Source organism: Tursiops truncatus, chromosome 18 (genome assembly GCF_011762595.2).
Source record: "Tursiops truncatus isolate mTurTru1 chromosome 18, mTurTru1.mat.Y, whole genome shotgun sequence".
In the NCBI taxonomy this organism is placed as follows: Eukaryota; Metazoa; Chordata; class Mammalia; order Artiodactyla; family Delphinidae; genus Tursiops; species Tursiops truncatus.
The window spans coordinates 70,035,829-70,324,186 of NC_047051.1; positions in this window are offsets into that span (position 1 = coordinate 70,035,829).

A 288,358-nucleotide genomic window follows, 5' to 3' on the forward strand; every position below is an offset into this window, starting at 1 on the left:
GGGAAACATCATAGAATCTCACTACACTGAGATGCTGCAAATATTTTTTGTATGTTTCTTTCCTCTTTCTCTCCCTTCCTTCCCCCCCATTTGCAGCCACATTTCCAAATCACTATCCAGAAAGTTATCACACCTCCACTGGTAATAACTGTGAGATGTTGTACCACATCTCTCCTGACAGTATTGGTATTATATTTGCAAATTTAATAGGTCTGAGTAGTATTTCACAGTTGGACAAATTCTTTAACTACTGGTCATGACACATTTTTTTTTTCAAGTATTTAGCCATCGGGATCACCTCTTTCATGGCTTTCTGGTTATGTTTGTTCTCCAGTCGCCTATTGGAACCTTAGTATTTTTGTAATTAAATTTGTAACTTGTTGTATGCATTGCATGCATTTTGCTAAAATTGCAAACATCTCAGCTGAGAGTGTATTTTATTGTCTAAGCAATCATGTCCTCTTTCACTGTTCTTTATAAAATACTTGTTAGCAACCATCACTTTGTAGTCTTTCAAAATTTTGTATTCTTAAAAATAATTTTATGTTCCAAACTTGAGATTTTAGTATGTTTAAGGTATACATTGAGTTGTGAGGAATCAACATCTTCTCTCTACATACCCAGGAACATGGGTACTTCTGATGATTTATTCAGATTTTCTTTTACAATGTTTAGACATACGGTAGAAAAAAAAAAAGACATCTTCTCAATAAAGTACCTAGGAAAAAGGTCAATAGTTTTCAAGCTTTTGTAAAAACTACAAATTTTATTGAAAAATTATTATTGGTATATTGAAAGAACTATTGATTTTTGTGTGTCTGGTGTATATCCACTTTCATATGAATTAGAAGAGGTTTTTCGGCTTATTTATGTAGATTCTCTAGATATACAGCCACATCAGTCATTAATAATGATACTATTGTCTCTTCCTAATTATTGTCATCTGTTTTGAGTTTCATTGTAGCATCCAGAACAATGCTAAGACAGAATGATGATTATAACCTTGCTTTAACGAAGGTGCGTCTCATTGACTTAATAACGGCAATGACTTTTGGTGTGAGATTGTTACTCTGTCTCATGTTTTTACTCTTAGCTTTTTTAAAGCTTATAAAATCATAAGAATCATAAAAGAATAATGATTGGACTTTATTAAATATCTTTTTCAACCAAAAATTGAGGGGACTACAAGGTTTTTCTTGTTTGAGTTAATAATATATTTCAATGCTAAAATTCTTAATATTAAAACATCCAAGCATTTGTTCTTGATTTTAGTGGACTACAAATTTGTTAGTATTTCAGTTAGGATTTTTTTTTTATATACGTATGGAAATAGATGAGACTTATCTCAACAGCCAGACCACACAGAAAAGAGTTTTGCATCAACCAGCCTGGGGAAACCACCCTATGATCCACAGTCACCAGCCCAGGGAGGCAGCCTGCTATCTATGAGTCAGACCTAACACAAGTCCCACCACAGTCTCCAGCAACCAGTGTAGGAAGCCAGGCAATAGGCCCTGCAACAATCGGCCCCAAATGGCCAGGACTTAATATCTGACAGCTTCCCTAATATTCACCCCTGCTTCCACCTTCCCACCAATCAGAGAAAGCCAAATAGACACCCTAACCAATCACATAGGAGCCCTGCTCTTAGTTGGCCCACCTCCAGCTTCCAGGCCAACAACCTCCAATCAGGGCGCACGTGGAGGCTTCCCTTTCTCCTCGCTCTTCCTCCTCTGCCTGCCCTTGAGTTTCTGCCAAACACAAGTGATGGTGGCTGACTCTCTTGTTATAACAAGCTGTGAATAAACAGCCTTTGTTCTCATTTGGGTGGTCTTCTTGCATTTCCAAAAATGATACTGCCTACTTGCCATTAAGTTGTTTGAAGTTCTAGTTCTTTTAGAAAGCCTGTTAAGGGACCATGCTAATTTGTGTAGGGGGGATATAGCGGTGTAGTGGTGGCCACATCAGGAACGTAACTTTTACGACCTATGAAATAGTACCTGCACGGTAGGGTGAGGCAAGGTGGATGGGGATGGATACAATTTTTTATTATTTATTCTTTTTTAGGAAGGAATGTTTTGTTTTTTATTTATTTTTTATTTTTGGCCTTGCTGCATGTGGCATATGGGATCTTAATTCCCAGACCAGGGATCGAACCCACACCCACTGCATTGCAAGTGCAGAGTCTGAACCACCAGACCTCCGGGGAAGTCCCTATTTATTAATTTTTTTTATTTTGAAGATCCTCTAACTCCAAGCTGGTAACAGGCAGCGGGACAGTGGGTAAAGGATTTGGCTTCTTCCTACTATCATCTCAGCATGACATACCGTTCTATTTTAGAGAACAACACATATCTATACCAGCAGTTTTATTGATTAGTCTATCTCCATCCTATTACCCCTAATTTCCTAGAGAATGACATATTAAAAAATTTTCCATATTTTTATAACTATTTCAATAGCAGAAATTTAGAGATTACCAGGAATTACAAACAAATGCCATCTTTTTTTTTTACATCTTTATTGGAGTATAATTGCTTTACAATGGTGTGTTAGTTTCTGCTTTATAACAAAGTGAATCAGTTATACATCAGTTATACATATGTTCCCATATCTCTGCCTTCTTGCGTCTCCCTCCCTTCCACCCTCCCTATCCCACCACTCCAGGTGGTCACACATAGCTCCCTGTGCTATGTGGCTGCTTCCCACTAGCTATCTACCTTACGTTTGGTAGTGTATATATGTCCATGCCCCTCTCTCGCTTTGTCACAGCTTACCCATCCCCCTCCCCATATCCTCAGGTCCATTCTCTAGTAGGTCTGTGTCTTTATTCCTGTCTTATCCCTAGGTTCTTCATGACATTTTTTTTTCTTAAATTCCATATATATGTGTTAGCATACGGTATTTGTCTTTCTCTTTCTGACTTACTTCACTCTGTAGGACAGACTCTAGGTCTATCCACCTCATTACAAATAGCTCAATTTCATTTCTTTTTATGCCTGAGTAATATTCCATTGTATATATGTGCCACATCATCTTTATCCATTCATCCGATGATGGACACTTAGGTTGTTTCCATCTCTGGGCTATTGTAAATAGAGCTGCAATGAACATTTTGGTACATGACTCTTTTTGAATTATGTTTTTCTCAGGGTATATGCCCAGTAGTGGGATTGCTGGGTCATATGGTAATTCTATTTGTAATATTTTAAGGAACCTCCATACTGTTCTCCACAGTGGCTGTATCAATTTACATTGCCACCAGCAGTGCAAGAGGGTTCCCTTTTCTCCACACCCTCTCCAGCATTTATTGTTTGTAGATTTTTTGATGATGGCCATTCTGACTGGTGTGAGATATCTCGTAGTTTTGATTTGCATTTCTCTAATGATTAATGATGTTGAGCATTCTTTCATGTGTTTGTTGGCAGTCTGTATATCTTCTTTGGAGAAATGTCTATTTAGGTCTTCTGCCCATTTTTGGATTGGGTTGTTTGGTTTTTTGTTATTGAGCTGCATGAGCTGCTTATAAATTTTGGAGACTAATCCTTTGTCAGTTGCTTCATTTGCAAATATTTTCTCCCATTCTGAGGGTTGTCTTTTGGTCTTTTTTATGGTTTCCTTTGCTGTGTAAAAGCTTTTAAGTTTCATTAGATCCTATTAGTTTATTTTTGTTTTTATTTCCATTTCTCTAGGAGGTGGGTCAAAAAGGATCTTGCTGTGATTTATGTCACAGAGTGTTCTGCCTATGTTTTCCACTACGAGTTTGATAGTTTCTGGCCTTAGGTCTTTAATCCACTTTGAGCTTATTTTTGTGTATGGTGTTAGGGAGTGATCTAATCTCATACTTTTACATGTACCTGTCCAGTTTTCCCGGAACCACTTACTGAAGAGGCTGTCCTTTCTCCATTGTATGTTCTTGCCTCCCTTGTCATAAATTAGGTGAACATAGGTGCATGGGTTTACCTCTGGGCTTTCTATCCTGTTCCATCGATCTATATTTCTGTTTTTGTGCCAGTACCATACTGTCTTGATTACTGTAGCTTTGTAGTATAGTGTGAAGTCAGGGAGCCTGATTCCTCCAGCTCCGTTTTTCGTTCTCAAGATTGCTTTGGCTCTTCAGGGTCTTTTGTGTTTCCATACAAATTGTGAAAGTTTTTGTTCTAGTTCTGTGAAAATGCCAGTGGTAGTTTGATAGTGATTGCATTGAATCTGTAGATTGCTTTGGGTAGTAGAGTCATTTTCACAATGTTGATTCTTCCAATCCAAGAACATGGTATATCTCTCCATCTATTTGTATCATCTTTAATTTCTTTCATCAGTGTCCTATAACTTTCTGCATACAAGTCTTTTGTCTCCTTAGGTAGGTTTATTCCTAGATATTTTATTCTTTTTGTTGCAGTGGTAAATGGGAGTGTTTTCTTGATTTCACTTTCAGATTTTTCATCATTAGTGTATAGGAATGCCAGAGATTTCTGTGCATTAATTTTGTATCCTGCTACTTTACCAAATTCATTGATTAGCTCTAGTAGTTTTCTGGTAGCATCTTTAGGACTCTCTATGCATAGTATCATGTCATCTGCAAACAGTGACAGCTTTACTTCTTCTTTTCCGGTTTGGATTCCTTTTGTTTCCTTTTCTTCTCTGATTGCTGTGGCTAAAACTTCCAAAACTATGCTGAATAAGAGTGGTGAGAGTGGGCAACCTTGTCTTGTTCCTGATCTTAGTGGAAATGCTTTCAGTTTTTCACCATTGAGGACGATGTTGGCTGTGGGTTTGTCATATATGGCCTTTATTATGTTTAGGAAAGTTCCCTCTATGCCTACTTTCTGCAGGGTTTTTATCATAAATGGGTGTTGAATTTTGTTGAAAGCTTTCTCTGCATCTATTGAGATGATCATATGGTTTTTCTCCTTCAATTTGTTAATATGGTGTATCACGTTGATTGATTTGCGTATATTGAAGAATCCTTGCATTCCTGGAATAAACCCCACTTGATCATGGTGTATGATCCGTTTAATGTGCTGTTGGATTCTTTTTGCTAGTATTTTGTTGAGGATTTTTACATCTATGTTCATCAGGGATATTGGCCTGTAGTGTTCTTCTTTTGTGACATGTTTTTCTGGTTTTGCTATCGGGGTGATGGTGGCCTCATAGAATGAGTTTAGGAGTGTTCCTCCCTCTGCTATATTTTGGAAGAGTTTGAGAAGGATATGTGTTAGCTCTTCTCTAAATGTTTCATAGTATTCGCTTATGAAGCCATCTGGTCCTGGGCTTTTGTTGGTTGGAAAATTTTTAATCACAGTTTCAATTTCAGTGCTTGTGATTGGTCTGTTCATATTTTCTATTTCTTCCTGACTCAGTCTTGGCAGGTTGTGCATTTCTAAGAATTTGTCCATTTCTTCCAGTTTGTCCATTTTATCGGCATAGAGTTTCTTGTAGTAATCTCTCATGATCTTTTGTATTTCTGCAGTGTCAGTTGCTACTTCTCCTTTTTCATTTCTAATTCTATTGATTGGAGTCTTCTCCCTTTCTTTCTTGATGAGTTTGGTTAATGGTTTATCAATTTTGTTTATCTTCTCAAAGAACCAACTTTTAGTTTTATTGATCTTTGCTATCCTTTCTTTCATTTCTTTTTCATTTGTTTCTGATCTGATTTTTATGATTTCTTTCCCTCTGCTAACTTTGGGGTTTTTTTTGTTCTTCTTTCTCTAATTGCTTGAGGTGCAAGGTTAGGTTGTTTATTCGAGATGTTTTCTGTTTCGTAAGGTAGGATTGTATTGCTATAAACTTCCCTCTTAGAACTGCTTTTGCTGCATCCCATAGATTTTGGGTTGTCGTGTCTCCATTGTCGTTTGTTTCTAGGTATTTTTTGATTTCCTCTTTGATTTCTTCAGTGATCACTTCGTTATTAAGTAGTGTATTGTTTAGCCTCCATGTGTTTGTATTTTTTACAGATCTTTTCCTGTAATTGGTATCTAGTCTCATAGTGTTGTGGTCGGAAAAGATACTTGATACAGTTTCAGTTTTCTTAAATTTACCAAGGCTTGATTTGTGACCCAAGATATGATCTATCCTGGAGAATGTTCCATGAGCACTTGAGAAAAATATGTATTCTGTTGTTTTTGAATGGAATGTCCTATAAATATCAATTAAGTCCATTTTGTTTAATGTATCATTTAAAGCTTGTGTCTCCTTATTTATTTTCCTTTTGGATGATCTGTCCATTGGTGAAAGTGGGGTGTTAAAGTCCCCTACTATGAATGTGTTACTGTCGATTTCCCCTTATATGGCTGTTAGTATTTGCCTTATGTATTGAGGTGCTCCTATGTTGGATGCATAAATATTTACAATTGTTATATCTTCTTCTTGGATTGATCCCTTGATCATTATGTAGTGTCCTTCTTTGTCTCTTCTTTATTTTAAAGTCTATTTTGTCTGATACGAAAATTGCTACTCCAGCTTTCTTTTGGTTTCCATTTGCATGAAATATCTTTTTCCACCCCCTCACTTTCAGTCTGTATGTGTCTCTAGGTCTGAAGTGGGTCTCTTGTAGACAGCAAATATATGGGTGTTGTTTTTGTATCCATTCAGCCAATCTGTGTCTTTTGGAGGGAGCATTTAATCCATTTACATTTAAGGTAATTATCGATATGTTTGTTCCTATTCCCATTTTCTTAATTGTTTTGGGTTCGTTATTGTAGGTCTTTTTCTTCTCTTGTGTTTCTTGCCTAGAGAAGTTCCTTTAGCAGTTGTTGTAAAGCTGGTTTGGTGGTGCTGAACTCTCTCAGCTTTTGCTTGTCTGTAAAGGTTTTAATTTCTCCAACAAATCTGAATGAGATCCTTGCTGGGTAGAGTAATCTTGGTTGCAGGTTCTTCTCCTTCATCACTTTAAATATGTCCTGCCACTCCCTTCTGGCTTGCAGAGTTTCTGCTGAAAGATCAGCTGTTAACCTTACGGGGATTCCCTTGTGTGTTATTTGTTGTTTTTCCCTTGCTGCTTTTAATATGTTTTCTTTGTGTTTAATTTTTGACAGTTTGATTAATATGTGTCTTGGCATATTTCTCCTTGGATTTATCCTGTATGGGACTCTCTGTGCTTCCTGGACTTGATTAACTATTTCCTTTCCCATATTAGGGAAGTTTTCAACTATAATCACTTCAAATATTTTCTCAGTCCCTTTCTTTTTCTCTTCTTCTTCTGGAACCCCTATGATTCGAATGTTGGTGCGTTGATGTTGTCCCAGAGGTCTCTGAGACTGTCCTCAGTTCTTTTCATTCTTTTTTCTTTATTCTGCTCTGCAGTAGTTATTTCCACTATTTTACCTTCCAGGTCACTTATCTGTTCTTCTGCCTCAGTTATTCTGCTATTGATCCCTTCTAGAGAATTCTTAATTTCATTTATTGTGTTGTTCATCATTGTTTGTTTGCTCTTTAGTTCTTCTAGGTCCTTGTTAAATGTTTCTTGCATTTTGTCTATTCTGTTTCCAAGATTTTGGATCATCTTTACTATCATTATTCTGAATTCTTTTTCATGTAGACTGCCTATTTCCTCTTCATTTGTTAGGTCTGGTGGGTTTTCATCTTGCTCCTTCATCTGCTGTGTGTTTTTCTGTCTTCTCATTTTGCTTATCTTACTGTGTTTGGGTTCTCCTTTTTGCAGGCTGCAGGTTCGTAGTTCCCATTGTTTTTGGTGTCTGTCCCCAGTGGCTAAGGTTGGTTCAGTGGGTTGTGTAGACTTCCTGGTGGAGGGGACTAGTGCCTATGTTCTGGTGGATGAGGCTGGATCTTGTCTTTCTGGTGGGCAGGTCCATGTCTGGTGGTGTGTTTTGGGGTGTCTGTGTACTTATTATGATTTTAGGCAGCCTCTCTGCTAATGGGTGGGGTTGTGTTCCTGTCTTGCTAGTTGTTTGGCATAGGATATCCAGCACTGTAGCTTGCTGGTCGTTGAGTGAAGCTGGATGCTGGTGTTGAGATGGAGATCTCTGGGAGATTTTTGCCATTTGATATTATGTAGAGCTGGGAGGTCTCTTGTGGACCAGTGTCCTGAAGTTGGCTCTCCCACATCAGAGGCACAGCACTGACTCCTGGCTGCAGCACCAAGAGCCTTTCATCCACATGGCTCAGAATAAAAGGGAGAAAAATTAGAAAGAAAGAATTAGTAGAAGTAGAAAGAGAGAAAGAAAGAAGGAAAGAAAGGAAGGAGGGAGGGAGGAAGGAAGGAAGGAGGGAAGGAAGGAAGAAAAGAAAGGAGATAAAGTAAAATATAATAAAGTAAGATAAAATATAATAAAGTTGTTAAAATAAAAAAAATTATTAAGAGAAAAAAAAGAAAAAAATTAAAAAAACAACCAAAAAAAAAAAAAAAAAACCGGACGGATAGAACCGTAGGACAAATGGTGGAAGCAAAGCTATACAGACAAAATCTCACAGGGAAGCATACACATACACACTCACAAAAAGAGGAAAAGGGGAAAAAATCATAAATCTTGCTCTCAAAGGCCACCTCTTTAATTTGGGATGATTCGTTGTTTATTCTTGTATTCCACAGATGCAGGTACATCAAGTTGATTGTGGAGCTTTATAATCCGCTGCTTCTGAGGCTGCTGGGAGAGATTTCCCTTTCTCTTCTTTGTTCTCACAGCTCCCGGGGCTCAGCTTTGTATTTGGCCCCACCTGTGCGTGTAGGTCGCCTGAGGGCGTCTGTTTTTTGCTCAGACAGGACGGGGTTAAAGGAGCCGCTGATTCGCGGAGGGAGGGGCACGGAGTGCGGGGCGGGCCTGCGGCGGCAGAGGCCGGCGTGACGTTGCGGCGTGACGTTGCACCAGCCTGAGGCGCGCCGTGCGTTCTCCCGGGGAAGTTGTCCCTGGATCCCGGGACCCTGGCAGTAGCGGGCTGCACAGGCTCCCCGGAAGGGGGGTGTGGAGAGTGATCTGTGCTCGCACACAGGCTGCTTGGTGGCGGCAGCAGCAGCCTTAGCGTCTCATCCCCGTCTCTGGGGTCCGCGCTTTTAGCCGCGGCTCGCGCCCGTCTCTGGAGCTCCTTTAAGCAGCGCTCTCAATCCCCTCCTCGTGCACAAGGAAACAAAGAGGTAAGAAAAAGTCTCTTGCCTCTTCGGCAGGTCCAGACTTTTCCCCGGACTCCGTCCCCGCTAGCCGTGGTGCACTAACCCCCTGTAGGCTGTGTTCACGCCGCCAACCCTGGCCCTCTCCCTGCGCTCCGACCGAAGCCCGAGCCTCAGCTCCCAGCCCCGCCCGCCCCGGCGGGTGAGCAGACAAGCCTCGGGCTGGTGAGTGCTGGTCGGCCCTGATCCTTTGTGCGGAATCTCTCCGCTTTGCCCTCCGCACCCCTGTTGCTGTGCTCTCCTCTGCGGCTCCGAAGCTTACCCCCTCCGCCACCCGCAGTCTCCGCCCGCGAAGGGGCTTCTAGTGTGTGGAAAACTTTTCTCCTTCACGGCCGCCTCCCACTGATGCAGGTCCCGTCCCTATTGTTTTGTCTCTGTTTATTTTTTCTTTTGCCGTACCCAGGTATGTGGGGGGGTTTCTTGCCTTTTGGGAGGTCTGAGGTCGTCTGCCAGTGTTCAGTAGGTGTTCTGTAGGAGTTGTTCCACGTGTAGATGTATTTCTGGTGTATTTGTGGGGAGGAATTTGATCTTCGCGTCTTACTGTTCCGCCATCTTCCCGCAACAAATGCCATCTTAACCAGGAAATCAAGCCCAATCCACCCATTTTAGAGATGTAGAAACTGGGGCTTACCTCTCTGGATTCCTTATGTATTATATCCTCTGCTCTTTGTTTTCATTTATTTTTCCATAGCCCATCAGAGCCCTTAGCCAACCCTTTGGAATAAATTTAGAAAAATCACATCTGCACATAACATAGCTGTATCATCTTGGACAAGTTACTTAATCTTCTTAGGCCTCAATTTTGTAGTAAAAAAAAAGTTGATAATAGGATTGTCAGGGCATGAATATGTCAGAAACCGCTTTAGGTATTTTTATATGCATAATTATATATCTTCTCAGAAACCTTATGAGGTAGAAACTATTGGCATCCCTAATTTACAGATGAGAAAACTAAGGTTTAGAGAAGTTTGTCGAAGCTCATAAAATCTAGTGAGCGGTAGAGCTAGGATTTGAAACCTGGTAGATGCAGTCTTAAATCTGGACTCACTTTTTAAACCACAGCCCAGGTTTTTAATCCACAGATTCTTCTGGTGCTAAATTTAGCTACACCTAAATTTTAAAGATGCTGTGGAATGAGGCCAGGTTGGTGCAAATGACATAGGACCCTGGGGTCCCCAGGACTGAGAGTGACTGAGATTTCAGTAGTCCTGTAGGGCCAAGTGTCCACGATGGGTGACATGGATCAGCAACGCGGCCCAATGGGATAGTACCGGGGCGCAGATTTAAATGGTGGCATGACCTTGGGATATCTTTAGTTCTGTAATTTCCTTGGGAATGTTTCATTCCAAAACAACTCTTTGGTTTAAGACCTTTCCAATCACTTTCGGGAGGAATCTGGTAGGTCAGGGAATTTGAGATTTCATCAGATCCAACACAGACAATCTTAGGGCACGATAGGCTTATGAAGCAATTTATGCTTTCCACGGAAAGCCCGGGAATCCTGCAACTTTTTGGAGGTTGATGATGTAGTGAGGTCAGCTTTATGGGACTGTCTGTGTAGTATTTGGAGGCCATAGTAAGTGACATAAATTGAAACAAGTCAGTAATGGACATTTACTATTCCTTCATCGGTCCAGTATTTGATTTCCCTGCCTGTGTTCAGGAATCCCCCATCTTATGGCCATTTGTAGGAGAGTCAGCCTCCCACTGCAGAAGGAAAAATGTCAAACACACACTTCGCCGACCTCTTTTGCTGTTAGGAGCATTGAATCAAGACTTCATTGTACATAGTCAGGACCATGGAGGGTCCTTTTTGGTGTGTGGCGTTTCGAACAAGATCAGGTCTCCTGGGCAGAAGTGGCAGCAGGGTGCACAGTTGTCTCCACCGACAGTATCCACTTCTAGCTATGGAGTTATGTGCTCTGTGGGAAGCAGAGGATGCAAGTGATCATTCAGTTCAACCACCCAGCATCTCATGCTGTGCTTCAGACAGAGCCTGTACTGCAGACCTGGTCGATCAGAATCATAGAAAAGCGGTTGTCTTCTGCCTTTCTCTCCTAATGCCTGGTTCAGTCTTTTGAGGAGCCTTCTTTTAGTTCATGACTGTAATCCTTTGTCTGAAACTTTTTATTGTCCCATATTTTACAGCTGCCTCTCAGATTTCTTTTCAGCTGTGTATTCAGGCAACTAGGTGTATAGAAATTGTTTGGCCCATAACTTTCCTTAGAATTCTTTCAGGTACTTATCATTTCAGAACTTTTACCCACCACTTATTTTCCAAGCCCAAATCTTCCAAGCATGGGTCTTCTGTGGGAACAGGGGAGACCCAACCTTTGTCCATCCTGCAGGATATAGTTTGAGGTGCAGGGAGTTTACGTAAAATTAAGAGTGTAGATTTTAGAACTAGAAAAGACTTGGCGTCCAGGCTCACAGTATTAGTGACAGTGTGGACCAATGACATCTGAGTTTTGGTTTCCCGATCTTAGCAAGACATCAGAGTGCTGCTGGGAAGACTGAACATGGTCTACATGGGAGACACTCAGCCCAGTGTTGAGCACACAGGCCCTCCTATGACCCTTGTGCTCAGAACTCAGAGTTGGTGAAGGCAAGACACTGCTCTGGATATGGGAGAGTCCTAGGTTATACTTCTTTCTGTGGTTACCAAGCAGAGATCAGCTTCTACAAGGGTGTGTATTTAATTCACTTCACTTACTTTTCTGAACCTGGAAACACAGATTTTTGAACCTGTTCCCTTCCTCCATCACCATTTCCCCCCCCCTCTTCATTTTTAAGGCAGATGCTCTCTAGCTGGGTATTTTAGTCCTTTCTCATTATCAGACTATACATTATCAAACTATAAATAGCAATTCTAATGTGCACTTAAGCCAATACACTCAAGAAATAATGGACATGTAATGTTAAAAAAATATAAATACCCAAGTGACAATGGCAACACCTGTGTAAGCCAACCCTCATGGCAAGAGGTACCAGGGATTCAGATGCTGGTAATGTCCCTTCTCTAATAACCATCCTAGCTGTCCAGTTAAGAGACGGATTATCACCATGTCAAGGTAAAATCCCTACGCTGATAGGGTCGTCTTGCACTGATGCTGCCCTCTTCTCTTTCTCATCTTATTTGATGTATTAAAGATTTCTCCAAGCTTCCCTAAAACGGATTGAAGAGGGCATTTTGGGGGATGGAGCCTCTGAGAATCACATTAAGCAATATATATCTGCGCCACATTGGAAAGATGTCCATTCCTTTCTCTTTGGCTCTACCCTCCCTCTCCCCTGCCCCCACCCACCCTGTAAAACTCACAAAGTGAGAGACCAGGGGAATTGGGGAGCGCCGGGAGGGGAAGGACAAACATTTATTGAGGTTCTGTGGGCCGAGCACTGTACTAGTTAATGTACTTATAGTATCTGAGTTAAAGTTCACTGTAATCCAATGAGGAAAGGATTATATCATTGGATGAGGAAACTGAAGGTCAGAAAGGTTATGTAATTTGCTTCCTGTCAAATAGCTAATAGACGAAATACCGGCATGATTGACACTCAAATTGGCCTGACACCAAGAGGGATCGTGTCATTATACCATCCTGAGTCTTGCAGTTTAGTTTCTATTCAGGAGTCACTATTGAGTCTCTAAGTCTCTACTTGTTCCCAGTTCAAAAGTAAGACAAATGGGAAGGGATAGTATATGGGGCTAGGAAGGTCTAGAATACAAATTACTCTCCATCACTTTCTATCAGGGGTGGAATTCGAGACTACCCTGGGGTAGTTGTGTTTGCTACATAAACCGGGAAGGTCTTTCCGACCTTGTCTGAGGTGGTAGAGCACGGTTTTCCACTGAAGGATTGAAATGATGAGGTTAAGCTATTATCAGGTGAAACCACCTGCAGTCCTGATTTCAAAATATTTCTGCTTTCAAATGACTTCTCTGGAGGCAGAGGGGCTCTAAATCCCCTAAATAAATAATAATAAATGTTCTGGTCTGTGTATGTATCCCAGGAAGATTACTTTGGCATGCTGGCACTTAGCAAATGAGAAATGTCAAAACAAACTGCTTAATCCATATTGGATCATGACGAATTGATTTGGAAATCCTGTTCTCCCCTATCAGGTGCTGCTTCTGAGATGGATTGTTTCACATTTTTTATACCGGCTTTAAGGCCTTTGACTTGTGTTATTGAGACTAGAAAGGCAATTTAGCAGTTCTGGGAGGTATATGACAAAATGTTTTCAAAAAAGGTTTTATCATCCTTTTCCTGAATTGATATTTTACATCACCCCTGTACAGAGTCATGGTTACATCCACTTTTTGTTCAGGGGAAAATACTCTCTTAAGTATCTATAACCATTTCCATCATCTCCCATTTACTTTTATTTCATTTAAGATTATGCAGAATCCTAATGACTTTGCTGGTTATCATCATTCAATTACTGGTGAAGAGATTCCTAACAGATTATTGTATTGGAAACAAACTTGTGAGAAACTATTTCCAGCTCTATCAAATTAAGACTTTTAAGTTAATATTTATGGCCATACTTTTAGTTATTTTCTTATATTATTCTTAATCAGTCACTGTCTCATAAAGTTAATATATAAAACATATAAACATATAAAACATACTCTTTTTGTGTCATCAGATCCCCACCAGAAACTCACAACAACACACTAAGGTAGATGCTATTATTATCTGCATATTAGAAATGAGGAAAAATATACAGCTCCAATAACTTGCCCCAGAGTCATAGGTGATGCGTGATACACCTAGACTTGAACCTAGGCCATCTGATCAAGGACTTCGTGTCGTATTTCCTTAATACATGAAGGAAGGAAGCTCTAAATTCTGTTTTCCGAGTGAAGATTTTAGACAACTGTATTTCTTTTTCCTTTTCTTTTTGGGGGGGTCAATTTAATATAAACTCAGAGCATTATAAATACTTGGCATGTATTGTTATTTCTTGGTGATGTTGTCACTTCAAGGGTGCACAAGGGGAGTTACTAAATCAAAGCCCCATGACCAGTGGCAGGCAGTGTCAATCAGTGGGCCTGGATGCTACTGACTAAGGTGTCTGGGATCTCCTCCAGTCCTTCTGATGCCCAGAAAATTGGTTATGAAGCACCAACCAGCATGTCAGCTACTATACTTTCACTCCGACTTCAGCAAAGGCTCAGCTCTCTCTGCTGTGTCCCTAACTGTGGGAGGAGTCCCGGGATGGGTACACGCGGTGAAGCCCTCACACCAGCATCCCCTGGGAAGTCAGGGCCACCACCGACCACATGAGGAATCATAAGAATGATGCTGTCCGCCGGAGGTTGTAAACTGCTGACCACAGGCCAGATAGGGCACACAAATGGAGCAGATCCACCCCTGGAGTTTCCAGGTTTTTGAGAAAAGAAATCCTGTATTTTCTCATGCTAATTTGATTTGAGTCGTTAGACATTGTAATCCCCAGCGTCCTGACTACTCCTGGGTGAGAGATTAATGACACGGTTTATAGAGGTTTTGCTCTGTTCCTATAGTGTCACCTTACCTTGCTTGGTATCCTCAAGACAACTTCAGTAAAAATCTACGTTACTGTCCAAGGCTTGGAGCTAGATTTGCATCTCTTCTGAACAATCTATAAGGATGAAGCAAAAAGCATATTCAGGCTGCAGAGGTTAAGGAGTGTTTTCTGTATTAGTGGTCTCTGGGCCCTAGTTCAGCCAGCTGGAAATACCTAACAAATTATTAACCCTGGCAGCAAATATCCTTTCCGAGACTATTTGCCAATTTTCTTCCTAAGGGATTTGAGGGGCTTATAAGATTGAACATCATGGAAAGAAGGACAGTTGGGTTGAAAAGATCAGAGGGAGTAGATGTTTCCAGATGGTAGAAATGTGTTCTTATTTATAACTAATTGTTGAATTTAGCTTTATGTTTCCTGGCAGCTGTAGACAAAAAGGATAGATTTGGGGTTTTAAAGTTATTTTTTCCTGACAAAATAAGTCCTAGAAGTTCATTCAAAGACAAAATTTAATCTGGAACTAGAGCTGATAGGAATATAATACAGAACTCCCTCTGCCGAGCTCACTGGGTTGTGCTCTGTACAGGTGTTGTGTGCTGCGTTCATCAAGAATTTATAACTATGTTCACACACGAACGACACACTGAGGTACACAGCAGCTTTATTCATAGTTGCCAAAACTTGGAAGCAATCAAGATGACCTCCAGTAGGTGAGTGGATAAATAAACTGGAAAAGAAGAGATTAAATGGAAGGCTCCGACAGGGTCTTTCAATTCAAAGGGTGTGGGAAACGTTTCTTACCTGTTTTGAGGTAAAAACAAAAAGATGTGTACTTGCTTTGCTACTGGGAGATCTGGGTCACTCATAGGAAGAGCTTAGATGCAAGGAAGAGGCAGCTCTATGGGGAGCTCTGAGGCTGAGATGACCCTTCAGAGCTGTCCTGAGTTGGAAGAAGGGGCCTGGGTTCCTTCTTCAATCAAAGCAATTCCCGAAGAGGGCTGACACCTGAGGTTCCGTCTGCCTGCAACACCCCAGCACCTGTAGGCAAAGTCCTACATTCCTGAAGGGAGTGCTGGGCTTCCTATCTTAGCCTCTATGACAAAAAGGATAATCTCCTCAAATACAGTTTTGCAAAACAAAACAAATCTAAAAACTTCTTTACTTTTTTTAAACTTTATATTTTATATTGGAGTATAGCTAACAACTTCTCTAAATGAGCCACTGTTATATCTAACGTGTTATAAATGCTGGTGTCACCGAGTCCAAGCTTGTACTGCTTGCTGCACGACAGGACAATGAATTGAGAGACCAGTTGTTGGGGCAAGGAATACTGACTTTATTCGGAAATCCAGCAGACAGAGAAGATGGTGGACTAGTGTCCCAAAGAACTGTCTTCCCTGAGTTAGAATTCAGATTTCTTTTATACTAAAAGGGGTTGGGGTGTGGTTCGTTGTTGCAGAGTTCTTGGTGTCAGAATCCTTTGTTCTTGCATCTGCCCATGTAGGTCAGGTCAAGATGTTCCTGCAAACCCCCAACAAGACAAATGTTATTCTCTGTTCTGCAACTTTTTATCTCTATATGAATTGAAAAGCATAATACCGTTAAAGGTCAGAGCCTTGAGAATAGGCTAGCTTGTATACTTCAGGCTAGAGGCAATATTCTTAACTTATAGCAAAAGCAATGGGATGCAAAGGTTAAAGTAAAAGAAACAGATCCAATATGGAGTCAGATTTGTTCTTCCCTCTTACACTGGGGGTTGTGTCATAGGCACGTAGACTGGGAGGCAGTTCTTTTCAGGAGTCTCCTATAGCTGTTGGGCAAGTCTCACACCTTTAAAAGCAGGAACGCTTTGTCACACTGATCTTTTATTTTTATAGGGCAGTAATCACTCCTCCCCACCCCAAGTAGTATACTTCTTTAAATAGGTGTCATTCTTACCTCACAACTAGATTGTAAATTCCACAGTCTAGAATCCTTGCTTTAAATATTTCATTGCTTAAAAAATTTAATCCAGGGCTGAACACAAAGTAGATGCTCAATAAGGTAAGGTGAATAAATGCATGGTTAGAGTATTGAGGATGATGTAAAAATAGTAACATAAATTAACATCAAGAAATAATTTGGTCCCTACCCTCAAAATATTTCTAAGAGCTAAACAACTCTCAGTAGCTTTCGTGCTACAGCTCTGATCTAAGCCACTGTTATCAATCCTGGGAGGCTTCCCAAGTGATTTCCTGCTTTGTTTAACATCCTTGGTCCCCTTCGATGTTCTCAACAGAGCATTGGGTACCATACTGTTGAAATGTAAGTCAGATAATATCACTCCTCTACTGAACACCTCCAGTGGCTCCTGATTTATTTCAGAGCAAAAGATAATGTCCTCACAATAGCCTACAAAGCCCTACACAATCAGTACCTCTCCCGCTCTGACCTCGACTCCACCACCCTCATTCTTCGTGGCCACAGTGGCCTCCTTGCTGTTTCTACCCCAGGGCCTTTGCACTGGCTGCTTCATCTGCCTGGAATGCTTTCCCCCTACATAACCACATGGCTCCTTCCTCACCTTTTTAAAATACTTTCTCACTTGAGCAAATGACCTTTGAAACATAAAGTTTCAACATTTAAGATCTCAATACTGCTTCCAACACTTACGATTCTTGTCCTATAATAGTTTTTCCCTCTCAACTATAACTGGTTATATCATTTACTTTCTACATCATCTTCTTTATTCTTACTCAGTTCTCACCAGTATGTAGTTCTACAAAAGCTGCATTGTTGTTGCTGTTGTTCAGTTTTTGACTAGTGCCTGGAACAGTGCTGGTTCAACAAATATTGTTGTAGGGATAGGTGGAGGACAGTGCTTTCTGCTTCATGTTTAATGGTGGGGCAGATTTTTACTTGGTTGTGAAATAGGAGATTTCAGTAATCTGGGAGAGTGGGAGAATTCTCTGGCAAGCTTGCCCATGAAGACAATTGGTCTGGGACCCAAGACACTTCTAAGGTGTCTGCACGTGGCTGTCTCTGCTTCCATGGTTGGTGGGTGGAAGATGCTCCCTCATCCTGACCCAACAAATCCTGTCCTTAAAGTCCTGAGAACAGTGACCATTAGCTATTATTATACCCACATGCCATAGATCCTGGCCTCCAAAAAGAATGTGAATGTGTCACTTTTGTTTCCAAATTCCAAACCTCTGGGAGAAACTCTGGTAGCGCCATCTTGGATCAGTTGCCATACCCTCTGTTCAACTAACTGAGAGGGGAAATGAGGTCGCCAGGCTGCCTGAGACCCCCTCTGTGGTCCTTCACAGAGGCCAGCAGCATTGAATATGGAAGGAGAATTACCATCTCCCTAGGAGCCACTTTCTTCAAGACCTGGGCATGCTTTCCTTCTGTTGCCTTTGTCACCCAGGTCATTTCCTCCTGATTTATCCCTCCATCTCCTTTCCTTCTTTATTGACTCCTCACACACTGCTCTGTGTTCTTGGTAAAGATAGCCAAGGAGCCAGGCCGTGCTGGTCCATTGAGTCTGGGGCACAGGAAACACATTGGAAGAGGGCTGAGCCGGCACTGCCTTTCAGTGTGTCTGATGTGATGTGGGTCTCCTCGTATTGTGAGGCTGATTGAAGCCATAGAAACTTCCTTGGTTGTCACTGCACAATTTTCCGTGTGTCTCTTATGCAACGTGTTCACCCCATGGGAACATTGCTCTCTGCATAAGACAGGCTCAGGAGCCTGGTGGGAATGAGACTGGAGGCCAGCTCCTTAGCCTTCCTGATCAAAGCAGACGGGGGATCGGTAAGCTGCAGTTGAGTTCCTTTAAGACCTGCCTTGCTGAGAGAAGGGTTGGTTTGTTTTGGTCTGTACTCAGCTGATATAAAAGGAATTGCAGGGACTAAAGTAATGATGTCCTATTGTGCTTTGTCCAAATTAACTGCAGGAAATAATTGACGACCCCTTGTTATTTCTTTTTTCCCCTTAAAATTAAACTTGTGGATGGTCAGTGTTGGTAGGATTTACCTAACCTTGGCTTCCTGCCACTTTCATTTCTCAGACTTGGAAACTCAAAAGATGATGTAAATTTGTTGGTTGTCGGTCTTGGATGCCTCCTCACAGGGACTGAGCAGGCTTGGATGAAAGACAGCAACCAAGTTCCTGGCTGTATTTTGAGCTCCTGTTCAGGCTGGGCGTTCTGTCCTCATAAGAGACAATTTTAGCTGAACATTTTGCTGCATTCCTAGGAACTGTTCGCAAATGGGCTGCCAGTGGGCTAGAGGGGCAATTCTGTATGGCGGTGCTGGGGGCACTCTTGGTGAGCCGAGAGGGAAAAGAAATAAGGCCTCCTGACACTCTTGTCAGGCTGTACAGGTCGTCTGCCATGCTGACTCCATGGGCTGACGTTTTGTATAAAAAATACATCAAGCAATGCCCTCTGGCAGAGTAAGAAGAACCATTAAGTGCCAACCAAAGACCATCAGCTAAATTGAAAGACAAAGAAATGCAAAGGTTAATCTATGGGGCCCTGGGTGCATGTGGAACCAGGCTGTTGTATTTGTAGGCCAAGGAAGTCAGTGGATGGGGCAGTTCAAGATGGGGAGATGCCAAGGAGCTGGGTGAGATTCCCGGGCTGAGATGGCAGCAGGAACTGGTGAGCTTACACCAGACCCACGAGCCTCTGGCAGAGCTCAGGGATCTGTGTCTGAGGAGGTGAGAAGGAAAAGATGCCAGTCATGGGACTGGGTTCAGCTGCCGGATAAAGCCATGAACCAGCTCCCTCTCTCCTACGATGGCGGAGAAATTAACAACAACAACAAAACATTGACTATCACCGGTGTGTTTTATAGTCAGCTTGTAGCTGTGAGAGTGTTTTTTGCTGGTTGCTTTGACCGGAAATGGCCCTGCACCAGTCACACGCTTGTGATGTTATCAAATGATGCTTCTCGCTTTATCCCTGGGTGGAGCTCAGTTTAATCCACATAACTTTCGTTAAGATGACGTGAAACAGTACTGAGCAAGTGTTCTTTCTTTCCTGGCTGCAGTTAGGGCTTAAGGATTTGAATCTCTGTTTTAATGCAATATTAAGAATTTAAGACTTAGGGAGTTGCCAGCGCAGATGCTAATTTATTTTCTGTAACTCTAAGATGAGAACCTAAATTGCATACTGGAGGAAAGTCATGTATCCCTCCCCTCCCCTGCCCTGTGATCTATAACTTATTTATCAAGCAACCTCGGCTAAATAGAATGAAGAGAAGCAAGAAAAGAGAGAATGAATGTCCACTGCTTGCCAGTTAGACTCTCCATCAGTCTATGTGTCAGTGGCTTTGACTGTGGGCCACTGAGCTCTGGTCTCTGATGAGGTTTCCTGGGGACATGCCAAGTGCCACTCCTCCCCGATGAAGTTCCACTTGTTCTGTTGTATCTTGGGATTTCCTGTCATATTTGTTTTAAACATGATTCCTCTCACTTAAAAATAATACTGAAAATTGTTTCTATATCACTCTTAGTCTTGACAGCGTTCCTGTGGGTTTGCTCTCATTATTTCCATTTTATAGATGAAGGAGTTAAAGCCCAGCGTGGTCGGCTGGCACAAGGTCACAGAGGCTGGGAAATGGCCTCTCCCCAGTCAGTGTTCCTCGAAGCTCTTTCTACTGAATCACTCAGAAGTAGGACGAAAAGCTTCTGAGGGAGGTTATTTAAAAGTTCACATACTAAAGCTTCTGCACGGTCCTCATAAAGGAGCCCCTGACTTTCACTCACATCTTCACTTATCACTAGGATGATGGGTCTGATGACCAGATTTCTAGCCATTCGCTCAACAACCTTCAACAAATATTCATCGAGTCAGGAGGCAAATGGAAATTGGCCTGAAGCCAAAGCGAGCCTGTGAGGGTGTGGGGTGAACAGGACAGACTTCATCTGCTTTCCCGGAGCTTGCAGCATAACGGAGAAGACAGAGAGTAGATGAAAAACCATACATTTATTTTCAATTTTAAGACGTACCAGGCAGGCCCTATATAGATAAGAACTGTTGAGTCTGATGGAAGAAAAGGGCTTCCCAAAGCAGATCCGCTGAGAGGTGACGCTCCAACAGCAAAAATGGAAGCGGAAGAGCTGTAGAAATCAGACACGAGAGCTCCTTTGTGTAACAAGAATAACAGCCGTCATCTACTAAATCCTTACTTACTAGTAGTATTCAATTCTTCCAGCACCCTCCTGAGAAAATAGTGACCTGGAATGCGTGTTTCCAGATGAGAAAGCTGAGTTCCGAAAGATCACGTTAACTCTGAGGTTCAAGGCCAAGGAGTGGGCAGCCTCATCCTGAGATGCTCTGACCCCGCATAGCCGTTAGCAGTGAGGGGGCAGCGTGGAGGAATCATGGTCCTGTGACTGCAAATCTAGTTTTTACTGCTTGTTAGGTCCAAATTGGATCCCCACGCTGCCTTTCTTTTCTTGCTGGAGGACTGAGTGGTTCCCACCTGTTCCTTTCCTCTGTACAGCTCCCAGCATCTACAAAAGCCTGGTCAACACACCTCCTGGCTCTCTGCAACTCACTCCGCTAAGACAAGCGTAGGCCCCTGTGTTGTTGCTTTTTAATTTAATTTAATTTATTTTTTTATACAGCAGGTTCTCAGTAGTTATCCATTTTATACGTATTAGTGTATATATGTCAATCCCAATCTCCCAATTCATCGCACCACCACCCCGCCCCGCCGCTTTCTCCCCTTGGTGTACATACGTTTGTTCTCTACATCTGTGTCTCTATTTCTTTTTTCTTTTTTTTTAACATCTTTATTGGGGTATAATTGCTTTACAATGGTGTGTTAGTTTCTGCTTTATAACAAAGTGAATCAGTTATACATATACATATGTTCCCATATGTCTTCCCTCTTGCGTCTCCCTCCCTCCCTGTGTCTCTATTTCTGCCCTGAAAAATGGTTCATCTGTACCATTTTTCTAGATTCCACGTATTTGTGTTAACATAGGATATTTGTTTTTCTCTGACTTACTTCACTCTGTACGACAGTCTCTAGATCCCCTGTGTTCTAATCTAAGAGCTCTAGTCCCTGTGGGAATACAGGCAGAGAGGGACTCACAACGAGCCATGCAGCTCCCGAGCTTAGAGAACTTGAGTGGTCAGGATACTGGACTAATGATCGTGGCCACGCCATTAAAACTTCCGCTGGAGTCAGCATCTCGCTGCATTTTATGCCTCCGTTTGTGGGCCTGGAGATGCTAACTATAAAACAATAGTCAGCAGTGCTTAAAATTCTAAAAACTATTTAATGTCATTGGGACAGGTCATGTGTTAAGGTGTTTACACCATCCCGGGCGGACTCTGTGTCAAAATACATTCCTTCAGGTTCTGTGTCCATCTTTACACTTCTAAATCAGAGGTGTTCTAACATCTCGACCAGGTCATGAGTTTGTCAGCATTTAAGGGACAACAACTATTATCACCACAAGTATTATTTTGATTTAGCAGGAATCGCAGAATCAAAGCCAGGCAGCACTGATCCCTGATTAACCATTGATTTATTTTTTGTGGAGCCCTTCATATACGCCAGGCACTGGAGAGACTCAGAATTGGCTCAAACAGACAGGTTACCTGGCTTCATTGAATTTATATTCTAGTGGAGAGAGACAGATGACAGCATAAAAAAGAAGATTAATTTCAGATAGCAAAAAGTGAGATGAAGGAAACAGGATAGTGGGATGGAGACCCAGCTTACAGCTGGGGCAGAGGAGTCTAGATTAGGGAAGACTGTTAATAGTGGCGACCTTTCAGCAGAGACCTGAATGTATAGAAGCAGCAGCCATGTTAAGCCTATAGGGAGCGGTGCTCCAGGCAGAGAGACTATACATGCAAAGGCCCTGAGGTCAGCACGGGCTTTGTAATTTCAAGGAACCGAAGGGCTCCTGTGGCTAAAGTGAAGCATGGTGAGTAGAGAGAATTCTAGACTGAAGTAGGGGAGGAGGCTGGGACCGTATATAAGGCCCTGACATGGAGTTTGGATTTTATTCTTTGTGAAGTGGGAAGACATTGGAGAGTTTTATTCAGGAGACCGACTTAGTTTGAAAAAGGTTAAAAAAGGTTACTCTGGATTGCAGGGAAGTAAAAGCACAAGAAGAGAGCTTACCAGGTAGTTAGGAAAGGCCAGGCAGGATAGGTTGGTGGCTGGCCCAGGGGGAGGGAGTGGGGGTGGGGAGAAGTGGTGAAGTTCAAGTATTTTGCAGAAGTAGAGCTGGAGGGATTTGCTGGCAGATTCCACGTGTGGGGTGAAGGGAAGAGAGAGAGGCTTCAAGGAAGATTCGCAGGCACTTGAGCAACTGTGCAGATGGCTGGCGGTGCTGTTTACTGACATGGGGAATATCGAGAGAATTTGGGGTGTAAAGGACAAACTATTTTGCGATGTTGAGTATAGGATTCGTAACACACATCAAAGTGGAGATCGTGCAAGGAGGAGGAGAAATGAACAAGGTAAGTCAGAAACTTCAGAGGGTTGTGGAAACCAACAGAAGAAAGTGTGCCTTAATCAGATGTTTGTGGAAGGTCGAATATCATGACAGTTGAAGAGGGACCACTGGATCTTCCAACATGGGGCTCACTGGTGATCGTGATTTGATCAGTTTATGGAAAGAATAAAAATCCACTTGGAATTCCGTTGAAAAATTGGACAGCAGATTGCACCATCAGTGGTAGAGAAAATGGGAGGTGAAGGTAGAGGCAGCAGGAATAGTCACACTCATTTGAGGTTACAGCATAGAGGCGAGTGTAGACCTTGGCTTGTTAAGGTATTTATTTGTATGTTAAGTGTCAGGTGGGAATTGTATATTTGTATTTTAAGGGGAAAGTTCTAGTAGTGAGGGAGAAGGTAAGAATGTAGAAGAGAGGGGAGAGATGGGATAACTTCTGAGAATAGCTGGACAAAGTCTTCGTGAAGGTGAGTGAGTGAGGATGGGGTCCAGAGCACAAAGCATGGGTAGTTTTTGATGCCATCTGAGGCACTTGCCCAGGGTATAAAGAAGAATGACAGGGAACAGATACGGAGAAGGCTGGTGACTTTGCTGGTGGTAAGATAAGGGGATGCCCCTCAGGGCTTCTATATTTTCACTATAACATGCTAAGAAACAGAAATAAAGATAGAAATATTTGTAGACAGGTTTTAGGGAAGAATCCTCACAAAAAGTCATGGGGTGTGGGGAGCAGGTTGGTAAACCATCCAGCTGTCCAGAACGAGCTGCGTCCCTGGGTTCTGCATAACCGAGGTCTTACACAAGGTGTCTTGCTGGACACCAGTACCTTCTGGTAAAGGCTGGATGCTGCGGTCCAGAGCAGCCGAATATTACTGGTTAGAGCTTCCTACCTGACAGAGAGTCAAACCCCAGCTCCATCTCAAGGCCCATGTTTGGGCCCTGCCTCTTTTCCATCCTTAGCTTCTCCGGAAGGTTCAGGAGAGGAATTTTAGCATCAGAAGGTGGCTGAGTAGAGACCCTGAATGTGAGAAAGACACTAAAGGAAACATAATTAATAACTCAGAAAACAACCTGTTAGCTGATTTCTTAGAAAAATGTATTCTTTGGGAATAAAGTTCTCATTTTATAATTAAAGTCTGAAAGATAGGAGAACTTTTCAGAGCTATAGATAAATGCTAGAAGCTTTGATCCATTAATTATTCTGTCCTCCCTGTTTTCAGCTTCTGCTCAGCTGGGCTTTGTTACTCAACATACACATATATTCAGTCCCTCCACCTTAGGGAGGAAACCTTCCTCACTACTTTCTGAAGTCTGGTTTGCAGACGTTGGCATTCTTCTGTCTGCACTATGCACTTTTCCTGGACAGTCTCACCCACACCAAGGACTTCAGCTCTGACTCTGATGACGCAGATATCTGTGTTTAGACCTCTCTCCCCAACTGGAGACTGGGTGTGGATGGTCAGTTCCTCAGGAACATCTTTTGTGAATACTCCATCTTTAATTTGTTTCATTTTATTTATTTCTAGTGAAGTATAGTTGATTTACAATGTTGTTTTAGTTTCAGGTGTATAGCACAGTGACTCAGTTACACACACACACACACACACACACACACACACACACACAGAGTATATGTGTGTGTGTATTCTTTTTCAGATTCTTTTCCTTATAGGTTATTACAAAATATTGAGTATATTTTCCTGTGCTCTACAGTAGGTCCTTGTTAGTTACGTATTTTATATCTAGTAGTGTGTATATGCTAATCCCAGTCTCTTAATTGATTGCCCCCTTTCCCCTTTGATAACCATAAGTTTGTTTTCTATGTCTGTGAGTCTTTCTATTTTGTCAATAAATTCTTCTGTAGCCTTTTTTTTTAGATTCCATGTATAAGCGATATCATATGATATTTGTCTTTGTCTGTCTGATTTCACTTAGAATGAGAATGTCTAGGTCCCTCCATGTTGTTGCAAATGGTATTATTTCATTCTTTCATTTAATCCAAATCAAACTGGATTTGTCATCCTCCCCACTTTCAAACTCTGCTCTACCTGTGGTTGATAATTGCCATCTTCTTCTTTACAGTAGTCCAAGCAAGAAATGAAGGAATTATGATGTCTCTCCTTTACTTCTGACATCTGTTGGGTCCTCAGCATCGCTCAGACCTGTCCCCACCTCTCTTCCCTTCTCTCTCTCCCGCTTGGACTTTTGCAAGAATGATGCTAGCTGGTTCTTCCAAGTCTAGTCACTCCCCTCAGGGTTCTCTCTCCACTGCGCACTTCTCTAGTCCCATTTCTTGTTCTACCTGCACAAACACCAGCCGTAACTTAACCAAACGACTTACCTCTCAATGACTAGTTTACACTCTCATCTTCCTGACAGGCACGTAGTGCCTGAAATACTCTTTATTTCTAATTAATTAATCAATCCATCCATCAGTTAATTAACTCATCCACCGCTTAAATTTGTGTTGTTTTACATTTTCATTCCTTTTTTTGCTGCACCACGTGTCTTGTGGGGTCTTCATTCCCCAACCAGGGATCGAGCCCGTGCCCTCGGCAGTGAAAGCGCAGTGTTAACCACTGGACCGCTGGAGAGTTCCCTTCATTCCTTTATTTTTCAGTGCCCAGGCACTGTTCTAATGCACTAATGAGTGGGATCCGTGAAAACCTTCACTTTTCCTTTAAATTGAAGTCAGAATAGGATTCTCCGTGACACCTCCCTGCCCTTCATCTGACTTAGGCTGGGTTGGGTGTTCCTGGTCTGTGCTCTCACATCACTGCTACGAATTGTCATCACACTACTCTGTGCAGTCCGTTATTGGTGATTTGCTTATATTATTGGAGAAACCTGGGACCTGAGATTCCAGTGTCTGTCCCAGCCAGACACAAGGCTATGGCTCAATATTAAACTCTGAATTTGTGAGGACAGGAATGAATGAAGAGGTGTTTGGACAATCTTTTTGCCCCCTTTCTTAGTGGCTCAAAAGCTACAGCGTTTTTAACGACCCATTTATATAGGTTTCCAGATAGCCAGGTATAAAAGCACTGCTCTTTGACCAAGGGATCAGGTGGGCAGATTAGATGCTGTGTTAAAAGTTCCTCTCAATTCCCTCTGGTTATTACCACGGACATGGAGGGTGACCCAAGGTGATGAGGCTGGCGAAAGATCTAATGTAATCTTAGGCTGCATTAATAGAAGAATGGTATCCTTTTCATAGAAGATAATAAGCTCCCTGCACTCAGCACAACTAAACCCACACCAGGAAAACTGATTAATTCTAGGTGCCTTACTGAAGCAGGAGAGCATCTCTCTAACATCTCTGCCAGAGGTCAGTGGGTAATGAACCCGATCTTACATAAGCAATGGTCAAGGGTGCTGTGGATGTTCGGTGGGAAAAAGGAGACATCAGCACAGAAACAAGCCTTATTGTGTTTGAGGTCTGTTATGTAGAGGAGGAATTAACACTTATTCCCCTGGGCTTTCAGACCTGGGTTTTGGGAGCAGAAGTTACCCACAGAGTAGATTTCAGATAATTCAAAGAAAGAATATTTTAACAATTGGAACGAGCTCCCTTCTGTAGTACTAAGTTTCTCAGTGCTAGCGATGTGCAAGAATGACTACTATATGGCAGCTAACTGATCTTTTCAACAGCTTTCAGATCTAAGATTCTACTCTTCCAAGATGGTGACCTTATTTTCCTCATCTCTAAAGAGGGTTCAAGAAGAAATGGAATTTAAGTACATTAGAGCAATTTAGGTACCAAGGAAAAAGGAATTCCTGAAAGACAATACTATTTCATGAGTAGGACCATCAGAAGTTTTAGGAAATCTCAATTGCAGATTAACTTGAAAAATAGTTTGCGTAGTAATTTGTGAAAATGATTTAGCTACTTGTGTTCAAAATCAAAAGGAAGTAAATAGACAGGTTCTTATTACCTCCGACTCATGGTTTAATTTGACCTATAGAATGTCTTTCCCGACAGCAAGGCATTTCTGAGCATGGGCATATTTTCAATAAGAAAAACGATAACAACAATAAACAAAAATCAGAAAGGGCAGTGGTAAGATTAGTGGTTTATCCATTCATCAGGGTATTGCTAATTAAATAAGTTGAGAAACTTGACTAACATCTCACAGAATCCAAAACTACTCCTTTGTTTTTGAAAAATTATTCTTGTTCTGAAAAATCCAGGCAGTTTTTCATTTTTTATCTCCAAACATTTAAGTAGTTTTAAATTTCTGGAGGTTTTTAACTAATTTTTATCCCATATTTAATCAGAGAGTTTTATTTTAACAAATCAACAAATATATATTTTATTTTAGTCTTGAGGTATGAAGTTTTAACTGCTATTATTTTTATAGTTCATCTATACTGTCTTTGCTTACTGCAGGCATGTAAGTTCCATTATCATTAATAAGGGCTATACAATGAATGCATATACTCATTAGTGTCTAATGTACTTCTCAAGGTTATTCTAAGGTGCAGGAGTTTAATGAGTACCTAATGAGAATTCTAGTATCACTGATTAAGAATATCTATCATATTTGTGATATGGATCTCACAGTCTAACACTGGAAAGCTAGTAAAAAAAAATTAAGTCCCAAATAGCTTCTTTTCTTAATCACATATGTGAAAGGCACTTTGTGTTGACAAAGTTATAACTTTAATTTAGTCCATTAATACTTGAAATCTGCTAATCTCATAAGTAATTCATCACAGTTTAAATTTTCATGCAGTTTATTACACCTTTTTTGATAAATATCATACAACACTGGAAAAAGCTAGGGTCATATTTTAAAATAGAACTTTCAGATCTTAAAGAACTGCCCCCTTAAAATTGAGTTGAATTTTTTATTATTGCTTTGAATAATAATCTAAAATGGAGGAATCAATGATCTGTGAATATGGTGTGAGTGAGATTAATCTAGATAGTTCAGACCAACCTTATCATCTCTCTATTAACATAGGTTCTTAGGGAAGAAAAAAACATTTCTAATTGTGGAAGATGTTCTGAAAATCCCAGTGGTTGGTTTGAGTTGAACCTTTTAGTCTACAGTTGACCCTTGAACAATGCGGGGGATTCAACTCTGTGAGCAGTTGAAAATCTGAGTATAACTTAGTCCATTGTATAGGGGGCCCCTCCATATCCATGGTACCACATCCGTGGATTCAACCAACCATGGACTGTGTAGTGCTGCAGTATTTACTATGGAAAAAAAATCCACATGTCAGTGGACCTACGCAGTTCAAACCTGTGTTGTTCAAGGGTCAACAGTATTTTATTTGCTCGGTTTAAAAAAGTCAGTTTAAAAAATATAAGGAGGAATTAAACAGGATTCTCAGCAACTTTATACATTTTCAGTTAAAGTTTTTGACATTTCCATTGGTTTTGTACTACAAGCAATGCTTCCCATGGTAACTGCTTTTTTTTTTTAAAGCACTTACTGAAAAGTTTCTTTCCCATGGCATTGATAGGTTAATGAGAGTCCGCCTACATTGATGAAAGGGTGGTTGTAATGATCACATGAGGTAATATACATCCATGTGCTTTATAGCCATAGAAGGCTTAATAAGTTTGTAATTTGTTTTTGTTGGATATCAGTGAGAATGGTCTGTAAAGTCAATAGCTTCTGAATGGGAATTTAGTAGGTGTAATAGACGTGTGACATGATCAGCCTCCAAGAAACGGGGTTCCAGTGCTTGCTCTGTCTGTCTCCCTCTGTCCCTGCTTCTCTCCTTAAGTCCCTCTCTCTCTCTCTCTCTCTCTCTCTCTCTCTCTCTCTCTCTCTCTCTCTCACACACACACACAGGCACACACTTCAACTGATTGCATTTTATGCATACTTCCTGTAAGTAGACCTAAATCCCACATAGATTGAATTCCTTGGTTAGAAAAATATATATACCGTCACTCAGATTGACCCCTGGTAGATTTCTTAACCCATGAAGATAAAAAGAAGCACGTGGGACCATATGACATGTGCCCTAGGAGGTGGAATCTGGAAAATCAAAGTAAAAATGAGTGAAGATCATGGTAAGAACTGATTAGCTCTGACATATCCTTTCTCGAGCCAGAAAAGAAGAACAAATTGAGGATGGGAGAGGTTTTTGGTACAGCATTTGAAGTAGGAAAAGGGAAACCCAGAGTAACTGATGGGACATCTGAATATGAAACAAATTATTAAAAGATCTTGTACAGGTGTCATGATTTTATTTCTGAATACTTCTTGAGTATCATGCAAATGAGTGAGCGTTAGAATGAATCATGGAATCCCACTGATAATCACCCAATTTCTCTTTGGCAAGTATATTTAATTATTTATTTATTTATTTTTGGTCACGCTGCGAGGGTTGCAGGATCTTAGTTCTCCGACCAGGGATTGAACCTGCACCCTCGGCAGTGAAAGCTTGGAGTCCTAATCACTGGACTGCCAGGGAATTCCCTGGCAAATATATTTTACCTCCTTTACAAAAATGAGAGACTTTTGGTACACCCAGTATGGTAATAAAGCCTTAGGTTACTTTGATCTTATTTTTCCTTCTCTTGTCCAGCTGGAAGAGGATACACTAAGTAGCAAGTAGTTTAAAGAAAAGAGAGGAAGGGAAACAAGATGCCTAAGTGAACCGTACACTAGATCATTACTGCCTGTAATAAATTTGATATGAATTTCAAAACATGCAGGATTCAGTACATCTCTCAGGTTGGTGTGTACCTAAAAGATTTCTATCAAGATCACTTATTTTAAAATATTTAATAATTTTTGGGGGTTATAATTTACTTATCAAAAGCATTCAAAGCATAAACGTATGGCTCAATAAATGTCCATAAAGCTTACCCATCACCTAAATAAGGAAATAGAGACCCTGATGCGAACATACAGGTGGTGATACCTTAAGTAAAGTCACAGGACCTCCTTCACCATGACAAGTGAAATATCAATCTTCTCTCCATTCAGCTAACACTGTGATTCCTTTTAAGATCAAAGAATAATCAGATTTATTGAAGAAGCTGATCCAGATAAGCCCATAGCTGAAGAAATGCAAGAGTTAACTGTGAAACTCTCCCAGTCGGTGACTTTTATAGCTGATAATATTTTTTGTCCGTCTGCTTGCTCTATATCTTTAATAGTTCTGAGCGTTTGGCATTTTGCCCTCAACGTGTTATGGAAATCATATCCAGATTTTTTGAAAGCAAATCTGTTAGGATCAGCATTTTTCTGAGAAAGTTTCGAAGAAATGACTCAGTCACAATTTAAGAAGTTAATGCATTTACTGGCGGGTGAGGACTTTAAAAACATTAATTTATACACCAGGTGCAGTGGGATCTCTTCTGTGAAATAAGAGGCATGGGTCAAAATCTCAACCTCTGTGACTTGGGGGATATTCCCACGTGAACAAAACTGTACTGTCCAAGCTGTTAAGAGAATCGTAAAGTGAAAGGGGTAAGATGAAGAACTCAGCTTTTTCAGGAATTTTGGTTTCCTGTTAAACTCAGTGAAATGAGAAAATCATGACATTCATGGTGGATGAGTGGCACAGAGAGGGCTAAAGAAAATCATTAATTATAGCCTTTTCTTAATTCTTTGCCGTTATATGCCCCTATTCTACAGCAATGCCTTTGTAATATCCTGTTTACTTTAATGCAGGAAAATATTTTATTTCATAAGCCACTGCCAGAATTACACATTTTCTATTTAACGACACAACAATCAAAAGTGAACAACATAAGAATATATTTATATATATACACCTAAAACTAAAACAACATCATAAATTAACTATACTTCAATTAAAAATATAAAGTGAAAAACATGATCAATTGACTTTTTGCATTTAACTTCTTTTCTTCTCTTGCTTATTGATGGAAAAAAAAACCCCAATCATTGAACTGGGTAATCCTTAAGGAAATTTGTAAATGCCCAACATTATCTAATGTACCTTGTTCATGTATTTAGATAACTTCTAAAGTTTTGCAGCTGCATAAACACATACAATGTAATAAAACAGAACATAAATAGAAACATACTAAGAGTAGAACAGAAGTAGACGAATAAAGGTGGTTCCCAGAAATGCATGCAGTGGAGTTTGTTTAATAAACTAATAAGGTTGGGCTAAATGCTCTGAGTTTCCTTTAAAAAAATTAAACAAGAAAATCCTCTTAGTTACTTCTGTCTTATATTTTCTTTTAACAGTTTTATAGCTTTAGGTCTTATGTTTAACTATTAGATCCATTCTGAGTTAATGTTTTTATGTGGTGTTAGATAAGGGTCCAGCTTCATTCTTTTGCATGTTGATATCCAGGTTTCCCAGCACCGTTCATTGAAAATACTGTCCTTTCCCCATTGAATGATCTTGGCACCCTTGTCAAAAATCACTTGACCAGATATGTGAGGGTTTATTCCTGGGCTCTCTATTCTATTCCACTTTTTTATACGTCTGTCTTTACGCCAGTAATGCACTGCTTTGATGACTGTAGCTTTATAGTAACTTTTGAAATCAAGAAGTATGAGCCCTCCAGCTTTGTTCTTTTTCAAGATTGTTTTGGCTATTCAGGGTCCCTTGAAATTCCATATGAATTTTAAGATAGATGTGTCTATTTCTGCAAAAAAAAGTCACTGAAATTTTGATAGGGTTTATATTGAATCTGTAGATTGCTTAGTGTAGTATTGACATCTTAATATTGAATCTTCCAGTACATGAACATGGGATGTGCTTCTATTTATGTCTTCATTGATTTTTTAAAGCACTGTTTTGTAGTATTCATTGCACAAGTCTTTCACTTCCTTGGTTAAGTTCACTCCTAAGTATTTTATTATTTTTGATGCTCTAGTAAACTGAATTGTTTTTACAATTTCCTTTTCATATTTCTCATTGTTAGTGTTCAGACATGCAAGTGATTTTTGCGTGTTAACTTTGCATGCTGCTACCTTGCTGAACTAGTTCTAACAGGTTTTTTTTGTGGAATCTTTAGGGTTTTCCCCATATAAAATCACATCATCTGCATATGGAGATAATTTTATTTTTTCCTTTCCAATTTGGATGCCTTTAATTGCTTCCCCCTGGAAGTTTCAAGCCTTCAGAGTTCTAAAATAGTTAGAGTAGATAGATTCTGCTGGTGCAATTGTTGTCTAGGTGGGGAGACAGATTCCAGGTGGTTCCTACTCTGCTATTTTCTAGAATCCTCCTCAGCTTTTATATCTTCAATTGTGTAAAAATTGTGATTATCCTTATAGGTTGACTTATTCAGGCTCTTGTGAATATTTTTGGAAGATGTAGTTGCTTTAGTATCAGCAGCTGTGTCAGCTGTGGACTTTTTTCCAACAATGTATCTGAAATCAAAAATCTAATCAACGTATTGTTGGAAGGCATAGCTGCAGTATGCCAGGTATTTCCTATCTGGAAATGCCTGGGTGGGCAAGGGATTGCATAGATGTTACAGTTTTAGTCTTCAATCTTGTAAAGGTTAAAAATCTGGTTAAATAAGTTCTAAGTATTGAGAAATGTAACAATAAAATATTAAAAATAATACTTAAATACAAAGACTAGAAGAACTATCAAAGAACAGTGTAAAATAAATTGACAAATGACTAATACAGGCCATAACTGCTAGAAGATTTCAAAGAAGGGAGACATCACTTTTATGTAGCTGATTGAGAAAGGCTTTATGAAGGTTGCAGAATTTTTAAACTCCCATTCCCAAATGACTGCTCAGATTTTTTTTTTTTTCATTTGTATAAATTCAACAGAAAAATCCAGGAGGAATCCCAGACCTCACAAAATGATATTCAGGATACTGGGCTATGCACTCCAATGACCTTTTAGGAGATTTCTAATAAATGAAACTAGGATGCATTGATTTTGTGTGTGTGTGTGTGTGTGTGTGTGTGTGCGCCTTGGAATTTGCAAATAACTGTTTTGAGGTTATAGACACAGCAGAGAAAACCATAATATTTAGCAGTCGCAGACATGAACAACTCCAAAACATACCCCTTGGGAAGTAGTGAAATGGAATTTTCCTCAATGAATAGCTGAGAAAGTTGAAGAATAGAAAGAGAAATCAATTTTCCATATATGCTTATGAAGCCTCAAGAAATCAGTTTGAAATTTAGTTTTTTTTAAAAATTTATTTTATTTTTTTATTTTTGGCTGTGTTGGGTCTTCGTTTCTGTGCGAGGGCTTTCTCTAGTTGCGGCAAGCGGGGGCCACTCTTCATCGCGGTGCGCGGGCCTCTCACTATCGCAGCCTCTCCTGTTGTGGAGCACAGGCTCCAGACGCGCAGGCTCAGTAGTTGTGGCTCACGGGCCTAGTTGCTCCGCGGCATGTGGCATCCTCCCAGAACAGGGCTCGAACCCGTGTCCCCTGCATTGGCAGGCAGATTCTCAACCACTGCACCACCAGATAAGCCCCCTGGCAAGAGTTCTTTAGACCCAACCAAGTTGTCAGTTACTTGCCGCGCAGTCTTAATTTGGATGTTTGGTGGTCGTCTGGGCGGATCTTTTCACGTCCAAAGAGATAGAGCAATAGGAGAATGAGAAAGACTGAGGGGGAAAAGCCTTGGCCTCAGTGCGCTTCTTCACAGCCAGAGAGCTGGTCTCTGCCAGACCCTGCAGGCGACGTCAGCTGCCCCTTAACGGGCTACTCGAATCTACATGGCTCAGGATAAGGCCCAGCCGCTCTTCAGAGGGGAGCCATAGCCCAGTAGGCGGATCGAGATTATGGCCTTGGAGGCCCCGCACTGGGTGCCAGGAAAGATGTTGCAGGAAAGAGAGTGGGGTGCGAGAGGATGGTCACATCCCAAGTCAGGTCTGCGTCCCTGGGATGGCCGCCCAGTGTGGGTTTTTGGCTTTGTGCAGGCAAGAATTCAAGAGCAAGACACAGTAAAGTGAAGGAAGGTTTATTCAGGGAGATACACGCTCCATAGACAGAGTGTGGGCCACCTTGGAAGGCAAGAGGCCTGAAATTTAGTTCTTGATTTAGCCTTTTGAACTTGCAATGGGCTGAGCCATTCAGTAGGCATGTTGTCCTTATAAAACCCATTTCAGTCATTGCCTAGTTACCTTGCAGTATGATGTATTTCAGTTTTTTGTTATAATGAGAGTAGCACATTTCGGTCCTCTTTGCTTAATAAAGTGAGCAGCTATTTCATAGGTTAATTCCCATGCTGTTAGCATCTCATAAATTAATGTATATTTAGGGTGAGATCACCTCGCTTGATTAGTTCTCACCTTTTTTCCAAACCGTCCTTTAATGCCTTTATCAGACAGGTGTATGAAAATTCACCTTCTTACATTCTTAAAGTTTCTGCTACTATAAGCTGGTAGCCGACTGAAGCCACCATGGATTTAAAAAAAATTTAATCAGATGTTTAAATAGTTCTTGAGAAGTTTTCGTTTCATGTGGAGCCACACGTGACTCGTTTGACTATACATCCTCATTTTTTGAGAGATTTCCAGAATAAAGTGAAGAAACTTAGAAAGCCAGTGAACTGGCCCTATGAATTCAGTGGCCTCCAAGATGTTCTGGTGGGAAAAAAAATGGCCGGGAATGGATGATTCATTTTGAATAAAAGTCTGAGCACAAGCATTGGTCTTTCTTTTAATGTTCTCAGAAGTACCAGAAAGATCTAAAAATAGAGAGTGAACAGATATAAGCATGAATCTCAAATTTCCTTTCCTTCAAGTTAGATAAATCTCATTTATCCTTCAGTATCTGTACAAAGCTATCCCATGTCATGACACTTTCAAGTAAGACTCCAGCCCGTGTTTGATTGAGGCCCAGCACAGCGGGCTCTTGCTGCCCTTTCCCCATGTACTTGTCTCTTTCTAACCTCATTTCCCACCTCTGCCCTTTGCACTTCACTCCTGCCACACCACGCTCCTTGCTGTTCCTCAAATTTGCTAACACCACTGTCACCTCAGGGCCTTTGCATGTGCTTTCCTCTTTTCTTGGCCAGGTCTTCCCTTTGACATCTTTAGTTCTCTACTCAAATATCAAAGTCACAAAGAGGTATTTCCTGACCATTCTATATAAAGAGCAACCAATCCCCATTTCCAGCAGTACCTCTGCCCCCGGCACTCACAGCATAACCTGACAAATTCAGTATTTATTGATTTACTCTCCCACTAGAATGTCAGCTTTATGAGAGAATAGCCTTTGTATCCTGTATTCACTGCTATGTCTCCAATGCTAAGAACGGTTGCCAGATACATAGTAAGTGTGCAGTAATATTTGTTGCGAATACATGATTGTACATATCCATACTTTCTGAATTATATTAGCATTACTGCCAGCATCACACAATTTTACAAGCGATTTGAAGTAGACTTGGGCATTCATGAAGGTACCATTCATCATTTCTCCTCTGTTTCACTTCTCAAAGTCACTTAGCTGGTGTGTTACTCCATCTCTGTAACACAGGAGGGCTTTAGGGAGAGCCTGATGTTTTAGGCTCCATGAGGCTCTCCAGATGAATGCCTTTGTCATGAACATCAAAGATCTACGCTGTAGTGACGTGTTCAACCATTACTATTCTTGTTATTTTAATTCATAATTGAATTGTAAGTTCTGTGAGGGCAGGGACCATGGTATATACACTTTGTGTGTGTGTGTTCTCCTACAGTGTCTTTAGCAGAGGTTGGGCCCATAATAGAAGTATTAGAGTAACTGAATTATTATAGAAAAACAGCATGTTTTTAATTTGGCAAAGTAAGTAAATATTTGGAGAGTTGTGAATGCCTGCAGTTTCTGCAAACTTCGACTTGAATTTTTCAAAGTCACATTTTAACACAGTATTTCACACAGAATAGTGCAGAGGATAACACCCGACTAATACAGGGCTTTGTGATAAAATGAGTTGAAATTCTGTTAACATATTCTTGTTTATTCTGCTGACCTTTTTGTGACAGTGCAATAACAGGAAAAGGGAGATTATCTCCATTAAAATTGCCTCTGGCTTCCTAATATTCACTTCGACAAACCAAAATCATACATTTATTTCATGTTTAAATGTGGAAATTACGGTAACCATGTCATACTTTAGCGAACTCATAGTCAAAGACATTTTTAGTTTCTTCCTGATTTAATAAAAAAAGTCATTTTCATAGAATGTGTTTTGGATTTACTGAGTTGCACTTTTCACTGTTGATGCTCTTTTCTTTTTAAATGGAAACGTATACTTTAACCGAAATCAGTGACTTTACCAGATAGGAGTACCTTACATTTTTAGACCTTTTCTTCTACATCTTTGTACGTGCAGCTCGAATTGTGTTAAAAACTGTTCACTCAATTGTTAAGCATTTCTATAGATCTGTGGAAAGTGGCATCTTGTTAGTCACATTTTCTAAAGAGGGAATGAAGATGTAATTGGGGATATATGTATATGTATAGCTGATTCACTTTGTTACAAAGCAGAAACTAACACACCATTGTAAAGCAATTATACTCCAATAAAGATGTTAAAAAAAAAAGATGAAAATAAAAATTAAAAAAAAAAAAGATGCAGTTGGGTCATGTGGGTGCCCAAGACCCAAGATACGCTGATCAGGTAATCTTGGGGTGCTGGGTTTTGAGGTGCACCTGAAAAGCTTAGCCACTCCAATGGAGCCCTGTAACTCCTCCAGCAGATCTTACCTTTGCGTTAAAGGAGGGAATTCTCACTATTCCCCTACTTAATTTGAAAACATTTCTAGAGAGGGTAGCCAGTTAAGCCATAACAGGTTATCGGGAATTGTTTGAAACAAGTTGAGAGTCGGAGAACATTAAGAAGCCAAGAGGTGAAATGCAGCATTATACTAGATCAAGGTCCCTTCCTAGGGGCTTGTTTTGAGTGTCCTTGACAAGGTGTATGGTTTGTATTTTCCAGTAATATGTTCAATTTACCCACACCAGAAAGACTGGTAGAGTTCATTGTTCCTTTAACATCTAATTGTAGGAAAATGAAAGGGTTCTGTGGTCAAATGAATTTGAAAATGATGGAGTAAATAAAACTAAATAAGTTTGTTTCCTATAGGTCTTTGGAAAATTGTGAGATTACCAAAAAGGCATGACACTGGGGAAAACCAAATGGTATTTACTACAAGTTAAAGTGATACGTATGCCTAGATTATTCTCACGTGTAAGAGTCTATCCCATGCAATTACTCTTGCAATGAAATAACTTGATATAAAGGATAAAGTATAGGACCATCCATAAAGGACTGGAACGTGGTGGGTGCTTCTGGAATTTTGTTTTTCTCCCTCCTTTACTTTTTCTCCTTCTGCTTTTTGGAAAATCAAGAACTCCAGACCAGTACTAAATAGAAATTAGTATTTTGTAATTTTGATTTTTGACCCATTGGCCTGCAGACATTTTTACCCGTTGGCCTGCAGACCTAAGGTGTTTTTATATGAACTCATTTGTGTGAAAATTAATATTTAAATGATATAGTAATAGTTCTATATTAAAGTATATGGTGGATTTGAAGTGTTTTTAGGTGGTTTTTAGACCAACTATTGTTGGTCTTTTGTTAATTACTTGGATCATATGCAAATTTGAAATAGAATATTAAATACATGATATTCAGATTTATTGAATGTATGTGATAGGGTAGATATAATTTTCCTGTTTAAAATCAGACTTTTTTTAGATTGCACAAGCATTAAGTTTTTCGTAGGTTTTGTCTGGTCAGCTGAAATGAAAACTGGATTCCCAGGGCATAATTATGTGCATTTCTTAGAACTCATTTTTAAAAGAAAATTGAGGTCAATGATTATAAGAAGTGACATTCATGCACATTTGATGAAAACTAAGAAATTCTCCAAATTAAGTAACAATTTTACAGTTATTGAAAAGATTATATGACAAAAATAAAAATTATATATATAAACATTTCTGAAGTAGCCATTTTTATTTTAGTGTAATTTTTTAGGGTATATCTGGGTCAATATGGCATTTTCTGTTGGTTCGATCCAAATGAACATCCAGGTAAATAAATTTGGAAAAAGGATGACAACCCAGAGGTGCTCTGGCCTTCTTAGGTACCACTCTCCTTCATTTTTAATTCACTTACTGAAGTGTAATTTCCAACTTTATTTTAAAATTGTTCCAGCCATTGTAATGGAACAAAAAGCCCTTTACGTGCTCTTAAGAACAGCATTGCAAGAAGATTGGCACAGATTCCGAATAACTAGATGCTCCTTTGATAAAGAGAGCAGTCTTCAGAAACAGTTCTCAGTTCATTGTGCAGAACTGTTGACATTTTGCCGTTGTAATCCTTTCAGTGTTGTAGCCCTTTGAATTTTGTGTAAAGGCTTTGCTTCACATCAAAGTAGATGAGAATACCGGGAGCGACCAAAAATAAAATCTCTGAAAGCACTTCTGGTATTGGAAGGATTTGTGATGGTATCACAACATCTGTGGATCAGTGAACATGAATTTGTTAAAAATAAAAAGAGTAAAAAAGCATAGTTACTCAGAGAGTTCCAGAGAGACTGCTTAAAGCATGATAAAACAAAATCCACCAGTGGGACACACTAGATTTGGACTACACACTACAGTGTGTGGGATTTGTTAAATTTGCTGCTGGGTTTGGCTCTTTAAGGGCATGGCAGCATGAGGCAGATGAAGCCCAGGCCCTAAGGATTCTGATATCATCAGTCGTCCTGCACATAATTGTTAGAGCTTAAGCCTGCAGGTTCTCAGAGAGCTATGAGGAAGGCCCAAAAGGACCATTTAAATCAAGAATCTAGGAAGAAGCTTTTCATATGATACTCATAGGATCATGATGTTGCAATTTCTAGTTCTCTATATAGATGAATCAGTAGATTCAGGTTAATTCTACCTTTTCAGAAACTTCCCCCTTTCAGCCTTCTTCTTGGAAGAAACTGCTCCTCCAACCATGCAAAGAGCTTTATTTTGAGAACCTATAAACCAGCAACCTAAGGATCCCAACCTTGTCCTCGATTGACAGAGGGACTGCGAACCTTCCATCTGGCAGCTGGGCAGCCACTGAGGTGTTTTCCTTTCTTTCTTTTTATCTTCTAATATTTCCTGTCATTCTCTTTTATTTTTACCTATTTTAAAAATTGAAGTATAGATAATTTACAATGTTGTGTTTCAGGTGTACAGCAAAGTGGCTTCAGTTATATACACATACACACGTATATTCATTTTCAGATTCTTTTCTTTATAGGTTATTACAGGATATTAAATATAGTTCCCTGTGCTACAGTAGGTCCTTGTTGGTTATCTATTTTATATATAGTAGTGTGTATATGTTCATCCCAAACTCCTAGTTTATCACCCACCCCTTCCCCTTGGTAACCATAAGTGTATTTTCTATGTCTGTGAATCTATTTCTGTTTTGTAAATAAGTTCACTTGTATCATATTTTTAGATTCCACATGTAAGTGATATCATATGATATTTGTCTTTGTCTGGCTTACTTCGCTTAGTATGATAATCTCTAGGTCCATCCCTGTCGCTGTAACTGACATGATTTCATTATTATTTTCATGGCTGAGTAGCATTCCATTGTATATATGTACCACATCTTTATCCATTCATCTGTTGATGGACACTTAGGTTGCTCCCATGTCTTGGCTATTGTAAATAGTGCTGCAGTGAACATTGAGGTGCGTGTATTATAGTTTTCTCCAGATACATGCCCAGGAGTGGGATTGCTAGATCATATGGTAACTATATTTTGGGGTTTTTTAGAAACCTCCATACTGTTCTCCATAGTGGCTGCACCAATTTACATTCCCACCAACAGGGCAAGAGGGTTCCCTTTTCTCCACACCCTCTCCAGCATTTATTGTTTGTAGACTTTTTAATGATGGCCATTCTGACTGGTGTGAGGTGATACCTCACTGAAGTGTTTTTAACTCAACTAGCCTCTGTCTTCTGCATGGCAGCCTGTCTTATGTGACTCACACAGGGGTTCAGGCCAACCCCCTCACTCTACACTGTTTGCATAGCTTACTTCATAAAATCTCAAACGCCCAGTGCAGCCCTGTCCAACTTATAAGTATGGCATAGAGGACATCGTATGACTTCTTATGTTTCCTGTTCCCAGGCCTCTGTCTTCTTTTCCTCCCAGAGCGTACCTGCCCGTCCTAACGTTCACATACTGTGCTAACGATTTGGCTTGCTGTTTCTCCAGCATCCTCCGATACTTAATACGAATACTTCCGCCACAAGCTGACTCCTTTTCATTCTTCAGCAGCATTTTTCTTTCTCGGTCTACACCATGGGTTCTCCATCTCAGCCTTAGGGACATTTGGGGATGAATGGATCTGCTGTGGAGGCCTGTCTCATGCATTGTTGGATGCCTAGTCACTCAGTGTCTTTGTCGCCCTCCCCCGGTGTGACAAAAGTGTCTCCACACATTGCCAGCTGTCCCCTCGGGAGCAGAGCACCGCTGCTGAGAACCACCAGTCTACACACATCCTCCGGAACTCCGCAGACATCTAGGTGCACTGCTTTGCCGAGCTGTTCCTTTGATCAGCGTCCGTATCTCTCCTACTGGTCATGCCAGCTCCCTGGGAACTATTTTCCTCCCCTGAGTCAGAAAAACGTTCAAGGTACCAGCTGTGAGGTCATCTTTTGCCCCTAGTAACTGCAGAATCTGGGGGAAGTTTTCCCTGGGGCTCACTGGCTTTCACTTGCAGCAACCTTGAGCCTCGTAGGTGGTGGTGTCTTGAGCAATTGTCAGATTTCATGTCCTTACATGTATGGGTTTCTCTGAGCTCACGGGGTGATTAAATCTAACTTGGACGGAACATGAGAGGAAAAAAGACTAAAGAGAATCTTGATTCAATTTAATTTCTTGTGTAAGAAATGATTTTTATACATCTATTCATGTTATATCTTTTTAAGCCTGCTGTTCTTCTACATGTGTAACTTTGATTCCGACTGAAATTTAATAGGAACAAGAGGGTGAGGGTCAGAATCTGCGAAATATTTTCTTCCTCTCCTTGCGTTTAATTCATTACACACCCGGGGCTCCTTTTCACTCTATACCTTCTGCGTCCGTGGGCTTTTTTTCTTCTTGCCCTTCTAATTAATACTCTGAAGTCTCTTACAGTCCCTTATTTGTCTTGTTTTCCTAGCTTAGTTACAGCCGAGAATCTATTTTCCACCTGCATTTTACTGCGTTTGCTTTTGCCACTTAATAATATTTGTTGGGCGCCGATTGTTTTTCAAGATCTCCCCCCCCAGGAGACAGGCTTCCTACCGTCTGCTGTGTTTAGATGGCCATGCCTTTAACTCTTCTGCCATTTCTTTGGTCTCTGACAAATTTAGAGCAGCAGTTTGGAATATTGAGTGCTGTGTTCCTCTCACTGAAGTTAAAAAGGAAATGCCTCTGTGAACCTTCCTTCTAAGGTTCACGATGTAGCTGCATTTTCTAAACAAGTTCTCTCCTGGGTAGAGGCAGCCGTGGGTGGTGCCCCACTTTCTCTGAGATAAAAATGTCTTTGAGAGGCTTCTTAATTTTTCTCTGTTTATTTTCCCCTGATATCATTTCTCAGGGGAGTTTGAGAAATTTTAGCACTGTTCTCTCTCTCTCTCTCTCTCTCTCTCTCTCTCACACACACACACACACACACACACACACACACACACACGCACACTGACATAGGCCTGCTATGTCCCCAAATGCACAGATAGGTGACCTCATTTGAGCACCTGAAGGCAGGGTCCCTGTGTCCCGGCCTCTGTGGGAGGGTAGGGCCCTAACCCAGGTGGTTCTCACATGGGCGAAGCCCTGTTGCCTGCCCTGTCATTGTTCACTTCCCTCACTCTTCTCAAACCCCTACAGTTCCCTCTCCCTAATTTCCATCTCTCTTTAAAACGCCCCATCTCCTCTGTACAAATTGAATTTGAGTTGCGCTCACACTGGACTCTCTTCCCTAGTGCAACACTATAATACTGATTAAAATCCATCCTTACCCCTTGAGCTAGCATCTGGCACTGTTTATCACTGACAATGGCTATGTAGACCCCTTATCCTTATGTCCCTCTCAAGCCTCCATATTTGGTGACATGTGGGCAATGAAAACAAAGTTAACCGAGCTTCTGAAAACAGCATATCCAAACACCACGATCAGATAGGCCCAACCTAGAGTGGCGGGTGGGTTATCCTTCAGTTTACTAGCTCCTTGCTGGCCGAACTCTCTGAAGCTTTATATGTGACATCATGGCCCGATTGCCATTCCACCTGCCACCCCAAACCCTCTCACAGGAGTTTTAATTTTCCAACAAGCAGAGAGACGGCTCTGTCTTCCATTCTCCAATTAAGTTCTATGCTGGTGACCTAGAAATGCTGGAAATGTTCTTGTGATATGTTTTATGTAATCTAGTTTAAGAGAATATTCTAAGTCTGGAGATATAATCCCCAAGAGCTGCAGTTTTTAGCTGAAAGAGCTCCATTATTTTTTTCTCCCAGCTCTGTTGAGGTATGATTGACAAATAAAAACTGTATATATTTAAGATGTACAGCCTGGTGTTTTGATATATGTATACATTGTGAAAAGATTACCACAGTCAAGCTAATTAACATACCCATCACTTCACATAGTTACCATTGTGTGTGTGTGTGTGTGTGGTGACAATACTTGAGATCTGTTCTCTTAGCGAATTTCAAGTACACTGTATTGTTAACTATAATCACCGTGCTGTTCATTATGTCTCCAGAACTTATTTATCTTATAATTGAATGTTTGTGCCCTTTGACCATCAGCCCATTTTCCCCACCTCTCAGCCCCTGGTAACAACCATTCTATTCTCTGTTACTATGAATTTGACCTTTTTAGATTCGCCCTACAAGTGAGATCACACAGTGAGTGTCATTCTGTATCTGGCTTATTTCACTCAGCATCGCGTTCTCCAGGTTCATCCATGGTGTTGTAAGTGGCAGGATTCAAGTCTGAAAGAGTTCTACCATCTTTCAAGTTAGAGTCTGAGTGTCCTAAGGGATCAAAGGCTGAAATTCTGAAACAATTATCTCCCCAAACTTTAGTCCACTGCTTAGCTTTTTCCAACAACTGCTGATTGATTTAGTGACATCTTCAAATTCACTGTACTCTTCACAGCTCTGTGCCGTTGGTTCTCCAAACTCAAATGTGCTTCAGACTCACCTGGAGGGATTGTTAAAAACTCTAATTCAAGAAGATCCATGCACCTCAGTGTTCATAGCAGCACTATTCACAGTAGCCAGGACATGGAAGCAACCCAAGTGTCCATCAGCAGAGGAATGGATAACGAAGATGTGGCACATATATACAATGGAATATTACTCAGCCATAAAAATAATGAAATTCTGCCATTTGCAGCAACATGGATGGACCTAGAGATTATCATACTAAGTGAAGTAAGTCAGAAAGAGAAAGAAAAATACCATATGATACCACTTATATGTGGAATCTAAAATATGATACAAATGAACTTATTTACAGAACAGAAATAGACTCACAGACATAGAAAACAAACTTTTGGTCACCAAAGGGGATAGCAGGGGTGGGGTGGAGACATAAGTTAGGAGTTTGGGATTAACATATACACTCTACTACATATAAAATGGATAAACAGCAAGGACCTACTGTACGGCACAGGGACCTCTACGCAATATTCTATAATAACCTATAATGGAAAAGAATCTGAAAAAGAACATAGATATATATGTATAACTGAATCACTTTGATGTACACCTGAAACTAACTAATTTAACTATACTTCAAAACAAAACCAAACAAACAAAAAAACCAGGTTGCTGGGACCCACTCTCAGAGTTTCTGGTTCGTAGGTCTGGGATGGGGATAAGAATGTGCATTTCTGATCAGGTTCCAGGTGATCCTGACACTGCCAGTTCAGGAGCCATCCTTTGAGAACCACTGCTCTGCACAGATCTTAATAGTAAGAAGGCTATGTTTTCAAGGCTACATTTTGGGGAGGAAGGAGAAGCTGAGCTATGACCTTGTGGAGTAAGGGAAGTAACTGAGAAAACTGGATCTCAAGGTGAAAAGGTCAGGCACTGGAACCTGGGTATAGAGGGCCTGAGGATCTGAGGGACTGGCCGAGGCTAGAACACTCTGGCCCCATTCACATGAAGTCACCAGCAGGCTGGGGGGGTGGGCAGGGTTTGGGGGCTCCTCTGCAAGCTGCTTTCAGGTGTTGGTGTGACTCATGGGCCCCATGAGTCTCCTGCATCAAACCTGCTTCCTTAGAAGCTCTAGGCTGGTGTTCACAATCCTGCCTGCACTTTACCATCACCCAGAGAGCTTTAAAAACTACCTGTGCCCAGGCCCACCCCAAAGCAATTAAATCCCCTCCCGAGGCTGCCCTGTGGGCAGTGGAAGGTTTCAAAAGTCAATCGATTTGGCAGCGAAGGATGGCTGTGCCCCACCTCAGAGATGCTGGTTTAATTGATCTGGGGGCATTCTGAGAAATATCCACTATCTGTAATTTTGAGAGCCTCTTCGGTGAATCTAACGCTCACTTAGGTTAAAGGACAACAGTGTGGGGTGGACTTCGTGAGGCCAAGGGTTTGGGTCTCTGCTGTAAGTAGGCTTAGTGTCTCCTGCATGCCTGGCCCAGAGCAGGCCTTCAATAAACATGTGGTGAGCATGTTAATTAATGATTACTTCTGTGTAGTATTAGGCACTTATAAGGCCGGGACACCGATAAAGCGACTTAGGATCTGCCTCTCTTTCTCTTTTTGTCAGCGTGGGTGCTGGGACATTGCCCCTATGACTGGCTCATGTTTGGATGAAAAGCAAGAAAATGAGATATGCTGGGCATCTGTGGGGTTTGCAATTGTTCTTTCATTTTGCCAGGGGTCTGAATCTCCAGCCTGCAGACCACATCTGGCGTATTGCCTGTGTCTGTTCAGCTCGCAAGCTCAGAACAGATTTTACATTTTTACATGATTGGAAAACAAATCAAAACAAAGAATATTGCATATGAAAGTCAAGATTCCGTGTCATTGAGTAAGTCTGATTGGAACAGAGTCATGTCCATTCATTGTCACAGTGTCTACGGCTACTTTTGCGTTACAACTACAGAGCTGAGGAGTGGCCACAGAGGCCATGGGGCCTGCAAGGCCAAAATTGTTTATACTATGGCCCTTCCCTGTAAAAGTTTGCTAACGCTTCACTGAAAGCCTTAGCCCTCCCTAGAAATACACTGGTTACAATTGAACGTTGCCCAGCTCGGTACCTGTAGACTTTCCACGCTGCTTACCAGTAGAATTCTTTGCAAGCAGAAAAGGACAAGAGGGTTGTTTTATTCATTCAGGTCCCGGTGGATCTCTTTGCAAGGCTTACTGCATCACCTTTTTTTTTAAGTTGAGGAAGATTAAAATCTATGGACCAAAGACAACATGTGGTCACGAATGCGTGGTCCCTGGGGCATCCTGAGTTTATCTCAAGCTGCTGAAGACGTCGTTGAGTGTGTGCTGCTCTTTAATTTGGAAAGACAGCCACTCAGATTGTCATTTAGGGACAGCCGACAATCTTTCCTTTTCCCAGCCCCGCTTCCTCCGTCTCCTGCTCTGCACAAGGATTGTGTTTTACAAGCTGTGGATGGACACTTCCAAAGGCATCTTTCCAAACGCCTCAAAGAACTGGAAAGTGACAGGCCTTTTGTCCCCAGAATATTTCGAGACCACAAGACACTGCATCAAATCAACCTCAATTTCTGAGACTATTCCAGACGTATTAAAAATGCTTCTCACCTCTTCTCTTGTCTCCTCTAATGCTGCTGTTGGATATTCCAGCGCCTCACGATGAGCTGTTTTGCCTTCATTCCTGTCTCCTTACGAACTATCCTTCACCGGTCTTTAGAATTTCTTTCAGATTTCTTGCAAATTCCAGCAGCTGCATAAAGACCTTCATGTCAGAGCGTGCTGACATGCGTGGAAAGAGTACCTCGAAGTCTGAGGCCGCTGAGCGGAGGGGCTCCATACCCAGCCACACCTGTAACCATTGCACATCATTGAAGCTCTGACCTCGGGGACTAACCAGTGGCCAGGATTGCCTTAATGTTCTCCTTAGCTTGTTTCTTCCTGACTACAGGCCCTGACCCCCCTTTTCTTAGAGCATTTCCTTTAGACATTTGCAGTTGTTGATTCTTTCTCTGCCTCTTTGGGATGTAAATCTTCTACAACCCAGCAATGTCTTTCTCAAGGACCTGGGAGCCATCCCTTTGAAAAACAACTATCAAGAAAGCCAGTGCCCCATCTGCCAGTCTCTGTGAGAGGGTAGGAGCCTAAGTTCGTTCCATCAGCAGCAGTCAGCCAACACAGATGCCTCATCACATTGACCAAACTCCCCAATAATGTTCTTCAGTACTTTTCCACCAACTCACTCCTGTGCTTAAAAACGTATCCTTTGGGGCTTCCCTGATGGCGCAGTGGTTGGGAGTGCGCCTGCCGATGCAGGGGACATGGGTTCGTGCCCCGGTCCAGGAAGATCCCACATGCCGTGGAGCGGCTGGGCCCGTGAGCCATGGCCGCTGAGCCTGCGTGTCCGGAGACGGTGCTCCGCAATGGGAGAAGCCACAACAGTGAGAGGCCCGCAACAAAACAAACAAAACAACAAAACAAAACAAAACAAAACAACGCATCCTTTGTGTTTCCATGGAGCTGAGTTTGATCTCTCTCACCTATTTCAATGGTCTTGATCTCCTCTGCATTGCAAAATCTTGAATAAAGTCTTCCTTACCTGTCTAACTTGTCCATGCAATTTTTCTTTGACACCAGTTACCTTGGTGTTGTGAGTTGAATTGTCCACATAAAACGTATGGCACCTATGAATGTGACCTTATTTGGAACTAAGTCTGTGCAGATGTCATGAAGATGTAAGTTAAGATAAAGTCATACTGGAGTCGAGTGAGCCCTAATCCAATGTGGCTGGCGTCCTTATGAGGAGAGAAGAGACGCAGAGATAAACACAGAGGAGAGAAGCCTACGTGAAAATAGGGGTAGAGATTGGAGGGATGTAGCTACAAGCCAAGGAAAATCCAGGATGCCTGGCAAACACTGGAAGACAGGAGAGAAGCCTGGAACAGTTTCTCTCTCAGAGCCTCTAGTAGGAACCAGTCCAGACAACACCTTGGTTTCTGATTTCTAACCTCCAGGATCATGGGAGAATAAATTTCTGTTGCTTTAAGCCACTTAGTTTGTGGTGCTTTGTCATGGCCATCCTGGGAGACTAATGCGCTTGGGATACAGAGATTTCCACCAGCCAGCACAGGCTCCCAATACTTTCTATCAGCACTTAGCGCTCGTATCTTAACTTCCACCCTGTGGTCTCGCCTGTCTCCATGCTCTTTCCCATATAGATCTGTCTGCCTGGAGGACCTCCATCCCCCTCCATCCCTCCACCCTCCCCTTGGCTGCTTGGCAAAGTCCTATCTGTCCTTGAAGACACACAGCATAAATAGAGCCCCCATCGATCTACAGGGCAGAGTTTGCTGCCCTGTCCTCTGGGCTTCTGTGTCATATGGTCGCCCGTGTACACACTTCCCCTTGTATCAGAATTTACTGATGGTTGTGACTCTATTTCCCCAGATTTTGGAAGGCGTTTGTTTTTAGGAAAAAAAAATTAAAAATACTTTTAGGGGAAAACTCCTGCCCTCTCAGAAAACTTTTGGTGGGTGAATGCAGCTGGAGTGGGAGAGGGTTACAGAGAGGTGTCTAATTTTCTCCCCTGCATGGGATGGAGAAGCCACGGTGCCTGTTACATCAGCTCTGAAGGGGAGACTCATCAGACATTACTTCTTAAATACACAGTCAGCATGTCAACACAAGAAAAGGTTAATCATTTAAGAAAAGCCCCACAAATCAGTGTGGAGCGCCGTCTATTCCAATGAAAACATCCTCTGCTCTTGTACCTTATTTGCTAAAGGACTGTATAGAGGCTCCCAGTAGATTTTGAATTTTTATTAAAAGGCTATAGGAACTAAAAGAAAATGAGGTTTGTTTGTTCTGGTGGCTGTTTGTTTAATTTGTTTTTAGTGAGCAGAAGAAATGACCCTTGAAAGGAGTCGGTCCTCTTCCCCAGGTTTCCAGCCTCAGGGATGTTCCATCGGCCTCCACTGTTTCCAGGCCTCAGATCTTTGTTTTCTCTTCTGGGATTGAAGAGGAACAACATAACAAGTGACTTTTTTTTTTTAATTAATTTTTATTGGGGTAGAGTTGATTTACAATGCTGTGTTAGTTTCTGCTGTGCAGCAAAGTGAATCAGTTATACATATATCCACTCTCTTTTAGATTCTTTTCCCATATAGGTCATTACAGAGTACTGAGTAGATTTCCCTGTGTTATACAGCAGGTTCTTACTTGTTATCTATTTTATATATAGTAGTGCGTATATGTCAATCCCAGTCTCCCAAGTTATCCCTCCCCACCCCTTCCCCCTTGGTAACCATAAGTTTCTTTTCTACATCTGTGACTCTATTTATGTTTTGTAAATAAGTTCATTTGTACCATTTTTTTAGATTCCACATATAAATGTAACTTCTTTTGTTGAAGACACAAAGCCTCACAACTCTCAGTGCATCTGATCAGGACCCCCTCTCCGCCTCCCTGGGCCCCCAAAGAAATCGATGCCTCTGTCCGGAGAGGAGGCTTACGGCCTCTGGGGTTAGAATCCCTCAGGACATTTCCTGATCTTGTCCCCCAGGGTTGCTTCCTGCTCTTCTCCTGGAGACAACACCACCTTCCCTGGAGGACCTGGCCTATGGGCTCATCCTCTGTCCCCACCCCAGGCCCTGAACCCAGACGACCACACCCGAGGTCACCCAGGCCTCTCTTCCTCACCCCTCAAGGAAAGACAGAACGGCAACAAATGAGGACAAGACCAATACACGGGGAACAAGTCACCTTGAAGGTGGGGAGGGCAACGGATGCCATCATTCATGTGACTTTCTGCCGTTCCTGAAGCCCAAACGTCTCAGTTACGACATCCAATCACTCCCGTTTTTGCTTTGTCCAGAACCACTTGGGTTGCATTCACTTGCATCCGAAGGGTCCAGACTTTGACGAGGTCACCAGGACAACTGTCCTGTGCGTGGGTCTCTCGTGTTCCACCAGAACTTACATTTGAGGCCTCATGAAATGAGATAGAACAGAAATCCCCTCAAATATTTTTCATTGGAGTTGCTACTTATATCATCCTGGGGTTTCATTTCGCATTTTCTTCCTATGGGGTGACACGTACCCAATAAATCATGTCGCTATTTCCTTTTATTTATATCTTAATATACCATCAGTAGTGTGATGAGATAATTTGAAATTTAATGGGACTTTTGTGAGTGGATCAGCTAAGATAGATCATGGTGAAATCTCAGAGCCTGGAGAAGGAAAAGGGAGGGTAGCAGAGGGCTCACACACACTTCTGAGTCAGCACATAAGAGCAATTTTCTGTGTCCTCCTAATAGATACTCCAGAATAATTACTGACAGCCTGTGGAGGATTCATTAACCTCAGGTACCCAATAATAAGTTATCCTGTCACAGTACCTGTGAATTAAAGTTAGAAATTCAAAGAATACTGATGATGTCTTGTTACTTCCCCCCCACCACGCCAGAAAAGCCAACCTGCATGATTGATGCCATAAGTAGAAAAACATTGTGTTTAATTATTACCTTCTAATTCCAATAGTCTTTAATGAATGAGAGGTGCGGGATCATAGGAGACTTTAAATGGTGACCACGTGGGACAGCAATTATGGCATCCGTAATTCTTGGGCATGTTAAAAAAAAATGCTGGTGCTTATTTTCTAAACCTCGGCATGCCGTGTTCCAAAGAGAACTCTCAGTTGACTAGAAGAGATGGACTGGGCCAGTTCAATGTTTAGAGAGAGAGGCTATTAGTGAGTTAGTGCAGCGAACATAGACCGGCTGCCCAGAGAGTGGTTGATCCTGCAGCTGGGAGGTCTGACAGCCAAGAGCCTGACTTTTCAGGTTGGCTGAGTGAGGTCTCTGTAACTCGTGGTGGCGAAAACACGTTAGGGCTTTTTTTGTGACTACCAATTAAGGAGTTGAATTTTTGCCGGGTGATATTTTTGCTGTTTTCCTTATCAGATTCATTAAAGTCTCTTCTGGGTGTTAATATTCTTTATATCCGACACTAAAAGTAAATGATATGTAGTTGTTTTGAGGAGTACATGATTGCTAAGTGAAATCGGTTTGGGGTTCTTTCACACACAGCTTTGAAATGTAGTTAGTCCTTCCATGTTCTCCTTGGCACTCAGATGTCATAGCTGGAGACTGGTTCTCTGTGCCAAGATTAGACTCTGGATCAGAGGCATTGATTCTTGTCCTGTGGGCTTCTAAGCTGGGCATCTTCCATTTGTACCTTTCCCCCTTTCTCTCAGCTCTGTGGTTGACTTGCGTGAATTACACCAATGGCACCCTCACTGTCTTGTTCTGGTTGGATTTGTCCAATGGGGAGCCCCAGGAAGAGATCAGGGAGGGGAGGAATAGGGGGTGTGGTTGGGGTCTTGAGTCCCCAGAACTCTCCCTGCAGGGTAACCTCAAGTTGGTGTGTCCCTTAATCAAATTCAGAGCCCCACCAAGTTGGTTCTCCCTCTGGAAGTCTCACCTTCTAGGATCTGGTCATTATTCTCTGCTGACATCCCTTCAGACCTTGGGGTGGGGACAACTCCCCAGCTCATACTCATCTTGGGATTCTGCAGTTTCTCGTGTGGTTTCCCAATGCCCTGCCCTCCTGTTTGTAAGAGCTGTTTTAATAAACCCTCCCTGAAGGGTTTAATAAACCCTTCTCCCAGTGTGAGTGTACCATTCATTTCCTGCTGTGATCCTGACTGATTTAGGTTTTATTTATTTTTATTTTATTATTTTTTTTGCGGTACGTGGGCCTCTCACTGTTGTGGCCTCTCTCGTTGCGGAGCACAGGCTCCGGACGCGCAGGCTCAGCGGCCATGGCTCACGGGCCCAGCCGCTCCGCGGCATGTGGGATCTTCCCAGATCGGGGCACGAACCCGTGTCCCCTGCATCGGCGGGCAGACTCTCAACCACTGCGCCACCAGGGAAGCCCTGATTTAGGTTTTAAAATAAAGGTTCTTGGTTTGGATTTGTTTCTTCACTTCTTTAGTTGTTTTATCCTGTTGCCCTTCATTGTTTTTTCTTCTTTGCCCACAGATCATTCACGTTTTCTCTCTGAGTCTGAACTTGACCCTTTCTTACTTTTTCTGACTTCACCTTTACTCTGTCATGTCCGTTACCACTGACATGGCAAGACTCTCACAATTAGATGTTTCCAGAAAACTCTGGTCATCTCCACTTGAGCTATACATTGACTCCAGTGCTCGCATATATCGCCATCAACAATCCTGTGCTCCTGGTTATGAGGGTCGGGTCCTGGCTGATGCGGCTGTCCACATCTACAGGATTTTTTCTTCACTGTCAACCTATCTCTATCTTCAAATTCTGCCTTTTTTTGTTTTTTAAGAGTTCAGTGTCTTAGATCTGACATTTCTTCTCCATTTCCTCTAATGCAAAACAACAGCAGCAACAGAACTCAGGACACAGGGCATTTTCTAAGCTCACAAATTATACTACCTTTGATGTTGGTATTTATTGATTTTCACCCTCATAAACATCCATTATCATTGATCAAATCCCTCCATACCAGCAATACTCAGAATAGAAGAAGGAGCCTCAGAGTCAGACACAAAGTTGGTGGTGGTTCGGTAGGAGGAGTGGGCAACCCCACCTGGTAGCATATTTAAAAACCTTGCTTTGCCCAGAAATATTGCTTAATAGCATCTGCTATCCATTCTGAACTTTTCTCTGTAAGAATCACTAATTGGTTCAAACTGCAAAGGGTGGGATTCTGCCTTCTGCCAGGTCACAATATTTCCATACTTCATCTCTTTCTTCTCATCTCAAAATTTTAGCCTTAAAGATGAGTTATAGAAATGGAATGCATCACTGAGGCCACTTAAGGTCCAGCGTGGGCACAAATCAGGGAAGAGGAGGGCAGGGAGATCGACCTGCAACTCCAGACCTACAACCCCAGTACAGGACCGTGTTTTGAGGTGAGCTGTCTAGGCTTTAGTTCTGGTTGTTATTTCATAATTCTGCAAACTTGGGCAAGCCACATAAACTCCCCAAGGCTTTGTTTCATTGTCTGAAAAATGAAGCTAATACCTGTTTTAGAGATGTTACTGGAAGGCTTAAGCGAGATGTAGCCTATCAAAGCTCCCGGGAAAGTTCAACGCAGGACACAGGCGCGGCATGGTGTGGTTTCTGCATAATTGTTCGTTTTCCCCTCGGCGCCGTTGCATTATAGGTGAGCCTGATAAAGGTAGCCGTGGAGAGCTTGGCGTGCTGCCTCTTGGCCTTTTGATTGGTAATAATAAACCCTCATTAAATTTTTGTATAAACTTGTTCTGCTTGAATACTTTATCGGGGCCTTTGTTTCTGCTTAATTGTTTTATTTTTCATGACACTTTGGCTTGATTCAGAGAGGGAGGCATTGTATTGTTTATCTGATTCTTTAATTAAGTTGCCCTACAGTATGGTAATGGCCAGTCCCTCGGGTGCTGAACAAGAGAAGCTAATCACCAGTGCAAAGCCCCAGGCAGAATCTGCTCTGGGTCTGAAACTGCTTTTATTGCTGATGGGGATGCTTTCTGTCCAGATCAGCCGACACTTGAAGCCTACACCGCATGGTGGTGGGAAAAAAGCTTTCGATTTCATTCCTCTTTTAACCAGCGTCCTGCTTCCAACTCTTGCGCTTTCTACCTGAAGACCATACTTTCCATTAAAATGGGTGCTTTATATACTATTTAGGACTTTCATCTTTTCAAAGGGCTTTTACATCCATCTCCTTTTACCTCCTTAAAGTCTGGGGGAGGTGGCTGTCAACATCAGTGTGTCTGGATGAAGAAATGGACCGGGCAGCTGGCTTGTCTGAGGCCAGTGGGCTGGAAATCAGTGGAGGCAGGTGAGAACGCAGCTGTCCCAGAAACCAGGGTGAAGGCCCTTCCTGCTGCATGGGGCATGGAAATACCCAAAATGGAAGGACAGCCTTTCTGTTTCTTCATTTCTTGGGCCTTGGCCTATGAATCATACTCTTTTCTTGCTGAACAAGTGATGTGTTGTCTCAGCTCTAAAATGGCGCACACTATCCATCATTTGCTACTTGTTCCTCTCCTTAAATTTTGTACGTGGATCCCCTACATATGGGGCAGTTGTCAGCGTCCTTGCGGTGTCTGCTCTTGTCAGAAGGGTTCTATTCATACATTTATTTGGGCAGCTGTTCTGTCAATCGGCACCGACCACGTGAGCCCTCTATGCCCTGGGTAGGCAGGGAAGTAAATTAAAAACAAATCAAAAAGAAAAGGAGTTGACGAAGACACAGCACTTGCTTTCAAGGGGCATGGAATCAAGGAGCGGCCTGGGAACGTCCTCAGTTTAGAACCTCAGTACCCCTTGACTGCATTCTCGAAACAAACTTCTGCTCCTTCTACCTGCTGTACACAGGGATCGTTTCAAACTCTAAGCCGTGACATTCAAACCCCTGCTCCCTCCCTTTGCAAGCTTATCATGTGTCTCATGAGTTACACGCCAGCCACGCTGGGCTCCCCGTTGTCGCTCAAACGTTTCCTCTTCTCAAACTCTTTCTTCACCTGGAACTCTTTCCCTTATATTTCCTTGTAAAAGCTCATCCCTTTCTTCACTGCATTTTTCCCCCTGCATATGCTTCAGGAGCTCAGTATTTCCAGAGCTCAGACCCTCTGTAATATCATATGTCCAATCTATCTCTGATCAGTTATTTGTGTATATATTTGTCATCATTCACTAGATTGTAAGCTCCTGGAAGGGCCTTGGGGGAGGGAATGCATCTGTTTCTCTTACTTCCCAGGACAGCAGTTTGCAAACAGTAGATACGCCAGAGGTCATTTTATATACTCAGTGAATCCCACTGTAAATTTTTCTTCTTGGGCATGTAGGAAAACTACATCCTCAGCGCTGCTTGCCATGAAGTTGGAGCCCCGTGATGGGGTTCGGCCAGTGGGACGTGGGTAAAGTGTTGTAATCCACTTCCAGGCTGGGCTGTCGATCACCTACTCGCTTCTCTCTCACTTTCTCTCTTTTTTATATAAATTGAAATATAGTAGTTGATTTACAATGGTGTGTTAATTTCTGCTGTACAGCAAAGTGATTCAGTTATACATATATACATTCTTTTCTATATTCTTATCCATTATGGTTTATCACAGGATATTGTATATAGTTCCCTGTGCTATACAGTAGGACCTTGTTGTTTATTCATTCTACATATACTAGTCTGCATCTCCTAACCCCAAACTCCCACTCCACCTCCCCCATTCCCCTTCCCTCTTGGCAACCACAGTCTATTCTCTATGTCTGTGAGTCTGTTTCTGTTTTGTAGATAGGTTCAGTTGTGTCGTATTTTAGATTCCACATACAAGTGATATCATATAGTACTTTTCCTTCTTTTTCTGACTTACTTCACTTCGTATGATAAGCTCTGGCTCCTTCCATGTTGCTGCACATGGCACTGTTTCATTCTTTTTTACGGCTGAGTAGTATTCCATTGTATATATATACCACGTTTTTTTATCCATTCATCTGTCGATGGAGATTTAGGTTGTTTCCACGTCTTGGCTATTGTAAATAGTGCGGCTATGAACATAAGGGTGCATGTATCGTTTTTAATTTAGAGTTTTGTCTGGATATATGCCCGTGAGTGGGATTGCTGGATCATATGGTAATTCTATTTTTAGTTCTTTGAGGAACCTCCATACTGTTTTCCATAGTGGCTGCACCAACTTACATTCCCACCAACAGTGTATGAGGGTTCCCTTTTCTCCATACCCTTTTCAGCATTTATTATTTGTAGACTTCTTAATGATGGTCATTCTGACCAGTATGAGGTGGTACCTCACTGTAATTTGATTTGCATTTCTCTAATAATTAGCAGTGTTGAGTATCTTTTCATGTACCTATTGGCCATCTCTATGTCTTTTTTGGAGAAATGTCTATTTAGGTCTTCTGCCCATTTTTCAATTGGGTTGTTTTTTTGTTGTTGAGTTGTATAAGCTATTTGTATATTTTGGAAATTATCGTTTCTCTTTCTTTAAAGACCCTGGAGGCCATGTGTTTAAGGTGATGGCACAAAAAGATGGAAGGAACTTGGATACCCGTGTTAACCGCTGGAAGGAGGGCTGCCAAGCACAGAGAACTGCTAGCTACTAACTGACTGAGAAATACATCTTGGTCTTGTGAAATGACTGAAACTTTAAAAGTTCATTTATTATGCAGGCTATGATAAATAGCCTATAAGCTTTCTGAGGGCAGCACACAGTCTGTCTGTTCCGATGTTGTGTCCTGAACTTTTAAGTGAACGTCCAGTATACAATATGAGCTCAATAAATATGTGCTGAATAAATTAATAAATTAACATGTATTCATCAACTTATGATTTTTTTGTATTTCACCTGTAAAGGCCAATCTTAAGATTTCACATTCTGAAAAAAAAATATTTTTTAATGTTAGTTCATAGGGAACCTTCTATTTTATGGCATAGGTATCGAGGCCTATTTAGTCAGTGTGAGGCAGGTTGTTTGCTTTTATTGAAGAGTCTGCTGCCGGGGATTCTCGTCAGTGTCTTTCCAGCATCCTACTGCTGCCCTCTTATGAATGGAATCAGAGGTTCTGGGTGGTGTGGTTTATGTTAGAATCAGGTATTGAAGTAAGGCTAAAAGAAAATTAAAGTCTAATTTTTTTTTCAATAAGAACTTACTGACTAAAAATTTTTATAAGGATAATAAATTGCTAATAAAAATGTAGCCAAGGGACTTCCCTGGTGGTGCAGTGGGTGAGAGTCCGCCTGCCGATGCAGGGGACACGGGTTCGTGCCCCGGTCCGGGAAGATACCACGTGCCACGGAGCGGCTAGGCCCATGAGCCACAACTACTGAGCCTGTGCATCCGGAGCCTGTGCTCCACAACGGGAGAGGCCACAACAGTGAGAGGCCCGTGTACTACAAAAAAAAAAAAAAAAAAAAAATGTAGCCAAGAGAGAAGTCAAGAAATTACAGCAGGAAGAGGAAGTTAATGTTCATGACTGCTGATTTTATTTAACCTCCACAAAAGCACTGTGAGGAGGGTATTATTATCCTCATTTTATGGGGAGATGGGAAATTGATATTCTCAAGCGTTAGGTGCCCTGCATGAAGTCATGAGGCTAGTAAACTGCAGAATGGGATTTGAACTTGGTTCTGTGTGGCTGAAAACCCACCCAAGTTCTTTCAAATATACTATGTTCACTCCTTCAAATAATGGTAAGTAAAAATTAGCCAGCCATCTGCCCTGATCCTGGGACTTTAACTCAGGTTGAATCACACAAGGCTTGGGGTGTTGTACCTCCTGGGATGAGGGTCCCCTGGGCATAGTCTGTGACATCTCTGGTCCTGTTTCCTTATTCTTCCCTCCTCTGCATGCCTGTGCAGTTCACTCCTAGATGTTTGGACATGGCCTTGAGTTTCGGGTCTTGCCCTGTCCTCTGGGGCCAGATGAAAGATTTAGTACCTGCTGTTGGACCTTCTCCTCTCAGCCTCTGACATGGGTTTGTACTAGCTGGTGGCTCCATTTTGGGTAACTGCCATTCTTGGTTTGGCTTTGAACCCTGGGGCTTGGGTCTACTTGGTTTACAATCTTCTGGGGCCAATTCTAACGCCCGTGACAGGATCAGACAACACCTAATTAATTAATCTACTAATTAAATAAGTTATGTGTTATTATGTGCATTGGAAAGGATGAAAAGACACAATTCCTAATGTTAGGACACTTAGAGTACAGCGACATGCATGAAAACTCATTGCACTTAAAGAATTTTCATGGATTTTAACTGATATCCAAACTTCTGAAGGATCTTTGTAATATGGGAAAATTGAAACCCAGTTTGATTTTACTGACTTGTTCCCCTAACACAGTAGTTAAATGGGAGGACAGATATTTGAACCCAGGCCCTCTTGTTGCAAACATCCTGCTTTCTCCAAAATATCACGTTGTCTTCGTGAGAAAGCAGTTTCTTGCAGTATCTGAAAGGTTCATCTGTTTGTTGTTGCTGCTTGCAGGGTTGGAGAGTAGACACATTCATTTATAATGATAAGGCTAAAAAAAATTAATTTGGCAAAATCCAAATGTTACCTTGATAAAGGCTCTGTGATGTATGAAGAAGCTGGGAAAACCGGCTGTGTCCAACCATTGCACTGTGCAGGTTTTTAATTATGTAATATTTTGTTTCTGTGGATTTTTATTTTCAGAGACGTCAGAGGAAAAGGGTGGGATTTTGAGGCTGCTGCCATGATTATAATCCTTGTTATAGGAATGTTACTGTGCTTGTAGATATTTTTATTTTCACTCAGCAAGATAAAGGGGGAGGTAATTGACTTTTATTAAGGCCAATCTGGAGCCTGGCTTTCTGTCTTTTAATCTATTGCTTTTCCATTTTTCACTTTCCTTTTCCTCCCTTCCCCATCTCAACATCTGCCGCCCCTTCTCCTACATGAAATTATTTGTTAGTCCTGGCAAGTGTTTTCTTAACTAACTCTGGCTGTGTTTTGATGGAGAGGGAGACTCTTTAATGATGTTACTGATGGACAGTGTGGCTGCTTGGTGAGAGGCATGGGAATGTCCATGCTGTCACCAGCAATATTTCTGGACTCCAAAAAAAAAAACCTGTTTCACAAAAAAATGCCGAGTCCTTGGGCTGTTTGCAGCCTCTTGTTAATTACAGAATGATCTGGGGACACTGAGATGTTAGTTCTATTTCAGTTTTATTCTTTCCAATTAGAAAATAATCACTCTTCGTGATGAGTAAAGGCCTTAGGTACCATGAGGGTGCAGACTTTAGCTCTCATACTAACCAGTACGGAAGATCTCTCTACTTGTCCCCAAGTTGTTTCTTTTTTTAAAAAAATTTTAATTGAAGTATAGTTAATTTACAATGTTGTGTTAGTTTCAAAGTGATTCAGTTATATATATATATATATATATATATATTTTTTTTTTTTTTAGATTCTTTTCTATTATAGTTTATTACAAGGTATTGAGTAGAGTTCCCTGTGCTATACGGTAGGTCCTTGTTGTTATCTATTTTATACATAGTAGTGTATATCTGTAAATCCCAAACTCTTAATTTATTTCCCCCTGCCCGCTTCCTCCTTTGGTAACCATAAGTTTGTTTCCTGTGGCTGTGAGTCTATTTCTGTTTTGTAAACAAGTTCATTTGTATCATTTCTTTAGACTCCACATATAAGTGATGTCTTTGATATTTGTCTCTCGGTCTGACTTACTTCACAATCCCCAAGTTTGAAGGAGAGACCTAGACTGATGTCTTCAAATATGACACATTTTCAGCAAATCCAATAGTTGGGTTCACATCCCCCTTTGCATTTCAGTGGAAGAATCTTCTATTCATTTACGTCTAACTGGGTGTTTCTCAAACTGTAGGGTGCCTACAGAGGCCTGGGGAGCTTATGGAAAATGTAGATTTCTAGGTATTGTAATTCAGCAAGTCAGGGCAGGCTCCAGGAAGTAGTACTGGGTGCTTCTAAGGCCAATGGTTCTTATACCACATTTGGAGAAATCTCTTTCAAGAATAGTGGTTCTCAAACCTGAGCCTGCATCAGGATCACCCGAGGCGAAGCACACACTGCTGGTCCCCACCCGTAAAGTTTCTGATTCAGCAGGTCTGGGGCTGGACCTCATGGGTTATCGTTCTCACAAGTTCCCAGGTGACGCCGAGTCTGCTCTTTGAGAACCGCTGCTCCTGGGTATTCCAGTTATGGGAGCCTGTTGATCAGGAAAGAGTCAGACTTTGACAAATACCAGCCATTCTGAGGAGTATGAGGATGGTATGCCTCAGACCGTAATTTGCTGAAGGACAATTCATAGGTGATATAGGCTCCTTTTTAGGTAATGAATTATTATTCACAATGGAACTTCAAATTGGACCCCCAATGGAACAAGTTGCTAATTTTCAAGGTACAAAGTGTCCAACGCATAGACTGTGTCTACCCATGTTGACATAGCCTGTCCAAAACTGATTTTAACGTGACGCTAATTGTTTTATAAATAACATCAAAGTACCTTGGATGTGAGGTGAAGTTCGTGGCTTTACTAGGCCTTATCAAGGACTGTTTTGAAGTACGAATTTGACTCAGATGTGAAGGAATTTATCAGTTGGGTTGAAAATAGAGCTGTTTATATTGGCAGAGTCCATAATAGATGAGTCAACTATTGGCTATTAGCCATACATAGTATTAATTGATTATGCATTATCAATCAATTACTTCCTCTGGTACGTCTCTGTTGGTCTCACTACTGTTCAGATTATCTGGCCTCATAGTAACCAGAGTTATTTGTCTTAAGTTTACTCTTATAAATGACCAAGACAGTTGTTTTTTTCCTACTCAGCAGACTGAGAGAATTGAGTCTTATTAGAAATGCTAATACTTGTGAGGTTCTGATGCTGCTCCACGTGACAGCTATTTTCTCTCCCACGGATACAGGTAACTTTTAAACAGCAAAACAATTCCTTAAGCTGTTCCATTAAGTAGAATAATGAAAAATAAAACATCGCTCTTCTCTCACTTTTTACTTTCCCATCAAGTTTATCATAGAGTAGATGGGAATTTCGAAGGTTAATAACAGAAAGCACAAGCAGTCTGGACAACTTGGAATGTCAGAAGAAGCAGAGGAAGAGAAGATTACAAAACAGTACAAAACAGCCTTCTAGGTTAAAACAGTACAAAACAGCCTTCCAGGTTAAAACAGTACAAAACAGCCTTCTAGGTTAAAACAGTACAAAACAGCCTTCTAGGTTAAAACAGTACAAAACAGCCTTCTAGGTTAAAACAGTACAAAACAGCCTTCTAGGTTAAAACCCAAAATGCTGAAATGGAAGACACAGGCACTTCATTGTGAAATTGACCATCCTTTGTCCATAATGTTGATGAAGCTGGCAAGTTTAGCAGGAGCTCTTCCATCCTTACGTATTTTTTCCTGCTCTATTTTGCCTCTCTATGAGAGAAGAAGGAAAGAGATACATGCAGTTATGCTAATCTCTGAAAAATCTTTTCAATGAAATGTTAACCTCAGCCATCTGCCAAGTGCAGTAAATATCTTGCTTTTGTGTTGGGTATACATATTAAAATCCCAGCCTTCTTTTTAATGAGCCCTGCATCTAAATTGTAGCCTTTGGATGATCACTCTAATACACCAGATAGAAAAGAGGAAAAACTCCACCGCAAAGAACTGAATGTAATTGGACCTGGTCTGGGTGAGAAAAGGGCAATTATCATTTCTCACTGCTTCCCTTCTTCTTATGTGAAGTACGTTTGGATGACCTTTGCCATTTTGCCCGATGACATAGATGCTCTGTTCTTGGAGAAAGCTCTCTAGTTAGTGTTACTGTTAGGGGAAAATTTCAGCAGATCATGGTTTGCAGTTAACAGTCAAATTGAATGTGCAGGCAGAATTCTGTTTCCTCTTGAGCAAAGAGGGGTCTTTGTTTGTCCCATTGTCCCAAGCCTGGGTTTAAAGATTTGATACTGACTTTGCCAAAAAGTCAAAATAATTTACCTGGTGGTGGAAACTGCATAAGTATCATTAAAAAAATAAGGTCATTGTGCTTAAACATTAGTTATGAGAAGGAGAGTACACAATTGTGGGTAGCAGTAGGCGCCCAAGAGTTTCTCTTCTGTGATTCAGGTGCCCCCAGATCCATACTCAAGGTGGGGTTGGATGTGGAAGTGAGTGGAGTTTGATGTGGAAGTGGGTGGAGCCTGAAAGACTTCCTTTTAGACAGAAAGGAAAATCATTAATATTAGTTTTTAGATGTTGGCCATCCTTCATTGTAGGGAGTGACAGCCTGGTTTTGTCAAAAAGTAATGATGACGGTTCCTATGATATGAAATATGATCATATACGTACAGAGCACATCGCCCATTCACCTGGGTTATTCTGGCGGAAGTTCTCATTTAGTCCAAGTTACCTGCTTTGGGAACAAGGATGCTTTTCTCAGGGGGTAATTACCAGTGCGATTGGAGTACCATCTGTTTGCCTTCTGTTCTGTGGGCGACTCAAAGGAGATAGTTTCAGGAGAGACCTGGAAACGGAACATTTCAAGAGGGAGGGAATGAAGGTAACTAAAAAGAAAGTAGCGATTAAGAGTTTAAAGAGGAAAAGCATATGGTATTGAGCGTCTAACTTAGAAAGCAGCATCCTAGATAGACCCCTGGCCTAAGTGAGGTTTCCCCAGGAGTGAGAACTGAGAGAAATCCAAGGTAAGAACAGAGAGTGACCATTTAGCTGAAAGGGAATCTCCAGAGAGGCTGGGCGGAGAGGAGCCCCAGATGGGATTTATTTACGATGCAGTCGTGGAGGAGTAGCCGCGGGCTAGGCGCATTGGGCAGAAGCTTGCTTTTCATATTCTAAAAGACCAGACTTTAAAAGGAAAACTGGGGTACCCTGGAGAATTTTCATGCAGTCATCATTCATTTATAAAATATATTGAACACCTCCTAAGCGGGATGTCTTTCACTGGGCTCTTAGGGCAGATATGCTGATGAGTATATTACAGTTCCTTCCCTTGGGGATTACACAGGGACGTAGGGAAATAAGACGTGTGCGTGTTCAGATAACGACCGTGCAGGGCACATAAGCGCCACATTAGGAAGACAGAGTGCTCTGAGGTTTCACAGAGGTGACAGTTAGTTCCTGTTGGGGCACTGGGGGCGGCTTCACGGAGGATGTGGAGTTTGAGCTGTCTTGAGTGGTTGGTGAGGATTTTGCTAAGCAGAAGCTTCAGGGACCTTAAGTAGAGTGGTTCAGGATTTTAATATTTATCGGATGAGACAATAATTATATAAATATTTTTCATGCTTTAAATACATCTGAAATGTGATCTGCATTCTTGGACGATTAAGCTGCACTTAGAAAGATGTGCACAATCAACCTTCAGTAGTGTGAGCTTTAACATATGTTAATCCTGCAGCTGTGACCCCAGAAATAGAATTTTAGCAAGAATAAATTTTTTCTGTATATCCTTAATTGTTTTTAGCTCTGGCAAACAAAAGGGGAATGGCTTCAATGGCAAAAGCCATTGCTGCTGTCAGATTTTCTTCCATTGAAAGCCAGGTTGGGGTCTTGTATGGAAGAATCGGAGTTTCTTTCGAAATCCTGGATGGTGTTCTCCACATAAATTGGTCCCTGCTTCTTTTCTCTCGGTGTCAGTGGTCGAATCTATATAATGGGAGTGCTTGGATTTATGATATATCTACTGTCATGAAATAAATATTGATAACATTTTGCAGTAATTTTTGAAACTAGTGAAAAGTAACATTGGGATCCAAGGTATTGTTTCACAAAGACAAGTTATTTAGCTACTTTTTTAAGAGAGTGAAAGCGTCAGAATCACCAGCCTAAGTATGTCCAACTGTATTTATTCATAGCGTATTCCTTTTAGTGTACTTTCTTTCTCTTCTTAATTTTGATGGGTTCACACAAGTTGCACCTTTTCCCCCTCTACCTCATCCGCACATAGGTCTCCTTTCCTCACTTCCTCTCTTACCAGCCTTCAAGTCTGTCAGCAGCAGAAACCTGGACTCTCTGCAGAGCTGATGGGCCCAACTGAGGTGTGAATTAGGTTTAATTAAAACCTGTCACTTAGAAGTAAGTGAAAGAGCATTTAACCTCTGTTCATTCCACTTTAGCTGTTCATTCACTCCGAGCCTCCCAGGGCTCCAGTCTGAAGGGTGAGCCTGCTGCTTGTGGCTAGAGTGGGCCACCCGTGGTCCTTCAGCATCTGGGAGCTGCCAGAGGGCACACTCACTCTCTCCCGCTGCAAAATCAACGTGGCACAATAGTCCCAACGCCTGTCCATCCTCTACTAGGCAAACATCCAGGTGTGTGTAAGAGACCACGTGTGTGAGCTTCCCTGCACTCCTGTCCTCAGAGGGACACCCTGCTGTCCTACAGGACGGGCTGGCACATTCCATGGTCCCCCTCACTGTGGTGACGACTGAGGATAATTGTCACGAGATCTCCCAGCTCTTCAGAACTCTCCACTCCCATCTTGCCTTTCCAACGGGACTGTCGCCATCTTCATTCGGCCGGACACCTCAGATTCTGTCTGGGCCCAGCCATCCAATGGGGGCAGGTCCTTGGACATGCTGTGTCCAGTTGGATTTTTAGAAAATCCTGGTGAGAGGATGCTGGGGCTGAACTGAGAAGGTCCAATGCTCAAAAGCAGTCTGAAGTCAGTGGAAGGCCAGCGTGGAGAGCCTGAGCTGCGGGTGAACGGGGGGAGGTGACGAGCCAGCCATCATGGGGAAAGGCTCGCTGCTGGGAAGGCAGAGAGAAGATTAGGTGGAGATCACGTTGGGGTGTTGGTAGGGCAAATGTTGCTTTAGAATTAATGGGAGTGATACTTATCCAACACACATATTTTCCGTAGATGACTTGCACACCTTTCTGGATTGGGGGGTGCACTTAAAATTTGCAGAAATAATACACAAATTTGTATGTATGGAAATGAACTTATTCTCTTCTGTTTCCTTCTATTGTGTTGCCTATGAAGGCACCATGGTTCTCCTAGTTAACGCAAGGCTCTATGAGTCCTCCCCTTTGGCGTCCCCCTCCTATTCGTTTGATTGTTAAGTCCTATCGTTTGATCGTTAAGTCCTCTTAGCTTTCTGTCTGAGGTACCCCTCACACTCTTGGACTTTTTCCTTCCCTCTCTTGTGAGGTCTATTGTGGTAGCCTCCTAACTGGTCTTGGGTCCAGCTGTGCTCTCTTCTACTTTTTACACACAGCTGGCAACCCTCCCGAAGCCACCTTTGACTACTGACCTTTCAGAGATTTTCTATTCTCTCTAGAATAAAGAGCAATTCCTCAGGTGGCGTGCTAGTCTCTCTTTGATCTAGTTTCAACAAATATATGTCCCATCACTCCCCTTCTTCATGAGCCATTGCTGCAGGCCACTTAAGGGGAATACTGCTTTCTATTCCATACCTCACGATCTCTCACCTTCGTTCATCCTCTTCCCTCTGCCATGACATCCCCTTTCAACTCTCTCTCTTCCACTTCCAGATGAGCAAGTTCCACCTAATGTTCCCCAGTTCAAATGCCATCTCCTCTGTGAAATCATCCATTGTCGTAATAGCTAGGATGGAGTTTATCCTTACCTCCCTGACCTCCAAAGCATTCCTTTACACGTATCTTAGTTTACTTTTCTTATTGTGTATCTGTTTTGTAATCCTTTGTAAGACTGAAATATCATTTTGGTTAAGACTATATTCTGTGCAGTCTTGTAGCAGCCTGTTGTTTCTGATTCATCAAAGTAACCTAATTTTCATCGAGAATTTGGTCTTTCCCTTTTAAGCTCTCCCACAGCCCAATCCCAGGAAGGATACAGTAGGGTTCACACTGCACTGCTTGTTCCTCTCCAAAATCATTAGTCTCCATTCTGATGGTGTCAACCAGAAAGGAGGTAGAATCCTATGCTTTGATGATGATGCAAGGAAACTGCAAGACATTACAAAGTCTCCTAAAAGAAGGTTGTTGTTTTTTTTTCTTTCTGAGCAAATTTCAGTGTCTTCATTTAGCAGAGAAGATCACTTTCCCAGGGAACTAGATAAGTAGGTAAAGCAAAAACAAATTGAAATAGTAATGACCAAACACGCAGCCTGATGGGATTACCAGCAGAATGTATTGCCTGCCGGCCCAATCCCTGGAGATAATGTGTCCTCCGAAATAATACACTCTGTGGTTTGTGTTAAGCTTCCATATGAATACTCATGCTATCATGTACCTTTCCAGAGGCATTTTAGCAAATAACCTCCTCTCAAATCGAACCATTTAGAAGTTATGAATTCAACTCCTTCTGTTTCTAAACATTTGTTTCTAGATTTTTTGATAACGGCCATTCTGACCAGCATAAGATTCTACCTCCTTTCTGGTTGCCACCATCAGAATGGAGGCTAACGATTTTGGAGAGGAACAAGCAGTACAGTGTGAACCCTACTGTATCCTTCCTGGGATTGCGCCGTGGGGGATCCTAAAAGGGAAAGACCAAATTCTCGATGAAAATTAGGTTACTTTGATGAATCAGAAACAATATCCTATTTAACCAGGAATGCAAATGATTCCTCAAATCTTATCATATTGTTGTAAAATAAGAGGATTTCATGGTTTGTGCCCAAATAGGATGCTTTGGGAAGCTGTATTAATTCAAGTAATGCAAATTTAATAGGAATGTGTAGAAGTTCAAGACAAGGTGTTCTGGAATGACTGGATGGAAAGAATCTAACTTAGAAAATGGGCTAAGCTATGAACAGTTAAAGAAGGCTAGTTCCGGTAAAAAAGAGTCACTCTCGGGGCTTCCTGTAAGAGAATCACTCCAAGCTGGACAGAACATCTAAAGACACCCTGGACCTCCCACTGAAGACACATAGGGAAATAACTGGAGAAGAGACACTTCTATCCTAGAGATGGGGTAGCCCAGGTGGAGGGAGGGGACAGGAAAACAGCAAGGTCAGGATTAATTAAAGATAAGAGGCATCTAGTAGGGGACATCTGGGGGAGGGAATGAGGAATATCTTTACTGGGTTCTCCTGAAAGGTCTACCCAGTGAGGCTGCATCCTTCCGAGTGGTCCCTGGGATGGGTTAGCCACTCCAGGGATGGATGACTCCTTCTGTGTGTTGCTTCCCAGCATTTGATTGAAGCCTTCAGCTGAAAGCCTGCTTAACTGAGTCTCTGGCATCCTTCAGGGTGTGTGTAGCCCATCAGGGGAAGAGAGGAGTAGAGGTTTTGGAGAAGGGGCAGCCCAGCTAAAGGAAGGAAAAGGGGACACGGTTATTCCAGGAGAATGGAATTGTCCTCTGTAGGTGAGCTTTATCCTCTGAGAGGAGAGTCTGTTATAATGCCAGCTGGGGTCACTGCTAACTTAGCCACGTCATGATCACAGCCAGGAAACCACTTTTGGCATTGGGAGGACTTGGGTCATGAGGCCTTTTGCTGTCTAGCAGTTCGTTCACAGGTATACATAGGGCTCAGAAGATACATTTCTGTTCTGTAAGTAGGGGCCCAGAATAAAGGTGTATTGAAGGACAGTCCTAGCATGTCACCCTTTTTAGACCATCTGGGTGGTCCTCACCTGCATGCCTGTGTGTAGGTGTGCTGTGTGTACACGTGTGTGCATGTGTGTGAGCGTATGAGAGTGTGAGTCTAGGTGTGTGCAAGCGTGTGTATGTGGAAGTTTTCTGTGTCTGCTTCCATGTGTGGACCGGAGTGGAGGTCCTGAGGAGGAGAAGCATGAAGGGAGTCATTGATTTTATAATTATTGCCATTTATTGGAGAAGGGGAAGTGTATAATAGATCATTCAGTCTTAATAAAGTTTTCTCATTGTCCACAAGTGAATTATTTCTGTTTGGGGTAAATTATTTTTCCTAAAATCTGAGCTTCTGCATAAATTACTGCAGCAACCTTATAAGTGGAATGAGGGACAGTAATAATGATATTAGCAGTGCTTACCCTGTAGATGCTTCCAAAAATGATACTGTGTTCAGCACAAATCTGGGCTCTTTTAAGCAAAATTTGAGTTAAGTTGCAAGTATTATGAACTATTTTATAAAGTTAATAATAAATTATTTCAAAGGCAAAATACTGTTGAGTTTTAGAAATGTATTATTGGAGTTTGGCTTGCTCACCTCTGCTGAATACATTCCACCGTGGCATTACACGTCATTTCCATATATCTTCATTCTATGATCTTCATTTTGAACGATTTGATGGTTCAGAGGTGTGGTAATAGATATGAATTTTATTTTGACATGTGGAAGAAGGCATTTAGTTGCGGGTGTGTTTGCACTGTGAAATGATTAGAAATTATTATGGGGTAGAAAATTTGTGATTGAGTTTGAATGATTGAATCTATTTTAAAATATGCAGAGCTGTTAGCTTTCAAAATAATTTGTGCATTCAAAAGAAATCAAAAATCATTGCAGTTATTCATATTCTATTTTTGAAATAAGCCATAGTTATTTTATTATTATTTTTTAAAGGAATGGCTTAACTAAAACACCAGTACTCCCAAAGAGGAAGGAATCAATTAGAAATCGTGGAGAGAGCAGGCTTTCTTTAAGATGAAATTATGAGTTAGTAAATGAAGACACTGGTTGTTTGTCTTTTCATTAATTACCTGTTTCTTCTAATTTTAGTTAACATAAATAAATAGCTTGTTGTGTTAGTGAATGGCTAAGAGTTTTGGGGTCATGAAGAGAAAAGAACCACAAGCTAGAGGGTAAAGTGAGTAAGAGACTGATGGCTGAGGTCCAAGGATTTATGGAAGAGGCTTGGTATTTCAGATGAAAAATGAAAATTTAAGAAGGTCATTTTAATTGATTCCTTCCCTATTACTCCTATTGTTCCTTTAATTGATTCCTTTCCTATCTACTTCTTGTGTTCCCTCACATAACAACCATAAAAAACAACCATCAGAGTCTTAACTCTAAAACTCGAAATGGAGACTGGGATGAATGTTTGAAGAAGGAAGGAGCAACTCTTTAGCTATTTGGACCGATCACTAGGGTATGCTGTGTTCGTTTGTTTTTCTAATTGTAATCTGGTTTTTCGGGGACACAAAGACATTCAGTTGCAGATCCAATGAAACCAGGAGTTTGAACTATTGTTTTCAGCATCGTGGAAAATAACATGAAATGAGCAAAGATATGGGAAGAAAAGTGTCTGAACCCTCAGAGAAGTGACACATTAATTCATTTTATAATCTGTTCATATTTGTCCTGATTAACTTACTAAATAAGACAAATGAAGCAGTAACATTGAAGTCTCGCTCCCCAAAGACTTCTCACTACCTCTGTGTTTTCTGTGTCAGATGTCCCAGTGCTGTGGAGGGGGATACCCAGAAACATCTCCTTTTCCACCGGCCACTGGACATGAAAGGCACAGATGAGTGTCTCAGGTCATCATTTTACCTTCCTAGGATCTACCAGAGTGTCCTCTGGTAGAGGTTTCTTCTAGAGGTCTTCAGTCCACGAAATATACCTATTTGTGGTCAGAAACGTTTTTGATGGCCACCTCAATAACATGAAATAGACTTTCTATTTTCTTCCTAAAGCCAGAAAGTCCGCCTTTATTTTCTTCTTCACAGTCATGGCACATCATTGGGTATGACTCTTGATTTTTTTTGCCTTAGATATGTTTATACATATCATTGATTTATGATCCATGCTATTCACCTATTTGATGGATTAGCAGTGATTTACAAGAGAAAAATACAATACCACCATTAGAACATAGAAATAGTATAACAAAAGCAGCAGTAACGGCACCTAACATTTATTTTGCTTTTTTTTTTAAATTTGCAGGCACTTTACATGTGCTAACTCACTAAATCTTTTCAACAACCCTTTGTAGTAGGCACTATTAATATTATTATTTTATTTATAAAGAAAATGAAATTTAGAGAGGCTATTACCCTTGCTCAAAGTCTGTAATGAAGGAAAGTAGGAAACTGATTTTTATTGAGCAATTGCTATGTGCCAGGCACTCCATGATGCTTCCCTCAAGGAGTGAAGAGGGTCTTTTCACCAAAATTCCTGCACTGGGATAATCGGACATCACCGAGAACAAAGTTTTTGCACGAAATGATCTGGAAGGCAAGGCAAAAGCAAACAAAAGAGAACATGATATTACATCACAATCTTCATTCCTTTTTAAAAGGCAGACTTTTTACAAAAGATGTACAGATCTTCCTCGGCTTACGATGGGGTTATGTCTCAATAAACCCATTGTAAGTTGAAAACATCATAAGCCAAACATGCATTTAATACACCTAACCTACTGAACGCATAACTTAGTCTAGCCTGCCTTAGATGTGCTCAGAACACTTACATTAGCTTACAGTTGGGCAATTCATCTAACACAAAGCCTGTTTAGAATAAAGTGTTGAATATGTCATGTAATTGAACACTGCTGAAAGGGAAAATTGGAATGGCTGGGTGGGTGCAGAATGGTTCTAAGTGTATTGGTTGTTGACCTTTCTGATTGCGTGGCTGACTGGGATCTGTGGCTAACGGCCACCGCCCAGCATCACGAGAGAGGATAGTCCTGCATATTGACAGCCCAAGAAAAGATCAGTATTCAAAACTCGAAGTGTGTACTGAATGCACATCGCTTTTGCACCAACGTAAAGTCGAAAAATCATGAATCAAACCGTCGTAAATCGGGAACCGATACTCATTTCCTTGTAGTGATACTCATTTCATTGTTTCTCCAAGGCTGCTTTGTACAAAAGTTGTGTGTGTGATAAGTATTAAATATGAGTTCTGTTAAATTTTACATATACTAATTAAACTAAATTATTAATTGAATAATTGTCCCAGAGTTTGACTTTTTGGAGATCCGGAACTTGAACCGTCAAGAGGATTACTTTCGGCCAATATGGCTGAAGGTCGAAAGCCCTTGGAAATCGACCATTTCAGTGAGTTTAACATGACTGGAGGGCTGAGAATTTGAGACTAAAGCCTTTGGGCTAACCTGAAGTGCCAGTAGTTGTGTTGTTGATTATAAGGACACTACACACAAGTGGAGCAATGGCATTGAGCCCCATTCCTCAGAGGCTTCTCCAAACCTGTGTGTTTTCTGTATCAGATGTCGCAAAGCAATGGAGAGGTGACACCTAGAAATGCCTACTTTTCTACTGGTAAATGGACGTGAATAGCTGTGGCTGAGTGTTTCAGGTTATCTTTTTACTTGCCAGGTATGTGTTTAGATAGCAAGAAAGTAGATGGGTCTTCCAGTACGTATATTCTTAGCAGGATGAAGACATTCTTAATGAAGACTTTCGTGTTTGGAGATGCCACCCCCCTCTGTTTACAGGTGGCCTGAAACTCTTTTCAGGAAATTTTTTGGGATGTGAGAAAATTCTTGAGTACCGTTTGGTTGAAGACTTAAAAGTTCTGTTTCCTAAATTCTAGAAAATAGGCCTGGAAGATTCCGAGGACAGACGTAGTGAATTACAAAATGGCCCTCCATTTACAGATAACTAAATCAGTTGACCTATAGAGAGATATTATAAAATCTAACTCCAGATGTACCACTTAATTTATTTTGACCATACTCAGGGGTGTGTAAGTGATTTGATTTAATGGCATTGTGACATGCTAGTTTGCTCTTCCTTAAAATCCAACCAGTGAACCTTGAGGAGACACCCATGCAGATAACTCAGGAGGAAAAAAAACTAGGAAAACTCATATGACCTTGCATTGTTACTGATTTTCTGTTCAAAAGTTGTCCTGGCCGTCAACTCCCTATAGGGTGGAGTGAGACCGCCAGATACATTTTTGAGACAATGCTGACCTTTGACACTTCCGGAATTGGTTTACAACTGAAACTGTTTCTTCTGTAGCAGGATATAGGGCAGGATAATCACTGAGCTGAGTTTATTCATACTTCAGTTCGACTCGAGACATTTACCGAAGTGTCCCCAGTTTCCAGTCCTTATTGTTGTGCGGGTGAGGGGGGTGTTTATTACCCTGAGCTTGGTAATGTGCACACTTGTTCGCTAGGAAATTTGTTGGAAGATGCTCATTTTGTACAGGTCACAGAGGAGTCGGCGGACAGATTTGGTACTTGCTATTTATAGAGCAGGTAATTTTCCTGAGGCAGCATCCCTGGCGCCCATAACAAGAGTGAATGACTTAGCCCTGAAAGGTTCAAGACCCTTCTCAGGCATTCTATGAAATGAAACCTTTGAACGACTGCCCTCTCCCTGCCCTCACCAGGATGCCATTTACCAGGAAAGGATAGTGGCTGTCCTGAAGCAGATGTTTGCAATTTGGGATTCAAAGATTATTATCAAAGATAATGATGCGCCTGTCTCACCTGGAGAACTCTCTCTCTGCATGAAAACGATCGGACCACAGAAGAAGACTAAGGATGAAAGGAATCCAAAAGCATCCACCGATCATTCCAAGGAGATGGGAACCCTCCATATACTGAAGTCCAGAGCCAAGAGGCATGTAAACGAAGGTCTGCTGGCAGCAGTGTCTGCTCGGTGCCTTTGGCGTGCAATGCTTGTCTTGGTATCAAGCCAAGCACTGGCCTTTGAAGGCATTCAGTGTCAAAGGAGGGCTGTGGAGAGCGAAGGTCCTAACTCTTCACAGGATGCCCTTGCCTGTCTGTCTGAGCCATTCTCTGCTGGACATGGGTGGAAGAGGACGTTTTCCTCACCAGGGAAGTGGCCTGTCATTTGAAAGATGAAGGTCACTGTTGCTTATTCTCCTTACAAAGGTCCCTGACACCCAGGAGGGAACCGCTGCCTGTCTCAAAGACCTAAAGAGGCAGAAAAAGTCAGAGACGCACGTCCCAGCGGCGCACCCCACCAAGAGGGACCTCTTCTTTGTTTGAGGGCCGGTCATATTTATTATCAACCTGGCGATCCCTGGAATTTGTTGAAAAAAGAATGTTGCTCTAAGGAAAACGTAAATCCTTGTGCAGGTTGCAATTTGTGATCAGCTGTATTTGTATAAAAATGTTTGGAGGTCTTGAACCATAAAAACTAAAAAGCATACCCAAGAAATAGCAATGGTCATCACCCTAATAAGAGAGGACGTTAATAATTTTACTGCTGGAGGAAAAATGATCAAAAAGTGATCCCGAGGCCACAGCTGCTCTGTGTTAGAAAATGTTTCTGAAGAAACATGGCAAGTGTGCCTTCAAAAATAAAGATATTATTGAAATACTCTTTCTAATGAAATTGTTTTCTTGATGCTCAAGAAGTCATGAATAATATTTAAAAGCAGAAAACATATTCCCTTTATAATCTTGGCAAATCCAGTTGAATGTTAAGCTTCCCTTAAGCTCTATTTACAAAAATTCTACCAGTTTTCAACTTGATATGGTGGATTTACTTTTACTCTGCAATTGGAAAATTGACTTCTGTAGACTCCTAAGGGCTTTTTTTTCTTTTTCACAAATTGGATTTCTAAAATTCATTTTTTTCAATAAAATGCATAGCTAATGGTATTAAAGCTTTCTACACTTTTCTACTACCCTTCCCTTTTGCTTGAAGTAGATATGGGTTTGTAGCTGATGTACAGGAAAAATCAATTAGAAAATACTTTACAATGAGAATTATTAGTATGCCAGGCTCACATTTTCCAGTAGGGGGCAAGAAAGTACTGCATATAAAATCCAGAGTTCTTTTTATTTTTTTCCCCTGTACCTTTGGAAACCAATTAAGTTCCTGAATTGTGAAATGCTAATCGTGATAGGGAAAGGAATATTTAAATCCATTAAATATAATCTTTTCCTTATATCCGAGGGCTATTAAGCATGATCTTTAACTGCTCAGTGAACCTCTCCGGGAGAGAAAAAAAATGAACTGGGGAATTTGGGAAAGGCCAAGAGAATGGGAGGTGTAGCACTTTGGCCAAGGTGTCTTGTCAGCATCCTGCAAGCATCTCTGGATCTCAGCCGCAACGTCCAGCTCTCTGCACACCACCAAACAAAACCAAAAGCAAAAACTAACAAACTAAAAACCTGGCTTATTAAAATGCTGAGTATCTTGTAAGACAATTTACTGTACACACACACACACACACACACACACACACACACACGCACGCCTAGTCATTCAAGTAGCCCTGTCTTAAGTGGCTGCCTTTAGTCTCTGTTTGAGACAGGCATCCTTTTATTTATGTTATGGATAATGAGTTCACACACATATCGGCCAGTGCAACTGAGAGAATCAGTTACTCATAATTGATCCAAGCTGTAAACTTTCTAGTTACGGTTCAAGCACTCAAAGATCATCCATACAGTTCATAACAGATTTCTAAGTCCAACCTGTACAATTTTACTAGACCTTTTCTCTTTTAAAAAGACCACTAATTCAAATGTATTTTCCGTGTTTTTTTCCTTCCCCTAGGTTCTTAATTTTGATGGGGTGCGTTTTCCCTTACTCTACTTTCTATGGGTAAGTAGCTTATAAAATCGAATCAATTTACCGCATGATGGATTTGGTATAAATATATATATATATGTTGTCAAAAATATTGTTTTGGAAAATATTCAATTGTGTTGTTTAAAGTATGGTATTGGCAATCATTTTGGAGTATTATAATACATCTAAAAGGAAACATAATGCCATTTGTCATAAATTTACCACCGTTCCTTGGTTTGTGTAATATTTATTAGCTATACAAGTCAATTGCTTCCACGTGATCGGGTTATGTTCATTTGGTTACTTGAAAAACAGATGCCTATTTGAATATAAACTGAGGTACTTGGGGGAGACATTTAAAGTACAATGATGTAAAGACTATGGTAAAGTTGTCTCAGTCAGGTAAGTGGCTTCCCAGAGGACATCGTCATATTTTATAATCTCTTCCTTGGAAATAAATTTACTTTTTTTTTTTTTTTTTTACAATGCATTGTATTTTGTGAGACTTATACAGACACTAAAATGGAATACGAAGCTCAACTTCCTTTTAGAAGTAAATTTTAACTTTTAGTAGACTTGTTTCATTTGTCATGGAAACTTAGAAGATGAAATTTAGGAAAAACGGCTTGACATATTGGAGTAATGGTCAGTACGCCTTAGCTCATAGGTGGCTTCGACATGACAATCAAGCAGAACCTTAAGATGAATTAAGAAATCAGTTTATGTGCATTTGGGGGTTTACTAGATGTTTCTGGAAACTCATTTCTCTGCTTTTGCCATGTGTGTTCTTGCTGTATTTCTAAGCATTTGTTTGGCTTATTTTTCCTTTTCCAGACAGGAGTTTGATGTATTCTTAGTAAATTATCTGTACCAGGGTTCTATTAATGTGCTTCTGATAGGGCATCAGTAGATTTTTTTTTTTTCCTCCCTGACTTGTATTTATGATACTATTTCTTGCCAGTTAGAAAAATAGGATCTGTGGGTATAGGGAAAAGACATAACTGTTCCATTTATTTTAGTTAAAATACTACTCCTGAAAGAGGGGAACTGAAGTGGTTTTCTCAAAGAGGTCTTCAGTAGTTGGGAAGTTATTTTTACTCATCCCTTGTCTGTAAGTTTGAAGTAGCTTCCTCACTGGAAAGAAATGTTTTAAAGCAGAACATAGATCAAAGTTTTAACCGTGTTTCTTCATTTCCTTTTTATAGAGCACATTCTACATCTTTTTAAAAAAATTTTATGTTTTTTTAGATTTTTAAAAGATTTTTTAATTGAAATATAGCTGATTTATGGCATGTTAGTTTCAGGTGTACAGCAAAGTGATTCAGTTATATGTATACATATACCAATTCTTTTTTCAGATTCTTTTCCATTATAGGTTATTACAAGATATTGAGTATAGCTCTCTGTGCTATACAGTAGGTTCTTATTGGTTGTCTATTTTGTATATAGTAGTGTGTATATTTTAATGAGGGCATTCTACTTTTGAATCAAACTGAACCATTAAAATACCCCATCACAGTTGATTATGGTTTTAAACATTCCAAAGAATGGAACTACTCTGAAAAACTATTGTATTATTCTATTAATTTGAAATTATATGAGTTTACATATAAGTTTATACACTAGTAAAATAGTGACTTTCATATCAACTTTTCCTGCCCATGTTAGAAAAGGGGAAAACTGCTGAATTCAGGAAGGTGTTTTACATTTGTTTTCTCCAGCATTTTTGGAAGCAACTGGATCAAAAAGAACTTAAGAACGGAAAATCCAATAGTCACTTTTGGCTACTCATTTAATTTGCAGCCAAATGAACTTGACATGCTTTATGGTAAAAAAGCACGCTGTTGTGTGTAAGTTCGTTCTGGTCTCCGTGCTTTTGCAAAGTGTGAGATGTAACATTTAAGTGGGTTGTCCCTTAATGCAGAGGTTTATCATCACACGCTGCTTGGAAAGCCTGAATGGCATAACCTCCTTTGGCGCGTGGGCTTGTGAAATTGGAGTCTGTCTGCCTCTTGAGAAGGAGTCCCTTAGGCACTGGTGGATACTTTAGTTGGAGTGAAATAGAGATTAAGTGCCATTACCTGGAGAAGCTGCAGAAACTGCTTCTTCTACTTGCTGTTTCCCTTCCAACTTTGGGTTTATTTTCTAAGAGGAGCAGTCACACGTGCTTTAGAGAAGTGGAATCTATTAATGACTAGTTTCTTTGGTGGGTGATACGAATTTCAGAGGATCACAGCCACCTAGGAATATTTGCATTTAGCGACTCATTTCAACTGGTGTCTGAACCAGTAGACAGAGGTAACCTATATTATATGGTCTCTAGATATGTCATTCGAATCTCCTGTTCTCTCTCTGCCACTGTTCTCTCTTGGCATTTGTTCTAGAAAGGGTAATTAACTATTTATGACATGCAGAATTCATTAATGTTTGTCACTCTTCTAAATTTTTTAATCACCAACAGCCTGTATTACAGGGCACAAGTCAGCCACTGGCACGCGTATCATTCTGCAGTAGTTTACTGCTTATGACACTTTTGATAAATAGTGTATATGTAACAGTTCAGACATCAGAAAATAAACTTTTAATTGGATGTGTGCCCCACACTTCTGTGCACTTTCCGGAGTGCAAACAGGGCCCATTTGTGAATGGTTTCTGTTAATTTTCTATTCAGCTAATATATGCGCTTATTTTGGTTTGACCATGTGTCTGGAAGAAAATCCATCTGATGGTTTTTGTGTATTACCTACTCGTGTCGGGAAACAAGGGGCTCTCAGACCAAGGACCGTAGTGTGTTTTGTCATGGTCAGCACTTCAAGCAAAGTTATTTTGGTGTTTCATACATTTACAGCTGTAAATTGAAAGTTTCTCATTTCCTTTTGAAACCCAGGACTTGGCATTTTCCAACAATGCCCCTAACAGTAATGTGACGAGATCTGTTTTATTCACATTTTGGAGATGGTCTGCCCATGTCCCCCAGGATGAAAGGTATTTAAAAGACACTTAAAAACAGAGTGCTACAAACTTTCTGAATAAAAAATATGCAAATAGGAATGGGCTCCCCAGCTTCAAAACAAAGCCCCAAATCCCTGGTTTAGATAAGAGCAAAACAAAAAACTGTCTTTTAGCTTGGGGTCATTTGGAGACAGGCCGAGAGACATAAGTAATGTTAATTTACAAGACTGATTACCTTCTTATTAACTTTGCCTTGATCAGAAAGAGGAAGATGGTCGAAAACCTAATACACAAAAAACGTTTCCGAGGAGCTGAACCCAAGGGATAGAATCGGGTTCAGCCTCCATCATGCCATTTAGAGTCTGAGTTTGGAAGAAGAGGCATTTCGACTTAATAAAAAGAATATTTATCTCTCCAGTGAACTTCCTTAGGGGATATAAAGTTTCTTGTCGCTGGAAGAACAGATGATCACCTGGGAAGCATGTGTTAGAGAGGATGCAAACATTAGCTGTGAGCAGTGTTTCAGCTCCAGGGTCCTTTAACCATTAGAGTCGAAGTTTCTGCAGTCCCGCACATGGGAGGGAGCAGGACCTTCTCTGATGCTCAGGTATTTCCTGCGTCTTTACTCAGATGGGGTTAGAAACAATGCAGACAGCCTAGTAAATGATGGTAACAACCGGACTCCACGATCTATAACTGTTCCTCTTCTTCCGTCGCCTCCTTCTCCTGTAATACTAAGAAGTCAATTATTTCTCACCAGGGACGGAGCTGGTCAGTCACTTTTCCAGTGGTTTCTCTTATTTCATAAATGACTGTGCTCTAGGAGGAAAGTAATTAGAGGGGGAAAAATCCGCAAGAAAATCTGCATCCCCAGACTGGGGGACCCAGCGATACTGAGAGCCAATTCCTTGAAGTAACTGAGATTTTCAGTGCTGCCAATCTGGCAGGTCTTCAACATCTAAAAAATTTGAAGAGGGGAAAAATACCCAATCTGCCAAGTATCACTATATTGTCAATAAAATCAAATGAACTGCTTTTTCTGAATATTGGTCCCCAAGGAGAAGAGTGTGCTGATTACTTGAAACTCATCACAATTAAAAAAAAAAAAAGCTTTATTCCAGGTATTTTTCACTCTTAAATATTTTATTAAGAATGATCAAGTACTCTTCTATTTAAAAGTTGACCTTTGGGCTAAATTAATCGTTAATTATTTTAGACTATATAGATTGTGGCAACTTTGGGGCAGGGCTTTTTTTCCCCTAGCATGCCTAGAGGCCTCATAAAAGTGAATTGGAATATTATATATATAAACTGCTTTATTGGAATACAATTTTTCCTACTTTTGGAATTTTGATATAACATTTATATATTTTCCAAGAAGCACTGACATAAAACTCAATCTGGAATGTTGACAATGAAAACAAAACAAGAAAAATAAAAATTCAACTTTCATATGAAAAGGAACCAGAGTATGATTATCAGTGAAAAACTGTAAGCATTATAAAAGGCAAGAAGGATCAGAAATACGAACTATCATCCAAAGCATACAGAGGAGAAGGTGTTTCTAATGGGCATTTAATGAGGAATAAGTTGCTAAAACCCTAGTTATTGCAGTGTCGGCTGGAAGGAAATGAAAATGTGGCACTGAAAATATCTTTTGATTAACTACAGTTGCAAAATCAAATTAAAAACTGAAACTGATTATAAACAGAATGGGTAAAATAACAAAGTTCAAAAGATCTTGGCGACTTCATACGCAAGCATGACCGCTGGTCACAGGTGTTAAGAAGATGTAAGGGGACTTCATGTCCCTCTGGCAAGGACGGTTACGTTTGCGGCCTTCTCCAGGTAATCAAGGCAAATCTCAAACATACAAACTCTGGAGTGCGTAGGTTGCCTTGTGAATGACCATATCTGAAGTGGTTGCTGTGATGATTCTCACTGTACAAACCTTTCTTGAATTACAATTTAGTGTACAAATTACGTGCTTACGAGTATTTACATTGCATTAGAGTCCTCGAAATAAGGAGGCATTTGAGAGTACATACATTCATCACTCTTTCCCTCTTAGACTTTACATAATAAGTTTGTGGATCCACTTTGGGGATGGACTGTGAGTAACAAGATGGCGGACAGCAGGGGAACATAAAGATTTGGAGCGGGCTTCCCTGGTGGCGCAGTGGTTGAGAGTCCGCCTGCCGATGCAGGGGGCCTGGGTTCGTGCCCCGGTCTGGGAGGATCCCACGTGCCGCGGAGCGGCTGGACCCGTAAGCCATGGCCCCTGAGCCTGCGCGTCCAGAGCCTGTGCTCTGCAACGGGAGAGGCCACAACAGTGAGAGGCCCGCAAAAAAAAAAAAAAAAAGCAAAAAAAAGATTTGGAGTAACTGCTGATCAAGAATTCTTGAACTAGTCACATCCGATGCATTAATGGATTCACTCACGTATTCATCCACACACTGGCCCCAGATCATCACAGGTGAGTCACATAGAGGCTGTGGCTCTCAGTTGTTTAGAGAAGGAAGAAAACACCTCTTATCCTGAACTTGTCTAAGACTCAGAGATGCTTTATATGTGCCCCAAATGGAGTGAGGATATGGGGATTCTTAGCCATTAAAAGACGCTTGGAGACCGTAACAGTTTTCACAGGACAACTTTGTGCTTTTAGATGGAGGCATTGGGAAGTTTCAGGATACAAGGCAAAAAATTGTTTCCAAATATAAGTATGGAAGAATACTGCAGAACTAAATATTATTAAGTCTTTATATGTGAGAGAAGCATGGTCTTGCTGGAAGCACCAAGGTTTCAGAATAAAAAAGATGAGGATGGGGCTGACATTTATTCTTTTAAGTGCTGTGTGTGACCTTGGCTATATTAGTCAATCAATCACTCTGATCCTCCATGGATGGGGGTGACATTTATTCTTTTAAGTGCTGTGTGACCTTGGCTATGTTAGTCAATCACTCTGATCCTTCGAGGATGGGGGTGACATTTATTCTTTTAAGTGCTGTGTGACCTTGGCTATGTTAGTCAATCACTCTGATCCTTCGAGGATGGGGGTGACATTTATTCTTTTAAGTGCTGTGTGACCTTGGCTATGTTAGTCAATCACTCTGATCCTTCGAGGATGGGGGTGACATTTATTCTTTTAAGTGCTGTGTGACCTTGGCTGTGTTAGTCGATCACTCTGATCCTCAGTCTCCTCTTCTGTGAAATGCGGCAGTAGTATAGGCTAAACATGATAATTGTGCACATTAGAAATTAGGTAAGTAATACACACACATTTTTCCTTTCATATATGTGTATAGGGGTGTGTGCATGCGTGTGTATATACCACATACTTCTACTACCGTTTCCATCCTCTAGCATGGCCAGTAGATTTGATGGAATGTTATTGCTGTGTGACATTGGTATTAAGCATTAATATACGGCATAGATATTGATCTTTTAAAGACAACTGAATTGGGTAGCAGCAGTAAGTCATGTTCTCATTCCCATCTTGATAGCATCTATTAACGCTCACAAGTGCTTTGTGCTAAGCTGAGGGTTGTCTCTGCTCATTTAGCTTCTCATCCACTCCATGGAGGAGGTATTGTTATCTCACTTTACAGCTGAAGAAACTGGGATCTGGAGAGCTGGGGTGATTTCCACAGGGTTAGTAACTGGTGGGCAGGGGCTGGAACACACACGGTAGGACTCCAGGTGCCACCCTTCCATGTTACCTTATACAATGGCATCCTACCTGCCACTTACAGAGTGAAGTCAGGCAAGGAATCGTCTGTTTTACTGGGACAACAGTGTTCCCAAATGTGGTGACATCTTACTATAATACCAGGAGGCTTAATCATACTATTGCCATTTTAACCATACTATCGACAGATCTATTTTTTTTTTCCTTTGGGAAACTTTAAGAACCTTAATTAAAGAAAATATGAGTGGAATGTTTTGTGTCTCTCCAAAAATATCAGCAAATCTATGCCATATATACTGTAAATCGACTAGGGCAGAACTTGCTTCTTTTTTTCTGTTTAGTGTGTTGATGTGTCCTAGTGCTTAGAACAATGTCTGGCAAATAGCAGGTGCTTAGAAAATCAGTTTTGACTGAGTGTAGTTAAAGATGTTTTGGAATATAATCTTGGTTTAGTCAAAGAGTAGTATTGCTTCAAGATAACTCAGACTGCTTTCTACCCATCACCTAAGGCAGTCTTACTTCCTCTCTAGTCAGACAGAATTGAGTTGTACCCAAACCTCATGGCTTAATTGTTTGGGGCAAGCATGATTATTTAGGTTCAGTTCTGAGTTTCTTTCTTTTTAAAAATCCTCCTCTGTTTGTATCTAGGGTTGAATCTGGACATGTGATTGACTCAATAAGACTGAGGCGACACTTAGCTCAGGGCCTGGCACAGAGCGATCATAAATATTTATTTCTCATCTTTCTTTTTATGACTTAATGATATGTCTGCTGAATGTGCCACTGTTGATACCTGCAAAATTTCTGGACTAACTATAAGAGAGTGATGTCAGTGAGATGGGACGAATCCTCATTTGTTTTAACAGAATGCATTCTCCCCAAGTACCATAATGGGTCTTCCATGAACAAATAGGGCATTTAGATTCCAACCTGGAGGACGAATAGCAATTCATTTGTTATAAAGTTGCATAAAATATATTACTTTTGTCTTTATTTTGTTTGACTTCATTTTAAAGACAGTTTTAACATATAAGAAAATGGAGTTTTTCCCCCTTAAATCACGTGTAACATCAACATCTGAGAATAGTAAAATCTCTTGGTCTATATTGTATTCTCATTTCTTGCAACTGTTTACTGCTGTCATTCTGTCTACATGATTGGAAATGACCACCGTGCATACGTAAAATTGCTGCTGGGAGTTTCCGCAATGTCTCTCCCATATTGTGTTACAATTACTTTTGACATCTAGAGGCAAAATTTGCCTCTCCACCTAGACTTAACATTTTTTTTATCCTCTGCCTTTGAAACAACATATTGGCAGATTGTTTGTACTTATTCGGGGTTCTGGGAGTTCCCTGGAGTTTTAGAATGTACTTTTTTCTCATAAGCTTCCTGTGGAAGTTACTGTTTTGTTTCATTGCTCCCACATGCTTTTTTGCTTCCTGTTTCAAAAGGAATTATCCACTTTCGGCTGCAGGCCTTCTGGTTACTCTAGTCTGTAAGCAGTGTTGGTCATTGTCTATTATTCCACCATCAGATGCCTTTGAGCTCTAATCCTGTTAACATCTGTCACCCAAGTGAGGTAGGGGAGGCTGAGCTTGTACATGGAAACGCTATGTGGATTCAGTGTTGGGCGCTACAGATAAACAACGGGAGGGTTGAATTTGTCATATTTCATCTTAGTGCTGGGGGATCCCCTAGACCCAGGCTTTGTGCCTGGGTGGTGCCAGGAGTGGGGGCCAGGTTTAGACCTTCTCAAGGTCTGCTTCGGGGGTGGGAGGTAGGCAGTGAGCTGAGAAAAAGGGAACTTGGTACAGGCAGGCTCCATGATGAAATAGTAATAGACAGATATTCGGAAAAGAGCTATGGGAGAAAGGCACACCGGCAGGGTTCTCTGGATGCTGCCACCCCATCATCTTCTATTGCTTCCTCAGGATCTGTACCACCCTCAGCATAAATGGTGGCCTGGAGATGGGTTTCTTTCTCTAAAATTCTAGGACCACCTGCAAGTATACCTTTAGTAAGTTTCTGTAGACAAATACCAGTTGAAGCACTCTCAGGAAAAATTTGAGTTTCAGTGGAAATCTGTCATTGTCCATAACATGGGATTCTATTCTGTGGGAGCTAATTTACTACATAGAAGCTGTCCTTATAGATAACCGTAGCAAGGCTAGAACACTTCCGGTCTGTGGATACACGAATTCTGTCCAGTGAGGTTCATTTCTGTTGTCCTCTCTCTTCTGACTGTGGAAGTGGCCAGTTTTGTCTCCATTTTGCACATTTATTTCAATATTTCTGACTGCTTCATAACCCTGTTGTTGTTGTTTTCTCCTTTGAATTGGTGGCAACACCTCACCACTTTCTTTATTCACGGGTTAAATAAAATTGTAAACACGTGTTCGTTTTTATATCTGCGTAAGAGTCACGGTTTTACCCTTGTTATGAAAATTATCCTTTACCTTAATATCATATTCGATAGTATTGCTTCGCAGTTTTGCTCAAAAAAACCCCAAACAAACCCTTGTTCTTTTCACTTCCGGCTTCTTGTGAGATTTCTTTGCATATGGGGAAAGGTTTTATTGACAGGTACAGGCTCTCTTGTTGAGAGCGGACATTTCCACCAGATCCCTTGTTCATGAAAGCCTGGCTGTATCTGAGTAATGTTCTTCCACACTGGCTCAGAATAAGACAGGGTTTTGAGGTACTTGTGAGTTTGAGTGTTACTTCCCAAGATTGCTCTCTTTACCCTGAAACCCAAAGTTCTACAGGAATGTTCTTGTGGTTCAGTCACATCCTGCATTTTTGTTGTGTACATTCCATTTAAAATTCTACCAGGAGAACCCAGTAGTAGTGAGACAGGGCTCACTTTGAACTAAGATAGTCTGATTTTCTGTTGGGTCTGAGATCTTGTCTTTAGGTCACATCTTGCCCTGCATCCTGCTCTCCTCTCTCTTTGCCTGTAAGTGGCTGATGGACCCTTCATTCCTTGGTCCTTTGTCTCTGAACAATTGCCCTCCTGAGCTGCTGTGCAGTAGTTTCCCTCTCTCCTTCCTTCCTTCCTTCCATTTCCACTCTGGAGTAAAGCACTGCCTCTGCGCGGGCTCATCTCATTTCTTTCTTTCATGTTTGTTCCTTTTTTCTCATAGCTTGATTCCAAAAGTAGCAATAGTAGTCTGTCTGTGTTATTATAGCACTTTCCCAGTGGGTATCCTATTGACTTTTTGTCTTTTTAGTTTTTCAAATTTGTATTCTACACTGTAGCAACAAAGATCTTCTTAAAACACAATCGTGACCTGTGTCTCTTCTCCAGTTAAAACATCGCAAGAAATCCATCTGGCAATGAGGATAAAAGATGCCTCCCGTGCTGACCAGAAGTGTAGCTCTCCCACTGTGATTTTCAATTGCCCCGATTGTTAAGCTCTCATGCCCTGTACCATATCGTTCCCGATCTAGAATGCCCTTCCACTCGTTCTCTGCCCATTTTGTCTACTTTCCACATATTCTTTAGGCCTCTTTGTAGAGTTTACTTCTCTCAAGAAGTGTTCTCTGATGCATAAATCCAGCCAAAGTGCCCCTGTGTGATAATAGAACTTCTTGCACACTCATCAAAGGTTTATCATCAGATATTAGTCACATGGTTATTTTTCAGTGTCTGTCAAGTTCACTGTTGCAGCCCCAGCACCTAATATTAGAAGTGCTACTTGGAATGGAATATTACTCAGCCGTAAAAAGGAATGAAATTGGGTCATTTGTAGAGATGTGGATGGACCTAGAGACTGTCATACAGAGTGAAGTAAGTCAGAAAAAGGAAAACAGATATCGTATATTAACACATATATGTAGAATCTAGAAAAATGGTACAGATGAACTGGTGTGCAGGGCAGAAATAGAGACACAGATGTAGAGAACAAACGTATGGACACCAAGCGGGGGGGAGTGGGGGTGGGGTCGTGGTGGTGGGATGAATTGGGAGACTGGGATTGACATGTATACACTGATATGTATAAAATAGATAACTAATAAGAACCTGCTGCACAAAAAATAAATAAATTAAATTAAATTTTAAAAAAAGAAGAAATGGGGAAAAAAAAAGAAGTGCTAATTGTTTTTTTTTTTTTGTGGTACGCGGGCCTCTCACTGCTGTGGCCTCTCCCCTTGCGGAGAACAGGCTCCGGACGGGCAGGCTCAGCGGCCATGGCTCACGGGCCCAGCCGCTCCGCGGCACGTGGGATCCTCCCGGGCCGGGGCACGAACCCGTGTCCCCTGCATTGGCAGGTGAACTCCCAACCACTGCGCCACCAGGGAAGCCCCTAATTGGTATTTTTAAATCATTGCACAACTTCCCCTCATCAAACATTTTACCAAGTGTGAATACTTCACAAACATTTTTACTGGACCAGGCAACTTTATCTTATTAAATTCACACTACAGTCTATGGAGTAGGTATTCTCTTTATTTAATGGATGATGAAGTTGAGGCTTAAAGAAATTAAACAATCTACTCATATCGCCGTTTAATGGTCCATATTGGAATGTGAATCTGGGTTTGTCTACTTCCAAATCCTATTAACTTAATTATCCTAGTAGAGCAATTTCTTTAGAAATTGGTTACACAACTGCATTTCTTGAAGTCTGGTTCAACTAAATCGTCATGCAATTGTACTTGCCCACGTGCTGTATTAGTTTCCTACTGCTATTGTAACAAATTACCACAAACATGGTAGCTTAAGATGATACAACTTTATTATCTTTCAGTAGGCTAGAAGTTCAACATGGGTCTTCCTGGGCTAAAACCAAGGTGTTGGCAGGGTTACGGTCCTTCTGGAGGCTTTTGGGGAGAATGTTTCCTTGCCTTTTCTGGCCTCTAGAGCACATATTCATATTCCGTGTCTCATGGCCTCTCCCTTCATCTTCAAAGCTAAGAAGGTAGCATCTCTCTTCGCTGCTTCCGTTATCACAACTCCCTGTGACTCTCTTCTTCTGTCTCCCTATTCCACTTTTAAGGCTTATGATTACCTTGGGCCATGTGGGTAATCTAGGTTGATCGCTCTATTTTAAGGTTATCTGATTAGCAACTTTAATTCCATCCACAGGTTCAGTTTCCTTTGCCACGTAACGTACCATATTCACAGGTTCCAGGGGATTAGAAGGTGGATATCTTGGAGGTGGTGGAAGCATTATTCTACCTGCCACACATGCACTGTATTAATAGGCTTTGCTGCCTTTACTGAATTTAAATATGCTCTCACAAAGATGGCAGAGATTGGAGTGAGCTGATGACCCAGACAAACTTTAGACGAACAAGTACCTTAATGAAACCCTCAGTTTGAATTTTCAGTGTCCCGAACGTTGATCATCCTCTAGGAACTGACACTAACACCATTTACAAGAAACTGATGAATATGTTGGAATGCAAACTCATTAATTTGCAGTAGGAAGCTTTGCAAATTGATATTGTCATCCACAATCCACATATTCTCTCCCATGGAAGCAAAATTAAATTTCAAAAGTTAACTGAAGATAAAATCCGACCTAGAGAGGTAGATAATCTTAAGCATACTTTCTCCTGGCTAGGACATTTAAATGAAATGATCCCTGCCCTTAAGAATTATGTTGCCCTAATAGACAAAGGCCCAGCCATCTCTCTCCTTTGGCCTGTATATGATGAAATCTGCCAAGATCTCAGAATGTCTCTTTTTTTCTGTCACATGAAATAACATTTCTTCTGCTCACATGTTCTTTTTACAATAATGTTGAGTTTTTACCAGTACTGAAGTTCTGCTTTCCTTAGATTTTACTCTAGAATCCATCTTTAGACGACCAGGATTCCTTTTTTTTTTTTTTTTTTTTTTTTGTCATTTTTTTGAGATAACACTTCTCCTGTGATGACTTCACCGTACGGATACTGTTATTGGGTATTTACTATTTCTGGTTTAACTTTTAGAGGGAAATTACCTTTCTTTTCCCAGGGGCCATTTCCTGTATTGAGTATTTCCTTTGACATCAGACTGGCTGTAGGGACGATATGCTTTTAATAACGTCTTTCCATCAAGCACCTGTGGCATCTTCCATTCACAGCACCATCATATCCTCTGCTTTATCAGGGAAGCCTGTTATTTTCCCCTGAATCTGGCTTGAGCATTCACTGGTGGTTGATCCCTTACGTTTCCTCACTATATTCTTAAGATTAGTGTGAATTCCTGTCTCATTCTCCAGACCTTTTTAATCTGACATACTGGCCTTTTTTATCTAGGGACCTCTCCCGAAAACCTTTTTCTGTTTATTCCCCCAAATGTAAATCACACCTCTTCGGATCCCTCTGACAGTTTCGCCACCATTTTCAATAGATTTATGTGAATTTATATTCTTAATGAAGAGTCGTGTCTTAGAAATGTAGTAGAAGACCAAGCAAATGGAAAACGCACACAACGTACAAAGTTTGTTGATGCCACTTCCCTGTCTACCTATATCTTCCTCTTGGCATAAATAGTGCCTCTGTGCCTAGAAACCTTTTATTGTACTTCAAAGAATTTTCACAGGTAAGGGAAGTAATTAAAAACTGCCATCTTTCAAAATCCATCTTCTGTCTTTATTCTCAAAGAAAGTGAGGAATACTAACTGGTATTTTAATATCAGTAACCTATCAAAGTTGCACATTGTTGATTTCTTTTGTTGTAACTTGCTTAAAAATTAAAATGGTGTCACAAAGACGAAGTTTTTAGAGTCAGACTTAGCAGGACAAGCAGACCTCGGGGAAAAGCAGAGAGAGAAAGATTTGGGGTGGGATCTCTCTGTGCAGTTGTACGTGAGTAACGCAGCAGGAAATACCACACTTTCTGTGTTGGTACACGATAGTGCCTTGTACACGCAGTATTTTACCATTGCTATAAATAATGTTTCAAAATATTGTAGTCTTGGGAGATGGAAGAATTTACACTAAAGGATATTATCATTCTCATTTGGCATATTCCAGCGTCTGAATTATGTGTAAATTGTTGAAAGAAAGTTTGGTTCTTGCTAAGATATATAATACACAGCCAGGAAACTATTTCAGAGGCACTATTTTGAAAAAAATCCTTAAATCAGAGGTGCCTTGATTTTCACTTCCAGTAGTTTCGTATTAATTTTCCTGGTCCTGATACAACTGCATTAAAGTGAACTTTACTCCAATAAAGATGTTTAAAAAATCAATAAATAAAATAAAATTCAAAAAAATAAAGTGAACTTTAGAGTAATAAAATTAGAGAAAAGAAAATAAATGATGGAAGTTTATAAGGAAATGGGGGTTTTAATGTAACTCGGTTGAGAGTCAAAGTCGGTCTCTTCTCCTATAATTTATAGTGTTAATTTTGCAAGTGTTAATCTTTCTTAAAGAAGTTGAATTCCTGATGAAAAGGAATGCTCAATTTCTGAAACATGAAAAGCCTATTTTCCAAAGAAACTTCTACAATAAATAGTTTTTGTGAAAAAGAATTTACCTTACCAGAAAGAGCGAGGATAAGGAAACTTTAAATTTAGATTCTCTGTGAAGGAAAAGAAAAGTGTTAATGCCTGGCATCTGGCCTCATTGCTGGAGGAAGTAATTGGACATTGGAAAATGGGAAAGAACCTGAATCTTTGGCCTGAGTGTCACTGGTTCCTAAGTCACAAAGCTGTGGTTATTCAGACAGTTCAAGCTCATACGGTCAGTGAGCACGAGCCTTTTCCCAGTCAACAGCTTATAAACACATGGGGATTTAACAGCGAGCTGAGTAAATGAATATTTCTGGAGTTGGGAATCACCATGTTGATTCTAGTTCCTCCGGATCTGAGGATCTATGGTTCACATTCTAGCAGGAGTGAATTTCTCAAGCAAAGGAAAAGCTTTGATTGGACTAGTTACTGACACAGTGTGTGTGAATTACTAGTGTGCTGGGAGGCGGGGTTTCATAAACCTGTTATTGAGAACCAGTGGTGTGAGCCTGGGAGGGGGCTCTAGGACCAATTTGTTCCTGGAGCCCTCCTGAAGCTGCTGTGGCTTAATCAGAACCAGGGCTTATTCTGTGCCCCTGAAATTGCTTTCAGCAGACCAGGTCATGGGCCATTTCCCTTGTAGCGCTACTTCAGCTTTTAATTTTCCTGGACTTACAGAGGTGTCTTCAAAAGGAACCCTCGCATGTTGGCATTTTGTAGTTGGGATTACAGGTTCCTTCTTTTTCCTTCCTTCCTTCCTCCCTCCCTCCTTTCCTTCATTTCTTTCTTTTTACTTTTTTTCCTTTGTTTCTCTCTGAGTCTCCATTCTCTGTTTGCTCATTCTTTTTTATGTGCCTTATCCTTCCTTTGTTTTAAAGTATTCACACTATCAGACTTTTCTCCATGTTGGAATGAACCCCAAGTGCTCAGTGTAACTTAGCCCAACCCTGTACTTGAATGAATCACCTCTGCTTTGTCCTCGTTCACCCATCTCCTCTTCCAGTGCTTTCAAAGATGGGGATTTAGTACCACATAAAGTGGTCTATTTTTTCCTGGGGGTAGTTACATACCCGTATCCTTTTTTAGTATTTATCCCCATGTTCTCGCTCTACTGTTTTTTTTTTTCCCTACCTTTCTGACGAAAGCCTCTGCTGGAACCACCTGCCCTTCTTTTTCTCTCTGAGCTTGTTTCCCATCACCTGTCATTCATGTGTATGGAACACTTTGTAGGTTACTAGAGTTCTCCCCTTTAGTTCCTTCATTTTAACTCTTTTTTTTAAGTTATGCATTTCCTTCTTCAGTTCTCCCAGCTAATGTTAATGTTTCTTTCTGGGAATTTGATTCCTGAGGGTCTTCTAAATGAAAGAAAGAAAGAAAACCTTCCTTTTCAAATTAATTTTATGTTCTCTTGGCTCTGATCAATTTATTACCTTCCTCTGGTCTTGAGTGGTGCTCTGATATGGGGAACACTTCTTTGGAGTAAAAGGAAGATCCTGTATGTTTTCCTCTGACAGTTATTTAGTAAAACTATAGTCAAACTACAAACACCTTTGGGGATATTCTTCATTCATTCACTCGTTCATTCTTCAAAAATTATTGGTATCTTGTTATCCAGAGGAGCAAGGTCTCTCCATCTCAGAAGGCTACTTTTCGGTGTTGATAAACCAGGGCTCATGTTTTGAATTCTGAATATACTTATTATTTTGCATGCTAAACTATAAGTTCCCTAAAACAGAGACCATTTTTCATTCATGTTTGTGGCCTCCAGCATCTAATGCTGTAGTTGACACCCATAAACAATTGTCGAATATGAATGACTGAAATAATAGTCCTCAAAATGTGCTTGATTAAATGAACTGAGTCACTCTTGTGTAGCTGAAGGCTAAGATGATAGCTAAATGAAGGTACTGATGACAGATATCAGTTAATTTGGGAAATACGGTATTTGGTAATATTCTAAATAGGCAAGAAGTCAACATAACATATTTTCCTAGTCTCAGATTCCCCTCCAACCACTGTGATACCTGCTTTTCAATTTCTTCTTCTGGCGCAGGGCAGGTTGAATGAAAATTTTTATTGTGCCTGATTTTTATTGTGCTGAATGACATTCGAAATCTAATGCATTCAGGACATAACAGTGGCCTTGACAGCCCATGAGAGGGAAAATGAGGCTGGAGAGGTACTTTGGAGGAATGAAGACATCTCAAAATTTTTTGGTTTTAGATTATGATGTGACATCCCCCCATCAAAGTTTTCAGAAGAATCTACTTCTATCATTAATGTTCTGTAGAATTAGATCTCTTTATTGAGAAGGCTAGGTAGAAGGAGATTATATAAAGCTTATATATCTAATACATATATTAGATATTATATTTCATATATATATATATATATATATCTCTCTCTCTCTCTCTCACAGCCTTAAGGTAGCCATAGGCATAGACCTGGGTTGTGGTTGCCTTTATTAGGTCAGCTATATCTCTATTTATGAAAACTTGTATATGTGTATATGTGTGTGTATGTGTGAGTGTGTGTTTTATACAAACACATCTTCATATATATATGTAAAAGTAATACTTCAGTTTTCAAGATATGAAAATATTATAAAGAAAATATAAATATAACCCATAATCCACTGAGTGATTATCACTGTTAATGTGTTAGTGCATTTTATTAATATGTGTATTGAGAGATAGTAGAGCATATTGGTAAAGAGTATGGAATCTCAGTTCTTCCACTTACAAGCTGTATTAAATATTTGCTATATATTAATATTTTCTATACTTAAAGATTATATCATTAATATCAACGAGCTACCATTTATTGAGAACTTACTTTATGCCAAGCACTATTCTAAGCACTTTATACACATTTCATTTAAGCTTCCCTACAACCCTATAAAGTAGGTGCTATTATTAGCTTTCTTTATCATCATTCCACAGATGAGTAAATTGAGCATGGAGAAGAAATTTCCCAAAGTCAGGTTCACAACTTAGAGGTAGTGGAACCCAGAATTTGAACCGAGGTGGCCTTAACTCCAGAACATAAAGACAGATGTAAAAACGAAAAGATTAGAAAAAACACATTTAAAAATTAAAAAAAAATTTTTTTTTTGGCCACATCGCATGGCATGTGGGATCTTAGTTCCCTGACCAGGGATTGAACCCTGGCCCTTGACAGTGAGAGCAGAGTTCTAACACCTGGACAGCCAGGGAATTCCCAAAACACATTATTTTTGGACATATCCATGATGCGTGTTGAGGAGATGGCCTTGTGAAGTGGAGAGAGCACTAATCTATGGGTCTGGAGACCAGCCTCAGTGGTGGGCGGAAGTCCTTTTGTACAGGCTCTTGAGAGCTGATTGTTGAATGTGTTTGGGAATTTTATAAGCTGGTTGCTAAATCACTGGTAGCTTGAAGCTGGTCATAGTGGGCCATATTGGACCACGAGTATTGACAAATGTGACAAATCAAGGCTTTTTTTTTTTTTTTTTTTTGAGGGTCTCTTTACCAGCTCACTGTGCTTGCATCTGCAATTCTGCCACTACTGGCTGTTGGATGGATTTCCATGAATAGTGAAGTGGGTCTGAAGCATGACTTTCTTATCTGTAGGATCATAATCTTGCTTGTCCCTGTTATAAGGTTTATAATTTATGGTAAATATTTTGTAAAATTTTGTCCTTTGCATGTAACTGTATAAAATGTAAAGTGCTATGTAATTACTATTTGTTTGACGTTAAATCATTTGTTATCCTAGAAAAGTATATTTCAAGGAGAAGTATTTTTAAAAAGTAATAATTTCCTTTAAAAATTGGAATACTAATTGTATTTGTATTTTCAATGACTCGTGGAGAATTCTATCACCCTTTTCTCTATTCATAGAGAAACTGTATCTATAATAAAAATAGAATTAAATACAAAAAGGAGATTTGAGATTTGGAGCCACAGAACATGAAGCAAAATTCCTTCTTTTAATTGTAATATGGTTTTCGATTGTACTTACTTGACCCGTATGTAGAAATATTTAAGCCAAATTCTTGATTTTATTCATGGGTTTCCAACAGTAGGTGATTTATGAAGACAGTATATGTCGTGAGTAGTAGGACATTTGGTGGATTGGATGTAGTTGAACAATGCAGCTGGTTCACCCAGAAGCCAAGACTATCAATGCTTCTGAGGATGAGAAAAGTAGTGATTATTATTTATGGGGTACTTCTAGGTGCCAAGCTTCTTGCTATTTGTTATACATTTTCTCAAAAACTTCAAACAACCCTACCCAGTTACTATTATTATTTCCATTGTACAGTTGAGCAAGTTGAGTCTTAGAGAGATAAATAAGTTATCCAAGATCACATAACTAGAGCACATGAGGTTTTATAGGTTCATATAGTTTGGAATCTAGATTTGGTAAGTAAGAAAGATTCATGAACAATTTTCTGTGAAAGTATTTATTGCTGGTACAGTTGATTCATAGTTATACACTGGGTTCCACTGGCTATCTGTTCTGATATTTGCTGTCATAAACACAGGAAAATTTAGAAACAATCAATGGTTTATACATTGAGTGTACAAAGTAGTATCTTGTGAAATTAAGTCACTTGAAAAATAATTTGCCTGGATCTGTTACAGTGATTGCAGAGACAAAAAGTTGGGTGCATGTTTAAGGCATTTAAAAAAATTTTTTAAAGGCTAATTAAAATGTTTAGAATATGAAGAGTCATAAGGTAATAAAGCTTTTTGTTTTGCTAGAAGTATGTCAATTAGTTTTATAATACTGTTTCTCTATAGAGATATTTGTGAAGATGTTTGGCTGCTTAGAACAGGGTAAATAAATTAATTATAATTCTCTAACTGTAATTTGGCAAAAGCCAACTTTCAAACTCGGGGTTTACAGTGAAGGAACAAAAGAGAGGAGAGATATGGTGAAAAGATTTACAAAGATTTGTCTAGAGTTTACTTGATATTTTAAAAGTTTAAGTATTAAAAATATTACAAAACATAAGAAAAAGAAATTAAGAAAGAAAACTTGAACTAAATGGTAAAACATATAGAATACAAAAGTAGGATTTGAATTATTCATGGCAATAAAAAGGACATATTCACTCAATAGCTAAAAGGGATATCTCCCATTTCCTAGAAAGGGTAAACAAACATTTTAAGAACTTGTAGGCATAATTTATGTGTTTCAATCCTTAGGAAAATCAAATTCCTCTTCCCCATTTGAAGGTTTCCAAAATTTTAATGAACTACAATGAATAACAATGTTTTTTTTTTACTTGAGAAATCAAAGATCTTTATCTTTAAAATTTTTAGTATAATCTTATTCTACCAATGTACTATTCATTCTAAATTTGCTCGAATTCATCATAGGCAAAAGCAATTACATAAAACTACTTTAAAGGATAATTTAGGTTTTCTGTTCCAACATTAGTTCTAATTGTCTAAATGCTTAAAAATCCATATTTTGATTGAAATACATTTGAGATATAACATTGTGTAAATATAAGGTGTACATGTTGATTTGGTACATTTATATATTTTATGATTGCCACTGTAGTGATAATTAGCACCTCTATCATAATTATCATTTGTTTTCAGTGGTTAGAATAATCAAGGTCTAGTCTCTTAGCAAGTTTGATGATTATAACACAATATTGTTGTCTATATTCACTGTACTGTGCATTAGACCTGTAAGATTTATTTGCTACTTGTTGTAAATCTGTACCCTTAAACAGCATCTATCCTATCCACTCCCATCCCCCAGTCCCTAATAACTATTCTTTTTACTTTCTGTTTGTATGAATTTGGCTTTCTCTGTCTGATTATCTCACGTAGCATAATGTCCTCTGAGTCCGTTCATGTTGTCACAAATGGCAAGCAGTCCTTCTTTCTCATGGCTGAATAATATTCTGCTGTACATATATACACCACATCTTCTTTATCCATTCATCCATTGACAGGTACTTAGGTTGTTTCCATATCTTGGCTATTATGAATAATGCTGCAGTGAACAAGGGAGTGCATATGTATCTTCACCACCCTGTTTTAATCTCCTTTGGGTATATACCCAGAAGTGGAATTGCTGGATCATATGGTAGAGATCTATTTTAAATTTTTTGAAGAGTCTCCGTATTGTTTTCCACAGTGGCTGAACCAGTGTACATTCCTACCAGCAGTGCACAAGGGATCCCTTTTCTCCACACCCTCGCCAACACTTGTTATCTCTTGTCTTCTTGATGATGGCCATTCTAACATGTGTGAGATACTCTCTTACTGTGGTTTTTACTTGCATTTCCCTGATGATTAGCGATGCTGAGCATCTCTTCATGCACTTTTTGGCCGTTTGACTGTCTTCTTCAGAAAAATGTCTCTGTAGTTCTTCTGCCCATTTAAAAAATTAGATTGTTTGGAGACTTTTTTGTTATTGAATTATTATATGAGTTCTTTATATATTTTACCAATAAATAGTTTGCAAAATTTTTCTCCCATTCTGTAGGTTGTCTTTTAATTTTGTTAATTATTTATTTTGCTTTGGAGAAGCTTTTAAATTTGATGTACTTTCATTTGTTGATTTTTGCTTCTGTAGTATTGATGAAATTTTCATATATCTCTTGCAGTATGAAATGATACTACTGTATCCTCCAAACCCAAGGAAGAAAACCTTATTTTTTGTCAATTCATCCTTGGAGGGAAGAGATTTTTCTGCTCCAAAAAAATCTTAGCATGCTGCCTCACTCTCTGTGTTCTAATCTGAGGGCGCAGAAATTGAATTGATGACTTAAAAAAACATTCATAATGATTTCATATGCACTTTCTCACTTAAGATGATTATGCATGATAATCACTAAAATTCTTTTCTCTTTTTCTGTGCCTCCATGTAATGACCATCAGTACAGGTTGGATTGACCATAGCCTTTGGCCAGTTATAGATTCTAGAAATGAAAGGCTCCTGCTAAAATGAACTCAGATACTCAGAGTTTCTCCTGCTTAGCTTTTATGAATCTCAAGAATTTTGGCTCAATTAAGTACAAATACCTAGTTGATATGAATAGCAACATTAAAATTGGTATATGCTGTTGGGGGCACCATATTGTCTCAGTGATCTAAGGGATTTAGTGTCTTAAATTCAATGCCCACCTCCTCTCCAACAGTATGAATTTGAGTGTATGGAACACTTGATATTTTGTTTATCTTATGAAGTATTCGAGAATCACATGTGACTTTACTCCCCTCAGCACATTTTTTTGTTGTTGTGAATTAAGTTCTAAAATGAAGAAGAGTGTAATTCTCAGCAGTAGCGGAGGAATCTCACACGCTTACTTGGAAGTGAAGCAACTTATTCTAAAATACTAAGTCAAGAGCTAGAAAAAATTGTCTCATTGGGAATCAAAAATATAATACTTTGAGAGTTTAATATATTCCAGGCAGCGTACACTATGACACACACCGTATTCCATGTGACCTGTATTTCTGCTCTCACTTTATGGAGTCATAGAAAGTAAGCAACCTACTCAAGGTCACTGAAATCACCCATGGCAGAGCTACAAATCCAGCTCAGGATCTGTCTTGCACCAAATCAGGGGTTCCTAACCTGGATCTACACTTCCTCAGGGAGTCTGTGGAAGGAGCTTAGGGCTTCCATGAACTTGGATGGGGAAAAATTTGCATGTTTATCTTTGTTTACCTCTAACTGCAATTGAACATTTTCTTTAATTATGAATGCAGACAATCACACAAGTATCTGCAGTATATGTAGACTTTATCATCTATAAAAAGCACAGATGTTTTTCTATCACAATTCAGTTGTTGCAGATATCTTGAAATAATATTTACTTATCATTATTGATAAATTACTGTACTTTATTTTTAACATATTGATATGTGCATTTTAATATAATTTGTTTCCTTTGTAGTCATATTTTATTTTTTATACTTTATACTTATTTAGTCATATTTATTACACTTCTATTTATATTAAATATTTTACACTTATATTTATACATTTTTTACACAGTTCAAAGCATTATTATGAAATTGGTCCATTGGATTGTCCAAAGGATACATGGCCAACAACCTTTAAAACCTGTTTTGAACCTTTATGTCATATTCATACAATCTTCTTTTTGTTCTTATGCCACACCTGGTTATAGAGCAGACATCTCATGCTTCACACAACTCAGCTATAGTACTGTTCAGTTTAACGGCAGGAAAAGAGACAGCAAATGAAACATCCAGAACATGTAACACATCTATTAGGTCTAAACACATGGGTATCTGCAGAACATTGAAAGGGATTATGTTTCCTTTCCTTCCAGTCAAAATCTCCAGATACCCATTCATTTTACATAGGCCAGTATCAATTGGCCGAAAGTTCTTTCTTTCTTTTCCCTCTGGCTTCGAGTTGGGCTCAGATTATTAATAATGCTTAGTTTTAGTTGATTCCTGAACATAAACATCCCAGTCAGGCTTCCAGTCCTGCCGTCCCTGTACCTCGATCTGGGCTTTCTCATCTGTGTGGAGTTACCAGGCACAAACCAAACTGCATATCCCAGAAACCCGCCAGACTTTGCCTGAAGTCACATCAGTTTCAGTAAGTTAGTGTGTGGATCTGTATATTTTTTGTATTTATAGGTTTATTAATGAATGAATAAACATCAATGAATAGTTCATCCAATAAACCTACTAAATGCTAGGAATTCTTTTAGGCACCAGAGATATAAAGATGCCCTAAAGGAGGTTTTGGGGGATTTCTCTTTATTTCAAAGCATGGGCTTATTAATGAATTAATTTATTATTACTAATTTTTTACCCATTAACTGGATTGCTGGATAACCTATAACTGTGCTCGGATTCTGAAATGTTCCCACAGACACCGTGGGACTAAAGGACTTTAGAAGCTTGAATCCTCCTGGACACTTACCCAGGAAGATGTCAATATTTTAATATTTCATTACAGTGAAAGTGAGACCACACCAAGGTTAACAAATTGACATCTAGTTGGCTTCCAGGCAGACGTAGCCCATCTGGCTTAATGGGTCTCTGGGCTTGGAACCATGAAAGGGCCTATATATCATTTGTTTTCTTCTCAGTAGATGGACAATTGGAGCCAGGTGTGTGCATCTTTAAAGATGTCATTACCACAGGGTCAAATGCCAAACCCTTTGAGAAGGGAAGGGCATGAGGATGGCTGGGATGTTTAGTTCCCAATCTGCCTCTAACTACTTCTGTGACCTTGTAAACATCAGTTAACATCTCCAGCTCTCAGATTCCTCATGTTTAAAATGACGGGATTGGATTCTAAACCTCAGCTCTGTCTTCCAGCTCTAAAATATTATTTATGTGATGGGGGCATCACAAATAGAGTAAGGCTTTAGGTTTTACTTTCTATTGATGTTAAGAAGATAAAGCTTCATTTCATAAACATCTGTTCCGTGGAGCATCGTCTTTGATGTTGACATCATAATTGAAAGGTGTGATTTACAAATTTCCTGTTAAAGTAAAAGTTAATACCAACTAGAAATGCCGTGTACTGTATAACAAACTATAGGTAAATGTTTCAGCCAAGCCAAAGAGAATGGTATGAAAAGATATTCACTAAATTTTCTACATTATACTTATATAGCATACAGATTTCTAAATATATGTCTTTTAAAATAATTACTGGGTTAATATTAATAGTAGGATTGAAGGCCTTTGTGTCAATTCTGTAGTTTGAACATAATAAGGTGTTTAAATGTGTACAATAGTAAATGTCAGATTTTCTGCATTGTTGGGTAACAGATTCTTTCCCACAGTTGGTTGTTAGAATACTGTGCTAATATGTACTACTGAGATTAATAAGTGGTATTATGTGAAGCCAAGTAAAAATAGATGGTTTTGATACAAATTAAACATTGAAGCCCCAATCTGTTGACAAGACTGTTTTACCACAGTCTTTTCTGGAATGTCACTGAGAAAGTTGTTGGAAAGGCAGTGTATGAACTTTCTGTCTGCACATTTGCCCAGAGGCCTTGTTGATATGAATCTAAAAAAAAAAATGTGTGTGTGAAATTTGTACTGTCACTCTTGGATAAATCCTACAAATGGAGCCTGTTGGTAGGCAGTAATTCAATATAAGGTGGCATTGTCAGCTAAAAATCACTTTGTATAGCACGATGACACATGATTTGAGTTTGTTTTCTAAGCAAATGTCATTTGTGTTCGTGATTGACAGGAGTGAGAGATTACATCAAAAGTCTTAAAAACACTTTATTTTTTTTTTTCCCAAGGTAGAATTTGGACCACTGATTCAAACATGATAATTACACACCATTCTTTCTTGGAAGTCCTATCCATGTCAAAACTTTAATAGTTGCATTTTATAAATTTTATTTTTACTTTTCTTTTTCCCCCTTCAGTAGATTTTAAACTGGAGTGAAACCTTGGAATACCACAACACTTGGTCTGGGGAGAAAAGTAAAGGGAAGGGGATAGATGTTTTTCAGCAATTATATTAGCTCAGTCTGTAAATGCACTTTGAGAGCCTGCTGGTAGGCGATTTTACAGATGCCAACTTCTACATAAACTGGTAGCCATTAAAATTATAAATGGCTGAGATAAATTCCAAAAGCCTAAACTTGATATCGAGTTTTTGGCCTGCATTTTGAAAGGAGAGGACTCTCAAGGAGACGTCAACTTGCCCAAGTTTCTGATATGAGGTCAAGACCAGTACGTTTAGAGAAACCTTTGGTTTAAGCACATGAATACTCATATCAGAGGGTCCAAGACACAAAATCAACCCCACTGAAGTTAGTGTCCATGCATTTTCCTGTAGAAAGGCAGAATCTGCTTGAAGCTTTTCTGGACTTCTCTTCAACACTGGCATTTGCTTTACAGTTTGCTGTAATAAGGACAAACAGTCCAGGTTTAGCTGCCATTCCTTCATTCTCCTACAAGAACTGGTTGGAGTTCTCATCTCTGTGATGATCAAAGGTCCCAAGTGGGGATTTCCACTTTGGAATTCCTTTTCCAACTGTCAGCTGTTTGTGGATTTAATGACAGTGTTCTTTCATTGCAGTAAATATACAGCGTGTCTGCCAAATCAGAAGAGACATAAACCTACTCTAACAATGTTTTTGAAAATCACTGTGGAATGTGCAGCAGTGGCCAGGGGCAAAGACAGATGAGGCAGAGGGGAGTGGGGCTGGAGGTCTGAACGCTGGGGCTGCCAGTTGAGTTGTTAGCCTGCTTTCATGGTAACTCGTTTGCTTATTTATTCAGTGAGTACTTCCACCCTGGCGCCATAGGGGCCCCCTTGCCATGCCCTGGAAGCTGGCAGCCTTAGTGCCTACATATCAGTAGCCCAATACTCAGCAGTCAGCTGTCTGGATGGAGGACAGGACCAGGCCTGAGCAAAGAGGAAAGGACAAGGGGGAATCTATCTTCCTAACAAAGGACTATTTGCAACAGACAACCACCCAAGAAGAAAAAAAAAATCATCTTGATTGATTGTTGCCAGACCAAAGAAATCACCCTTGTTATATTTTATGACCTTTGTTCCGATTTTTGTGTCTCTGAAAAGACATAGCACAGCATAGCACTGTTAAGCCTACCAGGTAATTTTTAAAAACGAGAGGACAGAGCAACGAGAGTCAGAATTCAGGTTAGAAGTGAGTTCTACACATTCAGCGTTTCAAGGAAAAATGTATGTCTCGGATGAAAACAAGTGAAGTTCTAACCCTGTACGTTTCCTTCATTAAACACTGAGACACAGGGATTGATCTGTAAATACTAAGTTCCATGTCTGATGCTTTTGATCTACTAAACCTCTGCTCCTTTTCTTAAAAATTGTTTTATTCTTGGGATTACGTCTTAAAATGTAGAAATACTCGATACCTCATTTTGAAATGATTCTTTCCATAATAGTTTATTAGAAAGATGTTGTATTCAGTGGGCTTTCCTGTGTCCTGTATGTAATCATTGGTTCCACACTTTTGAAAAGGGTTACTTGTACATGAAACCATCAAAGACTAAAGTATTTCAATATTGACCATTTTTATTAGCTAACAAGGTCAATCACAATGTGATGTTTTCCACTGTTCAGTCCACAGTACGACAGCTTCAAACAGCAATTTTACATGCTGTGAGCCCTTTAGATGATATTATGGGTAAGCCATTTACATTTAACTGGTTAGTCCACAAATACACACCGTGTCCTATTTGTATTCAACGGCAGCCTTTGCTTTTGACTCACAGGTAAAGGAGCACGTTGAACCGGCAAACATTTGCTGGTTGCTCAATCCTGCTGAGCTTTTAGACATTTTGATACCTGTGACACCAAGTGAAATGCTGATAAGCTCTGAAAAGAATTCCTATCAAACTGGTCAACCACAAAACACCACCAGGTGTGATCCACCTTGTGAAGCAGGTAGCTGGCACATCAAGGAATGACTGCTGAGGACAGGTGACTCCACGGATGTGACCTGGACAAGCCACACTGCTGGTCATTTTCTGGATCTCTATTAGGGCAGCGCTTCTCAAACTTTCATCCACATCAGAGTCACCTGGGCAGGCTGTCAAGAGGCAGATTTTGAATCAGTGTGTCTGGGAGGAGCCTGCGGACCTGCATTTCTAATACATTCTCAGGTGACCTTGACACTTGGTTCATGGGTCACACTTGGAGAAGAAAGTTATGAGAGTGCTATTGAAGAACTTGGGGTGAGGGAGACCCTGTGGTAGGGTGACTGTGATCATGAATCATTTCATTATCAAGAAGAGAAGAAATGGAGGTGACATACAAGGTATGCTGTATGGAATTTCTCTCACTTCTTTCTAATCCCACTTTCCAGTCTGGGCTATTTCCATGAAGATGAGAAAAACAGATGAGAAGTAAAAAATTTCATTCAAAAATTGCTCAGTGGGCTTCCCTGGTGGCACAGTAGTTGAGAGTCTGCCTGCCGATGCAGGGGACACGGGTTTGCGCCCCGGTCCGGGAGGATCCCACATGCCGCGGAGCGGCTGGGCCTGTGAGCCATGGCCGCTGAGCCTGCGTGTCCGGAGCCTGTGCTCCGCAACGGGAGAGGCCACAGCAGTGAGAGGCCCACATACCGCAAAAAAAAAAAAAAAAAAAAAATTGCTCACCTTTGTGGCAGTACATAAATTGGACATTTCATTTTTATTCAGTTGTTTTCACAGAAGTATCTTTTTTTTTTACAAAATGATTTCTATTTGAATGCAGATTTGTAGGAAAAATTCAGAAAATGCTACGTAGAAAAGAATTAGTTAATGGAGTTCTGTGCATATACCATTCCTAATCCATCCTAAGGGATTGTAATCTTCCTTGTCCTGTTTATCTTTCGTTTCATCTGTAATTTTCCATTGGGTCCCCTTGAGTCCAAGGAGTTTTGCTGATGTAGGTACTGTGGTCATGTAACAGAAGAGAATCAGGAATCAGATCAGAGACCTTGGTCTCCTTAACACGACGCTCTCCTCAGTCGAGCTAACAGCTCATGCGTTTGTAGCTGCCTAGGCTAAGGGAGATGGATGTCTCTTTTTTCTTTCTCCGGTTGCTGAAGATGTTTCAAAGGGTCCCACTGGACTACTGAGATGCATTTTCTTAGAGTATCTGCCAGGTTAGCCCAGACTTTGCAATTTATTGGTACATTCTGTCAAACCACAGGCTTACCCTGGTAAATCAAAGAGGCTTTTTGGACAGTATCCCTAGCAAGCTAGGTATTTGGGGATTGAAGTCTTGGGAGAGTCATAGCACAGCCCGGAAATAGCCTTGTGAAACGTAAACAGTTGTGTCTCATCCACTGTATGCTGACAACCCTGGTTCAATCATTTAAAAAAATGTATTGCCAAAGCATACCTTTCTCGCTACCAAATCATCCACATGCAGCAGGACCTGAAAAGATGTTTGACAAAGGCAGTCACATGCATCTGCTTTTCCCAGTTTACCTAGTGGAGCTGCCTGGAGAATGTGGACTGAAATCTTACTCTGCGGGGTTGTTGCAATGGCAGGCGTATCTATTTGAATTCAAATAATTATCTTCCTGATCAATGCTTTTGGATCCGGTGATTCCCAGGTTCACCAACTGTATGGAAATCACTTGCCAGAGTATATTTTGACACTCTGTGGCAGGAATTTCGCTAAAAATTAGTGTTTTATTCTCTTAGTCATTTTTTCCTCGTGCCAGGCCTCACTAATCCAACGTATCAGATAGAACTGAGTATTTACTAATCATTTTTTGTGGAACCCAGTTTTTAAAAAAGCATCAAATTGAACAAAGTGTTATGATATACATGTGGTATTATTTTATGCAGAACAGATGTCTAAAATGCAGTAAACAGTCTCGATTAAAATGGAAACCTTTTATGCTTTGTGACCACCTAGAGGGGTGGGATAGGGAGGAAGGGAGGGAGACGCAAGAGGGAAGAGATATGGGGATATATGTATATGTATATCTGATTCACTTTGTTATAAAGCAGAAACTAACACGCCATTGTAAAGCAATTATACTCCAATAAAGACGTTAAAAAAAAAAGGAAACCTTTTAAATAATCATAGGGTATAAAATCCATGCAAGAAGTCTGAAGTAATGCAAGTCAACCAAAACAGCTTTAATGCCGTTTTTCTCATTTCCCTCTGCTTCATCCCCTGAAAGCATAGCATTCTTGGGAGTGCGTTAGTGCTGTGCTGAGCAGCCCCTGAGAATGCCTGAGCGATCCGCTCCAGCATAGCTGGTGTAGATGGGCTCAACTGTTCACACCCTGGACATCCTCTCCTCCGTGGGTTTCCTCAGGTCATTCTCCTTCGGAGACATGCAGTATCCCTTTCTCTAAGTAGGGGTTTCTCCACCAAGGTACTCTTGATGGTTTGGACTGGGCGGTTCTCTGGTGTGGGTGGCTGTCCTCTGTACTGTCGGATGTTTAGCAGCATTCCTGGCCTCTCAAGTCACTGGACGCCTGTACAACCCTCCCCTTGTAATAGCCACAAGATCTCCAGACATCGCCAAGCATCCCCTAGTGGGCAACGTTGCCCCCAGGGGAGAACCAGTGCCCTAAGTTCTTTTTCCCTCAAGCCCAGACATCTCCTGTGAAGCCCCTTTTGGTCATGTATATTAGCCTATAATGACTTTTCCATTACATTTATATAAAAAATCCAGCTGCCTAAACAATGCATACTTACGGTGAACCATGAAGCATTAAGAGAATAAGGGAATTATGGGCCATGTTTGTCTCTTTCCTGACTCTTCTCTCCTCTTGAGGCATAATCACTATGTAAGTGGGTGCCTTTCCAGACTGCGTTAAGCCATCTGAAAGCTGAAGAATGCTATCTCATTGTTTTAATTTGCATGTCTTTGATTGCTAATTAGTTTGAGCATGTTTTCATATGTTCTATGGCCATTTTTTTTTCCTTTTTGTGTTGCTTGTTAGTTTCTTTAGCCTACTGTCCAATGTATTATTTCTTCCGTATTGACTCGGATTAAAATCCATTTTTACATTATAAATTATAGGTATTGCAAAAATTTCTCCCAGGCTGTATAATTATATGCAGTTGTCTATTACATTTTTACATAGCCAGAAACGTCAAGCTTTTCCTTTATGGCTACTGGATTTTCTACAGTTCCGTACACTTTCCTCCATCATAGTTATGACATATCATAGTGGTGCACTATCACTAAGATACAGTAAAAATACGGAAAAGAACAATAATTATTCTAATAGGTGTATTAACAGTTAAGAAAGATCAGATTCCTAATACATAAAAAAATACTAAATTCCATATAGGGCATAACAATTTGAATATAGGACGATGGATGGGAGTATAAGGACGTGCTTAGCCTGCTGAATTTGGAGAAAAGAGCAAAAGGTGCAAAGATCGAAGAGAAGCACATGTAAAGGCTCCCAAGTTGGTAGGCGGTCAAGCCAAGACCGGAGGATGTGGGCGGATGGGCGCCGTGAACACTGTGTAATCCTCTGTGCTGGCTTCCTTCAGCTGGATTTGTGTACTGGATTGGTGATCAGTGGCTCTTATCTGGTGGTTGTAAATGTTAGGAAGCTGGGAGAATAGCTTATGAAGCCCTGCAACTTCTTTGCTATCCTGACGTCATTCCCCTCTTTACTGTTTGTAGACGAGCTCGTTTGCCTTATAGTGACAGACCGTGCATTCAGCAACATGGATGGATTTTAAAAACATAGTGCTGAGATGAAAAGGTAGGAGAGAGCAGGGAATTTATTGCACAAGACTCCTTATGTCAATCAGCAATACAACCAGAGCACTAAGGATTTTACAAGGACCCACGCGTATTTAAGGATCTATTTGAAACACGTTAGAGAAGGTAGGTGTCTATTGGGAGGGAGTGGATTTGAGGTAAGGACACAGATAAGAGAGTAAAACCAAAGTGAAACAGGAGGGGAATCTTGCAGCCACTGAGGCATACAATGCATTGTGTACTAGGGAGTATAATTACTCCACTGCTCTGCCTGAGAACAGCACCCTGATGCGTCTTGTTAATGTCTGTCATTAAAGTGCTGAGGAAGGCCTGGCTAAAGCACCCATCTCCTGCTTGGGCAGTGGTGATCTCACTATTAGGAGATTTCTAGTCCGTTCAGATCCGTTCACGTGGTCATTGCCTCCTGTGTGCTAAACTCTGCGCTAGGAATTCCACTCAGAGACTTTACATTAAAGTGTGGATGCTTGTGGGATGCAGTTTCCTTCCATGAGATACGCTGGGCCCAGAGATGGGGTGTGGTCTCGCAGACCAAAGTCAGCAGGAGTGGAACTTTGGGAGTTCTCCTTGGATGCAAAGTCCTCTATCTTCCAAGGCTTTTGTGTGGCAGCCGGTCACACAGATCATAGTATCGTCTTACCAGCCTGATCCCACACTTGGTGACGTCAGGATCATCAGACAGCTCTAACCCCCAGCCCCCTCGGATATCTGACTTTGGGAATTTATGGTGATCACAGGTGGAGGGTTATCAAGAGCCATATGAACCTTTACTGTGGGCTGGGGGGATTCCCACTGCTCCCCCAGCTCTTTGGCTCCTGTTTATTCTTTGATCCTTACGCATCTTCTCTCCTCTACCTTCCTTTGGCCTCAGATGGGCTCAAGTTTCCCTCATCTTTAAAATCTTCCCCTTCACTCTGTCTCCCTGTTCAAGCAAGAGCTCATTTTTATTCCTGCTCCTCACAACGAATCTTCTGGAAGGATCTTCACCCCACCAGAATGTAAAGAAAAGGGGGCTTACTTTGTCCGCTGCAGTATCCCCAGCATCTTGAACAGTGCTTGGCATGTAGTAGGTGATCAATTAATATCTGGACTGACTGAATGAAGGAATGAATCAACAGAAGTCATTCTCTTCACTTCTACTTTCATTCACTGTGGAGCATGTTACAGTCAAACTTTCCCCAAACATACTGCACAGCATTAACTTTCTCTCTGTGTGGTACTTTCAGACTAGAGTATTCTTACTTTTTTCCACACCATGTCACCCAATTTACCTCCTATTTCTTAAAAAGCCACTTTTCCTTTGGCTTCTAGAACACCAGCCTATCTTGATTCTTCTAACAGGATTTTGACAATTCTTTTGGTCCCCCTTCCCCTTTTCCAGATCTTCTTCCTTCACCAGTACTTTGATATGAGTGATCTCCTTCTCTCTTCCCCTGTTCTTCAGGCTGTTGACTGTGCTGGTGCCTCAATACACGGCAGCAGCCTCAGGAATGACGGACGTGTGCCTCTGGAAATGGCAAGACAGGTCTTGTCATGGATGCTTCACAGTTACTTCAATATGAGCATTTAAAAAATTAAAGTCCTACTCCAACTACATTACTTCCTTTCTCCTGAATTCTCTATGATCTCACCATACATCTAGTCCCAAAGACTGGAAACACGAGGTTTTGAGGATTCCTTTCCCTCCTCCATCCCTTTCCTTTAGTTGGTCTTCACGACCTATCCGTTGGACTTAAGGAATGTCCCTTAGGTCTGGCCTCTTCTCTCCATTCTCCCCGCATCATCTTTGCATAATGTTTCAGCATTTCCTATCTGAATTAGTTCTTCTCTGTACTACTGCTAAAATTATCTCTCTAAAACACAAATAAAATCTTCCATCACAAGCCCCTACTTTTTTCGGATTGCCTGTATTATAAAGTTTAACCTAGCTATACAAAGGACTTAACAATTCCACACATCCTCATTCTCCAAACTAATTTCCTGTCTTTCCTCAGTTCATTTTTATCTTTATTACCATCCCTCACCCCCCCTCCTTTTGATTATAACTCTTCATTGGAAAAAGTCCTTCATCAACAAGGGTCTCTTCTAGCAAGACCAAAACGTGTAAGGTTATCCCTCAAGTGAAAGGGTTTCTACCTTCATCTTTTCTTATTATTTCCATGCTCACCTCTGAGCAGAAGGGCATGGTATTTTTTTATTTAATACAGTTCTTACAGCCTGTCTTGCACATATGGTGTATCCACCCATCCATCCATCATCCATCCATCCATCCATATTTATCATAAATTCTATATAGTTTAATGCCTACTGGGGAAATTTAACTGCACAACATATGAAATTTTATGAACCATCAAAAGCTACAAAATTTATATCCAGAAGATTTAAAATATAATGTTTACTAAAATGTCACTTTTTGAAAACATTGTTTCCACCCAATTCAAATTTCTTTAGTGCCTGGGGCCTGTGTACCTATAATAATTTTCAGAGTTGGTGGACACAGTCCTTGTACATTTAGAATTTAACAGTTTGGAGCTGGAGTGTTTATGAGCTCTGGTGATGCTGTGGACACGGGCAGTCTCATGGAGTCCTAAATGCACAATGGGCATTTCAGAAGTAAACGTATGTGTGCCAAGTGAGATGTCACACAGAGTCTTGCTGACAGTGTTTAATGCATTTAAAGACATGCTCTGTGCTTTTTAGAAAAACCCATAAAATCAGAAGGTTACTCACACTGTAACTTTATATGTTGAAACATATCAGACATCCTATCCTGATTGTTTTACTCCTTGTGTCTGAAAGTTCTGCATTCATGCATCTAAAGTATGAGAAAGGAAACTGGCTTACAAACCTCTAGCGAGGGCTTTCTATCTTTGCAATTTTCTTTTAGGCAGCATTATCTAGTAGCTAAAGCTGGAACACTGATTTTAAAAATGGGTTTTAAAAATGATTTTAGAAGTCACATATTTCACGACACCAATTTTCCTGAGGTAGACTTAAGCGTAGAGTCCTCGTAGAGGCCAATAGTAAGTGGATTTGTTAGAAAAAATAATGGATACTACTATTTACATAGGTAGCTTAAACAAAAGTCTATGATAGGGATTTTTTTTTTTGAGTGATGGGCATTTTTTCTAACTTTTTACACTAGTTTAATGGGCTTGAAGAAATATTCTCCTTTTTGTAAAGTAACAGATAACACACACCTAATATTTTACAAAAAAGAAATGGTTGAAATAGAGTGGTTTGCTTTTTTGAGTAAAAATATTGAAAAAAATTAAATGACTTTTTGACAAAAGCTTTACCTTGATCTCAGAGAAGGATGGTGTTTTCAGTAGCTCTTCCTTTACAGTCTGGGTTTACATCTGTCTCATAGCATCTCTACAGGGCCATAACCTCAGTTTCTAATTCTACTCTGAAGGAGTGGGAGAGATCTTCCCAGTGTACGTCTTCCTCAGAGCTATCTCCTGGGGTTGTCTGTGTCCATAGCTGCCACGCGGTGAGGGAAGAGGGATTCATAGAGAAGGCTTTGATCAGGGTCACACGTTCACCCAAACCCAGAAACACACCGTCCCAGCCATGTGTAGCCAGCGTGGTGCTGCCGCTAATTCCTCTTATTACCTGAATAACTGGAGAACCCTGGAATAAAGCATTTTTAGTTGTGAATTTAAAATGGCAATATCTTGGCTTTGATGCTGTCAAAATGAAATCTGCATTACCAACACCCCGTGAACAAGAAAATTAATTATATTTGTACAACATTTTTTCTTAACCAATCACTAACGAATTATGCAAGTACATGGAGTCTTATTTGGGAAATAATTTTTGGCTGTTATCTCAAATGGAGTGCTGCTAATTTTGCTGGTCCAGTCAATGTACTGATTGCTATACTTCTTAATTCTACTTTATCTCTCAGAGATGGAATCGTATTAAAGTCTTTTGAAAATAAAACCAAACATTGTTTAACTGTTAGATTAACCTTCACTGAGTCAATGAGATTCCTAATGAATAAATCCATTGTATTATATTTGATTTGACTTTATAAAAACAATATCAGAGCTAATTGACAGTTTAATGGCGGCTTTGCAAGAACTACCTTAGCGCTTTACCCTCGTCTTTTTGTTTCAAAATTAGACTGTGGCTTAGTTTCTGCATAATCTTCAGTTTAAGCCCCCTTTCAAAGTGCTGGGCCAGCCCTGGACAGCCCCTGGCTGTTAAGGAGCAAGTTCTTATTTGGGCAATTGGCCAAACTTGACTGCAGTGGTATCAGTTGTAGGTATATTATTGTATTCATTTTACTAAATGGCACGTCACTTTTTTTCCTCCAGGAATTTTTAGCAAGTGGTTAAAAATAACCTTTAAGAAAGGTTATATCACTTCTGAGGCCTAGCCAAACCTTTTGGATAGAAATCTGCATCCATCATGCTCAGATCTGTCAAAGTAAGTTTAGTGAGTAGCTCAGTAGACATAAGGTTGAATTCAAATGTCACTGTGCCATGTTTTGTGAAAAAGTGGCTGGACGAGATGACCTTTGCGTGCCAGTGTTCCATTTTGTAGTTTGAAAGGTAGGGAAAAGCTAGTCCATGAAATTATACAGTATTAGGGCCCGACTTGAGAGCAAAGACAGATTCAAATTTTAATTCTGAAATTGTCAGCTATGGTTGAGAATGAACATAAGTCTAATCACTTCTTATATTTTCATTCAATCTTTACCTGAAACTTTTAAGAATGAATAATGTTCACTATTGGTCAAGAAGGTGTGAGTTTAGTGATTATAAAAAAAAGCTGTTTAAATAATTCTCCATTAAACACTTGTTTCTTTAAAATATACTGCACATTCTATAATTTTGTTTTGTTGTGTTTTTTTCTTCCTGTTTTTTTGAGATGTAATTAACATACAGCACTGGATAAGTTTAAGGTGTACAGCATAATGATTTCTATTCATTCTATAACTTTGAACTGTGGCTATTAACTTCCCCAAGGAAGTTCTCTAATTCTAGAGAACAACTCGAGACCAAGTTAACAATTAGTCATTAACAATAAGTGATAATAAAGAGCATTCACTATAAAGAATCTCAATGGAAATTACTTGAAGATGACCCACTACATTTTTATATACTTGCAAAAAATGCAAGAAAGAGCTGAATCAGTTTCCATAGGACCGGTGGAAGAAATGGTAGTATTCTCATTCAATGAGCACTTTTTATACATCTTGTGTACATAGCTATTTATAGATTCTAAATGTGCAAACCTCAAAACTAAATAATCCCTTTAACCAGTGACATATTCTATCTAAATAAGCCAAAACTCTTTTGAAAGAGGTGCCCACGGAGAAGAGTAGTTGTCATGTCTTTCAGCTTTCTTCAACACCAACGGGATTTAGATAAACGAATTTCAGATTGTTTTGCTCCTACCTTTAGCTTTCTCTCCCCCACCACCTCTTTCAGAACGTATTCTCGGGACGCATGTACCAGCTGAGCATTTCTTAACTTTAGAGATGAAGCCATTGACCCCATGGTTAGTGGTTATCTTATTGTGTTCTGGATGACGCCTGGCACCGGGTGGGTGGAGTAGAGCCCTCGCAGGCTCTGGCAAGATTGTCCTTAATATCTGTGGATTCTTCTCCTCTTACACCCTCCTTCTGGGTACTTTTATCCACACTCTTGGTTTAAAATACCGCCTATATGCTTATGATTTGCAAGATTCTACCTCCTGCTATGCCTCTCTTCTGTCTAAAGACTGAAATATGCATCAATCTACTATCTCCACCACAACGTGTCACAGCGGCCTTTTTCCTCCGAAAATTTGATCTTCCCATATTTCCCAATTCAGCACAATTTAAGTTCCCAAGCAACATCTGGGAAGATACAGATGTCATATCAAGTTAAAAATCTGTGTCTACCACTTCAGATACATTCCTCATCTTTTCCACCAAATCCATTATGTTTAAAACCTAGGGTAATTTGAGATGATGTGTTCTCCCTCATATCATGATAGCTGGCCAATAAGTCTTGTTGATTTTACCTTGGAAAGATTTAAAAAGTAGAGTAAATATGCACTATTTGTTTATTTAAGACTCACCAAATAATTAACTTGATAAAAACAGGATATAACAACATAACTAGTTACAACGAACAACTGTTGTAGAACAAGGATTGGCAAACCATGCCTTGTGAGAAAAATCCTGTCTGGTCATTAGTGATCTTTTAAAAAATTTGTTTTAAAAAAATGTATAGCATTCAAGCTAAGAGTGGTTTTTACGTTTTTAAAGGGTTGTCAAGTGTGTGCGTGTGCGAGCGCACGCACACACAAGGAAGACTATGCAACAGGGACAATATGCTCTGAAAAGCCTAAAATATTTACTATCTGGCCTTTTCCAGAAACGTTTACCAACCTCCACTGTTGTGGAGTAAGCAGCTAAGCTTCACAACCCAAGTTGCTAGTTGGTACATTATTACCAAACCTTATAATAAACAATTTAGAAATCTGAATTCAAACTTCCTCACACAGATGGGATATAGTATACATAAGATTACATTTCTTCAAATGTTTTGCAGTTTGTTTCCAAATACTGATTATAGTAATAATATTTTTCATCCAATCTTCTAATATCGTGGGATGAATTAAATTTGCCATGAATATACAAATCATATTGAGACTGTATTCCGGATGCAGCTGTAGAAACTTGAAAGAGAAGATGAGGACAAAAATATTCAAGGTAACTTAGTAATTTCAAAATGAATTAAACACTACAGTTATCAATTTCCAAGTGGACAAAATTCCACCAGGTGTCAATGTAAAGTCGTCGTGGAATATGCTTTAGGATAAGACCACTAATTAGTCGTTATTCCTTTATCAGCAAATCAGTTAAAGAGCATGTGCTTTGTGCCAGGGATCATGCTGAGTGCTTTCTGTTGAGGATGGAAGATGCATATGAAAGTATTTGTCCCACGATGAGGTACATGCTCTATGAGAGACATGAATTAGGTACAGCAGTAGGAAAAACAGGCAAGATCACCTTTGCTGGGTGATGGCCCACTAAGAGTGTCCATGTAGCATGATGCTTGAGCTGAGTCTTAAAGAATGAGTTGGAATTAACCAGCTGGACCAGTATGGGGAATGTGGAATAACACTGGTAGAGGGAATGGCGTGAATAGTCCCAGGCAAGAGACAGGCCTATGAATCAGCAGGGCAGGTTAAAAGCCATAGTACATCACGGATAAATAGAATGTGTATGTGCAGATAGGAGAATATCAAGGTATGAAGCTATGGATTCGGATCACACAACGGTCATTACACTATGTAAAGGGTTTGGAGTTTCTCCTACAGGCTACAGAATAATTGTTGGCTAATATGAATCGAGACAGTAATATGAAAATTATATGCAACATATTTGGTGCAGGGTGGGGAAAGATGAACTGCAGGGGAGAGGTGCGAAGTAGGTCAGGAGGCTGTTATAGCAGTTGAGGCAAGAAATAAGGAACCAAACTCATCTACTTATCGAGAACTTTGAGGAGAGTGGTAGGATTGGAAATACGTGGAGGTTACAATTAATAGGATTTAGGAATCCATTTGGTTTGGGGAGTGAGAAGAGGGAGGCACCAAGGATGACCCTCGTGGAACTTACACACGAGGTGCATGGTTAAGGCACAGGTCAGCAAATGGCAGCCCCTGGGACAAATCCAGCCTGCTGGCCGTTGTAGAAAATGAGGTGGTATTGGAACGCAGCCATGCACATTCATTTATGTGTTATCTGTGGCTGCTTCTGGACTGCAATGGCTGAAATGACTGCTTTCATTGAGACTTTTGGCTCACAAAGCTGAAGACATTTACTAGTTGGCCCTTTACAGAAAAAGCTTGCTGCTCCCTAGGTTAAGGCATTAGCTGAGGCAGGGAATTTTGAAATAAGAACAGGTTGGGATAATAAGACCAATGTTAGATGTGCCAGGTTGTGATGCAGGTGGCACCTCTGGGTATATGAGGCTGCAGGTTAAAATATGAGTGGATTAAATTGCAAAGAATGGATCCCAGGATGAGAAGGGAACAGATAGGCATTGGGATAAAATCTGGGGCACATATGTGCTATGTCTCTCAGACCTCTGAATGGGTCTAGCCCACCCAACATAGGAGGCCTAGAATAGGTAACGTGTATTGGGGACAACACCTATGACCTCCAGGGTACAGATTGATTGTACCCTGCTCAGCTATTTACACAGGTTCCCATGGTTCCTCCTCTTCTCTCTGGGCTCCCATTTTGCTGGATCTCAGTGGCCTCATAGCCAGACCCTGGGTCCTCAGTTGGGCTCTGCCTTAGGTCTTGGTATTTCCCCTCTAGCCATGTTGCTTTTCCTCTGGCCACAGTCATTTGTAGCTGCAGGTAAAAGAGTTCCTGCCTCTAACTAGACCCTGTCCCTCCTTGTCACCTGGCTACCAACCTTGTGGAAGCAGTCAGGGAAGAGGATCAATAAGGGAGCCTGGAAAGATGTAGAGGGACAGGAAGGGTAAGAAAGAGAAGAGGGCACTATCGGAGACCCCAGGAAGGAGTGGTCCCCTATGCCCTGGACATCAACTGGGATAAGGAATGAGGAGGGGAAGTGTAGCCTTGGAAAGTCCCTGCTCGCCGTGAAGCGCTGACCTAACTAACATGCTTGGAAACGACTACACAGGTCATTGAGTCCTTTTAGTTTACTAACCTGGTAGCCAACTTGCAGAGAGGTAACATGCCCTCAACCCAGATAGCCTTTACCCTTTCTCTACAAAGTTGATGTCTAAGATGACCTGGTTTGTTACAAGAATTCTGGTTGTTTTTCTTCAATTCTAACTACTTAGGACAAAAATCAAATATAGCATCTTATGTAATAAAATAGCGTAAATATTTCCAGTTGTGCATTTTAAAATTTATTTTATTGAAGTGCAGTTGATTTCTGTGATACAGCAAAGTGATTCAATTATATATATATGTATTCTTTGTTTTTTTTTTTGCTTTACAATGGTGTGTTAGTTTCTGCTTTATAACAAAGTGAATCAGTTATACATATACATATGTTCCCATATCTCTTCCCTCTGCGTCTGCCTCCCTCCCACCCTCCCTATCCCACCCCTCCAGGCGGTCACAAAGCACTGAGCTGATATCCCTGTGCTATGCGGCTGCTTCCCACTAGCTATCTGTTTTACATTTGGTAGTGTATATATGTCCATGCCTCTCTCTCGCTTTGTCACAGCTCACCCTTCCCCCTCCCCATATCCTCAAGTCTGTTCTCCAGTAGGTCTGTGTCTTTATTCCTGTCTTACCCCTAGGTTCTTCATGACATTTTTTTTCTTAAATTCCATATATATGTGTTAGCATACGGTATTTGTCTTTCTCTTTCTGACTTACTTCACTCTGTATGACAGACTCTAGGTCTATCCACCTCATTACAAATAGCTCAATTTCATTTCTTTTTATGGCTGAGTAATATTCCATTGTATATATGTGCCACATCTTCTTTATCTATTCATCCGATGATGGACACTTAGGTTGCTTCCATCTCTGGGCTATCGTACATAGAGCTGCAATGAACATTTTAGTACATGACTCTTTTTGAATTATGGTTTTCTCAGGGTATATGCCCAGTAGTGGGATTGCTGGGTCATATGGTAGTTCTATTTGTAGTTTTTTAAGGAACCTCCATACTGTTCTCCACAGTGGTTGTATCAATTTACATTCCCACCAACAGTGCAAGAGCTTTCCCTTTTCTCCACACCCTCTCCAGCATTTATTGTTTCTAGATTTTTTGATGATGGCCATTCTGACCGGTGTGAGATGATATCTCACTGTAGTTTTGATTTGCATTTCTCTAATGGTTAATGATGTTGAGCATTCTTTCATGTGTTTATTGGCAGTCTGTACATCTTCTTTGGAGAAATGTCTCTTTAGGTCTTCTGCCCATTTTTGGATTGGGTTGTTTGTTTTTTTGTTACTGAGCTGCATGAGCTGCTTGTAAATTTTGGAAATTAATCCTCTGTCAGTTGCTTCATTTGCAAATTATATATGTATTCTTTTTCATATTCTTTCCCATTATGGTTTATTACAGGATATTGAATATAGTTCCCTGTGCTCTACAGTAGGTGCTTGTTGTTTATCCATTCAGTAGTGTTTTTCTGCTTAAGGTCTCACTATTGTCTAAAACTATAAATGTTTTCATCTCTGTAGAGCAGCCTGAGGTAAGGAAGGTACCATGTGTGTCTAACGGAAGCCACCTCCGTCAGGAAGAGGTAGAATGCTAAGATTTTGCTCTTTCCTGCACCCATCACTAGATAATGATTTTCACATTAAAAAAATTGTACTCAGAAGTCCCAATAATTAAACCAGGTATATGAGGCTGCCCAGAGGAAGGGGGGTAGGAGGCAGGAGGGAGGCTCTGAGCCCTGTCTCTGCTGTCCCAAGGCAGCTTATGAGGAAGCCCCCTGGACCCTTGGTCTCTGGGGAACATAATTTGAAAATTGCTGCACTAGACCCTGAAGATATGTATTTTAAGTACTGTAAACTTCAAAGAGCTGGAGTAGCCAGTCGTGTAACTGCCTGAAAAAGAGTGAGCTTGTTTCTTCCTCTTCCAGAACTGTTGTCGTGTGCATTGATACACGGTCTGTATTAAAGACAGACCGTTCTGTAAACTGATTCCCACCTTCAGTTGTGTGGACACTTCTGGGTTGAGGAGAGCCAGTTCAGCACTGTGGGCAGCCCGAGTTCATCTTCAGGGATTCAGTAGCCCTTAAAGCAATGATGAATGAGCGTCCCTGGTGGCTTCCCACGATTCTTTCCACATCACACGTTGAATGAGGATGCAGTCTTCTCCCAGGTGGCCCTGTGAGTGGGTACCCTGACAGTCAGGATGTCTTCTGTCACTGAGACAAGCTTGGTTTAGAAACAGTGTTTTCTACTCAAGTAGAAACTCAAGTTTATCTATCTATCTATCTATCTATCCATCTATCTATCAAATTTCTTTGTGTCCCTTTGTGTGTACGTGTTTAGAAAAGTTAACATGAGATCTACCCTCTTAACAAATTTGTAAGTGCACAGCACAGTGTTGTCAACTATAGGCACTGCTGGATAAGGGTATGGCACAGGTCTCCAGAATTCATTCATCTTCTGCCTAGCACACAAGGCACTGCTCTCCTGATATTTTCCCAACCCCTCTTGAGCAGATCCTAGGTAACAAACAGGCACACCTTTCCGCAGAAGGCTCTATAGATCCAAGAACGTCTCCGCTCTCTGGACAGCACTCTATGAGGGTTCACAGGGTACAGCATTTTGGGCAAGAACGCTTTGTCAGCTGTGACTTTGCAGATCGGCAGAGCAGGCGATTATTTTTATTGGAAGGCGAAAAGCTCCAAACACTGTCAGCAGCCTTCTCCTGGCCTCTCTCTGGGTTTCCCTCATTGCCGCACAGCAGCCTCAGCGGCTGTATTTGTCAGCACTGTTAGGGAGCACCACGCAGCCTGCTGGCTGCCGCAAACTGAGGTTTATGCTGCTGTTTTCCTAAGCTTTGTCCTGTCATTCAGAATGACGTTTTATTCCGCGTATGGTGATTCGTTTTTTGCAGGAGAGTTTTAAAAGTGTAACTGCTTTTGTAGTCTGAGGAAGAAAAGGACACTAAGCCACACTGAGAAATGCAGATAATTGTTAAGCAGATTTGGGAGGTTGAGAACCGTGAAATTTTGAATTGAGATAGTGCGTACATTTAAATGTATAAATTTGTTTCTTTTGAACCTTTACCAGAAAGGGTTTGCAACAATGTAGATAATGAAACTTGAAATTAAATCGATTTCCAAAGATAATGGGGAGAGTTCAAAGAAACCAGGGTGATGATCATTGATTGCAGGGGAAATTGGAGACAGTAGATTCAACTATTTGGACATAAAATGAATCATTCATGGGAATAAGTAGAGTAATACAATTCAGGGCTGATGGTACATTTATATTAAATAGTAGTAGGGACATATAGCTGCTATTATGATGTCTAATAAACCTAGAACATACTAATACACATTAAAATAAGACTGTTATCTACCATGTCCAAAAAGTGTGTTTGATATCGGTCAGCCCCTCATCCCAGATAATTAGTTTTTTTTATAGCAAAGAAAAGATATGAATAGAGTAGCAGGACCTATCCATTTCCTTTCTCATTCATCGATTCATTCCAGGATGTTTATTCTGTGCCTATAGTGTACCAGGCACTGTTCTAGATTTGCAGGGAATAGCTGTGGACACGAGAGTTCTGGTTTCATGATGTGTATTATCTAGAGAAGGAGACAAACCACGAGCAAGCTGAATAGTGTTTATATCATTAAATTTCATGTAGTGACAAGTTCCATGAAAATAAGAGTCAGAAGTTAAAGGGTGACTGGGGCCAGTACTTAATATAATGAATCTGCACAACATTTTAAAGGATATTGGACACAAGAAGAAGGGTGGAAGCTAAGGGTCTACTTGGAGCAGCCTCTATTCATGCTGATGAGGAAGATGCAGGAGAGGACAAGCTGATCATCTACAAGAGTGGGTGACTACAGGAGCAAGGTTCCCGAGCCAGTGAGGGTGAGGGGAGCTAGGGAACACGGCGGGGGGGGGGGGCTTGGCTCTCAACTGGGGCACAGATTGGTCGCCCATTACAATGGGAGGGGAACCCTTGGTGGCTTTGAGCTGAGGTTGGCCACAATCTTGTTTTTGTTTCAAAAGCTCTGTGTTGCTGCAATGTTTACAGTAGAGTGTGTGTGCTTGTGTATGTGATGGGGGCGAGGATATGAAACAGGAAGACCTTTGAAGATGCCACTGCAATGGTCCAGATGAAAGATGGTAGAGACTGGAATGAGGGTGGTAGTGGTGGAAATGAGGAGAAGTGATCAGATTCTAAAAATATCTAGAAGGGATTGCTGACCAGATATGCTGATAGATTGGAAGTTGAGTGTGAGGAAAAGAGGATTCCAAGGCTCAATCTCAAGTTTGTAGCCTGTGCAACTGAAAAAAATTAATATACCACCTACAGAGGTGAAAAGCATTATAGGAGTAGATGGTAGCAGGAAAAAAGTTATTGTTTGTTGGGTATTTTAAATTTGAGATGCTTATTAGATATGGTAAAAGTAGAAGTGCTGTGAAAAATGATTCTTAGAGGCAAGATAGCATTATGTTTAAAGGTCTATAAACTCTGGAGCCAGAATGCCTGGGTTCAGGCAACTCAGGTGGCTCATCTGTAAAATGAAGTTTATACTAGTACCCATCTTGTTAAGTTGTTGTAAGGATTAAATGATGAATATTTGTAAAGCCCTAGGATGTTGTCTAGCACATACTAAGCATGTTATATCTGTTACAGACTTTAGTGGTAGTGTCATTATTACCAAGACTTTTTTGGGGATTGACCGTATGGGATAGCTTCTATGCAGACATGCAATTGCCCAATCCCAACACAGAAGTTTCAAGTGTGAGCCCATTAAAATTAAAATCCACATTGTGGTTTCCATAATCACTTTCCTAATGAGCCTTGTGAGGAAATAATTTGAAAGGCATTGACCCTTTGTTTTGTAGACATTTAGGAGCGGTTTTGTTAGGATGTGAGGACTTTGGACCTGGCTGAATGTGAAACAATTCTCATGCTTCCTGACACATTACCAGTTAAAATTGCTTGTAACTCTAAATTTGTGAACTTTCTTCTATGAATTTTGAGTAGTGTTTTTTCACACAGGAAGCCTTTTCTCTTGCAGATTCTACATGCTTCACCCTTGAATTTGTGTCCAAAGAGTATGTAGTTCAGAGCAGCCAGCCCTTGGTATATCTGAACCGATGTGCACTGGTGGTTTTAGGTTGAATGGATTCATTGAATAAAAGTTCTTTACTGAATAGTAAGACACAGTTTGTTTTTGTAGCTGTTCCTTTAAGTTTTCTGACCTAAATTTATGTAGTGTCATAGGCTAGAATATTTATTAGGTCATTTCTTATAAAAGTAATAGAGTGTGGTGTCAAGAATGCTACTGAAGACTTTCCTTTTGAAGTTCATTGATAAGATGATGCTACAGCATTTCAACTAAAAGGTTTCAACATTTCAGGACACCGTGCATATGTTTGGTTGCCCTAAAACTGGTCCTCCTTATGAATTTTAAATATATAAAAGCAACAAAATATTTGCCAAGTGTTATAAAAATAAAAAAGTTTCTAAAGATCTTATTATGAAATGTATTTGACCTCCCAGATGGTCATGTAACCAGTATAAGTTCTGGTTAAGGCTTGTTACCTTATTTGCATCAAACCAGAATGAGAGCCTAGACTAAATCGTCAGCATGACCTAAAGAAAAAGCCTAAAGTACTGAATAAAGACTGACTGAATTCAGGTGCTTATTATGAGTACTTAAAAATGGATTTATAATACTTGCTCTAATCCACATTGTTAATGAGCCCTCCCCTGCCGCTCTGTCTAGAGTACGGGTGCTTCCCTATGTGTGTGGTGGGGGAGGCAGGCAGTGGATGTGGAGCAGGAAAGCCTTTGAGAGAAACCATTGCAATGGTCCAGGTAAGAGGTTCTGTTACGGGGAGAATGGTGTCCTCCAAAAAGATATGCTGAAGACCTAACCTCCTGTATTTCAGAATATGACTTTATTTAGGAATAGGGTTGTTGCAGATGTAATTAGTAAAGTCAAGATGAAGTCATCCTGGAGCAGGGTAGGCTCCTGATCCAATACGACTGGGGTCTTTATAAGAAGAGGAGAAAATAAGAGAAACAGGCACAGGGAGATGGCCGTGTGATGGGGGGAGAGTCGAGTGAAACAGCCACAAGCCAAGCAATGCCGAGGATTGCTGGCTACATCAGAAGATACAAGAGGGAAAGAAGGGTTCTACCCAGACTCCCAGAAGGAGCAAAGCCCATGTGACACCTTGATCTCAGACTTCTAGCCTCAGAACTGCGGGAGAACAAATTTCTGTTTTTAGCCAATCATTTTGTGATATCTTATTATGACAGCCTTAGGAAATTAATCTAGATATTATTTTAGAGTGCTAATACAAGGCAGGCCTTCAACATTCATTCTTTGCTGAGAGCAGCTGCCCTTTTAGACAAACGTCAATGTAAATCACTGCTGGGTACTCAAAAGGAATCAAATATACAATGACCCAGAGCATCTGTGGCAATATATAATCTTAAGCAGCTTTATTATTAATGTCTATGACTTATGGACCAGACCCTGTGCTAGCTTTTACCTATGTTATCTTAATTTATCCTTTCGTCAAACCCCTGAGGGTTCTATAATTGTTAAGTTATTTTTTACAAGTGAGGGAGCTGAGGTTTTAGAGAGGTTAAAAATCTTGCCCAGGGTCACAGAGCTGGGAAAAGGGGCAGTGGAAAGCCAGGATTCAAGGTCAGTCTGCTCTGCAGCCTAAATTCTTCGTCTTTACCTGTGAAGCCTTCACAATTATAGTCTTGACATGGGAAAAAGACACTGCAGGTTAATCTTCCTTTTTCCAGATCCTTTGCTTCCTGCCCTCTCATACCTGTTGGTGACATTCTTTGTCAGATATGGATTAAGAAGAAAAAAGCCATTTCCAAAAGATCTAGAAGGCCATCCACATTGCTGCAACTTAAGATCTTCAGTGGACTCATGAGTTTGTTTGAAATGTGAAACATTTTGCTAGTTTCCAGACTTCTCACTTTTAACCCATAAATCAGGCAATGCATTTGTGTAGGGGTTTGGGGAGGGGTGCTAGTGGGCAACAGTTATCTATTCTTAAAAAGTAACTGAAAAACATGACTAGTAATATTACATTTGTTGAGAAAAGAGCAGAAGTTTCCAGGACTCTATTTCTAGATTTGGTCACTATGTGCCATGGGGTGTTTGACAGAGCCCTGGGCAATGAAGCTAATCTCCTTGCCCTGGGAGATGGGATCTGGCTCTGAAGAATGGGTATCAATTTTGCCCTTGATTTCACCTACTTTTGTGGGAAAACAATTCATTTAAAACAGACTAATAAAATTATTCCCTTGGTTAGAAAATATTTCTCAAGACAATTCCAGGACAGTAAATCTTTCCATCATGTTTATAGAGTTTTGTGAATTCCGTAGTTTCTCTTGGAAGCAGATCATTTACTGGCAAGTTCATAATCACTGGGATGTATTTTAGGCTATCCATATTTAATGATTCCTTGCATTGTGACTCAAATGCATTTTATTGACTTAATTTGGCATCTTTGTAATAGGACCTAATATATTAATACTTTGTAGTGACAGTAGATAATGGTAACCTGTAAAGCTTTATATTATTTGAAGTCGTGGCCCAACATTTTGGGAAAATGGAAACAGTAATATGTAGACACAGTCGATGATTCAGCTGTATAAAATGGCTATTCAAATAATTGATATCCTTTAATATTACAAAACCCAAAAACCCCAGACTTGGACAGTATCTTTAAGATCAACTGGTAGCTCTAACACAGAGATACCTAAGACTCCCCCTTAAAAATAAGGTTACAAAAGCTCAGGGAGCCAAAGTGACTTGCCAAGGTCACACCGGCAGTTGTAATCTCTGCAACGTGAATAAGAGTGATTTCATTTAGCAACTTGGCTGATGGACAAACAATCAAAAATCACAGATCAGATTTTGATATTATCGCTTGGTGGTTAGGAATTGACAGTCTGGGTTTAAATCCTTCTCCATCACTTCGGGCAGTTTAACTGTTCAATGCCTCAGTTTCCTCCTCTGTAAAATGTGGTTCACAGTACTACCTACCTCACTGAGTTTATGCCAGAACAATCTGGAAAACTAGTATAAATTGTGTTTGCTATTCATGCTGTCTTGTCTTCTGAACTGGTGAGTCTGAAGGCATATTTATAGGTCAAAAGAGGGCATTTTCAAGGATTTAAGGAATAAAGGTCACACTTCCATTGGCAATGGGGCTATTCCCATACGAAAGGTGCAGTGTACAATTACCATGTGGTAGCATTTCAATAACTCCTTGTTATTTTTTATTGTAGTCATAGATACTATGATCAGGCCATATTTATTACATCTAATTTATTAAATAATAGAATGTCCCTGTAGAAATAAAGTTTCACACATTTAAAAATATCTTGTGATACATATGTTCAGTTATGAATGATATCTAATTGAAAGAGAAACAGAGATAACTCTTTTTTCAGCCTCCACCCCTCTCTTTCTTAACAACTGAAATAATTGTTCCCAGAAGTTGCTACCCTGTGAAGCCTGGGTTGTCATCCTTTGATGTGTCTCTCACATGGTAAGATCAAATAGTTCCCATAATTACATTTGGTAATTTTGGAGTCATTATTTTTGTTGTTAAGATTTTCTGTACTCAAAAAAAAATATTCTAGGTCAACAAATCATCATGGAATGGAAAAAAAAAGTAGCAGCGTGATAAAAGTGGGGAAGGAATGAAAAAGTGTTAAATTACCTTTGGTTCTTGATATTGGGAGCCTAAACGCATAGTCTCAGTAATATAAGTTGAAAATGATCACTTTACGTGTGCATTAAAGAATCCATTTTACAAACTGTGTCTAATTGAAGTGGATAATCTTAATGGTCATACAGATGTTTAGAAAACAATGGTGTTAAGGAACCGCTCTGATATTCACTTGAAAGAGTTCATAAAAATATAAGAAATGCACTTGGGCTCGGGTTGGCCTGTAACAGGGATTTTCGGTGGTGTCTTGAAACACTCTGCTAATGGTCTTTCCAGGTGTTTAGCATTTTGTCTTTGAATTATGTGAGCACCTCACAAAAGGAAAAGCTTGCAATTAAACACGATAGTGTTCGCAAATGTGGCTCAATAATTTTAGGCTATGTAAATGTTACTTGATTTGCACATTGTCTTTGCATTCCTTGTGGGGTCCCCTACAGTCCCTTGCAGGAATGCATTTTGCAGCAGGATGTGTCCCGCTCAGCAAATTTTAAATGCAGTCCTGCCTGAAGGCAGGTGATTGAAGTAGATGATGTTCTCCAGTTCTCACAGCCTGTGGATCATGGGATGACATTGACATTGCAGGTAGAGTCCAACTTTTGTGGCAGTTACTGAAACAAACTACTGGACTGTAGGGCCACATGGACTGAGGCAAAACATTCATTAGCATCCAATTAAGTCATTTATGTGGCTGGACAGTACTGCATACCCTATAATCATTCCTATTTGGTCCCTGGTGAATGAAACTAAAGGATTTTTTTCCCTGACCCACTTAACTTTCACATCTAACAGCTAGATGTCCTGGTAACGAATATGCCCTAATTATTTAGGTTTGGGTTCTTCTTGTGGCGTAGGAGGAGAGAAAACTAGATCTTTTTTTTTCTTAGTTGTAAGGCTAAACTTGGGGAAACAAACGGTTGGCTGCTTTGAGTAATGCAAATTAGCAGTCTCTAGAAAATTTTATGGTGATGGGATTAAAATCCAGCAAATTTGTACTCTTCAACCAGCATTTTAAGTTCCAGGAATTCATCTAAAGGATGAATTATGTATATGCATGAAGATTTAACCACAAACATGTTCATGGCAGTGTTATTTTTAATAGAAAAGAATGGAGGAAAAGCTAAATGTCTATTAAGTTCACTTATTCTTTCAAAAATACATATTAATCCATTACTCTGAGCCATTCACTATTCTACTTGCTAATCAATGATAATTGAATCAAATAATAATGATGCTTCATGTAATGGAATACTACACAGCTGTCAACAGTGCTGTAGAATAATATTCCATCACATGGCAAGATGCTGATGGTGTATTAATGAAAAAGTAGGTAATACACAGGGACGAACCTTTGAATGTTTATATTTTTCAAATATACTGTAATGAATACATATTACTTTTCTAATAAGAAAAACAAAATAATAGACTTTATTTCCATACAACTCACAAAAAAATCTTTCAAACTGAAAAATCATGTATATGTCAGCTGATGATGATGCATCTCCTAAAGAAAGGACTAATGCAAGAAATATTTATTGTGCTCCTGTGTGCTGCCTCGTATAGGCTACTGGGAAGCAATGGTGTTGCCTCCCAGGAGCTTCAGGTATGGCCAGTTGCTCAGTGATGAGAGCGTTTGTTGACTGCTGTAGTCTCCAGATTCATCCAGAGACACCGTCATGTGCCATGGTCTCTAAGGCGAAGGATGGCATACTGCCCCACTCCCTTTGACTAAAAACATCTGACCTGGGTATCATGCAATCACTTGGGGACATCTTTTCCGCTTTGCTTCACTCTACTTGGACTCGATTTCATGGTAGTAAACATTTGCACTGTGTGGAGTTGTTCCAAACTATGTTTTTCTCAAGGTTCCAGGCATGGATAGCTTTGGTTGCTGTGAAGGAATGAGAAGAGCCCTGAGTGATATTGACAGCATCATTTGGTGGCAGTGGGAGGGGATATGTGTATACGTATAACTGATTCACTTCGCTGTACAGAAGAAACTGACACAATATTGTAAAGCAACTATACTCCAATAAAAATTTTTAAAAAGTATGCCTTTCTAAAAGGGCAAGGAGATTGGAAGCAAGAAGATGGCCATGGAAGAGCCTAAGTCTACCCATCTCTAAATACGACTATTAAGAGTCACCAGGAAAGTTATATTTAATTAACAATTGAATTTGCCTGGATCCCCTGATATTTTCTGGGATGTAATCACCATACAGTCACTCTGGCAAAGAAAAAAACTCTTTTGCTAGGAACTCCAATTGAAGAAGAATGGATTCTCTGGATTTCATGTTGTCCCTTGCAGAACACATCACATTAGATTTTCCTCGAGCCTTCCTATAGCTCTGTAGAAAAAATATTGACCTCAAGAGTGCCACGGGAGCGCCAGTAAATTCCTCCTCATGGAACACAGGGCACTTTCTCTAATTTTGTTACTCTCATCTACTTTAGTAAGCTTCAGCTTGGCTTCTCTTGTATTCTAAACTGCTGAGTGATTACGTCAAGCTCTACCTCCCTGCAGCAGATAAAGCTGACAAATGTGTCTGAGGCTTTGGAGTAAAACAAACAGAAGCAAATAAAAGCTAATATTCCAATGTATGCAACGTAATTAGATTAATCTACAGCCCAGTTCATGAAGGAAAACTAATTAGGAATCAGATGTATAGTTTTTAGGAAATTTTTAAGCAATGTACACTCTATGTACTTAGTGCAATAAATTGTAATAAAGCGTGCACGCGTGTGCACACACACACACACACACAGTTCTAGCAATTGAAACCTACTGGGAGTTATGCTTTTACTTTAGATTTAAATTTGTCTCCAATTTTGGAAGGCTTGAGGGTATTAAATTATTAAGATCTGGGGCTTCCCTGGTGGCGCAGTGGTTCAGAGTCCGCCTGCCGATGCAGGGGACACAGGTTCGTGCCCCACTCCGGGAAGATCCCACATGCCACGGAACGGCTGAGCCCGTGAGCCATGGCCACTGAGCCTGCGCGTCCAGAGCCTGTGCTCCGCAACAGGAGAGGCCACAACAGTGAGAGGCCTGCGTACCGCAAAAAAATATATATATATATTATTAAGATCTGACTGCCATGACTCTAGAGTTGGTTGGGGAGCTGATTGCACGCAATTAGAGCAAAACTATTAGGAGGATTTTGTTTGTACATTAGGCAAAATGAGGTATAAAGTTGAGCAATGGCTGATGAATTTGATCAATTTATACAGTCTACTGGAATAATTTAGGCCCAAACATAACTTTTTTCATTATTCAAAAATTTTCAAGAGTTTGACCTTTCTGAAGAATTGTTTTAACTGTCTTCAGACTGTGTCTGCATAAGTACCACTTCATATTATATACAATTTGAAAAAAATCCTTTATAGATTGTATTTTTGCTTACAAATCTGGTAGATATTTAAAATCAGTACTTTTTTTTAATGTAAAAAGTTATCCAAATCATACTGAACTGGCATACTGATTTACAATTTCAAGTGCAGGGCAAGAAACCTAGTTTCTGTAATTATTTTCCTGCTTAAACCTATAAAAGCCAAAGAAAGAAAAGCCACCTGACTTCAATACTCACGGTGTGCGGCATCAAATCCACCATTTTTTTTTGTTTGTTTTTTGGCCAGGCTCTGACTTTCCACTGGTTCTAATTACCTACTTTCTGCTTCGTTGCCAGTAAGATGCTGCTTCAGGTTAAGGGGCCCTATTTGCTGATTTAAAACTGAGACTCTGACTCTTATCCCAGGGTTGGGGATTCTGTCCTGCCAGTACTCTTGCAAACATTGTCTCCTTATTTGTTTTTATTGTCTGTGATGCCATTGACCTTTCCAGACATGTGTATGTAGTTTGCAGCTTGAATCGTGATACCACACAGTGCCTGCTCCCCTCAGGATGCCTCTCCCTCCAGGCTGGCCTCCCTGACACCAGAACTTGTCTGATACATGCCCCCAAAACATTGACTGGGCCACACCTCTTGCCTTTCCCTGGGGGGCATCTTCCTACCTGTCATCCCCAGTATTGCAGTTACCTTCACATTTTTATTGTCTTACAGTCTGTCTTGTATTAATTTGTCACAAGTGGGAAATGTGTAAATTTTGTTCTTATACCATTAAAGTTCCTAATAACCCAAAATGGCATAATTTATCCATTCTTATAACACACTAAAAAACTCATATAAATTAGCCAGCATCAAACAGGACTTTGATGGAATAAGACTTAAGACTGGTTGGTTTGGGGCTTCCCTGTTGATGCAGTGGTTGGGAGCATGCCTGCCAATGCAGGGGACATGGGTTTGAGCCCTGGTCTGGGAGGATCCCACAGAGCCACGGAGTAACTAAGCCCGTGCACCACAACTACTGAGCCTGCGCCCTAGAGCCCACGAGCCGCAACTACTGAGCCCATGTACCGCAACTACTGAAGCCTGCGTGCCTAGAGCCCATGCTCTGCAACAAGAGAAGCCACCGCAATGAGAAGCCCACGCACCGCAGCGAAGAGTAGCCCCCACTCGCTGCAACTAGAGAAAGCCCGCGCACAGCAATGAAGACCCAACACAGCCAAAAATAAGTAAATTAAAAAAAACAAAAAAGACTGGTTGGTTTTGGTGAGAAGTAAGGAGTGGAAGAAAGGCTGAGCAAAAGGTCCTACCTAGATGTATCAGCTTTCTAAGGCTGTAATAATGCTGCATAACAAACAACCACAAAACTACAGTTGATTCAGGGAGAATCAACAATAAACACTGATTTTTGCTTTATTGGTAGTTTGATGGCTTTACTGCCCTTATGTGGCCTCTTCCACAGTTGGGGGCCTCAGGTAGGGCAACTGAGACACATGTTTGCTTTATGTGTCTTCTGCTTTGGCAGGGTAGCCCAGGCATGATGTCAAGGTGAAGGCAAAGGAGCAGAAAAGGAGGCCAAAATGTATGTCTCTGCTTGTATCAAGTTTGCTGTAGTCTCATTGGCCAAAGCAAGCCACATGGCCAAGTCCGTGGTCAAGGTGGGTAAGCAGCATTGGGGCCATGAGTACAATCAGTCCATACTAGATAAGACAGGTGTGCAAGGGTGCTTCAGTGGATGGCTTCATGTACTAGAAAGGGGGGCTGAGAAAAGGCAGTGGTCAGATGCTAAAAGGAATTGTTCAGTCTTTTAACAGGATTCCCCAAGCCAAATCATTTGATCATTTTTCATCGTCTCTCAGAATTAGAGTTCTCATCATATACAACAGACATTCATAGCTTTTGACAGAAGTTTCCATTAAGAAGGAAAACCCCTAAGTAGTTTTATCATTATAAAAAAATCACGGGATTCTTGAAATTCAGGCAAATGTTTTCTATTATTGACACAGCACTCTAATGCTTTGCCAAAATAACAATAAACATAAGAGCTCTGTTAAAAGTAATATTTGTCTTTTACACCCATTGGTCTTGGGCATTGTTCTGTTTAGAAACCCAACCCAAGCCAAACCAAACCAAGTGAGTTTGACTAAAGCCAGCATATGTTGCCTTTGTTTCCTGGGAATCTGACACCAGGACCACATTCCATTTGCTACCAACGCATGACTGGTTCTAAGCCACATGTGATGTATGTGATTTCAGAGCCTCATCTTCCTTCCAGTAGCTGACCCTCTTTCTTCTTCTGTTCTCCTAGCAACGTCCTGTGGTTTCCCTGGAGTACTCTGAGTACCCTACTTCCCCTTCCCGAACATTCTACCACAGTTCCCTTTCTTAGGAAAGTTCCACTTTCTTCAAGGCAAGCTGTTCTGCTCAGGGTATTCTCACTCACCACCATTCGCTAATCTGTCACATACTCCACATTCCTGAAAGTTTATGCTTTTGTTAAGGTGTTAATAAATAAAATAGCTACAGCATAGCAGTAATGTTTAAAAGGAGGCCTTTAATGATTTACAGGGGCTTAACTTATTTCTGGTTTTATGGCATTACCGAAGAAAAGACTTTGGGTTGACTGATATTTAAATATATTTTTCTAATTTTAAAATATTCTGTATTAATTTTAGATAATTAAATGATGAAAAAACTACGAAGAGAATAAAATCACTCATAATCTTGCAAACTAAAGATCATGTACTCAGTTTTTTTTCTCATTTTAGGATTCATCTGTGTATTTGTGTGTATCACTGAAACTAGATGAAATTGCCAATATTCAATTGTTTTTGAGCTACAAAAACAGCAATTTCATATGTTTCAACCTTGTATTTGTGATCATTCCCTGTATTAGTAAGGTTCTCCAGAGAAACAGAACCAATAGGATGGTCTGTCTATCTACCTATTATCTATTTTTTTATGAAGAGAGAGAGACAGAGACAGAGAGAGAAATAAGAGAGGGAAAATTTTTTAAAGGAATTAACTCATCTGAAATCTGTAGAGTAGGCCAGCAGCCTGGAACATTAGGCAAGAGTTGATATTGCTTTCTTGAGTCTGAAATCTGCAGAATTTCTATGTTGTAAGTTTTAGGCAAAATTGCTTCTTCTTTGGGAGACCTCAGTCTTTGCTCTTGAGGTCTTCAACCAACTGGAGGAGGCCAACCCACATTATGAAGGGTAATCTGCTTTAGTCAAAGTCTACTGAACTAAGTGTTAATTACATCTAAAAAATACATTCCCAGCAACATCTAGACTGCTGTTTGATCAACCAACTGGGCACCATAGCCTAGTCAAGTTGACACATGAAATTAACATCACATTCCTTATAATCTGGTTTTCACTATACTAAATAAATGTCAATAACTACCCTCATAAATAGGTCTCTGTCTACATCTTTGATAAGTTTACTAAGTTTACAAAAAAAGGAATTACTGGTTCACTTGCAAAAGTGTATTCTCCTAACTCTGAGGCTTCTGGGACATCTGGCATAATCTCTCTCTGTAGGGTTCCAGCTCCTGGGGCGTTTACCCTGTCTCTCTCTCTCTTTAGCCATTTTCTTCACAGTCTTTGGTGGAATAGCACCGAATCATGGAACCAGGGCATTCAAGGATGGACAGCCAGAGGCTGGCTGTCTGAGGATGAGTTGATACAAACGTCAATATCCCTTGATGACAGAGGCTGTTCTCAGAGTCTTGGGCTTATTTTATAGCCTTGGAGAACAAAATGTTTGTACCAGATACAGTGATTTATATTCATTATTTGTCCCTCACAACAGTTATGAGGTAGATACTATTATTACACCCATTTACAGGTAGCAACCTGCCTGCTGGATATGAATTCACTGGTCCAAGCAATAATGCGATGCCATTATACTTTCCACTGCCAGGGAGTAGAGAGAAGGTGGCAAAACCAGCTTTGGCTCAACTTCCAGGAGCCGGTGATACCCGAGGTTGAATGTTTTCACTTCATCATGGAGTTACGGATGGACAAGTAACATGGAGAGTTGTGATGACCAAAGAGGCCAGAGGTCTGAGGAAGTGTGCATTCTGGCTAGTTATTGAATATTCAGACATCATCCTATTATCTCACTGGGCAAAGACCTGGAGGCATTTCTGACTGGAAGACCAGCTGATGGGCAGGAAAGAGCAGTTGCTGTAACAGAAGTTAATAATGGCAAATGCCAGGCTTGTGAGTGGGTGTGTGATTGACACTGTGTGTGTGTGTGCATGCATGCTATGCTTTTGAAGCAAGACCATAATAGCGTAAAGGATAAATTATAGAATTTTTTTAGCGTATTAGCTCAGGAAGAGACCTTAAATGTTATCTAATACCTCCACTTCAATTTCCAGTTGCGGAAACCGATGCCTGCAGAGACTGGGTGTTCAAGGTCTTTCTGTCGGTTCCTCCTACTGTTGCATTGATATAAAATAGGAATTTTATGCTGAGAGTATGATCGCAATGAACATATATCTTTGATTTTGTTTTGCACAGTGTTGTTTTAAAATTTACTTTATTGTGGGCTCCACATCTATTGATGTGTTCTAGACACTCCTATATCAGGACTCAAACTACGTATCCAGTACCATATTTTACCCTCAGAAATGGTATGAAGGTTCCTAGCGAGACTGTTTGTTCCAGCAGTTTTGGGTGGTATGGAAAATATGTTCACCTTAACCGTGATTGAATGTACTTGTTTCCCGGCCAGTGGAGAAAGAAGAATCATAATTTTCTTTCTCAAGGTGTTTTTACTATTATCATGACACCTTTAATCTGCTCCCCTTGGCTTCCTCTTCTCCTCTCTCTTCTGCCTTTGCACTTTTTCTACTAGAGAGACTTTGCTGATCTCTGTTGAACGGATGGCCAGAAATCGGGTGGCTATGTCAATGAGTTAGGTTGAGAAATAAGGCATTCGAGTTACTACCAAGGGGCCAGAAGCACATAAGCATCATTAATTCGCATGTGTATAAGGTATTAAATCTAGAAAGAGTAGCCCAGTTGATACCCACATAGCTATGAGCTCCTTCCTGAGTGATGGGTGCAGGATTTGAATTTACTTTAGAAGTCAATACTGTGTCAATTCTCCTCTTTCGGCAAAAGTAATTAAACACAAGAAGGCATTTTCCTTGAGAAGAGCTACAATTCTAGCATCATGTTCTTCTGGGGCTGTACAGATGTTTACAGTCACTGCATGTTTAGCTTTGTACTAAGAACTTCCGGGTGACTTGTGTTAACTCCACCTATGGATAAACTGAGTCCCAGGGTAATTGTCAGGTATGTCACGAGCTACACGGTAGGTGCGGGGCCAACAGCAGGACCATGGCACCCCATCTTTGGATTCCCTCTCTTGTCCTATTTCCTAGAAAAAAAAAATCACGTTCCACATAGAACGACAGCAGCAAAAGAGAGGCACGTTGCTGCAGGAAGCGGTCAGAGTAGCTTGCCCAGGATGAATGGGGCCACGGAGAGAATCCATCACTACTGTATTGAACTCTTTCTTCATTAGAGCTGAACCAGTAGCAGGTGGTGCTCTTCCAATAACATGGTCTCCGAGTTGGAGAATAAGTTTTCTAGAAGAGGGAGAGATGTGTAATCAAGGAAATCGTTTATTTTTCTTCTTCCCTTGGAGCTCTGTACCATTTAGTTATAGGACTGGTAGTTTATCTTGGGCAATTCTCGTTCCTTCCTCACAAAATAGCTTAATCCAGGATCATTTTCACAACTTCCAGGCTGTGGCAGGCTCTTGAGATTTTGTACAACGGGCTTAAGCTCTACGTGAATGAAATTTCTTGGCCGATGTCCTATTAATGAGACCCAGCGGTATAAGTTTCCTTAAGCCACTAAAGGTAATCATCACATTGCTCTTGTTCCTACAAGACCAGTCAGCTAATCCTGCCAGCTGTAAACTAAAGAGACAGGGAAGATCATATATCTTATCACATGGAAGAGAAAGTATAACTTTGACTGCAATGGAGGAAATGGAAAGTAAGAGATTGAGGTTACCATTCCACTGGGGAGGAGGGATGTTTGGAGGAAGATACAAATCATTGTTCCCATGTTAGTCCTCTTATCAGAACCATCTTTCTATTGATGAGCAATGGGATGAACGAGGTCAAGGTCAATAAGCTGAACCTTAGGTGACACAGTTTGCAGCTCTGACTTCACCCAGCTTGGCATAAATGGTGCCGTCCGACACAAGGGACAGCCTAGACAGTGGACATGAATGGACCTATGGAAAACTAGCTTTAACGTTAGAAAAGCCATCTAGAACGACTGTGTTTCCCTAAAGCTGCTCCGATAGAGCAAACTTTTAGACAAAAGAAACAGCCCACATTCTGTTTTTGAGATTTAGTTGAACCGGTAGGATAGAGGGATGCTGCTGCCCTTAACAGTCAACAGTCCTGGTTTTTATTCACTAATCTGCCCTTTTGGTGTCAGGATGCTGAATAAGCCACTTGAATTCTCAGAGCCTCCATCTCTTCAGCTGAAATATGGGAACAATTAAACAAGATAAGTGCCTGAAAACCACTTAATGCACTTTTTTTGTTTTCATACATAGAAGCTCTTAAATACCGAGCTTACAGGGTTCTTGGGGGATTGAATGAACTGCGATATATTATGGTGTTTTACAAATGTAAATCTGAACACATATGTAAACTGTTAATGTTGTTGCTCTTCGTGCGTGTGCCCGTGTGCAGGTGTGCGCATGCATATACATGAGGGAGGGAGTTGCACTGCGCTGTGCGTTTGCTTCGTTCCTGCTTCTGTGTGGGAACGCTTAATGCAATGTGAAAAAGCAAGCAGTGCCGTATCTAATATTTTGAAATAATCGATTCCATGTAAACCACAGAGTCTCAGGAGAATTACATCAGCCTCCTGGAGGCTGCAGTGTGGCTCTGGGTGAGATTGGATCTGCCACTCTCAGCCTCCAAGCTGAGTGAATGTCCGCGTACGTTTTAATGGGTTTCCATGGCGGGTTGACCTTTCCAGTACATAGGTGAGCCGACTCGAGTTCCTGGATCTGAAACCTTCTGAGGCTCGCATGACCCGGAGGGTAGAAGGTATTTTCTAATCAATAACACTTCAAGTCAGCAAAAACCTACATAAGCTCAATTTCGCAAAATCTTATAACACTTAGTGACAAAGTCATTTATGAATGTTTTTTAGCATTTAAAAGGCTCTTTGTATACTCTGTCAGAATTCCAAGCAATGAATTTTGCTTGATTTTTAAAGGGGAGAAAAGTCTTCCATTTAATTTTTAAAGGAGTGCATGAATACATTTCATTCAGCTTTACTTGGTAACATCTGTTGTTTATTTCGGAGTTGGAATCATGAAATGTTAGATCTACCCAGGGCCTCAGAGACTTTTTGAGTCCAGTGGTTTTTGAACTGGGCTTTGCAGAGCCCTCGGCATCTATGGAGGTGCCTCTGGGGTCCCCAGAGTGGGGATAGAGGCGTTTACCGGTTGGCAGTGCTCCAAGAACACCAGCCCATTCAACCAAGGCAGCATCATTCATTTTTAAACGATTCACGTATTATGGCTCATTATATGATTTTGTTTTAAAATCTTTGTTTCATTTAGAAAGTTGGAAAGCCACCAATTTACTCCAAATCCTTCATTTCACAATTAAGGATTCAAAGCTTCAAGAGAGGCACTTTTTTGTGTAAGATCACACATTTACTAGATAGATGGGTAGAGTCCGGGTCCGGGGGTTCTTACTTCAGTACTATCTCAACTAAGTGAGAGACAGTTGGGGTAAGAAAATGATGCTTATCTCTCTTTTAACGGTAGGGAAAGTCCTGATGGATGGGTGCTTTTGCATCCTGAATTGATTAACTCATTGATTCACTTATTCTTTCATTTAGCAAACTTTTGAGGTGCCGTGGGGTCTTAGGGAACAAGAAGACCCTGATTCTGGCTTTGAGGAAGTAGTAGTGTCAGAGGCAACTGTAGGAGCAAGTTCTTATCACACACACAACAAGGAAACGCAGCTTCAAGATCAACACTAGGTACAAGGGTGTTTTAAATGTTGAGGCTTTTCGCTACCGTGAAGCAGAGTCGTTCACCTTCTGCCTCTTGAGACCCTGAGGGGAGAATGGACCTTGACAAGTCCGTTGAAAGGGAGGGTGGCCGGGCTAAAGTCCAGTAGGGTAGGGAGGGAGTAGCTGCCTGGGAGGTAAAGGCCAGAGGCAGGGCCAGATGTAATGTTGCTTTATAATACTCATTGAGGTGTTTGTATTTTTGCGGTACGCGGGCCTCTCACTGCTGTGGCCTCTTCCGTTGCGGAGCACAGGCTCCGGACGCGCAGGCTCAGCGGCCATGGCTCACGGGCCCAGCCGCTCCGCGGCATTTGGGATCTTCCCGGACCGGGGCACAAACCCATGTCCCCTGCATCGGCAGGCGGACTCGCAACCACTGCGCCACCAGGGAAGCCCTCAGTGAGGTGTTTTGAGCTAATTGTTGTTTGTTTTGTTTTGTTTTGTTTTTTGATCTAATTTTAAAAACAACAGAGAGCAACTGAAAGGTCATGAACAAGGCAGTGACATGGTTTCTCTTTTAAAATAAGATCTGGTTAGCTGCTTGTATGGAGGATAGATCATTGTCAGCTGTGGAAACTAGGACCTGGTAAAGTGGATCTTACAATAGTGCAGGTGAGGCGCTGGCCTGGTGTATGAAGTGGTTGGCTGTAAGTTAGGGAAGGTGGACATATGCAAGATAAAATTTGAAATAAAAATTTACTATCAAGTAAAACTTGACAGTGATTAAACATGCAAAGGGAGGAATCAAAGGTGGATTGGAATTTCTTGGTTTGAGCAGCTGGGTGATTGGTTGCACCCTGAGGGTGTGGCAGATACTAGGGGAAGAACAGTTTTGGTCATGGTGATTTTGAGATGTCTACTGGATAATCAGATGGGGATAACATTGTAGGAAGCTGGATTTAAGAGTCTGATTTAAGGGGTGGAGATACACATTTTTAAAGCTATATCGTGTTTTCTGGAGGAAAACCATCCTTGCCAAGAGAAAACTAGAGGAGAGGACCTCAACCAATCCCCGAACTACTTTTAGTGGTCACTTAAATAGATGGAGAGAAGGAGGAAAACCAAGGCAGTGTGGTATCCCGAAAAGTGAAGGGCAGTTGCTGTCGATGTAGCAACTCTGAAGTGTCTCCTTAGTGCCCGGCACCTAGCAGATATTTGATTAGTGGCATGATAATGGTACAATAGTTCAAAGAAGCAATAAGAAAGAACTACCATTTTTGAAGGAGCACTGAATGAGCCCGTAGGTTGCTAACATACGGTGTATAGATCTCATCAACTGTTAGAAAACCCAATTTCCCCTAATAGAACTCAAATATACAGATTTTACTCCACATACTTTCTCTTGAGTCAAAAGAAGTTTTAGCTTTAGTACGCATGAACTTTGAGATGAGATTTGCTGATGAAAATAATTTGAAAACGAGGCAACAGGGTGCTGCATATTTCAGGAGAAAGTACAGGAGAAAGTGTGTAAAAGTGGAGGATGATGCAGTGCAACCTGGGAAAACCAAAAGGATGCTGGATGCTGAGGATGACAGGAGGACTTTGAAGCTGTTGGGAGGAGGAAGAAACTGGCAGAGGTGTAGGAACTACTGAGTGAATTGGGTTTAGACCTCTGCTCTGTGCTGATGTTCAATGTCATGAAGTTATAAGTATCAGTTCTGGGTAGTTTCAATAAAAGTAACCTCCTGTCTCCCCTCCCCCCAATTTTTCTATCTCAAGCATTTAAATGACTCTGTACTTGGGACTGTAATATAGTAGAATACAGGGAACAGAAGAAACAACTCCGGACATCTCAATTCAGGAAGCCATTGGAAATTTGGGTGGAGTGCCAGAAAAAAAAAAAAATCCATGCCAACGCAAGTTATCCAGAATAAAAGCCAAATAGATAGAAAACATATTATTGGAGTTTTAAAGGATAAAAATACTGAAAATTTTCTAGGAGAGGAAGTGCAATGCCTAGAAAGGAATTCTGTTGTATTTGTTTTGTTAGTAATTCTTAAGAACGTCCAATTAATTGAACGTGTGTACTCAATGCTGTGCTTTGCACAGAGTGTGTTGTGGTGACCAAATCCAAAAAGCTCCTCATGGATAGATCCTCATGGATGTTGGGGACATTGATTAAATCTACTTGCACACACATGTTATGTACGGAGTGTAATCTGTGATAATGTTATAAAGGATCATAATAGAGAACTAAGAAGAAATAATGGGGGGAGCAGTTTGGCTCGGAGGGGTCAGGGGAGAAGGGACATTTGAGATAAGAACTGGCAAACTTGGGCTTTTGTGCAGGTTGTGCTCTTGCGTCCTTACGGGTGCCCACATGGCGTGTGTGAGGAAATAAGAGAAAGAGATAAAATGTCTCCTTCCTTTGGCCTCTCACAGCATCTACCTACCATTGCAGCTGCTCTGAAATTGTCTCCATGGAAATCCCTTTGTTGGAGGCAAACAAACAGAGCTTGTTGGGCTTCACCCCGCAGGCCTACAAGGCCTGTACTTGCTCAGCTTTAAGAACGAAGAAAGAGCCCAGAGTCAGCAACAGAGACCTCAGTGGTTTAATGGATGGGGGAGCTTACCTGTCTGAAGCAAGGTCCTGGAGCGACACCCACCACGCACGGTGGATGGCAGGCAGGACATGGTGGCAGTCTTCACTCCTGGGGGCCAGAAGGGAAGATTGCCAATTACAGGGGCGTTGACCTCAGGAGGGCTCGTTAGTCACCAGGGAAACCAGCAGAGGGCTCACCGCTCTCTGCCCCTCTGATAAGCTATCACTAGCTGGGGCAGGGGCAGGTATGTAGGAAGGTCAGTCATGTGCGTAGGGGGCAGGTGAAGCAGGCACCGGTTGGGCAGGGGATGTACAGAGAGCAAGAGAACAGCCGTCCTGAGTGGCCTGACCGTACAGGCTCCCGGCACACAGCAGAGCTCAGTGAGGATGATGGAGGAAGTAAATGAGTCAGTGAATGAGTGGCTAGTCTTCAAGAAACTGCTATTTGAAGGCACTCTGTAGCCTGCAAGGGGAGAGAGGATCTGGGGTTGATGTAGTCCTCTTCCAAGCAGACGTTAGCACCTAATAACATGGAAGCAACCTAAGTGTCCATCAACAGATGAATGGATAAAGAAGATGTGGCACATATATACAATGGAATATTACTCAGCCATAAAAAGAAATGAAATTGAGCTATTTGTAATGAGGTGGATGGACCTAGAGTCTGTCATACAGAGTGAAGTAAGTCAGAAAGAGAAAGACAAATACCGTATGCTAACACATATATATGGAATTTAAGAAAAAAAAATGTCATGAAGAACCTAGGGGTAAGACAGGAATAAAGACACAGACCTACTAGAGAATGGACTTGAGGATACGGGGAGGGGGAAGGGTAAACTGTGACAAAGCGAGAGAGAGGCATGGACATATATACACCACCAAACGTAAGGTTGATAGCTAGTGGGAAGCAGCCGCATAGCACAGGGAGATCAGCTCGGTGCTTTGTGACCACCTAGAGGGGTGGGATAGGGAGGGTGGGAGGGAGGGAGACGCAAGAGGGAAGAGATATGGGAACATATGTATATGTATAACTGATTCACTTTGTTATAAAGCAGAAACTAACACACCATTGTAAAGCAATTATACTCCAATAAAGATGTAAAAAAAAAAACCCAAAAAACACACCATCAATACAACTGCTCTTACTAATTTATCAGATCTTCTCATTTTCACTTGTAGGAAGTAGACAGAAGAGGCCTGCTGGGCTTTCCTCATGGCCACCAGCCCACCATTACCATGACCAACTACCAAATATGTCACCTGGTCGTGGCAATAAGCGCATCTCTCCAATGTGTTATTGCATGCTGGCTAGTAACTTAAATGCCTTTAGAATGCCTTCCTGCCAGTTTTTGCATATCTATTAAGGTAACATGTGTTTTTGTTTTTGTTGCCTACATCACAAAGGAGAAAAGTAATGTAGATTCAGATGTACGTTGCGAATAATATGATTTCCTTCTTTAACATACTAGCCCTTTCCAGCATTTTCAATAGATGCAATTTTTCAATGAAAACATAATTTTCCAATATGTTTGTTCAGAGTAGGTTGAGACAAGTATTCCTACGAGGTATACAAACTTCTATATTTTCATACTCTTAAGAACTTACTGGCCTCCTTTCCCCCCCCAGCAGGAATTACTTTCCTCTGAGTTTTCAGACATTCCTAAAATGTTTTATTTACCTTTTTAATAATGACTTTAGTGAGTGAGTCATGCATCAAACTTAATCAGCGGGCCTCAGAAAATGGGCAAAAACTGAAAAACACATAGGACGGGAATGCTTTGACCTCACTAATGACGGGGAGGAAGTTCGGTGCAGGTGTCTTCCTGTTGTTAACGGCAATCCTCCTGAGAACCTGGCTGCATTGCAAGTTACGGTGTGTTTCTACTCAAAAGATAGTTCATGTAAAGTGAAAACACCCCATGCACAGCCCAGGACTTATGCTAAAATATAGTTGGATGTTTATAATCACCTACATGTCGAGATAGTGTATGTTGTGTTTGATGCTGGTGTAGGCAGTTTAATTGGCCTCCGTAGAATTTCAGCTAGCAGGGGAGGAGAAAAGCAAATATAGGGCTTAGCAGCAATACTCATCTGGATGGAATGCTGAGTATTCTCTTCCCTAGGATCAAAGCAGCTCTCGTTTGGAAATTAAAACACACACACATGTACATACACACATAAACACAAAAACAAACATCTCATAAAAGAAGGCCTAATAATTGAAACCAGATGAATTCCTTTAATAGAGAACAAAAAATCTGCAAATAGAGAGATCTTTCCCCCAAGTCAGCTATTTTCGTGGTAGTAATAATTGGGAGGAAATCCTAGGCCCCAGTGAGCGGGGCCACATGGCCATTAAATATCGTGACCCTGCTCACAGCACCGAAGCTGCGTGGTCGGTCTCCAGTGACTTCGCCAGGGCAAACTCCAGTGTCAGCCCTCGAGGCATGGCTCGCTGGCCTTATCAGGGGCATCTGACACAGTAATCACTTCCTCCTCTCCGGAGCACATTCTTCACTCAGTTTCCAGGAACGCACACTCCCCCGGTTCCCCTGCTCTGTGACAGCCTCTCTTTCTGTGTCTCCTTTGCTGGCTTCCCTATCTTTCTTATCTCTAAATTTGGGAGTGGCTCAGTGTCCAATCCTTGGGTCTCTCCCCACCATGTAGACTCATTCTTTTGATGAGCGCACTCAGTCTCATGGATTTAAATAATCCCTATGGTGGAGGCTCCCTGATTTTTCTGTCCGGTCTGGGAATTTATGATTCATGGAGCTAACGGCCCATTCACCACCTCCATATATCTAGTACGGGTCTCAAACTTTGGTTCTAAACTAAACTAAACTTTTGACCTTCCTTCCTCTCCACCTGGCCCCATCCACCCAGTTGCTCAGGCCAGAAACCCAGTGTTACCCTTAAGCACTCCCTCTTCTTCATACCCTATGTCTAATTTGTCAGCAAATCCTGTTTACTCTACCTTAGAAATACATCCACAAGTCTAACTTTTTAAAAAACTTTACTCCTTGTACCTGGTATATTCCACCGTCACCCTGAGATGGGATTATTACAGCAGCTTTCTAATTGGCCTCCCTTCTGCCACATTTACTTCCAATAGTCTGTCTTGAGCGTACTGTCAGAATGATCTTTCTATAAAACACAGACTGACTGTGACAGTCATCTGCTCGAAACCCTCCTATGGCTTCCATCTTTCTCCCAGTAAAAGCCAAAGTCTTTCAGAGTCCTACACAACCAGAGAAAAGCCCACGGTTCATCTCTGATTTCCTTGCTTATAACTGTTCCCCTGGCTCCGTCCTGTCAAAGCCATAGTGCCTCTTTGCTCTCCTTAGATAAACCAAGCCTGCCCCACCTCGTGGAGTTTGCACCTCTTCTTCTATCTGTCCGGAACAGCCACAACCTTCAGGTCTTCCTTCAAGGTTATCTTGCCATTGTCCCCCCTCCTGACCACTCTATAAAATTAAATTCTCATAAAACAAAAGGCTCCGTTGCCTCCTTCCCTTCTTTTTCCTGCCATGGCAAGTATCACCAGTGCACAGTCTCCATTTCTCTCTCCCTAGCACTGGAATTAAGTTCTCTTCTATTGCTTGCTATCTAGAAGTGCAGCTGGGGCATATTTTAGGCGCTCAATAATATATTTTAAATAACTCTGTTTGATGTGCGCAATATTAATAAATTTATTCATGTGTTCTGTTATCTTGGAAAGAAACCTCCTTAAGCCTCAGTTTCCCCATTTAAAAATGGTAATACTATTGATACTCACATTACTTGGGATTAACTTCACGATGAAAGCTTAGAGTGAATTAAAGCACTTAGCATGATCCCAGGTACAGAATACGACCTCAGTGTTCATGGTAATTCTAATGGTGAAGATTATGGTAGTTATCTAGTTGTCGTTACATCAACCTCCATCTGCGAGGAAATATCAGGCACATATTCTACTCAGAGAGCTAACGGGAAACGTGTACTCTCTAAGGATTTCTAATATAAAGTAGAAAGTAAGTGCTTTAGAGAGGTTGTTGACGTATTCATGAAATCTAGGCAGAGTTTTCCTGGGACTTTTGAGTCAAAGGCTCTAGTTAAAATCACTGCTCTGCCTTGTACTAGCTCTTGGAACCTGGATGAGTTACTTGAACTTTCTAATTTATAGACTAGGGATGATGGTGATGATGATGATGATGATCAAGATAATTCTTTTAAAACGTTGTTGAGAAGATTAAATGAGATAGGAAATGCAAAGCATTTACCACGGGGCTGATTCATTCCACAGTCCCAACCAGAATCTTAAAGCAGCCAAAGGAATTTACGTGTCTAGAGGAAATCCTATAGGGACTATTTTTCTTATTTTTTTTCACGTGATGTAAGGGGCTTTGTATATTTTTTAAAAAGAGAGATGAGAAATATGTAAGCAATTGTGGCCAAAAAAATTGAGTTAATGTTTTTGAACTTTGGCTGAGCTTAACTTTTTTTAGCAACCACACTGCTGTATGTCTCCTCTACAGCCTAGCAAGGCTGCCTGTTATGTGTAGTCTTGGTGAATGGGCTAATACACTGGGCTGAAAAAAATCAAAGTCAAGCTTGTCATCGATAAAATGGTTTGACTGTTAATATCCTTGAGCCACTGAGAGGAAAGTTTCTGAGGACATGGACTGCAAAAATAGGTCAGAAATACGTGGATTAGAGGCAGAAATAAAACCGAGCTCCTTAATCTGCTATAAACCTGTCACTGTCCCATCAGCCTCTGAAACCACGCAAAGTGCTCTCTTTTCTAACTAGCCCATCAGAGACCATCCTCATCCCTGTGCAAAAAGATCACAGTTTTCATAATCTGGATACTTTTATTTTTAACTGTCTTGCTGGAGTCCATCTATCAGGATCCACGGACATTTTCTTCACCCGCGCATCTCTACTTTTGGCTAAAATGTGGTTTGTTCTTGATTTCTAGATATTTAGTCTTCCATCAAGGATTGTGAATTAGACACCTGTCTTTCAAATACTATTTCCTTCTTGTATGAGAAGTATTGTTTTACATGCTAACATTTCTTTTACCCCATATTGCTCTTGGTGAATGTGTATTTTAAAAAATGTATGGCGTTATATTTGGATGCAACTTCTGAACACAGTGCATCAAATATGTAGAACTGTGGATATTACTGACAAACGATCTTCTTTATCAAAGGATATACAATAGTGCTTATTTGGATAACAAGTTTCCTCTGTGTTTAAGTCACAGCCTGGAGTCATAATCACTCTTGATTGGATCCCCCTGTTGTTTTACTTAGCAGCTGGCAGTACTCACCACAATTTGAATTGTCTATTTACTAGGTTAATGTCTCTGGAGCGTCTTTAGAATGTAAGCCTCATGAGCAGAAACCGTCTTTGTCCTGTTCTCAGCCCTAAACTCCGCATCAAAAAGAGTTTCAGATACATAAAAGGAGCTTAATAAATACTCGATGACTTAAAGATGGTTGGGGGCTTCCCTGGTGGTGCAGTGGTTGAGAGTCCGCCTGCCGATGCAGGGGACACGGGTTCGCGCCCCGGTCCGGGAAGATCCCACATGCCGCGGAGCGGCTGCGCCCGTGAGCCATGGCCGCTGAGCCTGCGCGTCTGGAGCCTGTGCTCCGCAGCGGGAGAGGCCGCAACAGTGAGAAGCCCGCGTACTACAAAATAATAATAATAATAATAATAAAGATGGTTGAAGTCAGCTTTAAAAACTAGGAGTCCATCAGTGCATCACTGGATAATTTGTAACTTTGTGGTAGCATTTTGATGGATATCTTTGCATGTGGATATTTTCAAGTTCAGTCGAAGGAGAAGATGGGATGAGATCAGTTCAAGTGGCTGCCTGACCAGGTTCAGTGATGTTCTAGCAGACTCTGGGACAAGGTCTAGGGAGAAGGCTGAACCTAGACAAGGTAAATGGCTGCTTCTGTTTCCCTGCCAGAGTTATAGCAGGAGAATTAATTTGCCTTGACATTTTGTTTGAGCTCTGTGTGCTTTTATGTCTCTTGTTATTTACTTCACAGTAAGGATAGTGGGTGGAGAAAGAGTGTTTGTTGCTCATTTTTAAGCACCCAAATGCCCCTCCAACCTACCCTAACAAAATTTGGTCTTGAATCATTGAAAGTCTCTTCATAAATTTTGAATTTGTAGCCTAAGATTAGTCAACCAGAAGGAAGTGACAAAGCATTTCCAAAGTGAAATCTGCTTATAAAGAAGCTCGAGAGAGGACAATGAAAGTGGGTTTATATTAGAGTCAGCTTTCCAGAAGCTCACAAAGAAGAGCTCGATTATTACGGGAGGATGCGGAGCGGGTAGCCTGCAGTGGAAGGGTGTCTAAGGCCTCATGCATCTAACAATCGCATGCTGAAGTCTAGGGCTGGGGGCTGTCTGGCTTATCTTACTTGCTTGGGAGCCTTGGAAGTGGCTGACCATTTCACCTCAAGTCCACCCACCTTACAGCTGTTACTCACTTTTCTCTTTTAACTTGCGCTCCTGGGTACTGACTCAGCCAGGAAACGGAACACAGACTGTGAAGCAGTGATCAGGGCAAGAACAAAGGGTTCTGAATGAGGAGAACCAGCTTTTTCATTTTCAACTCTACAGACCAACTGTTACGTGGTCACTTCGTTTATCTGCTTGTTTTCTAAGGCTGGTTTTCTCATCCGCTAAGTGGTAATTCAACCTGCTATGTGTCTTGTAGACATTTTATATGCATCATCTCTTTAAGCTGTACAATAACCCCATGGGATGCCTTTGTGCTGAGTCACCCTGACTAGGATTGATGTTGTGTCTCTCTTTCTTCCTTGTTCTGGTGAGGGTGGGCTAGGAGTTGAGGTCTCTTGAGAGCTGTAGAGCAAGGGAGTCAAGGCCGTTTTGTAGCTCACACATCTCACAGTTATTCATTCAAAGACCAATGTAGGTGTGAAGGGGTCTTGCAGATGTAATTAAAGTCCCCTATCAGTTGACTTCATGCTGATCAAAGGGGAGATTACCTTGGGCAAGCCCGACTTTATCAGTTGCAAGGCCTTTAATGACAGAGGTGTTAGTTCTTCCTGGAACTCAAGAGATTCCCAACAGCTGCTGGGTCTGCAATGCTCTCCTTTCCCCTGGACCTTCCTTCTGGATGGCCACCTGGGTTGGACAGCCAGCTTCAGCTCCTGCCTGGAGGATTCTAGCCTGCCTGCTCCCTTCCAGACCGTTTCCCTGAGGACTTCACACTTGCTTCACCTGTGCTCACAATGGTGTAAGCCAGTTCCTGTGATAAATCCCTTTATGTTGAATCCTGACTGCCACACCCCCCCAAGATGGAGGATACTTTGAACGCTATTATGAGTATAATGAAGCTTGAAGAGTTAACTAGGTTACCATGTGTTCTGCAGTTAAACTCCAAAGTCTGAAGCTTGACACATTAGGCTCAACTGCCTAAGGATGCTAGTGGTTGCCAAACTGTCCTGAAAGGATCTTAGGAGATTTCGAATAAGAAAACGACCAGATCCCTGGAGGCAAGCACCACACTGACCTTGCCCTGTTCTTGCGATTCTGCCACTTGGTGACATTTTTGAGGCAAACGTGATAATCACTACACTGTGGAAAGGCGCAGTAGTGATATTTGTTTTTGAGTAAATGACTCAATGAAAGGTATAAAGTGCTGATCACGTGTAGGTGTTATTCTTACCAATAACAGCATTTCAGTTTGCTTGAGATCTTTTAAAATCACACTTAGTCATGGCAGTTTTTCACGCTTGAGAGAGACTCCCTCCCCTGTCCCCCTTTTTTTCTTTCGGTCAGATATTTGGACGGAAAACCAAAGATTCGCAATCTTGTCTCAGCCTGACCCCTTGGTTTGTTTTCTTGGCCAAGCTATTCAAGCACAACTGACTCAAGTTCCAAGAATATAAATAACTAGCACAATAGCATTCTCTCTGTGTGACAAGAATGTCATTTAAGATGACTAGATAATATCTGAATGTCTGGGATGCCTGTGATGGGTTTTGAGTAGTCATGGTGGGCATGGCTTCGTCTTTGGAGAGAGATCAGAAGAGGCTGTGGTCCCTGCACTTGAGGAATTTACAGTCAGGGTGATACAGGACAGCAAGCCTGAGATGAGCAGAGAAATAAGAAAGTAAGATCAGAGTCAAGCACATCTTCCTTCTGTGTAAATGTGCGGGCTGCCGTGTGTGCCTCCAATGGAGTGGTTAGGTTTTGAGAGGTCAGAGTGGTGAGTCTTCTCCAAAAGTAGGGATTCTGCTGTTTAAAGTAACCTCTGGGTTTCCTGCTCCTAGGATAATGCCGGGAAGATTGTTCAAGGGCTCCAAAAATATTTATTTAAAATGATAAAGTTTTAGACTAGTTTTCATACGTAGAAAAGCACATACGTTTGTCAGAGAGAAGGGCAGCAGGCAGTCCAGAGAAAAGATACTAAAAGAAGAAGAGTACTAAGTCTTCAGGGGTCCTTGAACCCTGGTGCTAACATTTCTCTGTTATTCGGTATTGGATTTCTCAGGCTGTGTTCAAAGTCATATCCTGATGCTGAAATATATCTCTTCCTAAAGAAAGAGAATTCTAGCCTTGGGTGGTGACATTCAAGCTATTTTACCAAAGAGGTTTCCTAAAGTGTAACACAAATTTCTCATCTAACTAAAAACAGATACAATGGCCGGGCCTGACTTTAGGGATTCTTCCAGAGTCCTTTTTCCCAGTTGGATTGTTTCTCACTGGGCCATAATTACCTGGGGACGCTTTCGAGCCCTTCCTAGGGAATTTAAGATCATCGGGGATTTGAAAGCATCTCTAATGGCAGAGATAGGAGTGAGCGCGATGGCGCCCCGGGTATAGAATTTCTGTGCAAAGTTGTCTCGTTGATTCCTTCCAAACGAAACATTCCTCCGTGGTCTCCAGGTCATGGCCCAGGCCCGGGGAGAGGGTCGGCACCCAGCAGCGTGAGGCGGGGCTGCTTGATGGGCAGAGCACTTTGGGATTTTTATTTCATTTTGTTTCGACAGCCAGATCCATCTCCCAACCTTCCTGCTCTTTGTTTTCATTCCCAGTCTTAGAGCATTAATTAAAGACTCCTCACCTTATTCACAGAAACTCTGAAAGTTCAGGGCTGTCAGCAGAGATGTGTCATCACGCAGCGCCAGCACAATCCTAGGAAAATACCAATAAGCACGTTAAACAAAAGAGGAGTTAAGGGGCAAGAAGACAAATTTCCCAGATCTGGGCCATTTCGCTGCAAATCCACTTTAATATCTTTCAGGTTACACTTGACTTGTGCATACGAAGCGTGTGGAAACAAGAACTGAAACCTAATAACTCAGAGAGCAAGAATGAAAGATGACAAGGGTTCATGATTGAAAATGGAAAAGAAATCAATTGCTTGTTCTGTGGGGTTAAGAGAATAAACTGGGTTGCCAAAATCTTAATTTAGTCACGAAGACACGTCTTTTGTTAAGAAAAGAAGTGACTTTATCAATTATCTGAAGGATCAAAGAGTAAGATTCAGGGAAAGATGAATGCATTTAGGGGCCTGGCTCCCAGGCTGAAAAGGAAGCACCAGAAAGTTCCAAGAAAGCTGTTTAAACTTTCTAAGACTCAAATTATCCATACTTTGAAATGGCAAACCTATTAGCATCACCAAAAGCATTTACTGAGTGTCCAAATTTGCATGATGCGGGGACGCGGAAAAGAAGGAAAAAAGATAAGGGATTTCCAGAATGTGCACTAAAAGAGATACAGGTGGGCTTCCCTGGTGGCACAGTGGTTGGGAGTCCGCCTGTCGATGCAGGGGACACGGGTTCGTGCCCCGGTCCGGGAAGATCCCACATGCCGCGGAGCGGCTGGGCCTGTGAGCCATGGCCGCTGAGCCTGCGTGTCCATTTCTTTAAAAAATTGCACAGGTGTGCATTACTAAGAAAATCATTTAGTTTTCTTCAAGCATTATGTATATAGAAAATGTATATATACATTATATTTGTATATGTGTATGTGCATATTATATACATATAATTATGAAAATTTTCACTTCACTCTTAATTACATGGTAAAGATGTCAAGTGGCTAAAGAGGAAAAAAAAACCAAACAACTAAGATTCACTGAGTGCCTTCAGCGTGGGCAACTGTTATGGGCCCTTCGGCTTTGTTGCTTTATTTAATCCCCAGAATGGCTCTATGAGGGAGCTTTCATTAGTCATTCTTTACAGTCAAAGAATTGAAGTGCAGAGAGATTACATAGCATGAAGAAATTCCACATGGTAGAAGGCAGTTCAAACCAGGTGTGGCCAATTCTACAGCCTGAACTCCTTTACCACCCCATCTTCTGTCTTCTGGGAAAAGTGAGGTTCCACAGTATTATCAGCCACCAAAGAGCAGCTGATGTGTAACTAAGGATATAGCTGAGAGGGGAACTTGCAAATCTCACTCACAAGCCACTTGACCTCAGGGAGAACGGTAAGTCCCAAACCCTGTTAGATGTTTATCCTAGTTTGGTCACCTTCCTGTTTGTGCCTTGAGTTAAGAACAGAAAGGCCAAGCCTGTGCCTTCCATGGGAAATCAACGAAGGAAACTGAGGTCATCGTCCAACAGAATTAGCAGTTTGTAAAGAAGATGATTTGGGTGGGTGTAGGGCGAAGTTCTCTAGCTTGCCTCTTCACACTGACGAAAATCCCTTCCTAAAAAATATGTCTTTCAAGCTTATGTCAGGCAAGCCCAGAGGCTTAACCTGTCCGATGCACAGTTATGAGCTATCCCCATGACGAGAGAGCAAAACAAACACTTCAGAGGCATTGGGGGAAGCTGGTTTTGAGCTGGAGGACAGTGATAGCTGAGCTATAAGCAGAATTGTCAGAACTACACTTCCTGTCGCCCTGCCCCTCACCCGGCCCCTTGCACAAGCCGTGCTTCACCTAGACGAATCAGGTGGCCTCAGAGAGGGGGACCACTACTACACACAGAAAACCTAATTTCAGTAAACCAGTGTTTGAATCCTGGTTCTACACCACTGGCTGTGTGACTTTGAGGAAGTTATTTTAACACTCTGAATCTCCATTTACTTAACTACATTCTCCAAAAAGGGAATAACCTTATTGGGTTGTTGGAAGATTTAAATAAAATATCATATGTCAAGCACTTTGCATGATGCTACCATGTTAAGGACTCTGTAAATGTTAGTTTCCCTTCCTTTTTTAGGTTCATCTAAATCTTTTTACCCCGGAAGGGTGGGTGATTTGGACATAGGCTATTTTTTATTTGCTTAATGCAAGTATTTTAGAGCAATGTGTAAGTTAAACAATTCAAGGTGGGCAGAAATCGGGTACGAGACTATAATGATAAAAACACACTAATGTTTAACAGTCAGTCAAGGAGGAAGGGGGAAGAGAGGGGAGTGTTTTATCAGCCGTGTAAGAATGGTCCTCAGTGTGGGACTCCATGGATGGTTCAGTGAAGTGTGGATGGATTAGCCTGTGGGCATATAGGCATTAGGACATCATGGTGCTGTGTCCCAGGGCAGGGTCACAAGAGTGGCAGGACAGAAGCCAGATTGCGATAAGGCAAAAAAAAAAAACAAAAACAAAAAACGAATTTGAGGATGAAAAAGTGAGAAGTGTGATGAGAAAGAGAGGAGCAGGGTCAGGTTCATGTTCCTTCCAAGATACCCAAGGATGGAATTACAGGAACTTGGATGGGAATATCTTTATTTTCACTAATCGCTAATTGTAACTTAGCATCTCTTTTAATACTGACACCTAGATAACCAGCTCTATAGCGTTAGCCAGCAGCACCAACGTAGCCAGAGAAGTCACCATTTTCATATCACGTTACAGTTACTGCAACCATTGCTAAGTATCGTTTATGCTCAGCAGGACTTCAAAATTAAGGAAGTTAGTAGAATTGCCACTAGATTTGTTCATTAGTGCATTAAATAAATAATAAAAGAAAGAAAACACGTCTATTGCTTTATTATTCATTTTTATTATATTTTAAGAACAGTACTCAGTATAATTGGATTCTTTGGTAACCCTAAGTAGTTCATTTATTTACAAACATTGTTCCAAGAGGGAATCTACAGGCTTCACCAGATTTTAGAGTCCATGGCACAAAAGAGCTTAAGGACTCCTAAGAGGGATACAGGTTAAAGGAAGGCTGCATTTTAAAATGGTAGAGATTAGAACCTGTCAGAGACTGTGCGGATTAAATCTGGAGACGGAAAGTGAAAACTTGAAAATCCAGGTGAAGGGGCTTTTCTCAGAGGAGGACGGATGAGGGCGTCACATTCACAAGTTGGCACTGAATCAAAAGGAGTAACTCTTCCAGTAAGACTGAAAGGAAGTGGTGAGACTGATTATGGATGTAGATTCATTTTTTAAGAGATTGATGATTTCAGATTTTTGATATTCGGTGATTTCAGATTGTCTTTAGGTAGTAGAAGGTGGTGTTTTCAATGGAGCTGGAAGGGTGGATTAGGACAAAATGGTCAAACTTGAGAGTAGTTACTGAGACATCTAGGACAAGGGCTAACCTGGGACACAGACTGGGCTCGCTGAGTGCGAGTGTGTACTGGCTCCCACGAGGCTGAGCCATCCTAAGGCACACGGAACACATTTCGTAGCTCAGCGAGCCCCTTCCCTTACGTGGTTACTGCGATTCTCAATCAGCCGCCTTGTTCACGTTACCTAATGCTCCCCCTGCCTACCGGGCCTCGGCTCTGCCAGTAATTGGATGTGGGTTTGAAAGCAGCCCTGTTCCCCTTCCCAATGCTCCCCCCCCCTTTTTTTTTTTTTTTTTTGCGGTACGCGGGCCTCTCACTGTTGTGGCCTCTCCCCTTGCGGAGCACAGGCTCCGGACGCGCAGGCTCAGCGGCCATGGCTCACGGGCCCAGCCGCTCCGCGGCATGTGGGATCTTCCCGGACCGGAGCACAAACCCGCGTCCCCTGCATCGGCAGGGGGACTCTCAATCACTGCGCCACCAGGGAAGCCCCCAATGCTCCCTTTTTAGGGCATTCTCAAACCGCAGTGCTGCAGAACCCTCCCAAACCCATGGGAACCATTTTTATTCAGACTCTTCTTTCTTTATTGACTGCTATGTTCTTAAAGGAGCATAAAGATGCATCACTTTCTCCTGAGCTATAGAAATCGAAGTGTATGTAAATAAAGTCTCTTTAGCCTCTTTGGTTAAGTTGTTGGGGGTTTTGTTAAGGAAGATAGTCAGGGACAGAGCAGACAGGGCTGCGCTGAAACGCTGGTTCCTCTGTGCATCTTTGGTTTCCTGGATGTTTCCCCCAGTGGGTCACATGTGGACTTTATTGTGCCAGCTTGGCAGGGTCCTGGCTCGGGTAAGAGGACTCAGGCCTATCGTTAACTTCATTCTAACGCTCTAGAGAAAATCAGAAAATTTGACCCAAACGGGGATTCAGGGCTGCACTTAATTCTAGGTGTTTGGTCTTATCATCTCTGCAAAATTACCAGCTTCTGAGCAGCAATCTGTGCTTGATTCATTTCTTTCTCCAGTGAGGTGTCCTTTTTGTATCAGGCTGTCAATTCATATTTCTTTAATGGATGGATGGATACAGCAAAGATAATATGGCATGAATTAGTACATGTCCATCTGACACACATGAAACATGGACATTAAAACATCCCCCAATTAATTTGATCCATGTAGAAATTCGAGCTGAAAATCAGACTGGAATGTGGATTTCTTTCCATGTTGTTATTCGGTTTGCCTATATTGAAAAAATATTAAATTTGTAAGTTCTTGACCATTTTGTATAAAAAGATATTATGATATATTATTTATCCTCTCGTGAAAAACTATACTTCAAAACAGTAAGCCCTAGTTAGGTTTAGATGAATAAAAAGAAAAAGAGAAGAATGCCACGTGTGGGTTTTGCCATTAAAAATCCGCACAAGTACAAAACAAAAAGGACAACAACAATTTTAGTGAGCACGGGTACGCACATTCCTTAAACTTAAGACGAGGCCTCATTTTCAAGAGACTTGGCTTCTAACATCTAAGAATGATGACTTGGATGCTGTAGAGGAGGGGAGAGAGGGTACCGTGCCTGCTCTACCCAGTCGGGACACTGTTGGTGAGACACGCAAGTTCCATGCGATTCTGGGGTCTCCAAATTCCCAAGGGAATCACTGACAGGCCTCAGTGTTAGCTTTATTTTGGTGTGCAGTTTATTTCTAGTCTTGTTTTATACCCTTTGCCTGCTTCTTGGGCCTAAAACCAAGTGTATTACATTCCCAAGGTGCTGAATTTCCTTTAAATCACATAAGCCTGTCCCCTGATCCAATATCATCTCTGGATCAATACAAATCTTTGACTTTCTCCATTACTTTCCACTTCTGAAACTGTAGCCAATTCATCACAAAGGACCCCGGAGTAGATAAAAAAACAACAATTTAGGGCAGGCTAGAAGTATTCCTTCCTTATCAGAGCTCCATTTAAAAGGTTTACCGTTAGTTGTTCAGGGAAGGATTCCAGGGAGTCAGATGGACTGTCACCTTCCCCCCCTCATGGTTGGCCCGTGAACTGTAAAGTTAAACAGGGCAAAGTCCTTGTCAAATCCTGTCTTCTTTCTTTGCCTGTGCTCGTGTGCTGTTCTCAGGGGTAATTTAAGATCCTCCACGTTTGTAAGCCTCCTTGTACAGAATAAACATTGCAGTGCCTGTTCACTGCCTTTAGGAAGCATCGTAGGTGTTCAAGTTCTCACCTATTCATCAAGTCTGCAGTGGCCAAGTCGTCAGTCAGTTCATACAGTCAAGATTAACCCGCTGAGCTGCTCCCCCGTGAAAGCAAATGACCTGTGGGAAACAGACTCCCTTCCTGAAACATATGCAGGGACATTTTTATGCAGAGCTGTGGTGATAAAGAGGAGAGAGCCCCTTCCCCATGCTCCGTCAGTTATGCCTTGCCTTTCAATGATGCGTTCTTTTTGGATGAGTTCTGCGTTTGCATTAGACACGCTGTCCATACTTGTGTCCCTCACCACGTAGGAAGTGTTCTCTGTCTTTGCTGCCTAGTACAGTAGGTGCTTCACTCATGGTGTGGTGCACTTGAGACGTGAATGGTGTGGCTGAGGAGATGAATTTTAGATTAGATTTAACTTTATTTAATTTAAATTTAAGTAGCCATATGTTTGGACAGTGTGATTCTAGAGTTTAGATGTCATTTAATTTCAGGGTTGTTTTAAACTGATAGAAGCAGCAGGTAGACTGTGTTGAGAACACTGACACAAAGTCACACTGGTCTGCCTCAGAACAAAGCGACTGGCAATTCAGGGTTCATCCTGGGACAAAACCTAGAGGATTTTTATGCCTCCCCCGCCCCCCTGCCCCCCCACAGAATAGGATAAACTTCCTGGGAAGGATTAGGGTTGCTAGTGTGAGGTGGGCAGCCCAGAATAGATCCTCCATTGGACTAGCTTTGGGGAGCTTCCTGCTACCATCTACTCTCTGCCTATCCACTCGGTCTGCAAGCCCACCCACATCAACAGAGCCCTCACACTGGCTTCCATTCAAGGAGCAGCCCACCAAGGAAACATACTGAGATTCAGGTTAGGGAAAATGGAAACCAGCCACTGCCAGATCAGCTGAAGACTGCAAGCATGAAAAAGATAAACAATCAGGACAACAAATTCAGAAGGAAGCCAGGGAAATTTAAGGATGAGTCAAATATTTTTAATGTTATTATTGTTGTTATCATGATTTTATAAAACCTTTAATTATCCTCAGAGAAATCAAGGAAATGTCAAATCTAAAAAATAAGTGCAGGATGCTATGAAATATGAGCAGTCAAGGACACCAAGGTCTCCTGAAAATTAAACATGATTGCTGGGCTTCCCTGGTGGCGCAGTGGTTGCGACTCCACCTGCCGATGCAGGGGACGTGGGTTCGTGCCCCGGTCCGGGAAGATCCCACATGCCGCGGAGCGGCTGGGCCCGTGAGCCATGGCCGCTGAGCCTGCGCATCCGGAGCCTGTGCTCCGCAACGGGAGAGGCCACGACAGTGAGAGGCCCGCGTACTGCAAAAAAAAAAAAAAAAGATTGCTAACTTAAAAAACGTTAATAAACAGAGAGGTTAGTGGCAATAATTGGGTAAAAGTCCCAGGAACTTCAACAAACAGCTCAACGTGTAATATTAGAGGAAGATTAAAGCATAAGGGAACAGTATAAAAGGGCCGATGTCTGATACATAAGGATTCGGGAAAGAATGAACGGAAATAAACTATGAAAAGGAAATTAAAGAAATAAAAAATATTTCATGGAGCTAACGTAGAGACCCAAATCTCTAAATTAATATTATACACCAGTGTTGGAAGAATGAAGGAAAAAAATATTACAGAAATGGCATGAGTCAAATAGGTCACAAAGAAAAATGTGGCATGGATTTACTATCTGATGAGTCATCAGTAGAAAAAGCCATTGACTCCTAGGCTGGGAACAGGCATTTCTGCATGGGCTGTGTGTCATGACATTTGACCCAGGGGGAAGGAAATGTTTTGACCTCTGTCTAGCATGGGTCCTCAGGGAGTAATATTTACTAGAAAGTGTAAATACTCTTTACTGATTTTGAACTTTAGTGCTTAATCTGTAGTCAAACCTCCGAATTAACCATAATTTCAAGCCAGAATGAAAATATTATTAATCTTGATAAAGTAAAAGTTTATGGTTAACTGAAGATGAGAGTTGGGAGTTGGGAAGGGGGAGATAAAGTTCCATCAATAATATCCTATTTCACAGGCTAAGGACTCAGGGATCGTGTTCACCATTGGCAGAACAGTGAATAGCAGTATAAGCATATTATTTGATCTTATAAATGGAGTTACTGGAGATAGAGTGTTGTAATACAGCTTTCAAAAATTGGAGAGAAAAAAATAATTATGAGAAGTTATCAGTTAGCTAAGTTCACAGCCTCCATGGTCTGGAGTCGGTAGATAATGCCTACATAGAAGGAGTGGTGTAAAAATTATTAACATTTATGAATATAATAAAGAAAAACACAGAAAAAGCATGAACAGTGATTGGCTCTCAGGAGCACAAAGGGGTAGAATAAAGTGGCTTAGGAGAGCGTTGCTGTTTATTTTAGGTTCTCCTATTAATTTTCTTTTTAACCGTTGGACATGTTAACTTGATTAAAATAAGAAAAAATATGGATATGTTCAACTTTTAGAGATCATCTGAAACGACATTTATTTTAACATTCTGAGCAAACAGTGTGGCTCAACTGACAAAGTCTGCAAAGGTCTTGGATAATTTAGTCAATTAAAGTGATGTGGACCATGACACTTGAGTATCACAGAAGATGTGGCGATAAATGTGCTGATAAATGAACAAGACAAGAAGTTTGCATAAACAGAAGCAATAAAGCTGAAACTTGTAATTCGTGTACTGCAGGCCAGACTAACGGTTAGTTTGATTTTTGTTCATATCATTAAAGGAAAAGAATTTTACTAAAGAATATTCCAAGTTCTAATAAACTCAAAGGTATAACTTTTTCAGTGGGTATCCAGGCCAGTGTTCTTAAAATGTTTCCATCTAAAAATGACTTCCCACCTCATGGCAGAAAGGCTTTGGTAAGAGATAAAGGATGTACATAAATGAACAGCTATCAAATCCGACCCTGAGATGTCTTCATTCGTTGTCTCACACAGCATGGCTTACGTATGTTGACCTGGGGAGCCAAAGATGAACTTCTGGCTTCAACTCTTCTCCAGTTCTTTGCTTCGACCTATTTGAGCTGTTCTGTCCAGCGCTGCCTACCGTTCCCATGGACTGTCCTGGTCTTGGATCCTGAGAGCTTCCTTTCATCTCTGTGTGCCACCAGGACCCAGACCACTGAGCCTGCAATGCACACATTCACTGCATGACTGCAGGAAGGCATCTTTTCATACACAACAGTGATACCAGTAGCAATAATACCTACAGACATTATTGAACACCTAGTAGGTGCCCATTGCTCTATTTATGTGCAATAACTGTTCCATATTTTGTTCCAGTCAATCTGGCGCAGAGGCAGAGTCTCTGAATGCTTAAGTGTCTTATTCAAAGTCACATAATTAATTGGTCAGAGGCAGGGCTACGACTGGCATACAGGAATCCTGCCTCTGGGTCAAGTGTTTTCTCTAGTACATCGTAGCTCCCTTTCTGGGTATTTCCAAGGTTCTAGGTACATGGGCAATTGCTTATTTTTGTGTGTTGGCCATTCCGTGTGGGAGGGAGAAAAGGGATGTTGGCAAATTCTACGTCTCTTAGTCATAAGGTGGGAATTATTTTGGGAAATGGAGCCAATTCATGTCACAAAGACCACGTCCTTAGTGCTTGTACTCTTCTGTAGGCTGCAGTGTGATGCCGTGGACATCCGTGACTCTGAGACATTCAGGGCTCTCCCCGTGGCTTCGAGGGAGCCACTTGGTGTCTCTGAACCTCAGTGTCATGATCTGTAAGGTAGGAATAAAAGGCCAGAATGCCAGTTGCCCTAAATCAGGGCTATCAGATGCCCGTCCTTCGTGGACATTCCGTAAGCACTCTTCTCCTCCGTGTTTTACTCTCCATCCCGCGTCCCCTAGTCAGTCCTTCTTGTCTTTGAAAAGTAAAACATGCATTTCTCCCACCCTTAATATGAGTTCCACTTTGCAGTATTCCGCTTTTAATTATTTCCCCCATTCTCTTGTCCAGTTTCTTATGTCATTAAAGTAGTTCCCGCTGCCTTCTCTCCTTGCTGTTTCTTCTGTGCTGTGATGCTCGGTGAGGCCTGAGTTGAGCCCATTCAGCCCAAGGAGAATCCAGGCCTTCCCACCTCCTCCTCTCCTTCACCTGCCCTGCCTAGGACAGGCTGCATGTCCCCACGCTGACATGAGTGAGAGCCTCTGTACACTGTGCCCCATCTCTCTGCTTATCACCTGACAGCTCTTCTGTCCCATCGCTCTCCTGTCTTTATAGTTCCGGCGAGCAGACACCTGCCCACCTTGACGGTGTCTCTTGAAGCATGAGACATTGAGAGAGCAGGCTCCCGAGAGCTGGCTGTGTCCAGAAATTAAAGAACAAACCCAAATCACCATGGTGAGGTTAAACTGGAAAATGTTGTGCGGTGGATTCCTTTTAACAATATACAGCGAGTGCTATCTTTCCGGAAGTCAGGAGCTTTCTCCACATAGAATTTGTCATACGGGCTTCGACTTAGTTGGAATATTGAACCACAGTGATATTTCATGAATGGCAACATCTCAAAATGGGTGAATTTGAAAATGATCTCTGAAAGACTCATAGAGTTTCCTGTGACAACGTGGTCACAGGAGGTGTAGGTAAATGTGTTAACAGCGGTATATTCTCGGCCGATCTGAGCATACAGTTGGGTAAAAATCATAGCAACAAAATCCAGAGGCCACCCACAGAATTGCCCCCAAAGAGAACACCCAGAAGGTTCGTTCGTACTTCGACATAGTCTCATCAAGTGACTACTATTATTATAACGTATTATTAAGTCACTTGTACCTTAAAACAACGGAAGTGTATTTGCTTGCAGGTCTGGAGGACAGAAGTCCGGAATGCAGGGGTGTGGGCGGGGCCAGCTCCCTCCAGGGCTCTGGCGGGGACCCTCCTCACCTCTTCCCCAGAGTCCGTGGCTCCAGGTGGTCCTCGGTTTGTGCAGCGTAACTCTAACCTCTGCTTTTGTCTTCACACGGCCTTCTTAACTGCATCTGCAAAGTCCCTTTCTCAAAGAAGGTCTCATTCACAGGTCCCAGGAAGTGCATATATCTTTTGGGGGAGTATGAGGGTCACCATTCAACCCAGCACATCCGGGAGTTAGAGGGTGGTGGGGCCAGGAGGCTTATAAAAATAGGGCCCAGTGATGCCTTTCTGAAGGGCTGGTGTGTGGGCAGAAACATAAAGAACATTGCAATCGGAAGGAATGGCAAGTACCTATGGCATAGAATGGCCATGAACTTGGCCTTTCTAGGAATGGGAGGGTACAGTGGAGTCACTGAGGGGAAAAATGGACGGAGATGAAGTGCCCGGTGGCCAGAGCGTGCAGGTTTGGCGGCTGTTGTGTGATGGCCAGGTACTGGCACGTTTTGAGAGTGGCATGCGTGCTCACCATTCGATGGTCACGATTATTCCCTGGCGCCATTTTCTGATTGCCCCAGGTCACTGCCTTGATGTTTTCTGGCCAGCAAGAGACTCTTAACAGCACGTTGCTGCTTGTGCTCCTGGCTTCAGGGACGACCCCAGCATCTTCCTGTTCACCCTGGCCCCTGTGGCTCCCCCAGTAGTTGTCTAGTTGAGGGAGGAAGCAGGGACGTCCCCACTTTCCCACCTGTAACTTCCAGGTAAGCAGGGTTGGTCTGGATCCAGTACCTTCACCAAACTGCTTTCAGCTTTCTAAGGGTCCTTCCTCGCTTTACCTTTATATTATCTTTCTTTCTCTAGGGCAGCTGGGTCTTTTAAGGAGAAACCCATTTGTTTTTCATAGATTTCAAATTGTATTAATAACTGCAGGTGATGGGGAAAGGCAGCGCTAGCTTTAGAGGCTCGCTGCCTCGTTCTCATGGTTTCTTAGCTCAGATGCGCCTTTCATCGTTTCTCTGTAACTTCCACCTGTAACCAGCAGTGAGATTCCGGGGCCTGAGCGGCGTCACTGCTTTCAAGGGACGTGGAGACCTATGCCAAGGTCATGGATCACTTGGCCTTCTGGGAGTGCAGGGAGTTGAAAGGCTGGCCAGACCACACATGCTGTCTCCTGCTTCCCCCTGCAGGGTTCACACAGAGGAGGTACCTTGGGTGACGACAGAAGAATCTGCTGGGGACGTCCTGTCACTCATTATAACACCCAGGGCTCCCATGAGCTTAGAAAGAAGAGAGGAGAAATACAATTTCCACCACCAGTTTGGGATGTTAAAAGGAGTTGCTTTGATTTTTGTAGTTTCTAAATGTATCCATCATCCTAATTAAAATCACCCTGGATATTAGATTAAATTGAAGTAAATAACGGAAGTAAATGTATTTTATGTTTTTCTAATCAATCGTGTGGAGTCAGAAGTGAATCACACACACTTTTTGTTTTGATTTGGAACCTGATCACCCAGGCCATTGGAAGTGAGTAGAATTAAATAATTTCTTTTTATACTTGCACTTAGTTTTCCTCTCCTCTAAGAACCCAGAGGAAAAGATAATAATTATTAGGTTAATATGAATCTTCTCCTCTTAAGCCTTCAGCAAAGGCAATAAAACAGTTTTTCCTTTAATGTATTATAAATATTATCAAGGAAAGTATGTTCAAACCTGTCTTACCTATACTCACGTTAATGAGTGCTGTGACCTTTGAGAATGTTTTGTGAAAATGTACTTCGGTTGCTTCTGTTTAGCCAGCAGAACTGCATCTAGTCTTGGTTCTGTAACTTTCAACTGAGCCTCTTATCTGTGGCCCCTTCTCATGACAGCGCGGTTGAGCGCACACTCTGGTCTCTGTCTCTTGTGCCACCAGGAGGAAGGGCTTTGGCGCATCAGCTCAACCACAGGTCATGGGAGAATAGTCCTGAAACATTTCTGGAGGCTCATGGGTAAAACAGCCTTTGGAAATCTTATCATATCATTTTACAGGGGTCTTGTACAAAAGAAAAAGAATTGAAGAGTTCACCTGATTCAGACACTTTTCTCCAAGTCAAACTCAACATCCTTCACTTTATTTTTTCTTACATGAGAGTAGGACGGGACCATTTCAAAGTTGAAGCATAGAGTACATAATTGTTTTCTTGCTTTTTCCCATGAAAAAGAGAATCGAGCTCATTTCCTTACTGAAACAAAAATGGAGACTTCCAGTGTAACTCTGCATGAAAATGCAGCCGAGGCAAATTGCAGCCGTGGGTAATTAGGAGACAACCTCCCTGCCTGTCCCCCCGGTCCCAGCTACCACCCCAGCCTGCACAGTTTGGCAATAATGCAGATCTCAGCTGGTGCAGGGAACATTCTCATCCATTAAGCAGTGGGGGAGAGGACTTGAAATTTTGCATATTATTCTATGGTAGCGTTGAACAAATCAAAGCGTTAACTGGAAGGAAAAATACGGTCGTTGAACAGAAGCGGCACATGCAGTCGTGTTGCTGGGGTTTCTGTCTCATGAAGGGAGGCCACCCTTAGAACAGAAAGAACAACACCAGAACAACACAAGCTTTATACAGCTCATGTTACTCTAATTTCCCCTTAACTGTTGAAACACGCTGTGTATTAAAAAAAATATGTGTTTACAAATTAGAAGGCATAGATTGGTAAACATCATCTAGCAGATTCCTTTGCCAGGACTTAAAAGGTCTTTGAGAACACCAAAACCACGACAGATTGCTGGAAAGTTTGCTGTAAGTGCTAGGCTAGAAAGGCCTGTAACCATTCCCATCTGTTCAGGGCACCTCTAAAAAGAGTCTGGGAACCTCCGCAGTCGTAGGGAGTTACCTGTTAAGACACAGTCTTTCTTGTGAGGGCTGTTTAATTTGAACTGTGCTGTTTGGAGACCAAAAAAAATGATTTCCATGAATATTTAATAGACCTTTTTCCAGTTGAGATACCTACACACACATATTACAGTCGACCATTAAAATCCATTTTCAATTCTATTTGGAATTCAGCTGAACTATCGGGTAGACTTCGGTCTGATGTGCACAGTAACACTGAGATGGGAAATTTGAAGCAATAATGGGAGACCCAGGTTTCTGAGCTGGAAACTTTTTAGGCAGCAGTGATTTACTGGCATATTCTTTAAAAACACCAATGGAAAGAAAATGAACACGTATTCTACGGTGTGTAATTGCCAGGAAGGTGCCACACATATTTGGAAAATCACCGCTTATATGCTTAGGTGCCATTATCTTGAAAACTTAAATAGCCTGCAGTTTGGACTTTTGTTTTCATACTTTAATTGCATGGTTTTTGCAGCTGCAAGACCCTATTTCAGTGGTGTGCTGTTCCCCTCGGTAATGCAGCAAGGATGAGTAACCTAAGTAAAGAGAGCTTTAGGTTCCTCTGGAAACCATCTCTTGCCCTACTTTCTCTGTTTTCCCAGGCATGATAAGAATTCAAAGACCCAGACATGTTGCCTGGCAGAGAAGCTTGCTTAGGAAGGAGGCCAAATTGAGTGGTGTCTTCTCCCTACTTTCTCCAGGACTGGATTGAGAATACGGCAGCGAAATATCAAGTAAGGTTTGCCAGGTCTGGCAATGCTGTAGGAATTCACTTTGAATCATTGGAAATTTGAAAACATGACTACAGGACTTTAAATGAAAGCTCTCTGGGGAAATATACCTAGGTAGGGAAGAGATTTCACCTTGTTATGATCAATCACCTTTCGATTTCTTAATAACAAAACACAATTTCTCTTTTCCATAACTTTTGACTCAGGAAAAGATGCGTGCTTTTCAGAGGGTGACATTTTAAAAGAAAAGTGTAATAAATTAGCATTGCACAAATATCGAGGTGCTGGAGGAGCCATTGGTGCTGGAGTTAAAAGTTTCTGGAAGACTTTGAGGTCATTGCTTATAAACTCATTCTTCCAGTAGAAAATGAAAAGACAAGAAAAGACTACGATTTATAAATATATGCTTCAAAATGTGCTACTTAAGTGAGCATTTACTATGGGGTTCTGACAAGAAGAAAGATCAGGAGAAACTGCTGGCAGCTCAGGAATAAGGAAACTTAAGGGAAAATCCCACAAAAACACAAACAAACTGAGTAAATGTATGCCTTTTTTTTGCTGCTGTTGTTTTTTTTTAAAATTTCTTTCTTCCTCCCCTCCCCTCCCCTCCCCTCCCCTCCCCTCTCCTTTCCTTTCCTGTGTTGGGTCTTCGTTGCTGCGTGCAGGCTTTCTCTAGTTGTGGTGAGTGGGGGCTGCTCTTTGTTGCGGTGCATGGGCTTCTCATTGCAGTGGCTACTCTTGTTGCAGAGCATGGGCTCTAGGCGCACCGGCTTCAGTAGTTGTGGCACTCGGGGCTCAGTAGTTGTGGTGCACGGGCCTAGTTGCTCTCCGGCATGTGAGATCTTCCTGGACCAGGGATTGAACCCTCATCCCCTGCATTGGCAGGCGGATTCTTAACCACTGTGCCACCAGGGAAGTCCCTGCTATTGTTTTTTAGTTGAAACTAGGAAATCTCATTCAAGAGAGAAAGCAGTTTTGTTGTTTTTAGTGCTGGATGGAAGTTTAAGTACCTTTACAAGCAAGTTAAACGTAGATGTCATACAAATGTGAGGTTTTGGATAGATGATCAATGGAATGTGATTAGCAGCTGTCTAATAGACATCGTTGTCTAATATGTATCACTGTGGTCGTTATACAATTAGTTGATGAATTGGTTTCAAATAAAACTTGAACTAGCTTAGGCAAAAATGGGGAAGTATAGGCTAATAGGGTTAAAATAGGTGTGGCCAAGCCTGGTCTCTGATGACACCAAGGTCAGGAACGCCAGGACACCAGACTCATTTTCCAGCTCTCCCTTTGGCTGCCTTTTTCATGTTCACCTCTTTTCTCAGACTGGGCCTCCTCTGTGCTAAGCAGAAGCCTGGGGACTTGACATTTCCCCACCTCTATCACCAGGCAGAATAGAGCTCCTAATTTTTGTTTCCAAGTTCAAACATCACAGGGAACGGGGTGATTGGCTGAGATTGGGTCAAGTGCGTATTCCAGAACCAATCAACTCTTGTCAAGGAGATGGGTTCTGTTATAAGCCCAGAGGGGCCAGCAGCCTGTCCCTAGATCAGTGGCCTAGATCGCAGGAGGCACAGGAGGTTTTAAGAGTGCAACCAAAACACACCGTGAAAGAAGGGGGAGAGCATATGACCCAGAAGAAGGAAGTGCTGTCTGGAGCAAACAAAAGAGTAGGCACCTACTGCTTTCAGTTAGTACCTGAACATTATTTAGATCCAAGCTTTAACCCCCTACATGCAAAACTCTTTCTATGGAAGAATATTGTTCAGTGGTAATTTTTTTTTTAAATAACCTAAGCAATGGAAAAAATTGAGAAAAGACCATACTATATATAGTCTCAAAATTAAGGAATATAAACTAATTACAAGTAAAACATAAAATACCCAAGTAAAAATTTTAAACTCCCTCCCTTCACAGTACCTGCACGATCTGGACTTCATTTACCCTAGGGGAGCTTTGGGACACAAAGTGACTTGTTATAGGCATGGGACTGCTGATGTCTTCGGGTGGTTTGGAGATTTCAGCTGTTCTCTTGCTCTCTGGTACTAGTACACTGAGAACTGTTTCAAGGCAGATGATCAAGAGTGAATAGTACTGGCTGTTTTGGAGTCAGAAAACATGGGACAGCTTTTAAAGACAACTCACAATGATGTTATCTGTAACTTAGCTGTGGAGGAAAAAATGAAGTTGATTGTTTAATGAAGCAGAATGTACCCACAATTTTGTTAATCAAGAACGTTCATAATTACATTACTTCTTAATAGAGAATAAAAAAGTTCTTTCAATATCATTGCTTTAAGTGTGGACTTAAAACAAATTTTTTAAAAGACACTATTTTGACAAAAGTCTTGTGGGTTTTTTATTTATTTTTTGGCCAAATTAAGCAACCTTTTAGTACATTCTTTTTTTTTTTTCACTAGATATATGAATTAAACCCTTCATAGTTGGAATATTGTGTGCTCTTAAAACTCAAGTATGTTGATGTTTCAATGAGAACACATAGTTCTCAACAGAAAGGTCTCATATAGGTCAACTGAACAGAGAGAAATTGACTTCTCATCAGGAAAACACATTTCCATCTTTCATGTACATTTATTTATTCAATAAATATTTATCAGACACCTATAAATTGCTAGTCTCTGGGTTCAAGCTGTCAACAGGAAGAGGATTCCCTGACTTAAGGAGACCCCGTTTTAGTGATACACACGTGCAGTGTGTATCAAGTAGAAATCTCACTGAGTGCCAGCCAAGGACAGAGTGGAACTTAGAAACTTGGGGAAATTTTGAACTTTTACATTCCTCAGGGTTTTAAAATGTTTCCCCTTATTCTTCGAAAGTGAATCATCACTCTGTGCCCAAAGTTTAATTAGATATTTAGTCATTTCACTATAAAGTATAAAGTACTAAACTATAAAGGACTTCTAGTATCGGGACTCCATAGATAATGTCAGTGGACCAACGCTTTCTTCAGGTTTTACGTTTAAATAAATGATTCCACACAATCATTTGTAGTGGAAGAGGCCACAACGTCACAAAGACTTTCCTCTCATTACCTGGTCAATGTTGAAAACATATCAAGTAACTTTCAAGATATTTTATTTGGAAAAGACTTTCTTTCTAACTAAGAAGAAAGGAAAATGACTTAGAGATGTTCGACACCACTGATAAGCATACACCTAAAAGTTACTTGTTCAATCTTTCCTTCTTAAGAATCCTTCATTTAGGAGAGGAGAGAAGTCTGTGAAACTAAATGAAAACTGGTGAAAAGATAAGGCCTTCTCAGGCCTTTAGTAAATTACCTGGAAAATGAGAAAAAGGAAATCCTTAGAGACAGTGTTCCTTGAGACCTAGAACCATTTTTGAATGCAATGTCAGTTGTTCCCTGAGTTATAGGGAGTTGCTTGTTTGTTTAGGATGTACTAATTTCAAATTAATTCCAATTTCAAATGATGGTCATAGGGTCACCAGTGTTTTATTTTTAAATCTTTTCTCCTATAAAGTTTCTTAGTAATTGAATTTGTAATCATATGTGTTACAGTGGATATAATCAGAAAAAAATATGTAAATAAACATAAAATAACTAAAAGCAGAAAACAGGAATATTTCAGCAATACCAAGAGCAAGCTGGTAGTTGTTGAGGTAATGTTTTGTGCATTATGTTCCATTACATATCGTGCTGTATTATTTATAAGAGAACAGTGTATTGTGTGTTGTCAGTTAAAATGAAACAGTTGGTGGGAGGTGACTTCTTCGTCTCTGGGTTGTCCCGCAGCGAAAGAGGGGCTCAGAACAAGATTGCTCTTCGTCAGTGTATGTTTAGACATCAGATACATACTGTCTTATTTTCTTTTTCTCAGGAAAAGAGAATGGTTCCTTTTCAGGGTTAGTGAACACAACACCATAAAAGCTTGGTTGGTGAGAGAGAGAAGTAAAGTGGTACTGATAGTGTTAGGGGACAGGAAGCCCCAGTGGGGCCAAGACAGTCCAGGGAGAACACAGCAGGGCTCACGTGGCGTGATGGTTAATTTCCTGTGTCAACTTGACCCGGACACGGGGTGCCCAGTTATTGGCGAAACATTATTCTAGGTGTGTACGTGAAGGCATTTCTGGATGAGGTGAACATTTGAATCAGTGGCCGGAATAAAGCAGTTTGCCCTCTTCAGTGTGGTTGGCCCTCATGCAAATCATTGGAGGCCTCAATAGAGCAAAGGGCAGGATACGGGAGAATTTGCTCTCTGCCTGACTACTTGAGCTGGGACGTCAGTCTTCTGCCCTTGGACTGGGACTTACACCATCAACTTTTCTGGTCCTTCAGACTTTGGACCTTCAGACTTTGGATTGGAGCTAACCATTGGATTTCCTTGGTCTCCAGCTTGCAGACAGAAGATCAGCCTGCATAATCATGAGATCCTCCACAATCATTTGAACTAATTCATCCATCTATCTATCTGTGTCTGTACCTGTATCTGTATCTCTGTCTCTGTCTCCATCTCTATATCTCTCCATCCACTGGATCTCTGTACTTCCTTAGAAATGTCTACTCTCATACAAGCCTAAATAAGACATCTAACCTTCTTCTAAATCCAGGAGATACCTACCCCCCAGAGCCAAGGGGCATCTTCGCAATAGGCAAAATGCTTCAATTTTATTCTTTGACCTTCGATGTAACTGCAAAGATAACTAAATTGTATTAAATATGTGAATAAATTCAACAATGGAAACAGATCCTTTTATTTAGTAATAATTCAATTTTTCATTTTAGATCTCGATGGCCTGTCACAAAGAACTGATTGCAGCCATCACTCAATGATTATTATGGTGCCCCCTTTATGTCTAGGGTGGATTTAATAAATGACTCTTCGTGTCATTTCCTTATTTTATGTTTCAGAGCCACCACCCCTTTTCTTTGATACTCCCTTTAATTCAGAAGCTTAGGATCCATTTAAAGATTTATGTTACAGAGTGATTATAGTCTATTGTTATGCTGGTGATATCTGTACAGTTGGTACCTATTGTACGTTGAGACACAAAGACTGGAAGGTTTGAATTGGACTTTCTCCCTTATCTGTGGGGAAAGCCTGCTTTTGGCATAATTTCTGGCCAATATTTTCATTGCAATTCTTATCAGTGTGCCACATAATTTCTATTTCAATTCAACCTTTGTGACTAAGGCCAGATTTAGGATGGAGCAGCTATGCCCTCAACAGCAAAAACACACATGAATGTTCCTCCTGACTACGGGGATCAACTCTCCTGCCAAAAATGAAAGCAGAACTCTGGATTGGTTACCAACTTTCTGCTTTTGGAGAGTCCACATGTTTTACTATTAATAAGTTGAGCTATCAGGTAATAAATATATGTTTAATTTTAAATGTGTGTGTAGGACTGAAATACCCACATTGCAAAAAATATTGAAACTAACAATTTAATTGACTTTTTGCTTTTCTACCAAAGCAAAGACAGACCAATTATATAGTCAGCTCTGGTTAGGACATTATTCTGTACAACTTCCAGGAAAAATCAGTGACCTCTCAGGAAATGGAAGGTGGTTTAAATGGCCTCCATTCAGTTTGTTGTTTAGGAGAACTAGACAAATCCAAAATGAGGATGATAAATCTGACTTTCATTACTTTTCAATTTATAAACATAAAGGTGCACTTGGAGAAACCGATTTTTAATTTGGGTGAACAGAGACGGGCCAGCTTGTTTCACAAGGTGCAACTGAGTTCTGTCTGCATTCCTTCTGTGTTTCCTGTGAGTCAGGCACTTTGTCAAGTGAAGGGAATAGCGATGAATAAGAAGTAGCCATGCTAACTGCGCTGTCAGGGGGGTTGGAGCTAACCGCAGCAACTTCTCCTGCCAACGGTGTGGCGTGAGTGCTAAGGGGCCGGTAGGCCAGTGTGGGGGCGCCCTACTGGAGTAGCATCCACAGAGGGCTGCAGAGCTCCCTGGAGGAAACCTGAGTTGCACCTTGAGGCACAGGACTAGTTTAAGGCTGGGGGAAGAGTGCACAGTGACAAAGGCACGGAGCCGAGAAGCAGGGCAGGTGGAAGGGCGGACACTGCTCTTAGAGCTCATACCGCGGGAGGCGAAATAGTAGATGAGGCTGTTCCTGTTGGCGGGTTAGGCCCTGGAGGTCCTTGTGTGCCATCTGGAAGCAAGTGATGAAGCCCATGAAGGAGCATGACGTGATTAAGTTTGCATTTTGGAAAAACAGATATCGCTGGTGTTTTATGAAAGCTGAATTTCAAAGGGAAAAAAAAAAAACTTGAGTTGGGGTCCAAGTGAAGAAGGCTTGGATTTCAGTAGCATAGTGGGGAAAGAGGTAACACGTGTTATTTTAAAAATTGGGCAGTACAAGCAACAGGTCCTAGTAATTGACTAGATGTTCGGTAAGAGAAAGGAATAATAGTACTAACAATGATGGCCTATACTAAATTGTAGTTTTCTTTAAGCTGTAGCACAGTGGGATGAATGAGAGAATGCATCTGTCCCTTTACTCATTCATTTACTTATTTATCTCTTTATGTGTTTTGTCCTTTAGAACTTATGATCTGACATACACAGCCAAGTGAATCAATAATGACTACATATTTACAATACATCTAGTCTAGGGCACTGCAAGATCTCAGAGAAGTCACCTTTACATAAAAGATGATTCGAAATAGCCGACATACTATCTCATTTAATAAGTAAATATTATTATGCCATTGTGGCAGCTGGCATTTTCTTAAGCAAATAATGTAGACAACTGTCCTTATTCCAACAGAAAAAAAATTAAATGTTGATAATGGTTGAAATAAATGTTCATCTTGAGGTGACCTACATGCTAAAGTTTCAAACTCACTTTTTCTCATCTCGCACAAATGCCGGCTCACACACACGCCTATGACATTTATCTTTGTCACCAATGTCCCATCAGACATTTGAGGAGTTTCATCAATGTCAACCAAGAACCATTTGTAACATTGAATGCGTCCAACTTTGAAGCTATACCTCCTGCAATTCAGTTTTTGCCGAGCTAGAAATGTGCATGGGTAGATGGCAGAGCTCTATTATGGGATGACCAGGGTGACTGCAAACAGGGCAGGAGAGAAATTATCTCAGGACATCTGGAAACCAGTTGCCGGTAATGCAGCACAGCCCTTGGCTGTGATAAAACAAATAAGGCAAACAGATCAGGCTTAGGTACAGCCATCAGAGATGGGGTGATAGGGAGCTTGCTATGAGATGACAGAAATAGAAAGCAAAGCATAGTGCCAACAGGGCTGACTGTGTGTAGACCTCAGGATGAAATCTATTTCTTCTTGACCGTGGCTATGTTAACATCGCTTCTAGTTACATCTGTTTAAATCACTGTTTTGAACGTTGCTCACATTTTCTGACAAAGTTTCTGTGTGTAGGAGGTTTGCAATTAAAGCATAATTCAAACCACTATAGTTTCTTAGGGCATTCTAAGTCCTAACCTAATTTTCAAAGTGTAATTTTCCAGTACTACTCATGATAAAAATAAGACCTGGACAGAGATAAAGAGGAAAGGAAAGCATTTATTTTTTTCTCTGAAGTTTTGGGATTACTTTGTGTGGTTAGAATGGATCTGAAAATTAAAGAAATAAAATGAGACCAAAAAATACTGGCTCAATCAATTTGCTTGCAGTGGCTCCACGGATTCTCACAATACCCTTGATATGACCTCTACCAGGGGTTGGAGACCTGGGTCCCTTCTCGCTTTGCCAGTTCCATCCAGCTCTAGAGGTGAGCAATGTTCTATAGAGCAGAGTTTTAATTTGTGCTCTTTCCAAACAGCAGAAAATTCCACACTGTGCCAGAATGACTGCATATGTCTGGATAAGTGATCCACGTAAGATTAAAATCTTATAAATTAATAACGTAGGCATGAATAAGGCTACTATTAAGACTTTGTGGTTTCCAGAAGGCTGAGAAGGGGCCTGATTTGCTTGCTTTGTTTGATTCAAACCTCCTCTGTGTGTTAATGGTTGAAAAAAATGAATTACATTTATGGTATACATTTCAAGTGTGAGATGAATGCATTTTAGTTTTAGAAAATACATCATAAAGTGATTGGTTTTAAGACAAAACTTACACTTTTTTCAGCGACTAAAAATTCCCTGGCAGGAACACAAATGTGCCATTTTATTTTGAGTTTTATCACTTAGTATAAAAACTATGAGTGCTGCCGATATAATCACAGAACATTTTAACAAAAGAAAAGAAAAACAAGGAGTAGATTAAGCTAGCCATCAATATTGTGTCCACTCATTTTTTTTTCTCCTAAAAACAAATAATCCATTTTAGAACCTGAAGCTACCTGGCCAAAGGGATTCATTATCCCATGATTATTATGGGAATTCGGACAGCTCCATAAATCTAGACAGTGAAATGTGTTGTAGCATGAAAGTGATTTCAGAAGCAAGGGATTTTTTTCTGTACACAGTGTCTGGCTTTTATTTCTAGGGCAGCCATTTAAGATGGTCATTTAGGAATGTGTGTCTTCATTGGTGATGTGTACAAGAAAAATGAAAAGGAATTCTGTTATCACCCACTGATGAACAGAGAAATTGTTTTCAATAGGTGAAGTTATGAGAATGATGGTTGTGTTTTTACTTTATCTTGTCTGTTCTTTTATGAGTTTTGGTTAGGAGGACCAAATTTGGACAAGCAAGCAGAACACTAAATTTAAGACTTAATTCTAGTTTTCACTAAACAAAAACAAAACAAAAACAACAACAAACAAACAAAAAAGAGTCTCTGGCCCTAGCTGTGACTTTTTATTAGGACTTTAAAAAAAATCCATTTTAGATTGTACCTTTATTCTGATAAACTGCAGTTTCGGCTGTTATGATAATCAGGGTCTGAATTTTCAGCATTGGGGTAGGAGGATAACTATGTAGAGAGTAAAGGTTCATGTGTGTGTTTCTAAAAGGGGATTTCCAATGGGAACTTTTCTTGTTTATTATACGAAAATGTTTCATACAGTCTTTGACTTCAGATTCTAAATGAGGCTGTAATTTTTTCTCGTTATCTTTGACCTCTATCCTGGATTGAGGCTCCCACTGACTATTATAATATTCTCTATTCTTTCCAGGTCTAAACAAGAATCCCTACTATCCCCACCTGTTAGACATTATCATACATCTCATTTGTAGCAGTTACCACAGTTGCAAATTCATTTTTGTTATTATGCTGTTAATACCCATCTTAATCATTAGAATGTAAAAATATATGAGTAGAGAGCTGTGGCCCATTTTTGCTAACCATTACAACCAGCACGTAACACACACACTCAGAAAAATATCTTGAAATGGTGACTGTTGGGCTAAATGAAATGCATCTGCCATAAAAGCTGATGTGGCTCCTCCTATAAACCAAAAAACAAATGTTGGAAATCACGGAGAGCTCTGTTTCTTACAAAGAGATTCCTGAATTGGCTTATAGAGTGAGTGACCTGAAAGAATAAATCCCACTTCCTAAAAGTAGCATATGCATTAACAAAATGTCTCAAATTATCACACGTGGTAGTAGTGTGTTTTTAGGAAGAAGGGGCTAAAATTCAGCAAGCAATTTGCTGCGGCAAGCAATTCCTAATGGACTCCTGCAATTCCTTAAAGCATTAATGTCCTGTGTGAGCATAACTTCTCGGCCTGACATCACACTACCTTAACAGCCATCATCTTTCTAAATGGCTTTTAAGTTCCCACCTCACCAATCATCCTTGTTCCTCAGCTCCTATAATAAAAGGGTCATGGAAATTAGTGCTCTGCGCTTCCAAATGTGCAGAGATATTGAACACACCACAATGGAGCAGAGCGTGAGGTTAAGGAAGCTGTTAGAAGTTCAAGACATTAGCAAATGTTTGTGATTGAAATAACATTGCTTTTCTGTACCATGTCTCATGCCACTGATCTGCCTGCCTGATTTTGCTTCCATTTCAGTGTTTCTGGAAATTCTTTGAGAAGGCTGTACGTTTAGGGATCAAAGGTGGATTTCTTGAAAATAATATAGTCTATGACAAACTCACTGGACTTACTTTGTACTGCATTGGGCAAAAAACAGTATAGTTTTGTGATCTGAAACTCTTTGTCTAGGATTTGCCTTTACCACTCCATAATTTTATCTAGAAGTGTGTTACATGTGAATTTTTAGTGTTTATATTTTATTATTTCTACTTAAAAAAAAATCTCAGCCAAGATTAGGATTTATATGTAACAGTGGGAGGCTACTTCAAGGATCACTGGTAGAGACACAGGAAGCAAAGTAAACACATTGATTGTGGTGAAATCTCAAATCCTCAGGGAATGAGGCTGGCAATTCTGAGCCTCCTCAGAACAGCTCTCCTTCTAGGGTTAATATTACCAGCAAAAGTGTCTCACAGGTGACAGCCCTGCAGGAAGGAGGGGCAGCCATTCTTCGGTGATATTTGTCTGAACTTACCTCCAAGCATCACAGACTTTGGCAGCTTCCCCATAGTTAATGCTCCAGGTGCAAAGGGCAGCGGTTCAATTCCTCATTCCTCCCCATTTCCTTCTGTAGTCCCAGTAGTTCTCTGGTTCCATGTTGCATTGGGTGGAGAGCCGCATGTACCATTCATTTATCTCACGAGGCTCCATGACAACCTGTGGACCTTCCAATATGCATCACGAGAAGCAGGGAGTGTGAGTGAACCCATTTGTTCATTCAGCATCTAGTATGCATCTACTTTTCAATTCTCCATCAGACTTCGTGACACAAAGAAGCAACAAGTTGTACTCCTGTCCTCGGGTACCTTACAGACACCAGTATCCACTTTGGTGTGGGTAATACCAGATATTCAAGGCCCTATAATGTTTGGGATAAATCTCTATTTCCAACCTCAACTTACCTTTCTAACTAGAAGGACACTGCGTTACAACAGCAAGAGCAACCCAGATGAAAATTATAACGGCGATAATAAGTAACATATAGCAAGCACATACTAAGGAGCATTTAACAACTCTGTAAATGTTTCTTAATCCTATGAGATACTTCCATATAATCCCGTTTTACAGATGAGACAGCTGAACCCTAGAGAAGTTAAATAACTCACTAAGGCCACATAGGTAGTACACAGCAGGGATGAAGGGTTAACTCTTGTCAGGTGGACTCTGGGGCCACCATGATTTGTCTGCTTGTGTGACTTTGGGAAAGTTAACGTCTCTGGACTTCAGTTTCCTCATCTGTCAAAGGGGAACACCTAAATCATAGGGTTGTTGTGAGGATTTAATTAGCCGATACCTGTGAACTTAGGTGCTTAGGAAATGCTCACTACTATTATTATTGTTATTATTAGGCTATACTGCTTCTCCAAGTTATCTATGGATATTCTGCATAACATGCTTGTATTTGCAACCTTCTATTTAACCTGTCTTCTCAACCCCACTCCTCAGAAATTCTACATCATTTTTTTAACCAACCGTACCAAATTCACTCTACTTTTCAGGGTCCAGGTTTCCTTCTTGAAATGTCAACTCAGACAGTCCCTTCCCTAAGAAAATGAATCTTTGTTTCTTATCTCTTTTGCATTTGTTCATGTGTCACCCACAGAGCAGTGAATATGAACCTATTACACAATTGGGGGGACATAGGGAAGAGGACTATGCCTTGGACTCATTAGTATTCCCCGAAGTCTAGCACTGTGCTGCCTGCAGAGCAAACGTTCCTTAACAAATTATGAATAGATTAATTTTTTCAATCTAGGAGATCTCCTGGGTAGGCTGTTTCTGACTATGAAGTAGAGATGAAAGAGGAAATAATATGGGAAAAGAAAGCTACCAAATAGCTTAATGATGTCCCAAGATAAGTCAATAAGAGGATCAAAGTGCAAAGGCTAAGCTCCAATTTTCTGCCTTAAGTTGAGAATGAAATTGATTTTGAAAATTGTGTGTACATTAGAATGGTCCAGTGATCAGATGGGACAGGTAACAGCGAACTTGTAATTTGAGTGTCACTTGGCTATTTTTCTTCCTACTCACTAATATCTCCCTCATGCCTTCCACTGGGGTAAAACTGCATTATTGTAGATTTATTTCTTTGGTTAGAGAAACTGTCCTCAAAAAAGGCCAATAACCTGATTAGAGAGAGTTGCTAGAGGGGTTAGTCATATATTTTATATATGTTACATATTGTGTATTATATATATACATTATGTGTGTGTGTATATATGTGTGTGTTTATTATGTGTGTCTGTATGTACATATTTTTATTTCAGAAAATATTTATAATGACTTATAGGTGACAAATATATAGAAACATAAATTGAAAATGAGACGAAAGAAGACAGAAAGAAAAATCAAAATTTGAAAAAAAATGCTCAAGATCTTTAAAACAATAGAAATATCTCCTGGATTTTTTTTTTTAATTAAAAAAACCCAACACTGTGATGCAATTAATACCTCTTGACAACAAGTTCCTGTTGACTTATAATTTTGTTTCACTGGGCTCCTCTCTAAGTGGACCTCAATACAGATGATGAGGTCACAGCAAGAACAACTCACTTAAAAGCAATTCTGCTATTATGGACCTTTGCTGATCAATTGTTGATCTTCTGCCATCTTCATTATGAAATACCTGGAAGAATGGGTGGAACCGATGTCCTTTGAGAAAATTGTCTTGAATGGTAATTTTTCTCAACTGAGTTCAGAAGGCTGACAGGTCACGTTTGTACATTTCCACGCTGCCTCAGCAGGAAATGGGGCAAGAGCGTAGTTTCTGTGTCTTCATGAAGCTGAAGAACCCACCAAAGATACAACCTAGTTAGAAAATTATCTCATATTTGTTTGAGATGATCTGATAGCTAGTCTTCTAACTAAGCCAGGATCTTGCTTAAATGATTATTTAAAATTTGCTCTATTGAATAGATAAATAGATGGCACAAATCCAAAGGCTATAGTCTATGTAGCATGGATAAAAGAACTTTAGCCTGAAAATACTTCAAGGCCAAGGCACATGGAAGCTGATACCTCTCATGGCCTCACTAAATACATCTCAATGCCACTTTGCAAATAGTGGAAAAATTAACACTAAAGTAAGAAAATGTTATCTTGTTAAACAGGACCATTGTTTATAATCTGCCTGAAATAGGGAAATGTCAACCAATAATTTTATTATAAGAATATTTGATGTTTAATGATTTTTGTTTATAATTAATTAACAGGATAATAAATAAGAAAAACATAATAAATATGTATGAAATAAGAATGAAATATGATATGACCATGTTATTTTCCTGTAGCAGGGGCACTTTATAAACATTCAAAAGTAGTGTCAGATTAACAATCAAGTTTAAAAGAAAGGAGTCAGAATATTATCCTTAGTTCTTCAGTTAGACATTTTTAACTGCCCTCCAAGAAGGTCTTCTTTCCAGTTTGGACCCTCAGCAGCAAGTTAAGGAGAAAAATGAAGTTCATGGGTCAGTAACCAGGATCTAGTCTAAGTATACACAGTATGATCTATAAATGATTCCAATGGCCAAAGGCCAAGAAAAGGCCAATAAAGACTGCAAATAATCTGACATTTGTTTCTGATACATTTTACCACATTTGGTCATTCATCGATTCAACAAATATTTGTTGGGTACATACCGTAGGCAAGGTCTGTTCTACCTGCTGAACATACACTGTGAGCAAAGTAGTAAGAGAGGTAGACAAGCATATTTAACATCTGCCTCTGGCTCAAGTAAACATTGGCCTGAGCTTCGCAGTTGACGTTTGTCACCTATTCACTGAACATTTATTAAGGCCCTGAGCTAAATACCAGGGACATCCTAGAGAACAAAAAAGACACATCTTGTCAACTGGGGGAAGAAAAGTAACAGATAAGCACATGTAAAAGCAACCAAATTGCAAATTTATTAAAGATTCGGGAACTGTGTTCTCTAATGGAAATAAAGGAGTGGGGTGGGTATGTGTCACTGCTAAAATAAGATTACTGGGAAAATCCTTCCTGAGAGCATAGTATTTAAGCTGGTTTTCGAGGATGAGAAGGATATAGCCATGTGAACAGCCACAGGCAAGCATTCCAGGAAGATGGTAAAGCAAGTGAAGCCAGCCTGCGTGGAGGACTGTGAGTGAGAAAAATGGTCCGAGACGTGTTGGGAGATGGTGAGGGGAGCTACTGACATGGTTGACTTTCTTTTTTCACCTCCAGTACATCATTCTACCTGGAATATGGAAAATGGATTGGAAAAGGGCAAAGTAGAAAATTCAGGGCAAGGGAAAGAAAGAGAGGAGGTGGGAAGTTCCGTTATAATGATGTTGTATTAGTTTAGGTAAGAGATGGCGGTGATCTGGACTAAGTAGGTGGCACGGACATGGCAAGGACTGCAGTCCAGATATTTGTAGAAGGAAAGATGTCAAGGATTAACAAAGGACTGCATGTGGGGAATGAGAAGGAGGGAATCATGTGCCAACAAACCTTTGGCAACTGAGTGAATAGAGCGTGAGAAGATAGATACCTCAGCCACAAGGAGGAGAAATAGGTTTGGGGTTATAGTAGCCATTGGTGGTGAATTTTGATCCTCTCTCTTTTTCCAGGCACATGCTAAAGTCACACATGGTGTGGTGACCTGCCTTGATGAGTTGAATGGGAACGGGAGAGTGTGTCACTTGTGGGCAGAAACTTTAGGAGTCAATGAGATCTTTTAGTGTTTTCTTTTCCCAGTTTAATGAGTTGGATATGAAATTCTGGGGATGTCAGATGACATTTAAACTGTTTGCAGCTGTGGGAGTCATCAGCATTCAGATGGTGGTTAAAACCACGGAAAAGCTTGAGATTGCTTTGGTGGAGGATATAAAGAGAGAAGATGAAGATTCAGCTGTAAGAAATCTCCGTGTTAACATTAGGGCAGAGGAGCTGGAATTATAAAGGAGCAGTGAAAGAGTTGGAAGAAAATCTGGAGAAGACAATGTCTCAGTCTGCTAGGGATGCCATAGTGAAGTACCACACATTGGGTGGTACTTAAACTACAGAAATTTATTTTCGCACAGTTTGGGAGGCTAGAAGTCCAAGATCAAGGTGCCAGCATGGAGCGTTTTTGGTGAGGACTCTCTTCCTGCCCACAGATGCCTGCTTTGTCCTTATATAGGCTTTCCTCTGAGCATATGTGGTATATCTTCTTATAAGGACACTAATCCTATCGAATCAGTGCCCCACCCTTCTCACCTCATGTAAGCTTAATTACCTCCTTAGAGACACCATCTGCAAATACAGTCCACACTGGGGGTTTGGCTTCAACATACTAATTTAAAGGGTACAAATTCTGTCTACAGTAGGTGGTACAGGGAAAGCCTCAAGAGGAAAACCTTTCAGGAAGCAAAGAGCTGTCAACTGTTTTAGTTACTGCTTGTATGCAGCAGAATTAAGATAGCTATTGGATTTGGCAATAGGTAGGTAATTGATGACCTTGGCACAGTCAGATTCAGTGGCATGGTAAGGGAAAAAGCTAGATTGAAATGACTTATTGAAATGACTTCAGTGGAAATCGTAGATCAGAGATAACGAGTAGGCACCATAATGGTCCTTCGAGGAGCAGAGAAATATGGAAATTTGGGGAAGAACAGAAAATCAAGAGGTTTTCTTCTTTTTTATCTTTATTTAATGGTAGGTACTAGATCTTGCTTGGGTAAACAAAAAGAGCCAGTAATAGGAGTGAATAAGAATTCAGGGGAGAGAGGGGGGGTCACTCCAAGAAAGTCCTTGGAAGGCTGAGATGGGTAGATTCTTCATTGGCTAGGAAAAAAACACTTCCTCTGTTTTCACAAGAAGAGAGAAACAAGGTATGGATGAAGGAAACAGGAGGATCAGATACTGTCTGAGGATTGTCTCTGTGAAGTACTCGGTAATGTGCACAGCAGAGACAAGGAGCTGCAGAGCTTGACGACTAAGGAAAAGGTGTGAGCCCGTCTTTCCAGGAAGTGGAGCCACGGATAATAATTCTCGAAACAGGGTTACAAATGAAGTCATTAGAACAAAACACGCATACTTTTCTAAATGTCAGAGATGCATCAAAGAGATAAGAGAGAGAGAGATAGAGGGAGGAGAAAGTGAAAAAGAGAGAGGCAGATAGAGAGACAGAGGGGGAGAGAGGCAGAGAGACAGAGGAAGTAATTTTATTGAGGCTACTGAGAAATGATTTTGGACTCTGGACCGCTGTTGCATCACCTTTTGTGTGATTTTATTCAACAATTCTCAGCTGTATAATCTTGGACACGGTGAAGCCAAATGGCTATTAGATCAATGGCTGCTTTTTTTTTTTTTTTTTCCCAAGTGACTGTGATGGAGAGACAACTCTTGAGAAAGAATGTATTTGTAAAAGGTTGACTGTAATGGAAGCCCGTGAATTCCAACCTGAGGGAATAAAGGAGGGGAGAATGGAAGTGGAGGGGTCCATGGATTGGAGGTCTTCATGACAATGAGTTGTTCTCATGGGAAGACTGGTATAAGAGTTGTTTAAGAGTTGAAGCTATTGAGATAGTAAATCTTTGATTTTCAGAGTGGAGCAGTTTTAGTGTAGGACAAATTTACTCAGGAGTAAATTTTGGTTGATTTAGCAAAATGAACTAACACTCTATAATCTTGGGGTAGACGGCGACTGGCCTTTCCAAAGATAAAATGAAGTAAACCCTGGGTCTCCATGTGTGTGGAGTTAATACAGTTCCCTGAAGAAGCAAATCATATTTTGAAAGTATTTCTTTCCTGCTTAAAATATTTAAATCAACCTTATATTATAGCAGACTCTAATTAGGCCCCATCCATAAAGTAGCTGCTATATATAAAGATGATTATTGATCTTTATTTGAAGAACTGTTTTCTAGACCTCCACTACCAACTTCATTTTATTTGTCAAATAACCATTTCCTCCAAAATGTACTCATTATAGAATCTACCGGCCTGGCTTAGGCTCTCCCTTATGGTTGGAGAACCTTATAATAAACTTAAATTCCAAAAGGCCTTTGACGGACACTCTCACATTTTGTTTCATATGGCGCCTTCCTGATGTTGTTAAAGATCTGTTGGCTGAACACTCAACAAGTCAAAAGAGGTGTTGGGAGAGTTCCCTGTTTGCACTTTAAAACTGATTATAAACTAGTCTCAATCTGCTCTTGGGAAAGAAGAGAGGGAAATTCATGTTTGAGGCATCTGAGGAAGTTCAAAAGGTTCTCAGCCCAAATGAGTTCCCTAGAGAAGTTCAAAAATTCCTCACTGTCTTTGCTCTTTGCTGTACTTGTTCTTACAAACTAGTCTTTGACTATCTTAGAAGTTACTCCCAACTCATCCTAGGTCACTTGGCTCAGAGAGCTTGTAGACACAACTGCTGTGTCAGAAACGTTTTGCTTTGGTCTAGAAGAAACTGCCTGATAGAGGCTGGATGTACCACACCAAGGTCAATGCCACCCTCCTTGGAGGACATGCTTAACAGCAAAGCTAACAGATGTCTATCTTTAGAGCTGGTGGGTTTCTTTGAATATACTCTGAAAAGTCTCTATTTTTGGCTTTAGGGGCACTGAAATTGAGGATCATATTTCTTGTTAATCCTGTGAAAAGTTTTAAAATGTTTATCTTTGAGAAATCAGGATTTTAGTACAAATATCTGTCTATATTCAGAATTATTTGCCTTTCTTTCTCTTACTCTCTTACTTTAGCAGAAGTTACTGTAGATTGGATTGCTCACCCTTATCTCTGGCAGCCTCTCCTGAGCTGTCTGGTGCAAGTGCGAGGATTCTCTTCTTGAAAGATTTGCTTCCATCTCCTGGCAAGCGGGCTGTGTTTGTCTTAATGCTTGCACACCTCTTGCTAAGGGTCATGGTATGCTTCCGTACACGGGCTCAGTTCTATGACCTTTTAAACTTATGTGGTTTATCTACCCCACAGAAGAGCTAATTTTTGGGGAGAAATGAAATACAGAATTCGCTGCCATATGATGAAACTAACAGGAGCTACTGAAGAATGAATGGAATGCTTTACTCTCAGAATATAGCATTAGAAATACACACATGAATTAAAAAGCCATCAATGAACCCATTTATACACATGTTATGGTAGTATCACATTGTATTGGGTGTAATAAGTCTGAAAGATATTTTAGCTACATCTCTCTTCCTGGAGCCAGCACTATAGATAACGTAAGTGTAGCCCAATGTGTCTCACTATTCTTACGATTTAGGATTTAGGAAAAAATAACCATTTACATCTTGCTTTTACCCTGGAAAAAAGCAGCTCAGTGCTGGTCAGCACACATTATTAGATTATGGAGATGAGAACTTTGTCAGTCAGTGGAAGGAAGATGAAGGTGTGAGGCGGAGGCAGCATACAGACCAACTTTTTCAATAGGATTAAAGGGAATCTCATTTCCGGAAACTAGGTAAGATAAAATATTGGTGGTGGAGCAAGTTCACTTTGGTGTAGAAAGAGTGGTATTCAAAACAACAGCAAGAAAAGCCACAAGAATGAAAGGAGGTAGAGGAAAGGAATTGAATTAAGGGTTCATAAAAGTTGGCCTAAATCATGCATTTTGACCAATTCACAATTTGGAGACTCTAGCTTCCTTAGGATAGTATCTTCTCAAAGGCAGGGAATTATTAATTCATCCAGTTTCTGTCCTTTTACTATTCCTTAATGATTTTACTAAAGATGAGGGATCATGACTTCTTTGAGAAGGGCCTTTAATTTTAACTCCAAAAGTCTTCCCTTCTAGATCTTGATGACTTCCCAAGTTAAAGTTCTGGAAGGGTAAAGGAAATTTCTAGAAAGTAGAGAACCAACCCTATGACAAATATTATATTTCAGAGTTCTGTTTATAACAATATGGTAGACTGTGTTCTGAATACACTTTCCATATTGAATATCTAGAAATATTGGGTAAAATACAGAAACATAATTTTAAGTACATAGTGAAGTTCCCTACGTATGTGAGCAAGCAAGTGTGGAAATACATAAATGCAATGCAAGATATTCCCAGAGGTCAAAACTTAAGACAGAGCTGAAAACAGGCTTAAGCAAGCCTTGATGTTTTAGCTGTCCTAGGTTGGCTACACAGAGACGGAAGACAAGTGACGCTGTAGAAGATGAAGACAAGAAGTTGAATTTCCCTGCTTAAAGATGTGCTACATTCTTAGGGAGAGGTAGGCTAGGAAAAGAAAATCTGACCTTTGGAAGAGGGAGATTATAGGGAAACATGTCTGCCTTAGTCTTGGCACCAAATGGAAAATTAATACTTTAATGAAAATTTCTTTCTTCTTTGGGTAATTACCATTAACTGCATGACTTAGGAAACTCCAAACCAAGAATTAATTTAAATGATTTATAGGGTGGCCATGCCCTGGGGCATTCAATAAAGGCAAGCAGGACTCTCTGGAAGAAAACATCCTCAACCCAGGGACCCAAAGATTATTACTGATCAAAGTCAGTCAATGATCAACTCACAATCCTAAATTATACACACAACACATGATCAAAAGGGTAATAACTAAAACCAGTAGAAACTATAGACAACAGAAAATGATCAGCAAGGAATTAAGATATTGTAAATATAGGCATAGATAAAATAACTTTGTTTAAAAAGATACCTTGGAGAAGGCAGTCAACTCAACAGGGCTGGAGCTGAGGTACCCAAGAGGCCCTGTGGCTGCAAGCTGGGAGTATGAAAGGGGAGGAGGGTAGTGGAGTAGGGTATGAATACTATGGTAATGGAGCTGGGGCTGTGAGCCAGCTGAGTCTTAGCAAGGATGCCATCGATAACCAGTTCACTAACAGGCTAGTCAATGTAGAGACCATTTGGGTTACAAATCCCTATATCAGAATTGACAAGAGGATAAAGCGAAAGAAAAATGAAAATTTCTCACATACCCCTTGAAACATAGCAGTACTTAATTGCTCATTCTGTTTATTTTGTTTGTTTCTTTTTCTTCCCTCTCCCTCTATTTTCTCCTCTTTTCTTCAAATCAATAGCTTAACCAAACTGTACAGAAAGAACTTCTTTTTGTTTGGACTTGAAATGGAAAATCTAGAATCAGAGGAAAATAATATGTTTTCTTGATGAAAGATGCATCTTTCAGAGGACATAGTCCTAAGGTCCATTGTTTACCATATTAGGGAATGAAAGTAAATACTAATAAATATAGTCAGATGGTGTTTTCTTAAGCATTAACCAAGTTAGAGGTGAAAAAATTTAGAAGATGATCTTTCATATTACTGAGATATATAGACTTTTACAAAGGAATGGAGGTGGGTAGGAAAAAAATTTTGAACCTTTCAAAAATACAATAGAACAGTACCAAAAAACAAGTTAAAAAAAATCTTACACAAAGCTTTTCCCAATATATGAGTAGTAGAATCTTGCCTGATAAAAAGGAACAAATGAAAGACACCTAATCCTGTTAATCTTCTTGTTCCATCAGTGGAGGAGAAGCTGGATGGGAGGAAACAGTTTTGGGGAAGCACTCAGCTTAATGGAGCAGCTCCAGGTGACAAGCTGAATGGTGATCTGATCAAATTACTTAAACTAAAAACCATGAAAAGAATTTCACACTTTGTCTGGCTAAGGAAACAGTTTTATCAAGTGCATGATCTTAAATGGGGTGAGATTTTTTTACCTTTCTCTTTTCACTGTCTTGCTTCAGTGAATATGCTACAGGGAAAAAGGAAAGGCATTGTTGATAATGGTTCTTTAAGTGGAAGAACAATTCATGGCATTAAAGTGTTGAGTGCTGAGTCTGGGAAGGTATTAAAAAATCTGAGCTTTTTAGTGGGTTGGTGTATGAAAAAACGTGTATTTCTATTCACTTTCTTATGATATTTTTAATCTTCTCCTTTCTCCTCCCCTCCTCTTCTTCCCTTTCCTTTTCCTTCTTTTGAGTGTTAGTGTCAGAGGTTTTGAAAATGAGGTTCATAAATGGACATCAGGCATTCTATTTTATATTTTATTTATTAAAAAAAATTTTCTTAACATCTTTATTGGAGTATAATTGCTTTACAGTGGTGTGTTAGTTTCTGCTTTATAACAAAGTGAATCAGTTATACATATACATATCTTCCCATATCTCTTCCCTCTTGCGTCTCCCTCCCTCCCACCCTCCCTATCCCACCCCTCCAGGCGGTCACAAAGCACCGAGCTGATCTCCCTGTGGTATGCGGCTGCTTCCCACTAGCAATCTATTTTACATTTGGTAGTGTGTATATGTGTCAATGCCACTCTCTCGCTTTGTCACAGCTTACCCTTCCCCCTCCCCATATCCTCAAGTCCATTCTCTAGTAGGTCTGTGTCTTTATTCCCGTCTTAGCCCTAGGTTCTTTATGACATTTTTTTTCCTTAGATTCCATATATATGTGTTAGCATACGGTATTTGTTTTTCTCTTTCTGACTTACTTCACTCTGTATGACAGACTCTAGGTCCATCCACCTCACTACAAATAACTGAATATCGTTTCTTTTTTACGGCTGAGTAATATTCCATTGTATATATGTGCCACATCTTCTTTATCCATTCATCTGTTGATGGACACTTAGGTTGCTTCCATGTCCTGGCTATTGTAAATAGAGCTGCAATGAACATTTTGGTACATGACTCTTTTTGAATTATGGTTTTCTCAGGGTATAGAACATCAGGCATTCTAGAAATGCCTTGAAGTTGTATGCAAAATTTGTATTTCCCTGTGTGCAATGTTTTCCCCAGGACAGGGAAAATGATATTTTCAGATTTTTAAAGTTTTTTTTATGACTAATAAATATTTTAAACCCAGTATTGGGCTGCGGTTTTTTTTGCTGCATTTTGGTTGGAAGCCGTTCTGCCCTCCTGCCCTTCTGCTCCTCTGGGTCAAACCCCTGCCCTCTCCCTTCATCTGTAAGTGAAATGACCAGAGGATACAAATATTCATAGAAAGCTAAAGGGAAGTTCTAGATAAAGAAAAAAACTCATCCTGATTAGCAGATCAGGTCTTTGCTGGTGCCACCTTATCTGACCTTGATCTTCAAAAGCAGCTCCCTCTTAATCCTTTGTGGAGACACATAGCTGTGAGGCCAAGACCAGGACGACGTCTTACACCCCGCTCACCCAAGAAGGAAATATCTAAGAGGAATAAGGTTAGGATTTTTTTCTTTGAAGTGCCATGAGGACCATGAGAATGGCAAAGTGCATCCCCTTCATTGGATATTCCTTCCTGGGAAAGTGGGGTTGGACTCTTCATGGCCGTCCACTTCAACGAGCACCACTAGAGCAGTGTTGTCAGGTCCACCATGTCAGCCAACCCAGATGTTAGTAAAGAATGCTAAATCGCAAAAGACAAGCGAAAACCTCACAATCCAAAACAAACAAGACTGCTTTTGGTTAAGTCTTCCCAATTGTCATAATGACAAAAATGAGAATATTCACTGAGAAAGTATAAAATAGCAAAAATGCTCTCCAGATTAAAAAGCTGAAACATTTTCTAGTAATAATACTCTCTTCTCTAGTTCCCTACCACCTCAACCAGAGGAAGACTTAAAAGACCAGATAGATTTGAGGGTAAAGATTTTTTCTTTTTATAAAGCTAGTCATCTTGTGCAACTAGATCCTGAGAATGGAAAGTTATTTTTTCTAATACATTTATTTAAATCTATATATGAGTTTTATTGGTCTTTCACTTACGAGCCGTGTTCTTTCCATTATCATTCAGTTTAAACTTACTTTGTAATTTTTATTGACATTTCCTATTTGATCTATAGGTTATTTAGAAAAGCATTGCTTGATCTCTAATGTATTTGTTTTTTGTTTTTCTTTTTTTTCTTTTTTTTGTTATTGATTCCTAGCTTAACTCCACTGTTGTCTAAATATATTCCGTGTGTGATTTCAATTTATTTTATTTTATTTTATTATTATTTTTTTTGTGGTACACGGGCCTCTCACCGTTATGGCCTCTCCCGCTGCGGGGCACAGGCTCCGGACGCGCAGGCTCAGCGGCCATGGCTCATGGGCCCAGCCGCTCCGTGGCATGTGGGATCTTCCTGGTCCGGGGCATGAACCCATGTTCCCTGCCTCAGCAGGCGGACTCTCAACCACTGTGCCACCAGGGAAGCCCTCAATTTTTTAAACTTTGCTGAGATTAGCTTTATGGCCTTGCATATATTTGATTTTGGTATGTTTCTCCTGCACCTGAAAATTATGTGCGGAATGCACTTGCTGCATGTGGTGTTCCATGGAGGTCAACTGGATTAATCATGTTGTTTAAATATTCTGTATCCTTAAGGAATTGTTTTCTTTTGCTTGGCTTGCTAGCAGTAACTCAGAGAAGTATGTTAAAATATCCCACTATGATAATGGGTTTCTCTATTTTTTCTTTTACTGCTTTCAACCATTGCTTTAAATATTTTAAACTTACATAATTAGTAGCCTGGGCATTTAGAAATTTTATATTTTCTTGCTTGATTGACACTTTATTATTATTTGTTCCTCTTTATTTTTAGTAATGTTTCTTGCCTTAAAATTTAATTTGATGTTATCATAGCTATATTAGCTTTCCTCCACTTATTGTTTACATGGTATTATATTTTTTCATCTTTAAATTTTCTGTATCCTTAAATTTAAGGTCTAATTTTTGTGTGTGCAGTGTATCTTGAAATTTTGTTTTGTGTCTAGTCTGATAAACTTTTAATACTTTTAAAATTTAAAGTGGTTCCTGATATGTTTGAATTTAAATTTACCATTTTAGTATTTTTTGTTTTTCTCACATGTCTATTAATATTTAGTCCTGTTCTTGCATTTTTTTAGGTAATCGAAATTTCTTTTTTATTTTTTTCTATTAGATAGTTACATATTCTTTGACTATTTTTTAATAATTACCCTTGAGTTGACAACAGTAACCCTGATCATGATCTTGACCATTGATGTCTAATATAAATTAATACATCTGCCACTTCCACAGCAATGAAAGAAACTTAGAACAGTTTAAATCCATTTAACCTCTCTATTTTTTGTTATTTGTCATGTATTTTATTTCTAAAAATTTAAACCCCAAATTATTATTGCTATTTTAAATAATCAATACTCTAGTTTTTCCACATACTTAACCTTTGATTTACTGGTTTTTTTTTTTTCTTTTTAACCTTTGATTTTTCTGTTGATCTTTAGTTTCTCCTTTGTTTTTAATGCTTCACTCTGAGGTCATATTTCTTGTGCATGGAAATTTGTTTTAAGTATGTCTTTTAATGTGATCAGCTGTGGATGAACTTTCTCAGTTTTGTCTACAAATGTCTTTATAGAGACTTTTTTTTTTTTTTGCGGTACGCGGGCCTCTCACTGTCGTGGCCTCTCCCGCTGCGGAGCACAGGCTCTGGACACGCAGGCTCAGCGGCCATGGCCCACGGGCCCAGCCGCTCCGCGGCATGTGGGACCTTCCCAGACCGGGGCACGAACCTGTGTCCCCTGCATTGGCAGGCAGACCCTCAACCACTGCACCACCAGGGAAGCCCGAGACTATTTTTGATAGATATTTTCAAAGTTATATGAGTCCAGGTAGGCATATTTTTTCTGAACTTTATTCTTTTTTCTTCTGAATTATACTCCCATCATTTTTCTTGTGAAGAGCTCAGGTTTCAGCATTATTTTTTCCTCCTTGAAGATGTCTTTTTTGTTGTTGTTGTTCTTAATGTTACTCTGTCTTTTTTTTTTTTTTTCTTGCAGTACCCGGGCCTCTCACTGTTGTGGCCTCTCCCGTCGCGGAGCACAGGCTCCAGACGCGCAGGCTCAGTAGTCATGGCTCACGGGCCCAGCCGCTCTGCGGCATGTGGGATCTTCCCGGACCGGGGCATGAACCCGTGTCCCCTTCATTGGCAGGCGGACTCTTCAACCACTGCGCCACCAGGGAAGCCCTGTTAGTCTGTCTTTATCTTATGATTCTGCTTCTACTTCAGTGTTTAATTACCAGCTCTGTCTGAGTTGCTATTCTGTCCACCTATTAAGTTTGCAGTTTGTCATTTATATTTTATAATACCAAAGAGATCTGAATTTTTTCTTTCCATAACAACCTGTTTTCAGTGGTTTTTTTTTTATGTTCTTTGAAATTTCTCTGAGGATATTAATTATAATCCTGTTGAAGTTTTCTTCTGTTCCTTATAAGTTTTAGATGTGTTATATACTGAGTTTTTCAATGTTTTGTTTCCTTGTTTTGATCACATACTAAATGAGAGTCTAGTTTAAACAAAATTAGTAACTGGCAGTATTTCCTCAGACTAGATGATAATTAGATTTGCCTGGCAGTCAAAGCCACTTTGGATTACAGAAGTTTGTTTCTTGTGATTACTCAGGAAATTTATGGGGCCTGTGATCATGCCAAGTTCTTCCTCGTTTATTTTCTGGAGAAGCAGGTTTCCACCCCTGTAAATTGCAGTAAGTTCCTTTATACATTGGCTCTGGTGCCCCATTCAGAGAAAAATTAGGGTCGTCAGTGCAGAGAGTGGTGGTGTTGGCTCAAGGGTTACACCCTTTAATTACCCACCACTTCATTGGACATGACCCACTCCTCATAGCTCCATTATGTTAGCTTTGGGGATTGTTTCAAGATTTTGCTCAGAAAATCCTTTTTTCTCTTTCTTTCTTTCTTTTTTTTTTTTATCACCTCTGTTGCCTCCATTGAGTTTATAGATGCTTCAGTTGACTTGAATTTCACTCTCATTCTGTTTCCATTTGCTTTATGCCTTTCAAAAACTATTTACATTGAGGTCTGCTGGTAAAATAGTCCTGTGTTTCAACATTCTCATGAATTTACTTTTGTATTTATACTTTTTTTTTGGTCACCGAGTTGTTTTTACTTGGGGAAACAGAAAACACTTTTTTCCAGTCAGCTATCTTGAATGAGATGGTAGGGTCATTTCTTTTGAAATTTTCCCTGTCTACCCGAAGGCACAGCTGTATGGGAACACTAACCTGGCAGGTTTATAATTAAGTTTTAATTTAAAACCCATTTCCTATGTAACAAAATACAAGTTTAATTGCAAATGATGTTGAAATATTCTCATCAGAAAGCCCTAAATCATGATATAAAAATCTGTCCAGTTTCACAAACCTGAAGAAACAAATGTGTCATCAAATTCTTCAAAGAGAGAAAGAGAGGAGAACTTGTGAGCTCAATGGTGAAGTCCTTCTTCAGGACAGATCTTCATTTACTGTTTATATATTCAGAAAAAGTTGTTTAAAATGCATATATTTTATAATCCCAATTGCACTCCTTCTGCTATAACTAGTTACAATTTAAAATATTGTTTATTTGAGGGAACAAAATTCTGTGTTATACTTAGAGCTGCCAAATAATAACCAAAGGCAGGACTCCAATTGAAAAGGGGAACATAGCAGCTCAAAGGCCCCAGCCAACATTCCATCTTCATGAAACTTCTCTTACTCCACAGCAGAAGTCATGTTGTTGCATAAGATTTCCCATCGACAGTCTTTTGTCATCATCCTTTCCTTAGGCATCCAGATGGGTTGGTTTGAGGAACCATGCCCACAGCCACAATCAATGGGTGGTCCTGTTTTCCTCTCTTCTTTTTCAGGGTCACCCTCCTCTAGTATATTGGGGATTAGGAATTTTGCCTCAACTGCTCTCCTGAGTTACTATGTGCAGTAGTATGTGTGTGTGTGTGTGTTTTTTCCCCCACTGTTACCTGATTGCTAATTCCCCAATGTTTGCCCTAGGGTCTTATGGCCACTGTTCCGTTCAGCATGATTTCACTCCTGCCCCTATAACCTGTACCACCCTTGCTACAAAGTGCCATTAGTGCCAGGCTATGTTAGTGTGGCAGCATTTTACTGAAGATTTAAGCACTGGGGGAAACTATCACATAGAAAAACAAAATAAAAAGGAATAATGCATTTGACCTTTCCTAGAACTGAAAAAAACATTTTTATTTTATTATTTTATTTTATTTTATTTATGTCGTCCTTCATGGTACATTCTTATTTCTAACTTTCCTTTCTTGTCTAAACATCCAAAAGTAAGACCTTTTCTTAACATCTTTGTTTTCCCCTTTCTTTTCTCTTTAACTACTCATAATAGATATTGCTTAAAAATTAGAAATTTTTGTTCATTTCTGTTGTCGTTTTAAAATATTTCCACAAATACTTTGACATTTTTTCCTTCAGGAGGGAAAGTCTATGACCCCTCCCCTTGAACCTCTGCAGGAATTTATTGCTGCTTCAAAGACTAAAAGTGATGCTGCTTGATTTCTGAGGTGTGTCAGAAAAGGCCGTGAAGTTTCTTCCAGTACCTTGTGGGACGCTCGATGTCCCACATGTCAGTAGTCTATCCCAAGGCTGCTGTGTGGAGGGACCCATGGGGAGACACACATGAACACACACACACACACTCCACTGCTGAAGATGATGTCAGGGAGCCCCAGAATTTCCACCTCTCATTGTTTGAGTCTTCTTAGCTCAGGCTCCATAGAGGTGGGTGAAGAAGGCTTTCAGGTGACCTCAGCCCCGCTGCCACCTGACCCCAATCACTCGAGAGACTTCTGGGCAGGACCGCCTTGTAGATGGCAGTCAACCCCACATTCGTAAGCCAGGTCCATGATTGTGAATTTTTCAGTCATTGTTTTGAGTGATTTGTCATGCAGCAACAAATAACTACTTTTATTAAGTAAAGAACGCTGTATTATGCAAAGACATGTAATTGGTTTTGTTTAAACCTCTAAGTTGGGACTTCCCTGGTGGTCCAGTGGTTAAGACTCTGTGCTTCCAAGGCAGGGGGGCGCCAGTTCGATCACTGGTCAGGGAACTAAGATCCCACATGCTGCACAGCGTGGCCAAAATATAAGTTAAAAAAATAAAATAAACATAAGCATAAGAATAAACGTTAAAAAAAAAAGACCTCTACCTTGTACACTATACCCAGGGAGGCCCTTCATTTCTTTGTCTGAGAGGTTCATGGATGTGTGGCCTTCAGTGAACAAGTCTTTGCCTTTGGAATGTGTCTTTTGGAAGTCTGGCAGCCATTCATTCCATTCCATCTCCTCTCCTCATCTCTTCCCCTCATTTCCTCCCCTCCCCCCCCCCCTTTTTTTTTTGCGGTACGCGGGCCTCTCACTTTTGTGGCCTCTCCCGCTGCGGAGCACAGGCTCCGGACGTGCAGGCTCAGCGGCCATGGCTCACGGGCCCAGCCGCTCTGCGGCATGTGGGATCTTCCCGGACCGGGGCACGAACCCGTGTCCCCTGCATCGGCAGGCGGACTCTCAACCACTGCGCCACCATGGAAGACCACCCTCCCCCACTTCCTATTTCTTCCTCTCTTCCTTCTTTCTTTTGTTCTTTTTAATAGTGTATTTTCCTTCCTATTACATATATCTTTGCTTTTGAACAGAAGAAAAAATTCTTCTCTATTATTTTCAGGTCCACAAAACAGAGGAACAACAACTGATATCCTCTCCATGAAAGCATGATTTATGGGTTCAAATTATCCCCATGACCATTTGAATCCATAATGGTTTGTAAGTGAACATTCATTTATCAAGGATTGCCTGTAGATCACACAAGGGTCTTTTTCTATCATCACGTCACAAAGGATGTGGTAAAAGAATTCCTCTATAAACCCTGGGTCGGCCTGGGAGCTGAGTCAGGGGCACTTATCTCTTGTGTGCTCTGATTTTAGTTTTTATTGGTTTCACATATGATGAGTCACATTAGAGGATAACCCTGGTTGCACTCGTAAACTCAAGTAAATAACACTTTCCTGTCTTAACTTACAATGATCAGGATCTTAGGTGAAACAAGTAAAATAAAGACTCTGGGTTGAATATTTAAAATTTTATCTTGGGGGAGCTCACTGAACTGCTCAGTTTTGGTAAGGAGTTGGGCGGCTCTTGCTTTGGTGGTAATGGAACTAACTAGTCATTGCCGACCCCACCCGAAACTATGGGAACCTCTTCAGCCTGTGAGGTCATTACATCATCTGTGTCCTTGAATATTACCTATCATTAAAGGAGAAGAAACACCCTCCTCTCCGTAATAAAAATTAGCAGTGTAATTACCCGAAGAAGGAAATTGATACCTCTTCACTCCAGGAAACTGCAGCAGTGATTCTCCTCGTAATTTTCCAATTGTTAGTCCCCTTCCCTTTTCCATTTACAGAAAGACAAAATCATAGAAATGAAAATGGGACTTCTCAGCTGAGCTGTTTCTTATCTCCCCCCTAATCATTTGTCCATTCTAATTCTCTCCTTGGTTTGCTTAATACTCAGTGATGTCTTGGTATCACTTGGTATCTTGGTATCTTCTGCTAAATGCTTTTTTTCTTTCTTTTCAGTTTTGTTTCATTACTGCTGGCATGTCCATAACTTTAAGAAACAAAGCTTGCACAGAATTACCTAATAAAAATAAATGTTCCTTTATTCCTGAAGGTGCTATAGATTCTTAATGACTATAAAGCCCACTCCACAGTGCTGCAATACCAGAGAATTCGAGGGTAGGACTTTTATCCTTGCCCAAGGCCCTTATCACTGGTAAAAATAATAAAGTGAATTCTGTGAAGACTGTCCCTTTGAAATCATTACATTGGATAGTCTCCTTTGCACATAAGTTATTTATACAATCCTAAATGTATGTATAGTGACACAGGAGAAATCCAGGGAATCACACTTTTGTTTTCATCCTTACATAATTCTTTGTGCTTATCAGCCCTACGATGCACGTAAGTATCCCAGATGCATCACACACATCGTTCTTTTCTGTCTCCTGCTTGTGTAGAAGCTGCCACCACCAGCAATGTGTAGGTTGGCAGTCACATGTGCCATCTTATGAGGAGAGAGAGGTGTGTGTCACAAGACATACTCAATGTAGGCATTGTGGTGTCTGGTCTCAGCTGTGTTGTAAACAATTTAGCCCAGTCAGTGCCAATATCCATTAAGCTTGGGCATTGAAAATTCAAAACCTAAATAGCAATTTGGGTGGAATTTTCACATTTTTGGTTTGAGTAGTATGTTGTTTCATCAGGAATGAATAAGAGGCAACTCTTGATACTGGTTGTATCAGTCAGCATTTTCAAGAGAAAGAGATAAAGATAGAGAGAGAGAGAGAAAGAATTTTAAGGAATTGCCTCACATGTGGGTGCTGGCCTGTGTTAAATTTGTGGGGCAGGCTGGCCAGCTAGAAATTCAAGGAAGAGTTGGTACTGCATCTCAACTCAGAATTCCTCAGGGCAGCAGACTGGAAACTCGGGCAGAGCTTCTGTGTTGCAGTCTTGAGAAGAGTTCCTTCTACATCTGGGAACCTCGATTGTTTTCTCAAGGCCTTCAACTGATTGAACAAGGCTACTCACACTGTGGAGGGTAATTTGCTTTACTCAAAGTGTATTAATTTAAATGCTAATCACATCTAAAAAATACCTTCATGGCAACGTCTAAACTGGGATCTGACCAGACTACCGGGCACCATAGCGTACGCCAAGTTGAGACATAGAATCTACCATCACTCTGACCTTTATATACGGCTTTGTTCAACCACCACGAGATGTGGGCACTGATCGATCTTTAAAGTCTTTGTTGAGAGAGTGTATCATAGGCTCTCTAGAATTCCAAATCGAATTTTAAAAATCCTTCTTTAAATCTCCTCCTTAAAGTTTAATTTTTAAATCCACTAGTCCTTGCACTCTCTTTAGGAGAAGTGGACAATAATTAGATACCTCATCCAATGCCTATTAAAATAATATGCTTCCATAAGCAACCTTTAAAATAATCCTCTAACAAAAGATTTCTATATGCTGTGAGATATGAATGACACTATGTGACTCTCAATTTGGTTTTAAACTCGTGGATTTAGAGTTTTTTAAAAAATTTTATTGAGTTTTATTCATATACTCTACAAATCATCCATTTAAAGTGAATAGTTCAGTGGCTTTTAGTGAATTCACGGAGCTGTACAGTCATCACCAGAATCAATTTTCAACCTTTCCCCCCACCCCCGCCCCACCAAAGAATCCCTGTACTCGTGAACAGTCACTGGCTTTTCCTCCCAGTGCCCCCTCCCTCCCAGCCCCGGGCACCACTAATCTCCTTTCTGTCTCTCTGGATTTGCCTGTTCTGGACATTTCATACAAATGGGATCACACAGTATGTGGCCATTTGTGACTTGTCAGATTTAGTTTTAAAGTTTCAACTTTGTTAAGTCCCATAAAACATAGAGGATTCTAATGGGATGGCTAAGAGGAAGTAAAGGACGATTATTTGTGAAAGGCCATTGGCTGATTTTCTCACCAGCTCCTCTCACTGAAAGTGGGTCTCTCTTAGGGGGTACCTAGATCCCTGATTGTCTTGTTTCTTTGTTTGTTTTGTGTCCTCTGCTTTAACGTGACCAGGGGTGAGGTCCTTGTTTGGTGAATTCTGGATTAAGGCACAACTTTCTGAAATGGATGTGGTACTTCCATTCGCTTTTCCTCATAATCCACTTTCGCCTAAATACCTGCTTGATGAAGAGGCCGGCAGCCTCTAAGGGCAGTGCCCACGGCCCAGCCTCGTGCTGTGCCCCTGACTCTCAGTTCCTAACCCACATCCTTTCCTTGGTAGGTACCTGTGGTTTGTTCTTACTCACACCTTACAATACTGAAAGTGTTTGTCACTCAATTACTATTTTTCTATGACATTGACTCATTTCCTCCATATTGTCTTACTTTGTATTAGGTGTTTACACCAATGTATTATTCAAATATTACTGCCAATATTTATTGGGAAAATCTGGCTCATGTTTATAATTATTTGCTCTGGATACAAAAGAAATGATTATTTTCTTAACTGATACACAGAAAAAGAATTTTTTCATAATCATGCAGCAATCTCTTCCCATTATGCAGATATTTAAAAACAAAATATGACTGTCAAATATAAACTAATAAGTATATAACTATTGCTTTAATACCTGTGCAAAGTACATTGGAGATGCTTATTGATAAGCTATAGACCATTAGTTTTAAATAATTAAAACTAGGTTGCTTTTCAGAAAAAATACAGATTATAAATACACCCATATATCATATATATGTATATGTACATTATCATATATGTATATTTTTTGAGATTCATTTCCCTACAATTAAGTCATTCTCTTTTGAAGAGCATGGGTTTAATAATTACAGGTACATACTAATAATTTTCTTATGCATCATGCACAACTATCTAGAAAATTAATTTCCAACAATATTTTATCGGTCAGCCAATACCATGAAAATGAATACTTGTGATATGACTATGAGGTGATATCTTATTAGTAATACCCCAATGTCTGAGGTATTACCAGGAGAGTGGGCTGGAGGGTGTGCTATTTAGCTGATGCGTTGATTTAATGACTGAACTTTCTATCCATTGATAGTTGTGCTTATTAATACATTATTTGGTCTAATTCTTATGAAGCAACAGCAGTGGACATATAGGATATAGATTTCCTATCCTAAAATCTGTGTTCACTGATTCACTCAGCCACTCATTTCTGAGCTTCTGAATTGTTCTAGGATCTATGCTTAGTGTTGGAAACCCGTGCTGAACTGACAGAGCTGCCCTCATGCAACTTACAGTCTCCTGGGGAAGGTAGATATTAGCCAAACATTCAGACAAGTAAATGTAACATTACATAACTCCTGTAGTGCTGAAAGGGAAAGGCATGCTACTTTCCAATTTCTTAGACAAAGGAAAGAACATAATACATTCTGGCTTTAAGTGAGTGAGTGTTGTTTGTTTTGCTTTATTTTTAAAATGTTACCAGCTGGTACAGTAAAACAACAGTTTTTCCTGTTCAGCATTGTATTGACAAAAGTCCAATCAAATATGTTGGCATTTCTCCCTTGACTGATTGATTGTAAAGATCTCATTTTCGTACCTGGAGAATAGAGCAGAGTGTGGGAGGATGGAGGGCAGGAGAGGCATTTCATCATTTACAGAAGGAAGAACCCGAACTCGGTTATTGATAAGAATGTCAGAGGTGCGTCATGGCGTGCTAATCCCTTGTGTGAGCACAGATTCAGCTCTCAGTGGTCAGCTACAGAGCACATCTGTGGAACAGCAGTGGGATCATCTGTACCTTTCTTGATTGAGAGAGAGGAGGGACCAGCAAGTTCTTTCTCAGGACCTTAGCTGTATGGGAGTGCCTGGGCTGCCCTGCTGCTCTGGGCTGGGACCAATGCTTTTAAAAATTTTTAATGTAATATACGAAACAACAAAGTAGTATATGAACATATATATTAGTTACAAAACTTAATAATAGGTTATATGCCTTTCAGCTTTCTACCAATTTGAGCCCTAAAACAATAAAAAAAAATGACGCTGCATCTACCTAAGTTTTCAGCCCTGATCACATCTTTCTGCCTTTCCCCAGAGGCAACCACAATGCTGAATTTTGTCTTTATCCTTCTCTTGCTTAAGTTTAGCACTACATATGGTTTCCCAAAAACTCTTGCTTAGCACTTTGCTTTTGTATGAGTCTCCAGGGCTTGTTTTATTCCCTCCGTACGGTACTTGTCACTCTCCCACTCTCAGAAAACTCTCAGAGAACAAAAGAATTCGAAAGAGAATAGATACATGTACATGGATAACTGAATCACTTTGCCGTACACCTGAAACTAACACAACATTGTTAATCAACTGTACTTCAATATAAAATAAAAAGTTTTTCTAAAAAGACACTATGATAAAGATTAACAAGTAGTTTTTAAGACTAAAAAAAGAAAGAACATAAGCTGAGTCTTAAAAGGGGGGCCTGCATGGTTTAGGAAAGGGGAACTGTGAGAGCCTGATCAACATTCTGTGTGGGCACAGAACACAGATTGCAAAAGGTGAAAAAGCGCAGCTAAGGGGCAAGAGAACATAAACTTTACTATTTCAGAGATTTGGCTGGTAAGACAATAAACGGTCAAATGGCATGCTGGAACATGGTGAGGGCTTTGGAAGGAGAATCTCAGCGTTTTCAGTTAGGAGCTGTGTGGCCTTGAGAAGTTAATTGACCTCTCTGAACCTCGGTTTCTTCAATGGGAAAGGGGGTAGGGAATGCTTCTCTCTTGAAAGTTGTGAAAACCTGGCACTTAGTAAGCCTTCAATAAAATGTCAGTTTATTTTCCTCTGTATAACACCTTCTTTTTTTTTTTTTGCGGTACGCGGGCCTCTCACTGTTGTGGCCTCTCCCGTTGCGGAGCACAGGCTCCGGACGTGCAGGCTCAGCGGCCACGGCTCACGGCCCCAGCCGCTCCGCAGCATGTGGGATCTTCCCAGATCGGGGCACGAACCCGTGTCCCCTGCATCGGCAGGCGGACTCTCAACCACTGCGCCACCAGGGAAGCCCTGTATAACACCTTCTTAAGCCCCAAATTCCAATCATTGCCTCTCTCTTTCCCATCTGTTTCTGGGAAAAAACATATTATGATATGTATATTATGATTTTTGTCTTGAATTTTTCATGTTTGACAGTTTGCACTGCTAGACCACAGTACGACAACTTTATCTAATTCTTTCTTCTTTAGCCAAATTTCCTGCCAAATCTTGGATTTTTAGGTTACCCTGTCATCTTGTTTCCTAGCTTGGTTAGTCTTTTTGGCATTTTTGCTGTTTCTCAAAAATAAAATTTTAGTTTTCTCTTATGCCATAAGCAACTGACAACAATAATATTTAACATCTACCTACTCAGTGAGAACAGACTCACACAGCATCAGGAAGAAGTAAAGTGTCAACATGAGACTGATTCTGCTGGGACCTAGGGCCTATGAGGGACCTGATCAGACCTCTCCTGTCTCAGGGCAGCTGTGGACTTGATCTTTGGAGCTATCTGGCTACACTTCATTGTGCTGTGTTGTCTAGAGAACTTGGATTTAGTTCTGTGGTCTGTGTGCCTCTCATGCAGAGACTTGCATGAAGTCAGCTAATATACTGACCTGGTAGGTTACAGAACAGTGTGGGTATTTGAGATTCAAAGAAGTATGTGGATCTGACAAAAGGAATGACTATTATTTCCTGCAACAAGAGCTGCATTAGCAAGAGAGAGGTGATAACATGGTGACGAGTCCGAAAAATGCTGGCAAGAGTCTTGGAGAATAAAGTTCTCCTTAATGTGTTTTCTTGTACGTAGTTGCACTTGTAAGCAAATTCTTAAAAAAAAAAAAAAAAAAAAACGCAGATGACAATTTTGTAGGTCAAATGTCAATATTGATCAAAATGTTAGAAAGTACAATACTCTTCCAGAACATATGCTATCGATTTATTTTATTGAGTTTCTACGGGTCTATTATGGTTATTCCTTGGTGGGTGTTTTACGTTTGAAAGCACGATTAAAATCCATTTATAATATCTGTTCGAATAAAACACCTGCAGTTAACAGCCACAGAGTTTCTCCTCCCAAGCCAGCTTTTGATAAAGGACACGTCATTCTGTATGTGCACATGTGCAGCTTGTCTTACTGAAGCACCTGGGAGATGCTTGAAAATCGGTTGCCGAATGCAGGGGGTAGGAGGCAGGATGGGGGGCTTTCCAATAAAGGTCAGATGAAATTGTCTTAGAAGCCTTAGGGATTTTTTTGAAAGTAATTCTGTAAGGCAGGAGGTTTCTTCCTGTAGGTGGCCCAGGGCTTCTTGAAGATTATAGGACCCCGAAAGAAGGAACACTTAACATAAACTACTTTATTCTAAAGGAAGTCTAGCACAAGGAGATCAGCTCGGTGCTTTGTGACCACCTAGAGGGGTGGGATAGGGAGGGTGGGAGGGAGACGCAAGAGGGAAGAGATATGGGGATATATGTATATGTATAGCTGATTCACTTTGTTATACAGTAGAAACTAACACACCATTGTAAAGCAATTATACTCTGATAAAGATGTTAAAAAAATTTTTTTTTAAATAAAGGAAGTCTGTTGCTTAGAGAATAAATGCACCCTAGATTGCAAAACCCTGAACACACGGGGAACTAGAAAATTAAATATTCAAATCTGCAATTAATGTATGGCCACATTCAAGGTGCTTGAAGATGATATAAGGTGTTTGCCTGTCACACTCGCCTCATGGATGTGCCTCACGTGATGTGATGTATTAATTCTTCATCTGGGCCCCGAGCTGTGTGCTTCCTTTATGGTGACACTGTAAATGAATGCCCTTGGATATGTACTCGTTCCACAAGTTCATAGGAAGTTAAGAAGTTTGGGAAAACATGGACTAACTCAATAGAGGTGAAAGATGAGATGAGTATCTACAGAAGGGCCTGGCAAGAGTGGAACATTTACGCCTCTGACAAATGACAAAGTAGGTGATCGATGGTCAAGCACTGATGCAATTTTTCTTCTTTATTCTCCGTCAATATTAGTGTAAGAGACACAGCCTAAGACCAGAAGTTAGATGAACTAAGTTCTAGTACAAGCCCTGCTCCAAATGTCTTGGTTTCCTTAGTTTTCTCTTCTGTCATATGAAAGTTGGAATACATGATTTAATATTTTTTATTATGAAAACAGTATCTTAAACATTACTGAAAGTTTACATATCCCCAGGCTGGTAAATGACCCTAACATGAAATAAATTATTGTGTCAGTTGTCTTGTTGATTGATTAGAGGGTGAACCACACCCAAATCATGAATCAAAGCCTATAGGCACAGGGAGTGATAGAGAAAACAGTGGCTCAGGTCCTATTCTGTGGCTTAATAATCATAAACCTGCCCAGTATATCCACAATTTGATTTCTGGCTATAAAGTTCAAATGCTAGACTATACAGTCAGAAACAAGATTCCTAGAACTTCTGGAAGTACTCAGAAGAAGGGAAACAAACAAAAAAACCCTGGAATAATCATCAGTTTCCAGTTTATTTAATATGCAAATTCTTTTCTAAAGATTAGGTGCATGGTGAACTATAATAGGAAATTAAAAATATGACTAACAATACTGATATAATTAAGTAACAGTTGGTTCAGATCATATTCTTTATGAGATTTTGGAGTTCATTTTTGTAGTTTGAATACTTAGAATCCACAGCTTATAACCTGGGGTTCCTTTTGACCCTCAGCCAGTCTCCTCTGCCTTGTCTGTCACATCACATTTCAAATCCTATCATTTTTTACTTCCCAGGGTCTTTACTTTTTCCCCTTTCTCTTCAGTTAACTGTCTCTTGCTCACAGACTGTCTCATCTCAGGCCTCAACAACATGCTGTGTTATTTTATCAGGACCATTGTGGCCTTAGGTGACACGTGATTTTAACATCCAAACAAAGGAATTACCTCTTGAAAGCTTCTTTTAAAAAATAAATTTCAAGGAAATGTATTATGTTGCTTGATTTGCTTATCGACCAAATAGGATTTTTATTTTATTCTCCTTTAGTTATTATACATAGGAACTGACACAGTTGGATTGGAATTTCCGGTCCGTGAATGGACTCAGTATCGACTGGTGAGCCAGTTATCACGAGACACTGAACTCGATGCAGATGCAGCGTTGTTACCCTTGGCGCATTCATAATTAAAGTGTGAAATTGTGCACATATTAGTTACTTTGCCACATGCTCTTGACTCTCTAAAGACATACTTGCTCAAAGACTTGATACGAGTGAAATAAAATCTTGCTTCAATTCAGCCAAGTATCAACACCATTTCTAATCAAGTTTCTTTTACAGCTGTGGAGTATAATGACATTCATTTAACGGATATTTTATAGGAGAAAAAAATTAAGATAATGATTACACCAAAAAGTGACAAATTGTGGAGAATTCCGAATTGATCAGGGATATTTCACTCTTCATATCCTCTAAAGCTCACAGCCCTGTGAAGTGGGCATTTATTACCATCCTAATTTTGATTTGAGGGTTAGAGCCTTGGTAAGTTAAGAAACTTGCACAAGGTCATGGAAGTATCAAGAGGGAGGGAAAACCAGCCACCCAGACAACACGTTCTGAAACCAGTAACCGATATTCTCGCTCTTCAAACTTCGCTCTGATGAGTAGCAGCAGCAGCACCTGGTGGGCTTGATGGGAGCACAGCATCTCACGTAGGGTGAGCAGTCCAGAGTGGTTTGCTCAGGACGCTGTCAGTTTCAGCACTGAATGTCCCTTATCCCAGAAACCCTTTAGTTGTGGGGAAAGCCAGATGGTTTATCATCCTGATTTCAATCCCTGCCCCTGAACTAATGGCTCAGGATCTGTATTGTAAACATCCCCAAGTGACTAAGATGCACTTGGTAAGTGGGAAGTATTGCTCTTTAAAGTTTCATTCATTTAATGAATATTTTCTGAAAAGCTTTCTAGAGACGTTAAATCTTGGAACCAGCTACCATTCTTTGCATTGACAATAGTTCAACTGACCTAGTCATACACAGGACTCATACAGATTGAAATTCTGATTTATGTATCCTCAGAAATTCACATGTCCTGAAGAAAGAAACTGTCCCACGCTCAAGAAGAGATATTAAACTACCCAGAGCTATGATTTGATATCACAACGCTTCAAAAACTGTTAAAAGACAGGGAAGCCTATGGGGTTATTCCCTCTGATTGTAGCAAGAAGGATGTAGGTTGTCAAAAAATTGTAATTTTAAGTGAAAAGCGACATATAAATATATTGATACAGAACACACCTGACGTCTGTATTGCCAGTCTCAGTTTGTATTCTCACTGGATTAGGAAGCTGTATCACTTCATTAGCGGAAGCCTCACTTGTCATACTCCAGTTGAAAGGGTAGGGCTTGTTTAATAAGCCTTTTGTATTTCACTTGTACACTTTTATGCCTAGGATTTTTGCAGATAAAATTCTCCCAGCCTGTGAAATCTCAGGGGACATACCTGGAGTACCGAGAAAGTTGGCAATGACTATTTCTATCTTACAGCATAGATTAAGAACAGTTAGACCTGGAAGAGACCTTGGGGAAAATAGAGCCCATTTGTATTATGAATTAGAAAATTGAGACCTATCGGAGTTAAATGACTTCTGGCGGCCATCCAGCAACTTCACAGTGCAAACCAGCCCAGAACTGAGTGTGGCTGAGAACAGATCTGACAGTGTTGGGTTTACCTTGAGTGTTCCTCATGTTACTTGAATATAAAGTAATAGCTGTTACCTTGAACGAAAATTTTAGACTCTTATTGAAAAATTACATGATTTCAGATGTCTATTTTAGGGATGGTGACATGATGACATGGCAGAGAGGGGAGGGATGATTTCCTCTCTTTTTCTCTCCTGATCAACGTTGTAGAGTCAGTCAGCAACGAGGAGTTGGGCCTCAGAGAATGGTGTTCCAATTTGATTTAATTTTTAATCTTAGGAAAATTAATTAACTCTTCTGTGTCTTACTTCTATTCTCTGTGAAGTGGTTTCGAAAGCAGTTCCCTCCCTGACAGAGAGGATTATTGGAAGGAAGACGTGGTTACTGTGTGTCTAATGCCTGGCACTACAAAGAGGTTGGCAAGGGAGTCTTCTTCTCCTAATTATGTAAATGTTCCTGCTGTGGAAGAGAAGCGGGGGTACAAGATGGAGAGTCTGAGGCATGAGAGGAGACCAGCTGCAGGGAGATGAAGGAAAGGAAAAAGAAATTATAATCCAAATATAAAACTTTTCATTTCAAACTCAGAGAGTGGAGTAAGTAAAGTGTTGAGAAGTAGCAAAAGTAGTTAAGGTTTTAAATTTTTAAGAAAGGAAACGGCAACCTTGATAAGGAAAGCAGGACATGTTTAGTTCTCTGCAGAAAAAATGAACAGCTCATTCAGATTCTTAAATGAAAGTTGTATTTAAAAAAAAAAGTTGGTCTTTAGGAAGATTTAGAACAGAGGTGTGCAAGGGTCCGTAAAGTAATTTTTTTCCAGGAAAACCTTGATTAGAAAGGCAGTGGAGATGACACAGAAAATCTCAGCAGTCAGAGATACCAAGCATAAAAGCATATGATGTCAGTTTTAGGAGCTGGCAAACTATGATTTATTTGTGAACGAAATTTCTGGAGAAGAAAAGGAAAACTGCGGCTGAACGTCACGAAAATGCCACGAAGAAACAGCAAGATAAGACTGTTTACATATCATGTAATAATGAAATGCTTGCTAGAGACGGCATATGCTTATAATTAAGAGACATCAAGAAAAATGGTACAGATGAACCTATTTGCAGGGCAGGAATAGAGACACAGACGTAGAGAATGGACTGGTGGACACCGGCGGGGAAGGGGAGGGTGGGATGAACCGGGAGATTAGGATAGACATATACACACTACCATGTGTAAAATAGATAGCTGGTGGGAACCTGCTGCATAGCACAGGGAGCTCAGCTCGTGCTCTGTGATGACCTAGATGGGTGGGGTGGTGGTGGGGGGAGGGAGGCCCACGAGGGAGGGGATATATGTATATGTATAGCTGATTCACTTAGTTGTACAGCAGAAACAACATTGTAAAGCAATTATACTACAATTAAAAAAAAAAGAGATTATGACAACTGAGTAAGGTACCGGATGTCTTTAGGTGTAGACAAGAGGATAGAATATGAAGGAAACATTTTGGCCTGGAGAAACCAGAATAAAAGATTTATTCTGCAACTACTCCCTGTGAGTGCCAGGAGATGTACCGGCCATCCACACACTGGCCATAAATGCGGACCCACTTACGATTCAAGGGTGGGGTTCTCTCTGACCTCAGTGCTAGAGGTGAGAGGCGAGGGGCACAGAAACATATAACACTGTGTGAACTTTGCACCAGCAAGGCAAGAGATGCTTACCCTGATTGCTTATAATCAGAAGAGAATTCAGGGGACATTCAGGAAGAGAGGTCCATACAGAGGGAATGACACCAAACTGGGTTCTTCCAGAACTTTCTGGACTAATAATAGGCATTCACTGAATCACCTATTACTAGTTTAGAAAGAAAGTTTGCCGAAACTGCGAAGTAGGTAAAATGGATTATTCACTCTTTACAGTAACCCTGTAAGGTAGGATCTATCTTCTTGTTTTACAGATAGGGACTGAGGCTTAGTGAAGACAGCCAGCTTCACCATCATATGAACCTAGTGTATTTGCCTCCAGAACTTGTCCTGTAACCAGGCTATGAGAGGTGATGCAGTGTAGTAGCTAAGAACACAGATTTTAAGCCAAACTGCCTGGAGAATGCTGGCCATGCAGTTCGGGTAGGATCCTCTACCTCTCTGGGTCTGTTTCCTCATCTTAAATGGTGTGTCATGAGGAATACGTTAGTTAGCCTGTGTAAAGTCCTTAGCCCAGGTCCTGATCTGTAGTAATCATTTAATAAACATTAGCTGAGTCTATACTACTTTCCAAGGTTGAAGAAGGGGAAAGCAAGTTAAAGACGGAAGAGAGACTTTGTGCAATTATCCCTTGCCTGACACTCACTAATTATCCAAAAGGGGAGTTTTGACCATGAAGTGGATCCCACGTTGGTTTCCTCACATGGCTGCTCCGCCAGACTCCCTCTGATGACTTCATACCTGACGGCTGCAGCAGATGCCTGTGCCTGCTGTAGACACGGCTCAATTGGATCTTTGATTTGCACTGCAATCACTGCTCTGATTTTGCCATTTTCCCCCTGAATATTTCCAAAGTCTCCCTAAAGCTGCTAAAATAACATCCCACCTACACAGACTGGCTCTTCGCCATCAGGACTTGATTTGCCGTTCCCATCGTATTTCTTAGGAGTCCTCCGCGTTCACTCCTGGCCCTGCTGACCTGGCCCTGTCAGCGTGTTCGCTGATGCCTCAACACGGCTTGAGTTTCTTTTTAGACACACACCTTTCCATTCCATAGTATTTTCCTGACCCCATCTGCACCGTCCTGCAATGAATGAAGCCTCTTTCTTCTTAACCTTGTAGAGCTTATCATCTTGATCATTTCGTATTTGCAAAATAGAGACTTCCATGTTAAACTCTGTAGGCTAATATCTTATCTCTTCAGATATAATAATAAACCCTTGGAGCATAAAAATGACACTTCCTCTTTGCCTGTAGGCATTGAGCATGGGTAAGTAACTTACGAGAGACAGACTGGGGAAAGGAGGACAAAGAAGAATCTTTAAAACCAATGAAAAAGAAAAAACTAAACATGTGAGATAAGCAGAGGAAAAATCAGAAATTCATCAAGATTTACATAACTTGTTGAAACATGTGGTCGGCTAAAGAAAGCCCAAGTTAAGGGATTTAGTCATCAGAGGGAGATTCACCTGCTAAGAGGACCCAGAGTCTAAGAAGACCCAGGAGAAACTGAAATAATAATGTAAAGAGGTCTAAATTTTAGGAAATGTGAGTTGAAAACAGTCTGTGTAACTTGTAACCACTGAGAAGGGTAAGTTGGAGAAAATGCACAATTAAAGATGGATTCAGGATGCATGACGGGGACCAGTTTCATGAATGGTGGAGTGCATCAGGCAGATGATGCTTCAGCCCAGAACTGATGTCAGTGGGGTAGGCTGGGGGTTACCAGGGGAGGTAAGGCTTTGAGTTGGCTTCATTATGGGGGGCTTTGAGGGAAAGAAAGTCATATCAATGTGTATTTTTTTCCATTCTCCTTTCCCAATCCACTGTAATGGTAGAGGCCACAGGCATCTCTGGACATGGCCAGGACTACAGCCTGCAAGCTTTCTTCCTATCACTAGGCTGGTGGGTGACTTGAGTTTCCACTTAAATATTATCACGAAAAGACATAGGAAGATAGTGAGGTCTGTGAATTCTGTGCCGAGCCACGCACACAGGTACGCAGGAGGCAATACATTTGAACATTATCTCCATTTCTAGGCACCACAAGATTAATGTTCTGAGGGGACTTTTGCTGCATCACAGAAAAAGAACTGGCCTCAGCAGGGATCGCCAAAATAAAAATTACATATGACACCAAGTATTGAAGTCTTTCTGTAAGAAGGGAGAGATGATATCCATACCATATGCCATGATAATTCACTTACAGAAGAAAATATACAGCAAACTGAATTGGGGAAAAATGATTCCCTACCGAGAAAAAAATTGTTGATATCGTGGGGTGGGAATGAAAAAATTTCTTTGAGGTGTCAGTTTGCTTTGGGAAGGAGGGAATTTAGAGTGGGATAAAGAAACCCAAGGGTGCCGTGGATGATTAAATGGTGAGGAGAACACTTCGGTGGGAGAAATATTTAAAAAGATAGAGGAAAGGCAGTAAGGGGTGAAAAGAAAGGCAATTTAGAAAAGAAATCAGTTCTTGGAATGGAGCAAATGCTTTTAGAGATACATGAGGGAAAGAGAAATTACCCGAATAACAGATTTAAAAACAAACGGGGAAAGCCTGCTTTTGAGCACTAGGCTAATAGAGAAAGTGGCTGAAGATAAACCTGAGAAAGTGCTCGTGTCAGGCAGACGGCCCTGGTCGCGTCTCTGCTCGTGTTCTTGCGGCTATTTATTTATCTCACAAAAGTCTTGTCCAAAAGAAGTCACTAGGAAGGTTTGTACTGTAATTTGTAAAAGGATATCTGGTCAGTTAATTTTACGGGATACTTGATTGAGGAAAACAGGTGAGCTTTTGGTGAAAGGGATTTGCTAATTCAGCTTCTGCTAGGGTTGTTCGTCTGTCTGTCTGTCTGTTTTTTAATGTATGTGCTTTAGACAGAGTTTCCAGTTGCACACAAACAAATAATTTCCAAGGAAGCTCAGGTTAGGTCTGGGTAGGATGATGACTGGTACCTCTTGCTCTAGGGACCTTGGCTTAGTCATCAGTGCATACCCAGGTCCTGTGTGGCACCCGGGAACTGCTCAGAAAACTCTTCTCCCGGCTGTATATCCAAAAAAAAAAACAAAACAAAAAAACCCCAGCAATTCAAAAAATACACGCAGTCCAATGTTCATTGCAGCACTATTTACAATTGCCAAGATGTGGAAGCAACCCAACCTGTCCATCAACAGAGGAATGGATAAAGAAGATGTGGTACATATATACAATGGAATATTACTCAGCCATAAGAAAGAATGAAATAATGCCATTTGCAGTAACATGGATGGATTTGGAAGGCATTATGCTAAATGAAGTAAGTCAGACAGAGAAAGGCAAATACTACACGATACCACTAATATATGGAATCTAAAAAATACAACAAACTAGTAAATATAACAAAAAAGGAGCAGATTCACAGACAGAGAGAACAAACTAGTGGTTACCAGTGCGGGGTCAATAAAGGGATGGGGAAGTGGGAGGTACAAACTTTTGGGTGTAAGACAGGTGCAAGTAGGTATTGTACAACACGGGGAATACAGTCAATATTTTGTAATAACAGTAAATGGAGTGTAACCATTAAAAATTGTATAGAAAATTAAAGAACAGAAAGTGAGACAAACCTGGATTTGAATCTAACTTAGAAAAGTAAAGAAAGTTCTCCTCCCACTAATAGGGTGGTGGGATTTTGGTGATTCTATGTTCAATATCATCATGAAAAAGTAATGAAAAGACAGGAAAGAAAGATGTGTAAACTATATACTACACATCCACAGAGAGGAAGGTTTTTTTCCTTCATTTGTTTGTTTGTTTTAAGAGAAGAGGCACATGGGCAGTGATACATCTACCTTTACCTCTCTGCTAGTCTGAAATTCAGATTTCCTTCTCTCATCCATCTGTTCCACAATGACTGCGATCTCACTTTATTCAAGGCATAATTCTGAGCCCGTTTCATGGAGCCCAACCCCATTGCTGCGAATCACGGGAGGGAAATGAACTGAGGATTTAAGGTCTCCTACCTTGTGGCCAGACTGTAAGCCTGTGATCGTCCTTTGCTGAAGGCTGCCGACAGAGGTAGGGTCAGGCACAATGGAGAGAGTCTGGACTGGACCGAAAGTCCAGAGAGGAGAAGCCGTGTTCCGTGCCCCACCTCTCTTTCCTGCGGCTTCCTTTCCTGGGAAGTTCTGCCTCATCCTCACGGCCCCTCTGCTCACACGCCCTCGTGTGTGACCTCTGGGACGTCATCTTTTACACAGCATCCTCTTCCCTGACTACCTTCCCCCACCGTGCCCTCTCTGCTCTAGCTCACCTGGCCAGACTTGTAGCCACTGTCTGTGCTCTCACTTCTCCAAGGGAATAAACTGAAAAGGGAAGGACCATGCAACTTGGTAGTGAGAGTATATTATAGATATTTAGTTTGCAAATCACTTTTATGCACATGTTCCTTGGTATTCACAATAATCTGGATAATTACAGGCGTTTATTGCCCTCCTCATTTTGTGGAGGTGTAGAGCATTGAAGGGAGATGTCTAATGTCAGTCAATCACATGCATAGAAGAAGTAGGGCTTGGGGTTGATCCTGAGTTATCTGACTGCAAGTCCTAATACCTTAACCCTCCCAGTTGATGTTTTCACCTTAGTAATCTTGAGACACAATGCTTACCCATGCAGATATTCATCCTGAATGGTGGGACTTCACCTTAGCTGGCTGGGGTGATGTTTTTATGCAGAGGGATCGCTACCAATAATTAAGACCGAGTTTATAAGACCCTACATTTTAGAAAGGAAATGAGGAGGGAAGACAGAAGGGTGGGTAGATTTTTTAATATATCTGAATCAGGAAATCTCTGGACCGGGGAGACTATTTGGTTTTGACTACATCCTAATTCAGTGCGCTAAAAAGTTTGTTGGCCTGATGAACCTATGAAGTTTGGGAAAATGTGATTATTATTTAACTGAAAATAATAAAATAAAAAGGTATAAAAAGGTAATACAGTTCAGATGAGTGAGGCAGCAAATTATTAACAAATGTAAAAGTAATAAATGCAGGGGGGTCATAAAAGGAAATAAATGTATTGGCGAAGCCATGTATTATTATTAAAGTAACTGCTAATTGGACTATTAATGACAAGAGAATGAGAATGAGGCAATTTCTGTTTTCAAGGTCATGATAAATACATGGAGCATTCAGAGTTCAACATCAATAACTACGTAGGGACAACAATTTTGTTTGGGGAAGAAAAATATTAGAATGCGGAAAAGGCCCATTAAAATACTAGCTGAATTTAGAGCCAATCGGAAAGAAAAAATAATACATGATTCAGGATAGAAAACATTTTCAAAGGAAATAAATCTGCAAGGAAATATGAAGGAGGGATAATCGCCCTCTCTTTGAAGTAAAAATAACATGATTACATTCAATTAGGGATGCGGTTACTGTACAAGAATGGCTTTGGGGAGAAAGCTAAAGGCGCCCCTGGGAAACCAGACGATCGCCTTCGTTCTTCTCTTCAGGCTGGAGACACGTGAGGAAGACAAGCCACTGCTTGACAGTAAGAGCCCCTCATGCTCTGAAGGCAGGTGGCCGTGTTGCCCTGTAGCTCATTTCCTGAGTGACAGCTCTAGCAGTTGCTGAGCACAGAAAACCCACGTGCCTGGGAGCAAGCCTCCCCCTTGCCCCTGCCCCGTGGAAACTTCTGGATTTCTACACATCTTGTCTTTCTGTGAGCTCATCTTCCCTCCTGCTCTCGGGAGAGAGGACTGTGCTTGTGAACTTGAAAACTCTGCTCATTTCTAACAAGTTCAAGTTTTATGATTTAAAAAGCTTTTCTCAGTAGATAAAGGTTATTAGCCATCTGGCAGCAGTGTGTCGATCTGGCTCTGCTTTGGTTTTCTCCACTATATTATAAAAATGTTACAGTCCAGTATGATATGAGCAAAGTGTGACATCTGGGCTTATACAAAATATAGGGCTTGGCAGGGGGACTAATTTCCCTTCTGAAAAGTTTCCATGGCACCAAGGGACCGAGGACAACCCTGGAGCCGAGAATACGGCCCTGGACATTGCTGTCATTCAGCCAGCACCCTCCTCCAGAACTTCTGCCTGGAAAGGGGAAGGGGCCCAATTACCCCAGAGGATCATGTTGATGGACTGCCATGGGCCTTTGAGAATAGAGGCTATTTTAGCGAAAGAGAAAAATTCTCTCTACCTGCAGTGCCAGGTGGTCATGCGTTCAAGAATTAAACGAGACTGCTTCAAAACAATACCACCGCATATGATAGTAATAAAGCCAGGCTGCTTTTCAGCGGGTTTAGATGTTAGAGCATCTAACACTGGGGGTTGAAGATGTGTAATTAAATTGGGCATTGCTCTTAGGTGGTAATGATTTTTATTAAATTCCTTTTTTTGTATGACCCCTTTTATGAGTTCAAGACAAATGCCATATTTATTCCTCCCACCCCCCAGACTCTCTGGGTAAATTTTAATGCTCTGTAATCTAAAAGATACCAAGTCACAGACAAAAAGGATCCTGACAGAACCTTGTACAATCTGAGTTAGAAGCTGTTTTTTTTTTTTTTTTAAAGAAAAGAAAGAGGATCAAATTTAAAGAACATTTCTCTCCTCATCTCTGGGCACTCAAGTTTTGTGAAGATTCAGGCACTCTTATGGTTGCCAGTTCTCCTAAGTGGGAAATTGCATTAGCGGTTTTTCACAGTGGTTAAAGAAAATTCTAAGCTTTAAGAAGTTTGGATATCTAAAGCTATAATGCCTACGTAGGGAAAAGTAAGATAAAAGATGTTTAATCAGGAATCCAAATTATTGAAACTGTGAAAATACAAGGTTTTTGCAAAATGCCGCAAAACACTGGTAACAGGGAATACATATGTGACTTGTGGAGGTGACGTGGCATTCCCATGGGTTTTTTTTGTTTTTTTTTTTTTCCTGGTAAGTGGTGGTGGCCAAGATTAAATACGATAAGCTTTCTTCTGAGTTCTCCCTGCCCATCACGGCCTGAATTCCTATTTTACATTGAATAGCAAACTGCTGCTAATTGTCGCCCTCCGAGTTCCGTGAGCACAGTCCTCGAGGGAGCACACGGCGGAGAGATGATCACTCAGAAGGAGAGGACAGAGGTCATCCTCCCAGTCGGGGCCCTTGGGGTCCCTATCTCAGAATGAAGGGGAGCGAAGCTTTCAGCATTTCCCGTTTCCACCTGAGGAACTCCCAGCACACAGAGGTTCCATGGTTGCTGAGGCAATGGGGGAACCAAGTCTGGAGGGCAGGTCTCTGGCAGCCCCTCTCCCTCTTCCTTTAGCTGTTCCCAGCTAATTGCCACCACCCAGACCAGGGGCCTTATCCTTGTTACTTTCCTTAGACTGAATCATTTCCTCGTCGAGAGTCAGAGAGAATGACTGGGCTTCTGGAACTCAGAGGTATGATGGCGGGGGTTAGGGCAGGATCTAGGCTCCGGGGTGGTTTTGACTTTCCTTAGTCGTTCCGTCTCTGGGGAACTTGCTCGGTTGCTTTGTTGTTATAAAGATGCAGCATTTTTGGTTAGAGGTGGGGAAGCTGTGAGGTATAATGGGGGTCTGTGCAGGGAGATTTTCCTGCCCTCCATTAGATGAGGCTTTTCCTTGCTCTCCTGCTCTTATTATTTTCCTCCTTTCTGAAAAGATTCTTTAGATAGAAGAAGATCCTGACATAGTTCCAAGGAGTGGAAGGTCGATGGGCGTTCCCAGTGCACCCAGGGCACTGGAGGCTTCTATGCAGATGACCTGCACTGCCTGTGAGAGTCCACACATGATGCATCTTGATGTTTGGGCCCCTCAGACTCTGGCTCCTGGCAGCTGTCTCTGTTGCTGCCTTACTGGCAGGTAGGCTCCGGACTCTGCTCCGTGCCTGACTCAGTGGGGACCAAGGGGTGGCTGAAATGAGAGCCTCTCCTCCAACCACTCCGAGGGCTGTGGGGTTCAGACTCGAGATAAGTAATCAGACTGGGAATTGAGTCAGTGGATTCCAAACCTCAACACCACATGCTACTAGAAGACACCCCCAAATTATACCTTTCCCCTTCCCTCTGCTTTTCATTGAGATATAATTTGCATAACAGTAAATTCATAGTTTTGAAGTACATTCACAGGGTTGTACCATCATTGTCAGTTCCAGCACATTTTCACTGCCCCACAAATAAACCCCGTATCCATCAAGCATCACTACCATTCCCTTTTATCCCTTTCTTCTGGAGACCACGAATCTGTTTTACACTAGTTTCTATGGATTTGCCTATCCTGGGCATTCCACACAAATGGAATGATACAGTATGTGGTCTTTGAGTTTGACTTCTTTCACTGAGCATAAAGTTTTCAAAGTTCGTCCACATTGTGCCATGTGTCAGAATTTCCTTCCTTTTTAAGGCTCAATAATAGTCCATTGTATGGATAGACCACAACTTGTTTACGCTTTCACCCGCTGATGGACATCTGGGTTACTGTCCAGTTTTTGACTATTAAAAATAATGCTGCTAGGATCATATTTTTCTACAAGTTTTTGGGTGATCGTACATTGTCAGTTTTCCCCTCCCCTTTTCAGTTACTTTATGGGCTAAGGTCACATGTCTAGATCTTTGTCTTCTTTTTTTTTTATTTTTCGGCTGCACTGGGTCTTCATTGCTGCGCGCAGGCTCTCTTCAGTTGCAGTGAGCGGGGGCTACTCTTCATTTTGGTGCTCGCGCTTCTCACTATGGTGGCTTCTCTTACTGTGGAGCATGGGCTCTAGGAGCGCAGGCTTCAGTAGTTGTGGTGTGTGGGCTCAGTAGTTGTGGTGGAAGGGCTTAAAATAAATGAATATTAAATAAATAAATAAACAAATAAATAGATAAATGTTAAAAAAAACAAACCTGAGTTAAGAGATAATGAAAGAAGACTTCCTTGGTGGTGCAGTGGTTAAGAATCCGCCTGCCAATGCAGGGGACACGGGTTCGATCCCTGGTCTGGGAGGAACCCACATGCCATGCCGCGGAGCGACTAAGCCCGTGCGCCACAACTACTGAGCCCACGCGCCACAACTACTGAGCCCTCATGCCACAACTACTGAAGCCCGCGCGTCTACAGCCCATGCTCCACAATAAGAGAAGCCACTGCTATGAGAAGCCGGAGCACCGCAATGAAGAGTAGCCCCCGCTCGCCGCAACTGAAGAAGATGAGAAGATTGAGGCTCAGAGACATCAATTAATTTGCTGAAGTTCACAAAGTCAGTATGTGGCAGATTTGGGGTCTAACCTTTGATAAGTTTGATGTAAAGGCTGTTGTTCTTTCTACAACACCGTGGGCTCCAGAGCCCTGAAGAACATCTCACTTTACATCTGCCCTATGTAAAACGTTATGGTTTCCTCAGCTTTCTCTAGGTTATGCTGTGGTTAATGGGAAATCCCTAAATCTCTGTGGCTCACAGAAATAAGGTTTATTCTTCGTCACATTAAACGTTGGGTTTAGATCTGCTCTTCACTTCTTCATTTGGGTTTGTGCTGAACGAGTGAGCCCTATCTGGGACACACTTTTCTTGACCTTGAAGCAACAGAACAATGCAGAACATGCAACAGCTCTGAAAGCCTCTGTTTGATGAATAACCCATCACTTCTGCTCACAGGTCATTGGCCACAGCTAGTCACACGGCCAAGCCTTACGTCAATGTTGAGTGATGACTATTCCTCCCACAGGGAGAGCCACACAAGAGTAGTGACTGGGAGAAAAAGCAGCATTTTGAACAACTAATGGAATCTTCTACATGTGAATTCCACATCACCATGCACTCAGTAGGAACAGTAGGAGTTATGATCTCCTGCCTTCCTGAACTTTCCTTCCTCCAGAGCTCCTCTGTCCCATTTTCTCTTGCTGGGTCTTCCTCTTTGTCTAACTGGCCTCCAAGCAGGAGTGTATCCTGGGATGCATAACAGACTCTCCTCTTGCTCTACCCTCAAACTCCAGATGACCTCATCCAGCATGGCTTTAATTACCCTTAACTTGCTGATAACTGTCTAATTTATCGTTCAAGTCCTGACCTCTCTCCAGGCTCCAACTGCCTTATGTTATCTCCACTTGGAATTCTAATGTGCAACTCAAATATAATATATCCAAAGTGGAACTTGTGATTCCTATCCATCCCCACCCAGCTGGCAATCTTCCCTATCGTAGTAAATGGTACATCCTCCAACCAGTTACTCAAAGCAGAAATCTCAGGTCCCTCCCTTTCCCTCACTCCCACATCAAATCCATCAGCAACACGTGTTATTTACATCTTTCAGATAGTTCCCCCAAATGTCCGCATCCTTCACTTGTAAATGCCCACATGCTCACTCAAGCCATTATCATCTTTCACCTTGATGACTCCCGTAGTCAATGCACTGGCTTTTTGTATGCCTTTTCTTTTCTACCAAAAACTCTTTCTTTACATACTGGTCAGAATGATCTTACAAATGTATAAATTAGATTATGCCTTTTCTCTGCTAAAAACCTTCTAAAGGTTTAACATTGCATTTAGAAAAGCAGAACGACACAAAAACCCAAGTTCCATGGAATGGGTCACGAGGCCCTGTATGATCTGAGAATTGATTGCTCACTATATTGGGTTGAATAGTGTCCCCTCAGAATTCATGTCCACCTGGAACCTCAGAATCTTACCTCATTTGGAAATAGGGTCTTTGCAGATGTAATCAGTTATGTTAGGATGAGATCATACTGGATAAGCATAGGCTCTAAATCTAATATGACTGGTATCCTCATAAGAAGAAAAGAGACTCAGAGGCATAGAGGAGACACAGAGATGAAGGCCACGTGAAGATGGAGACAGAGATTGGAGGGATGCAGCTCTAAGCCAGGAACCGCAAGGTCCACCGGCTACCACCAGCAACTGGGAAAAAGGCCTAGGACAGATTCTCCCTCAGGGCCTCCCGAAGGGAACAACCCTGCGGACACCTTAATTTTGATTTCTGGCCTCCTGTTTTATGAGAAAATGAATTTCTCTTGTTTTAAGCCACCCCATTTATGGTAATTTGATACAGCAGCCCTAGGAAGCTAACACAACCACATCTTCTTGCCTCTCCCACCTTTGCCCTCATGCAGTGATGCTGCCCTGGCCTTCATCTTATCGCAAAGCTTAGTCTTGTCTGGGCGGCGGGGGGGTGGGGGGTGGTGTGGGGGGGTGTAGGGCTTTGAATTTGCTCCCCTCACTGTGTCCCAGAGCTCTTCCCAGGACTGTCTCCTCTACATCAAATACACATCCACCTGCACTACTATAACCTCTGATGTTTGTTCCACATGTTTACAGTAGTATTTTGACTAGGCTTGTATTTATTTCTTTGGTGTCATCCATTGCTATACCTGAGAAATCCAAGGCAAAGTATGCACCTACGTTGGAAGCATCTTTAGACAGTAAGTTGTTTCCAAATGTGAGTCAGATAAGATGAAGGTGGGGGGATGTGAACTGTGAGAGTATTGCTCACTCCATCAGATTCATGAAATTTCAGGATGAACCGATCCCCTGGAATCTGTTTCCCTGCCTTTAAAAACTAGCAGCAATAAATTCCCTCCCTCTGTGGTTAAGTCACAGGAACAGAGGGTATCCAGGCCATGTAGACGCAGAGGGGAGTTCCTGGGTAAAGGCAGTCAGCACTTTCAGAACATATACATTGGAGGAAAGCAAATTTGGGGACTAAAGATACAGGTTTTCACATTATTTCTAAACCCTAAAAAATATCTGGTGGAGAATCTGATAATTCTCTAATTTGGACTAAAAGTCCTAATACTCCAGGACGGAGGTGGCAGGCCCTTGAGGTCAGCTCATAAATACTGGTCACTGATTGCAGGGCACTCTGATGAAGAAGGAAGAATATCCACATAGCTTCAAATACGTGTTCTCCCTCCACTGGCTTGGTCACGCCAGGCTTTAGCATTTATTTGCTCCCAGATAGAAAACACTGTAAATGAACATACGAACCAAACTGGTGTCATTCGTACTTGGCGATGCATATTTGTGTGACTATATTAACTACTATAGCAAACTGCTGACAGTTCTTATTCCATGGATTTATGTGGTTCTTCTCCCACAATACCTTATACATTATTAAATCAAAGAGCCCCTTCACATAGTGCAATATATAAGTAAATATCAAAACTGAGTTACCTTTGATTGTTACAGCTTACTCTCTGGTGCCCCAATCAAACCAATAAATCGATGACATTGGTGATAAAGAAGGAATCCTAATATAATGTAACTACTCATTCTAGGAAACAAACCATAACCTCTGTTCAGTGGGGGTCACATATGTTTTTATGACTCACACACCCATACGCTCTCCTGACAATGGCTCCCCAGAGTAGAGATTCTCACCCTGGGAGGTTCCCTGTGGCTACATGGAAGCCCTTAGCTCCGTGACTTTACTACAGTAGCAACGCTTCCCCAGGGCAATAGCCTGGTAAGCACACGTTAGTAACTGATTCGTTCAGACCTACTGCAAACAGCATCCTGGGGGGGACTGATTATCTTAACGTAACTCTATAGATTTCGGTAAAATCTGATCCCCATTTTTGAGATGAGACATCTGAGGCATGAAAACATTGAGAAACTTGATTGAGGGTGCACAGACCTAGTACTTGGAAGAGTGAGGCCAAATGGAAGGACTCCTATCCGATGGAACTATTCGTCCGTATCTAGGCTCACTCTTCTAGTGGCCCAAAACCATGAGCCAGTGTCAGCAGGTGCTGACCTAGTCATTGCCTAAATCCATAGGCTCTAAAATCTCTGCGAGGAGACAAGGGCAAAGTGAGACTTTTTACTGTAGCGTCTTGGAGAGCAGGTTGCTAATGGACCAGAGTACAAAGAAAAGAACAATAAGAATGAAAGAAAAAGCTAGGATTTCAAAGATGAAAAGTGGTTTGAAACAACCAGGTGCAATAACAAATTCTTTGTGAAAAAATAATCTGCTCCACCAGATTTTAAGACTGGAACATGTCAAAATGTAGAAATATTTTTATTATAAATCTGCTACCTCTGGGGCCCCCTTTGGAGGAAATGGTGTAGCATGCACCCTCTTGGGAGTGTGATAAATTTGCTCCACTGTGAAAGTGTATCACCCCATTCTGAAATAGAAGGCAGCCCTTCAGGCATCAAGCCTCAGGAGGGCAAATTGCCTTTGCCTTCCATCTCTACATTCTGTTTCCCTTACCTACTCACTTGCTAATTTGTTTCCGAGTTCTACTTAAAGAATGAACCAAAGCAAACTTAAATCATGCAGCTCAATTTAAGCATTATATTCTCAAAACTTTTAGTTTAAATTTTTTTCTGTCTTTGAGAAATACTAAACTAAATCAAAGGCTTCCCTTTTATTATCATAATTTTAGCCCTTTGGTTTATTGTGTTCCTTTTCTAGCTGCTAGAATTTATTTTAAATATGCCTTTGTTGAACCAATACTTTTATATTTTAGGTAAGCACAGAATGTCACATTTGATTGACCTGTGAGTCAAACAGTCCTCAAGTCACACATATATCACAAGATTCCTTTATGTCTACACAATTCTAAATGCTCAGAGTAGATCGTAACAAACACTGACATAAAAATATAAGTGAATTTGTATGCATTTGTGTGAATTAATTTTAATGCTCTATATAGTTCTTCTCTTCAGGATAATTTGAGTATTATTTTCTGCTATTGTTTTAGGAAATTAAAATCCAGAATCAGAACATGAGATAAGAATTTGTTTTAAGCTCATCTCATACTATACAAAAAAAGATCAACTCAAAATGGATTAAAGACTTAAACATAAGACATGAAACTTCAAAACTCCTAAAAGAAAACATGGGGGTGGGGGAAGCTTCAAGACACCTGGTCTTGGCAATGATTTCTTGAATGTGACACCAACAGCACAGAAAACGACACGAAAAATAGGCAAGAGGCACTACATCAAACTAAAAAGCTTTTGCACAACAAAGGAAACCATCAACAGAATGAAAAGGCAATCTATGGAATGGGAGGAAATATTTGCAAACCATATATATCTGTTAAGGGGTTTATATCCAAAATATATAAAGAACTCCTACAACTCAATAGTGAAAAAACAAATAACCAGATTAAAAATGGACAACGGATTTAAATGGGCATTTCTCCAAGAAGACGGACAAATGGCCAACATGTATATGAAAAGGTGCTCAACATCACTAACCACTAGGGAAATGAAAATCAAAACTACAGTGAGGTATCACCTCACACCTGTTAGGATGTCTGTTATCAAAAACCAACCAAACAAACAGGTAACAGGTGCTGGTTAAGTTGTGGAGAAATTGGAACCCTTGTACACCACTGAGAGGAGTACAGATTTGTTCAGCTGCTATGGAAAACAGTAAGAAAGGACCTCAAAAAGCTAAAAAAAGAACTACCCATGTCTGGGTACATATTCCACGTCTGGGTATATATCCAAAATAATTGAAGTCAGGATATTGAAGAGGTATTTGCATTCCCATGTTCATTGCCGTGTTATTCACAACAGTCAAGACATGGCAGTAGCCTGACTGTCCATTTATAGATGAATGGATAAACAAAATGTCACACACACAGGAATATAATTCAGCTTTATAAAAGAAGGAAATCCTGCCATATATGACAACATGGATGAACCTGAAAGACATTATGCTAAATGAAAGAAGCCAGTCACAGAAGGACAAATACTACAAAATTCCACTTTTATGAGGAATCTAAAATAGTCAAACTCATAGAAGCAGAGAGTAGATGGTGGTTGCCAGGGGCTGGGGGGAAGGAAAAAAAATGGGAGTTGTTGTTCAATGGGCATAAAGTTTTGGTTATGCAAGATGAAAAAGTTCTACTAGAGATCTACTACGTAACATAATGCATTGTGGTTAACAGTACTGTACTGTGCACTTACAAGTTGTGTTAGGGGGTAGATCTAACGTTAAGTGTTTTTACCACAAAAACAAAAAACCCAAAAAACAAAGGGACCTGAGGCAACTTTTGGAAGTGATCGATGTTTATTACCTTGATTATAGTGATGACTTCAGGGGTGTATGCATATGTCCAAATTCATTAAATTGAAAATTGTATACGTTGAATATTTGTAGTTTTTCTGTGTCTCAATCTCAACAAAGCTGTTTTGAAAAAAGGAATTGTTGTTATCTAAGAACTTCACTACCAGAAGGGAGGAGGGTGGCTGAGGGATGATCACACCAACCTTCTGGTTATATCAACATTATAGACTTCCTTTTATGAATAAATCTAGCCTTGAAATTATGGGATTTCTTATACTTAAGTTCAAACTAAGGTCCGTCTGAGAATTGCCTTTAGTCAGCAGGATGGAAGGGGCTTCTGGATACTCAGGTAGAAAGAGGAGGTCTTTGGCTATTCAGAGGAGAAGTGGATGGGCTTTTGTTTTCTGAAGTTAGCAAATATTATTAAGAGTTAATAACATACATTTGAAAGGGATCACAGTATTTGTCCAGACAATGATTAAGGACCCATCATTTTGTGAGGGCTTTAACTTTCCTCTTCTTAACTACTAACATGTAAGGGCTATATCTCCCTTTGTCACTATGACTAATGCCCTTAATTTAATATTAAAGTACGTATTATTCTTGTATCAAAGCTAGTAGATGATGACAGTGTTGAAGAGAATGTTAAAGACGATAACGTTGATGGCAATGAATCCGAAGGTATATGAATTTCACTGTGGCCCCCCAGGTAACTGGTTTGGGTCTTGGGGCTGCACAGAAAATGCATAAAAGGAAACCTACTCAAGCTATGTGAGTAGGTACATCTGTGTACCCTCACACTGGCAGTATCAGTGGAATCACCCCCTCTGGGGGCAAAGTGGTGACTGTCCCCAAACTGTGGTTGTTCCTTAGAAACATAAAAGGTCATATAAGTGTAACTCTCTAGTCCCTCATTTTATCCTCCTATTCTTGTCCCTCTCTCCTCTACCCTTTTCTTTTCCTTAAATTTGTACAGTGATTTTCAACTAACTCTGTCCTACATAATCCCTTATGATCTCAACGGACCTGTATAATTTGTATGGTTCACAGAGTTCTAACTCAAATTGTGATTCAAACCCACAGTTCTTTTCACTTTACCATAGCAGACTCGTCAACTTAGAATTGCATATTTTATGTTTGTCTAGGTCTGGATTAGGCAGCTACCTTAAAGTCTGTAATATCTAATTTGTTGTTCTTTCTCCTGCACAGTAATAGTAGTCTAGAGTTTTGCATATACATACATGAACTTTCTGACCTGCTTATACACCAACCTTAACCCTGTTAAGTCTACTTTTCATTTTATGGGCACCCTAGAGACTGTGTCTTTCCCAGACCAGGCCTAAATGGGGGAGACTCAGGGGTCCCTTCTGCTTTGAAAACATGATTCATGTTGCTAAATTTCAAATTGTTATTTCATCATGTGTCTCACAAAATATTACATTATCCTGATGACTCACTATTGTCAATTGGAGGTTACCTCAGATTTAAATTCTTTCACGCTGGCGGTATGTGCATAAGGCTTTAGCTTTCGTAATTCTTCTCAATTTACTCAAGCAGTTTAGAAAGGACCAGATGGAAATGAACATATTGAACGCTTAAAAAGAAATGTTTGTATTGTTTATGCAGGAAGTAAGACTCATTTCTTAATACACCGAGAAGGTCGTTTCCCTTTCTCTTAGAAATTACAAATGAAATAAAATCTAGGACCTCTGCATTTCCCTACAGTAGTTAAGCTGATGCAGCAGATACTTTGGTCTTAGTTATTTATGGATGACCATGTAAAATGCCTGCCAAAAGTAGCAAAGGGAAAATAGTGGCTGGTATTACACAACTGACCTTGAATCCAGCTCTGATTGAAATTAATTACCCAAAGTTTTAAAATCTCAGCTTCGTATATTGGTGGTAATGTCCTTCTCTGGTGATGATGAATAGGCCCATTGTCTTACCATGAGCTTTGCTTATCACAGGCATTTATTTCAGAGAATTTGGTCCATCTGATCCTTGCAGGGAAAACATTATTAATTGACCTGATTTTTTTTCTAATTCCTGTATATTGTGTCATCATAACATTCAGCCTTTGACATTCCAGTCAGGCCAGCTGTTATTTTATAGAATGATTGTAAAAATTAGTTCAGTTTTGGACCGACCTCTAGAATATTTTGCCACTCAGAAGGTACAAACAGATTTTCTCATATCCTTTTCTTGTGTTTCTGTCTTGTCAATCTAGGGTATATTAGATGTGAGCCACTGAATGGGGGAAATTTTTATTCCTATTAATTTTCATTAGCTGTCAGTCTGTCACAGAGAGGAAATTTGGTCAGAATGGGACTGATGCTAACTTGTGAATATGTAATCCAGTCTTTACAGGACGTTTGCTTTGAAGATGCAGTGCCTTCTTCTATCATTTTTAAGGGCCTATTTAGTTTTTATATATTTGAGTATCGACAAAGATGTTGCCTCCAGGGTCCCAGGTGCTTTTCCCCACAGGTTCCGGATTTGTGCATGCCTGGGATCACATCACTGGTAGCTGGGGGCAAAAGTTGCACCTGAGGAAACTTCACTGACAGAAGAATGAAAAATGCCACACTGGAATGCTGAGAACATTCATTTATAATAAACAGTAATTAAACAGGGATTATTAGGGTGGCACATTTACGATGTGAAAGTCAAAGATGTGTCAGCACCTTATAAAGTCCCGAAAGTAATTCAGCTGAAACATTTGCTCTGGGCAAACGGGCATTTGTTCTGGGCTGAAGAACAAAGTTCTATTCTAGGGAAGAAGCAGGCTTGCTGGTTGTTGTATTGAAAAACTCTTCGTAATAGTCTTTTTGGTTTTAAGCATTTAACAAATCTCTGCCAGGGTTTAATACGTACGCTATGAAGTCTGGGACATATCACTGGGCTTTTCTCAAAACTAATCCTGTTCCCTTTCAGAAGACATCATTAAAAATACACATAGAAACTTAGTTTTTGTCTTTTGAATATAAATCTCAGGCAAGGTGGCTGCACTTAAAAACCCTTGTCAGAGGGGTCCGGGTTTCCCTTTGTTTTGCCGTCTATCTCTGCCTTTTTTCTTCAACTTTCTAACCTACTGGCTTCACCCATCACCTGAGCTGATAACTGTAGCCACAGACAAAGGAAGTTAGGCTTCCCTTGATGCTTGGTGTTTATTCAGTCACTCCCATTCTCTTCTTCAAAAACCTTGTGGAAACTGCACTCTTCCACACGGTAGCCTCCCAGCGTTGGCTTGATGAATGAATGCTCTCTGATGCGCTAACCATCAGAGGAGGTAAGAATATAGCCTCCTTTTCAAGAACCCAACATTTCTTTGGCCTCCTGGAACCATTTCTGTTTAATAAAAAAAGATCTCTAGGGCTTCCCTGGTGGCACAGCGGTTGAGAGTCTGCCTGCCAATGCAGGGGACACGGGTTCGTGCCCCGGTCCGGGAAGATCCCACATGCCGCGGAGCGGCTAGGCCCGTGAGCCATGGCCGCTGAGCCTGCGCGTCCGGAGCCTGTGCTCCGCAACGGGAGAGGCCGCAGCAGTGAGAGGCCCGCGTACCGCAAAAAAAAAAAAAAAAAAAAGAGATCTCTAATAGTAAGAGTTTCAACGAGGTAATAAGGGGAAACCAGCACAAAGATTGCTGACTAGGGAGCAGCTGGAACCTGGCATCAAGTAGGGCTTCTTCGCCTTTTTCAAGTTATGGACACTCTGCATCATGTACACATTAGAGTTACCCTGTGGCAATGGTATAAGATTTCAGTTCAAATGACTTAAGAAAGAAAAGGGGAGAGTGGAAAATAGAATGGCATAAGGAAAAAGGACTACATCTGCCCATCGAAGCATCAACACCAATTTTCTAGAGTTTTGTTTGAAACCTGTAAAAATCTTTTCATCCCTCACTGTTAAAATAACATTTAGTTAAAAGACCCATTAGCCATGTATGAGTCAAAGTTTCATTTAATTCATATTTATTTCTACCTCTTATATTCAAGGAACTTTTAAATTATTGGGAAGACAAACATGAATAAGACAACAAATCCATCTTCAGACAGGTTTTTCGCTAGGGAAGCAAACTACTACTGGATTTATTATTGCAAAACCGCACGTTATGCCTTATTAAGTAAATCAGGTCTAAGTTGCCTTTAGGATACGTACACAGAATGCCCATCCTAAAGAAAAATCCTGTGCGCAAGTAATTCATGAAGACTGTTGGAACCTTCAGTCTCCACGCGGTCTTTCCTTGATCTGAAAAATGGCCATTTTTTTAAGAGAAGGAAAAGTCATACCCATGTAGAAAGATGTGACAAGCTTCTCCTTACCTCCCTTTCCCAAATAGGGCATTTGTGTTTATAAACTTTGCTTAGTAGCAATTCAATCCAGGGCCATTGATTGTGCCTAAACCAGAAGAGAAGCTCAACAGACAAATCTAGGAAGGATGGAGACCTAGCTTTTCCTCAATTTTATGGAAAGAGAAAATAGTTTCTAATGGATAGAATATTTCTAGGAGGAAACGGATAGGCTCTCAATATCAGAGGTTCCTCGAGGGAAAAGGTGTAGGGAAGCTAACAACAGAATAGCTGGTAAATGACAAGGAGGGACACCTCTGGGAACAGGGTTATAAAGGTCCTAAGTCTGAGGACACTTGAGAGAGAAGAGCTTGGCCAGGGTAGATTTAGAGGCAAAATGAGCTTAGGAATTGGAGAATTTCCTGCTTTTCATTTTTTCTAATTACTGGAGTACTGTTTGTGGGATGCATAATGTTATGAGGCTCTGCCTTCAAATTAATAATGAACATCAAAAACTTTGATTAATTTTCCAATCTTTAAGCTTTTTATTAAAATATTAATATTTTTCTAAGTGAATAGCTATGGGATATAGCCCAGGAAAATAAATTGACTCAAGGATTCTTAGTTGGGATCCAGGCAAAGAGAAACAGGATTCTGACAACATTCCTTGTCAGCCCTCCAGCAAATAAAACTCCCCACGATTCTTCATGACAAGAGCATTTTTAGACAAGAGTTACATGCCTGTGTTGCTTGTTAATGAGAGTGGAATTCACAGTATAGTACAGTGGAAATTGCCTGAATATAGGAGTCAGGCAGATCTCGGTTCAAATCGAAGTTCAGTAAGTTACTAATTATGTGACCTTCACAAATTGCCATCATAGACACGTTGGTGCTACTTGCATTCCATTTTCACCTGGCAAACTAAGAATAACGGCACGATTTCCTTCCTTATGACACTAGATTGCCCTCTCTTTCAATTTATTGGAGCCAATGTTTACGTAGGCTTCTTGCCCTGAAAAACTGCCATCAGTGAATTAATTCAGTTACCGTTCAGAATAAATGTACAGGTAAGGTCTACTATGTCAATTTCAGCATTTATTAGAAAGCCCGAAGGGATTAACTAGGATTGTTCCTGAATCCATTGTACTGCTCCTAAAACACAGTCATTGTGTTTGTTTCTTCACGGAAGCAAAGTCTACCACTGGGTAAAGAGAAAAAAGAAGGAAACTGTATTTATGCATATTTTCCCCTTTACTGACAATCTCACATTGTTAACAATATTGCTTAGCTTAGTATAATCCATATTCCTCATTACATCATTCTTTATGCTTAGAGAAATTTTAACTGGGTTTAACCACAATATTCCTTGTTCTTTCCAAACTTCATTTGCTTTCTGTACTTAAAGTTCTCTGAATAACATGTCAAGGGAGGAGTATATATTAAATAAAGGGAAATACTAAACTCACATAAAATATATATTTTTTAAATGACACTATTTTATCTACCACGTGTCATATATAATATGCACCTTTGGTTTATGGCTAAAATGCAAAAGGAAGAGGGCTGGAAACTTAGGGCTGGAAATACAAGTTCTTATGTGTAAACCTATTGCCTACAGACCCCAATTTCTCAAACAACAAACACAAATGAGAAGCTGAAACCATACAAAAATTTGCAGAACCCATGAGCAGTTTTAAAGCACAAATTAAACAAAGAACAGTCAGTATTCATGTCGCCTCCACTGGTAGTTAACTACTCATCTATGTGTGTTTATGAGCCGAGGAGGAGAATCCAGTTAACCGTAGAACCCCATATTCAAGCTGAACGACATTGCTCCTTTGGATTGTCATTTTTAACACGTTAGCTTCCACAGATTCTATTTGAAGTGGAACATCCAGTATATAGCTTGATTCTTTCCCCTTATAATTTCATCAGAAGGAAAAATAATAGAAAATGCAATGTGAAGGGTTAATAGTATTTTTCACTGAAGACAATATAAAACTTTTAATAATACACAGTTTAAGACTGAAGATGATCACCGAAAGTTTTCTTTTCTATATCCAAACAACAGAGATCTATTCAAGTTAAAATAGCATAGCTTTCCAATTGTATTGATATATATGTGTAAGCATCTTCATGGTAGATTACAGCTCATACTCTACATATGGAGCCATTCTGGTAACAAGAATACTGTTACAACCTGAGCTCAAGTCTGAAGAAACTATGAATGTTATTTAGGAAGAACAGTGATTTCTCAGTTGTCTTTAATTTAAAATATTGGATCGGCCAAAAAGTTTGTTCGCATTTTTCTGTAAGATCTTATGGAAAAACCCGAACGAACTTTTTGGCGAACCCAATATATTGTACTCTGAAGTGACAATATCTTTCCATATGTCAATTTAGTCATCAGTCCATTCACTCACCCATTCATCCATCTATCCATTCATCCATTTATTTATATTTTCATTCATCTACCTATATAACATTTATTGAGTGGCTACTGTATGTTGGGAAATGAACCAGGAGCTGGGAATGCACAGACGAATAAAATAAAATTCCTAATTTCAAGTTGCTTAGGACCTCAAGAAAACAGCCAGACACATAAATCAATAATTACAGTACATGCAGTTAAGTGCCATAATGGGCATATGCTGCCCTTGAGAAAGGCTTGGGAAACAATATTTACATTCACCTGCCTGACTGGAGTTGATGATGGAAGAAATGAGAAAGAGTAAAGATATTGTCAATATATTAGATGGAATTCAGATTAAGTAGAGGAATCTAAATTGCAAAACACCAGGCATACAAAAGCAAGGATAAAGTAGGTGAAGTAGGCTATTTGAGATGGCTGAACTACAGGGTGCATTCAGCAGTGGCAGGTGAGGGTGGGTGGATTGTGGAGGAACTCAACATATGGCATTTGGACTTGAGCTTATACACCAGCATTTCTTAAACCAACATTTCTTAAACCTGAGTAACATATGGATACTTTTTAAAGGAAAATAGCTCTTGCGACTTCCATTGTTCACCTCAATTATGTTTATCGCATTCTTACTTACATATGTACACATGTAAAACCAAGTACAAACTCCTTATATACAAAGCTCTTATATAACAAAAACAAAATTATAAGTTAAAAAGAATTATAAAACGATTACAGTTCAAAGTTGGAGGGATGTTACTACTTTCTTTTTCAGTTAAAACACTGTGTTGATGTGAACGTGGTCTTAACTGCTTGGGTGTGGGAGTTTTGACTTTGTCATGCCTTCACCAACACTAATGTTGCTAGGGCACAGTTTGCTCACGATGTGTCTCTCTTTAAACCATAGGGAGATCTTTGTATGTTTATATACCATGAGGGGATGCCATTTGGCTTTAAGACTTTAAGTTCCCCTATGTCCTTTTTTTTTTCAGTCAGAAAGATGAATGTGGTATCACTGGTTGCTAATGAAATTGTTGGCACTGACAGAATAGCAGGTGCTGAAATCTTGCGGCATGGCTGTGTCACAAGAATATATACCTATATTTATGCTTGTCTGGAATATATACCTATATTTATGCTTACATTTATGTTTTGGATTATTATTAAAAAGTGTACAATTTGTAAATTAGTAAAGAAATCCAGGACCCCTGAGATCATGGCCATGGAAATATCTTTTAAAAATACTGCCAGAGACAATGAGGCCACCACTGAAGGGTCACAAGCAAGGATGGATTTCCTGTTGGAAAGCTCACTGTGTGAAGAGTTAGAAAACTTTAAACAGTCTGACAAAAGATGATGCAGCAGCCATGGGAACAGGGAGGAAAAGATAGATTTGAGAGTGGTAGGAGTATAATTGACAGGACTTGGTCTCAGATTGAATGTGGGAGGGAAGGGAAATTTGAAAATTTGAAGATGGTTCTCATATTTCTAGCATGGTTGCCTGGGTAGAAGGGGATACTGTGGGCTAATAGGGAGAATGTTAGAAATGGAGTAGGCTGTGGGTGGAAAACAATGAAATTGGCTTTGGATATATTCCATCTGAAATGCCACAGCTCCGATAGAGTAGACAGTCTGCAATGTAAGCCTGGAGCTTGGGGGAAGGAACTGGGCTGTGGTTGAGGTTTGGTCATCATCGGCATACCTGTGGTCATTGTGGACATACATGTATGAGATCCCTACGGGGAGAGAGTAGGGAGTTAGAAGAAAGCCAAAGCTGGCCTCACAGGGGGTAGTGATACTTCAGGGTGGGCAGATGGGAGAAGGACAGCTCCAAAGCCTAATAACGACCATTCAGAGACAAGAGGAGACCCAGGAGAGTAGGTGTCACTGGTGACCATTGAAGGCACTGCTGTGTTTTGCCTGAATTATTTCTGAACCTTAGTTTTCTCACCTGAAAAGAGGGAAATGATTATTTCACAGTTGTAATGAGAATTATGTGAGCACAGATAGGAACAACATTTAACATGGCTCAGATCCTAACACATAATAATTGCTTATAAAATGGAATTCCTTTTCCATCACCCTTCATGCCTATTCCTTTTTTCATTTCCCTGGGGGAATGGTTGAGAGTGTAACATGTTAATATCACAGAGATTGTGGCAATATCATGGATTTGTCCCATTCTCCAATTTCTTATTACCTAAAAATTAACTGGAAAGTCAACCATCCAAGTCACTGAGGAAGGTTTGGGAAAAGACTCACTGAACCCTGCCCAGGGAGCGAATCCTACTGATAACCTTAGCTAACACTTGACAGGATACTCCAGCAGTCATGACTTTGGAGTTTTAGAGAAAATATCAGAGCAGCCTCTGCTGGGAGTTACTCTTCAGCTTCCACAGAGCTCTGTTGCATTAGCCCTTTGACTTCAGTCCTGACCCTGACCTTGAAGCTTTCTATTCTAAGCCACCTATGAACTGGTCTCTTGCTTTTAGACTGACTAGGTCTAACGGACCATCATTTGTACATGTTAAGCCAGAGGTCCTGCAACCATAGCCCACAGGCCAAATATGGCCCTCAGCTTGTTTATATAAATAAAGTTTTATTGGAACACAGTCACACCCATTTATTTACATATCATCTAAAACTGCTTTAACATGACAAGAGCAGAACTGAGTGGTTTCAACAGAGACTATATGACCCACAAAGTCTAAAGTATTTACTATTTGGCCCTTTACAGTAAAAGTGCCCAGACTTGTGTGTTATACTCTCGCTCTGTATTGCCATCTTTTAGAAACAAAACATGTGTTGGATACTTACTCGATGCCTATCTCTGGATTAGCTACTGAGAGTAGAATGTGGAGCCAAGGATGTTCTGTCCTCAAAAGAGTACACAGTGTAGACCAATAACTCCTAACTGACTGGGAGATAAGATCCTCTTCTCCACCTTCTCTCCTTGGTCTCTACTCAGAGGACAGTATTCAGGAAAGTAACAGTAAACAAAGAGAAGCTTCATACAAAACACATTTCCCATTTATGTCTAAAGTTTATCCTGATTCAAGCCTCCCTGGCCTGGAAGTTTCAATAGTGGGAATAAATCTTAAAAGAAAGAAAAATACCCTGTGCCCTTCCTCCCCCAGATTGTTGGCTCAGCACCACTACTCTCCGAGCTGGCACAGACTTTGCGAGTTCAAAGCTACTTCCAAAGCTACTTCGTAAGACAATCTATCAAAATTAAGGAAAAACAGTTTCTTCTTTCCATAAAACCTTTCATGTTTTATTATAAAAGTCTCTAGGTTGTATTGTGCCTCCAATGCTGCTTACAAACTCTTGGAAATACGTAAAGAGTTCTTTTTGTTCAACTATAATAGTAGCATATTGGAAATCACAAGTAGAAAATCATAATTGGGATGTGGGACCAAAGGTAGCTGAGTTCAGATAAAGCCTTTTCCCTAGTTAATGAGATGTGTGTGAATGTGAAATTCCATGCAAATGGGGCTCAGGTTTGCGGGCATCTGGGTTCTTTTATTTACACTAAAAAGTCACAGCAGAAGAGGCTCTGTTGATAGGTCAGCTCAACTCTCCAGAAAATGAATAATGTATATGCTTTCAGATAATTCAGGTAGTGCAAAAAGTTACTAAATATACAGTGACACAACAACTTGCCATTTTCAAACTACTTCCCCTGGATCTCTGTGCCTTGAGTTTATAGCAACAAATACAAGATTAGGGTTTTGGGCTTCCCTGGTGGCACAGTGGTTAAGAGTCCTTCTGACAATGCAGGGGACACGGGTTTGAGCCCTGGTCGGGAAAGATCCCATATGCCGCAGAGCAACTAGGCTCCATGTGCCACAACTACTGAGCCTGCACTCTAGAGCCCGTGAGCCACAACTACTGAGCCCAAGTGCCACAACTACTGAAGCCCGCGCGCTTTGAGCCCGTGCTGTGCAACAAGAGAGGCCACCGCAATGAGAAGTCCGCACACCACAAGGAAGAGTAGCCCCTGCTTGCCACAACTAGAGAAAGTCTGCGCTCAGCAATGAAGACCCAATGCAGCCAAAAATAAAAAAGAAATTTATAAAAAGAAAAGAAAAAATTAGGGTTTTTTTTCCAACTTGACTTAATTTGTCATTGTGCAACTTTTAAAATTTGTGAATTAAATTTTTAATGCACATAGAAAAAATCGGAGAACACGTGAGAGTCTAAGAAGTTATATTCAAAAGAGTGTATTTTTATGTTTGTACATTCACTTATTAAAGTATGGGAGAGGTCTTTTAAGAATTAAATATATGAGGGTACCATCTAATTCTTTCTCTTTTCTCAGATTTATGCATTACCTTTCCTTTTCCCTTCCCTTTCTCCCCAAATTAGATTTCTTAGTTACCTTCAATTTCACCTTGAAATACAAATATGTATTATTATTATTTCCCACCTTCTTTGAGTCTTGAGCTTCCACCTCATCGTCCACCTGCCTCTGATGCTCAGAACTCACAGGTCCCCCTTTAGCACTTGCCCTCCCCGGCTCTGTACCTTGAGCCGGCCTCACCAAGTTGCTTATCACCCAGCGTTTCTGACTTTGCTCAGTTCAGGGCCCTGCGATGCCTACGCTTTAATTATTTTACAAAATAATTAAGAAAATTCCTCAAGTTCCCACAGCTACTGTTAAAATTGCTGGAGTTGAGATTCACTCTAGATAGTGATATTTTTACATCACCACCTTGGTTTTTAAAAAAAAAAATTTTGTGTGTGTGTGTGTGAATATTCTGTCTAGATTTCTGACACTTTGAGAGTATTTCAGGCAGATTATGTTGGAAGCAATTTGGTTTGGTTTAGTTTGATGATTTCATTAGAAGAGATGAAGGATGAAACTGGGTCTCAGAAGCCAGTAACGAGGTGATTGCAAGGGTGCGGGAGTGCTATTCCAAATAGACAACTGTCTTAATTTTTCCCTTATCTCGGGATCTATTGTTATGACCTCCAGCAGAAACTTCCAACAGTTATTAACAATTAATTTCCTAACTTTGTTTTAAAGTAGTGGATAATGGATCTTTACAAAGTCTAAGTGAAGAATCAAGAATGAAGCAGATGTGTGCAGAGCCCCCTTTCTCTTCTCCCACATCCGGATGAGATCATGGTCAGCTACAGAATGTCTTCATTTTCTTCACTCTTGTCTCCTGTTCACCTGGCAGTTAGCAACCTCTTGGATACGCTGGGGGAGGTAAGGGCAGGAGGGAAAACGCTTTGTCCCCTCTTTCTAGAAACTTAAGCCCGTTTCCTCTTGTCCTTTCTCAGGGGTAAGCTTGTATTTCCATTTTAAATCGGAGCTCCCACAGGGCATTAGCCACATGCCATTTTTACTTAACTGCATTTTATTTTCTCCAAGATGATGCTGTGCTCACATAACTGATCTACGATCATAGGAAGAAAATGACCAAAACTGCATTCCAGTGACTATAAGTTAATATTTTAAAGGCCACTGTAATGAAAGTTTTGACCACTGTTATAAATCATACCTAGAACACGCATAACTCGTGGTCTGTACTGACAATACTGTGAATATATCCTACAACACTAAGCAGTGGATTTGAACTGTCCTAATTGGGGTTGGTGATAATTAGGCAGAGCAGGATAACATTTACCCCACACTCTGTGGGAAACGAGGACATTTATAGCCAGAAAATTGATAATATAAACAAAGGCACTGAGTCACGTTTTACTTCTTTGTGCAAACAGTTTTTTTTTTGGGTTTTTTTTTTTTGCGGTACACGGGCCTCTCACTGTTGTGGCCTCTCCCGTTGCGGAGCACAGGCTCCGGACGCGCAGGCTCAGCGGCCATGGCTCATGGGCCCAGCCGCTCCGCGGCATGTGGGATCTTCCCGGACCGGGGCACGAACCCGTGTTCCCTGCATGGGCAGGCGGACTCGCAACCACTGTGCCACCAGGGAAGCCCCTGTGCAAACAGTTTTACAGAAGTGGATTACACTGTTGTAAACTCATGCTAATGACTAGATATATATTTTAAAACATCAAAAAGTTCAGTTTGAATTTGAATTGTAAAGTCACAGTACTTAATAATACATGAAAGTAATTAAAATCTATTTCTTTAATAAGTACTTGTTATGAAAATATTAATTTAAAATCATTTGCTGTGATTTAGTGCAAGTTAGTGAGTGCATACCTATTACTTTTTTCTTTCCTTCTGTCCTTCCTTCTTTTATTCATTTTTGTTTCTTTGATCATCTCTTAAATATTAGATGGTTTACTTTTGCAAAGTTTTGAAACTAGATGGTAGGACAGTTTGGATGAATATCTTCATGAACAGATCTCTGTTTGATTGAGGGAGAATATCTTTATTTCTTTTAATATTAACTTTCAGATGGAAGGGCAGCTCAGTTTGGTTTCCTGACATAACTCAGTGGAGGACACCTTTTGCTTTGGTTTAGGGCTCTCTGTTTTCCAAACGCTGGGAGGTTAAAAAGTTACCTTGACTGATTAACAGAGAAATGAGTAAATGTAGGCTTGGGGAGCCGTATGCCTGGAGAGATGGGGTGGTGGAGGTATGCACATTTTAATGAATTCTGATTTTATTAAATCATTTGCATAATTTGAAGAATGCATGTGGGTTTCATAAAAGTGCTGAATACTTTTTAAGGTTGCTCATCTTCCTAATTTCTGCAATTTTGTGTCTATGATTGTGTAATTGGTTTTCCCTGGGCCCCCCGTCACCCATCCCTTTTTAATTGATGGTTCTAATTCATTTGTGCTAAGTGAAGCCTCAGGTGATAAAAAAATAGCAGGGATGCCCAGATGCCCTTCTTGGAGAAGATTCTTAAGAGAAAATGATCTGCTTTTGAGGAAAAGTCCTGTCTTTCTCTTTGTGTGCCACCAGTAATGTCCTTATTGTGCATATCTGAATGGTCAGCCCAGCTGGCAAGGTTATTTCATTGACTAATGGGAATTGGACTTCTTGGAGTCCCACTGCAGAGCACTTTTATGAGGCCAGAGAGTGTTGGAAGCAGGGTCGATAACTAACTCCTTTATCTGTTGCTTCTTTCTGGCCAAATCCTGCATTTTCTAACTAATATTATTGTACTTTTGTCTTCCAAGAAATTCTAGCTGCTGCACAGAGGATTACCCTACACAATGGAAAACTCTAAAATAAAATAGGTCAGATTCAGGCAGCAGAGGTAAATAACAAACTGCAAAATAACTGGTGATTGATGCATATCAGTGAAGCTCAGATTCACATTTGTTCTTTATGTCAAACCACAAAGGCAGTTTTCTTTGTTTCCACACCTACTCTCCCTTGCAAAATACCCTAAGCAGCCAAATTTTTTGACTGTTTAATTCTCTACAATGGACTGAACATCTGTGTCCCTCCAGAATTCATATATTGAAACCCTAATCTCAATGTGACAGTATTTGGAGGTGGGACCATTGGGAGGTAATTAGGTCATGAAGGTGGAGCCCTCGTGAATGGAATTTGTGCCCTTATAAGAGGCCAGGGAGCTAGCTGGCTCTCTCAGCCATATGAGGAATTAGCAAGAGGACAGGCATCTGCAAACCAGGAAGCAGGCCCTCACCAGGCACTGGATCTGCCTGTGCCTTGATCCTGGACTTCCCAGCCTCCAGAACTTGAGGAATAAATGTCATTTAAGACACTCAGTCTACGGTGTTCTGTTATAGCAGCCAGATCTAAGATACTCTCCTTGTAATGTATATCATACTCCGACTGAATGTCATGGGAGCAATGCTAGGCTCTGTATACTGATTAAACTAAAGTCCATACATGTTCAAAAAATATTTTACCACTGACATTCTCTATGGGATTGTAGACAGAGTACTACAGGTGTTAGAGTTGAGAAGTTTAGCTTCATTTAATGCTTTATCATCTACTGATGATGGGTCAAGGGGGATCATTCAGTGTCCTAGTTTCACTACTCATATGGTAAAGTTATTATTAACAGTAATAATAATAGTCACAAAAACCAGAGCAGTGACCATTTATAAAAGCTGTTGACTGCTATGAGAGACACTTTCTTGCATCATCTCTAATCTTCAGGATCACCTGTGGGATATTACTATTTACACGTGATAAACTAAGGCTCAATAACATGTGCAAGACCTCAGGACTGTTGTACAGCTTCTCTAGCTGCACTGGTATGTGTAATTCATGTGATAACATTTGTGGAAGAACCGTGCACAGAGTGTTTGGTGAAATGGCTGAAATGAGCAAGGGAGCATATAATTATCTGGAGAGAGAAGAGATCATGGCCAAGTTTCGGGATTCCTCCTTGGTGATTTGCTTTTCCCCAGCTTCTGCATCTCATCCAGGATTGCAGAAGAAATAATTCAATTCTGCATTTTATGTCCCTCCTCGTACTTTCTTCCCCATAAGGAAAGGACGTATGGATGATTCTTGAGGTCAAAGTTTTCATCTCTCAGAACGCTTCTGGTCCTATGGCACAGGTCAGAGAATCAGTGGTATTCCAAGATTTATTTCAAAGAGAATTGTGTAGTTTTGGGACTTATTTGGGGCAGACCAAAGGAAATATAACAGAGAAGGAATCCATTTCCTAAATCCCAAACCTAGTTAAGGCAACCCCGGGTTTTCTGTGTCTCGGCGGTTTTACCAGTGCTTTCTGAAGAAATCTAGGGACTGTTTGTCCTAGAATCACTTGGGATAAATTTAAAAATGCAGATTCTAGGGCCCTTCCCTAGGCCTACTCTAGCAGAGCCTCCAGGAGCCCCAGGGCTGTCTCTGAATAAGATTCCTAGAGGATTCCTCTCTCTTTCATTTGAGACCCATCCCTTATTGAAAGTTCTGAATTGCTAGTGGGGGGCTCACTTGTTCACGGGGAGCGCTTGATAGAATGACTTGCAAGGAAATTCCACCTGTTTCATTTTCAGTCTGAACCTGACTTTGTGTGTGGGTTCTAACAGTTCTGCAGTCAGATTCCATTTCCAGAGGAGATGAGGAGATGGCATTTTCTCTATGTAAATGTGTACTATCCCATTCCCTTCAAGTTGTGACATATGCCCGGGATAGCCACATGTCCTGTTGTTCCCTTCTGCTGTTGTTCAAGTTCTACATATGTAGCTTATTTCTTGGTTAGTTGAAGACAGCAACAGCTCCAGGAGTCATTTAAAACAAATCTAGTCTGAGTTTTGAGGCAGATATTTTCTTGCTCATTTGAAAGCTCTCAACAATGATTGCTAAAAAGATAAGAACATGCCAAAGAGTGTTACTTATGAAATCTCTTTGAAATGAAATCACTAAGAAAAGAACCTTGGGAGGTTGATCTGATTACCAGTCAAACGAATGCACCAACCTTTTCCTGATGTTGTTCCTGCTTCTGATATTTGTAGTTGTTCCTTGTTTACTCTGCTGGGAGCATGTCTGACAAGACTCACGTTGGACTTTCTATTTGCCTTTGTCACTGATAAATGAGAAATTCTGTCCTTCGTACTTGTATCTTATAGAACCATTCTGCTTTCACTTAGTACCTGTTTGAATATGTTTAACTTATCACCTTAGAAAATCATTCCTTAGGAACAGATTTTTTTTTTATACTGGTGGTTCCTTGAGGTTCCATTTAAGTTCTTTTTGGATTTTGTAATGGTACATCCTCTTTATCTCTAGTTCTATACCTACTTTTTTCATGATATACCCTGTCAGTGGACTTTCTCTTTCTATATATATATGTACACACACACACACACACCCCTTTGGAGAATTTTCAAAACTAGAGAGAGAGCTTATATCTAGTATTAAAATCTTGATTGTTCTCATACTTACTTAAAAATCACTATTGATTGATTTCTGTGGAATTTTAAAATAATTTGCATAATTTACCAACTAATTCTATCTCACTTTTCTTTCTTTTTTTTTTTTTTTCGGTACGCAGGCCTCTCACTGTTGCGGCCTCTCCTGTTGCGGAGCACAGGCTCCGGACGCGCAGGCTCAGCAGCCATGGCTCACGGGCCCAGCCGCTCCGCGGCATGCGGGATCCTCCCAGACCGGGGCACGAACCCGCGTCCCCTGCATCGGCAGGTGGACTCTCAACCACTGCGCCACCAGGGAAGCCCGAGAACACGCATTTTTTAAAGGGATGTTATGACTTTTTTTTTTCAAAACAAGAAGTCACTTTTGGAATTCAAGATTACAAACAAGTGGCATCATTCTTGCAAAGACATTTGGTATTAGGCGTTTATTATACTCTAAAATCTTTCATCCTAACCTCACAGTTCATTTTTCTCTTGTCTAATGTGGTTTCTGACTGAAGTGACTAAAAGTAGGAGGAATTGCATATGAATTTTACCCACCAGAATATTTCAGGACCATGTGCACATGCATCCAAATTCATGCCTGTGGTCTTTTTTTTTAGTGCAGAATATGTTGCAAAGTGTTTCATGAGGTGCCAGAACTGGAGACTTCATACAACCTTCTGTAATTTCATACCTATATTGCATGTATTTTGTGTGGAGAAAATTAAAGTTTCCAGCTGCCATTGCATAAGATGCACAAGTCCCCGGTACACTTATAAATGCTATTTCCCTCCACATGGAAGAGATTTGGGCCACATCTGCTGCAACTCAGCTTACAGACATGGGGTAGATGGTGTCAAGAATCATGCTGCACTGGAGTCTAGTAAGAGAACAGGAGGCCACCACCCACGGAGGGACAAGGTTCACAGGTTCTGATGGGACAACATTTAGTTAGGCTGACTCATCATTCATGAGTCATCATTCTCATCATTCAATAAGATGAAATACTACACACTACTGCCTGCAAACTCATTCATGATGTTTGCCTACACATGACAATAGCTCTACTCTGGAATATTTTCATCCTAAATTTGATTGAAGCCATCAGCTGTGATGTGTCTCCATGATAATGAAACTTTATCAGAGCTACAGAAGCATCGCCATTGGTCACTGAAGGCGTGACGGCATGGGGACAGACCAGCTCAAACGAAAGTGACAGTTGGAATGTGTGTAGGTGGATCCCCAAGAGACCCCTCAGAGGGGATGGGAGCGATGTCTCTAAATCCAATTTAATACTAGAGTGAAACGTCATATTAGTTGCAAAAAGAGGACACCGTTTAAAAATTGCACACATATGATAACAGTGCAGCTATTTTCTACAACGCATATTCATCTAAACACAATAGCAAAGGCATGAGCATAATTACCGCAAGTCATTTTGATGTTCTAATTGTTTTGCATTTGCTTTTATAGAATAACCCTTTGCAACCTTTCTCAAACAGCAGTGCTTCTAATTGTTATTAGCTTCATTGGGTTCAGCTCTTGACAGGGTGATTTCTTCTACAATTTGGGGATTTTCTTTTTCAAAACCCCTGGATCGCCTTGAAATGCGTTTGGAGTATAGAATTTTCTATGTGGGGTAAACCTGAATTGGTTGAGGTTTCCAATAATGAGAAGTCTGCCATCATCTCAGGTTTCATATTTTTGTCAAGATCTTTTCTGTGGTTTAATTGCCACTTCTCTGGATGTAACTTTGGAGATTTCAACCCTCCTCCGGGCAAATAGTTGGCCATTTGGTACTCAAAGCTTTTGTGGCCCGTCATCCTAGGACAGCAAATGGGTAGCCCTGGAGTAGCCTGGACCCTCAAAGTCCCCATCTTCTGCGTAATGATGGTTATCAGCAGCGATAAATTTACTGTGGGAATGTTAACTTGGTCTCTGTTTTCTACCCTGAAATTGTTTTTGACTGTAAGTTTATAAGCAAAGATCGTGATGAGCTTTTCTGACTTTTATTTAAAAACCTCTAAGGTAACATTTGGCTTGAAACTCCTCTACCTTAGTTTGCTGAAGCATTAATCCATGTGTTCAGTGCTAGAGGACTCAACCTGTGTAACTGTTTCTAGGCCTCCAAGCCATCTGTAGAACTGAGTTAATACAGAATCTAGGCACTAGATTAACTTAAGGAATATCATGTGTAATGAGAAAGCACTCAGTAAAATGGGAATTGTACTTTATGACTCAGCAAGTAGCATTTCGAGTTACCTGAACTTGGGGTGTACACTGTGTTTATCGCATTGAAGCATTTGCTGAGACCAGTCTTTTTATTCTTACCGTCCTGAAAATCTACCCACTCCATCTCCTTTCTGTTATTACTGCTATATCCTGGTCCCAAGTATTTGAAGTCTGGACTATTGGCCCCTATTTGATTTTTCAACTTTTTTCCCTCTGTGAAAAGTTTTGCATGAGGGAATGCGAGATATTTTTCTAGGACATTTCTTCACTTTCACGCTACGGATGAGAACGTGTTCCATGCCACTCATTCTAGCCATTTTACGGCCCATTTACAAGTAACCCTCCGTCTCCAGTACGTAGCCTGGTGATGAAACTCCACAGGTAGGCCCTTGGCCTGCGCCAACGCTGTTTTCTTCCGACCCCAGCTTCCTCCTACTGTGCATGAAGGGCTTCATACATAGGTGTGTAGATATCATACTCCACGAGCTCAGCATCATTCCATTCCTTTCTCCCCTATGCTGCACACAGCAGATTCTTGGCTGCCTTGTTCCTAGAGGAGTACACAGCAGAGACGTGAGTCCAGCCTCTAGAATGGAGGGTGGCCTGTGGGCGGTCCTGGCAGCAGGATGCTCTGGGGCATCTGAGCAGGGTCTCATTTGCATTCCTCACTCCATGGCCAGGACTTAGTCAGCAGGTAGGCCAGACTGGAGGCCTTGCAGTGTGGGGACCACGCTTGCTGGTTTCTTAGTTGATGCTGATTCTGCTCCTACTTAGGGGTGTAGACACAGGGAAGATGTAACATTAAGCTAAGACTAAAAACACTACGATTAGTCATATAGGTGGGAGGGGTGGGGATTACAATGAGAAGGAAAGATTTTCAAGCAGAGGAATTATCATGTGAGAAGTCCTTGAAATGAGATGGAACCTAGTGGTTCAAGGATCGGAAATAAAAACAGGTTAGGGCTTCCCTGGTGGCGCAGTGGTTGAGAGTCCGCCTGCCGATGCAGGGGACGCGGGTTCGTGCCCCGGTCCGGGAAGATCCCACATGCCGCGGAGCGGCTGGGCCCATGAGCCATGGCCGCTGAGCCTGCGCGTCTGCGTCCGGAGCCTGTGCTCCGCCACGGGAGAGGCCACGACAGTGAGAGGCCCACGTACCACAAAAAAAAACATACAAAAAAAACCAGGTTAGTTTCTCCTGATAAAAAGGTAGGCTGGAGCCAGATTTGAATTTTGAACTTTATCTGAGGTGCAGTGGGAACCAATGAAATATTTTAGGCAGGGAATGACATTACTGGAATTGTATTTCTATAAACGCTTCCTGTTTGCTGAGTGGGGAACGTAGCCTGGACCAGGGTATAACATAGAGATGGAGAGAAGCTTTCGGGTTAGAGACCTAGGTGGTAAACGCAATAGGATCCAGTGCTAAAGTGAAAGACAAGGAACAAGCAAAATTTCCTCAGAGCTTCTGGCTTGTGCAACTGTGTTGATGAGAGACATTGAGAAGCAACATTTAGAGAAAAATATTAGATCTTCAATTTTGAGCTGGATAAGTTTGATGTGGTCAGGGATCCGAGTGGAGGTGTCACGTAAGTAGCTGAGTAAACCAGCATGGATCCTGAAACGTGGTCTGGGCTGAACTCATGAAGTGGTGCATAAAGGGATATATGAAATGGCTCCAAAGATGATGTACTGAGAGAAGAGAGCATCCAGGAATAACTCTAAGATTATAACTCTGCAACTTTCTAAGATCTAGGGGAAGGAGGAGGGGCAGGGGAAGAGCTGACAAAGGAAACTGCGAAGATTTCTGAGAGATCCAGGGATGTCAAGATCATGATCATACATCACGGGAGACAAGAGAAGACAGTATTTCAGCAAATAGGGAAGAGGGAGCTCTGTACAGTGCTAATAATAAGTCAAGCGAAATGAAGAGCAAAAGTTATTCACTGGATGTAGCAACAGAGAGATCACTGGCAACTTTAGGGAGATTTTGTTGCATAGGGTGGTGGAGTCTTATTCCAGTGAATGGATCCCCAAAGAGACGAAGTAGCACAGAGAGCATATACAGAACAAACTTTCCATAAGCTTGACTGTGAAAGAAAGAGAAAGCAACAGCCCAAGTGGACTGTAATGTCTGGGAAGATATTTTTGTTGTTTTACTTTTGTTTTTATATATGGGGAAAACAGGGTATCTGTTAATGTCAACGAGAAGGGTCAAATTCTATATGTAAGGGAAGGTTGAAGATGCAAGAGCGAATCCACATAAATGACAGCCTGAGATTCCAGAAGGAAGCCTCAGGAGAGAATGGGCTCGAATGGGAGGAATACTGTCTCCAGTGGAGAAGAAGCTGGGTATAGACCCTGGTGATGCATGGATCTGGTGGTGGGCCGTTGAGACCATCCCCAGCAGATGGCTTGAAACTCTAACTACAATATCATCTCCTGAACAAGGGCTGGGTGGGCAGGCTGGAGGTTTGATGAGATTGGAGCTGTACGGGTTGAAGTTTCTGTGGAGAGGGGAAGAGAGAACCTCTATGGGGCAGCTCTAAAAGCCCAGTTGAGAGTGACGAATCTAAATTTATCGTCACACCACTCTGCTCAGTTGTATGATTTCCCACAAGGAGAACTAGGGGCTTGATAAGTGGGTGCAAAGAAAATATGAAGCAAAGGAATTTGGGACATTTAAAAATGCATGATTTAAATGATGGGCTGAGTGGAAAGGGAGGATAACAACTGGCATTTGCTGGATAGAGAGAAAGCAGAAGGGTCAAAAATGAGGGTCTCAGTGAGATCGAAGCACTGTTTTGTAGAGGTACTTGGATGCGCAGGATAGAACTGTAAAAAGTTTTGCCTGGAAAGTGGAATATTTTGATTCATGATTTAGACAAGACGTGGTTCAGGATTTGAAGACGGGGGAGAGCGGCTGCTGTAGAACAAAGAGAGGAACATTTTAGTCTAGGAAGTCAGTAAACCTGAAGGCCAGGGTTGCAGGGGCATCTCCATGTAGATGTTGATGAAGCCTAGAATCACAGCCAGAGGAAGTGGGTAGAGCACGAGCGTGAGCCGGTGCAAGGGACACTGGTGAATGAGGAGTGTCATGAGGGTCCGTAGATGACTGCAAGGAACCTGCACTCTGGGAGACTCTTAAAGTGCCAGAGCAGGGGGGCTGTGAGCTCCAAGAAAGAGAAAATTGTGCAGAGTGAGTGCAGTGAGATAAAAAGCACAAGAGATTAAGGTCAGAGTACTTCCTGACCTCAGGGAAAGAAGAGAAGCCGCCTCTCAAGGGTGCTGAAGGGAACCGTTATTTTCGGAAAGCCTTTTCTATACAACAAGGAAAAAGGAGGGAATGTTGTGGAAAGGGGTTGATGATGTAGCCGAGTGGCTGTTCACCAAGTGGAAATTCCAGAGGGCGCTGTGCAAAAGTTTGGGAGGGACGGGAGAGATGCGGGGTTGTGGAGAGCAGTACCGGGTGAATGTAAGAGACTGGACAGGTGAGGTCTGCCGTCTCCTGGAAGGGCTGCCATCTGGCTACCTGGTAACCTCTGGCCTGGGAGAGAGGCTCAGTTGTAGGGTTACATGCCCTTTCCTTCATCCCACTGATGAGGGCATCTGTGGCAGGTACAGCAGCGGCCGTGGTGCCAGAGTGCACTGGATGTTGCAGGAATAGAAGGTCACAGATTTAGGCTTTTTTTTTGCATCAAAAAATAAAATCTATATCAATTAATCACCTGTGTTCACGAGGCTCATAATCTTGACAGCCTTGTGGAGGTAGGAAGGGGAGTGCCGGGTATTTGGCTAAGGAACGAAGTCCACCCAAGCTTTTCTCACAAGTAATATTCGCCTTTCCATTTTATACTAATTTTAAAGTTTCTTTTTATAAAGGATGAAATGCTTATTATATATAGACACTCAAAATATTTCCTCAGCAGCTTCCTTCTGAATGGGTAGTGTACAGGGGGCTCCAGGAAGTGGAGTCACAGGGCCACCCTCTGTGACCCCAAACACGGCATTTGGAGGCAGATGTTGACAGGAGGGCTCTCGGCTACTTCCTGCATTTCCTTTTCCTACTGAACTACAGCCAACCATTCATTTGACCTCTCCTCGCTTCCAGAAAGCTCACCTTGATCTTCCACTTTCTAATAGGATTTCTACAGTCTTTGATTCACCCTTCCATTTAACACAACTTTACAAAGGACCTGACACATGCAGGGGAAAGATAACAACACATTCCTGTTGAATAAATGTTTATTTTGACTTTCTGACCTCTGAAACTGTGACTTTCTTGAATGTGGGACTGTGTTGTGACATCATTGGTGATGGACAACTCTTGTGAAAATTGAGTTAAGCATCATGAAACATAGACTTGTGGAAACAGGGCCATCAGCGTCTGGGCCAGCGCTCCAGGCATGATGTTGGTAGATTCACTACAACTTGCTGATTCTGTGACCTTGAGACTCCTCTGATGTGTTCCTTATGACCAAGGCTCATTAAGATTCCTAGCATGTGTTTCTTCAGCTTCTCTGTTGAAGAAAGTAAATACCAGAAACCATTGTGTTGCTGTCGTGGATACAGGTCTTTTAAGGAAGCAGTTTTACTCTGTACATGAAACTTTTGTTTGGATTGAAACCCAGTTTTAAAGCGTCTCCTGCGTAAATGATGAACACAAGGCTTTGGCATGTCCCCTTGTATGCTTGACATCCAGATTTACTGTCCAGTCTTGGATATATTTCAATAAAATGGGACCATTAATAGCAGAGGAAAAGATATTTGTGAAACCGTGTAACGGTTTATTATAGGAAAATACAGCAATTATTAGGAAAACAAGAAGCATTACATATGTGCCTTATACAGTAATCATTGTAAGACTTAATTTGGAGTGGCTTTTCCTTATTTGTCCAGTAAATTCTATTTCATTATTTGCTACGACATTAACCTTCCAAGGGAAGTTACGTATGGTCTCCACCTGTTTTAGATAGTGTGTGTCTCGGTTACAAACTTGCCCTCGTGAAACTGTAGAGTCTCACAGTCCATGTTAAAGCTAATGTTTAACTGGAAAACACACCAGTTAAATTTATCTTGTAGATTTGATGTCAAACCCATGCATGCTGGTGCTTTGCATGCCATTAACGGAGACTAGAATCCAATTCTTTTTTCAAAAGTTCATTTTCTTTTTCAGGACCATGAAATACCAAACAGAACTTGACCCTGAACAGGCTCTCAGTTTCAAACTGGATATGAAAACCTTTCAAGAATCACGTGTGAGTCAATTTCATGGAAAGAGAAGGAACAGGTAAAATTTCTAATTCCCTCTGAACTGCTTAGATGCATATTCAGGCCAGTGATGCAGCCCTGGATGTACAAAGACTTGAGTAACCGGTATAGTTGCAGGGTGAACGTCACTGCGATGTATTAGTACTGCATTTCCCTCCCTCACACACTGACCTGCAGAGCCACATTTACAGTTACCTTCACCGCCAAATATACTGTTAAGCGGACAGATGGGTCACTGGCTCTCCACAGATGTGTGCATATTCCTGAACCAGTCACAAGTCACAGAGAAATTAAAAGTTTGGCTGGGATTCTGCCATGAGAACACTAAGCTATAAAAGTATAATTATATCAATATTTGCAAGTTAAAATACATCTTCGTTCCACAGTAAGTAGGAGGTGCGGGAAGGAGTGGGTACTGGAAAGTAAGCACGAGACCATGAAAAACAGGGAGATGTCCTGGACGAGATGGCCACTGCTCTGTTTGATGCGTGGTGGGAGGGCAGTTGGCATTGGCTCGTGTCTGCAGCGATAATCAGGGCAAAAGGAAGAAATCTATGACCTGAAGCAAGAATGGAAGTTTGCTTTGAGGAAGAAGTGTCAGCCAGTGCAAAGGTAACGTGTTACGGAATTTTTCTAAATACTAACTTATCTCAGGTTATTGTACTAGAAAGTAGAAATGTTCGAATATGATCATAAGTAAACTTATTTTTTCAGGTCTATATAAAAATAGAAGGATATTGCCTCATTTTAGGGATATAAATTTTAATTCCAAGTCAAAAATATGTAGAAATTCTGCTCACACATTTAGACACGTTTACCCTATTTTATTAATTACATGACTATATATTGAATATTACTGTGTGCCAGGCCTCGTGAGGCTCAACAAAAATAGGAGGTTGCATAAAAAAATATTTCCGGGCTTCCCTGGTGGCACAGTGGTTGAGAGTCCGCCTGCTGATGCAGGGGACGCGGGTTCATGCCCCGGTCCGGGAAGATCCCACATGCCACGGAGCGGCTGGGCCCGTAAGCCATGGCCACTGAGCCTGCGCATCCAGAGCCTGTGCTCCGCAATGGGAGAGGCCACAGCAGTGAGAGTCCCGCGTACCGCAAAAAAAAAAAAAAAAAAAAAAAAAAATTTCCCCTTGGGAGGCTCAATTGGATGTGAGGAACTGACGCTGAGAAGAAATATTACAAAAAACTAACTGTGGGATAAAGACCATGATAAAGATCACTGGTTTCTCTTCCCCTGTGTGTCCCTATGTCTTTCTCCACCCCCCCATTCAAGATTTCCAGTTATTTTAGGGGACATCATGGAAGATCACTGTACAGTGAAAAGACTTTTGAGTCCAACAGATCTGCACTGACTCTCTTGAAAAGTATTAATTTCCTAGCGCTGAGTGAATTATTTCATTTCTTAGTTCAGCTTCCGCATCTGCCATGGGGCTGTTGTGAGGATTAAATGAGGTCATTTGGGTAAAGTGCCCACGGCCTCAGCTGACTCTGTGAATGACTGCCTTTCAGTGAAGCATGGGAAAGCAGAACATGGAAATAGGGGCTATTTCCTAACTCCCGTAAGGACTCTGTCAAATCATCAGTAAAAGTCAAGTACATGTTTTATTAAACTTTCCTTTTCTCACCTTTGTGAGACTTCAGCTAATTTAGCCTTTCTGTGTCTTGTCCTTTCTTTAAAATAAGGTGGCTGAAGTGGATAGTTTTGAAAATGCTTTTATGCTATGATGTTTCCTCCCTTTCTGCTCACCCTAAGGAAAACAAGGATACTAAGCAGAAGGGGGAAGAGGGCGTATTTCAGTAGATTTAAAAAATTCAAACAGTGAAATAAAAATAGAACTTCAGAAGAGATTAGCAGAGACTACAATGGCATCCTTTTTCACGTGTAAAGGATGAGATGCCTGACTTGACAAGTATGGCCATACATATGGGGCCAATGGAGACCATATTAGAAATCAGATTCTTCAGGAAAATCGAGGGGCAGTATTTCTTCTTGCTTCAGTGTATCTGCTAGGATGACAATAAAAGGATATATTGAAATGGATAGTTGGATTATTGCCATAGATGTCTAAAAATAATATGAGGGTCAGGGTAAGCGTGTCTTGATTTTCTAATTCTGAACCGAATGAGCTACAGAGAATGACCATGCTCAGTTCTGTAGGGACAAAACGCTATGTGTGGGGTACTGTTCTTATCTTTTGGAAAGATACAACAAAAACAACAACAATGACTGAACCATAAAAGGTCTATAGGTGAGACCATTAAGAAAGATTTTTGATGATTCACCATGTGTGTGCTGTTTGGGGCACTACAGCTTGATATATAAATTGTTTTTATTGCCAAGGACTAATACAGAATACACCAAAGAATATTTCAGTGTCAAAAGCCACACTGGCACTAAAATACAATGAGGCAAAAGCAATTTTGTGGAGGGCTACCACATAAACTCATAAATTTAAATGCCAAAGACAAATTAAAAGATGTTGGTTTTCTTCTTCATTGTATGAATATTCCTGTCTTGCTCTCATCATTATTTATATCTTGTTCTATCACAATAAAGCTGAATTGCCTATAAGTACAAATAAACCCCAGGGTAATTTTATATGAAGTATTCTCTATAGTAATTTTATATAAAAATAGCTTTAAAGTAAGAAAATATGTATTAAATTTAAAAATAATTCATTTTCTGGAGCAAAAGATACTCAGGTTTCTCAACTTCTCATTAAAGTACTTCTCAATTTATGATTAAAAATATTAAAAGCTAGCATATCAGGGAAACTTCAGTAAAATGCAGACACATCTATGCCAAAGCAGACAGAAAAATGGAATAAATATTAGCATTCCTTCCTTCTTTCAACTTACCAGTTCCTATTATGAACTGGATTTGGGGAGAGCAAGGAAGACTAGGACAGATGTCCTGATCTCAAATAGCCACAACCCACCAAGGGGAGCAGCTTGGTACTGACGTGACAGTGATAAGCACAAGGCAATGGGGTCCACACAGGAGGGACCCTGATGTTTATGGAAGAACAGGGAGATTTTCTGGGAGGATGTAGCAGCTATACTTTATCTTACAGGATGAGGGGTTTAGAGAGGTGTAGATAAGGGCACAGTTGGCAGAGGAAACAGTGTGAAAAGATACAGAACTTGTGGAGATCCCTGAGTAGCTTGTAAGGTCTGAAGACAAAGTTGCAAGTTAGAGATTGGCAAGAGGGAAGGCTGTGGATACCAGTGGGATGACATCAGTATTTGTCTTTGATGGAGGAACGACGTCTGGATTTGTCCTCCCTCATGAAACAGCTAAACAATAGGAAACAATATACGAAGGAGCAGTTTTTAGAGGATGCACATTAGGCAGCACATGACCGTGAATCCAGGAGGAGAAACAAGGCGGTGAGCCCTACGGTGGGTCTGCTTCCTTCTGGGAGCGTATCCAGGCCACAGCACAGGAGGGGATGCAGGGGGAACCCTTAGGATTCACCAAGCTGAGAAGATGGGTCTGGGAGTCCAGTGAGGACATCACGGTCAATTCAACACATACAACAAAACACAAGAAAAAAATATTTGAAAAAAAATCCAGCACCCATTCCAAACAAAAACTCTCAGGATGTCAGGAAGAGAGTGATACAGGTCACCTGTGAAAAATCTACAGCTACCATCATATTTAATGGTGAAAGACTGAATTCTATTCCTCAGTTCAGGAATAAGACAAGGACAAGGACATCCATTCCCTTCAGCTCCATCAATAGTTCATCAGTGGCTTTAACCAGTGCAGGAAGGCAAGGAGAAGGAATAAAGTGCTTTGAGAGCATAAAGGGAAAATTAAAACTGTCAGTACTCACAGATGATGTGATTGTCTACGTAGAATATCTTACAGAATCTTGTTCGTGGATCACAGGTCACAACATTATGAAGAAATCTATTTTTGTAGAAATTGGCAAGCTGATCCTGCAATTCAGACAGAAATACAAAGGATCTAGAATAGCCAAAATACATTTGAGTAAGAAAATTACAGTTGGAAGTCTTACACCCTCTTATGTTAAAGCTTATACATAGCTACAGTAACTAAGGTACAATTGCGTTGGAGCAGATATTAACAAATGAATCAGTGAAATAGCATAGAGCCCAGGTAGACCCACAGACACATACATGGGCAGCTGATTTTTGACACATGTCAAGGTAATTCAGTTTGGAAATCATAATCTTTTCAATAAGTGGTGGTGAAATGATTTGATAACCATATGCAAAAAATAAACAATGAGTTCGACCTTATGATATATTCAGAACTTCAGCTGAAATGCATCATACTCAAGTTTAAGAGCTAAAACTATAAAATTCAGGAGAAAAATCTTAGTGACTTTCAGTTTGGGAAAAATTTCTTATAAGACAAAACCTACAAAATATAAGAAATAAAATTCAATAATTGAAATGTTTCACAATTAAAATCTTTTGTCTTCAAAATACACAGTTAAAAAACTGAAAAGATACAGATGAGGAGAAAATATTTGCAAAAAATATGTTAAATGAAGGATTTGTACAAAGAACTCTTACAGTTGAACTACAGAGACAAAGAACCTAATTTTAAAAATGGGCAGGGGCTTCCCTGGTGGCACACTGGTTGAGAGTCCACCTGCCAATGCAGGGGACACGGCTTCGTGCCCCGGTCCGGGAAGATCCCACATGCCGCCGAGCGGCTGGGCCCGTGAGCCATGGCCGCTGAGCCTGCGCGTCCGGAGCCTGTGCTGCGCAACGGGAGAGGCCACAACAGTGAGAGGCCCGCGTACCGCTAAAAAAAAAAAAGGGCAAAAATTCTGAGTCAACACTTTAATGACGAAGATATGCAGGTGGCATATAGCCCATGAAATGATGCCAACATCATCGTTAAAGAGATGCCAGTTAAAAATAGAACTACCATATGACCCAGCAATCCCACTACTGGGCATATACCCTGTGAAAACCATGATTCAAAAAGAATCATGTATCACAATGTTCACTGAAGCTCTATTTACAATAGCCAGGACATGAAAGTAACATAAGTGTCCATCGACAGATGAATGGATAAAGAAGACGTGGCACATATATATACAATGGTATATTACTCAGCCATAAAAAGAAATGAAATTGAGTTATTTGTAGTGAGGTGGATGGACCTAGAGTCTGTCATACAGAGTGAAGTAAGTCAGAAAGAGAAAGACAAATACCGTATGCTAACACATATATATGGAATCTAAGAAAAGAAAAAGGGTTCTGAAGAACGTAGGGGCAGAACAGGAATAAAGATGCAGACGTAGAGAATGGACTTGAGGACACAGGGAGGGGGAAGGGTAAGCTGGGACAAACTGAGAGAGTGGCATGGACATATATACACTACCAAATGTAAAACAGATAGCTAAAGGGAAGCAGCCGCATAGCACAGGGAGATCAGCTCGGTCCTTTGTGACCACCTAGAGGGGTGGGAGGGAGATGCAAGAGAGAGGAGATATGGGGATATATGTATACGTATAGCTGATTCACTTTGTTATACAGCAGAAACTAACACACCATTGTAAAGCAATTATACTCCGATAAAGATGTTAAAAATAAATAAATAACCACCCCCCCCCCCACACACACAAGAAATGCCAGTTAAAACCATACTAAGATACACTACACACCCCCTGGAATGGCTAAAAAAAGTAGCCTGATTACACCAAGTGTTGCAGAGGATGCAGAGTTACCGGAACTCTCATACTCTGCTGGTAGAAGTATAAAATGGTACAAACATGTTGGAAAAGTTTGAGCCTCTCTTAAAAATGAAATACACATCTATCATAAGCACTAGGTATTTACTCAAGAGAAATGAAAGCATACCTTTGTACAAAGGCTTTTACAAGATTTTCATAGCAGTTTTCAAATAACAGCCCTAAATTAAAAATAAAATGCGTGTCAACTACTGAATGAGTAAACAGATTGGAGTTTATCTATTCAGTGGGACCCTATTCAGCAACAAAAAGAAGCAGTGATTGATAGACCCAACTGTATGAATGAAACTTGAAATTATTATGTTTTGTGGCAGAAGCCAGAAAAAAATACATACTTTGTGATTTGTACTTATATAAAACTCTAGAAAATACAAACTAACCATACTGTTACTTTATTAATGGCTGCTTGGAAATGGGGGTCAGAACTTTTGGGGGTGATGAACACGTTTAGCATCTTGGTTATGTTGACAGTTTTAAAGGTGAATACATATACATACTTCCATCAATTCGTATACCTGGCATATGTGCTGCTTATTGTTTGTCAGTTTTATGTCATTAAGAATGGAAACAAAAACAGGAAGAAATTCTATTTTGGTGTTTAAGGTTACAGGAGCTCCTTGTAGGATTATAGGCAGAAAGTTGCTTGGTCAGCTTTACATCTGATGTAGCTCTATTTGGACACAAAGGGGAGAAGGATTGAATACACTAGCAACTAGGGGATCTAAGTGTTGGTCCATATCCAGGCAAGAAAGGATGAGGTGTGAACTATGAGAAAAGCAGTGGGATGGAAAGACAGTGACCAGCACGATATCTAGAGCTGGGAGAAAGTCCTGTCTATAAGTTACCAACTTTGTGGCTAGTGGAATATGGTTTACTTCTTTGGTAACGTTTCTTCATCTGTAAAAAGTAGGGTAATGATATTCAAGTATTAGTTAATGTTACTAGTGAATACTAGTATCAGTTAATTCTGAGCATTAAATGCAATATACACACGTGTATAGTTGGCATTCTGTGTTAATGTGGAATCTGATACATTTACGTTGAGTCTTCTTTGTCACCTCATGTAAGTCACATAAGATTTGTTCTATACCATTATATATTCAAGAATAATAGAAAGGCTGCCAATATTGTTGTTTAATGGGTATAGAGTTTCAATGTTGCAAGATGAAAAGAGTTCTGAAGATTTACTGCACAATAATTTCAATGTACTTAACACTAACCTGTACTAAACTGTACACTTAAAAATGGTTAAGATGGTAAATTCTACATTTTATGTATTTTGCCATGATCAAAAGCCTTAAAAGAGCTGTCAATACAGTACACAAAAATTCTTTAAACTTGGCATAGTGTTAGAAGTTCATACAATAGTAAAGAGAATCTGGTAGTAGCTAAATCCTGTGCATGGCTGTGCCTCCCACCTAACGATCCTGCCAATCACAAGCAAGATGGCCCTTGTTAAACTAACATTTTGGCCCCAAAATCCATATAAAAAACTCTTCCCAAGTATTTTTTACTTTTTGCTAATATATTTCTTTGCACTAAAGCAAGCTGAGGAGACTGCCCTACTTCACCTTCTGTAGTCAAAACTCAAGTTTGGGATTTTAAGGGAAGATTGAACCATGCATGTCCTTCAGCACCAGAGGAAATAAATTTAGAAAGGGAGAGAGAGGGAAGCACAGATTGAAAATCTGTGGGAAATTGGTGTAAAAAGAGATTGTTTGCCTTCATTTCCCAGACCTCCAGCCTCCAGGAGAGGCTAAGACCACGAACAGGTAGGTGAGATTTGCTGGTACTTACAGCTTTGCATACATTTACCCCTCTCTCAGGAGGCAGAGTCATTATTTACATTTTACAAGTAAGGAAACTGAGATTAAAAATTTGTCCAAGAGTATACAGGTAAGAATTTGCAGAATACATATTCAAATCATAATATTTTTATTACAAACCTCATAATCTTAAACTATATCTTATATGCTTGTGGGTACATGCGTGTGTATAAATTTTGACACATGTAAATAAGGAAAAAAAAACCAATATGTAAATACATAGACAAAGGAACCAAAGAATGTAATTATTTCATTTGTCTGTAAAATTAACATAATGAAATTCCAGGGATAATAGCCAATTGGGCCCCAGTTCTGTCATCACATGTTGCCAAAATATCGGCATGTGCTTTATTATAACCTTATTCAAGTCTCTGATAAAAATTACTGAAATATTTCATTCAATCTTTTATAATAGTTTCCATGTCCTAAGAACTCAAACATGCCACTTAATGGAAATAATAAATAAATTGAATCTATTTTCCCTATTTAAAATGTTGTAATTCCCCATACATTCCATATCTATTTCTTTTTATTTTCATGTAAAGATGTAAAGATTGCTGTAAATTATATTTATTAAAACTATGTTATGTGACACGGGATTTAAAATGTTTTTTACAAAAGCACTGGCTATAACACTTCTATGTATTATATTCTAGACTTCTTTGTGCACAATATTGTTCATAAGCAAATCTAAACTAAATTACTATATACATTTTACCCTCAAAGACACATTTAAACTAGGTATCCTTACAAACTCAAGCAGTAGCATCTCCTAAGGGTCTGATTTAATGTCTTTAATTCTACTTAAAATTTAATGATTACCATAATAAAGACATCATTACAGAATGATAATCCAAATGGTAATTAGCATTTCTATTTTGTTGCTTCAAGGTCAACACAGTGGCAGAGAAGCCTGTTCCTTCCTTTGCCTTGTAACATTTCTTTCCACATTGCTAAACATTCACAGTGCAGATTAATATGGCTTTTGGCCTCACTCTCTGAGCTGCACGTGAATCTTGGTGGTTAGACGCTGGGAAATTAACGAATGCACCACTCTGCTTCATTCTCTGCTCCTCGCTTTTATTTACTTATTTAATTTAAATTTTATTTTATTAACATCTTTATTGGAGTATAATTGCTTTACAATGATGTGTTATTTTCTGCTGTATAACAAAGTGAATCAGTTATATGTATACATATATCCCCATATCCCCTCCCTGTTGCGTCTCCCACCCACCCTCACTATCTCGCCCCTCTAGGTGGTCACAAAGGACCGAGCTGTTCTCCCTGTGCTATGTGGCTGCTACCCACTAGCTGTCTATTTCACATTTGATAGTGTATATATGTCCATGCCACTCTCTCACTTCGTCCCAGCTTACCCTTCCCCCCGCCCTGTGTCCTCAAGTCCATTCGCTACGGCTGCATCTTTATTTCTGTCCAGCCCCTAGGTTTGTCAGACCTTTGGGGTTTTTTTAGGTTCCATATATATGTGTTAGCATACAGTACTTGTTTTTCTTTCTGACTTACTTCACTCTGTATGACAGACTCTAGGTCCATCCACTTCACTACAAATAACTCAATTTCATTTCTTTTTATGGCTGAGTAATATTCCACTGTATATATGTGCCACATCTTCTTTATCCATTCATCTGTTGATGGACACTTAGGTTGCTTCCCTGTCCTGGCTATTGTAAATAGAGCTGCAGTGAACATTGTGGTACCTGACTCTGATTTATGATTTTCTCAGGGTATATGCCCAGTAGTGGGATTGCTGGGTCGTATGGTAGTTCTATTAGTAGTTTTTTAAGGAACCTCCATACTGTTCTCCACAGTGGATGTATCAATTTACATTCCCAACAGTGCAAGAGGGTTCCCTTTTCTCCACACCCTCTCCAGCATTTATTGTTCGTAGATTTTTTTGATGATGGCCACTCTGACTGGTGTGAGGTGATACCTCATTGTAGATTTGATTTGGATTTTTCTAATGATTTGTGATGTTGAGCATCCTTTCATGTGTTTGTTGGCAATCTGTATGTCTTCTTTGAAGAAATGTCTATTTAGGTCTTCTGCCCATTTTTAGACTGGGTTGTTTATTTTTTTGATATTGAGCTGCATGAGCTGCTGGTAAATTTGAGAGATTAATCCTTTGTCAGTTGCTTCCTTTGCAAATATTTTCTCTCATTCTGAGGGTTGTCTTTTTGCCTTATGGTTTCCTTTGCTGTGCAAAAGTTTTTAAGTTTCATTAGGTCCCATTTGTTTATTTTTGGTTTTATTTCCATTTCTCTAGGAAGTGGGTCAAAAAGGATCTTGCTGTGATTTATGTCATAGAGTGTTCTGCCTATGTTTTCCTCTAAGAGTTTTATAGTGTCTGGCCTTACATTTAGGTCTTTAATCGATTTTGAGTTTATATTTGTTTATGGTATTAGGGAGTGTACTAATTTCATTCTTTTACATGTAGCTGTCCAGTTTTCCCAGCACTACTTACTGAAGAGGTTGTCTTTTCTCCATTGTATATTCTTACCTCCTTTATCAAAAATAAGGTGACCATATGTGTGTAGGTTTATCTCTGGGCTTTCTATCCTGTTCCATTGATCTATATTTCTGTTTTTGTGCCAGTACCATACTGTCTTGATTACTGTAGCTTTGTAGTATAGTCTGAAGTACAGGAGCCTGATCCTTCAGCCCCATTCTTCTTTTTCAAGATTGCTTTGGCTATTCGGGGTCTTTTGTGTTTCCACACAAATTGTGAAATATTTTATTCTAGTTCTGTAAAAAATGCCATTGGTAGTTTGATAGGGATTGCACTGAATCTGTAGATGGCTTTGGGTAGTAGAGTCATTTTCACTATGTTCATTCTTCTAATCCAAGAACATGGTACATTTCTCCATCTGTTTGTATCATCTTTAATTTCTTTCATCTGTGTCTTATAGTTTTCTGCATACAGGTCTTTTGTCTCCTTAGGTAAGTTTATTCCTAGGTATTTTATTCTTTTTGTTGCAATGGTAAATGGGAATGTTTCCTTAATTTCTTTTTCAGATTTTTTATCATTAGTGTATAGGAATACAAGAGATTTCTGTGCATTAATTTTGTATGCTGCTACTTTACCAAATTCATTGATTAGCTCTAGTAGTTTTCTGGCAGCATCTTTAGGATTCTCTGTGTATAATACCATGTCATCTGCAAACAGTGACAGCTTTACTTCTTCTTTTCTGATTTGGATTTCTTTTATTTCTCTTCTCTGATTGCTGTGGTTAAAACTTCCAAAACTATGTTGAATAATAGTATTGAGAGTGGACAACCTTGTCTTGTTCCTGGTCTTGGAGGAAACGGTTTCAGTATTTTACCATTGAGAACGATGTTGGCTGTGGGTTTGTCATATATGGCCTTTATTATGTTTAGGAAAGTTCCCTCTATGCCTACTTTCTGGAGGGTTTTAATCATAAATTGGTGTTGAATTTTGTCAAAAGCTTTTTCCATCTACTGAGATGATCATATGGTTTTTCTCCTTCAATTTGTTACTATGGTGTATCACATTGATTGATTTGCATATATTGAAGAATCCTTGCATTCCTGGGATAAACCCCACTTGATCATGGTGTATGATCCTTTTAATGTGCTGTTGGATTCTGTTTGTTAATATTTTGTTGAGGATTTTTGCATCTATGTTCATCAGTGATATTGGCCTGTAGTTTTCTTTCTTTGTGACATCTTTGTCTGGTTTTGGTATCAGAGTGATGGTGGCGTCGTAGAATGAGTTTGGGAGTGTTCCTCCCTCTGCTACATTTTGGAAGAGTTTGAGAAGAATAGGTATTAGCTCTTCTCTAAATGTTTGATAGAATTCACCTGTGAAGCCATCTGGTCCTGCGCTTTTGTTCGTTGGAAGATTTTAATCACAGTTTCAATTTCAGTGCTTGTGATTGGTCTGTTTATATTTTCTAATTCTTCCTGGTTCAGTCTTGGAAGGTTGTGCTTTTTTAAGAATTTGTCCATTTCTTCCAAGTTGTCCAATTTATTGGCATATAGTTGCTTGTAGCAATCTCTCATGATTCTTTGTATTTCTGCAGTGTCAGTTGTTACTTCTCCTTTTTCATTTCTAATTCTATTGATTTGAGTCTTTTCCCTTTTATTCTTGATGAGTCTGGCTAATGGTTTATCAATTGTGTTTATCTTCTCAAAGAACCAGCTTTTAGTTTTATTGATCTTTGTTATCGTTTCTTTCATTCCTTTTTCATTTATTTCCGACCTGATCTTTATGATTTCTTTCCTTCTGCCAACTTTGGGGTTTTTTTGTTCTTCTTTCTCTGATTGTTTTAGAAGTAAGGTTAGGTTGTTTATTTGAGATTTTTCTTGTTCCTTGAGGTAGGATTTTATTGCTATATTCTTCCCTCTTAGAACTGCTTTTGCTGCATCCCATAGGTTTTGGGTCGTCGTGTTTTCATTGTCATTAGTTTCTAGGTATTTTTTGATTTCCTCTTTGGTCTCTGGTGGACCAATGTCCTGAGCTTGGCTCTCCCACCTCAGAGGCACAGGCCTGACACCTGGCCGGAGCACCAAGACACTGTCAGCCACATGGCTCAGAAGAAAAGGGAGAAAAAAATAAAGAATAAAATAAAATTATTAAAATAAAAAATTAAAAAAATTATTAAAAATTAAAAAAAGCAAGGAAGAGAGCAACAAAACCAAAAAGCGAATCCACCAATCATAGCAAGTGCTAAAAACTGTACAAAAAACAGACAGACAGAACCCTAGGACAAATGGTAAAAGCAAAGCTATACAGACAAAATCACACAAAGGAGCATACGCTCACAAAAAGAGAAAAAGGGAAAAAAAATATATATCTATACATACATATTAAAAAAACAGGAGAGCAACCAAATCAATACAGAAATCTACCGATGATAATAAACTCTAAATACTAAACTAAGATAAACATAAAACCAGAAACAAATTAGATGCAGAAAGCAAACCCCAAGTCTACAGTTGCTCCCAAAGTCCACTGCCTCAGTTTTGGGATGATTCATTGTCTATTCAGGTATTCCACAGATGCGGGGTACATCAAGTTGATTGTGAAGATTTAATCCGCTGCTCCTGAGGCTGCTGGGAGAGATTTCCCTTTATCTTCTTTGTTCGCACAGCTCCCAGGGGCTCAGCTTTGGATTTGGCCCCGCCTATGCGTGTAGGTCGCCTGAAGGCATCTGTTCTTCGCTCAGACAGGACGGGGTTAGAGGAACAGCTGATTCGGGAGCTCTGGCTCACTCAGGCCAGAGGGAGGGAGGGGTACTGAATACAGGGCAAGTGTGTGGTGGCAGAGGCCGCCGTGATGTTGCACCAGCCTGAGGTGCGCCGTGCGTTCTCCCGGGGAAGGTGTCCCTGGATCCTGGGACCCTGGCAGTGGCGGGCTGCACAGGCTCCCGGGAGGGGAGGTGTCGACAGTGACCTGTGCTCGCACACAGGCTTCTTGGTGGCGGCAGCAGCAGCCTTTGCGTTTCATGCCCGTCTCTGGGGTCCGTGCTGATAGCCGCGGCTCGCGCCCGTCTCTGAAACTCGTTTAGGCGGTGCTCTGAATCCTCTCTCCTTGTGCACCCAGAAACAATGGTCTCTTGTCTCTTCGGCAGCTCCAGACTTTTTCCCGGACTCCCTCCCCGCTAGCTGTGGTGCACTAGCCCCCTCCAGGCTGTGTTCAGGCAGCCAACCCCAGTCCTCTCCCTGGGGTCTGACCTCCGAAGCCCGAGCCTCAGCCCCCAGCCCCCGTCAGTCCCAGCAGGTGAGCAGATAAGCCTCTCAGGCTGGTGAGATCCTCTGTGCGGAAATCTCTCCGCTTTGCCCTCCACACCCCTATTGCTGCGCTCTCCTCCCTGGCTCTGAAGCTTGCCCCCATGCAACCCCCCCGTCTCCACCAGTGAAGGGGCTCCTAGTGTGTGGAAACCTTTCCTCCTCCTCAGCTCCCTCCCAGAGGTGCAGGTCTCACCTCTATTCTTTTGTCTCTGATTTTTCTTTTGCCCTACGTGGGAAGTTTCTTGCCTTTTGGGAAGTCTGAGGTCTTCTGCCAGCATTCAGTAGGTGTTCTGTAGGAGTTGTTCCACATGTAGATGATGTAGATGTATTTCTGATGTATTTGTGGGGAGGAAGGTGATCTCCACGTCTCACTCCACCATCTTGAAGGACTCCCTCTCTGCTCCCTTCTTTAAATGGTAATTGTAGTTACACCATTCATGCTGCTACGGTTAAGCATTTCCATTAGAAAACCACTCTGTCTTCTGAGATTAGTACTTCTCCTATAAAAATAGCCTATCCACTTAAATTAGACAAAAAAGCATATAAACGAATAACTCTGAAATTGAAATCTTGAGGGCAAAATTGGGAAAGAGTAAAAACAGGCTGCCATGTAATATAGTATAAGTTGTGCACTGAACAATTCCAGGGAATACAATTCACACAGATTTGTGCATCAACACTTCTGTGTTCCAGTTTAGGTTCAGTAACTTAAGTAGTGGAGGAAAAAAACTACAGCTGTATTAGGCTAAAAGTTAATCTCTGATAAGTACTTCAGAAATATTGCACTAAAAGTACAGATCGCAGGCAAACTCTTAAAGAAAATGTATCTAAGATGCTACTTACTGAGCGTGAGAGATACAGCTGGGATAGAAGGTACTAAAGGTGATATTATAAGAGCTGGTGACCAAAGGAACGTTCACATCACACCATATGGGAATGAGAGTTTATAGCAAAGCTTGTTTTTCCCTATGCTTTGCTTCCTATATTTGTAACCAGGGAGTAGAGATCTCCTTCTTAGCTGGGGCTAGGCAGCTGGCAAGGTGCATCAATTGGTCTGAGCTGTTGGAATGAGCTAGATGTGTTTATTTAGAGATTAATTCTTCTATCATGACAGATGGTCCACCAAGTATGGTGTATGTTTTTCAAAGCATACTTTCTGGGCTTCTAGTTTTTATTTAGGCCATGATATCAGGTGCTCTGCAGTGTATAAGTAGTAGTACAGAATTCCTCGCAAGCATTTTTTTGTAGTTGGAGACAGTTTCACTGAACTATTATATAAAGGTCAAAGGAGAAGAATGATAACTCTTTGCAGAGCCCTTACCTCTCTACTGCAGTGTTTTTAATGTTCTTGTTTAGCCGTCCTTCTGGGCTTATTTATTGGGCTCCCCACTGAAAATGCAAATACGTTTCCATTTGTTTTGCAGCTGGAAATAGTTCAGCCAAGAGCAAAAGCTTGAACCCTAAGGGAAGCACAGGGTCTGGGGCATGGCAAGCTCCACTGGGGTCCTAGGAAAACCGAGTGGTTGGTTTTCTTGGACAAGATACCTGGACATTCTGGTCCAACGGCAGTCCCAAGAGTGAACACCTGAGCTCTCATAGAATGTTATTACCTTCTGAAATGGCTGGAGCCAAAGCAGCAACAGGAATGACCAAGGAATGAGGATGAAAATCATGATATTTTAATGCTTTAAGCCTTGAGGTCCCCAGGGCGGGGCTGTGCTCCTGCCTTCTTTCTACCACACACCTGGGGATCTTCCTGGCATCTGGTGGCTGCTCAAAATAAGTTTCTTGAATGAATGAATAAATAAATGGTTGTCTTTCCATACACACTGTCTCATTTGATCTGGCAACAGACTCCCCTGAATTTTTATTTCAATGAATATTATCGAGCATCAGGAAGATGGACAAATACATTCAAGTTAATGTCTAACACCTAAGAGCTGTCACTATACCAGAGCACGTAAAGGTACATGGGATAAGAAATGTGAATACATCTAGCTCTGCGTGGGCGTGAGGGTGGTCAGGGAAGGATGCATTAACACCTCTGTGCTCCTGGAGTCTTAAAAGGTGAGCAAACATTCTGTAGACCCTCAGGTGAAGGGAGCTTATGCCAAGAAAACTCTCCACCTCAGTGTATACACCTGGTCACCTGGTGATTTTATCAAAATGCAGATTCAGTCGGTCTGGGTGGGACCTGAGAATTTTTTGTTTCTAACATATCCTGGGTGATGCTGATGCCACTGGTCCGACTGTATTTTGAGTATCAAGACTTTGGGAGAAAAAGGTCACATTTAGAAAAATATAAATAATCTATTATATCCAGAGCACCATCTCCAAAGTGGTGGTCGTGTGCCCCAAGGGACACACAAGATGACAATGAGAAGAAACTATTATAGCTTCTTCGAGTTTCGTATCAGCTTCTGAAAATGTCTATTTTTTTAAACATACATATTAAAAGATATATGTACAAGACATACAAATACATGTAGACATTTTTTTTGAGAAGATATTTAATTTTTTACTAAAAGAGTTTAGTGTTAAAGAAAAAAAAAAAGGCTTAGACAGGACTGGTGCGGTGCACAGGAAAAGGCAAGGAATAGACCATTATCTCATTTCTCAGACAGAGACACTGAGGCTCTAAGATGTCAAGTGATTTTCCCAGGTTCACATAGCCGAGGCCTAAATGCAGACCTTCTGACTCTAAGTCTAGTGCTCTCTCCTCTCCTCTGTGCCTTGGGCACTTAGCTGGCGAACAGAGCCATAAAATAACTCAGAGCACAGGGAGAATCCTCACCTACAAATGCACTTTCCTTCTGATCACTAATAAAACACAAGCAGAAAACGAAATTTGCAAAAGCCAGATTGTCTTACATTAGCGTCTCATTTGAGATAAAACCTTTCTTGCTGGTGTCCTTAGTCACCTTACCTCTTCCCTTCCCCTAGGAATCCCTGGTGACAGACCAACTACAAGCTGTTTTGTATCTGTATTGCAGCTATCTCAAGATCAATTAGTATTTTTCACAGAGCTGTCCTGTAGAAATACAACAGGGGATGTGGACAAAGTCAACTGTTGCGAGGCCACAGGCCACAGCTGAGGTGCCTGTGAACCTGTAGGGACAATGAAAGGGCTGTCACATCTTATGACGTCAGTCTGAGCTTTGAATATGGCCATTTCTGGTTTTATCTTAACAGAAGAATGAAGACATAAACTAGGGAAGATTGGAGTGGGGAGTGGAGTTGGAGCATTACCTATGGAAGTACTTGCTTTGTTAGCTATCTTGCAAATGAAATAAATTCCATTTTAACATTGCAGAAGACCACAGCAAGTCACCTTCTCCAGGGGCCTTGAGGGGAGACCAGGAGTCAGGCCCTGTGGAGGTGATTAGCTTTCCTGCCCGATATATGAAAAGTAAAAAGTACATGCAATATTAAAAAACAATTAAGGAGTGTCTTTAGAATGTGCCAGAATGTGTGTATGTCCTGTCCTTTGCTCCTATCTCCAGCCCTACTTCCTTTGTTATTTTTGTTAGGGCCCGAAGCCCTGCAGGCACTGGAGGTTTGGACTCCAGAGGACTCGGTCCTTCCAAGTGCTAACCTGGCTTTCCCAGCTAGAGACTCACAGGCTCCTCACCAGTTTTCACACTGACTTGTTCTCGAATACCTCATTGTCATGATTATAAACCAAGTCTAAGGAATTTATGCCTGTTGATTAACTCATTCATTCCTTTACTCACTCGGTTATTCGGTTGTTGACTTTAGCAAGCAAGCCTTACCTAGTGCCTACTAAGTACTGGTCGCTGTGGGAGTCACGGGAGAAACAGAATACATACCATCCTCACCTACCAAAAGCCCCTTGCCTAGGGGAGGGCAGATAAACAAGTAATCACAGTCCAATGGGATGCATGCTGGCAGGGAGTAGAACCAATGACAGAGAACTGGGTTCTAGTTCCAGATCCTGCATTTGTTAGCACTGGGAGGTAACACCTTTGAAGGGCTTGGCAATCTCTGGAGACACCAGCAAATTCAATAATGGGGGAGAAAAGTGGCATTTACTGAATATTGGGCAAGCTATATCTATTATCTATCTATCATACCTTTGCATGTATATACGTATACATTGATATACATACATGAATATACATATATACATACATATGTGCATATACACACTAATATACACAGACACACACATTTGCATATATACATACCCATATATTTACACACATACATACATATATGCATATATATAAATGCATTTTTCATTTTCCCTCACTACTATCCTGAGATATTAATATTGCCAATGTACAGCAAATTATAATTTAGAAATTCTAAAAAGCTAGCCAAAGTTACTCTGAATCCACACAGTTTGGGCTCCAAAGCCAACACTATTTCTGAAAACATGTCCTTAGAAGGGAGACGCAATGCTTAGTTCTGAGCAACTTACCATAAATACTTTCATGGAGTATATAGAAAAGAAGCACAGTTGTTGCTCTTTAAAACTTTCTTTGGTTATGGGAGTTCTTGCTTTATCCTTCTTGTGCTCAGATTCTTTCATATATTCCGGGTCACTATAGTAACACAGTGAAGCTTTAATTCCTTTCTCAAGGGCTAATCTCTCAGTGAGGAACTCCTCAGCTGTGCCAAGGAGTGACTGCCTAGGTAACAAATGTTTCCATGTTAATAATTCCCTTTAAGAGTGTCTGGGTCTTAGACAATCAACTTTCAACAATTCAGAAACCACATTTTAGAGTTTCAAGATGGCAGATCCTGTATTATGCCATGAACTTCTCAGTAGCTGTGAATCTGACACCTTGAAAAAATATTTTCATGGATAATAATAGAAATCAAGAGGAGTTTCAGCCTAACCATGCAGGTTTTCTGGGTTTTACGTATTAAATGTATGCACTCTCAGATCTGAGATTTGAGAAGCCGCTCACTTGAGAGAGAAGGAAGGTGGGTACAATGAGGTATCAAAGCTCTTTCCATTTTCCCAGCCTATAGAGATCACAGGTTTCCGTAACGTGTAGGCCACCAGCTCCTCTCAGGGCTCTTCAAACTAGCTCAGCCCAGCTTCTGACCCTCTCTGCTTCGGTCAAAGGGTAAAAGTGGATAAGTAGTCACCACCCTACCAGGCACCACACTTACTCGGTGTCTTAGTCAGCTCGAGCTGCCATAACTAAATATCACAGACTGGGTGTCTTATACAACAGAAATTTATTTTCTCATATTGCGCAGGCTGGTAAGTCCAAGATCAAGGTGCTGGCTGATTGAGTTCCCTGGTGAGGGCTCTCTTGCTGGCTTGCAGATGGCCGCCTTCTCACTGTGTCCTCACAAGGAGAGAGTGATGGCCATCTCTTTCTCTTCTCATTAAGCTTCTCATTCCATCATGAGGGCCCCACCCTCATGACTTCATCTATCACTACCTCCCAAAGGCATCATCCTCTAATAGCATAACATGGCTTCAATATAGGAACTTGGGAGGGACACAATTTAGTCCCTTGCCCTCAGGAATATAGCGTATAGGCGTATGTGAAGTGTGGTGCTCAAGCTGGGGAATGGGACTGCCCACACCAGTAAGTCATACTATCTCGGAGCAAAGTCGTGAGGTGTGGACGAGCATCACTCTTAGTGGATAATTACAAGTGAGATGCCAGAAGCTGACAAAGGAAAATCTTTACCAGTTACAAAAGAAGGGACAGTGCGAGTTCCCTGGACCCTCAGGGCTGCAGTGGGAATGCTCATAGGATGAAGGAGGTGACTAGTTCCCATGGGGCTTCTGCACAGCCAGTGGTCTTCCTTTCCTGGGTCTCACAGTGATTCTCTTCCATTGAAAGCAAAGTCCTCAGATTTATCTCCCAGTTCCTGCTCCACATACCCTGAAACCCTTACAGTCTCTCATCACCCTTCCTTCCCTCAAAGGTACTTCCTTCCTTTTACCTCCTTATGCTCTGTACGTTCTTTCATAAGAGGTCTTGGTGATCCGTATCTTTAACCAAGTCAATAAGGGTTACTTTTTCTTGCATAACAGGAAAGTCTTCTTCGGCAAGTACTACCAGGGATTTAGAGAATGGGAAGTGGGAGGAAGCATTTATATTTGTATTTCTTTTGCTGTTATTTTATTTGCACGATAAATAAAAAATAATAAAAGTGCCACACTGCCCTATTAAAATATTATTCACATTATTTTTTCAGAGATAACCTAGTGTTCAAAGAGCCTATGTACTATACCTGGACACAGAATGATAAATTAGGAAAAAGCAAAAACAATAAAACAAAATACATTTCTTAGAAAAGCCATTCAAATACATGACATCACTGATGTGAAGACATCTCTGACCCCACAGATGAAACTGAACATCCTTTCCTGTCTGTGGCCACTGTACCTATCACATCTATTATATTTTAACATCTTATCACATTATCTTGCAATTACAGACATACTTGGGAGATATCGTGGGTTCATATCCAGACCACACCAACGAAACAAATCTCACAACAGAGGAACATCAATTTTGTTTCCCATGCATATAGAAGTTATGTTTACACTATACTGTATTCTATTAAGTGTGCAATAGTATTATGTCTAAAAAATGTATTCACTTTAATTAGAAAATACTTTATTGCTAAAAAATGTGAACCATCATCAGAGTCTTCTGCGAGTTGCAGTAGTAACAACAAAGATCACTGATCACAGATCACCATAACAAATGCAATAATAATAATGAAAAAGTCTGAAATGTTGTGAGAATTACCAGGATGTGACACAGAGACAGGAAGTGAACAAATGCTGTTGAATAAATGGTGTCAATAGACTTGCTCTACGCAGGGTTGCCACAAACCTCCAATTTGTAAAAAACACAATATCTGGGAAGGTCAGTAAAACAAAGGAAAATAAAATGAGGTATGTCTACACGTACTTTCATATGTTTCCCACTCTAATCTTCAGATTCCTTGAGGGTAGGGGCTCTCCTTTAATCCCCACGGTATACTTAGTGTTGAGTGAGACACCAGAGCCATGGTAGTGCTTAATAAAAGTTATTGGGTATTTAGTGCATATTGAGTTGGTATATATGAAGTTATATCATTTCCAGACTGACCAGATTAGGAAATTCTTGACATCTAATCAACTCTTCAGCTTTGCCATTGAATAAAACAAACTGTCCTGTGGCCTATGGAAAATAAAAAAGACCCAGATTCAAGTTAACGACAGTCACTAATCGGTTAAGTGAGCTTTAGCAATGTGGGTAGCGTATGGGCCTCGTGTTCTTTTCTGAAATGCGTGAATTATACAGGATGACGTCTTAGTTCACTTACAGCACCAAAATTATATTCTTTTATGTGCAACCATACTATGAGATAAGAAGTGGAAAATATTTTAATTTTTTTAGAAGAAAAAATTTCCTTTGTTTTTATTAGAATTACAAAGTCCCAATCATACTCCCTAACTTTTCTCTACAGCTGTTTTAAAAATGAGGTTAAATGGGACAGAAATTGGGAGGAGAGACAGGAAAAGTGGGGGGGGGGGCGGAGAGGTATTCTGTAAGTAATAGTCTTCTGTTGTTTTGTTTCTGTTTGTTTTACTATTCCTCCATCTTCTTATGTCTGAAGGGGGAAATATTTTAATGTAAACTGCACCAACCAACTTTGTGCAAACAGCAAATGTGTAGAATTGTAGGATTTGCTATAACTCTGCAAGATGAACCCCTTTCTTTCTCATATTTTTGTTAAAGAAATTGCCTTAGAGGGTACATACCAGCTGTGACATTGCAGAACATTATTGAAAGCAATACCTAAATTGAACAGACGCTCAGACTCAATACCATTTGGGAGATTGAGTGAAGTTTTTTGCTGTTATTTTGGGGAGAAGAAATTGGAAAATTAGTGCGATCTGACAAAGGAGGAATATGAGTGTGTCTTAGCCATTAACATACTACCAAATGGTACAGTCATCGGCTAGGGCTCAGGATGGCTAGTTCTAAATGTTGGGCTTGGTTCTGAAAGAAGAATCTGCAAAGACAGTAATATATGTGCTCACAGTTTGCATCTCAGTGATAGCTTTGCAGGCACATTCCTGTCCTGGTAATGAGGCTTTTGCTACTGCGTGGCCCCAGTGACAGTTGGGTCCACAAACAGCAGTTCATCAATTGATTGCAGGTGTTTCCCCTTGGAAAATAAAAACTGCAGGTACAGACCATAAAGTGATGGAAAAATCGATTCTCAACAGCCACACAATCTGGTGAGTTCTGAAATACAGCTTTGGGAAACAAATTCTCTTGCTGCTGCTTTTTAAAATAAGTATATTTCATTTATAAAATATATTGCCAAAGAAATCAATAGTAATAAGGATTCATAAACTGAAAATTAACTCTAGTATATCTAGAAAGGGGCAAAACCTTTTTTCTTAATTATTAGAAAATAATATCTCAAAATATTAAATGTCATTATCCATTATTATTCTTATGGAAGTCATTTACGTTTTTATCATGTTTGTAAGTTTCTGTGGAAAATGTTTCTTAACGTACATAAAAGAACAATTTGGTAAGAAACATGCCCAATTTCAGTTTAGGAAGCTTCCAATAATGTTTGTAATCTTACATTCCCAAGTTTGGGATATTGTTTATATTTATACATTTTTCAAATTCTCAAATAGATACTTGACACAGTCATGGGCCCCTGACTTTTTCAAGTGACATTTTCTTCTTTATGAATATCTTTAGACTTTTAGTGAAGACCTGTTTTTTTTCTCCTAATTGACCTGTCTGCCTTTATCCTTTCTTTCTTCAGTTGCTGTAATGCCATCTTCTGTAAACACTTTTTATACCTTGGCTCAGATGTCTTGGAGTCTACATAAGAATGTCATTATATGCAGGGAGTCTAACTGCAAAATTCAGAAGCTACTCTTTGAAAAATAACTACATGTGATGGATTCTTTATTCAGTGATAAATTTACAAACATACTAATATTCAGATCCCTCTTGATAACCCAGAACCCTAGGCACCAGTTTCTACTAATGCTTTCTAGTTTCCGTATGTTCTACATAAGGACTACACACATAGAAACTATTAATAAGACATCTTCATGTTCCCCAATACTATACCCATTACTTCTAGATCTAGATGTAAATCTAGAGCAGGATTTCTTTACCTCAGCACTACTGAGATTTGGGGCCAGATAATTCTTTGTTGTGGAGCTGTCCTGTGCACTGAAGGACCTTTATCATTGTAGGAGTTTATTCCCATCTTTATGTCAGGAGCAACCCTGCTCCTCGCGTGCCCCTGGACTCCTGTATCTAAATGCCCCCTGGGAGGCAAGATCACCCCAGTTAAGAGCCACTGATCTAGAGCCTTTACTGAGGAAAATATTTGACTTTGCTTCCTCTGTACATATATTACAACAACGGGCAGTGAGAAGTCAAGAGCAGGAATTCTGATGCCCCTTCTTGGGGACCATGACAATTTGGAAGAGAGAGCTCCGAGTTACGACCGGGAGGCATAGGTTTTTGCTGGTTTGTTTTTCTTTCCCTCACCATTTCTGTAATTTTGGACAAGTTTCTTACATTCTGAAGACTCTGGTTTCCTCATTTATGAACGGAGTAGTCAGGGAATAAAGAATCTTACTTCTTTACAGTTCCATGCTACCTACTTTACACAATTATTTTAAGGATGAACGGCGGTACATGCAAATAATATCAAAACTTTAAAGTTAAAATATCTGTAGAAATGTAAGTACTACCTGTTAAGGTCATTCCTCATGTCTGCCAATCCATTGCCTTTCCATCCCCTCTGTAGCCCAATTTAAAGCTCACTCTCTCCAGAAGCCCTTTCCTGATTAAGTTGACCTTAATTCCAAGTTGTGTAACTCTTCCTTTGCAATTTTCTTCAGAGTCAGTTTATGAGTCATTCAAGGAAATTAGTCTCATCACTTTGTAATCACACCTCGTTTGGGACCCCAAATAGAATTACATAGCCTGATCACTCACTTAATTCACTAGATTTGGCTCCAAAAGACTTTCACTATTTCCGAAACAAAATCAGTTTTCAAGAGTTGAAGATCTGTCAACTTTGTGTATGCTGGAAAGATTGTGTTGCACACTCTGAAAACAATTGCAAGGGAGAGGTTTCATAAGATTTGGAGACTTAGAAACTTGTGGGGTTGAAAATATTGTTAAGAAAAGAATCACTCTGAATGTGGGTAATTATTCCTTTATGACTAGTCTCATTGTAAATCCATAACCATGAACCCCGAGTCTGCCTTAATGCTGCCTGACAATCTAGCTCTGCTTTCCTAGTTCGTGAGCTCATCTTTCTACAGATCTAGACTATTCCTTCTTCTTTTTCTCTTTTAAAGCTCTATCATCTCCTCCCACAGTCTCATTCTCTACTGATGACGTTGAGTTCTACCACACTGAGAAAAAGGAAGTAATCAGAAGAGAACTTCCACAGACTGGATCACCACTTGAGTCCACCTACCAGCCGTGTACCCCTGCACTCTCTCCCTCTTGGTACGAGATGAGCTACCCTTGCCCCCTACACAGAGCCGATCCCTTCACTTGTGCATTCGAGGTTACCTCTTCTTGTCTATTCAGGGGCACTGCTCCAGGATATCTACCTTCTCTCCTGAGCATCATTCTTTCCCTCTTGACTGGATCATCCCCATCAGCATAGAAATATATCTTTAAAATATCTGTCCCTTGCCCTTTCCCTTTCAATTTCCTTCTCATTTCTTTGCCCCCTACCTAACAAACCATCTTGGAACAGTCCTCCTTACTCCTCCCTGACAACCACTACCAGTTATGTGGCTTCTCCACACCACCTGGACAGCTCTTGTCAAAGGCACCAATTGGCTACAGGCAACGGTGACTCTTCAGTCTTATTTACTCAGCAAACGGACAGAATAAAACTAGTTCATCACCTCCTCCTTGTTGAAATACCTTCTTCACTTGGCTTCTGGAGACCCTGCTCTTGATTTTCCTTTTTATTTTGTTTCTCCTCCTCTGTCTCTTGCTGTTCCTTCTCTTCTCCTTTTTGCCCTTTTAACGTCAGGATGCCCAGGGCTCATGCTTGGTCATCTTCTCTCCTAGAGCTAGACTTACTTCCTTGATGATTTTATCCAGTTATAAGGCTTGCAGTAGCATCTATATGCTGATGGTTCCCCAATGTATATCTAGAGCCCAGACGTCAGTTCAGAATTCAAGCACATGTATATCACGTGCTCCCTATTCTATCCACGCTTGAATGTCTAGTAGACATTACAAACTCAGTAATGAGTTTCCCAGGGAATCTTGTTAAACTTATCCATAATATATATGTCTAGAATCCGAATCTCTTCTCACCACTTCCACTGCTACCACCCCGGCCTAAAGAGCATCACATTTCTTCTCGATTATTCCAACAACCTTATAACTGGGATCCGTAATTTTTCTCTTGTTTCCTAATGGTCTGTCATTGAGAGCATTCACAGTGATTCCTTTGAGCTTCTCTTCATGTCATGTCCCTTCTCTGCCCAAATCAAGTTTTTTTTTTCACCCTCCAATTAAAGGTATATATAAATCCTTGCAATGGCTCACAAGACCCTATATCATCCGAACTCGTATGTTTCACACCCACTTGGTTTTCCATGACCACTATTTACTTCAGAGCACTGGCCTGCCTGCTGCTCATCAAACATGCCAGGAATATAATTGCCCCTGGACATCATCTCACTTGTTCCCTCAGCCTGGAACTGCGTAGCTGACTCCCTCAGGGCCTTCAGGTGCTTCTCAGATGCACCTTCCCACTGGGTGTCTCCCTCACCACTCTCTTTGAAACTGCACCTCACGCCCCGCGACACCACAGCGCCGCCACCAGCCCGAAAGCCCAATGCTCAATTCCTCCTTCCACCCACTTTTGTAGCGCTAATCATTTCCTAATATATTACATAATCTAAATGGTATTACAGCTTATTTCTCGTTGTCTGCTTCCCCCGGGACAATATGAGCTACGAGAAGGAAGAGAGTCTTTAATTTCTTTCTGTTTTATTCCCCGATGTATTCCAAGGGCCTATGCTCCTTCCCAGCCCATAATAAGAGTTCAGTAAATATTTTTTAAATAAACAACAATTAAATTTCAATAAAGAGTTGCCTCTTAGATATCAGTAATCTTACATCTTTCAGTGAATCCAAACTTGCCTGAGGTCAGGGATTGTACTTCTTTGCATATAATCTTTATGGAACAATTAGAACATATTTATACATATAGAAGGGGCTCAATAAATGCCTCCCAGATGATGAATGTTTACAAATATAATCTTTTCAAAGCTCATTTCAGTGTGGAGTTAGTCTATAAATACACCCTTTCCAGAACATTGAATACAAATGAAATAGACATACACATGGCATAATGATCTTGGATAATGCAATGTCTCTCTGTTTCTTTTACTGACTAGCAATTGTTACAATGGAAATGTCACCATGACCATACGTACTGTTGGTAGGCAGAAACAATGGTGCAAGAAGCTTGGCATTGTACACATATGCCAGGGACTTATTTGACAACTTTCTCTGTGTAGGCAGCAATAACCGAATTACTTTCACAAGCAAGTGGTGAAAATGAGCACATGGATGAAACAAAACTTGATTTTTCTTAGAAAATAGTAGAAAATGGGTCACAGTTGTGTCAAATTTGCAAAATCCTAGCAATGAAAGAGGCAACTGGGACATGGAGACTGTGTACGAGCCTTGGTAACTGATGACACCTTGAGTGAGGTGGGCTGGAGGAGACATTGTTAGATGTGAAAACTGAACAGGTCAGATACACAATTTCTTAACCCCAGCAAAGATGGGTAGAAACAGATGCTGCCACAGTTCAGTTCTGAAGGCTTTAGCTTTTCATTGAAAAAAATATTTAAAAAGTTACTCAGGCAGCACATGAATAATCTTTCCTTACCTTTTTCCAATCCTCTGCCATACCCAGAGGTAGCCACTTTTGTTATTTAGATTATCTTCCAAGTGATTTTCAATAGTTATATATAAAATATACACAAATATATGTGCACACATACAGACACACATTATACTGGTTTTATACTTAGGTAAGTACAACATACTGTATGTAATAATTTGTGATTTATTATTTTCTCTAATTCTGTGCTTTGGAGATCTGTACTTGTCATTACCTATAAATCTATCTCATTCTTTATAATGATTATATAATATTCCCTAGAAGTATAGAATGAGTTTATTTGATTACTCCTATTTTGATATATACCTGAGTTACTCTCAACTTTTAATATTTAGTTAAAACTTGAAAGTGAGTACTTCATGCACACATATTTGTGCATGTGTGCCAGTGTTTCTGTAGGACAGACTCTTCACAAGCAGGACTGCTGGATGTTGTCTCCACGAAGTTTTTACCAATTTATGTTCCCACTAATAGTGTTTGAGTTTATTTCCCCGTTCCCTCATCAATACTAAATATAATCCATTCTTTTAAAATTTCCCAATTTGATATGTAGAAAGGGACAACTTCTGGTTACTTTTAGCTTCTTTAGTTTTCACATCTTTGACAGTAGATCAGTTTACGGGGTTTCTTTTTTGTACACTTATTAGTAGATGCACTGTTTTTTTCATTTCTTTCTTTATCTTTTACCATTTTTTCTTCATTTTGCTTTTTTCCTTGCTTTCCTTCCATTTGCCTGACTGTCTTCTCTAAGCCAGAGGCTCATTCAGGCTTAGGGAAAGGTGAGGGAGAAAGAAGAAACTCAGTGCATTCTCCAGCCTCACTGCCACTTCCCTTCACTTCAAGGCATGTTTGGGAAATAGAAGAAAGAACTTGTAAGTGGAGACGCTGGACTGGTGCTCGTCAGCTTTGGATACCTATGGGAACCGCTTAGGCCTTTTGGGTTTGTTTAGCTGTCACCCCTTGGCATGGCGCTTAACAGCAGAGATGAGAGAGGAAGAGAGGTTTAGAAGTCTGGGAATCTTTCCTTCTAATCCTTGTCTCAGTGTTTCTCCAAGAAGAGATGGGCTTTCTGAAAGTACTTAAGTAGAATGAGGTGGGAAGTAGACCTGTGTTCAGTCTGAAGTTAATTTAACTGACAATTGTATGTGTCATTGTGCTAATGATCAAAATCAGACAAAACAAGTTACCTGAGTTTAAAGAAAGGCACAATGCTTGCCTACTGGATAGTGTATCACATGAAGAGGATTCCCAGATTGTCAAGCACTGCTTTCCTCTTCTGCCTGCTGTCATTCTAACTTACCCCCAATCTACTGGAGATTTCCAGAAGGCATCCTAACTGACTTCAATATTGCTAACTGCAGAAACTGACTGCATTTCCTTCTTTTTAAGACATTACATCCTTCCCCTTTCTCAAATTAAAGATAAAATCTTGGTTCAAGTCAACATTTCTGACAGAAGTCTAAATGCTCATGGGGCAATAAAATGCAGGTTACAAAAAAGGAAAGAAGGAAAAAGAAAAAAGTAACTGTACAATGCCTAGTCTATGTAAAGAATTATTAGTGCACATGGTATGTGGTTGTTCAGTTTGGGAAGCATACTTATGCACTTGAATAATTTTTTCCTAAATATTTATTGATTGACGTACATTCCAGTCAACTTTAGGGTTAAGATTGGGAAATTAGGGCCATTTAATGATTTGTGAGAATAAGTAGCCAACAGCTAGCATCCAATGACGGTGACGATTTTCTGAGGTTTAACCGTGCACTTGGGTACCCAGGTTCTCCACATGGAGTCTCTAGGATTCTATTTCTGCTCTCTCTTGGGCCTAGAATGACAATCATGATAAATTATATCATACTGTGAGGTGGTTTGTGATGAAAACAAGTTTCCACTAGGGACTGTAACACAACCTCCAATCTCATGCTCTGATAAAACGCTTAGAAATGTATGATTGTCTCCTCTTCCTTCCTTTTTGTCTTTGTTAAAAACAAAAATAATGAACAGTGAACTAAAATGTATGTGGGTAAAAATAAACTTTGTAGAGAGAGATTAGGGTTTCAATGATGTTATCTGTCTATATCTATATCGAATTGTATTTATCATTATCTCATCGAATTTTTTTGAATTACTCAGTTTCAAAATGGAAAAAAGTGGAAAATGAATGAACAGGGGTTTGAAACTTTTAAGTGTTATAAATTCTGGAGTTAGGAGAGCTACAGATTAAAAAAAAAATAGATGACAGCTTTCTCTTTGAAATGGGCAATTACACACTTATACAGAGTTCTCTGTAGATGGAGCCCAGTGCTTAGCATGTTGGGAGATTACCTGTATCAGAGAGGCTAGTTTATTTCATTACTTGAAGATGCAATCATTTTGGGGTTAAATAGATCACCTATTTGACTGTGGATTAAGCCTGTTATTTGGTCGAAGTGAACAAAATTGGTCTTCGTAAAGGAGAAACGCAATGACCTGCCAAATTTTATTATCAGATTTCTTGCTTTCAATCATTTCAACTGTGTGGTATTCTTGTCTTTCTTCTCCCCAGAGTCTGCTCAGGACCTTGGCAAATTACTTCTCTGAAATAATCTTCCCACCTCTGGAGGTATTGCTCATAGAACTCTGGAAACATTGGAAAATCTCAAGATGTACTTTGAGATACTCTGTAGATGAACAGAGATCCTTGGCCATTTCTCGTATTGAAGATTTCCCAGGCAGGTGGCTCTGAAGAGTCTTCAGCAGACAACATCGTCACTCTGTGTGCCTCGAGAAGAAGCAGGATTATATCAGCTACTGCTACCCGACTCCTGCCGACTCACTCGTTGATTCACTGAGTTTGTTGTACTGCATGAGCATCGTGGGATTTACAAAGAAATACAATACTTGGACCACACTCTCCAGGAATTTACAAACTTAATTTTTCTATCATGTATTCTTATACAAGATCCCAGCCTCTTCTATCCTAAGAGACTGAGAGATTCCTAATCAAGTACCTGGACTATATTCTTTCTATATCAGATTACGTTCAAAAGGTGTCTGAATAATTAAATACAGATAAAAAATTATAAATAATGCAAAAATATAATGGATGAGGTAAGAAAACTATATAAAATAGATGTTTACAAAAGCAAGGCAGTTATGAGCTAGATTGTGTCCATTACAAAATTCATATATTGAAGTCCTATATATATAAAGTCACAATAGAATGTGAGTGTATATGGAGGTAGGATCTTTTACAGAGGAAATTAAGTTAAAATGAGGTCATTAGGGTGGGCTCCAATCTAATGTGACTTATTGAAAGAGGAATGGACACCGACACACAAGAATATGTGAAGACACAGGGAGAAGACAGCCATGTACAAGCCGAGGAGAGAAGCTTCAGGAGAAACCAACCCTGCCAACTACTTGATCTTGAACCGCCAGGCTCCAGAACTGTAAGAAAATAAATTCTGTGGTTGGAGCCACCTAGTCTGTGGTACTTTGTCATAGTGCCCTAGCAAACTAATACAACCCAAGACTTGAAAAGTGAGTCCAAAATAATTACTGATCAAATATTGTGTATACTTCCTTTTAGTAAATGTTGTGCAGTGGACATTAATTTACCCAGGACTTAGCTACTTGAAATTAATACCTGACATGTATAATTACACTTTAGGTACCTGAAGAATATACACACACACACACAAACACATGCACATTCAGGAACCTACAGCCAAGTGGGGAATGGCTTTTAAGACTGGTAGTTGAGAATAAAAAGTGGGAAAATCACAATAATGATAACAATGACAATAGTGACTCTATATTTAGTGACTTCTCTGTGCTAGATATAATATGAAGCATTGCCACACCCTTTTTATTAAAGATTTTTATTTCTGTCATAGTTGAGGACCTGAGGCTCAGAGAAGTTAAATCTTTTATTCACCCAAGATCTCACAGCTAAACTTTTTTAACATATTTATTGGAGTATAATTGCTTTACAATGTTAATTTCTGCTGTATAACAAAGTGAATCAGCTATACGTATACATATATCCCCATATCCCCTTCCTCTTGCGTCTCCCTGCCACCCTCCCTATCCCACCCCTCTAGGTGGTCACAAAGCACAGAGCTGATCTCCCTGTGCTATGCAGCTGCTTCCCACTAGCTATCTATTTTAAATTTGGTAGTGTATATATGTCCATGCCACTCTCTCTCTTCGTCCCCAGCTAAACTTTTAACATAAATTTATCTGAGTCCTAACCTGAAGCTCTTATGTCTGAAGGAACAGACTTGACAATTGCCCATTCTTCCAAGGTGAAGTAGGGGCTTCCAAAGATTCTCCAGCCCCAAGGAAGGTCAGGTCTGCACCCCAGGGCTCATTAATGCTTCTGGGTAGACACTGGGTTTTAACAGTTACCAAGAGCTCTGAAATCCGTATTAACCCCTCAAACCTGGGAGGTGCCCTTGGAAAGTTCTCTTATCTGCCCTCTGCTGAGTATTTCAGATCATTAGGAAGTTCCCTTTCTTTCTCCCGAAACTTCACCCAGTCACTTGGAGATTAGCTTGCAATAGACCTCTCCTGTACCCAACTGCTCTAAGACATTAGATAGGAATCGTTGCTAAGGTCTTTAGACGGTCACAGCCAAATATGTGAAATAGGCAAGAGTACCACACTTGAATTTGCAAAAAAGTATGCCTTGAATTTGCATTTAAATGCATTTTAATTTGCATAAAAGTCTATTTTATGCCTTTTGAGTATACATTTTATAATTGTTCTTTTTCAAAGCTGTCATTTATTTGTGATACTTTCTCCCTTTCCTTTTCAGTCCTTCCCAAGGTTTCTGCATTCTTAGGAATGCCTCCTTTCATGACCCAATCATGATGCAATGGAGGTACTGATGCTTTTACATAAAGAACTCACAGGGAGGTGTGTTGGCACCATCCTTGGTTCTTGTTTCTCATCAGAAAAATCCACTTACACACTCTTCTTCCCTTTTCCTGTCTAGTGTCTGCCCTCCTCCGTGATTGTTAAGCCCACCACTGTCGATGAAAATTGCATCAGGAAAGGAAGACTTTATTCAAAACTACTGCAATAGAGGTCAACATTACTGCAGTAGGAGAGAGATTGAACTCAACTCTACTTAAGTACTAAATTCGAGAGTTTTTAAGTACTGCCATGAGCCAGTGTGAATGTGCTGAGGACAGAAGGGAGGAGTTTCATCAATGTGATTAGGCATCTGTGTTTCCTAATTGGTGCTTCTACCCTCCCCTGGAGACTTGGAGAGAGAGGTGTGATCTTTCCTAATTACATTTCAAAGGGATGGCTTTCAGGTCCTTGAGAAAGACATTCCTGGGCTATAGAATTGGCAAGAGGCTGGGAGAACATTTACATCTCAAAGAGCAGAGAAAGAATTTACAATGGCAAGTTCTCTAAAGTACATGCTCTAAGAAAAGAGAGGTCAGGGGCCCATTAGTCAGGAAGAAATCTTTGTAAAATGTAGTGAGGAAAAGTTAGGGCCCTCGGATCTATGCAGACAGCTGTATTAAAAACGGTAGCCATCCAACCTCTTCCCCATGCCTGACTTTTATTTCCTCTCATTAGCACCCCTGATGTGCGGAACTTCTCAGTTTATTAATGTGTAGGGAGGCACAGCATGAGACTTACATCTGGAAGCTCAAAGCAAGCAGCTATTCTTCAAAACTACAGTAAACAGGTTACTTTACAAGAGTCCCTCACCTACCAAAGAAGAGCTGATCGAGTAAGTGTCCACATTTTAGATATTTGGGAAGGGTACTGGTCCTTTCTTCTCTCTTAAGTCCTCCACAGAGAATCCTGAATGGTGGCCATGATGACGTCACCAGCCTTGAGCCACTACTTGGCAGCAGTCCATGGTTTTGAAGCTAGCACATGCTAACACTTGTAAGTAAGTCTTAGTCGTATTGTATCAAAAAGCAAAGTGAGATGACAAGAGGTAGAGTGACTTTCTTAGAGTCACTCAGATAGTGATACTTTGGGGAAATGAAATGTTTTACAGATTAGCTCTGCCATTTACTGTCTCTATGACCTTGGCCAAATCATTCAACTTCTCTGTGGCTGATGTCCCTCATCTATAAAATGGGAATAAATAATAATACAAAATTAAGGGGTGGTTGGGAGTTGATGAGAAAATAATCCATGTACAGCCTGCAGAAGATTCCTGAGCACATAGGAAACACTTGATAAACTTTAGTAATTATGATTTACTGGCTAAATCTGGGTTCTGCATGATTCTAAAACTCATGCTTGTTTTTTTTATTGTCATGATGTCATCTATGTTGTTGTAACCTCATCAGTTACCTAGAGGTTTGACTGAAAGTGTTTTTGTTAAACATAAAATTCTAAGGGCACAGAGGGGCACATAAGGATTACAGATGGCACCTGTTCTTCTCCTGTTTTCCAGAGAGACCTTATTTCTCTCAATATCAGATTCTTACAGAATCTAGTCTTTTATACCAGTTGTCCAGGCATTAAAATAATCTCTGTAGCTACCTGACGTCTGGGTTGATCATTTTTTGTTCTACGATGTTCATAAAAGCAAGAAAAAAGTAAACTTTTATTCATTTAATTTCGGCAGCTGAGACCAAGATGACAATATGATATGCTCCAGCTTTTACTCTAATTGAGCTTATGACTGTTTTCTTCTTGACTCTGAGTTACATCTTTCCTTGATCCAATTTACTGTTCTCTGTTCTAAGTTTTCCTTGAGATTTCCCTTAAATCTAACTCACTTTGTGAATTTCTAATCCTAATTCACGCCCACAGAGTGTAAGGTTGACAAGATGTTTCTCCATTCTTAGTCATCTGGACGTTGAGGTACCTATTTTTCACTGTGAAAGTATCTTGATACTTGATAACTTGAATAAGATATCAATGCTATTATTGAATATTCTCACTTAAAATGTGTATCTGTTTTCTATTTTAATTTTTCAGGAGAATGGAGTGACTAATATTTACTCTGATATTGAATACAAGCAGCTCAAAATATCTGAAAGAAAGCAGGTTTATGCCTCAATTGTTGAAATAATTCTGAAATATTTTGTTTGTTTATGAATATGTGATGTAGTTCATTTCTTTTGGCGAAATGAAACACCAACTTAAAAGGGGTTATCAGAGGCTAAATGCTGTCATCAGTGTCAGTGTTGATATTTTGGGCATTGTTCCAACGGATCATAATCTGAGAGATAATGATTCTAGTGCTGTTTTCCCCAGCTGTTCTTAGTAGTGGGAACAGCTGCCATTGTTACACTTATAAACTCTATGCTTGGCAGAACTTGTGATGGAGTCTGAAAATGCATTTTTTGTTTGTAGGTTTCTTTTCCTGCACGGCAAAGTTATGTTCAGATTTAAAACAGGAGCAATACAAATGGTCTGGTTGACAATAACAAAGCCTAGGAGACTTGGTAAGAATTCAATTGCACTTACAGACATCTCCTTGGATCTTCTCGTTATCCTGGTTGAGTGAATCATTTGTGATATACTTATTTGAATAATCTTGTCTTACATGTAAAAAAAAACCCTCAAGGACAAATGTAGGTGAGTGGAACCCACAGTCTGCCATGTTGTGAGATGTAAGATTAACAAGGTTAGAAACTTCTGCTGCTTTTCGTGGATGATGATTCTTCATCAGGAATTCACCTTCTCTCACCTGGGTCCCTTTGTGCCCAATGCCAAACTGGGAAGACAGCTGGACTTGAATAGAAGTGCATACAAAAAAGCTTTCCCTGTGTGAGGCCTGTCGGCAGTACAGAGATTGAACCAGAAACTTTGCCCTCATTAGCCTCGTGTTCTACCAGCTGGCTCTAGGAAGAATTAATATGCAACATGAAATGATTTCTCTGAATGATCAGAAATAAAAGAAAATGGATTTGAATCAAAGTGTCTTTTTTACCTGAGTTATATTGTATCCAAGGAATCTTCAAATTTCCTGCATCATAAATCATACAATGGCACTAGACATCTCACCAGATGTCAGATACACAACTTCAGGAATATCATGTCGTGGGCTGTACATATCTGACTGTGGAGCTTTCTTTTTAATTATTATTATCATAAAAACCTAGAAGTTTTGCCAGAGACTGTTACAGTGTTTTAAGCCCTTTTGAAGCTACATTTGAAAAAGACTTCAATCATACCTTTATTGAGACTACTTTTTTTTTTTTTTTTTTGAGGTACGCGGGCCTCTCACTGTTGCGGCCTCTCCCGTTGCGGGGCACAGGCTCCGGATACGCAGGCTCAGCGGCCATGGCTCACGGGCCCAGCAGCTCCACGGCATGTGGGATCTTCCCGGAGTGGGGCACGAACCCGTGTCCCCTGCATCGGCAGGCGGACCCCCAACCACTGCGCCACCAGGGAAGCCCAATTGAGACTACTTTTAAAAAACAAAATCTTACATGGAAACTTGATAAAAGGAAAAGATGTCTGAAACCCAATAAACGTGGACATTGTCCAGGATTCCTTCTGGGTTCCCTTCTCCATTTACTTTTAGACTTTCCACCTCCAGAGAATGCTCAAAATCGTTTTGGAATCTTTTCTAAATGCCAACCTTTCATCTACTGCCTGGTGGAATTTTCAATTTGCATAAATCCTTCACTTCATCAAATTGCAGAGCATCTCCCATCAACTATATTATTTCTTAAAGTGGCTTTCCCTTTTGACTTTTGTTTCTACTGGTACAGCTTCCTTTCCTCAATCACTCAAGTTTAATTCTAGGTCATGACTGCTCGTCAGCTTTTTTCTTTCACTTGACTGTATGCTCCCTAAGTACCGGAATTGTCATCCTTTTATTCTCCATTGCCTGCTGCAGTTCTTACCACACTGTAGTTGTTGAATAAACATTTCTGGAATAAATGAATATATATATTTTAACCTTTGCTTGCTTTGAGACTCTTCTTATGATTAAAGAAATTGAATAGATAATCAAAGAATTTGAATGCAAAATCAAAAGTAAAATGTATAGAAGGAAAAGTCTCTCTCTCATTCTCACCTTCCACCTGCACAGCTGTCTCCCCACCACACATGCACAATCACGAGAAAGCATTAGTTTCTTATGGTTCCTTCCAGAATTTCACTTTGCACATACCAACATGCACACACCAACATGTACACATGTGTATTCTTTTTTTTTTTGTATACATTCTTTTTGTGTGTGTGCTACACACACCACACACACTACTCTCTATCTTGCTCTTTACTTGAAGTATCTTGGAAATATTTCCACATTTGAAATTTAATATGTGTCACATTCCATTATAAGGAGTTAATAGTTTGGGTTGTTTCCCATTGATGAGCATTTATTTCCAATCTTATGCTCATATAAAGGATGCTTTGGTGAATAACTCTGCACTTCACATTTATGTAGGTAAATTCCCAGAATGTAGTTGCTGGGTTTTAGATCCAACTTGATAGTGATGACATTGTGAAATTGCCCTCTGGAAGGATGGTGCTAACTTACCCTAGCAATGTAGGAAAGTGCCTATGTCCCTATAGCCTCATCACTGTGAGTGAGTTATCAAAATATAAAAATTTCCTTAAATGCCTGGAGAAAACTTTCATTTCAATAAAACTTTAGTAAGCATATCACACATTCTATGGGAGGCTGCACATCTTTTCATGTGCTTAAGAATCATTTGTATTTTCTTTTTTGTGAACTCTCTGTTCATGTTCTTTCTACTGGGTTTTGTGTCAGTCTCCAAATATCCAAGTTTGACACTGGTGGTAAGTTTGAGCACTGCTCCCTCCCACCACCCCTTGACTTTGTTTTGCATGAAGTTTGTACATTAAGGGAGTTTTTTATATAGTTAAATTTATAAAAATCATCATTTATGGCTTTTGGGTTTCAAGTCATAGTTAAAAGGACTTTTCCTACTTCAGTACTGTAAAGGGATTCAGTCATGTTTTTCTGTTAGTTCTTGGCTTACTAATTTCACATATAAATCTCTGATCATTGGAAATTTATCATGGTGTATATGTGGTATGTGGATCCAACTTTATATTTTTTTCAAATGTCTATCTATTATGATAACTTGTTGAATAGTCTTTATTTCCTCAATGATTTTGTAAGTTAGAAGCAATCTTTCCATTGTACTAAGTTTCTTTCTTTATTAAGATTTAAAAAAGATGTAGATTCTGAATTCTGATTGATGGTCTATTTATGTACTAATACCACATCGTTGTTATTGATGCCTTATATTTAAATATCTAGTAGGACCAGTTAGTTTTCATTGCTATTTTGTTCAGATATATCTTCAGTATGTTTATTTCTCCATATTAGTTTTATAACCAAGTGGTCGAGTTCTGAAAAGCAAAATTTTGGCATCTTATTAGGTACCTGTTGAACATGCAAATAAACTTACAGAAAATTAACACTTGCAACACTGAGTCTTCCTCTCCAAGAACATGATGTGTCTTTCCTTTGCTTCCATTTTTGTTCTTGGGTGCTGTTTTCTTTCCTTTTTTTTTTTTTTTTTTTTTTGCGGTACGCGGGCCTCTCACTGCTGTGGCCTCTCCCATTGCGGAGCACAGGCTCCGGATGCGCAGGCTCAGCGGCCATGGCTCACGGGCCCAGCTGCTCCGTGGCATGTGGGATCTTCCCAGACTGGGGCACGAACCTGCGTCCCCTGCATCGGCAGGCGGACTCTCAACCACTGTGCCACCAGGGAAGCCCTTGGTGCTGTTTTAAAGTTGTTTTTTGTATAAATCTTGCATGGGTCTTACTAAATTTATAGGTGTTTTATCATTCTATTGTCTTTTGTATAGGGCCGTCCCTTCAGTTATATCTTCTAACTAGTTTTTGTTTGTATGTATACAAGCAACCGATTTCTTCATATAAATTTTGTTTTATGTCATCTTTCTGAATTTTCCTTTTGTCTGAAGTAATATTTTATTATGTTTTCAATTTCTCAGGCCTACATCATATCAGCTAAAATTGATTGTTTTCCTTCTTTCCTTTGGAATTTTATAACCGTAATTCTTTTCATTTTATTTTTGCCTTGTTCCTCATTTACAGTGTTAAATGATGGCAGTTGGTTTGGTCCAGATTTTAGTGGGATTATTTCAAAGTTTTCTGATTCAAGTATTTTGCTGACTTTTGAGTTTATCTATCTACCATGTCTTCATTTGTGTGTGTATGTGGGTGTATTTGCATACCTACATAAGTGTATATGAGTATATATAATGTACATATAAGTGCTTTTTCAGCATATATGTAGTTCAATTTATACTTGTGCCAATTTGAGTCCCCTGAGAAGTATATGCTCAAAAAGGATTAAACAAGCACAATTAGTGGGGGAAACACATGAGAAGAATAAAGGGTGCAGGGCAGGAGGAGCTTGCAGAGGTTTCACCCTGTAATGCAGGCCTGGTAGTTGTGAAACAAGAAAGGGAAGGAAGGGAGATTTGGTGGGAAGATTCTCAGATGCTGGAGCAGTTCTAAGAGAGTTTGGCCATCATTATGGGGAGATCCTGAGCCAAAGTTTTCCATTAGAGGAGTTCTGTGAACCTTCACTATTGCCCTATCTGTGCTCACCCCTGACTGGAGACGCCTGAGCACCACTGCAGCATTGGTGTTTCATGTGGTGGTCAATCCAGAGGGGTGGCTGCTGATACCAGTTAGCTACACACCCACACAGATCTCTCCTGAAGTAAAAGTGAGAAGCTCATTTGTATGGTTTCCACAATTCACACTTCTAATTAACCACTGGATTCTTTTTATCTTTATATAGAATATTTGCATTTCTGCTCTCAGGGCATGTTGGAATTTTCCTGAGGCAAGAAAGTTGCTCCAAAGCATTTCAGGTCTTGGGCAACCCTCATGTTAACGTTTGACATAGAAGCTGGTATACATGTTCCTATCCCACTCATGCACACTTAGAAGACCAGATCTGAAATAGAGCCTTATAGTAGAAACTTTTATGGCTACAGGTATTGAATTCAGGAGAGTTATTCATTCTGCCTTCTTCAGTAGAAAAGCAGGAGAAAAGAAATACAAAGACTTTTGAGCTGGAGAATGGTAAAAACACAAATTTTTTCAAACCCAAGAAGCAAAAACTACGTGAACTTTTGGTGTCAGATATACCTGTGTCTAAAATCTGGTCATTACCACAAATATTTAACACTCAGAGTCTGAGTTATTCCTTCTTTGAATACACAGGTAGAAACCGTTTCCCAGCATCCTTTGCACTAGGTATGGTCATGACACTAAGAGCCCAAAGTACCTCTTTGAACACACAGGAAGAAAGCATCTCCCAGCATCCTTTGCAGTAACTATGGTCATGTGACTAAGTTCTTTCCAGAAGAATGTGAGTGGAAGTGACATGTGCCCCTTCCAGGTGTGGCCATAAAAAGCTTCAATATGAGATACTCTCTTCTTTTAACTGGATTCAAATAAGGATGAGGCAGTAGGTGATGGAGCAGCCACAAGATGGAAGCCCTTCCTGAACGAGACTGGAGGAGAATAGCTACTCTACTGAGAACACCCACCCAGGGTTGTTACATAAACATTAAGTAAGCATGCCTCATGCTGTAGCTGTTCAATTATTAAGTCGATTTATGATTTAGAACACTGAAAGATAATAAAGTGAGCATTCAATGCTAATAAATACAGAAAGTTTAATTCATAGTAGATGCTCAATAAATATTAATTCCTGCTCTTGTCTATGGCACGACCATAAGGTACTTGACAATGTATGGTTTTAAAATAATAGAAATAAAATTTAAATAATCTAAATCTAGGCTATATTTAAGGTGTATACATATCCTAATCAAATTTCTGTTAATCTGTTATTTATAGAACATGATTGCCTATACAATAATAGTAGCACAGGAACTGTAGAGCCGGAACGTTTTCTGTAGGTTTTTTGGATGTCGGAAGATCATTACTCACTCATTTATGTATGATTTAAAAGAAACCCTAGGGGAGCGACGGAGGCAGGGCCAGGAGCTCAGGCAGCAATGCGCGGACCCGGGCAAACAACACCCCGAAATTGGGTGACATCATCTGCCTTGGGAGGAGTTACAGGCTTTAGCACTTCTGTGTGCCCATTTTGCTGGAAGACATACTCCAGGATGGAAAGGCAGCCATGTGGCTGACAGGGTCTTGGTGCTCTGGCCAGGTGTCAGGCCTGAGCCTCTGAGGTGAGACAGCCGAGTTCAGGACATTTGTCCACCGGAGACCTCCTGCCACCTCGTAACATCAATTGGTGAGAGTTCTCCCAGAGATCTCCATCTCAACGCTAAGACCCAGCTCCACTCAACAATGAGCAAGCTACAGTGCTGAACACCCCATGCCAAACAACTAGCAAGACAGGAACACAACCCCATCCATTAGCAGAGAGGCTGCCTAAAATCATAAGTTCACAGACACCACAAAACACACCACCGGATGAGGTCCTGCCCACTAGAAAGACAAGATCCAGCCTCATCCACCAGAACACAGGCACCAGTCCCCTCCACCAGGAAGCCTATGCAACCCACTGAACCAACCTCACCCACTAGGGGCAGACACCAAAAAGATGAGAACTACAAACCTGCAGCTTGTGAAAAGGAGACCCCAAACACAGTAAGTGATGCAAAATGAGAAGGCACAGAAATACACAGCAGATGAAGGAGCAAGGCAAAAACCCACCAGACCAAAAAAATGAAGAGGAAATAGGCAGTCTACCTAAAAAATAATTCAGAGTAATTATAGTAAAGATGATCCAAAATTGTGGAAATAGAAAGGAGAAAATACCTAGGACCTAGAAGAACTAAACAGCAAACAATGATGAACAGCACAATAAGTGAAATTAAAAATTCTCTAGAAGGAATCAATAGCAGAGTAACTGAGGCAGAAGAACGGATAAGTGACCTGGAAGATAAAATAGTGGAAATAACTACTGCAGAGCAGAATAAAAAAAAAAGAAGGAAAAGAATTAAGGACAGTCTCAGAGACCTCTGGGGCAACATTAAACACACCAAAATTCGAATTATAGGGGTCTCAGAAGAAAAACAGAAAAGAAAGGGTCTGAGAAAATATTTGAAGAGATTATAGTAGAAAACTTCCCTAATATGGGAAAGGAAATAGTCAATCAAGTCCAGGAAGTGCAGAGTCCCATACAGGATAAATCCAAGGAGACACACGTCAAGACACATATTAATCAAACTATCAAAAATTAAATACAAAGAAAAAATATTAAAAGCATCAAGGGAAAAGCAACAAATAAGATACAAGGGAATCCCCATAAGTTTAACAGCTGATCTTTCAGCAGAAACTGCAGGCCAGAAGGGAGTGGCAGGACGTATTTAAAGTGATGAAAGGGAAAAGCCTACAACCAAGATTACTCTACCCAGCAAGGACCTCATTCAGATTCCACAGAGAAATTAAAACCTTTACAGAGAAGCAAAAGCTAAGAGAATTCAGCACCACCAAACCAGCTTTACAGCAAATGCTAAAGGAACTTCCCTAGGCAGGAAACACAAGAGAAGCAAAAGACCTACAATAACAAACCCAAAACAATTAAGAAAATGGTAATAGGAACATACATATCGATAACTACCTTAAATGTAAATGTATTAAATGCTCCAACCAAAAGACACAGACCAGCTGAATGGATACAAAAACAAGACCCGTACATATGCTGTCTACAAGAGACCCACTTCAGACCTAGGGACACATACAGACTGAAAGTGAGGGGATGGAAAAGATATTCCATGCAAATGGAAATCAAAGCTGGAGTAGCAATTTTCATATCAGACAAAATAGACTTTAAAATAACGACTATTACAAGAGACAAAGAAGGACACTACATAATGATCAAGGATTCAATCTAAGAAGAAAACAGAACAGTTGTAAATATTTATGCACCCAACATAGGAGCACCTCAACACATAAGCCAAATGCTAACAGCCTTAAAAGGGGAAATCAACAGTTAACACAATCATAGTAGGGGACTTTAACACCCCACTTTCACCAATGGACAGATCATCCAAAATGAAAATAAATAAGGAAACACAAGCTTTAAATGACACATTAAACAAGGTGGACTTAATTGATATTTATAGGATATTTCATCCAAAAACAGCATAATACACTTTCTTCTCAAGTGCTCATGGAACATTCTCTAGGACAGACCATATCTTGGGTCACAAATCAAGCCTTGGTAAATTTAAGAAAATTGAAATTGTATCAAGTATCTTTTCCAACCACAATGCTATAAGACTATATATCAATTACAGGAAAAAAATTGTAAAAAATAGAAACACATGGAGGCTCAGCAATACACTACTAAATAACCAAGAGATCACTGAAGAAATCTAAGAGGAAATCAAAAAATACGTAGAAACAAATGACAACGAAAACACGACAACCCAAAACCTATGGGATGCAGCAAAGGCAGTTCTAAGAGGGAAGTATATAGCAATACAATCCTACCTCAACAAACAAGAAAAATCTCAAATAAACAACCTAACCTTACACCTAAAACAGAGAAAGAAGAACAAATAAACCCCAAAATTCACAAAAGGAAAGAAATCATAAATATCAGATCAGAAATAAGCAAAAATATAATGAAAGAAACGATAGCAAAGATCAATAAAACTAAAAGCTGGTTCTCTGAGAAGATAAACAAAATTAATAAACCATTAGCCAGACTCATCAAGGAAAAAATGGAGAAAACTCAAATCAACAGAATTAGAAATGAAAAAGAAGTAACAACTGACACTGCAGAAATACAAAGGATCATGAGAGATTACTACAAGCAGCTATATGCCAATAAAATGGACAACCTGGAAGAAATGGACAAATTCTTAAAAAAGCACAACCTTCTGAGACTGAACCAGGAAGAAATAGAAAATATAAACAGACCAATTACAGGCAATGAAATTGAAACTGTGATAAAACATCTTCCATCAAACAAAAGCCCAGGACCAGGTGGCTTAGCAGGTGAATTCCATCAAACATTTAGAGAAGAGCTAACACCTATCCTTCTCAAACGTTTCCAAAATATAGCAGAGGGAGGAAAACTCTCAAACTCATTCTACGAGGCCACCATCACCCTGATACCAAAACCAGACAAAGATGTCACAAAAACAGAAAACTACAGGCCAATATCACTGATGAACATAGATGCAAAAATCCTCAACAAAATACTAGCAAACAGAATCCAACAGCACATTAAAAGGATCATACACCATGATCAAATTGGGTTATCCCAGGAATGCAAGGATTTTTCAATATATGCAGATCAATGCAATAAACCATATTAACAAATTGAAGGAGAAAAACCATATGATCATCTCAATAGATGCAGAAAAAGCTTTTGACAAAATTCAACACCCATTAATGATAAAAACCCTCCAGAAAGTAAGCATACAGGGAACTTACCTCAACATAAGGCCATATAAGACAAACCCGCCGCCAACATCGTCTCAATTGTCAAAAACTGAAACCATTTCCACTAAGATCAGGAACAAGACAAGGTTGCCTACTCTCACCACTATTATTCAACATAGTTTTGGAAGTTTTAGCCACAGAAATCAGAGAAGAAAAAGAAATAAAAGAAATCCAAATCAGAAAAGAAGAAGTAAAACTGCCACTGTTTGCAGATGACATGATACCATACATAGGGAATCCTAAAGATGCTACCAGAAAACTACTAGAGCTAATCAATGAATTTGGTAAAGTAGCAGGATAATGCACAGAAATCTCTTGCATTCCTATACACTAGTGATGAAAAATCTTAAAGAGAAATTAAGGAAACACTCCCATTTACCACTGCAACAAAAGGAATAAAATGCTTAGGAATAAACCTACCTAAGGAAACAAAAGACCTGTATGCAGAAAAGTATAAGACACTGATGAAAGAAATTAAAGATGATACCAACAGATGGAGAGATATACCATGTTCTTGGATTGGAAGAAGCAATATTGTGAAAATGACTCTACTACCCAAAGCAATCAACAGATTCAATGTAATCCCTATCAAATTACCAATGGCATTTTTTACGGAACTAGAACAAAAAATCTTAAAATCTGTATGGAGACACAAAAGACCCCGAATAGCCAAAGCAGTCTTGAGGGAAAAAAACCGAGCTGGAGGAATCAGGCTCCCTGACTTCACACTATACTACAAAGCTACAGTATGGTACTGGCACAAAAACGAAAATATAGATCAATGGAACAGGATAGAAAGCCCAGAGATAAACCGACACACATATGGTCACCTTATTTTTGATAAAGGAGGTAAGAATACACAATGGAGAAAAGACAGTTTCTTCAATAAGTGGTGCTGGGAAAACTGGACAGCTACATGTAAAAGAATGAAATTAGAGAACTCCCTAACACCATACAAAAATAAACTCAAAATGGATTAAAGACATAAATATAAGGCCAGACACTATCAAACTCTTAGAGGAAAACATAGGCAGAACACTCTATGACATAAAGCACAGCAAGATCCTTTTTGACCCACCTCCTAGAGAAATGGAAATAAAAACAAAAATAAACAAATGGGACCTAATGAAACTTCAAAGCTTTTGCACAGCAAAGGTAACCTTAAAGAAGACAAAAAGACAATCCTCAGAATGGGTGAAAATATTTGCAAATGAAGCAACGGACAAAGGATTAATCTCCAAAATACACAAGCAGCTCATGCAGCTCAATATCAAAAAAACAAACAACCCAATCCAAAAATGGGCAGAAGACCTAAATAGACATTTCTCCAAAGAAGACATACAGATCGCCAACAAACACATGAACGGATGCTCAACATCACTAATCATTAGAGAAATGCAAATCAAAACTACAATGAGGTATCATCTCATACCGGTCAGAATAGCCATCATGAAAAAGTCTACAAACAATAAATGCTGGAGAGGGTGTGGAGAAAAGGGAACCCTCTTGCACTGCTGGTAGGAATGTAAATTGATACAGCCACTATGGAGAACAGTATGGAGGTTCCTTAAAAAACTGAAAACAGGGGCTTCCCTGGTGGCGCAGTGGTTGAGAGTCCGCCTGCCGATGCAGGAGACGTGGGTTCGTGCCCCGATCCGGGAGGATCCCGCGTGCCGCAGAGCGGCTGGGCCCATGAGCCATGGCCGCTGAGCCTGCGCGTCTGGAGCCTGTGCTCCGCAATGGGAGAGGCGACGGCAGTGAGAGGCCCGCGTACCACAAAACAAACAAACAAACAAACAAAAAAAACCTGAAAACAGAACTACCATATGACCCAGCAATCCCACTACTGGGCATATACCCTGTGAACACCATAATTCAAAAAGAGTCATGTACCACAATGTTAATTGCAGCACTGTTTACAATAGCCAGGACATAGAAGCAACCTAAGTGTCCATCGACAGATGAATGGCATAAAGATGTGGCACATGTATAGAATGGAATATTACTCAGCCATAAAAAGGAACAAAATTTAGTTATTTGTAGTGAGGTAGACGGACCTAGAGTCTGTCGTACAGAGTGAACTAAGTGAGAAAGAGGAAAACAAATACCGTATGCTAACGCATATACATGGAGTCTAAAAAAAAATGGTTCTGATGAACCTAGGGGCAGGACAGGAATAGAGATGCAGACATAGAGAATGGACTTGAGGACACGGGGAGGGGGAAGGGTAAGCTGGGACGAAGTGAGACAGTCGCATGGACATGTATATACTACCAAATGTAAATTAGATAGCTAGTGGGAAGCAGCTGCATAGCACAGGGAGATCAGCTTGGTGCTTTGTGACCACCTAGAGGGGTGGGATAGGGAGGGTGGGAGAGAGATGCAAGAGGGAGGGATATGGGGATATATGTATACATATAGCTGATTCACTTTGTTACAAAGCAGAAACTAACACACCATTGTAAAGCAATTATATTCCAATAAAGATGTTGAAAAAATAAATAAATAAAAGAAATCCTTGTCCAACACATATGGTTCCTCCTACAATAATAGTCCAGAAGCAATATTTTGTAGCTGACCTTTGAGCGAGTGAGTTCTGGGCGAAAGCCACAGCACTGTAGTTTTTGGCACTAGTCAATATCTGTATGGTAGCAAACTTGGCAATATTCAAAACAATGTTTTTTGAACAACTTTGATGTGTCACTGTTTGAGGCATGCAAGTTTTATATGTCACTCATAAAGGACATATAGTATTTGCACATCTTAGTTAAGAAGAGAAAATAAAGATTTCCTAATCTTCAACTATAATATTATACTAAACCTAACTGTTTGTATTACTAACTCTAAATCAGATCCTTGCCCTGTCTGGGAAGGCAGATTTGTTTATAAATACACAGAACAGCAGAATGGCATTTGTGGAAGGGCTGGCAGAAGGCATTTTACACACATGATCTCATCTGAGCCTCAGTAGTCCTTTGAAATAGGCATTTCCCACTATTTATGGATGGCATAACTGATGTTCAGTGATGGTAAATAAATATAGGCAATGAGACCCAAGAATAAAATGTTAATCCTGGAGTTGATTATGAGCCTGACTGTGCCCAAACCCATGTTCCCTCCATCAGACAGCACTGATGTACTGTGGATTATCTGTGTATGCTCGAGTGTATTCCCTAAACAACTGAAGCTTACTGTTTGAAAACCTAAACTTTTAATGATTAATTTGTAAGAAAATCCTTCTAAAACCCAACTTCTCTTAAAGGAGGTTATCGTTATGCACATCTTTTAGGGTATTACACTTGCCTTTCTATCAGTAAGGGTTTTTACTAACTGGGATTTTTGTTAAACTATATTTTCCCTCATCTTTATTTTCCACATATGGCAAATGTCTGTATTAATACCTATCTCACAGGATTATTGTGTCAGTTTAATGAGAGACACAGACATAAAAAGTGCTTTGAAATCCAAAAACTGCTATACAAATATTAACTATTTTTTTTTTGCCACTGAAGTAGAAAGATTTCATCACTAAAAATTTCTTTAGATAGATTGAACAACAGCACCTATCACTGGGTATTTGCATATGTCTCAGTTGACAGCATAGTATACTTCCACTATTTGTTCTGATTGGACTGGAAGGGGTATATGTTGCCCTTTTGTGTGATTGTGTGTGTGCATATGTGTGGTGCGCACCGCGTGTGTGGCGTGTGGCACAGGTATAGCTATATTCTATTTTTATTTATATATTTGTCATGGCAAGGTACTCTTTTCACCTTTTTTTTTCAACACAATAAATAATTATTTCTTTAAGAACATCATCTTTTTCCAATCTTTCATCTATTTCTTCTCTGTGCAGTTAGGGGATTGCATTGCTCCCACATGTACCTTCCAGCTCTAAAGCTCTGAATCCATTACTATTTGTTGAACTCTCTCCAACACTTCCCCATGCCTTGGGAGTTTGTGGTCACAGCTCACTGAATCAAGCCACAGAAGGGATGAAGGGTGACCCAGGATTATATGTTATTTTCAAAGAGTTGATCATAGTTGACATAAGTCAACGAAGTACAGGGTTTAAAAATCAGCTATATTTACAAAGAAACAAGTAGATACACGTGGAATCCTTCTAGCAAAAGCTAATGTACATTATTTAAGTCCTGATATATTCAGTATCATTGATAGTTTAAAATATCCTTATTTGAACCCTTTAGAGCTGACGTGAGTGCTGAAAGAAAGTCAAACACTTTGAAATATACAATAAAACTTCCTTTGGAGATGTAGTATTTGTAAAATTTAAAACACTTTGAGACTCTAATAATTAAGGATTTGTCACCGGCAAAGCCCATTAACAATTCTCGGGAAATAAAAACAGAATCTGGGTAATAAAATAAAAGTCTAACCTTTTTTTTTTCCTTTGTGCTCAGTCTAGTTTCGCTGTTCACAGTGGGCAGCGTGCAGAGGTCTCACTTCGGCACCTTCAGGCCAGAGTTCCTGATGCAAAGCGGCTGTGCCGGTACCTCAGCTCGGCGAGCCGTGGGCGGAAGTTGCGCGCGTAGCGCTCGATCCAAGATGGCGGCGAGGGGCCGTGTGCAGAGACGCTGCACCCGGCACGGGATCTGGAGCTGTGAGCAAATGCGCCTGCGCCAGCCCGCGAAAACGCCTCCTCTCTCACCACTGGCTTGAGCGCTGTAAAGTGGCACCGCTCGCGGCCTGCCGGGGAGCGTGTGCTCCAGAGCGAGAGCTGACAGCTTTCCATTCTCTGGTCAAAGGATAAAACTTTCCTTTGCTTCTGAGCCGAATTCGAGCCCGTCCTGTTGGCTCAAAGGACGCTGGGAACCCTTGCTGAGGCCTGACTTGAAAAGGTGAGTAACGGCTTCAAAGAGAGGAAGATGATTTTACGCTTACCGTGGAAAAGAAGTTTTAGGAAAGGAACTCAGAAGCATAAACATAGAAATAGCCATAGAACTTACCTAGGCTATTTTCATGTTTATAGAAGATCGCCGTTTTCACAAAACTCAGTTCTCTAAAATAGTTTATGGAAATGAGGTTCGAATGAAGCAACATCATCTCACTTTGATCACAAATTTCCAAAGGGGAACCTTTAAATATATGGGAATACTGTGAAGCAAGTTGTAACAATCAGGCTTTTGAAATGTATAAATTGAACTTCAATATACAAGGATAGTTTTTTACATAGACGAAGAAAAATATCGAATTAAGGCATATCAGCATGAATTATTATATGCTGTGATAAAGGTCACTATAATTTATGTTTTGCCCCTGTAATAGGCACAGTTCATGGAAATTGGGGTCTCTTAAATAAAGGCTCTTTCACTATATAAACCCTTCACTAGAGGACGTGTTAACAAGCTCCTTTTCTCAGCTGTTTCTTTTCATCCCAGTGGATAGGGTAAGGGAGCAGGTCCTGGGATGCACCTCTCCCTTTAAGTTACCTCAGCCTTCAAATAAGTACAGTACTTTCTTGCTCTCAGCCCTGGAGAGCAGGAGGGGCGTGCTGCTTTGTCCCACCTGCTGTTTAAAAACAAAACAAACAAAAAAACACAATCCCCTTTTCTCTAAAAGGTATAGCCAATTTATGAAGAGATGCAAGAAAAAGGAAGTTTTTTGGTGAACTCATGCATGGTAATTGAAATACAACAAAACTGATTTTTTTTCTGAACTGTAACTTTTGCAAAATGAAGAACCCCAACATAGAGATATGAAAAAATATATCTTAAAAATTGTTCAAAATAAGATACACAGACAGCCAGTATAAACTTAGTCCAATGCTTTATAACATCTATAATTAAAGAGCTGTAAGTGGTGTTTATACTGGTGTCCTTGTAAGACTTCAGAATTCCAAAATGACTTTTGAATTATATGAGTTTTTGTGTTGTGTTGTAATTCTATAATTCAATAATTTGCAAATTCTCTGATATCCTATGCTTGGCTTATCTGTTAATTTTCATATAATCAGTATATTCAATTCCCAGAATAAATAAAAATAATGAAATGGGAAAAATGGGTGAAGGTAGTCAAAACATACAAACTCACTTATAAGGTAAATAAATCCTGGGAATTTAATGTACAGCATGGTAAGGAAAAAGAGAATTCTGGACATTGGACTTTACGTGCCTGTGATTAAGGTTTCTTTCAGAAGAATAATGAGAGAGAAATGATAAAAAAACTTTATTGCCCCTGGTAAAGTGGAGTCAGACTTTTCAGGAAGATATTAAGGATAATGAATTGTAACCTAAGAGTTGAGAGTCTACATTTTAAAAGCAGATATTTTTAAGCAACTAAGTTATTAATAAGAGTCTAGCTGAAGTTCATTCTATAATATCATAACTGTGCTAGTGTTTATATTTTAGCAGTGATAGTAAACTACAGGCTTATTTCCCAAAGTATATCTGATATAAAAATAGCCCTTTTCTTTGAAAGTTGTATCTACACTTATTTTTACTTAAAACTTTTTTTGGTTAATTTTTCCAAGCACATACATTTATGGTGGTGTGTGAACAGAAGCTGTAATTTTAATAACAGGAAACAAAAAGTTCTTCACAAGCTAAAAGTAAGAAAGGTGACATGCATCAATTTTATAGAATGAAAAGGCTCATTATGCATTCACTAAGGCATAGAATAATTAGAGGCATCGATAGCTTAAAATTTTGGCTTCTTAATGTTTGCTTAATACAATTGAATAAGTACAACAATAATATATCAAAAATGTATCAGTAAGATTTTTCTAGATTTTATTAATTACAATACAAATAGATTTTTTTAATAAAGACAAAATGGGAAATTTTTCTAGCATTTACCTTTTATGAAAAAATAGTCTTTTCCAGCATAGGTTTGTTTTTCAAGAAGATATTTCATTGCAGGACTTAATAGACTGGTTTGCTCACATTTTCTGTCAGAATGAAAAAACTCACTAGAATTATAGAGTCTTAAGCAGCCAAAAAAAGTTGTATGTTTTAAGCTGTAGAATTTTATAAAGTGACACGGGGAAGATTAGTTGAAGCAATATATTTTCCTGAGTTTTCCCTAAACAGAGAATTAATTTATAGAGGGTGGCAGATAAATACTCATTCTGCCCAAATAAAAACTATATTTCTGAAGATAATTTCAAATATTTTATGCATAATTATTTATAAAGTGGTTATAGTTATTTGGGAAATAGCTATAGAAATAATTTAACATAAATAATAAACTTCAAGCCAAAGAGCTTATTTTTCCCTTATATAAAAGCTAGGAAAATACATTTGAATTAAAGGCATGCGTGATGCTGTAATCAACATAGTAGAGAACAAAGTGCACAATGTCAGAATTCTGGAGCTCTTGAAGGATGGGGTAAACATGAAAAATTTACTGAGCCATTGGGGGAATTTTGAGTTGAAGTTATGTAAAATTAAAGATTGGAAGGGATATGTACATTTCTTAAAATGTTTTCAGAAATTCCTTAGTAGAAATCTATATCCTTCTGAAGCTGAAAAACCATTGGGAAGCTTTAAAAGTGGAAAGCATAATAAGGAAGTTTTGTTAGGATGTATAACTTTTTGGAAATGGTTAGGGACAAAGGATACAGAAAAACCTTCATTTACAGTTAAAATAAATTTATATCTCTAAATGCCAATTAGCAGGCCTCTCCATTGACTCTTGGTGATTCAGTCTTTAATGAAATCCTAAATGTTTCCCTAGAGCGATCTTGCACATCTCCCCAGAGGGCAGCAAAAGTACCCTGAGATAGATCTTGGATGCCTGCCATGTCCCACCTGCAGCCGAAGGGGTTCTGATTTCCTCAAGCAGCAATGTCCAGGTGGAGGCCCGAACACACAGGGCGTCTGGCTTACACGTCATGTATTATGTACATCTGGAACAATGTCAAAGCCATAATTAACACAGAGGCAGATTTTTTCACTATATTGTGGAGCACCAAAACCCCCAGGGTAGAACACATCACCATTTTCTTCTGAAACTTAGCTCTTGGATGTCCAAAATAATGCCAAGTTAAAGGAGAACTGT